Source organism: Neoarius graeffei, chromosome 4, assembly GCF_027579695.1.
Source record: "Neoarius graeffei isolate fNeoGra1 chromosome 4, fNeoGra1.pri, whole genome shotgun sequence".
Taxonomy (NCBI): domain Eukaryota; kingdom Metazoa; phylum Chordata; class Actinopteri; order Siluriformes; family Ariidae; genus Neoarius; species Neoarius graeffei.
In genome coordinates, this window is record NC_083572.1 from 35,709,618 (window position 1) to 35,997,975 (window position 288,358).

The 288,358-nt window shown below is 42.6% G+C and overlaps 2 protein-coding genes, 3 non-coding genes and 3 pseudogenes across 13 annotated transcripts; 4 read left to right on the forward strand and 4 right to left on the reverse strand.

The window, feature by feature from the left end:
* Nucleotides 1-8,445: 8,445 nt before the first annotated feature.
* On the reverse strand, nucleotides 8,446-12,452 carry LOC132884559 (uncharacterized protein K02A2.6-like; annotated as a pseudogene).
* A 7,803-nt stretch (nucleotides 12,453-20,255) lies between these two features.
* On the reverse strand, nucleotides 20,256-104,474 carry si:dkey-6e2.2 (uncharacterized). 9 transcript variants are annotated; one of them, XM_060919187.1, is made up of 7 exons: nucleotides 104,293-104,474; nucleotides 98,300-98,437; nucleotides 95,699-96,228; nucleotides 61,920-62,193; nucleotides 33,625-33,700; nucleotides 30,250-30,357; nucleotides 20,256-22,080 (listed from the first exon to the last, which is right to left on the reverse strand). In XM_060919187.1, exons 3-7 carry the CDS (start codon nucleotides 95,738-95,740, stop codon nucleotides 21,792-21,794), a joined length of 789 nt encoding a protein of 262 aa, XP_060775170.1. In that variant the 5' UTR covers nucleotides 95,741-96,228; nucleotides 98,300-98,437; nucleotides 104,293-104,474; the 3' UTR covers nucleotides 20,256-21,791. The 9 variants fall into 9 exon arrangements, with proteins under 9 accessions (XP_060775170.1, XP_060775171.1, XP_060775174.1 ...); XM_060919188.1 differs by lacking the exon at nucleotides 98,300-98,437; XM_060919191.1 differs by lacking the exon at nucleotides 104,293-104,474 and having other exon boundaries at nucleotides 30,250-30,321; nucleotides 98,300-100,557.
* Nucleotides 104,475-104,496: 22 nt separating this feature from the next.
* Nucleotides 104,497-182,623, forward strand: pigu (phosphatidylinositol glycan anchor biosynthesis, class U). The gene is made up of 12 exons (XM_060919185.1): nucleotides 104,497-104,671; nucleotides 104,844-104,908; nucleotides 134,148-134,207; nucleotides 143,056-143,118; nucleotides 160,244-160,353; nucleotides 160,533-160,633; nucleotides 166,692-166,789; nucleotides 167,025-167,179; nucleotides 175,549-175,692; nucleotides 176,208-176,332; nucleotides 178,779-178,921; nucleotides 182,322-182,623. Exons 1-12 carry the CDS (start codon nucleotides 104,542-104,544, stop codon nucleotides 182,433-182,435), a joined length of 1,308 nt encoding a protein of 435 aa, XP_060775168.1. The 5' UTR covers nucleotides 104,497-104,541; the 3' UTR covers nucleotides 182,436-182,623.
* A 24,483-nt stretch (nucleotides 182,624-207,106) lies between these two features.
* trnaq-uug (transfer RNA glutamine (anticodon UUG)) lies at nucleotides 207,107-207,178 on the forward strand. Its single transcript has one exon. It is a non-coding gene; the product is annotated as a tRNA-Gln (tRNA).
* A 4,066-nt stretch (nucleotides 207,179-211,244) lies between these two features.
* Nucleotides 211,245-211,317, forward strand: trnai-aau (transfer RNA isoleucine (anticodon AAU)). The gene has a single exon. It is a non-coding gene; the product is annotated as a tRNA-Ile (tRNA).
* A 17,559-nt stretch (nucleotides 211,318-228,876) lies between these two features.
* Nucleotides 228,877-229,044, forward strand: LOC132885566 (U2 spliceosomal RNA; annotated as a pseudogene).
* Nucleotides 229,045-256,350: 27,306 nt separating this feature from the next.
* On the reverse strand, nucleotides 256,351-258,953 carry LOC132884560 (putative nuclease HARBI1; annotated as a pseudogene).
* Nucleotides 258,954-285,650: 26,697 nt separating this feature from the next.
* On the reverse strand, nucleotides 285,651-285,722 carry trnac-gca (transfer RNA cysteine (anticodon GCA)). The gene has a single exon. It is a non-coding gene; the product is annotated as a tRNA-Cys (tRNA).
* Nucleotides 285,723-288,358: the final 2,636 nt, after the last annotated feature.

Consider the following 288,358-nt stretch of genomic DNA (forward strand, 5'->3'; position numbering starts at 1 on the left):
ATTGTTTAAAAATGTTTGTTAAAAATGTGGGTGTGTACCTGCATGAGGATTAAGCTTAGTTAAGATTTTAGTTGAGCATTCTATAATTTGCTGCACGTCTTTCTATGTTTTCCCCTCTCCAGTCAACTTTTTAATCAAATTAAGTTGTTTCTCCAAACAGTGTTTGGAACAGCTCATTTTACTTAGTAATTCAGAAGGAAATATATTTTATAACTGCGATGATCTAGCGACTTGTCCAGGATGTACCCTGCCTCTCGCCCATAATCAGCTGGGATAGGCTCCAGCTTGCCTGCAACCCTGTGGAACAGGATAAGCAGCTACAGATAATGGATGGATTTGAAACATTTGCTTCCCTTCTTCCTTAATAAAGGACAATTAATGACACCTGTTTTTTCCCCAGAATGTATGAATTCTCTAATTAAACTCCACACTGCTATTATTTTGAACATGCCACTTTCACTGAATGAGTCAATTACTTCGAACAAGCAGTGTGCATGTCATGACAGTTGGGTCTATTGTTTTTCTATTACACTACTACATCTACAAGTAAACTATTTGCTATGCAGAAATATCACTACTATTAATAACAGTGGTTCATCAGGTTACTGATGTTGTACTGCTATTTAAAAAAAACACACACACACAACTATGTCTCTAATGGGCGGCATGGTAGTGTAGTGGTTAGCACTGTTGCTTCACAGCAAGAAGGTCCTGGGTTTGAACCCAGCAGCTGGCGAGGGCCTTTCTGTGTGGAGTTTGCATGTTCTCCCCGTGTCCGCATGGGTTTCCTCTGAGTGCTCCGGTTTCCCCCACAGTCCAAAGACATACAGGTTAGGTTCAGGGCCGTAACCAGGATTTTTCAAATACCGAGGTCAAGCATGGCTGACAGCACCGAAGGCCCCCCCCCCCCCCCCCCCCCCCCCGGCACAACTTAAATAAATAAATAACAAACCAAGGATAGATTTGGTGGTGGACACATTTATTTTAACAATTCTACAACTGTGGCACCATAACTGTGGTGTTTTATCTGACATAAAAGTAGAAAGGTAGTGAACTCTTGAACTGAGTATACATACCTAAAGTACCAGTTACTTAAAGTATTGGCATTATTTACACTGCAGCATACACATGACAGAAAGGGTGTGAACTGCTGAATTGTAAGCTTTAGTATTACACCTTATAATAATAGTGTGAGTGTGTGTGTGTGTGTGTGAGAGAGAGAGAGAGAGAGAGAGAGAGAGAGTGACTGAGAGTTTGTGTGTTATTTGTGGGTGTCTGTATGTGTAGAGACATTCTGAGCAGTAATGTAAAGGCATCATTCTATCTGGCTGTCTTGAATTGAGATCCATTTGCATGCATTCTCTGAAACAGAGTATTCTCACCATTGCCTGTAATGTAAGTTTGGCTCACAACACATTTACTTTAACAATTCTAAAACTGTGCCATCAGAACTCATCATCAGTGTGGAGTTTTGTCTGACATAAAAGTCAAAACTGAACTGAGTGTATTGCTCAGCTACCTGAAGTATTGGCATTATTTACATTTCATTATCTTAAATTACATTAGAATGTAGGGCTATTAGTTCTGTGTGAAGACTATGTATTAGAGAGAGTGTGTGAGAGTGTATTATTTGTGTGTGTCTGTGTGAGTGAGTGAGAGAGAAAGAGAGAGTTATGAGAGAAAAAGAGTTACTCAAACAAACCCATTTACTCAGCCCTGCACAGGGCTGCCTGTGATAACGTAGTTTTGAATGTTTCTCGAAATGCTAACTAAAATGTAATAGGCAATGACAATGAAACGTTTCCCCTTGGAAAGTTGGCATGACACCGCTGAACGGTCTGCCACTGCACTGACAATATTTTCTCACCTTCCCTCCTTCTCTTTCCCTGCACTTCTGTTGGCTGTCCAAACCTTAATTTAGTTTGTTGCAACGTTTTCATTTTGCACTCGGGTAAAGCTCTATAATGCGATGTGACTATTAGCCTACGTTAGGTTAGGTAGGCATATGTGATAGAGCTAGGGTGACCACCGACATGAGTCTGTAAGTTAGGACACTTGTGTCCAAAAGTGAGGACAAAGGCCCTAAAGTTAGGAAACCGTCGCGTTACGGGGGGGGGGTAAGAAAAACTTATAAAAAAACGTATGAAGTCAATATATATTTATTAACTTGGAACACCTATCAAAAAGAGAAATGTGGAAAATGATGGTCAAGACCATGTCAACAAGAAACAAAACATCACTGTAAAGTCACTGTAAAGAGTTGTGTCAACTTTTGCAGAGCAGTCTAAACTCCTGTACGAGTGATGGTGTTTAATGGTGTGGAACAATTTAGTCAGCTCAGCAGCAGTGGTTTTGTCATCGATTGGGGTTGGTAGAGCTGGGGCAAAAAATGATGCTAAAGATGACTGTCCAGCACTGCTGGCATTCTCTCTGTGGCGGTCTGTGTCCGCGTGTCTGTCTATCGCACCTTTACCTCTGCTCCCCACATCAATGTCAATGCGACAGAGCTTGCAGAAGGCGAAGTGTTCTCCTTTTTGGCTCTTGCCGACAAAACAATGCTCTAAGCACCAAGCATTTTTAAAGGACGTCTTTCGTTTCGGCATGAGTATTGTTCAACAGCATGCGTGCCAACATTCATAGGTTTTTCCATACAAACATTCGCACTGCGCGCGCAGCTCGGAGGAGCAAAAATCAGTCAATCACGTGAGCACAGCTTTTGAGTGACAGCAGCTTCCAGACAATCAGAGGCTGTAGAGGCTCCATCAGCTGCGTGCGCAGCGCGAATGTTTGTATACGAGAAATCCCTGTAGGCTATCTTTGCCTGTATGTCATCGCAGAATAGCAAGTGTAAATAATGGGCGGGGATTTGTGACGATTGATGCAACGGTGGCGGCTGAGGGTCTGAAATGAGGACAAAATGTAAAAAGTGAGGACGCGTGACAGACGTCCGGACAGACGGTTCTAAAACCGGACTGTCCGGACGAAATCCGGACGAATGGTCACCCTAGATAGAGCGTAGACTACACCCTGCCTGTTTTATCCAAAACCCAACTTCCCCGGCCGACACTAGTATAGGCTACGTCGCGTGACGCTCCGTTAGACATGGCAACGATAGAGATAGAGGCTAAGAGATTTCAGATGACATTAGACGAATGTGAATTTTATTGGGGGGAAATACAGATGACGTGGATGTGGACGCTGTGTTTTACATTGATCACTGCTCAAATTCAGCGTAGACCAATTTTAAATTTCTGAAAAAAATACAGAGGATATGACCTCGGTGTCCTCAATAGTAGTTACGGCCATGGTTAGGCTAATTGGTGGCTCTAAATTGACCATAGGTGTGAATGTGAATGGTTGTTTGTCTCTGTGTCAGCCCTGCGATAACCTGGTGACTTGTCCAGGGTGTACCCCGCCTCTTGCCCATAGTCAGCTAGGATAGGCTCCAGCTTGCCTGCGACCCTGTTGAACAGGATAAGTGGCTACAGATAATGGATTACTGTAACTCTAATGCCATGTGTGCCTCAGACCTCATTCATGCTTTGACTTTACAATTAGCCATAGTTAAAGTTAAGTGTCATGATTCTGGGGGGAAAAGAATAGGCTAAGGGTAATTCTTTTGCTGATGAGGTGGCAAAGTGGGCAGCTCTAAGGAGAGTTCACCGTGTCTTTTTACCTCCACTGATGCTGTTTTTTTTTTGTATGTTCTTTAATACTCTCACTCCCACTATAATTGACCTTAAAGCATATACGCAGAACCATGGCCTCACTTTCATTTATAAATGCCTTGAGACCTCAAGAATGGCACAGGAATGGTTTTAAGCATTAACAATAAATCTAATCTAGTAATTTTTACAATTAAAGTGATTTATATAGGTAGCGGTCTTAGTGAATGACTTTGATGTCCGTAATGTCACAGCAGGAAGTCTATTGGTCTCATCACCACTTCCGCTATACTAAAAAACAGCGCTGACTGCAACTCTGATCCTCCATTTTGAGCTAATTTATCGCCATGCCACATAGATGTGTTGCTGGCCAGTACAGCAACATGACAGAAGGTGGATTTACGTTGCATTCATGGCCCAGGAATGTTCAAACTGCAAAGATTTGGACGCATTTTGCGAGAAGTTCACGGGCACATTGGGCGCCTACGCAGTGGTCTCTCCTCTGCTCTGCACAGTTTACTGAAGACTCGTACAAGATCTCTGATCTGTTGAGGAGCGTTGGCTATAAGCCTGTATTGAAAGAGGGTGCAGTACCAACAATTACAGAAAAAGAAAACTACAAGAAAAGGAAAGTATTTATTTTATTTATTTATTTTTAAAAGGAAAGTGTGATACTCACAAAGGACGATGTCACTCACAGGCATCCCGTTCCTAGCTTTTTATTACACACAAACTCAAATTACAAGTCACTGGTTATTCTCTCACTACCTCTCTATTGAGTATCTCATTAGTTCTAAAGGATCCACCATAACACCTGGTAGTGTGGGGTGGTAGTTAGGGCTGGGCGATATGGCTGAAATCTGTATCACGATATAAGTGTTTCATATTGGTCAATATCGATAATTATTGAAACATTTTATGACCTATTTAAAATAAGGACCAGGAGGGAACAATTCTAAATTCAAACATTTATTTTAAACTTAAACTTCCTCTGACAGCCAATAAGCAAGGAATGTCAACACGCATGTTCAATGTTACGATCACAACGAAAACTGAGCAATTATCAATAATAAAGTGCTTAAAAAACTCAAGTGTTATAAAAACATGAGCAAAGTGTTAAATGTAAACATAGCAAAACCTGCTATGTGAGAAGGACTGTCATATATTTTTAATTTTTTACTGCAAGTTTAGTGCAAAAAAAGTTCACCCTCTGGTGAATAACATTTAAAAACATAAATAAAAATATGCAGTGCTTTATAAACATAAAAGAAATTGAGTGAAACTGAGGTAGACTTAGACTATTCTTAAACTATTCAAGTATATTTTCATTCAAGGTTTAATAAAATAAAAATAGTGTTTTGTAAACATAGAAGAAATTAAAGTAAAACTGAGGTAGACTTAAGACTTTACATCTGTAACATCTGAAATATTCAAGTAGCTTATTTTCACTCAAGGTTTTGTGCTAGGAACACCAGCTGGTTTACCTTCTCTGGTTTTAAAGCTGCCCTGGTGCATGTAACAATATTACCCCCAGTACTAAAGATTCTCTCTTGCCCCTTTTCCACCAAAGCAGTTCCAGGGCTGGTTCGGGGCCAGTGCTTAGTTTGGAACCGGGTTTTCTGTTTCCACTGACAAAGAACTGGCTCTGGGGCCAGAAAAACCAGTTCCAGGCTAGCACCAACTCTCTGCTGGGCCAGAGGAAAGAACCGCTTACGTCAGCGGGGGTGGGGGGGGTGGGGGAGTTGTTAAGACCAACAACAATAACAAGACAGCGAAAGATCACCATTTTTAAGCGACGAGAAGCAGCAGCTGTACAAACGCGAAGTAATTTATTATTATTGTTGTTGCCGCTGCTGCTTCTTCCGTGTTGTTTTTGCTTTGATATTCGCGCCAAGGTTTATGCAAACGTAGCGCCGTAACTTCCGTATACAGCGACGTAACTGACGTATACAGCGACGTAATGACGTATGCAGCGACGTAATGACGTGGCTCCGCTTAGCCTCACGAGCTATGGAAAAGCAAACTGGTTCTCAGCTGGCTCACAAGTTGAACGAGTTGTGAACCAGCACCAGCAGCAGCTCTAAACCAGCCCTGGAACTGATTTGGTGGAAAAGGGGTATACGAGGGGGTACTGGTGGCGGGGATACACAAGTACTTTTTTGCCAGCTGAGACAATCTGGGGAAGTTGTATTCATGGAGCCTCCACCAGTCAAGGGGTTCAGACTCACTGTCTGCGTCAGGGCACCTCAGGTACCTTTCCAGCTCACTCTCCACTTTTTGTTCATCAGTGAGAGGCAGGTCAACCTCTTCTTGACTCAGCTTTTTGAAGAAGCTCCCCAATGACTTGCGTTGCTTCTTCACACCCAGTGGTAGAGGTGGTGCAGCAACAGCAGCACCTTCTGCATCTTCATCTGCTGCTCCCTCAGAGGGCCCTGCCTGTGACTGGCCTTGGCCTTCATTCACTGCCTCAGACACTGCTCTCATTTTAATGGCCCCTACCTTCTCTGGTCTGATGTACTGGATTTTGAACCTGGGGTCCATCAAGGTAACCATGTCAAGGAGATCATCTGTGTCACGGCCCGCATACTTCTCATCAAGATAGGCCATTATTGTTGTCTTCATCTCTTTTGTAAGCTCCGTGTCCCCCTCATTTACTCGGAGCAAATTGGAGCAGAACAGGTGGAGCACAGGTTTCACGTAAGAGACGGTCACATATGACTCACCAGAAAGGGAGTCTGTGAACTCCAGGAGAGGAGCCAAGGCCGCATTCATAGACTCAAGGACATCGATGTCTTGCCAAGTTGGGATCAGGTGCCTGGTGTTTGTCAGCAGACAGAACTTCAGTAATGGCCTTTTGTTGCTCTAGGACCCTTGCCACCATCTTCTGCCTTGATCCCCACCTGGTTAGTGACTCTGTGGTCAGCTGGTGTGTGGGAAGATGGAGACGTTGCTGTGCTTTCGAGAGTGCACTCTTTTTCTTCCATGAGTAAGAAAAGGTAGAGACCACTTTCTTGCAAACACCTACAGCCCTGTCCACTCTTCTGTCCTTTCCTGCAGCACCTGTAGAAAAAACAATGACAGCATAAATTACAGATAATAGATGAGGTTCAGTAAGTTAGTGTAAAGCTGCCTTCATGAATAATACCACTACTACTACTACTACTACTACTACTAATAATAATAATAATAATAATAAACAATAATAACAACAACTATTATTATTATTAATATTATGCATTAGCTAATAAAATCAATCCAGTAACCAACATGGATGGATGATACCATCAAAATGACAATGCTACTCACCAATTGCAGAATGCAAATGATGGCCAAAACACTGTAGCCTTGTCCAGTCGTTAAGTGAAGTGGCCTTCACCACATTTGCCCCACTGTCTGTGGTGATGCACACCATTTTTTGCTCAATTAGACTCCAGGACAGCAGCGTCTCCTTCAACCCTTCTGCAATGATTTCTGCAGTATGGTCATCAGGGAAATATGCCGTTTCGAGGCATCTGGTTTTTAGGTTCCATGTCTCGTCTATGAAATGAACGGTCAAGCTAATGTATGGTTCAGACGTATGGCTTGACCACAGGTCAGAGATTGTAGCAAAGTATTTGGCTGACAATATTTCCTGTTGCACAGATTATTTGCACTTCAGGTAAAGTTTGGGAATGGCAGTCTTGGAAAAGTACTTTCGCCCTGGAGGTACATACCGTGGGTCGAGTACATGGAGTAGATTTTTAAAACCGGGCTTCTCCACCGTGCTGAGAGGAAGCATGTCCTTCGCTATGTAATATGTCACTGCCTGGGTTATATCTTTATGGCGTTTATCTGCTTTATCATAAGGCACTGATGTCGAGTAGCTCTCCATGGTGGTCTGCTGCTTTTGTTGCGTTTGTCGAGGTGCTTTGATACGGCTGCATTCCAAAGGGTGAGCACGGCTGAGGTGGTAAAACAAATTGGTCGTATTACCACTCTTGCTGGGAACCATGGTCTTGCAAATTTTGCAGACAACATTTGTCTGACTACGATCCGATTTAAAAAAAAAAAAAAACTCCCACACTGGCGAGCTGACCTTACTGACTTTATCCACAATTTCCTTGCTCGTTCCGACACTCATCTTTCTTTTCTTGGCCACGCTGTTTCTGGAAAAAAAATCAACACGACCACGAGACAACGAGATGGCGCAACCAAATGCGATTCTGTTACATGATTGGCTATCAGCGTGTCACTCCCCATGCGTTGCTAGGCACCAGAGGACGAGTGCCTTTGCTCATGCAACCAAGCTTGCTTCGCAACAACAGTTGATTGAAAGCGGACCTAAACCAGAGAGGGCTCTGGCTAACGCTTGTTTCTTGAAAAAAAACAACAACATTCTATCGAAACGTTCTATCGAACGCATTTTCTATTGATATCAAGTACATGTCTATCGCAATACATATCGTTATCATTTTATTGCCCAGCCCTAGTGGTAGTGCATGTAATACATTTCAGTCAGGATACCTCATCCCTCCCCCCCTTAAGAGTAAATTATCCAGGTGAGCTTAAACATCACTATCACCTTCAACATCAACCTTCATTTTGCACTGTAACAGTGAATTGCAAATACGCCATCTTGTAACAATCATCTAGACTATCTAACAGAATTCAACACTGTTATACTATCTGTCAGGTATTAAATGTCAACATCACTCTTTTTTTAACATTGAGGAAGGTGGGTGGACTACCATCCTTCCAGTGAATCCCAGAGCACATTCTTGCTCTTACTTGAGGGAACTCACTACTGTCTTACAAAGTCTTTTAGGTAAGCAGGAGTCTGTCTTGTGCACTCAGAGCGACGCAGTACCAGTGATGATTCTGCTCTTGCATCTGACGGATCGTCAGCTGGAGGGTGAACCTGGGCTGTCACAGCAGGCTCAGTCGCTTCCCCTTCCACTGAAGTCGGGACGGCAGAGTCTGTAGGCAAGACCTCCACTGCTTGCTCTGGAAACTGAAGACTGTTAAGCTCCACCATCACCTCTGGTCTGGACATGTCGTTCAACGTTGCAAGGTGCTTTCGGATTTGGTCGACATGACGTCTCATCACGCGTCCATCTCCTGTCTGTACTGTATAGGATACAGGTCCTGTGTTCTCATCTATGACCGCTGGTATCCATTTGGGTCCATGGCTGTAATTGCGAATGTACACGTCATCACCAGATGTAAAACTCCTCCACTTACTGTGTGTGTTATGTTGTTCTTTTTGTTTGAGTTGTTTCTTGCTAATCTTTGACTTCACATCAGGCAGTAGAAGATCCAATGTTGAACGCAGTCTTCTGGACATAAGCATTTCTGCCGGTGACAAGCCAGTAGTAGTCTGTGGTGTGATTTTGTAGTTGAACAGAAATCTTGCTATTTTTGTTTCCAAAGTGTCTCCTTTTATTTTCTTTATTCCTTGTTTGAATGTCTGAACGGCTCTTTCTGCCAGGCCGTTGGATGCCGGGTGGAAAGGCGCAGATGTCATGTGCTATACGTCATTTTGTTTCAGGAATGTCTCAAATTCTTGACTTGTAAAACAAGTTCCATTGTCAGATACTATTGTCTGGGGCAGGCCGTGTGTGCTAAAGCACTGTCTGAGCTTTTCAATAGTAACTTGACTAGTTGCACTGTTTGTTGGATGCGCGTCAATCTATTTGGAGTGTGCATCTACAATGATGAGAAACATCTTGCCTAAGAAAGGACCTGCATAATCAATATGCAGTCTGCTCCAGGGTGTCTCAGGCCACTCCCATGGATGAAGCGGTGCCCCGGCTGGACACTTCCTGTTTTCTTGACAAGTGTGGCAGGACTGAACTTCCCTTTCGATCTCGGAGTCCATCCCTGGCCACCACACATAAGAGCGTGCTAGGCCCTTCATTCTGGATATCCCTGGGTGCGTCTGGTGCAGTTGCTTCAAAATGACATTCCTTCCCTTCTTTGGAACAACCACCCTCGCCCCCCAGAGGACACATCCCTCTTTCACACTAAGCTCCAGCTTTCTCTGGCTGTAGGGTTTGAATGCTGTATCCACCTCCTTTGGCCATCCTTTCAGACACCAAGATAGCACCTGCAAGAGTGTCCCATCTGTGGTTGTCCACTGCTTCACTTGAGCTGTTGTGATTGGTGGATCTTCCATTACGTCAAGCATGAGGACTTGATCTGTGTCATCCTCTTCATCTGTTTGTGGCAGAGGCAACCTGCTCAGCACATCAGCGTTTGTGTGTTCCTTGCCTGGTTTGTATATGATTTTGTACTCATATGCTTTGAGCAATGTTGCCCACCTTTGCACTCTCGGTGACCCCATCTGTGGAACAGGCTTCTTTTCATGGAAAAGTGATATTAGCGGTTTGTGGTCGGTGCTAATTGTAAACGTTCATCCATATATATACTTATGGAACCGCTTTATCCCAAACATGATGGCCAACTCCTCCTTGTCGAGTTGCGAATAGTGCTTCTTGGATGAAGCCTAATGGCTTCTTGCTGCCATCTTCCATGACATGAGACAACACGGTGCCCACTCCATATGGTGAGGCGTCACATGCCAGTACCAAGTCTTTGTCCGCTGTATAGTGACTCAGGACTTTGGCTGATTTCAGCATCTGTTTGGAAATTCTAAAAGCATCTTCCTGCTCTTTGTTCCAAGTCCACTGAGCATCTTTTCTCAGCAACTGATGGAGTGGTGCTAAGCGTGTGGCCAGATTAGGGAGAAACTTGTTATAGTAATTCAGCAGACCAAGGTAGGCTTTTAATTCGGTCACTGTGGTTGGCTGTGAGGCCTCTTCAATGGCTCTCACCTTGGTTTGCACTGGGTGCAGGCCTTCTGCATTGATCTTGTGACCTAAGTACTCCACTTCATTTTGTAAGAATGCACACTTGCGTCTGTGAAGTCGCAGGCCAGCTTCTTTTAGTCTCCTGAGTACCTCGTCCAGCATGCTCAGGTGCTCGGCTTCCTCTCTCCCAGTCAGCAGAATGTCATCTAAATACACAGCCACCCTGGGCAGGCCTTGTAACAAGCTTTCCATTGTTCTCTGGAAAATTGCCGGAGCAGATGATACCCCAAAGGCGAGCCTATTGTAGGTGAACAGGCCAAGGTGTGTGTTTACTGTTAGATATTTTTTAGACTCATCATCCATCACAATCTATTGATAGGCATGACTTAAATCAAGCTTGGAGAACTGTTTCCCTCCTGCCAGTGTGTTAAACAAGTCTTCCACGCGGGGAATAGGGTATTGTTCTAGCGAGGAGGCGCTGTTTACTGTTAGTTTGTAGTCGCAGCATATCCTGACAGAACCATCTGGCTTCAGGACAGGTACAATGGGTGCTGCCCACTCAGCATACTTAACAGGTGCTATAATGCCCTCTTTCAGTAGTCTCTCTAACTCCTCTTCTACTTTCGGCCTCATGGCATATGGAACTGAGCGGGGCCGATAGAACTTAGGACAGGCCTCAGCAGACACTTGAATTGTTGCTTTCATGCCTTTTAACATGCCTAGCTCTTCTTCAAAAACATCCTTGTCCTTTGAGAGTACTTGCTGTGGCACCTGTGCCTCTGTTCTCACATGTTTTATTTCATCCCACTTGAGCTTGAGAGCCTTTAACCATCCTCTTCCTAACAAGCTAGGTCCAGTACCCTTTACCACCACTAGGGGCAGTGTCTTCACTTGCTGTGCATAGGTCACTTCCACATCTGCTACTCCTGCTACTTTGATTTTCTCTCCTGTGTATGACCTCAGTGAGAGTTTGGTTTCATTTAGCTGTGGACGCTTTTTTTTCGTTCCATATCTCCTGAAACTTTGTCTCATTCATAACACTCACACTACATCCTGTGTCAATTTCAAAGTTTACTTTCTTCCTATTCACTTCCACCTTTACTTCAAACGGGTTAATTCTCTTTATTGAGGTTTCTGCTTCCACGCAGGCTAATGTGAATGCTTCTTCCTCTTGCTCCAAAGAACTATCACCATCCTGCCTTTTGCTTACGTTGTGTGCTCTTTGTGGACGTGCACACCGCTCTTTGTGTGGATTCTTTTCACTGGGTCGCATGCTTCCTTTACTTTTATTTAGGCAAGCCTTGGCGATATGTCCTACTTTCCCACAACAGTGACATTTTGCTTCTTTAAACTTACACTCCAATGTGCTGTGTTGTTTTCCGTGACATCGGTAGCACTCCTTCATTTTCCAATCTCCTCCTTTTCTCTCTTTTCCCTCCATTTTCATGCTGTTGCATGTTAACGGTGCTTTGGTTTGCAGGTCTTGTGCATTTTTACGAGCAGCTTCGGTAGCTACGGCAATCTTAAATTCCTTCTCAAATGTCAAATCTGTTTCGGACAGCAAACATCTTTGAATCCTGTCATCGTTGATACCGCATACCAGACGATCTCTTAACATTTGCTCCAGTGTAGTGCCAAAGTTACAATCCTGAGCTAATCTTCTCAGCTCGGCTACAAATGCACTGATGGTCTCACCAGGCTGACGGGAACACGAGTCGAATTTATATCTCTGCACAATCTCGCTCGGTTTAGGATTGAAGTGGTTTTTCATTAAAGTTGTTAATTGATCATAAGTTTTCGAATTGGGCTTAGCCGGACTCACCAGGTTCCTTATGAGCTTGTATGTGGCTGGTCCAACCACGCTGATGAGGATAGTTCTCTGCTTATCTCCGTCATCAATTCCATTAGCTTCAAAAAACTGCTCAAGAATCTCGCAGTACTCTTCCCAAGTCTGCTCTTTTGAATCAAATGTCGACAGGGTACCTATCGTCACGTTCATGTTGTCGTTTGTGCTCATTAACTTCCTGGTCCTGTATTCGCCCTTTTTGCTAACAGCCTCATCGCCAATATGTGATAACTTAATCACAAAGGACGATGTCACTCACAGGCATCCCATTCCTAGCTTTTTATTACACACAAACTCAACTTACAAGTCACTGGTTATTCTCTCACTACCTCTCTATTGAGTATCTCATTAGTTCTAAAGGATCCACCATAACACCTGGTGGTGTGGGGTGGTAGTGCATGTAATACATTTCAGTCAGGATACCACAGAAAGTGAGTTCAGTTGCACCAGTCCTCCCGGAGTGAGCCGAGGGTTGTTGCTAAAACCCGGGACGGAACAGGACGGGACATATCGCTCGGGCAGTGACCTCCCTGCAGTTGTTGCTAAAACTGGTGACATCCTATTCTGTCCCAGGTTTTAGTAATTGCCTGAGCCCAGCAGTAATGGTGGAATACACAGTATGAAGAAAAGTGAATGAGTGGAGCAGCCGTCTGAGTTCTAAACTGGATATTGCTGCCATCTCGCCCTTATGTGGAAGAAGTGAATGAAAGGAGAACTGAACAAACAACTGAAAGTCAGATTCTTTTAAAACAATCTGCCACAAGATCAGCCTTCAAGAAGCGAGAACACAAACGGGCAAGCTCCGACTCTCATTTGGATAAAAAAACACGTTTATCTGCATTTAGATGAATACATGTAACTTGTATTGTGTGTTTAAGTTACCGGTATAAGATTATTTAATTTGCTTCAGAATGTGATTGTCTCAGTTCATCTGATTATTTAATTAGCCTTTAACATTTTATCAGTGAAAATGCATGCATGTACATGTATGTTGCACAAGTTATAACACCTATCCTGTTTTAATGAGAGTCAACCCACAATCAGTGAAGTCAAATCAGTCTTATTTGAGCAAGTCGGTAACGATATTTCTTACTTTCCTTTTGTTGCTTGCGTAATTTGTATGCTAAAAGTTTTGCTGATTTACTTCTTAATTTTTCTGTTTTAGGAAAATAAGTTTGTGTTTCTAATGTATATATTTCATCAGTTGCCCTCTGTAGTTTTCTAATTTCTTGTTTCGAATTTGAATTTGTCTTACTACTGTCCGCTTGTTGCAGCCGTTTTAATTTTCCCTGTAAATCTGCTAATTTTTGCCCTTTAAGTTTTTTCAAGTATGTAGTTCATGAAATAATTTTCCCTCTCATTACAGCTTTCAATGTGTCCCACAGAATCACTGGTGAAACTTCCTCTGAATCATTAAGGTCTATAAAATCCTTGATGTCTTCCTTTAGTCTCTCCACTATTTTGGGATCGTTGAGTATATTAGAATTTAGTTTCCATAGGATCCTTCTTGCCTTCCTTTCTAATAATAGAGATACAGAAATAGGGCTATGGTCTGACAGGTTGATCGTCCCAATATTACAATCCTTTATCTTAAATCTATTTGTGCTAAATATGAAAAAATAATCTATCCTTGAATAGACTTAATGTGGGAAAGAGAAGTGTGTGTAGTCTCTACTGGTAGGATGCAGCTCCCGCCACACATCTATGATGCCCAACTCTCCCATTAATGACTTCACTTTCCTGATCAGAGACCTATTCTGGATAGATGTCCCTGACGAGTCCAGCGGGTTCAGCCTGATGTTAAAATCCCTCCCACAAATTACTACTCCTTGAGAATTAACCATTAAGTCGAATATGTGTCTCAAAAATAACCATTCACTCCCTGGTGGAGCATATACATTCAATAATGATATTTCACTACCTTCTATCTTCCCTGAGATCTTAATAAATCTTCCACTATCATCTTTAGTTTCTGATATATGTTCATAATTGAGTGTGTTTGATACAAGAGTAGCGACTCCTCTCTTGTGGCCTGCTTTATATGAAGAAAAAAAAACATGCCTAAAACCCATCCTTTTGAATTTTACATTTTCAGATTGACTCATGTGTTTCTTGAAGGAAGGCTATTTGTGCCTTCTCCTTTTTCAATTTCGACAAAATCTTACTTCTCTTAATTGGATTCAAAACCCCATTGACATTGAATGAAATTATTTTCACAGGTTCACCTTGCATTATATTCTAACCAGAGTGGAACACTCCCTCTTCCTTTCTAGACAAATAATAAGCAATCCCTTCTCAACAAATAAACAAACAGAACTAGAGTAAGAAGTATCAAGAACGTAGCACATCCTCACCCTTTTAGACGTTTCCAATAGTGAGGTCATCTCCCCAATCTGTCTCCACCCTGAGGGATAACCCCTATTTCCTACTGGATTAGAGGGCCCTCCTCTTATGACAACACCCTGAAAAATTCTCGTCTCTTATGTCTCGACTATGTCGTTAATATTTAACACATTACGTCTATTAACATATTTTTTGCATATAAACTTTTAAGCCGATCTGTACTTCAATCACCATTTCAGACAGTCTTCTTTGGTTTTAAATCAGTTTGTATTTTCAGCTTGTTCACTTCTGAAGGCCTGCAGCTTCTCCTTGTAACCTGTTGCTCTGTTGGCTCGAGTTTTGCACCGTCTCCGCACCGGCTGCCGTGTCCACCGCCAAATCCTCTCCATGAGAGATCCCAGTTGCTTAATTGCTTTGATCGGTAGTCCCTGGTCCGCCAGGGCTGACGTTGCCTCCTCCACTGTATCATACGTTTTGGTCCCATCCTCATAAAAGACTCTCAGCCGCGCTGGGTACAGGGTCTGGAACCATATGTTGCTTTCCTTCAGGACCCTTCGTGCCTCCGCGTATTTCCTCCATCTGGCCATAATCCCTGGTGCATAGTCATGGTCAAGGTTGATTTTGCAGTTATTCCATGTGAAGCCTTTCTTTTGCCACGCCAGTTTAAGCACTTCTTCCTTCATCCTGAAACTTAGAAACTTGACCAGGATTGATCTGGGCTGGGCGCCGGTAGGAGGCTGCGGTGCTATTGCCCGGTGGGCTCTCTCTATCTGCAGGTTCTTCGTACCTGGGATGTTCAGGTTCTCTTTCAGCAGCTCCTCCACAAAAGTAATCACTGATCCTGATGCACCTTCAGCCCCTTCTGGTACTCCGTATATTCTCACACTGTCCCTCCAGGTCTGTTAGCTTCATCTGGAGCTGTTCTTGTAGTTTTAGCATTTCGGCTAATGTCGCCTCCGCGTTTGCAGCCTCTCTTCATTCCCTACAATCCTCGCTTTGGCTTCGTCAAACCTCGAATTGGTTTTTGCAATTTCCCCTTTAATGTCTCCCAATTGTTTTTTGTTGTCTTGTCTGAAATTCCGTATCTCTCTGAGGATTAGGGCCAGGTTCACCAGGTCTTCATCGCTCTCCATTTTGTCACAACTCTGGCTAGCCATTGGGGGGCTAGCACGCACCTGTTGCCACACTTCGTTATTTTTATCAGTGTTCAGAACCGACTTTTTACTCTTTAGTTTAGACGCCATCCTCGCCCCCTTTCTAAATTTACAAATTGTAAAACAAAACTTAAGTTATTTCGCTTTCAGGGGCAGATTTCTTTTACTTTTGTTGAGTGACCTTCGCCTACGGTGCCAGCCTTCAGGTGACCCGGAAGTGACCTGGTATTTCTTACTTTTACCATAAATTTTTATTTATATGACTTTGGTCTATAGCTGTAAAAGGCCTTGGCCTTAAAACCAGTTCCTGCTGTGACGTCACGCACTCAGGGCTGGCTGGCTCAGCATGGCAGTTCGAATGCCAACTTTGCAGTCGAGTTTAACTCTTAAATATATATATATATTTTTATTCCCATTTATGCAGCATACAAGAGTCAAGGATGGAGATACTATCCACTCAGAAATTTATTTTAAAATAAAGGCTCTGTGTATCTCCTTTAAAATTCTTGAAGTGTGACCAATGATCTGAAGCAATGGGCTTCAGAGAATTGTTTTGTCAATGACAATGGTCTCCTACACAATAAACACGCTCATTTCGCTCTTCTTAAGTCTGCCTTGCCTTTTCTTGTGCAACATTATGGTATTTCTCATGTTACTTGAAGAGGGTTAAGAAAGATGCTAAATAAATCAATACTGTATTGCTGATGTGAACAAACTGGTCGCTTGAATATTAGACACCTGTGTAATCTGTACACAGACAAGTCTTCCAAGAAAAACTTCTAAACATGATGATCTACCGCTCCCTGAAGCTCCATTACAGTCATTGCAAATAGACTTCACACACATGCCTCCAGTAGGTAAACTCAAATATCTACTTGTGATTGTAGACAGATTTTTAAAATGGGTAGAAGCATTCCCATGTTCAACCAAAAATGCTAACACCATGGTAAAAATTCTTTCTAAGAAATTATTCCACAATATGGTATTCCTACAGTCATTGATAGCGATAAAGGAACTCCTTTCACCTCTAAATCCATGCAAAAGCTCTGTCAATATCTTAGTATTGATTGGAAATTTCATGCCCCTTTTCATCCACAATCTTCAGGAGTTCTTGAAATAATGCACCAAAGGGTCAAAAACAGATTGACAAAGATTATGATGGAAACAGGTAAAAACTGTATTGATGTTTTGCCTGCAGTCCTCTGTGAAATACGTACGTCATCTAACTCAATGACCAAATTGTTACCTTTCAAAATCCTAATGGGAAGACTCTTCCCCACCCCATGGGTAAAAAAATTTACCCTGGTATTTCTTTCACAGGAGACCTGGACACAATTGTTGCTGATTACACCCAAGCACTGACTGAGAAATCGAATAGGGTTCATGGTGCTCTTGTTCTCATCCTCTTCTCTCAGAGCAACCTATTCATCCATTCCTTCCAGGTGACAGGGCCTTTGTGAAATCTCTGAAACCTCGCAAAGTGGGGTAAGCAGCGTATGGACCTCCAACTGACATCAAAGCTGTCACCGGAACTGCAGTTCTGACATCTGCGCAACCACAGTGGATCTATGCCTACCGGTTCAAGAAAGCACCATCAGCAGATGCTATGAATAAGTTTGATATTATTGTTTGTTTCATTTTATGTTTAGTTTTACACATTGTTTCAGGTAATCATTAATTGAGCTTTATTATTATTATTTTATTATTCACATCTTTTTCAGCCTTTGGGAAGCATCGTCAAGGGACTTGACTTAATGCCTAGATTGGTTCGTTACTTCTCTTTAGATCATGACACTGTTTTTGCATATTTTCCATAAACTTAGTCATATGTATATTTCTGATTGACACAGAGTCCCAGAGATTGCTCCCTTCACTTATAGAGTTCTTAGAAATTTCTTTAAAAACAAGATACAAGGCCAAGATTTAATTCTCATATTAGCCTGGTGCTGTCTGTTGTCTCTCACCGCTGATATCCTGTGTCAGATCACTGGTAACTAGGACTGTGTACTCTTGGGAAAATCCTATTTATTTGATGCTTGTATCCGACCTTTGAGGATGTTGAACAAGATTACTTTTTGTAGTTATTCTGATAGAATAAAAGTATACAATGTTAGAATAATGCCATCTAGTGTGGTTTTAAATTGTGTGCTCTGTTTCTGATATACAGTGGTGCTTGAAAGTTTGTGAACCCTTTAGAATTTTCTATATTTCTGCATAAATATGACCTAAAACATCATCAGATTTTCACACAAGTCCTAAAAGTAGATAAAGAGAACCCAGTTAAACAAATGAGACAAAAATATTATATTTGGTCATTAATTTATTGAGGAAAATGATCCAATATTACATATCTGTGAGTGGCAAAAGTATGTGAACCTCTAGGATTAGCAGTTAATTTGAACATGAAATTAGAGTCAGGTGTTTTCAATCAATGGGATGACAATCAGGTGTCAGTGGGCACCCTGTTTTATTTAAAGAACAGGGATTGATCAAAGTCTGATCTTCACAACACATTTGTGGAAGTGTATCATGGCACAAACAAAGGAAATTTCTGAGGACCTCAGAAAAAGCGTTGTTTAAGCTCATCAGGCTGGAAAAGGTTACAAAACCATCTCTAAAGAGTTTGGACTCCACCAATCCACAGTCAATGGAGGACATTCAAGACCATTGGTACCCTCCCCAGGAGTGGTTGACCAACAAAGATCACTCCAAGAGCAAGGCGTGTAATAGTCGGTGAGGTCACAAAGGACCCCAGGGTAACTTCTAAGCAACCGAAGGCCTCTCTCACATTGGCTAATGTTAATGTTCATGAGTCCACCATCAGGAGAACACTGAACAACAATGGTGTGCATGGCAGGGTTGCAAAGAGAAAGCCACTACTCTCCAAAAAGAACATTGCTGCTTGTCTGCAGTTTGCTAAAGATCATGTGGACAAGCCAGAAGGCTATTGGAAAAATGTTTTGTGGACGGATGAGGCCAAAATAGAACTTTTTGGTTTAAATGAGAAACGTTATGTTTGGAGAAAGCAAAACACTGCATTCCAGCATAAGAACCTTATCCCATCTGTGAAATATGGTGGTGATAGTACCATGGTTTGGGCCTGTTTTGCTGCATCTGGGCCAGGACAGCTTGCCATCATTGATGGAACAATAAATTCTGAATTATACCAGCGAATTCTAAAGGAAAATGTCAGGACATCTGTCTGTGAACTGAATCTCAAGAGAAGGTGGGTCATACAGCAAGACAACGACCCTAAGCACACAAGTCGTTCTACCAAAGAATGGTTAAAGAAGAATAAAATTAATGTTTTGGAATGGCCAAGTCAAAGTCCTGACCTTAATCCAATCAAAATGTTGTGGAAGGACCTGAAGCAAGCAGTTCATGTGAGGAAACCCACCAACATCCCAGAGTTGAAGCTGTTCTGTATGGAGGAATAGGCTAAAATTCCTCCAAGCCGGTGTGCAGGACTGATCAACAGTTACCGTAAATGTTTAGTTGCAGTTATTGCTGCACAAGGGGGTCACACCAGATACTGAAAGCAAAGGTTCACATACTTTTGCCACTTAGAGATATGTAATATTGGATCATTTCCCTCAATAAATAAATGACCAAGTATAATATTTTTGTCTCATTTGTTTAACTGGGTTCTCTTTATCTACTTTTAGGACTTGTGTGAAAATCTGATGATGCTTTAGGTCATATTTATGTAGAAATATAGAAAATTCTAAAGGGTTCATAAACTTTCAAGCATCACTGTACTACAGAACCACCCTAACCTCCTGTTTTGATGTACATTTGTAAACGCTTTGCTTAAGAAGAGTTCTATAAATACTCATGCTTTATCAGTAAACTTCAGATTGAGCAAAACCTGATGTGTGTGTGTCTTGTTTCTCTCTTTCTCCAGGTATTCATAATCAATAATCAAAAGAAAAAGGACCGACTAGGTGGAGATTAAGCCCTAAAAACCTGTATTTCTTTTTTCAATTTAAAAAAAAAGCACCATCCAATTTTCTGCATACAAACTGATCTCATCATACTGTCAAGTTGCACACATCAACATTATGCTACTTCTGACTGGTGTTAGGCCAGTGCCACAACAAATCATGCTGTTTTCCTGCGATTAAAGGCAGTTTGTAAGTTAATGAGATTTTACAAAGAATGTGGGGGTAACTAGCTAGTAATTAACCAAGTAACAGTAAAAAACAACAAGGTAAAATCTTGCATTATCACTGCATAATTTTTTTTTCTGGCCAAAGAGACTATAGTCCCACCTACTTCTTTTCTTTTGAGTCAAAAGACTGAGGCTTGCGAATTCACAGGTCACAAGTTACTTCCCTCTCTTTTCATGTTTGTGACTACTGAAAACACATTAAGCATGATTAGATGAGTAAATCCTGTCAAAAATGCTGCACCAGATGAGAATGCTGTACAATGAAACTGTGAAACTTTTATAGACCCTCAGTATGCGATGGTTTATTCAGGAAATAACATTGGAAGTTGTCTTCATTTGGCATTTGTTTGGTTTTGAAGTTGATGGAGGATTGCTTTTGTCAGATTTGACAACTCTGCGACTAACAAATTACAAGTGTTCACTGAACACACATTTGAAACATGGAAATACCAGGTGTGAGCAGTTATCATTCTCAGTTGACAACTTATAATCAGATCACGTGATATGAACATGGTTATTATTTAACAAGATTCACAGTGGAACATCTATAGCTGAAACAGCAAAAATAGCATCACAGCCTCTCACACAGAACATAAACATACATCCAGTTTTACAATGTTGTTATTTTAAGGTGTTAGTGCAGAACTAAATTTGATCTGCAAACTAAGACTCCTACCTGGAATTTTTAGACATCTTTGTTCCTCTAAAACCTTTTAGTTTCTATCTCCTACTTTTAAGTTAAAAGTTAATACAAATTTAATATAAAACCAGTTGGACATTCAAAATCTTATTAGCTCTAATTAGGCAGACAGATGTCAGATCAGAAGACAATAGCAGTGTCTATATAATGCTTGGAGGTCCACAGAGAAGATAAATTACTTTTATGGAATATTTCATGTGTAATCACATACAAAATATTTTTTTTTACTGTTGTACTCATCTGCTATTTCTTTCAGAGGATTTGAGAACGATTATACTGAAAGGCTGTTTTCTGCTAAATCAGTGACCTATTTCCTTCTAAATTGTGCATCGTTCTAACTTCTGCACCTGCATTTTTACATGCCATAATGATCTAGCCTAGGCTATTTTGTATCAAGTAATGTGCAGTCTGACTCAAACAATTGTCCATTCTATATTATGTATTATTTTAATCATGCGTTGTGCTGAACCTGCACATTCATGTATTACACTTTATCAAGTGTTGCAAGTCATCCTAAATTATGTATTGTTCATTCTGTCTGAATTATGTGTTCATGTACAGTTGATAAGAAATATGAGAAGTGAGGAGCGCTATTTTTTAAGTCATTTTGCTTACAGCTTTGTAATATTGGTGGATACATTGAATAATGAGAGATGTACTGACTAATAGAAAATATTTGTGGAAATCTGACAAAATCTGATGTGAAATGACAGCCAATGAGATTATTAGTGATATCAAAATAGGTTTAGAACCGTATAAACTGAGAAATTTTGTTCATAGATTAATCTGCACACTGGCTTGGCTTTTATTGTTTGATTCAATAAGTCTATGTTTGATTCAATAAGTCTATTTTGCCATCTATTGGTGAAACGGTATTATATCAAATACTGAATATTGGATTATACTATGCCAGACAATTTCTCATGAACCACACACATACAGTATACACACAAAGGATTCATTAGGTTGTTCTGAAGACTAATCAGATACAAAGAGAATTGTGGTCCACATGATCAGCTTTTGATTGAACAGATAATCGAGGCCACAGCTATGACAATAGAAATCTAGACCTAGAATTCCTCATGTTTTTTAAAAGTCTTTTTTCATATGGCCTCAGGGTCCCATCAAAGGTCCATCAACATCCGTGCTTTGAGATGTTTGATTTTGAGGGAATAATATTCCTCCTGCAACTGTAACACACGTTCTTGACGGCGAAGAACAGATATCTCTAGGATCTTTTTTTCTGCAGAGGGTGACTGTGGGCATAGGGGACTGGCCAGAACACTATCTTCACTATTATTGTTTGTGTGATTTTCAGGCATGTTTATAAAAGGTGTAACTGTAGGTGGAATATATTTCACTTCCATTTGTTCCTCCTCCTCTTCTTGACAGCTTGTGCTGTCTTCTTCAAGCCTAGAGAAACACAACATGGAAAACATGTGACCGTTTAATGCTACTGTGATTGTAACAGTGGCATTAAACAAGCTATCGAGTATGACCAAATGTTTAATGGTCATACTCGATAGCTTGAATGATGCAGTTATTATTTTTAAATACAAAAAAGGTTGGGTTTTTTATGTTTGCATAAACACAACACATATAATAATTCAAATTGTTTCAGGGTAAGCAAGAGAACTGTATGGCAGTAGATGTCAGGTGTGAGCACTGTGTGAGTGAAAGTAGCAAGCATTTTCCCCCAAATGTTTCATTCATATCTTTTGGGAGTTACTTTTATCCAGACTTCTACATTATTCTCATCTGTAACATTTAAAAACATATTATAAAAAAATACATCCATCTATAGGCAGTTATAGGCATGCACTGGACCCCCTATTGTTGATATTAAATACGGATACAAATAAATATTTCTGGTTGGTTTCAGTCACTTGATGTTTGTTTGTACACTGAACAAAATTAACATAACACCTTAAAAAGGGGGAAATATATTTTTTTACTGAAATGTTGAGTTACATAACTCCAGTTATTTTTGCATAGACCTGCACTGCTTGTGGGTTTAAAATGAACAAAGAATTTGCTTATATATCTACTCAGTAATGAGTAAAGTCCAATACAAGATAATCCACCCAACAGACAGGTGTGGCCAGCTGAAACTCTGCCTGGGCAATATAATCAGTACACTGACGTATCTTAATATTGGGGACAATAAAAGACCACCCTAAATCCTCCAGATTTGTCACACATCACTATGCCACAGATATCATAAGTCAACTGGGAGAGGGCAACTGTCAAGTTGCAAGCTGGCATGCCAATTCGCCAAATTGCTGCAGCTGTAAATGTTCATTTTTAAACAATAAGCCACCTTAAGCTATGGTCACACTACAGCTTGTGATGCTTTGCAATAGGTCATCGGTGAAAATGAGATGTTTTGGTGATGATGCATGGTGATATACAGGCGAGCTAAAAGTTGTGGTCACACAGCAGGCGAACACTTGACTGTCACGCCTTCACATGGTTGAGTGGTCATGCTTGCTCACAGGACCCAGTCGTTATGGGAAAAACCTGATGCTGATTTGAGCGCAATCAGCATGCGCATATTAGAACACAGAGGCTATGCAAAGCATTATCATTATCACTCAGTACGTTTACATGCGCATCCAAATCGAGCTGCTGTCGGTAATCGAGCAAAGGGTCCCAGCAGGGGTGCCAGAGAAATCCAATCCTACATGCATACTGTGAAATCGAGCTATTGAGTGAGGTGCATTGTGCACCCGAGCCACAGGTGGCGCTACACGCCCCATCGTGTTGGTACACTTCCGGTTGTCGTCATGAAGAAGAGCTATTCAAGAGTATAAACAAAGGGACTACAGGCGGAAATTAGCATGTACTGCTATAACCTGGTACAGACATCTGTCCTTACTACAAGGATAATGTTTAATTTGTACACTGTCCCTTTTAAAAATAAAATAAACTCTAAACTCTAAGAAGAGTGTTTGTAGTTTGTATGTACGAACAGAAGTGTTCCTAATAAAGTGGGCGGCTAAGGTGAAGTGTCATGCCGACCGAGGCTGTTGTGTTTCCCGCTTGTGGTCTCGTCATTCGTCACTTCCGGAAGGGGCAGTGCTGAAGTAAGTAGATCGAATACGTAGCTCGATAGGGTTTACATGCACTAAGTAGCTCGGCAGAAATCGCATAATCTAGGTCGTGTAGCTCGATTGCAAGAAATCAAGTTCGGTTCAATTTCAGCCTAGCTAAGGTGTTTACATGCCATTTAGAACTTCGATTTCAGATGAGCAACGGCAGAAATTTGATTTTCTCTATGTGCATGTAAACGCACTGACTGTCACATCTGTTTCTAGACATGGTTATGCTTGTGATTTTGGTTTCATTTGTGTTTTCTTGCCTCACATTTTGTTTTTGTAAATATCACACCTGCTAATAAACACTCTTCCTTCCTACACTTACATCCGTCTACTGCTGCATACCTGACAGAATACTTGCAAAGTCTCTGTGAAAAGAGTCCTTACGTATGTGCACATGTTAATTATGTTCAAATCAGCATCAGGTGTTTCCCATAACGACTGGGTCCCTGAATGTAAATGCACTTTTTAAGTCCAGGTGAAGGTTAGGCTATGCCAAGCCGCTGTGTTGATGAGGCTCCTGGGAGCATCAGGGACATGGATTCAAGGCAAATACATATCAAGAGGCTTGAAGAAGGTTCCTCAAGCTTTGGGAAATATTCCCAAACCCATCTATGAGTATTCGCTGCTTAGTTTGCCAATGAAAACATTGCTACCAAATTTCAATGCATGAACTGAAATTTTTCATGATGTTTTTGGCCACTCACGAGGTGGAGATGCACCAAAAAACAACTTGTGAAGCTCAGTGAACAATCGCCGTGTATTGCACGATTGGTAGCGATACTACCAATTTTTCATCACCAAGTATTTGTAAACCCATTGTGAGCTGTAGTGTGACCAGGGCTTTAGAAGATGGTTCCAGCAGTTTGCTACCATAGACCGCATGCCCTCAGAAGACATGTCACAACAGTGGCTCAGGATCAGAACTTTCATCTCCTGCATCTGCATGACTGCCTAAGACCAGCTAATCTCCTTCACTCTATGTAAAGGAGATGCACTGCACTACAGAATGCAAATCGTGGTTACACATGCTACTAAAAAGTGTAACTTTGAACAACCTTGACTGTAGCTGCCGGTATTAACCTCCTGAAGATACTTACTACACTCTCGGTCAACTCTCAGTGAAAAGTCTGGAAAAAAGTGTTACCATTCAAGTCCATGGCCTAGGTACTGTACACAAAAACTTTTTCTCTGATACTGCAAATTCTGCTTTTGGGATGTGTTTTTTTTATTTTCCATTATTGTTGGATGCATCATTAGTTACAATTTAAAATGAAAACCAACCATGTTCTTTCATTTTTGACTAGGCTGAAGAAATTGAAATCATTCTAGCTTTATAATGTTTTTAATTTGCATATGTGGACATTTTATGACAGTAGACTGGTGTTTCCAGAGTGAGATGTGAAGCGGAAGTGAAGTGTGATATGTATTACCAGAGCCTTTCATGCATCATGAACTTATATGTAGTCTATAAGTTATAACGTTATGTAAAAATCTACATCTCTTAACTTTTTAATAAAAACCAAAATTAACGCAGATTAATACCTACATTATTTTTTTCCACATTATTAGTGCAATTAATATTACAAAAACAAATAACCTCAGGTGACAAAAACAAAACAAAACAAAAAATCAGTAGATTTCAATTTTCCCCAATCAGTACACCCTTCCTACTTCCATTAAGGGAGTGTGTCTGCAACATGCCAAGAAGAAAGGACACCACTCCTCTCCACTTCATGTGTCTAACAGGTTTGCTCTCCTCAGTGAAACGCCCTCTAAGAAACCTGAAAAAGCTTTATTTATAGGACACTATCTTACTGCACATGAATTTAGCTAAGCATTTAGGGGCACCAGCAGTTTCAGTTAGGTGTATACTGGGAGCCAGAGCACCGGATTCAGCAGGTCTTAAGATCTTAGGCAAGCATAGGTTTTCAAAGATAGTTATTCATGTAGGATCTAACAATATACGCCTTCGTCAGTCAGAGGTTACTAAGAGTAACTTTGTAGAGGTGTTTAAATTAGCGAAGGCGATGTCTGATGCTGTAATATGCTCTGGCCCCATCCCAATGTGGTGTGGTGATGTACAGTTGTGGTCAGAAGTTTATATACAATGACATGAATGTCATTTTGGATATGAATGTCATGGCAATATTTGGGCTTTCAATGATTTCTCTGAATTGTTCTTTTTCTGTGGCAGAATGATTGTACAGCATACATCTTAAAAACCAAAACAAATAAAAAACCTAGAATCCGGTGCACAATTTTCTTTAGGTTTTCTGAAATCAACACAGGGTCAAACGTATACATACAGGGTCAAAAATGTACATACAGCACACCTAATATTTGGGTAAAATGTCTTTTTGCAAGATTCACCTTGACCAAACATTTTTTGTTTCCTATGAACAAGCTTCTGGCAGAATTCTGGTTGGACATTTCACGACTCTTCATGGTAGATTTGGAAGAGTTCAATTAAATTTGTTTTTTTTTCTTGGCATGAAGTCGACTTATAAGCACGGTCCATATATTTTCAATAGGGCTGAAGTCAGGACTTGTTTTAAGCTTAATGTTAGCCTGCCTTATCCTCCACAACCAGCTCTGATGCGTGTTTGGGTTCATTGTCCTGTTGTGACTCCCAATCATGTTCAAGTTTCCAGTGGTTTGAGGTTGTGAAGAATTCTGAGGTAGTCCTCCTTCTTCATTATTCCATCCACTTTGTGCAATGAACCAGTTTCACTGGCAGTAAAACAGCCCCAGAGCATGATGCTGCCACCACCACCACTAGCTGGTACAGTGTCCCTTTGTACATCGTGGTCATTGTGGCCAAACAACTCAATCTTTGTCTCATGTGACCATACAGCTATCCTCCAGAAGGCTTTTCCTTTGTCCATGTGGTCAGTTGCAAACTTTAGTTAAGCTTGAAGGTGTTACTTTTGGAGCAGGGGGTTATTTTCTTGGATAGCAGCCTCTTAGTCCATGGTGATATAAAACTCACTGAACTGAAGACAGTGACCCATCAGCTTCCAGTTCATGGCAGGGCTATGCCATGGTGGTTCCTGGGTTGTTCCTGACCATCCGAACCAATTTCCTTTCAGCCAAGGGTGACAGTTTGGGTTTTCTTGAAGCAAAGTGGCTTGGCAAAGTGACTACACCTCCCAGTAACTTACATACAATTGTTTGAACTGATCTTGGGTTCTGCAGTTGTTTAGAAATGGCTCTAAGAGACATTCCTGAGACGCGTACATCTGTGATCCTCTTTCTCAAATCTGCACTGAGCTCCTTGGACTTTCCCATTTTACTGTGTGTTGGTCAATCCAATGAGTGCTGAAAACAAACACTTTTTATGAAGGCACAGAGAAGCTACCAGCTGTAGTCAATCATAATCACTAACAGGAAGTTAAGAGGCCTTGCCCTTGGCAAGATAAAAGACATTTTTGAAGTCTCGGCACCTCTGAATTAATAATCTGAGTGAGTGTATGTAAATTTTTGACCCTGTGTTGATTTCAGAAAACCCAAAGAAAATTGTGCACCGAATTCTATTTTTTAAAAAGATGTACACTGTACAATCATTCTGCCACAGAAAAAGAACAGTTCAGAGAAATCACTGAAAGCCCAAATATTGTAATGACATTCATATCCAAGATGACATTCATGTCACTGTATATACATTTCTGACCACAACTGTAGCTTACAGCAGGTTATAGTCACTGAATTGCTGGATGTCCAGGTGGTGTTCCCAAAACAAGGGAAGCTTTATAGATAATTGGAGTAGTTTTGAGGGCATAGCTGGCCTGTTAGGTCGGGATGGTATCCATCCGACTTGGGAAGGTGCTGCTCTCATTTCTTGCAGCATAGCTCATAGTCTCAGAACAGGCCTAGTTAATCTGCGACAATCCAGAGCCAAGGCCAGGGAGCAGAGAAACAGGCTAAACCGACCTTCTGCTAGCTGCCTTGAGTCATCACTTATGTTCCACCGTATTGAGGCTGTGTCTGTTCCCCGAGCGAAACAAAAATGCATAAATGTACAGAGAATGTTTTAGTGACCTAATTAACATAAAATTAGATCATATTGAATGTACAGCTTGCACATTTGATCTAAAGCTAGGACTTACATATTAGATCTCATATCTAAAGCTCTGATTGTTAATTATTATTGAAATTATTGCTGATAAGGAATTTAATGTACTGTGTTTAACAGAAATGTCGATCAAACCAAATAAGTATGTGTTTAACATGAAGTATGTTGTATAAAGCTAGTCCTCCCGGATACAGCTATATACACCCCCACTCCCCCCACCCCCAAAAAAAAGAAAAAAAAAAAAGAAAAAGTATCAGCATTTGGTCTTAAATAAGCAAATACTTAAGATTGGATCATTTGATTGCATAATTACTATAGTGATTAATGTTTTAGCTGCAACAATTCTTTTAACCCTAACTAATACAGTGAGCATCTTCTCATTTCTTTAATAACCATATCGGAAGACATATCTGGTGGTTGTGGAAAAGATGGTACTGTGTTTTAGAAGGGTTAAATTGTTGGCCTGCATCAAGCAAAGAAAAAAAAAACTAAGTAGATTGCTGAAAGTACTGGAATTGGGTTAAGAACTGCCCAATACATTATTAAAGCCTGGAAGAATACTGGTGAACTGCCAGCTGTGGAAGAAATTTGGTCAGAAAAAAATCTGACCGACCATGATTGGAGATCACTTAAACACTTGGTGAAGACAAATCGTAAAAAGAATTGCTAGGAGAACTCACGACTATGTTTAATAGTGAAATTAAGAGCATTTACACACACACACACACACACACACACACACACACACACACACACACACACACAATGTGACGAGAACTCACAGGATTGGGACTAAACAGCTGTGTGGCCATAACAAAACCACTTGTTAGTGAGGCTAATTGGAAGAAAAGGCTTCAGTTTCCTCGGGAGCCTAAAGGACTCTGGTGCAATGCAAAAAGGTCATGTGGTCTGATGAGTTCAGATTTACCCGATTACAGAGCAATGGGCATGTCAGGGTAAGAAGGGAAGCGCCGCACCTATCATGTATAGCGGCCACTGTACAAGTCTCTGGAGGCAGTGTTGTAACCCAGGGTTGCTTCACTTGCTCAGGTTGAGACTCAGCAACATTCTGTGGCAATAAAATGAAGTCAGCTGACTACCAGAATGTACTGAATGACCAGGCTATCCCATCAATGGATTATTTCTACCCTGATGGCACAAGCATAAAATTAGGGCTCAAATTGTGAAAGAGTGGTTCAGGAAGCATAAGGAATCATTTTCACACATGAACTGGTCACAACAGAGTCCCGACCTTAACCCTATTGAAAGTCTTTTGGATGTCCTGGAGAAGACTTTATGGAATGGTTCGACACTCCAATCACCAAGATAAAGTTCTTAGTGAAAAATTAATGTAACTCTGAATGGAAATAAATGTTGTGATGTTGCATAAAATTGTTGAAACAATTCCAAGGTGAATGCGCACCATAATCAAAGCAAAAGGCAGTCCAACTAAATATTAGTGTGTGCAACTTTTTTTTCCCTCCGGCATAAAACTTTGTCTAACTGGCAGAGGAGGAGGCTTTGCAGTTATTTATAATGATAATGTAAGCATCACACAAAAAGTAGTTCTTTATACTAACATATGTAGCCACAAAAAATAAGTCTACCCAGTTGATTCTGATAAGTATTATTTGCAGACCCCAGGGGCCATATTCTGAATTCCTTTGTGAATTTGCAGATTTCATCTTGAACCTAGTTGTTTCTTTAGACAAAGCATTAATTGTTGGAGACTTTAATATTCACTTTGGTGACCTGGAAGATCCTCTGAGAACAGTCCTCATGTGCATTCAGGCTTCAGTAGGGGTTAATCAGATCCTTGTAGTACCTACTCATAAATGGTGGTCACACTCTTGATCTAATACTAAATTTCAGATGAAATATAGAACAAATAGTCCCACTTCCACAGTCTGAAGCTGTCGCAGATCATCTCATTTGAAATATATCTTCGTAATAATACATAGACCTTGCCAAGCTATTATGTCAGATGTACATTCTTGTCAACTATTGCACACAGTTTTATCAATTGTCTCCAAGAATTATTAACTTTGATTGGATCACCATCAGTCCCCACAAAACCTGATCAGGCAATCATGACTAAACAGGAGATGTTTAGTCCAGTGTTGAAGTTGAGTCACTAAACCTTGAGTCTGAGCCCAGTCTTGAGTCCCCAGTGTGCAAGTCCGAGTAAAGTCCAAGTCATCAAAGAAAATATTGAGTCAAGTCCGAGTCGAGTCCACTGCTGATCTGAGTCAAGTCAGAGTCGAGTCCACTACTGTTCCGAGTTGAGTCCAACACAAGCCCTGCTATCAACAGGGCAAATAACATGAGAGAGGGTTAACACTAGCTAGTTCATTGGTCAGCAAGCAAGTCCCGCTATCAACAGAGCAATGAACACAGTGCATCACTTACTTCTCTGGGTGTAGTCTCGCCAAATGATGATTGAAGTTTGAGGTTCTCCCCGTAGTCTCCTCGATAGTTCTTCTACATATGGAACACATAGCAGTGCATTTTTTCCCACTGCACGAGAAGTCTGTATAAGCAGAGCGGACAATCCTAGGGACAATCTCTCCAGGCATTTTAGCGCCATTAACATTAGTTTGTTCCTGAACATGATGTAAAAACAGGTGAATGTGCATTCTCTTGCACAAAATTAGTATAAAAATTAATGTAGATATAAATATCTTATGCAAAATAATTATGGCATGTTACAAAAATAAATTACAAAATGGAATCCTCGTCTCCAATTTACAAGTCCGCATGCTGTTAATGGATGAGTCCGAGTCCAAGTCTGAGTAATCAGTGCTCAAGTCCAAGTCAACTCATGAGTCTTTAAAATTAGGGCACAAGTCGGACTTGAGTCCGAGTCCTGGACTCGAGTACCACAAGCCTGGTTTAGTCATCATGCACAGCACCGTGTTTGGCAAAAACCAAGCACAGCATATCATCACAAACACCTCATACCCACTGTCAAGTATAGTGTTGGAGGGGTGATGATTTGGGCTTGTTTTGCAGCCACAGGACCTGGGAAATATGCAATCATTGAGACAATGATGAACTCCACTCTGGGGCGGAGCTCGGGTATTGTGTCGGGGGGGCAGGAGATGTTTGGGCCCCCCCCGATATGTTGCAGCAGCTACATATACGGTACAAACAGTCTATTATACTAGCCAATTCTAAATGTTGGCTTACACTAGCGTAATTTCAGCAACCTTCCCATTCACACATGTAACATGCAGTACAAACCAAAATATTTAATATATGTTTATTTCAGAAAAAAAAAAACCTTTGATCATAGCTGCCTATTCCGGTCAAACAAGCAAACAACAACTTTGCAAACTCATTTAACATGTTAAAGGGACAACAACTATCCCATCCTTTTTAAAGAAAAGAAACTTAGGCTAAATGAAAACAATATCCCATAGCCCACGCCTATCAGGAAAATGAGCGACTGTGGACTCAAGAATGTTAAAAGTTGGCCCACTTTTAAGAATTTCAACAAAGAAAAAACAGACATGTAGCCTAACAGGCCTAAAAGGACATGCACACTGCAAAAACATTGAATCTATTTTGAGCTTTAGCATCCTCTCCTTCATGTTTGCAAATCTGTCAACTACTTTATCCTTATTGACCTCAATGTCTCTCTCGATACAGAGCAGCGCCAGGTATGATAGCCACGACTCACCCATGGTGGAGCGCAAGAAACTCTTAATAAGTTTTTAATACAAAAAAAAAAATCCAGACCAGTGGGGGCCCCCTCTAGCAGTGAGGCCCCGGATTGTTCGCACCGCAGTCCCCCCCAAATCTCTGCTACTGACTCCACCTTATACCAGAATATTCTTGAGACAAATGTGAAATCATCTATCCAACACCTTAAGCTGGACCAAAACTGTGGCAATGATCCCAAGCTCGCCAGCAATTCAAGATCTGAATGGCTAAAGAAGAAAATAAAATCAAGGTGTTGGAATGGCCAAATCAAAGTCTAGACCTCAAGCCCAATGAAATGCTGTGGCATAACCTTAAAGGTCCCATGGCATGAAATTTTCACTTTCTGAGGTTTTTTAACGTTAAAATGAATTCCTCTGACCTTCTTAAGTCACCCCAGTGGCTAGAAATTTCATAATGTGTAAACCAAACTATGCCCAACATTTGAGAATGGCGCGTCAAAACGGCGTGTTGATAAGCTCTTCCCTTTACTACGTCAGCAAGGGAGATGATCCCCACGCCCCCCCTCTGGATTCCCACCCACTGTATGGATTGCCCCGCCCAGTTGTAGTGAGGAGACCATAGAGGACACAACAACATGGCATCACCTAAGCGAGTGAAACATGGAAATTGCGCTGTACATGGATGTGACAACACAGAAAAGAGTCTGTTTTTACTGCTGACGGGAGAGCCCCTGAAGACGCAGTGGCTTAATTTTATTTACTTCAATAATACGCCGTCGAGTCTACCTAAGACGGTGTATGTTTGTCGGAAGCATTTTCCTGAGGAATGTTTCCACAACTTGGGACAGTACAGGGCAGGTTTTGCACATCAACTGTCACTGAAGCCTGGGTCCATACCAAGCATCCCTGCCGCATCAGCAACAAACACCGAACAAGTAAGTGTATAACTGGTCGTTTTGCCGTGTTTTAAAATCGGTGCGTTAGCCTAGCAATGGCTACATTAGCTGTGCAGCTAACCGCTTCCTGCAGTTAGCCAGGTAATCTGCGCTACAAAACTAAAGAGCATGCAGCATGCTCTGTTAAACTGAGTTTAGTCTGGAAATTGACTGTAACTTATGAGCTCATGTTTGACTATTGCTCCGCAATGCATGTCTTCTGTTGGATAAGCGCTATGTTGCTGTAGTTGCTGCTTCTATCCTCTTTGGTTATGGAGTGCGTGTTCAAGCCTAGGGTATTATACGTTCATAAACTACCACTCCGAACACTCTCACTCTCTGTGTCACGTTGAGTTTACGAAAGGAGTCCGAGGGAGAACGGGGTTTTGTCTTAGCAGCGTGGCTACAGGCGCTGATAGCAGCGAGTATGTGTGTGCGCAGCTTGGTCAAGCCCCTCCCCCTCCCCCCATGGCCCGCCCCCACCCTCTACCCTTCCCCGCCTCCTGCTTCTCATTAGCAAAACGACGCACTGGGAAAAGCGCTGAAATGGGGCTTTCTCCCAGGAGGCTATATTTACGTGCCGAGGGTTCATTTCGAGAAAGGCTGCGGATATAATATCCGGAAGCCTCCACGAGCCCGTTTAAAGCATCAACAAACCACCATGCCATGGGACCTTTAAGAGAGCTGTGAATGTACATAAATGAATGCCCTCAAAACATCAATTAACCAAAGCCAAACTTTCTGTGAAACAATGTGAGGGACTGATAAACATTTACTTCAAGTTATTGTTGCTAAAGATGGTTTGACATGCTACTGAATTATAGGGAGTCCTTTTTTTCACCCACCTGGTTTCAGAATACTAGTTTACTATAGTTTTTGAGAAAAATGCCTACATATTGAAATCTGGTATCATTTTGGAGTCACCTGAGGTTATTTCTTTATTTATAGAAGTTGGTGATGACCACGCAATTGTTATTTAGGACCTGACAAATAAAAACATAGAATTGAAGTAGGGTGTACTTTCCTTTTCCCATGACTGTAGCTTATTTATTGTGAGTGACAAAGGCTGGGGGCTAACCAAAAAGACTAATAAAGGTACCTGGGGCCTTGCTTAAAATCATACATTTCATAACCAAAACAGAGAGAAAAACAGCAAGAACTTAATTGTTTCCTAGGAGAGTTACCTGTTTCCAAACTCTGTGTCCTTTCTCTGTAATCTGAAGATTTCCATCACTAGTTTGGTCACAGGATTGATATGTTCTGCAACAAAAAAATATAAATCCACAGATATCCACATCAAAAGGAGACATTTACTCATTGTAGTCATTAAAATTTAGAAATTCAATAAGCAGTTTTAAACTGGAACCACTGCTAAAAAGCAACTCATCAAACACTGTAATGACCCGAAGGTGAAGCTGATTTAATCTTGTGCTGAGTGTGCTATTCCAAATCATTAACAGTGCAAGACTTATTATTGGCCAGCCTGACTGGTACTTGAGGTTATTTGTAAGTGTTCCTCAGTTTTCAAACTGGTTGAATGCTCTCTAGATTTGTGGGTGGAATTCATTCTCTTTAGCATAACATTATAAACTATAGAAGCCAGAAATACAAGCAAGTAACTTCCAAAATCTAGAGGTTAAGCTGAATAACAATCGGCTTCCCTTCACCATTTTCTCTCTACATAGGGTATAACAATTACATGGTGCATCCTACTGAAGAATGGTTAAAGGATTCTTAAAATTCTTATTATTTCAGAATATGTGTAATCCTTTGCCTGATGGAGAAAAACTCTGTGTGTGTGTGTGTGTGTGCCCACAGTAACATCTTTATCTGTGTTATGGATTAAATGTTTTGAGAAGGACCTTTTTGTTGTGAGAAACCAGAGAGAATGAGTGAAAGTGCTGTTTTTTGGGCATGCAGAAAGAGCGTGGCAAGGGCAGAGAGAGTGTATCGGACAACACCGGTGTATATTCATGAAGCTTCTTTAATGAAATCTATCTATCTCTCTGTCTTGGTGCCTGCTTGAAAACCTTTATGGAAGGGGAAACAGAAAATTTACTTTACAATCTAACACTACGTAAGTGCCTACACTCCCAGTGCAAATCACTATTAAAATAAGCAATAGCAAGTATGTTTATGAAAACTAGAAAACCACTTTTTTTGTGTTTTAACCTGATCTGATGAATCTGCAGTTTCTACTTAATGTTTAATGAAATGATATTAAACACACTTGTGTTCAGGTTGTACGCTGGCATTTATGCATGCAGGCTCTTCACTGTTTTTTCACAATACACATGCCATGAATTGAGACTGTGACTAACAATCACAAATCTCCAAAATAAAAAGCACATTTTTTTGACGGATAGCATTTTTCAAGGCATTAATTATTTTGGACTGACTGAAGGGTGACAAAATTACAATTAATCTGTGTGGGACAAAATCATAAAGGCACTGAATTAAGTTGGTAGTTTTATGAAAACAGACTGGACTTGAGAAGAAGGCATTAAGATGTAAAATCTGATTATGTTCCAGTATAAAATGTTACCTAGAGATGAGAATGGCACCGAGCATACATAAATGCACGGACTACTACTGGCTTAACTATGTTGTAACAAAGGTCCTTTGTTAACTAGGGTTAGTGAATGATATACATTGAAAATGCTCAGACATGGCACGCCAAGTTGCTATATGAATCAGGCCTTATTCTATTCACTAGTTCATCTCACATTCTCCCTCACAAACAAACAAACAAACAATAGTCAAGAACAGGCCGTCCTTTGCTTTTATTATTATTTTAACATACTTTTTATGAAAATAAAACCCATGGTGAAGCATAGTGTTGGAAGCATCATCCTATAGGACTTCTTTTCTTTAGCTGGGACTGTGGTTGTAGTCAAAATAGAGGGAATCATGGATGGATCCAAATATCACATTAATAATGGAAATGGATCTGATATGATTTATCTTGGTTTCAACAGGAGTGTATAGAGTTTTTATATCCCCTATACATACATACACACATACATGCATACATACATACATACAGTTGTTTAAAATCTTTATATTTTTTGGAACAGATTTTTCTACATTTTCAATGTGGTTTATTGTAATTTTATGAAATCTGTGGAAGAATATTTTGACTAATTTCATGAAAAAAATGCACCTGTAAATATTAGTTTATTAAATAGGCATTTATTGGGGTGGGGTGATGCAAGTCACAGGAGTAAGTGAAATGTAGTGCTGTAGTTAGGTTGTAGTTGGCCTATCCCAACCCAGCCCAACTGTCCCCAGCTGCTGGCTAGCAGCTACTTGCAAACCGAGAAGCAGCTACAGCATCAGTCCTCTCTTGCCAGTCATAACCTCTCCTTACCCAAAACTCCTACATGGCCTCTCCACTGGCCACCCTGGTAATTGGGGTTTTGCTGTCCAAAGCTGACATGTAGGGGATATCAGAGCAACAAATGGCCCCAGAGGTGCAGTATGCATAACCCACCAGCATGTGGACACACTCTGGTACTCACCAATGTTTGTCCCAGCTATGGGTCAAACAGCCGGGGAGACAACCTGGTTAAAAATCTGGAGTGGATCCTCACAGGCCGTCAGCTGGCTACGTTTACTGTCAACCCTCCAGCAGCTCCTACATCCCTGCTCATTCCCAGTCATCTCGACTCTGTCCTGCCACTGGATCTGGATGAGCAGGGACAAGAGGGTGAGGCTGATGATGTGTGACTCTTCCTCACCTAAATCAAACTTAGCAGTGTAAGTCATGACTTCAAAAGTCCTGTGGCGATGGGGGAGTGGTGAACCAGCAAATGCGGATTACACTCAAGCTGCAGTCATAAACCTGCACACAGGTGGTTCAGGGCATGTGGTTGTCTTCTACTGGACTGAGGCAGCAGTGGAACCTGGCAGCCCCCGAGCAACCGAGCAGCCCTTTTCAGGATCGCTCTGCTCGCCTCAACAACATGAGGACGGGGCTAGAAATGGTGCCCTAAACAAAGTCTGCCTTAACCCTACCTGACCAGCAGACTGCAGCTGGAGGGAATCCCAATTCATGTGGGGACATGCGGGCACAAGAAAAGACAAGTCAAATGCAAGGTGACAACATTCACCTTAGGCACATGGAACATGCGAACCCTAATAGACAATACCAAGGCTGATGGACCCAAATGGCGCACAGCACTTGTGGCCAGAGAACTTGTCTGTTACAACATTGACATTGCAGCTGTTAGCAAAACGTGCCTACCCAGCGAGGGTCAGCTCTCTGAACAAGGAGGAGGTGACACCTTCTTCTGGAGTGGCCGCAGCGAAGAAGAACACAGAGAGACAGGATTTGCAATCAAGTCCCACTTCATGTCCCAGATTGACAGCTTGCCAAAGGGCATAAACGATCACCTGATGACTCCAACTCCCGCTGGGTCAAAACAAGAGCGCAACATTCATCAGTGCATATGCAACAACAATGACCAACCCAGACAAGGTGAAAAACAAGTTCTATGAAGAAATTTACACCCTCATCTCAGCAGTCCCAAAGTCCAAGAAAGTAATCCTCCTCAGGGATTTCAATGCCAGAGTTGGTGCAGATCATCAAACTTGGAATGGTGTGACTGGGCCTCACAGTGTGGGGAACTGCAACAGTAATGGTCTACTTCTCCTAAAACTGTGCATGACCTCCTCATCACTAACTCCCTCTTCTGTCTGCCTACCTGAAAAAGAACATCCTGGATGCACCCCTGCTCCAAACACTGGCATTTGATTGACTATGCTATCACCAGGAGGAGGGACAGACAGGACGTGAATGTAACCAAAGCTATGTGTGGTGCTGACTGTTGGACAAACCATTGGCTGATTGTGTCCAAAGTGATGCTACAGTTCCTGCCCAAAAGACAGCCTCACAGGAAGAAGACCTTCAAGAAGTTAAATGTCTCCAGACTTAAACAGGCTGAGGTTGTGGCGGGCTTTGCCAGTGACCTGGATAGCAAACTGAAAGACCTTCAGTTTGGGAGCTCCCCTGTTGAGGAAGACTGATCTGTGCGTAGGAAGGTGCTGTGCTTAGGAAGGTGCTGTACTCAACCTTCCTTCAGCACCTAGGACCTACAAAGCAGAAAAATCAAGACTGGTTTGATGAGAACAATGTGCAGATCTCATCACTCCTAGTCAAAAAACACCATCTTCACAAAGTTGCTATGGATGACTCCACAACACCTTCCAAGAGTGCAGCCTTCACCAACATCTGCAGGGAAATCCAGGCCAAGCTCTGTAAGATGCAGGACAACTAGCTTAATGCCAAAGCTGAGGAAATGCAGTACTTCGCAGACAAGAAATACACCAAGCGCATCTATGATGCCCTAAAAGCCCTATATGGACCTCAACCCTCCGCCTCCTCCCCCCTCCTCAGTGCAAATGGGAAAACGCTCATCACAGACCAAGCCAAGTTTTTGGCGCGTTTGGCTGAACACTTTGCAGCTGTGCTAAATCTTCCATCGTCCATCAATGACAAAGCCATCCAATGCCTTCCACAGATTCCAGTCAACCAGGAACTTGATGCACCACCCACCATTAACGAGATTCAAAAGGCCATCATTCAACTTTCTAGGGGAAAGGCACCTGGCATTGACACCATACCTGCAGATGCGTACAAGGCAGGAGGTCCTATCCTCACATAAAAACTGCCAGACATCTTCCAGTCCATGTGGAAGCAAGGTGTCATACCCCAGGACTTTAAGGATGCTTCCATCATACACCTTTACAAAAGGAAAGGAAACCGCCAGTCCTGCAACAATTATCAGGGCATTTCGCTCTTGTCCATAGCCAGCAAAATCCTTGCCAAAGCTCTCCTCAACCACCTCATCCAGCACCTTGAACAGGGTCTCCTCCCTGAAAGCCAATGTGGCTTTCACGCTGGAAGAAGCACAGTGGACATTATCTTTGCAGCTAGGCAGCTACAAGAGAAGTACCAAGAACAGAACAGTGACCTCTACACCACCTTTGTCAAGCTCACAAAGGCCCTTGACACAGCTATCCATGAGGGTCTGTGGAAGATCATGACCAAGTTTGGCTGTCCAGAATGCTTCATCACTATGGTATGCCAGTTGCATGACAGCCCGCATACAGGATGATGGAGCAACATCAGGAGCCTTCCCAGTGACAAATGGTGTGAAGCAGGGTTGTGTGCTAGCGCCAACACTCTTTAGCATCATGTTCTCTGCCATGCTCACTGGTGCCTTCTGTGACTGTGAGGAAGGAATAGCCATCAGGTACAGGATAGACGGGAAGCTGTTTAGCCAGTGCCGATTGCATTCAGTAACAAAGGTGAAAGAAACAGTAATCAAAGACTTCCTTTTCTCCAATGACTGTGCTCTCAATGCCACAAACGAACAGTCAATGCAAGCAATTACTGACAGGCTATCTGGGTCATGTGAAAAATTTGGCCTTACCATCAGCACCAAGAAAACTGAAGTCTTCCATCAACCCCGACCTGGCAAGCCCTACCAGAAACCCAACATCACAATAAATGATACAGTGCTCAATGACACGGACAGATTCACATACCTGGGCAGAACCCTGTCATATCAGGCCAATACTGACAAGGAAGTCAAGTGTAGAATCGCCTAGGCCAGCAGCACCTTTGGGAGGCTTCTACAAAATGTCTGGGAACGAAGGAGTATGAGTCTCAGCACCAAGCTCAAGGTCTACCGGTAGTCATAACAACACTCCTCTACACCTGTGAAACCTGGACTGTATACAGCAGACACGCCCAGCAGTTGAACCATTTCCACACAACCTGTCTCCACAAGCTGATGAACATCAGATAGCAGGATCACACTCCTGACACAGAGGTCCTTTCCTGTGCCAACATGCCCAGCATACACACATTCTTTGAGAAGGCACAGGCAAGATGGGCTGGTCATATCCTGCACATGAACAACCAGCATATCCCCAAAGTGCTACTGTATGGAGAACTTGTGGGGGGCAAGCACCAAGTTGGATGCCCCAAACTCCATTTAAAAGACAACCTTAAGGCCACATTTAAGAGCCTTAACATTCCTGTACAGAGCTGGGAAGATCTTGCCTCTGACCGACCATCATGGCACAGCCTGATCAGCAGAGGTGTCAAGTCAGCTGAACAGCACTGCAGAGCCACGGCTGAAAGGAAACGGGCAGTGCGAAAAGCTAGAGTAGCCACCACCTCCACTCAGCTACCCAAGGTGCAGAATATGCAGCAAACAGTTCAAAGCACAAATCAGACTCATCGGTCACCTCAGAAGACACACAGCCAACCACTGAAGTCATGGTCCCTGTCGACTTCAATGGATGAACGTAATTAAATAGGCATTTATTAGTTTATTTTAACCTGGTTAGAATCCAGTAAGTAGCAAAGCAACCTTGCTTACCACAGGCAGTGAGTTAACTCTGGCCCTAAATCAAGAGGCAAGTAGCTTCCTAGAAGAAAAAAGGTTTTAAGTGCGTTAAAAAAGGAAACATGGCATCAACATTTAAATATTGGTCTTCGAGCACATTAAGCTTCTATTCTTATTCATCGTATTTCACGCACTTAAAATCGGCAATCAACTTCATGTCAACATTGCACGCTTTGTTTTAGGTTTCGGACTGTAGCTCTTCTATCCCCAACACGATAATTAATTAGCCTATGAGTCAAACTGTTTTGGGACAGTCGCTTGAGCTCTCATTCCTTGTGTGCATGTCTTCATATGTTTACTTCAGCAACAATCTTTTGTTATTAATCATGTTCCATATTGAACTTTAACCACTATTCTAGTCTTAACCATGTTCTCTTGCTTGGCAGCATGAACCATGGCAGGATCTTACAGATGTTGAATAAATGAATGCTAAGCTAATTTTCTTTGCAGATGACACTGGTGGCATATGCGGTCTTCTCCCCTTGAGCTGTGATTGAACTGTTTACTCTCTTATCGATAATGCTGATGAATTGTTCTGAACAGAGCTTGCATAGTAGCAGAAAGGAAATTTGTTACTATTTATAACTCCAAATACAGTTGTGTTCAAATAAATAGCAGTGTGTTAAAAAAGTGAAAAACTTTTATATCTTTTATTTCCATATTTCAAATGTAGTGGAATTTACATTACACATTCAATTCCAACTCAAAGCATTAACAAACTTTGTGTGATTATTTTACAGGAAGCAAAGAAAAGGAACATTAATCTGTTCCAAAAAAATATTGCAGTGTTGACATTTTTCTCTTCAAACTCAAACTGAACTAATATTTAGTTGCATAACCATTGTTTTTGGATAACTGTTACATGTCTGTGCTGTATCGATTCAACCAACTGCTGGCACCTATATAACAGGTTTTTCAGCTCAGGATGAATGAACTACATTCCACAGTTCCTGTGAATTTTTTGGGTTTTGCTTCAGAAACTGCATTTTTAATGTGATCCTACAAGTTTTCAATGGGGTTGAGGTCAGGGGATTGAGCTGGCCATGCCATTACTCAATCCTTTTTGTTTGGAACCAAGATGTTGCTTGCTTACTTGTGTGTTTGGGGTCGTTGTCTTGTTGAAACACCCATTTCAGGGGCATTTCCTCTTTGGCATATGACAACATAATTTCCAAATATTTTGATGTATTCAAACTGATCCATGATCCTTGGTATACAATAAATAGGCCCAACACCACAGTATGAAAAACATCCCCATAGCATGATTTTTGCACCACCATGCTTCACTGTCTTCATAGTGTACTGTGGCTTGAATTCAATGCCTGGTGGCATCTGATATACTGTCGATATCCACTAGACCTGAAAAGAACAATTTTACTCTCATCAATCCACAGGATGTTATGCCATTTCTCTTTGGGCCAACTGATGTGTTCCTTGGCAAATGCTAACTTATTCTGCACATGCCGTTTTTTCAACAATGGTGCTTTATGAGGGCTTCTTGCTGACAGCTAAGCTTCGATCAAATGTGTTCCGACTACAACAGTACTTACAGGTAATTTTAGATCATCTTTGATCTCTCTGGAGGTGACGATTGGCTGAACCTTTGCCATTCTGGCTATTCTTCGATCCGTTTTAACAGTAGTTTCTCGTTTTCTTCTGTGTGTTTCAGGTTTTTGTTGCCATTTTAAAGCAGTTGAGATTATTTTAGCTGAGCATCCTATAATTTTCTGCACTTCTTTCTACATTTTCCCCTCTCCAATCAACATTTTAATCAAATTACATTGTTCCTCCAAACAATTTTTGGAACGACCCATTTTACTTAGCAATCCAGAAGGAAATATATTTCATAACAATATGTGAGACAGGGCGGCACGGTGGTGTAGTGGTTAGCACTGTCGCCTCACAGCAAGAAGGTCCTGGGTTCGAGCCCCGGGGCCGGCAAGGGCCTTTCTGTGCGGAGTTTGCATGTTCTCCCCGTGTCCGCGTGGGTTTCCTCCGGGTGCTCCGGTTTCCCCCACAGTCCAAAGACATGCAGGTTAGGTTAACTGGTGACTCTAAATTGACCGTAGGTGTGAATGTGAGTGTGAATGGTTGTCTGTGTCTATGTGTCAGCCCTGTGATGACCTGGCGACTTGTCCAGGGTGTACCCCGCCTTTCGCCCGTAGTCAGCTGGGATAGGCTCCAGCTTGCCTGCGACCCTGTAGAAGGATAAAGCGGCTAGAGATAATGAGATGAGATGAGATATGTGAGACATTTGCTTCCCTTCTTCCTTAATAAAGGATAGTTAATGACACCTGTTTTTCACAGAATGAATGAATTCTCTAATTAAACGCCACACTGCTATTATTTTGAACATGCCACTTTCAATGAATGAGTCAATTACTCAGAACAAGCAGCATGCATAATTGTTGGGTCTGTTGTTTTCTATTACACTACTACATCTACAAGTAAATTATTTGCCATGTAGAAATATCATTACTATTAATAACAGTAGTTCATCAGGTTACTGATGTTGTACTGCTATTTTTTGAACATAACTGCATGTATGGTGTTTTGCATGATTATTGTGCCCTTTGAAATCACTATGGGTTCCTACCATGTGCAGGAAAATCTATTGCTCATTAACCTCTGGTTGCTAACCTCTTACATTTCATGCATGTCTATGGTCTAGAGTGCTAATTTAAAATGTGAAATACAAATTTGCTTTTTGAAATTGTACCAATATTTTAGATAGTAATATTACCCATACCTGTTCTTATCACAAGTTGACTGCTATGGAAAGCAAGATGATACAGATTGTTGTTGCATAATTTTGCAGTGTGTCTTGGGCTTTCTGTGTGTTTTTTTTTTGTTCAGGTTATAGCAGCCCTCCCTGAACTTTTCTGACCACTCCTACTGCAGTCTGTATCTATGAGAGGTGCACCTGCAGACATATCCCAAAACAAAAATGGTCTACATTCAACAAAAGGTTGTAACTTGTGATTTCGGACCTCCTGCTAGGAAAAATCAAAGAAAATGGCCCCTCAACCTAGAATTCCTACTTGTGAACTTAGGATGGTCTCCTCAAACTCCCAAGTTCAGCACTTGATGTGAAATCAACAATGCTGTTCATAACATGAAGAACTACTACTTTGTTTGTTGTTACCTTTAACTAAGTTATGCTGTATATACAAGTATGTGCTTTAGATTAATCAACATACAGACAAATTAACTTGCTAAATCTACAACACTGACTATACAGTTCACTGTTTTGAGGTAGTAAATGTACATCACACTGAGATGGCTAGCTTGTTGCTTACAATATTTGAACATGGGGTAATTCTGCCCCAAATCACAAGATTTAGAAAAATGTTTGCCGCTGACCATCTCAGATTTGCTTCATACTTTCTGGAAATATTGTCAGCGTGCCCAATAAATAGTGCACAAAATTTTAGGCTTGTACCTTCATTAGTTTCTGAGATATAGGGGCTTAAAAAAAGGGGCATGGCCCCAATTTCACTGTTGAAACGCGTGCTACAGAAAACGGACCTAATTTCCATAAGTCATTACTTTTAAAGTATTCATGCAAGATACATGAAATTTTCAAGGATTGTTCTTCAATGCCAGACGCCTTTAAGTACTAAAATAGAAAGTTCACAGTTCAATATTTGCCAAGTTATGGCTTGCTGAAAATCATAAAAAAATGTGCTTTGCAGCAAATTTGACGCCCCATATCTCCACATTAAAGCACACCAGATCTTTCAAATTTTCTTATTTATTACTCATGTTATAGTACTCTTTAGGCAACTAGGTATGTGTTCAAAGGAAATCAAACTTTCTGATTTATTAGGCTTTAAAAAAACAACAACATTTTGCACCTATAATTCAAATGCATGTTACAAATGTATGACAAGGTCTACCATGGCTTGCTGAAAATCATAAAAAAATGTGCTTTGGAGCAAATTTGACGCCCCATATCTCCACATTAAAGCACACCAGATCTTTCAAATTTTCTTATTTATTACTCATGTTATAGTACTCTTTAGGCAACTAGGTATGTGTTCAAAGGAAATCAAACTTTCTGATTTATTAGGCTTTAAAAAAACAACAACATTTTGCGCCTATAATTCAAATGCATGTTACAAATGTATGACAAGGTCTACCATAAAAACAATTATGCCACTGGAAAGAGCTTGTTTTGATTAGCAAATGCACAAAATATGAAGTTGGTATCCTAAACCAAACTATAAATATTAAGGTATCAAGTACGGCATGTTTTACGATAGACGGAAATGCTGTTTTAAGGCATATTACAATACAATTACAAACCTACAGTGTAGGAAAAATAACAACCTTAAAAATACTTTATTTGAAGAGCTTAAACAGTGTATTGATTTGCTTTTCCACATCAGGTGGAAGTTTATACTGCCTGCCAGTTGATGTAAGTGGGGCATCAATGATTTTCATGACATGCACCAGAGGGACCCAACAGTTATCCTCTCTCCTGGGCCAGCTGTAAGTCTGAGAGGGACCATGAGGATGCATAAATGTTACTTGTACATCTTGTTCCTCCTCTGATAATGCACGAATGTTGCCTATCCACCACTGTCTGTCATACAAACATACAACATATTTACCAGGAATTGTATCTACCAGAGAGATTGCTGATTTAACAGGGGTTTTATGCATTACTTGTGGCCGATTCCCACTCATATCCACAATGAAGCTAGGACCACCTGACACCCTGCTGACCTGCAGCTGGTTGGACATGATTGGAATGAATCAGTGGTTGTCTCCTGTTCCAGGAATAGTAGCTGACCTTGAAAATCTTGTCTCCAATGCTTTTCCACTCTCCATAACTTCCCCTGTACCAACCCAGATGAAATGGATGTTCTTGATATGTTTTTCTGCCCACAAAAACAGATCAGATGGGGTTAGTATGTGATCACTCGTGACTGCCTGTAAGCTAGTTCGAGCTGCTGACCGCTTTACAGTGCCTCCAATACAGGGTGATTGACCATGAAAAGTGGTAAAGAAATGCCATTCTGCCAAAAGTCCAAAATCATCTGCATGCTTTATTAGATTTGTGAAATTTTTATAGTTTTTGTATTGGGCTGCTGATCCGTCACTGAAGTAAATGGCCTTTTTCAGCTGGGAATGTAAATGGCATACATATGGTAAAACCTTTTTTAAGAATGCATGCACAGCCACTGTATCATGCTTAAGGCAGTCACTTATTATGCAGATAGAGATGCATTTCGTTACTTTTGTAGCATCTTCATTCTTTGCTCTAATGTACACTGCAAATGGATGAAGAGTGCATTGGATGTTGTCCCAGTGGCTGGGACAACAGCCAATGGGCAGAATCCTGTACACAGAATGAAAAGTTTTCGGCAAAATCCAAAAGCATAATACGTTCATCCGCTGATAGATTTTCCTTCAAATTCTTAAAATATCCACTCTGGTGTTTGGCAGTGAAATGATGTTTTGCTAGTTTGTCTGTTAGTAGATTACATGCCTTGAAATAGCATTTCCGTCTATCGTAAAACATGCCGTACTTGATACCTTAATATTTATAGTTTGGTTTAGGGTACCAAATTCATATTTAGTGCATTTGCTAATCAAAACAAGCTCTTTACAGTGGTTTAATTGTTTTTATGGTAGATCTTGTCATACATTTGTAATATGCATTTGAATTATAGGCGCAAAATGTTTTTTTTTATTTTTAAAGCCTAATAAATCAGAAAGTTTGATTTCTTTTGAACACATACCTAGTTGCCTAAAGAGTACTATAACATGAGTAATAAATAAGACAATTTGAAAGATCTGGTGTGCTTTAATGTGGAGATATGGGGTGTCAAAGTTGCTCCAAAGCAGTGTTGATTTTGGCAGCCATTTTTTATTTAGTTTTAGTCTTAGTCTTTTGGATGAAATGCTTATTAGTTTTAGTCACATTTTAGTCAATTCCATCCTTGATAGTTTTGGTCTAGTTTTAGTCGACAAAAACTAAAAGGGTTTTAGTCCAGTTTTAGTCAGTCATTCATTTTAGTCGAAAAAATAATTACTTTAAAACATTAAATTAGGCCAATCCAGAAATAGGAAATTGTAATCAAGGTTGACAGGTTGTGCATAACATGCTCTCTACATAAACGCTGTCTAGTGTGCATACTTTCTACATAAATGCTGTCTAGTGTGCATGCTCTCTACATAAATGCTGTCTAGTGTGCATGCTCTCTACATAAATGCTGTTTAGTGTGCATGCTCTCTATATAAACGCTGTCTAGTGCGCATGCTCTCTACATAAACGCTGTCTAGTGCGCATGCTCTCTACATAAACGCTGTCTAGTGCGCATGCTCTCTACATAAATGCTGTCTAGTGCGTATGCTCTCTCCATAAATGCTGTCTAGTGCACATGCGCTCTACATAAATGCTGTCTAGTGTGTATGCTCTCTACATAAACGCTGTCTAGTGCAGACATCCCAAGTCTCCCGGAAGTCCCGGGAGTCTCCCGCATATTGATAGTGGCTCCCTGATGCCCGCAAATTGGATAATATCTCCTGGAATCTAGAGCAAGCGAGCAAGAGCGTGCACGCGAAACATTAATGTCTGCATCGCGCATATGACGGAGTGCACGAGGGACAGCGAGAGAGACTGCGTGTGTGCCTGTTCGTGTAGCACATGCTAGACAAAGAACTTCCTGATTGGTTTACAGACATCCAAACTCATTTCAGGGAGGTGTCGTGACACCCCCCTGATGGGAAAAAAGTCATGGGTCATGACACCTCTCTGAAATGAGTTTCTGCAGGTTGGGATGTGTTTCTGCCTCCGTTTAACATGTCGCAATGCACTGATAGAGCACAAACACGTCATGGTGAACACACAACTAGATGACCACGCTGTCCGTTAATGTAAATTTGATGGCTAAACATGCTGCTAATGTTAGAGTAGCCAGGTGTGCTGCTGCTCATTTAGACATATTAAGGCACAGCAACAGGTCTGAAAAGCTACATTTCCTCCTGTATGTTTCACAGTAACTCAAATATGGGTCAATATATGACGAAGCATTCAGTTGCTGTCCCACCAATAATCCCTGCAGGACAAGTTTTACTCATGACATGTTAATTGAATTTAAGTTAGCTTACCCAAGCCAACTTTAGCATGAAGCTAGCGGTCCCATTCATTTTCGCCAGGTCACGGTGTTTTGGAAAACTTCATAGGAAATTCATCACAGACCAATTGTTGAGTGACATTAACCAAAACTAGCAAATGTATACATGATCTGTTAAGGACTTCCTGTAATGTTAACTTACCGTCGCAGAAATAGCAGCATGGTGAGCCTTTAGATGCCTCTTGAGGTTGGTCATATTCTTGGCACATAGTTTATAGCCACAGCGTGTACCTCTGTCTCCCACTACAAGGCATTCCGTTTTATTTTCTGCTGGATTATGTGTAAAGTATGTCCATAAATCATCATGTCTTTTCCACCCACCAAGCCCTTGTGCTGGTGTTGCTGCTGCCATGGTCCATGAACTGTGTGGCTGCCCCGGTGTGCACTGTGCCTGGTGGGCGTGACCAAACAAGGACCGGATGCAGGTGTATTGCTGATATTTTCAGCATTTGGCAGACAGGTTGCACACACCGTTAGAGGAAACGCCATGCATTTTGATAGTCCTATAGCCAACCCACTAACATTTTCGTCTCGTCTCGTCAACGAAAACAACAGATATGTCTCGTCATGTTTTCGTGATCAAAGTGTTATGTTTAGTTCGTCACTGTCTCGTTTTAGTCATGAAAAAAGGTGCATTAACGAAATCATTTCGTCATCGTCATCGTTAACGAAAACAACACTGCTCCAAAGCATATTTTTTTATGATTTTCAGCAAGCAATAACTTGGCAAATATTGAACTGTGAACTTTCTATTTTAGTATTTAAAGGCGTCTGGCATTGAAGAACAATCCTTGAAAATTTCATGTATCTTGCATAAATAGTTTAAAAGTAATGACTTATGGAAGTTAGGTCCGTCTTCTGTAGCACGCGTTTTAACAGTGAAATTGGGGCCACGCCCCTTTTTTAAGCCCCTATATCTCAGAGCCTAATGAAGGTACAAGCCTAAAGTTTTGTACACTATTTATTGGGCACACTGACAATATTTCAAAAAAGTATGAAGCAAATCTGAGATGGTCAGTGGCGAGGCCTCTGGTGATTTTACATGGATTGACCCCATGGCGGCTTCCATGTCTTCTTCTATTTTCAAAAAAAGATGGCACAGTAAAGCGTTTACCACTTTGCAATGTTGCCTTTCCTTCTCACAACACTTAAATGATGTTTAGGGACTGAAGACACCAAGTAATGAAGCATTTCAGGTGTTATTTGGTCCAATTCTCCCTGCAAACAGGTCTTGTTGAAATATGCATGGGTGTCCCTGGAAAAAACGTCATTTTGAAGGCAGAATATGTTGCTCTAAAATCTCAACATACTTTTCTGCATTAATGCTGCCATCACAGAAGTGTAAATTACCTTTGTCATGGGCACAGACACAACCCAGACACACAGACACAACATGACAGACCCTGGTTTTTGGACTTTTTGCTGGTAACAGCCTGGATTGTCCTTTTTGTCTTTGGTCCAGAGAAAACGGCATCCATTTTTTCCAAAAACGACCTGAAATACTGATTCATCTACCACAATATATGTTTCCACTGTGTGATGGTCCATCCCAGATGCCTTCGAGGCCAAATAAGTTGATAGTGCTTCTGGACACAGTTAACATAAGGCTTCCTTTTCACACAGGAAAGTTTTAACTAGCATTTGTGGCTGTAATGCCCTATTATAGTGCTTGACAAAGATTTACCAAAGTAATTCAGAGTCAACTTGGTTATATCAGTGGTAGCTGAACGCTGGTTATGAATGTAACCGTGGTTCTATGACTAAGTGGAAGACCGCCAGGGCGGTGCTAAAAGCACTAGTGGAAGGATCTTTGCATCCGCGCGTTTCGAGAGTCGCATACAAAAGTTGTCATCTCATGACGTATGATGTGCCTGCCTATATAAGGCAACATCCCATGCCATTTGGCCTCAAGATCATTCTCGCGCAATCTGAGTGACCAAAGACCCTGACGGTCTTCCACTTAGTCATAGAACCACGGTTACATTCGTAACCAGCGTTCTATTTCCTTCACTCCAGACTGCCAGGGCGGTGCTAAAAGCACTAGTGGAAGACGAATACCAACCCAGTCACGAGGAATTCAGAAGAGCATCACCACCTTCTGGAAGAACAGCTGCACACAGCAATGGCATGGACGCAACATTTAGCCTGTAGTACCGGGCAAATGTACATGTATTGGACCAAGTTGCAGCAGCACAAATGTCAGAGAGTGGTACACCCCGGAGAGCTGCCCATGATGTTGCCTGAGCACATGTCGAATGGCAGCGGACAGGAGAGGGCACAGTACGTCCCATAGATTCATAGGCATGGGTGATTGCCTCCACAACCCAACGGGAGAGCCGCTGCTTGGACAGAGGCCTTCCTCTCGGAACGCCACCAAAACATACAAACAATTGGTCTGTCATATGAAAGGCTGCCGTCCTATCAAACTAAAACCTCAGAGCCCTGACAGGGCACAACTCAGCACGCAAGTCCATCCTGTCCGCCGGTATAGCAGTCAGCAAAATCGGCTGGTTGCTAAACTGGGGAGATAAGACTTTCGGGAGGAAAGCTGGGTTAGGCCACAATGAAACACTGTCAAACATAGGGCCCCAACGAAGACAAACAGTACTCACTGAGAGGGTATGTAGCTCACTCACATGCCGGGCTGTTGTGATGGCAAGGAGAAAAGCTGTTTTAACAGATAGCCACTTAATGTCAGCTGCTGCCAGGGGCTCATAAGGAGGCAAGCAAAGGATTCGAGCACAGTGTTCAGATCCCATGACGGACTCCGCACAAAATGAGGAGGATTAAGACGAACTGCCCCTCTCAAAAAGGCTACCACCAGCTGGTGGGACCCAAGTGAAACACCTCCAACCTCTGAACGGTGGGCTGTTAGTGCTGCAACATACACCTTAAGTGTAGATGCAGCCCTGCCAAGCTCCAAAAGGTGCTGCAGGAAATCTAAAATCTGTGGAACAGAGCAGCTTAGGGGGTCAATGTTGCGTTCTGCACACCAATCACAGAACACCTTCCACTTGCCTGCATACAAGTGTCGGGTAGATTCTGCACGTGCGTTCACCACAATGTTCCTGGTCCCTTCTGAACACTCCAGTAGTAGCCCCGGGGCCCCAAGGGCCACACCCAGAGCTTCAGGCGTTCGGGACATGGGTGTTGAATCCTGCCCTCCATCTGCGTCAGCAAGTCGGGCCTGCTGGGCAGCTGACAAGGGGGTCCCACTAGTAGTGACAGCAGGAGCTGGAACCATGGCCTGGATGGCCAATGAGGAGCTATCAATAGCACATGGTGACCGTGATCGTGCACACGGCAGAGAGTCCTCCACAACAGTGGTAGAGGGGGAAAGGCATAAAGGATGGCCCTAGGCCAGTCGTGGGCCAGAGCATCCTGGCCCAACGCTGCCGTTTCTTCTTCCAGGGAAAACCATGTCGGACAATGAGTTGTCTGACTGCTCGCAAACAGGTCCACAGTTGCTCTCCCATAGGTTTTCCAGGTCTATTCCACCGTGTCTGGATGCAGTTTCCAATCCCCTTGAGACACCTTGCCGCGTGACAGAGCATCTGCCACACTGTTTAGGCGTCCAGGTAGATAAGATGCCCTTATGGAAAGGAGGTTGTCCTGAGCCCATACTAGGAGACTGTGAGCCACCTGAAGCGCAGCTACAGACCTTGTGCCCCCCTGATGATTGATATAGAAAACAGTTGCCACATTGTCTGTACGTACCAATACATGTTTGCCCCGCAGCACTTCCTGAAAGTGGCGCAACGTCAGAAACACCGCCATCAACTCCAGTGTGTTGATGTGGGACGTGCACCATGGAGCAGGCCAGGTGCCGTTCACACCTTGCCGACGCCAGACTCCACCCCAACCCATGAGGGAAGCATCTGTCCGGATAACCTCCCACCGTCCCGGTGGGGGACCAAGTGGAACTCCACGAGTGAGAAAGTGTGCCTGGGACCAAGGTCTTAGCGTGAGCATGCAACGGCGTGTTATTCTCACCCTCATGTGCCTGTCTCGCACTGGACACAGACGCAGTTGAAGAAGCCATCTCTGAAAAGCCCTTAGCCACAGAAGACCCAGAGGAATGACTACTGAGGCCGCTGTGAGTTTCCCCAACAGCCGAAGGAGAGAAATGTAACGCCGAGTTCCCCCGACACGAAGGTGGTTCACGCCAGTGAGAATTGAACTTATTCTGTCTGGCGTGGGACTGGCCAGCGTAGTGTTCGAATCCAGGGCAAGGCCGATGAAACGTGTTGCTTGGACTGGGACCAGTTTGCACTTCCTCTGGTTCACCCTGAACCCCAGAGCCGTAATGTGTAGTAGCAACCAGTGAGCATGTTCCCTGGCCTGTTCGGGCAATGCCGCACAGAGAAGCCAGTTGTCCAGGTAAGGGAGCACTCTTACACCCTCCTTCTGAAGGGGTTCTAGTGCTACTTGGATGCATTTCGAGAACACCCTTGGCGCCAGAGAAAGTCCAAAGGGGAGAATTCTGAACTGAAAAATCTTTCCCATGAACGAAAAACAAAGGAAGCGCCTGTGGTCCACGGCAATGGGTATGTGAAAATAGGCGTCCTCGAGATCTACAGTCACAAACCAGTCCTGGTTTGTGACCGCTTGCAGTACATCTGTTGTTCATAGCATTCGAAAAGGAAGCACCTTCAAGAAATGGTTTAACCTTCTTAAATCTAAAATCGGCCTGAACCCGCCGTCTTTCTTTGGAACGAGAAAATAAACTGAAAAGAAACCCCCTGGGTGAACAATGGGGCCGACCATCTCTATGGCTCCTTTTTGTAGCAACAACTGAACTTCTCTTGACAAGGCTTCTGCCTGTCTTGGATTGGTTATAACTGTCTGCCTCACACCCGAATGCATTGGTGGCCGGCGGCGGAATTGCAGGCGGTACCCTTCTGAAAGGGTGGTGAGTAGCCATTGGTTGGTTGTTATTTCGCGCCAACGTGCTATCTGGCTGCCTGTAAAAACTCCTGCCACTGGCCCTGACCTGTCAGTGGTCCTGTCTACGTTTTTCGGAAGGGATGGGGGGGCGACGACGGCGGGGAGGACCCGTCTGTCGAAAAGGGCGAAAACTCATGTGTGGCTGAGTGCCACCCTGCCTGGCCGAGGGAGATGGGGGATTGGGGGCCTGCTGCTGGGGTCGATGGGGAGACCTTTGTGCAGCTCTAGGGGCCACATGCCTAAAGCGTGAGGCAGAAGGGTTTGGTGGAGCTCTGAAGGTGGGTGCTACGCCCACATGACGGGAGCGAGACTCTGTAACAGACACACGTCTGTCAAGAGCCTCTTGTGCTGCTGGCCCAAAGACCTGTCCAGGTGCCAGTGGGAGGTGCCTCAGGTTGTTCCTGCATACTTCTGGCAGAGGCGATTGAGCCAGCCACACTTGCCGACGGGCTTGCAGCAAGGTGCCCAAGGTAGTGCCACACTGGTTGGCAATGACACCCATAGCCTGCAGTGCAAGTTCCAGTACCTCAGCCGCCAGTGGGTCTGCCGATGATGTGTTGAGTGTCAAGTGCAGCATAACAAGCATGTGTGCCAGCGAGTTAGACACCCTTCCAAGAAAGGAAGTAGAGTTGTAAGCACGAGAAAGTAGCTCATCTGTGCGGCGGCACTCAGCGTTAGGACAACGCACCTGCTCCCGAAGTGCTTCATCGAGAGACACAATGAGCAAAGCAATGCTTGATTCGACTACTGGCATGCTACCCAAGCCAACAGCACCGGGGTCCTGCATCGCCGCAGGCATGTGAGACATCTGGTCTGGACGGGCAGGTTTCGTAGCAGCCTCCAGGGCAGAGGCCACCACAGAAGGAAAGTCACGACACTGTGGAATTACCAGAGAGGCACGCTGAACACGGCGCAGGAACATGTTCTCAGATCCGGTAGGAGGCGCTGGGGTGTCCAACTACAAACGTGCAAGCAAAGCCTTCAGTGTGGCCTCCACCGAACCCACCACTGAGGCAGACTCCCCAGATCGCCCAGAGGTAACATCACTGCCCAAATCATGGGGCTCAACACCTGGCAGGACTTCGTTTGGTGGCTGCGCCGAGGAAGAAGGCTGACTGAAAAAGGTGTCTGAGGCAGCCACAGACATCACTTCCTCTTGGTCAGGTGGCTGAGAACATGAGCCAACGGGTGACAAGGAGGCAAGCGGTGCAGGCTGTTCCTCTACAGTACCTACCTGTGCCCCTGCTGTAGGGGGGAGCCTTGCAAGCAGAGGCAGCAGACGCTCCACTGTAGATGAGAGCAGTTCCACTTTACGCTCTAACTCCGAAGACTTAGATTTTTTGCGCTGTTTTGCATGCACTGGTGGTGAAAGCTTACGCTGTGTCTGAGAATCTGAGAGCAGAAAACTGCTAGACGCACGTTCCACACCAGCCAACCGTGCCTGTCTAACAGTAAGCGGCATTAACGCACAGGAAGAGCATGGATCAGACATTGCCTCCCTTAGATGTTGCATGCCAAGGCACTCCGCGCAGCGATCATGTGCATCCAGCACCTCCATTAAATTGGGGCAAGTGGAACACCTCACTGAATCCATCTCAGTGTCTACTCACTCGCGATTTTTTTTTTTTTTAGAAAAGAAGCAAGGTGTAGCGCTGCTTGCTAGCCTGGCAACCAAGGCTAGCGAGTTCACAAGCGCAACTTTACCGCTACAGACAACGATTTACTAGCAACCAGAAAACCGATGTTCACGTAAAGTTGTAAGTACACGTTAACGTTATTGGCAACCAATTCGCTAACTCACTCAACACTGACAAACCTGCCGGCAACCGAGCAGTTTGTGACAAGACCAATATAATAACCGCCCCTGAAAACTTGGCAGCCAAGATTCAGTGACTATCGATGCATAAAACAAGTTACCTTGGCGACCAAACAGCTCGCGTGGAGTCGAGTCCCACTGAAGTCCTCTTCAGTCACGAGCTGCACTGTAGATTGTTGCAGGTATTCCCACAGTTAACACAATTCCAATAGAAAAGATGCAATTCCAACGTGAGAAAAAAGAAGAGGCCAAATGACGTGGGATGTTGCCTTATATAGGCAGGCACGTCATACGTCATGAGATAACAACTTTTGTATGCGACTCTCGAAACGCGCGGATGCAAAGATCCTTCCACTAGTGCCCTGGCGGTCTGGAGTGAAGGAAATAGAATGATGATTCTTAATGCAGTGCCATTTGAGGGATCAGAGATCATGGGTGTTCAGCTTAGTTTTGCACCCTTCCCCCTTACGCACCAAAATTCCTCCATATTCCTCGAATTGTTTAATAATATTATGCACCGCAGAGGATGAATTATCCAAATCCCTTCTGATCTTTCTTTGAGGAACATTGTTTTTAAATATTTCAGTTATTTTCTCATGCATTTGTTCACAAATTGGAGATCTTAAGCCCATCTTTGCTTCTCAAAGACTAGGACTTTCTTAGATACTGATGTTATACCAAATCAAGATTACAATCACCTGTTTCAGGTCACATCACTATTTATTGTTTCAACCCATTGTTAGCCCTAAATTGCCCCTGTCCCAACTATTTTGGAATGCGTTACAGGCCTGAAATGCAGGAATGGATGTATATTAGCAAATGAAATGATGCTGACCAGACAAAACACAAAATATCTTGGGTTCATACTGTCTGCAATGAAATACAAGTCAAATTAAGTTTAGAAATCAGTTTTTTTATTTGCATTTCCCTGACTCTTCCAATTTTTTCTGATTCAGGGCTGTATTTTCTCATTCATAAATTCATAAACTGCAAGAAAATATTTTTGAGGTATTTGCTGGTTCACTGTTGCCCTCTCAGCCACAAATGAAGACTTCCCTCAGAGATCTATTGTTTACCTTTGCTTCATTTGAGCCATGATTGCCACAATACTACCAACAAGCTCACTGTGCAATCCACATGATGGAATCTAGTGACCAGTCTTGTACCACAGGTTTTTAAGATCCAGCGCATTGTTTCTTATGTCTGGCCACCATTTCAAGCTCTGTAATCATATCCAAAGTCCCATATACATTGATCTGAAGTTTGTATTGAGGTACAGAACTGATTTTTAATTTCAGGTGGGCAGAGGTTTCTAAAATGATACTATGCAATCCAATCAGTTACTGTGTGACTGCTAGCCACCAACTTCAAGCAGGGCCATCATGCAATGCACTTAAATTGCCAAGCAACTCTATATCAGACAAAGGTCTAAGAAATGAAGAGTTTTCATACCATTCATCAATGTCTTAACATCAGTAACTTTGCAAGACTCCCCAAACTGTAGGAAGTCCAGTTGGATGGAAGGGGCATTCATTGCAATGCTCTGGTTACCAGAAGAATTGGAACAATCCAAGTGGGGTAGAATGCACAGACGGCAGGGCCTTTTCAAAATCATTCCATTTTTGGTCCCATTCCAGGAGGTTCACCAGGACTTGCCCCATCCTGCAGAGTTTTAAATCCACATGCTGTTTTAATTTTTGTGCTTGTTCTCAGGGCCTCCTCTTTAGACAATATGGTTAACTGCACATTTCAGTCTTTCCTCTAGAGTCTTCCTCCTACATTCTGTCCTAAAGTCAGCATGAAGAAGGTCCTCCCAAAATGCCACCAGCACATTACTTTTCCTACCAGAGGTCATCAGACACTGGATCATTATTACACCTCATTCAAGGACTATTACAAACCTCTCCCTGCCCTGCTTTTGGAAAGGCAGAACAGTGTTTCATATTACAGGCAGAAACTTAAATGGGAAAAAATGGTTTCCAAGCACATCTACAAATGGGAGAGTGAGGCTGAGGGCATCTTACAGATGCTTTGAGATAACTGGCAGATTTTTGAGAATGGAGCTGACGGCAACATCGGTGAATTTACAGACTCTGTCATAGGCTCTGCGCATATCCAATCCAGAAACCCTGGGTTACCGGTGAGATTCGCACTAAGCTCAAAGTGCAGACCTCTGCCTTTAACTCAGGTGACCCTGACGCCTACAAAGCAGCCAGATACAACCTCCAGAAGTCCATTAGGAAGAGACTATAGAGAGACCAAGAGAGACTATAAGGACAAAGTGGAATCCAGTTACCATAGCTCCAATCTCAAACACATGTGGAGTGGATTACACTGCATCATGGAGTACAAAAAGGAAAGCAGAGTTAGTTTCCAGTCTACCGTGTCTCTCCCAGAAGAGCTCAACACCTTCTATGCTCATTCTGATGCAGTCAACACAGAACCCACCATATGTTCTCATGTGGGCATGGAGGCGGCTATGCTAATCCTAGAAATGGCTGATGTGAGATGGTCCTTCAAAAAGATCAACCTTTACAAAGCTCTGGGGCCAGATGGCATTCCAGACCGTGCTCTCAGGGCTTGTGCTTACCAGTTGGCAGAGGTATTCACAAAGATCTTCAACCTCTCCCTAAGACAGTATGTGGTCCCCACCTCCCACAAGGCATCCACCATCATTCCTGCCCCAAAGAAATCAGGGGTCATCTGTCTGATGTCAGTGCCACCCTGTTACACTGACATCAGTCATCATGAAGTGCTTTGAGTGGCGGGTAAAAACTTGCATCTGCTTCTCCCTCCCTGACATCTTAGATCCTCTTCAGTTCACTTACAGATCAAACAGGGCCATGGAGGATGCTATCACCTTGGTGACACACTGCCCTCACCCATCTGGAAAAAGGGAATACATATGTGAGAATCCTGTTCATTGATTACAGTTTGGCATTCAACACCGTTACCCCTTCAAAAGTAGTCTCCAAGCTCAATGATCTTGGATTGGGGATGTCCATTTGCAGATGGATTTACAACTTTCTGATGGGCAGACCCCAGTTGGTGAGAATTGGCAGCCATGCTTCCTCCTCACTGATCCTGAATACAGGTGCGCCACAGGGCTGTGTGCGCAATCCCCTCTTGTACTTCTTGTTCACTCAAGACTGTACTGCTAAACACAGCTCCAACGTCATCCTTAAGTTTGCTGACGACACAACCATCTTGAGCCTCATCATGACAACATACAGAGAGCAAGTGAAGGCATTAACCAGCTGGTGCCAGGACAACAACCTCCCTCTCAACATCAGTAAAACTAAGAAAATGAGAGTGCACCACAGGAGACACAAGGGGGGGGGGGCACACTAGCCCATCTACATCAGCAAAGCTGAAGTCAAAAGGGTCAGTAGCTTCAAGTTCCTTGGTGTGAACATCATGGAACACCTCTCTTGGAAAACACACACAGACACTGTGGTCAGGAACGCTCATCAGCGGCTCTACTTCCTGAGTAGGCTGAAAAAGTTTGGCATGAACACCAACATAATCTCAAACTTCTACAGATGCACAATCAAGAGCTTGTTGATGGGCTGCATTACAGTATGGTATGAGAGCTTCTCTGCCTACAGCTGGAAATCACGAAACAGAGTAGTGGAGGCAGCACAGCACAACAGTGGCAAAAGTCTCCGTGCCATTCAGGACATCTACCTCCAACAGTGCCTGCCGAGGGCACACAGCATCATTAAGGACCACAGTCACCCAGCACACCAGCTGTTCTCCTTGTTACTGTCTGGCAGGTTAATCTGAAGCATGGCTGCATGGACTACCAGACTCAAGAACAGTTAATCATCAGGCGATCAGACTTCTTAACTCCAACACCTAAACATTCCACTTTGCACTGTTTACCAATATACCACAAAACTCTGTTTACTCTGTCTGTAATGTTAACTGTGCAACCACTAATTGGTTATAGTACTTAATTTGTCTTTCCCCAATGTGCAACTCACACGTAACTTTCGCCAGTGTGCAATACTGGCACTTGCACTACACCCCCTTCCCACACCCCCATGAGATAATGCATGCACAGACTTTACCTTATATATGACTTTTAATTTTTCAATTTCTATATTTATTTTAATTTTATTTCTATTTTATGTTTATGACCTTTAATTGTTATACTGCTCTACTTTTAAACTTCTGTAGGGCTCCAATGCTGAGAGACTTGTTTCTGTTTCTTTTCTCATCCAATGCGTTTCACTGTAATGTTGACCCTATGTTCACATACATATGACAAACAAACTGAACTGAACTAAATGGCTATCCACTGACTAGGAGGCTCAAGTGTGAGAAATGTATTTAACTGCTGTGCATACAGTATATGTATAGTGTGGTGAAAGCCCCGGAGTTTCTTCACCCAAGAAAAGGATGGCTCCTTGTGCTACCACTCTCCCAGTGCTGAAAAGACAGCTCCCATTCAGCACCACTTGGTGTTCTGGACAGTTGGAGAGTGCATGGCTAAAGGGTGGAGCTTGCACAGATGTGGCGAATTAAAGAGGTGCCGTTCTCTACCCTATGACAGCTCACAGGAGAGTATAAATGGTTCATCCTCTTCACTCAAGTTAATGTCAATGTCTCATGTGCCTGAGACTGATGCATCTCTCCTCTCCTTTAGAGAGCACTGAAGAAGATGCTGCAGACAAAAGCTCGAGACTGCTCCTGGCTTGGATGTTTTGACAGCACCTCAGAAGAACTGCTGCCGACTCGCTGGAAAAGCCCATGGCCCGCCAGCTCCCCACCGCCTGACCGCTGCCTATAGCTGGCCGAGCACCATTCATCCTGCACCCTTCCCCTCTTCACCTTCCCTTTTCCCATTCTCCCACAAACAAACTATAAAACACCACTAAAATTTCTTCCTCAGCTCCTGGGTCTGAGTTTGTATTCTGTCTGTCACAGCCACAAATCTCTACAGGAGTGAAGCATGTGGGCATGAACAGAGGCTCCACCCACACCCTTCCTAACCACATGGAGCCTCTTATTCAGCACCTCCTGGAGGCCAACCTGCAGCAGCAGATGACACAGGAACTGGCCTGAGGTCGCCAGGTAGCAAATCAAGAATTGCTGCATCGCCAAACCACAGAGGGGGTTCCCCTCCTATGCCTCCCTGACCCCCAACAGTTAACTCAAAAACTGCTTGGCAAGCTTGGCCCACATGATGACATAGAAGCCTATCACTCAGTTTTTGAGAATTGGGCTGAAGAGGAATGGGTTGGAGTCCTGGCCTCCCTGTTGACAGGAGATGTTCAACGGGCCTATCATTCTCTTCCCCCACCACAGCTGAAGATTACCAGCTGCTAAAGAAAGAAATTCTGGAATCCAAGCTGCTTGGACCAAGGTGACAAGCTCCATGACTGTCTCAAGTTGAGACCCCTCAGTGACGTATACAACCCTGATCTCACAGCCCCACTCTGTGGGACATAACCATGCCCACTGAGACTGAGCCTACTCCCATGACTTGGCAAAGAAACCTTGGCTGGCGGGTTGTGCATTTCACACCCGACCAGGCTCCCAGAACCCATGTGTCACACTATGGCTGGATGGCAAACCTGTCAAGGCCATTCTGGATTTTAGGAGCACCATCATCCTCACCTGGCCCTTGGCCTTCCCAACACCTGTAACCCGATGTGGTACCATGATTGTAACCTACATGGATGATGATGCATGAGAGGTGGCTGCCATCAGGCTTCCAGGGAGATCACTGAGGTGAGTGGGAACTGTTAGTGGTGGTAATGCCTGACCCACCTATCCCTCTGCTTATAGGGAAAAAAAATGGTCCCTGATTTCAATCACAGCTGTCGGTTCCTTGCAAAGAGGCAGATATCCCAGGCTAGTAAGGAGACTGCGACAGTGCTACCCAATAGCAAAGATGTCCTCCTTGCTGAGGGATCCAAGAAAAGCTCTGATGCTGTGGCTGCGGGCTAGTCCCCCTTTGCCACTAGCCCTATCTCTCTTGTGTTTCAGGAGGCAGGAGGTCCTCCATGAGGGGAACTTCAGCTGGGAGCAGAAGCAGAATGTCTGACTAAAGCACTGCTGGGGACAGATGCAATTGGTCGAGGGTGAGGACCAACAAGCTGTGCACCTCTTACCCCTGGCCTACTTCCTCATTCTAGGGGGCCTTCTATACTACCATATCGAACACTGGGGGCAACCTTGTGACCTGCTGGTGGTCCCCTGATCCAAAGTCAACATCATAATGTACCTCACTCACTCACATCCTCTCAGGACCACACAGGTGGTCATAACATCCTTGCTAAAATGAGGAACTGCTTCCACTGACCAGAGATGGAAGCTCAGTAATGCTGAGTGGAGATGTTACCTGAAGAGAGAAGCCCACAGGTAGGACCATGACATAGGGTTGCTTTTGGTCCACAAGAGGATAAATACCTGGAACTCCCCACTAGTCAGACTGAACTGAAGAAGCCTTCTGGATGAGAGGTGAAACTTCTTCAAGAATTTCAAGCAAGTCCAGTTGTCTTTTTCAGCACCTATGGTTTATGATTACCTGGAAGACTAAGAACCTTCACATATATGTCCCTAATTTTTCATCCCTAGCATCTACCCTTTCAGATATGACAAAAAAGGGACAGCTAGCCCAGGTCTGATAGGCCACCGAGGTTGAGCAGGCATTTCAGGCCCTGAAGACAGGCCTCACCAGATCCCCAGCCCTGCACAACCCTAACTTCAGTTGTCCCTTCAGCATGCAGATAGACATGTCAGAGATGGGCCTGGGCACTGTGCTCTCCCAAACCTTCGATGGAGGACACCCCATGCACTCATCAGTCAGAAGTTAACCCCTGCCGAACAAAGGTATGCTGCCATTGAAAGAGAAGCTCTGGATATCAAATGGGCAATGACCGACCTCAGGTATGTTGATTGCCTCTCCAGAAGGTATGGCCTTCAAACAAAGAATAAAAGAGCACTAAATTTAGCACAAAATAATAGCATTCAGGAAATTACCTGACTGCCATTATTATTATTATTATTATTATTATTATTATTATCATGCCATTATGAGCTTTTTTTTCCAATTCCTGTATGGACAGCTAAATGTAACAATTGTGCCAATATCTAGGAATTCAGGTTTGAAACATAGTTCCTTGGGTTGAGAGAATACTGTAACATTACTCACTGACACACAAATGAAGCCAATGTAATGTTTCACATGTTTTCACCTCATCTTTCCTCTGCTTCAATCAAAAAAGCAATAATTGTTCTTTAATTCAATATTCACACTGATAATACACAAGACCCTTAGAGCAGTATTTTTTGTCAATATTAGACAAAAAGTCAACCATAATATAACAGGCCCTACCCATGATGGAGTACACACTTTGAATTAGTACTTACATTTGATATAATATAGAAAACAGTTACACTATCTCAGTCTGAAATAATCAGTTACCACTACCTCATTTCATTTAAAATGCGTCATTGTCAAAAGACACTGCATCTAATCACATCTCCTACTGTGCCCAGCTTTATTGAAATCTCCCATAGTTATCAATTTTGTCAAATTCAGCCTTAGATCTTGTTAAGTAATTGAATGCTTGGAGTCAACATTTATAAATACTGCCAAACTAAATGGATGTGTTAAAAATTGCATGGAAAGAGAGAATTGTGCTTCATACTATTTGCAATTCTCAATATATTTTTAACTTAATTACCTGACTTGTTCAGGTTAACAATCATCACCTTTATGTTGAAAAATCTTTAGAGGAAGGAATTTTACCTAAATGCATATTTATGCTCCAGGGAGACAGGAGAAGATCCTTGGAACAAAAGCAAATGAAAAAAGTTTTTCAAGAATGTTTTTCTTTAATTTCTCATTCTAATCAGAATTTCTTTGGTAAAAAATGTTTGAGTCATTGTTTGTAATGTTTATTTTACACAATCATTTAAAAAACAAAATTTTAGATGAAGGGTGCCAATAATTATGGAGGGCACCAATATGCCCCATGTATACAGCTTTAATTTTCCTGTGCCAATCTCTGAATGTGTGTGTATGTTTTTGAGGCTCTGGACGGTTCCTGATCAGTGGTATTGTTCAGTTCCCTATCATTACAATCATGACCATTGTGTTACTGACAAATACACACATGCTACTTTCATACCTGTAGGTGACTTTTGGTTTACCATAGCCTCTCTGGCTTTGGCTTGCTCTATAAACCAGTGTCTCTCACACTCCTTTCCCGTACGGGGAACATCAGGGTAAGCAGTGGAAATTTCCTCTGCAATCTCATCCCATGCCCATCTCCGGTTAGTTGCGGTTTCACGGCAAGAATGCCTGCCAGTCAGTAGACCTTCTCTCCTTGCTTTCACTAGCTGCACCAATAGCAGCTTTTGCTCTGTAGACCAGTTAGGCTTTCTGGGCCTCATCAGTGTTTCCTGTGGTAAAGGTATATAGATTACCAATGTGCAATACATACATAGTTAATCAATTAAATAACCAAAATACATCCTGGTCATAGTTACCCTCAACAGCTGCAAATGATTACCATAGTTTCTATTAGTCAAATAATTTTATGTGCTCCTGATAAGTATAGCTTTGATGTTTTATCCTCTATGTAGGAGATGAGTGAAGATACCTGAATAGCATTTCTCTGGATTGAATCTAGAGGATTTTAAAGTTTAAAAGGTGACATATTATACACCTTTTCCACAAGTTGACACAGTTCCCTGATGCCTTAATGAAATATCTGTTACATGTTTTGGTCAAAATGCTACAAGGATAATGCACCACAGCACCGGTCTCACCATGTCTAAACAGCCCTGTTCAATATGGCTCATTTGAATGCCTGTTCCTTTAAATGATAATGAGCCACTGTTTACCCTACCCACCTCTTCTGCAAGCCAATCAGGTAGCACATTCCTCATGAACATTCATTTGCAAAGGCAGTTCTCAAGCGAGTGGATATATAAGGGGCAATGTAATTCTAATGAGCCTTGTGACATAGAAAGTGGAGCCAAATCTGAACAGCTTGTTGAAGCACATTTTCTGAAATAGGCATCCCAAAGAAACTGACTGGGTTGCCTTATTTCAGAGTTCGTGGGTTGATAGGCATTCCAGATATCCAAATGTATGTGCATAAACACCGAAAAAGTGAGTTTTGTACTTTAAGTGTCCTCTTAAAGTCCAACCCAAATTCCAAAAAGGTTGTGATGGTGTAAAACGTAAATAAAAACAGAATGTAATGATTTGCAAATCCTTTTTCTTCCTATGTTCAACTGAATACAATGCAAAGACAAGATGTTCAAACTGATAAACTTTACTGTTTTTTGTAAATATACACTCATTCTTAATGTGATGCCTGTAACACATTCCAACAATGTTGGGACAGAGGCATGTTCACCACTGTTTTATATCACCTTTTCTTTTACTCAGTAAGCATTTTCGAACTGAGGACAACAATTATTGAAGTTTTGAGTGTGACATTCTTTTCTATTCTTGCTTGATATAGGACTTCAGTTGCTCAGCAGTCTGGGGTCTCCATTGTTGTAGTTTACGCTTTATAATGCGCCATGCATTTTCAATGAGAGGCAGGCAGGCAAGCCAGTTTAACACCCACACTCTTGATGGAATAAGCAGGGATGCCCCTGAAAAAGACATTGTCGGGATGGAAGCATATGTTGCTCTAAAACCTGCAGGTACCTTTCAGTGGTTCCTTCACAGATGTGCAAGTTTCCCATGCCATGTCTGTTTTAAATGCAGTGCCACCTGATTTACAAAAGTGATCTTTTCTATATTGTCAGACACCCATTTCATATTGTTGTAATCAGCTAAATATTTAGGTATTACTTTCGAAATAAACTTCATAAATTCTGCATGACTTCTTTTGTAAACATCAGAAGACAGCCCTTGCGCAATAACTGACTACAGGCACTGAATAATAAATAAAATAATAATAATCAGTTACATTTGTATAGCGCCTTTCTCATACCCAAAGTCACTTTACAATTAAGGATGGAAAAGAAAATGTCCACCAAAAAAAAAAAGTCAGGATGTCATTCCAATGGTGTAATTCTCATAGTCTCACCAAAAAGCGCACAAAAATACGTCCCACACTGCCTGCACAGCCGCTGCCAGGCAATATTGCTCAAAACACTGCGCATTGGATCCACAAAGCGAGCACAAAAGCACTGCCATGCAGAGCGCCAGTATGTCTCAAACCACCTGCACAGGCACCACGATGCCACCAAGCAACATCGCTTGGAGCACCACGCCAAGCACAGAATCACCGCCGCACAGAGCGCTGGACAACCATGATGTTAAAAGAGCAACGAGCTCACTGCAGTCCATAGCGAGAAGCACAGGCATCACCCAAGGCGCACCAAGGCCTGGAGGGAACCGATACCCAAAACTGGGTCTGGAGCTACACCACAACTGGTGGACAAAACACTCAAACAAAAATCAAACTACACAAACACACACACACAAAAAGGAAAATAAAATGCTCTGGTGAGAAGCAGCAGCCAGAATGCGCACAGCATTCTCTCAAACGGAAACAGAATTGTCAGGAGAAACAGACGAGGACCCAAGAGCGCAAGTTAAATGTTGAGTTTTATTGATAACAGGGGAAAGGGAGTTGGGAGGATGTGGTGATGTCTGCAGTCTCCCATCCAAGCACTGACCAGGCTCGACCCTGCTTAGCTTCAGAGATCAGACAGGATCAGGTGTTGTCAGAGTAGGGAGGCTGTAGGCACTAGGTGTTCAGGCAGTCTCTCAGCAGACAGACAGGACAGCACAACAGGCAAGAGTGGGGAACAGGCTGGAACACAGAGTCACAGATCAGGTAGCAAGATAAGGGACAGAAATGCAGGGTCAGGTTACCAGGACTGAAGAGTTGACGGAGTCGATGCCTAGAAGACGATCTGACACTGAAGCTTGGGAGGACAGCAGCTTAAATACACACAGAGGAGGAGCAGGTGATAGGCAACAGTCAATGACAGCCACTGAGAGTTAATAAGAGGAAGTGTATGCGGGCGTGGCCGGTAATGCTGAGTGGAGAGGAGTGGAGATGTTACCTGAAGAGAGGAAACCCACAGGTAGGACCATGACAAGAATAAATAAATAAATAAATGGGGGACTATGTCAGAAACTGGAAGAAGAGAAAGATCCTGTCCCCTAGGACTGTAGAAAGAATCATTTTATACAGTTTCTTTATAGTTATTGAGGTAAACAGAGAAAGGTGTATCTCTGTAGGTGCCCCTTCCATGTTGTCAGGCACTTATAATAACATAATGAGCCAGTCAGTGGTGAAACCAAGTGGTTTACTTTGACGCAAATAATTTCCCTGCAGAATTACATTGTATGGCCATTTTGCTGTTGCCAGTTATAGCGTTCTAATTCAATACTGGACCAATTTCAATCGTTTTCGTCCCTAGTAAATATTTGGAACCAAAGTGATGGGAAAATAGGGCCCAAGTTAAAAAAAAAATCACAGAGTTTTCCTTTAAGGTCACCAGAGCCAGAGAGATGCTACTTCATAGGAGACACAACTGACACTAGTGTCTCCTCTACAGACATCACAATTAAAACTTGGAAGAAGTGAGCAGGAGGCAGTTGAACAGGCTGAAGCAAGGTTGAGACAGAATCCTGGTAATTTCTGTGGCAGCCAGACAAACTGGACTTTGAAGCTACATAAAACCTTGCCACAACAATGACTGGGGGAGAGAGAGAGATCAGTTGATCCAGGGAGAGATTCATGCAGAAATGGAAGAAGGACACTGTCATAGAACAGTGGCTATGCAAAAGCAGGGAGCTTGGACTAATTGGAACCATACAACTGCCTGTAAGATCACCTGGGCTGAGCTTTGGAAATCAGAACCAGCCAGACTCAAGTTTCTGATCCAGTCAGTGAATGATGTCCTCCCAAGCCCATCTAACCTGCATTGCTTGGGTCTAGCCAACACCGTGGCATGCCCACTGTGCTTGAAAAGAGGTTCTTTGGAGCACATCTTGAGCTGCTGCCCAAAAGCCTTGGGAAAGATGAGGTACAGGTGGTGTCATGAGCAGGTACTGAAGGCAGTAGCTGACATCATCTGCATTGCAATCCAACAGGGCAAACATCAACTCCAAACAAGGCACATCACCTTTGTCAGGGCAGGAGAAAAACCTTAGGTGGAGCTCAGGGCCTCAACTGGGCTGCTAGTCAGAGCTTGTGACTAGGAGCTGAAGGTTAACCTAGGGAAGCAGCTGATGTTTCTGGAACACACTGCAAGGATGACGCTCATGGCAGAGTTGGTCTTAACATCTGAATGTTCTCAGCAAGTGGTTATGTTGAAACTCACTTTCCCTCTAAAAAGGCCAGATAGAGGAAGCCCAGGAATGTAATACAAGGCCAAATATCTCAAACTGGTAGAATGTAGAAGGCATGGGGGGGAGGGGGAGACCTGCTGTGAACCCACTGAGGTAGGCTACAGGGGTTTACAGGGTAATCTCTATACTGGACACTCAGTCTCCTTGGCATGGAGAGGGTTGCAGGAAAGAAGACCTACCAAGCACATCATCGAAGCTGTCAAAAAAACATTGAGGTGGCTGTGGATCAAGGGGGTGATCCATGGTGTAACACGCCACTTGGACACAAGCTGGGGACTGATCACCCTTGGCTGAGTTGCCTGGGTGAGGGTGTCTGATAATCTAAGGCCCAAAACACCCTCTGACCTTGGGTTCATCACTGATGAAGTATCCAAGTTGCACCAGCTGGTATGATTTATATAGCCATCTTGAATGTGTGTGTGCGCGCTTATTTTCTCTTATATTTCATTTTCTGTTGTATTAAATTTTATTTTATTTAATCTGGTGCCCTCATTTTATCCACTTTTGGTCTTTGTATGTTGCTTTTGTTATTCTGCTGGTCTTGTCTTGAGAAGGCACTTTGTGTATAATGCTTAAAAAGTGCTATATAAATTAATTTTATCTTTATTATATATTAGTAAATCTGCACATATTGTTTAGGCTTGACTGATGTAGCCTTATATATTTTGTATTACCTGCATGGCTCCAAAGAGAGAATGAAGGTAATTAAAATATGACCTCAACATCCAGCACTTTTTTGTGCCAAGAATATGACTTGTAAGGATAAGAGCAAATGCTAATAATCAATTAATAACGAAAATGCATAGTAGTTTCCCATTGTTACAATCATCACACCAAAATGTTAGAAGTGTAAGTTGAAGCAGCTGAGGGTAACACTCAGAAATTATATCTGAAATTGACAATATACAAATGAACTAGGCCACATGTAAACTATAAGGCCAAGCTGATCACAAAAGAATGCAAGCGTTTCCAAAATAGTTCTTCCTAACATTATTAGGAGTCCAAGCATTAACTGTTGGAACCTTATTGTTTTTGTTTGGATTTATTATTATTATTATTATTATTATTATTTAGTCCAAGCCCTGAAGGAGATGGAACCTTACTGTAAATCTTAGGATTTGTATTTTTCTTATTAGGGGGCCAAGCATATAGTAACATGAATAACCCTGTTATTATCTGTAATATGTCCCTGATGTGGGTGGAGTACAGAAGCACGGCAGGCGGGAGCTGATGTTTACACACACACACACACACACACACACTTTATTTTCCTGCTTTTCAGCTTTACTCACTCGCTGCTCACACACAGTCACACACGCAACACACACACACACACACACACACATGTTCTGGTCGGGAGAGCTTTCCTCTCTCTGCTCTCTCCCTCCTTTTCTATCCTCTGTCATTGCAACAACACAGACACGCAACGTTAATTAACCACAGGTGTACTGACTTTGCCACTCACCTTCCCTGGCCCTGCCCTCTATTCACAAACTGACACTAGGCCACACCCCCACTGCCACACCCCCCCACCGCCCGACTCAGGCTGGGGAGCTGTCTGGCCTGCAGCGGACTCCCCCCGACGGGACAGGAAGTCCACCACTACCATCTGCACCCCCGGCCTGTGGATCACCTCAAATTTAAATGGCTGGAGGGCTAGATACCAACGGGTGATCTGCGCATTGGCATCTTCCATGCGGTGGAGCCACTGAAGGGGGGCGTGGTCTGAACAGAGGGTGAAAGGGCGCCCCAGCAGGTAATACCGGAGGATGAGGACCGCCCACTTGATGGCCAAGCACTCTTTCTCAATGGTGCTGTACTTACTCTCACACATTGAGAGCTTGCAGCTGATGTACAGCATGGGGCATTCCTTGTCCTCCACCTTTTGGGACAAAACCACCTCCAGCCCCTTGTCTGATGTGTCTGTCTGCAAAATAAAGGGGAAAGAGAAGTCAGGTGAGTGTAAGAGTGGCCCCCACACAGTGCAGCATTAACCCTGGTGAAAGCCTGTTGGCACTGCTCCATCCACTGGACCAGATCTGGTGCTCCTTTTTTAGTGAGATCAGTCAACTCATACAGTTTGAGCAGTGTGCGTGACATAAACAAAGTGCCTTGGTCGGTCAGGGTTTCTTTCAGAATCCCGACCTGGGAGATAATATGGAAGAGTGCTTCCGCATTACTGCGTGCTGAGATATTGCAGAGAGGCACCGCTTCCTCATATCACGTTGCATAGTCCACCAAAACTAAAATAATGTGATATCATCGAGCCATTAGATCAGTCAGCACGAGGAGATCCATACCAATTCTCTCAAAGGGGGTCTCGATTAGAGGGAGAGTGAGCAAAGGTGCTTTTGGAGTGGCTTCCGGATTTACTGATTGGCATTCGTGGCATGCCATACACCACTGACGAACATCCCTGCGAATCCCTGGCCAATAGAACTGGGCCATTATTCGGGCTAGTGTTTTATCCTGCCCTAAGTGTCTGGCCATGGGATTAAAGTGAACCACAGGGAACACAAGTTCCCTATGGCTCTTAGGGATTAACAACTGGGTTATTTGTTCACTGGTTTGAGTGCCCTGCATCACTTGCTACAGTCTATCTTTAATAATCGCTAAGTACGAGAAGGTGGGTGCCACATTTGGCTGGAGAGTTTGACTGTTGATTACTCTCACTTGGTCAAATGCATGCCACAGAGTCTTGTCTCTTGACTGCGTGACTCCCCGTGCACACACAACACCTTCACCGCTTGTACTCTCTCCAATGCCTCACCTTGCACCAGGCTTTGGTGAATTGAGGTCTGATTACAACTGGAATCCACCAATGCATGATATGCATCCCCGTGAACACCTACTGATATGCGATACATTCCGGCCCGATCAGGGGCGGTCTCTGGTGCGTTGGGGATCCGGATCACAGCTCCCACCTCCATCACAGAGCCCTGACTCTGGAGATGCTCTGGCTCCCCCACGTGCCAGCACCCAGGCCTTCCCTCTGCACTGGCATTATGGGCGTCACTCACCTGAGGGGGAGGAGACACAAACACGGAAGAGGGAGATGGAAGGACACCATGGGTGTGACGGGCCGGCTGGGGAGGGGCCAGCCCCTGCCTCCGCGGTGGGGGAATGGGGCGGGGAAGAGAAAGTGAGAGAGGGGGGAAAAGGAGAGAGAGAAAAGAAGCGAGGAGAGGCACCTTGTCCGCCTGCCATCGGAACCGCCACCAGATGGTCCTCTGCCAACTTAGCTTGTTCTAGCAATGCTGGGTGAGGACACTGGACTCATTCCACCATTTCTTCCGGAAGTCGAGACATGAACTGTTCCAGTGCCACCAGATCAATGATCCTGTTGGCGTTGCGGTCTTCCGCCCTCAGCCACCGCCAGCAGGCGTCCCGGAGATGCTGGCCAAATGCGAACGGCTGGCCGACCTCCTCCAATGTCAGTATCCGGAAGCGCTGGTGGCGTTGTTCTGGGGAGCAGCCAACACACTGCAGGATGGCTTTCTATAGGTTGGTGTACATGAGCCGGCTATTGGTAGGGAGCTGCTGTGCTGCGAGCTTCACCTCGTGAGTTAGGAGTGGGAGGAGGCGCTGCTTGAGTGGCCACCCTCATGTTTCGGCTGCTTGCTCAAAGAGAGCGAGGAAAGCTTCCGAATCATCATGTGGGCCCATCTTCGTGAAGGTGATGTGAGGAGGGTCCGCTGTGGTGGCGGTCAAAGCCCCTGCCAAAACAAGCAGATGCCAGAATGCCTGGCGATCTTCCTGCTGGGCCAGCATCAAGGCTTCAAAGTGTTGCTCTTGCTCCTTCCGGAGGGCGGTCAGCACTTGATGCTGGTTCTGCTGGGTAGGAACGAGGGCATGGATGAGCTCTTTGAATGAGGAGGACTCCATGTGGGGCTTCCCTTTCATACTCCTGGGTTTCGGCACCACTGTAACATGTCCCTGATGTGGGTGGAGTACAGAAGCACGGCAGGTGGGAGCTGATGTTTACACACACACACACACACCCACACACACTTTATTTTCCTGCTTTTCAGCTTTACTCACTCGCTGCTCACACACAGTCACACACGTGTTCTGGTCGGGAGAGCTTTCTTCTCTCTGCTCTCTCCCTTCTTTTCTATCCTCTGTCACTGCAACAACACAGACACACAACATTAATTAATCACAGGTGCATTGACTTTGCCTTTTACCTTCCCTGGCCCCACCCTCCATTCACAAACTGATGCTAGGCCATGCCCCCACTGCCAAATTATCGTTACGATTTTTTTTCTTCTTCTTCTTCTCTCTTAAAATTGATCCTGCGGACCAAACCATAGGTCCTACAGACATGCAAATTGATCAGGACGTAGTATACCATTTTGCTTCTCAGACAAGAGAGAGATGAGCCCGATCAGCCTAACAGTGGTGCTATAGTGAAATGTTTTATATTTTGGCTCATATTTAGAATTCCGTAATTCTTTTCCTTGCATTTTCCCAAACTGTCATGCTCCGCCCCGGACAGCCACTCCGGACATTACGGATCTCTCACACCAGCGCCGATCCGGATCCGGGACAGGAATTTCTTCTCCCCTGAACTTACTTCCTGGTTTTCACTGCTGCTTATTTAAAGGCCATTCTCAGACTCTGTTTTTGCCAGAACGTTTCGTTTGCTACTCTAGCCGTTTCTGTGCCACTCTTTCTTCTCATGGTTTTTCCTCTAGTTACTTATCTTGTTCATGGTTTTTGCACTAGCGTTTTTTCTGGTCCATAGTTTTTGCAATAAGGGTTTTTTCTGGCTCATGGTTTTTTGCACTAAGGGTTTTTTCTTGTTCACGGTTTTTTACACTAGCGTTTTTGTCTTTGCCTGTCTTGTGTTTTTGTCAAGTTGTTTGTCTCTTTTTGCCCTGACTATTTTTGCCATTTATTTATTGTCCTGTTTGTTTCCCTTTTTGCCACGCCCTTTCTTCTCTGGATTAAATCATCTTATTTATTGGATTACTGTCTGTGTTCTGCTTTTGGATCCTAATTCCACCAATCCTAAACAGTATGTTCTGGCCAACATGGATCCAGCAGAACTTGCCCATCTGAGAATGGCCATCCAGCAGCAAGGGACTCTCCTCAGGACCCGCCAACAAGACCTACAACAAATTACCCAGAACCTCGCCACCCAGTCCAACGCACTCAACCTTTTCACCACGCAGATGCAGCGCTGTCAAGCCATGCCTACCCCTGCTCAGCCGTCTCCTACTTCAGCTCCTGCCACCGCCTTTCTCCACAAACCGAGACTTCCAGCACCTAAGCCCTACAATGGAGAACCAGGTACTTGCAGATCGTTTTTGTCTCAATGTTCGTTGATTCTAGAACTGCAACCTCTGGCCTTCCCCACAGAACGCTCCCGGGTAGCATATACAATAACACTCCTCACCGGCAAGGCCAGAGAGTGGGGAACTGCAGTCTGGGATGGCAATGCACCCTTTTGTTCCAGTTTCAAGGATTTCTCTGAGGAGATGAGGGAAACTTTCGACTGCTCTCTGTCCGGCCGGGAGGCGGCCAGAGAGCTCATGGAGCTGCTGCAGGGGTCCCAGGCTACCTCGGATTACGCCATTGAGTTCCGGATGTTGGCGGCTTCGTGCAGTTGGAACAAGAATGCCCAGATCGACGCGTTCCTGCACGGCTTGTAAGACGACATCAAGGACGAGTTGGTATCGCGGGAACTGCCGTCAGACCTCTCCAGCCTCATGGACCTTGCCAACCGCATCGACACTTGGATCCAGCAATGGAGGAGAGAGAAGAACCGCCCCAGATTCACCTCCTCTCCACCTCCCGCTGTGTCCGTTGAACCCATGCAGGTAGACCGGGTTCGGGTGTCAGCGGAGGAACGACATCACCGGCAGAGCACAGGGGCCTGCTTCTACTGTGGTCAGCTGGGACACATCTGCTGAGCCTGCCCACTAAAAGGACAAGCCCACCAGTGAATCAAGGGGCCCTGGTGGGCAACGCTTGGAACCAGTCCCCCGCTAATCGTCCGTTACTTCCTGTCATTATTATCCATGACAACCAGCATCACCACCTCCCTCGTCAACTCAGGGGCAGACAGGAACCTGATCTGTTCCGCCACTGCCAAGTGTCTGGGAATCCCGCTACTTGCTCTTGACGCCCCTCTCACTGTCCTGACACTCAATGGCACCAGCTTGACCAGCATCACCCACCTTACTACCCCGCTCACCCTAAGGATTTCCGGTAACCACTCAGAAACCATCCAGCTTCACGTCATGAACAACCCCCACGTACACATTAGGGCTGTAACGATACACCCAACTCACGATTCGATTCGTATCGCGATTTTTGACCCATGATTCGATATGCCCACGATTTTTTTAAAAATGTTTTTTTAAAGTAGTAAATTTGACTTATTAACATTTACTTACTTACATTAACTATTTAATAACAAATAATTCAGACCTGCAGAGAATGAGTAATATGTATCAAAAATGAACAAATGTATATCCAAAGATTGTTTTATTTCTCAAAATAATACTGTTGAGCCGGAAGCTCTGTTTTTTTCGGTTCTGAAAAAGTCATTTTTCCAAATCGTGTAAATCCATTAAGATTTTTTTTTGGGGGGGTATAGGGGTGGCTCTCTCACTGTCTCACTCTCATAGGGCCAATGATTTTCTGTGATCGCGGAAAACAGATGGAAATTACGGAATTTTTATGGTGAAACATTGCTCGCGTGTCAAAATGTAACTGCCGCAGAAGGCTTCCGCCCAAGCAGACATGCCTTCAGTGTTGCCAGATATTGCTAACGTTTTCCACCCCAAAATATGTTCAAAACCAGCCAAAAAGCACCTAAACCTGCCCAATCTGGCAACACTGCATGCCTTTCCGGTCAAGTGATTGTGATTGGCTTGTGGCACACCTAGCCAGCCAATGAGCTGCTTGTTTACAGATTCGCTCCCCGCGTCACAACCAGAATGGCGACCGCTTAAAAGAAATGAATGCTCTGCCAGTGGCGAGTGTGGACGTTGCGTGACTCGCAGAAGATTGTCGCAGGTCGGCAAAAAAACGACTTACTAATAGATATAAAAAAATAAAAGTAATTTAAGTTAGTTTAAAATGTAATTTAAATAAAAAGTAAAGTATTCATAAATTGAAGTTTGGAAGTGCCTCTGTTTTTGGGCTGAGGAGAAGTTTGAAAGGGTGTACCGTGATTCTGCCTTCTTGTATCGCGATACGGATCGTGGCTCTGCGTATCGCGATTTCGATACGCATATCGTTACAGCCCTAGTACACATCATTCGAGGATTACCATGGTTAATGCAGCACAATCCCCACCTTAACTGGGCTGACAACACCATCCTAGGCTGGAGCCCGTCCTGCCTAGCTTCCTCTCTGAACTCTGCTCTGCCTCCCGCCAAACCACCGCAGCCTTCAGCCAGCGAGTTCCCCGACCTCTCTCACATGTCTTTGGAATATCTGGATCTCAAACTTGTTTTCAGCAAGACCCAAGCAGTGTCCCTCCCTCCTCACAGACCCTATGACTGTGGTATTGACCTCCTACCTGGGACAGCGCCACCCAAAGGATGACTCTACTCTATCTCTCCTGTCGAAAGGCAAGCCATGGAGAAGTACATCTCCGAATCTTTGGCAGCTGGGATCATCCGTCCTTCCTCTTCCCCAGCAGGGGTGGTATTCTTCTTCGTGGAAAAGGACAAGTCACTCCGCCCCTGCGTTGACTATCAGGGTCTCAATGCCATCACGGTCAAGAACCGCTACCCACTACCGCTCATGACCACAGCCTTTGAACTACTCCAGGGAGCCAAGTTATTCACCAAGCTAGATCTATGCAATGCATACCATCTCGTCAGGATCAGGGAGGGGGACAAGTGGAAGACGGCCCTTAACACCACCACTGGTCACTACGAGTACCTCGTGGTCCCTTTTGGCCTGACCAATGCGCCCGCAGTCTTCCAGGCACTCGTTAACGATGTCTTAAGGGACTTCCTAAACATCTTCGTTTTCGTGTACCTGGATGACATCCTGATCTTCTCCCGCTCCCTGGAGGAACATCGGGGTCATGTCCGGCAGGTCCTCCAGCTCCTGCTAGAGAACAAGTTGTTCGTCAAGGTGGAAAAGAGCGAATTTCACCAGAGCTCTGTCTCGTTTCTGGGATTCATCATCTCCCCGGCAAGGATCCAGATGGACCCTGTCAAGCTCGAGGCAGTTGCCGATTGGCCCACCCCATCTTCGAGACGAGAGCTCCAGCGCTTCCTAGGATTTGCCAACTTCTACAGGCGCTTCATTCGCAACTTCAGCACGGTGGCCGGACCTCTTTCAGCCCTGACCTCAACCAAGACCCAATTCAAGTGGGGGGAGGAAGCAGAGAAAGCCTTTTCCACGGTCAAGCACAGGTTTACCACAGCACCCATTCTCATCATACCTGATCCTACCAAGCAGTTTATTGTCAAGCTCGACGCTTCCGAGTCAGGGGTCGGAGCTATACTATCCCAGAGGGCCAGTGACGACAAGGTCCACCCATGCTGCTCCTTCTCCCGCCGGCTATCCCCAGCCGAATGGAATTACGACATCGGCGACTGAGAACTACTGGCTGTTAAACTAGCCTTGGAGGAGCGGAGGCACTGGCTCGAGGGGTCGGAGCTCCCCTTCCTAGTCTGGACCAACCATAAGAATCTGGAATACCTCAAGTCCGCCAAATGCCTGAATTCATGTCAAGCCCGTTGGTCTCTCTTCTTCTCCCGGTTCAACTTCACGCTTTCCTACCACTCAGGCTCCAAGAACGGCAAACCCGACGCCCTGTCCAGGATGTTCTCTTCCCACCAAGAGGAATCCAAGCCACCCGAGACCATCCTTCCTCCATGCTGCCTGGTGGGAGCCACCATTCTAGAGGTTAAGATGCTCATGCGGAAAGCTCTGGAGCAGAACCCTAGTGAAGGTAACTCCAACAACACTCCTCCTAACCATCTGTTTGTTCCCTATCCTGTGCGAACCCAGGTGCTGCAGTGGGGTCATGGCTCCAAGCTGGCCTGTCATCTGGGAGCTGCCCGAACCCTGGCACTCATCCAGCAGCACTTTTGGTGGCCATCCATCAAAGAGGACGTCCAGGAGTTTGTGGCAGCCTGGAACAAGACAGCCAATTGACCCCCTGCCGGCTTGCAAAGACCCCTCCTGACTCCACATCGACCTTGGTCTCACATCGACCTTGGTCTCACATTGCCCTGGGCTTCGTCACTGGACTCCTCAATTCAGGTGGCAACACATGCATTCTCACTGTCATTGACCGTTTCTCCAAGACCGTCCATTTCATTCCTCTACCCAAGCTCCCCTCAGCCAAAGAAACCACAGAATTACTCATCCACCACATCATCTGCCTACATGGACTACCCACCAACATTGTTTCTGACCGGGGTCCTCAGTTCACTGCACAGGTTACTGCACTCGTGTTTTTGTCAAGTTGTTTGTCTCTTTTTGCCCTGACTATTTTTGCCATTTGTTTATTGTCCTGTTTGTTTACATTTTTGCCACGCCCTTTCTTCACTGGATTAAATCATCTTATTTATTGGATTACTGTCTGTGTTCTGCTTTTGGATCCTAATTCCACCACACCTCCACCAATCCTAACACAAACAAACAAACAAACAAACAAACAAACAAACAAACAAACAAACAAACAAACAAACAAACAAACAAACAAACAAACAAACAAAAAAGCCTCAAGAACAATTTAGCTCTGCCAACTTAGATTTAAAAAAAAAAAATTGCATAAAATGCAAAACCTAGTTGTGAGAACATTTCCTAGGATTTTTGTTCTGTTTTCACAATTTTGGTGTCAAACTACTCAGCAGAAGCCCCTCAATAATTACCAAAAACATGTTAACATTTGTACAAAGTGGCTGCCACATGTTAATCAATTCTATTGAGGCAGAGCTTAATTTACTCAAACAGCTCTAACTCAACCTGGTGACTTGTCCAGAGTGTACCCTGCCTTTTGCCCGTAGTCAGCTGGGATAGGCTCCAGCTTGCCTGCGACCCTGTAGAACAGGATAAAGCAGCAAAAGATGATGAGATGAGCTCTAACTCACTTGACTTTTTACAAATATTTGCAAGCAACTTGAACAATATTTACAGGACAAGATTCTGAGATCATATGCAAAGTTTGGGGCATGGTCTAAGGTCAGAAAGCTATTTCTCAAGAACTACATGTCAGATCGAGATGAAACTTAGTATATGGCATCTCTATGCTAATCTGCAAGTGGCTCTTTGAATGATGCCCCAGTTACCTAAAAATATGTCTGCCATCAGCCAATCAGATTTCAGCAGACATCTGACCAAACTTGAAACCATTTTCTCAAAACCTGAAAGTATAGTCCCACAAAGGACCCGCTAATAATTGATACAGTTTTACCCAGCTTACAGTGTTCCTAAACTTGACCTCTGGTGGTCAATGTTCAGGCTTTTGCATTTAAAACACTTAAAGCATATCTTTTGTAAAATAAGGCATACTGTGAAACTTCCTTTTCCCCATGCTTTGTCTCCTTACCCTTAAAAGGGCATATCATGGGTAAATTCAGGAGCAAGATCAATGTAATTCTCCTATTTTATATTAAACTTTGGTCAAATATCTGTCACATTTTGCATTTAAGTGCAATTTTTTTTTACCTTGCACAATACCAGAAAAATTCAGTTGAAATCAAGCCATCTGAAGTGAATTCGTCTCCCTCTGCAAAAACTTGGCATTTGAATTTCCCAGGAAACACTGATTTTCGTTCCGTCATCTGCGGGATGCCTCCCTCTGAATCCTATGTCAACGCTGGTTTGTTTATGAGAAAATGACCTGGTGGTTTTCTGCAAATTTCTTCAACGTTATCACGTAATTATGAAAATGGTTAACAGATGTATCGTAGGAGGGTGTAGCAACACCAATCTTGATGGGATTAGTACTCATCGTTTTCCAAAAGACCGGACAATGAGAGAGAAATGGGAGCGCTTGGTCTATACAGGCTGTGCACTTAAACCGTACAAAGCTCGTGCAGCCTGCTCGCGCTTCCGCAGATGTCACGATTCTGGCTCCAGACTCCCTTGGGATTTTTCCAGACGCGTTTTATTTTTATTTTTTTTGCTGTAGACACATGGCCTTGTGCAAAATTACCCTTCTGGATGAGTGTGTAAAGGGACATACTTTCATATTTAAAAAAAAAAACGAAATTCGTCCAGAATATGCCCTTTAAAAATTTGTCTTTTGGACCATTTAGATACATCCACTCAAACTGTTTAATAATTTGCTTAATATGCAAAACATACTTTGAAAACATGTCATAGGTTCTTTGTTCTAGCTTCACAATTTTGGTATCAGAGCTCAATTTATTTAAAGAGCTAGAAGACAGGGTTATCACTGACACATTGCCACCAGATATGGCCATTACATCCCACCCACTCCTCAGCCAAATGAAATGATACATCCACTTGAAGGGGGCACTACAACAGATTAATTTATCTTTTGGTTTATGTCTCCACAACTGGAGGGAATACAGTGTAAAACCAAACTTTTTAGACACGGTTTTGTAACCTTTTCCAGCCTGATGAGAATCAACAACTCTTTTTCTGAGGTCCTCAGAAATCTCCTTTGCGCCATGATACACTTCCACAACCATGTGTTGTGAAGCTCAGACTTTGATAGAGTCCCATTAAAAAAAAATACAAATAAAACAGAGTACTCACACCTGATTGTCATCCCACTGATTGAAAACACCTGACTAATTCCACCTTCAAATTAACTGTTAATCCTAGAGTTTCAAATACTTTTTCCACTCACAGATATGTAATATTGGATTATTTTCTTCAATAAATAAATAAATAAATAAACTTGTATAATATTTTTGTCTCATTTGTTTAATTGGGTTCTCTATCTACTTTTATGACGAGTGAAAATCTGATGTTTTAGGTCATATTTATGCAAAAATATAGAAAATTCTAAAGGGGTCACAAACTTTCAAACACCACTCTAACTAGGATATACTTTATAGTGAAACTGTACAAAAAAATTCAGTTGAAACTAAAAATATGATGATTTGTACATACATGTCATTATGTGTACAACTGAAACTGACTTCTTTAATTAGCTGAATGCCTTCTTCTCTTCTGTTTGACATGCCATTGCTCGTTTTTTTTCTCGGTTGAATTGTCTCTCTCACTTCCTGATGTACTAACACACAGAGAATAGCAGGCTGCAGTTGTGCAAAGCACAAACCTGTCTTGTCTGTCACATAGCTAGCAAATGTCCATCATAAAATATTTCACACTGTTTATGCACATGAATTGATGGACAGCTTAGAAGTTCTATCTATTACAATGTAATATTAAAAAATTAAAAACGTTAAGGCAAAAAGCTGTCAAAATGTGTCAATTTTTCTGGTAAGTAACCATATTTAAATGGGATAAGTAGGGTATAGTCTGCAGATGATTATATGTAAATGTATAGCTGACCTTCATTCTGTAATTAAATAGCATTAAGCTCTAGAGCAATTAATAATGTTCTATTAATGTTACACTACTAATTACAAGCGTTTGATTGAGAATGTAGCATTGTGTTAACACATTGCTTACATAGGCTAGATAATAAATGTGCGGGCCCCAGGCAAAAGGGACACCGGGGCCCCACTCTCCACCCCTGCCTGGCCAAGGTACATCCTACACACATTTAAAGTCTTGAGCCAAACCTTTTATTTTCAAAAGGATAAACCAAGTGCGTACTGTGCTTATGTATTTAAAAAAAATACAAACAAACAAACAAACAAACAAACAAAAAAACCCGACATGTATGTATTAAAACACCTCCACATTCCTTAAGGTCACTGTGTTAAGTGTAATTCCAAACCAAGTATGTACAAGTAAAAGATTATTGATGACAAAGAAAGGACAACAAAAACGCTTTAGTTTCATACGTCTTAACTAACCACACTTTAACTGACAGCCCTAAAAAGAAAAAAAATGCATTATTAAACACATTAACGTGACAATTTTGACAAACTTCGCATTAATATCAGTTTAGACAGAATAAGCTAGGCTACTAAACAACCCATTTATCTGTTGGGACCAATGAAACCCTTCGCGTAACTAATTTATTCAATGTAACAGATTCTTACACTGCACCGTTTTATTTTTTCTAAAGGTGTTGAATGATTAAAATAAATAACTGAATAAATCATACAATTTCCTGTGATTAACTACAATTAACTGCTTTTTTTCCCTTCCTGTCTGAAGTTTGTAATATTTACATTATGCCTGTAATACTTACATTACAGGCATTTAGCAGACACTCTTATCCAGAGTGACGTACAACATAGCCTGGGGAGCAGTTGGGGGTTAGGTGCCTTGCCTAGGGCACTTCAGCCATTCCTGGTGGTCCAGGGAATCAAACCGGTGACCTATTGGTCCCAAAGCTGCCTCTCTAACCATTAGGCCATGGCTTGCCCCTACTTAAATGTAAAATTATGGAATTAATGTAGAATCGGCACAAAAGAAGTATATGCACATTCAAACACTATTGTTTAATAGCATAATTTTAACTTTGAATACAGATTCTCTCCTGTGCATTACAGGTATCCATCAAGAACCATCAAGACCATCAAAACTGACTGTGAGTTTGAAAGGCGTATTTCTTATACACAGTAACAGAAATAATAACAAAACCCAAGTCTATATGTTAAAGGGCCAGTTGAATTTTGAAACCATCAAGGCCATTAAAATTAGATATCACCTTAGAAGGCAATAATTTCTTATATGCACTAATATACAGTGGTGCTTGAAAGTTTGTGAACCATTTAGAATTTTCTATATTTCTGCATGAATATGACCTAAAACAACATCAGATTTTCACACAAGTCCTAAAAGTAGATAAAGAGAACCCAGTTAAACAAATGAGACAAAAATATTATCATTTATTTATTGGGGACAATGATCCAATATTACATATCTGTGAGTGGCAAAAGTATGTGAACCTTTGCTTTCAGTATCTGGTGTGACCCCCTTGTGCAGCAACAACTGCAACCAAATGTTTCCAGTAAATGTTGCTCAGTTTTGCACACCAGCTTGGAGGAATTTTAGCCCATTCCTCCATACAGAACAGCTTCAACTCTGGGATGTTGGTGGGTTTCCTCACATGAACTGCTCGCTTCAGGTCCTTCCACAATATTTCGATTGGATTAAGGTCAGGACTTTGACTTGGCCATTCCAAAACATTAACTTTATTCTTCTTTAACCATTCTTTGGTAGAATGACTTGTGTGCTTCGGGTCGTTGTCTTGCTGCATGACCCACTTTCTCTTGAGATTCAGTTCATGGACAGATGTCCTGACATTCTCCTTTAGAATTCACTGGTATAATTCAGAATTCATTGTTCCATCAATGATGGCAAGCCGTCCTGGCCCAGATGCAGCAAAACAGGCCCAAACCATGATACTACCACCATCATGTTTCACAGATGGGATAAGGTTCTTATGCTGGAATGCAGTGTTTTCCTTTCTCCAAACATAGTGCTTCTCATTTAAACAAAAAAGTTCTATTTTGGCCTCATCCGTCCACAAAATATTTTTCCAATAGCCTTCTGGCTTTTCCACGTGATCTTTAGCAAACTGCAGACGAGCTGCAATGTTCTTTTTGGAGAGCAGTGGCTTTCTCCTTCCAACCCTGACATGCACACCATTGTTGTTCAGTGTTCTCCTGATGGTGGAGTCATGAACATTAACATTAGCCAATGCAAGAGAGGTCTTCAGTTCCTTAGAAGTTACCCTGGGGTCCTTTGTGACCTCGCCGACTATTACACACCTTGCTCTTGGAGTGATCTTTGTTGGTCGACCGCTCCTAGGGAGGGTAACAATGGTCTTGAATTTCCTCCATTTGTATACAATCTGTTTGACTGTGGATTGGTGGAGTCCAAACTCTTTAGAGATGGTTTTGTAACCTTTTCCAGACTGATGAGCATCAACAACGTTTTCTCTGAGGTCCTCAGAAATCTCCTTTGTTCGTGCCATGATACACTTCCACAAACATGTTATGAAGATCAGACTTTGATAGATCCCTGTTCTTTCAATAAAACAGGGTACCCACTCACATCTGATTGTCATCCCATTGATTGAAAACACCTGACTCTAATTTCACCTTCAAATTAACTGCTGATCCTAGAGGTTCACATACTTTTGCCACTCACAGATACACTATATTGCCAAAAGTATTTGCTCACCCATCCAAATTATCGGAATCAGGTGTTCCAATCACTTCCATGGCCACAGGTGTATAAAATCAAGCACCTAGGCATGCAGACTGTTTTTACAGTTTGGAGTTGGCCCCTTCCTCTTCCAACATGACTGTGCATCAGTACACAAAGCAAGGTCCATAAAGACATGGATGACAGAGTCTGGTGTGGATGAACTTGACTGGCCTGCACAGAGTCCTGACCTCAACCCAATAGAACACCTTTGGGATGAATTAGAGCGGAGACTGAGAGCTAGGCCTTCTCGTCCAACATCAGTGTGTGAGCTCACAAATGCGCTTCTGGAAGAATGGTCAAAAATTCCTATAAACACACTCCTAAACCTTGTGAACAGCCTTCCCAGAAGAGTTGAAGCTGTTCTAGCTGCAAAGGGTGGACCGACGTCATATTGAACCCTATAGATTAGGAATGTGTGGCAGCGGGGGCGTGGTCAAGCGCTGGTCTGTGACAGGAGGGCGGAGTCAGGGAAGGTAAGTGGCAGATTCACTACACCTGATGGCAATTAACCTGTTTGTGTGTGTCTTCCCAGTGACCGCGCCCTATTTAAGGAGGGAGAGCGAGAGCAGAGGAGCTCATCCCTGGACGAGACGCTGGTGTGTGTGTGTCTCTGTGCATTGAAACCATATAGATTGTTAGACTGAAAAGTGTGACAATAAAGCCTCTGTTACACCTGATCTCTTTCCTGCCGTCCTCTGTGCTCCACCCACACGTAGTGAACTATTACAGTGGTGCCGAAACCCGGGATCCAGAGTGGAGCACCAATCGATCAGCCCCATGGAGTCCTCCCCGTTCGCCAACCTGGTCCACGCCGTCGCCACGGCCCAGCAAAGCCAGCACCAGGCGCTCGTCACCCTCCGGAAGGAACAAGAGCGGCGCTTCGAAGCCCTGGTGCTGGCCCAGCAGGAAGACCGCGAGGCGTTCCGGCACCTCCTCGCGTCAGCGGGGTCCACCAGCGCTCCGGACGCGGGCCCGTCTCCCCTCACCGTCACCAAGATGGGCCCGCAGAACGACCCCAAAGTGTTCATCACGCTATTCGAACAGGTCGCAGAAGCCTCGGGGTGGCCGATGGAGCAGCGCGTGGGGCACCTCCTCCCCCTCCTAACGGGAGAGGCACAGCTGGCCGTGCTACAGCTCCCCGCCGACCACCAGCTGGCCTACGCGGACCTCCGCCGGGCCGTCCTCCAGCGCATGGGGCGCATTCCCGAGCAACAGCGCCAGCGCTTCCACGCTCTGCGCTTGGAGGAAGTTGGCCGGCCGTTCGCGTTCGGCCAGCAGCTCCGGGATGCCTGCTGGCAGTGGCTGAGGGTTGACAACCGCGACGCCGAGGGAATCATCGACCAGGTGGTGCTGGAACAGTTCATCGCTCGCTTACCCGCAGGAACCGCGGAGTGGGTCCAGTGCCACTGCCTGGCGTCGCTGGATCAGGCAGTCGAGCTGGCGGAGGATCATTTGGCGGCTGTTCCGGCGGCAGGACAGCAGACGGCGTCTACTCTTCTCTCCTCTTCTCTCTCTCTCTCTCCCCCTCCTTCTGTGTCCCGTCCTCGCCCCATTCCCCCACCGCGGAGATGGGGGCCGGCACCACCCCAGCCGGCCCGCCGCACCCGCGGTGCCCTCCCGTTTCTCCCTTCTGTGTCTGTCTCTCCCCCCCCTCATGTGAGTGAGCCCCAGAACACCGGTGCAGAGGGAAAGCCCGGGCCAGTTTGCTGGCGCTGTGGGGAGCCGGGCCACCTTCAACAACAGTTCACGGCAATGGAAGTGGGCGTGGTGGTTCGGATCCCCGACGTGCCAGAGGCCACCCTCAATCGGGCCGGAGCATATCGCATACCGGTGAGTATCCAAGGGGCTACATATCAGGCGTTGGTGGATTCGGGTTGTAATCAGACCTCAATTCGCCAAAGCCTGGTGCAAAACGAGGCATTGGGGGGAGCACAGGGGGTGAAGGTGTTGTGTGTGCACGGGGATGTTCACAGCTACCCTTTGGTGTCGGTCCACATCTTTTTCAGAGGGGAAAAATTTATAGTGAAGGCGGCGGTTAATCCTCGCCTTACCCACTCTTTAATTTTGGGGACTGATTGGCCGGGATTTCGGGGGTTAATGACACACTTAGTAGAGTGGGTCCTGCCATTTGACAGGGGGAGGTCCCGGTGTCGCTTTGGCGGGAGCAGCTGTCACAGAGCCATCTACGTCATCTCCGCATCAGAGTGAGGAGCTGCCGGCTCCTCCTCTCTCTATTGGGGAATCCCTTGCATATTTCCCATTAGAACAATCGCGAGACGAGACTCTGCGACATGCGTTTGACCAAGAGAGAGTAATCGATGGTCAAACACTCCAGCCGAACGCCACCCCGTCCTTGCCTTACTTCGCAATTATGAAGGATAGACTATACCAAGTGATGCAGGACACTCAAACTAAAGAGCGAATAATGCAGCTTTTGATTCCGAAGAGCCGCCGGGAATTAGCATTCCAGGCGGCTCACTTTAATCCCATGGCTGGACACTTAGGGCAGGATAAGACACTAGCCCGAATAATGGCCCGATTCTATTGGCCGGGGATTCGCGGCGATATTCGTAGGTGGTGTACGGCATGCCGCGAATGCCAGTTAGTAAATCCAGTGGCCATTCCAAAAGCGCCTTTGCACCCTCTTCCATTGATCGAGACCCCGTTTGAGAGAATTGGGATGGATCTCATCGGGCCATTAGATCGGTCAGCATGAGGGTACCGCTTTATATTAGTTCTGGTGGACTATGCAACGCGATACCTGGAAGCAGTGCCTCTGCGCAATATCTCAGCACGCAGTATTGCAGAGGCACTCTTCCGCGTTATATCCCGAGTCGGAATCCCGAAAGAGATTCTGACTGATCAAGGCACTACATTCATGTCACGGACACTGCGCGAACTGTATGGGTTATTGGGGATTAAGCCGATCCGCACCAGTGTGTATCACCCACAAACGGACGGTTTAGTGGAACGGTTCAATCGCACCCTCAAAAATATCATTAAAAAATTCATAAGTGAGGACGCACATGATTGGGATAAGTGGCTCGAACCCTTGTTGTTCTCAGTGCGAGAGGTTCCCCAAGCCTCCACGGGGTTCTCCCCGTTCGAATTATTATATGGGCGCAAACCGCGCGGCATTCTAGACGTGCTGCGGGAAAATTGGGAGGAGGAACCTTCACAAAGCAAGAACGAAATTCAATACGTTATGGACCTGCGCGCAAAACTCCACACGCTCACCCACCTAACTCAGGAGAATTTGCGGCAGGCCCAGGAACGGCAAGCCCGCCTGTACAACAAGGGTACGCGCCTTAGGGAGTTCACCCAGGGAGATAAAGTACTCGTACTGTTGCCCACTTCGAGCTCCAAATTGATCCCCAAGTCACAAGGGCCCTTTGAGGTTACACAGCGAGTCGGGGACATCGACTATGAGGTGAGGCAAACGGACAGGGGTGGGGCACTACAAATTTACCACCTCAACCTGCTTAAATTCTGGAATGAGGAGGTCCCCGTGGCGTTGGTGTCGGTGGTTCCGGAGAAGGCGGAGCTGGGACCGGAGGTTCAAAAGAGGGCATTGGCATCACGCACCTCTCCGGTCCCCTGTGGAGACCACCTCTCCCCGACCCAACTCACGGAGGTCGCCCAGTTGCAGACCGAGTTTTCGGATGTGTTCTCGCCCCTGCCCGGTCGCACCAACCTCATAGAGACGCCCCCGGGGGTAGTAGTGCGTAGCCGCCCTTACAGGTTACCCGAACACAAAAAAAGGTGGTTCGGGAAGAACTGGAGACCATGCTCGAAATGGGCATCGTCGAGGAGTCACACAGTGACTGGAGCAACCCGGTAGTCTTGGTACCCAAGGCCGACGGGTCGGTCCGGTTCTGTGTGGACTATAGAAAAGTCAATGCGGTGTCTAAATTTGATGCGTACCCGATGCCTCGTATTGATGAGTTGCTCGATCGACTCGGCACTGCTCGCTTTTATTCGACGCTGGATTTGACGAAGGGATATTGGCAGATCCCCTTGACTCCACTATCCCGAGAGAAAACGGCCTTTTCCACACCGTTTGGTTTACATCAATTCGTCACCCTTCCGTTTGGGCTGTTTGGGGCGCCTGCGACGTTTCAGCGGCTGATGGACAGAGTCCTCCGCCCTCACGCCACTTATGCGGCCGCCTATCTGGATGATATTATCATCTATAGTAACGACTGGCAGAGGCACCTCGAACATCTTAGGGCCGTCCTTAGGTCGCTGAGATGAGTGGGGCTCACAGCCAACCCAAAGAAGTGTGCGATTGGGCGGGTGGAAGTACGGTATCTGGGCTTCCACTTGGGCAACGGGCAGGTGCGTCCCCAAATTAATAAGACGGCAATGATTGCGGCCTGCCCGAGGCCCAAGACCAAAAAGGGGGTGAGACAGTTCCTGGGGCTGGCTGGCTATTACCGTAGGTTTATCCCTAATTATTTGGACGTCACCAGCCCGCTGACTGACCTCACTAAAAAGGGGGCACCAGATCTGGTCCAGTGGACGGAGCAATGCCAGCGGGCTTTTTCTGAAGTGAAGGCTGCACTGTGTGGGGAGCCATTTTTACACTCCCCTGACTTTTCTCTCCCCTTTGTGTTGCAGACCGATGCGTCGGACAGAGGGCTGGGGGCGGTTTTGTCCCAGGAGGTGGAGGACCGCCCTGTCCTGTACATCAGCAGGAAGCTGTCGGTGCGTGAGGGGCGCTACAGCACCATAGAGAAAGAGTGTCTGGCCATCAAGTGGGTGGTCCTCGCCCTCCGTTACTACCTGCTGGGGCGCCCTTTCACCCTCTGTTCAGACCACGTGCCCCTCCAGTGGCTCCACCACATGAAGGATGCCAACGCGCGGATCACCCGTGGGTATCTGGCACTCCAGCCCTTTAATTTCAAGGTGGTCCACAGGCCGAGGGCACAGATGGTCGTGGCGGACTTCCTCTCCCGTCAAGGGGGGGAGGGGGGGGGGGGGGGAGTTGGCTGCAGGCCGGACGGCCGCCCGGCCTGAGTCGGGCGGGGGGGGTATGTGGCGACGGGGGCGTGGTCAAGCGCCGGTCTGTGACAGGAGGGCGGAGTCAGGGAAGGTAAGTGGCAGATTCACTACACCTGACGGCAATTAACCTGTTTGTGTGTGTCTTCCCAGTGACCGCGCCCTATTTAAGGAGGGAGAGCGAGAGCAGAGGAGCTCATCCCTGGACGAGACGCTGGTGTGTGTGTGTCTCTGTGCGTTGAAACCATATAGATTGTTAGACTGAAAAGTGTGACAATAAAGCCTCTGTTACACCTGATCTCTCTCCTGCCATCCTCTGTGCTCCACCCACACGTCGTGAACTATTACAGAATGGGATGTCACTTAAGCTCATATGTGAGTCAAGGCAGGTGAGCAAATACTTTTGGCAATATAGTGTACGTAATATTGGATCATTTTCCTCAATAAATCAATGACCAAGTATAATATTTTTGTCTCATTTGTTTAACTGGGTTCTCTTTATCTACTTTTAAGACTTGCGTGAAAATCTGATGATGTTTTAGGTCATATTTATGCAGAAATAGAGAAAATTCTAAAGGGTTCACAAATTTTCAAGCATCACTGTACACTGCCCGCCAAAAAAATAAATAAAAAAGTCAAGCGCACACACTAATATTTCAATGGAGTGCCCTTAGCTTTGATTACAGTGCACATATGACTTTGTATAATGACCATGACATTATTCCAACAACCTTATGAAGTGTCACAATATTTATTTCCATCCAGTGTTGCATTCATTTTCTGCCAAGATCTTGTCTTGATGGTGGGAAGCTGAACCACTCCATAAACTCTTCTCTAGCACATCCCAAACACTTCCATTGGAGTTAATGTCAGACCTGCGTGCTTTGGCACGTGCACCAGACAGACTCTTGGGTGCGCCGAGTGGACTCTCGCATGCGCGCAGTTAATGAGGCACACCTGCACAGGATTAAGATGCATCAGCATGCCTATATAAAGCCTGTCTCAATGCACGCTCAGTGCAAAGTACTGCACTATGTTACATACGCATTACTGAGACTTATTTTCCTGTATTGATTTCCTGGTTTCCTGATCCGTGTTCCTTGTTTCCGTTTTGTTCTGTGCATTGGATATTCTGTTTGTGCCTCGCCCGACCTTTCGCTTGTTTCCCGTTTATGATTCTCTGCATACCGATTTGGATTGTTTGCTTGTTGTCACTATTTTTAATAAAACAACTTCTGCACTTACATCTATCTCCAACTGATCCCTGACAGAATACTTCGCCTAACCATGAATGTAGCAGAAGTATTCCAGTTCGCCAGTTCACGCCACTTCCAGGTTTCCATACCTCAGCCCCTAGCCTTTTTTTTCAGTGGCGTATTGGAATGGACCCCCGGTACCCTACAATGAAGTACATCATCCTTGGGGATTCAACCTGCAGTATGCCATTTTCTACACGGACCTATAAGAGCCCAAGCCTCCAGAACCTGTCTGGGTAAGCTGCATGATCACTTGGCTTACTGGATGACCACGCCGATGGGCCAAGTACCTCATAACAGTAGAGCACCCATGTCTTCGGAGCTCACAGACTTTTCTAGCCATGCTCTGATATATCTATGAAGTATTAGAGAAGGAAGACCCTCATGAAAATTTTTTTTTTTGGGGGGGGGCTGTCACGTCTGAGGCTGACACAGCTGCAGCAGAGGAGGCCACTGCTCCAGAGCTCCTCCTAGAGGCCGTCGATCCAGAGCCAATCCCACAGCCCATTCCACAGTCATTCCCTGAGCCAACACCTGAACCAGAGCCAGCACCTGAACCAGAACCAAAGACAGAGCTAGAGCCAGTGCAAGAGCTGAAGTCTGTGTCAGAGCCAGCACCTGAACCAGAGCATAAGCCAGAGCCACTGCCAGAGCCAGAGCTAGCACCAAAGCCAATGCCTGAACTAGAGCCAGCGCCACTGCTACAGCAAGAGTCAGAACCAGAGCTAGAGCCAGCGACCAAACCAGTTCCAGAGCCAATGCCAGCTCCAGCACAAGAGTCAATGCCAGAGTCAGAGACAATGCCAACACCAGCACAAGATCCAGTGCTAGAACCAGCACCAGAGCCAATGCCAGAGTCAGAGCCAGTGCCAGAACCAGCACTAGAGCCAATGCCAGAGTCTGAACCAATGCCAGCTCCAGTGAAAGAGCCAGTGCCAGAGCCAATGCCAGAACCAGCGCTAGAGCCAATGCCAGAGTCAGAGCCAGTGGCAGAGCCAGCTCCAGTGCAAGAGCTAGTGCCAGAACCAGTGCCAGTTCCAGAAATGGTGCCAAAGGATGACGGGACGGCCTCTGCCTCAGCCGGCTATGAAGACGACTTCATCGTTCTGCCGCCGCCTGGCCATGAAGATGTCATTGTTGCTCCACCACCACCCGGCCATGATGTCGTCATCGTTGCTCCGCTGCCACCCAGCCATGAAGATGTCGTCATCTCACTGCTGGGTCCTGACCAGGACAGGAGCAATGTGCAGACCGAGTCCAAGTCATGCCCAGAGCTCAAGCCCACATCCAGTCCTAAGTCTAGGTTCAGTCCAGAACTCGAGCCCATGCTTCAGTCCAATCCAGAGTCCATGTCATGTCCAGAGCTCGAGCCCAAGTCCAGTCCAGAACCTGAGCCTATGTCCAACCAGGAGCCCATGATCAGTCCATGATGCAAGCCTATGTCCAGTCCTAAGCCCAAGTCCTGCCCAGAGCTCGAACCCATATCCAGTCCAAAGTCCAAGTCATGTTCAGAACTCAAGCCTGTATCCAGTCCAGAGTCCAAGTCAACTCCAGAGCTCAAGCCCACTTCCAGCCCAGAGTCCAAGTCCTGTCCTGAGCCCAAGCCCCCACCTGAGCCAAGTCGCTGGTGCAACGTCAGCTCAGAGCGACGCGCCGATGGCATCCAGCATCAGGCCCTCATCCCCGGGGCCAGGAAGGATGGATTTACTTGGGGGGGAGGGGGTCTGTTAGACCTGTGCACTTTGGCACGTGCGCCAGATGGACTCTCAGGTGCACTCTGGACTGAGCGTGTGCTGAGCAGACTCTTGCACAGGCTCTGTTAACGAGGCACACCTGCACAGGATTAAGACGCATCAGCGTGCCTATATAAACACTGTGTCAATGCATGCTCAGTGTGAAGTATTGCACTACATTAAGTACACATTACTGAGCTTTATTTTCCTGTATTGATCTCCTGGTTTCCTGATTCGTGTTCCTTGTTTCCGTTTTCTTCTGTGCCTTGGATATTCTGTTTGTGCCTCGACTGACCTTTTGCTTGTTTCCCGTTTATGATTCTCTGCTCACTGATTTGGATTGTTTACTTGTCACTATTTTTAATAAAACTTCTTCTGCACTTAAATCCATCTCCAGCGGATCCCTAACAGTTAAGGTCAGGACTCTAGTGGCCAATTCACGTGAAACAATGATTCCTCATTCTTCCTGAACCACTCTAACAATTTGAGCCCTAACTTTATGCCCGTGCCATCAGGGTAGAAAAAAAAATCCATTGATGGGATAATCTGGTCATTCAGTACATTCAGGTAGTTAGCTGACTTCATTTTATTGCCACATAACTTTACTGAGCCCAGACCTAATCAGCTGAAGCAACCCTGGATCATAACACTGCTTTTAAATTTACTTTGACTTGTATTTCATTGGCAGTGTACCAGTACCAGTGTAATTTCATTACAGACAGTATGAACCCAAGATATTTCATGTTCTGTCTGGTTAACTTAATTTAATTTATTAATATACATCCATTCCTGCATTTCAGACCTGCAACACATTCCAAAAAAAGGTGGGACGGGTCAATTTAAGGAAAGTGATGAAGTAAAACAATTAAATAATGATGTGATATGAAACAGGTGAAGTGAATAGATAACTGAAATCATGATTTAGAACAAAAGCAATATCCAGGAAAGGCTGAGTCTTTGAGAAGCAAAGATAGGGGAAAGGATCTACAGTTTGTCAAAAAAAATACACAAAACAATTATTGAAATGTTTAAAAACATTGTTCCTCAAAGAAAGATACAAAGGGATTTTGATATATCACCTCTAAGGTGCACAATATCATTAAATGATTCAAGGAACATGGAGGAATTTTGGTGCATAAAGGGCAAGGGCACACGCCTAAGATGAACACTCAGGGTTATCCAGAAAACCTGAAGTAGCCGGCTAAAAGAAGCAGTAGGCAGGTAATGCTAATGTGCTAATGCTAAGGGGGTCTGGGGGCATGCCCCCCCGAAGAAAATTTTTAAATTTGTGTGTCTTCTGGTGAGTTTTCAGCTAATAAATTACCAACCATTTCCCTGTAAAATACTTGCAAACTATGCATGAAATTTCCCTCCAGATGCATACATGTTTGGCTTTCTCAGTTCCCCTCTGTAGTATGCTGCCTGGCTCTGTAACATAACTACATATGCTATGGCGTGGTTATGTGGTCCGGCTCAGCCAATCAGAGAATCGATCAAACAAATATGGTGTTGCTTCCGGTCATGACCCGAATCAAAGACAATTTTATGGTGAAATAATTGGATTTGCAGCAAATTATGGGCAGCGAAGATGATACAAATTACTTGAACATTGAAAGATAAGTTTTTTTTTCTGGGATCAAGTAGCCGGTGCAGACCATCTGTATAGGCGGAGAAAACTGCCGGTTGCTGGTGCTTGTGGACATTTCTGAGCATCCATGATCTCTGATCCCTCAGATGGCATTGCATCAAAAACAGTCATTCATTGATAGCTGATATAACCACATGGGTTCAGGAATAGTTTGGCAAACCTTTGTCAAGCACTATAATAAGAGAGTTACATCCACAAATGCCAGTTAAAACTTTATTCTGCAAAAAGGAAGCTTTATGTTAACTGTGTCCAGAAGCGCTGTCGACTTCTCTGGGCTCAGAGGCATCTGGGATGGACCATCACACAGTGGAAATGTGTATTGTGGTCAGATGAATCAGTATTCCAGGTCTTTTTTGACACCTTGTGCTCAGGCCAAAGACGAAAAGGTAGACTGTTACCAGCAACAAGTCCAAAAGCCATGGTCTGTCATCAGGCCTTTCAATTACATGAAACCTGAGACGGATAACATCGTAGGTGCCCAAATTAAAAAGGAGCCCAAATTAAGGTCAAGCGCCCAAAATATGCTACCAAAAGTTACAAAAAAAAAAAAACTGTTGCTTAAATAAACTTGGCTGCATAAAACCCAATGTCTTGACTTTCTTCTTTAAAAACACCGAAATTACCGAGAATTAGCATATATTTCTTGTAATTGATGCAAAATTCGCACAATTCCCATGTTGTTCCGGGTTTGTTGAACTAGCCGCAAGCCTCACGCAGAGCATGAATTCTCCATCAATGGCGATCGGCACGCCATGATTTCATGCAGGAACGAGACTCGCGTACCAATGACCAGAGCGGGATTTCCACATTAAGTAAAGCTTCTTTTTTCTTCTTTTATACTGTTTTATGGTGGTTGGCAAATAGTTTTTAGGTGCATTACCACCACCTTCTGGACTGGAGTGTGAGCCAGAATGTTTACTACCCTATTGTGCTAAATTCTCCTAATAATTCCTGTATCATTTAAAAACCGTGGGTTTCCTCCGGGTGCTCCGGTTTCCCCCACAGTCCAAAGACATGCAGGTTAGGTTAACTGGTGACTCTAAATTGACCATAGGTGTGAATGTGAGTGTGAATGGTTGTCTGTGTCTATGTGTCAGCCCTGTGATGACCTGGCGACTTGTCCAGGGTGTACCCCGCCTTTCGCCCGTAGTCAGCTGGGATAGGCTCCAGCTTGCCTGCGACCCTGTAGAAGGATAAAGCGGCTAGAGATAATGAGATGAGATTTAAAAACCTAAAAATAGTCCTATATCCCACATTATCTGACCTCAACTGCAATATCTCTCTGATACCTAGTGTCATATGATTTAAATCAGGTAAAAGACTGAATAAAAGAGAGCTATTCAGGGCACAACTGTGTGTATTTAAAATACAGCTTGCATCTTAAATACACACAGTTGTGTAAGTGTGGGTGGAATCAGTGACTTGGAGCTTGGTGCTCTTGTTGTTGATAGTCTTAGACACTGGCCTTTCATTTGAACGAAGATATTTTACCTGACTACATACTGTGAATTGCACTGCCAATTCTTGTGATGTGACTGAAAACCCTTTTGTGTTACAGGTGAGGTCTGCTACAGGTTTGTCTCTTTGATGGCAACAGTGCATAACTTGCTTTTTCATTCACAGGCTCCTTTCCTCCAGGCCTTCCTCAGGCCCCAACACATCTTAAAAATACTAACTATTGAAAAAAAAAAAAAAACAACAACCCCATGTGATCGGTGACATGAATGAAATTCTTCCTCCAATTCTCTCAATCCAACATCGCAGCCAATAACTCATCCCCTCTGAGACCAGTGTCTTCTTCCAGAACATTGATTAGAGTTGTTTTGGGTCTCCCAACGTTTCTTTTTGCATCTGGAGTCCATAAAAGAACACGACCGGCAGCTTCTTCGTGTCTTGCCACATGACCAGCTAATGTTAGTCTGTGTTGTCGAATGATGGCAGAAAGGTGAGGATAGTTACCATATAGTGAGTTGTTGGTGGTATGCGATTGCCAATACTAACTGTATTCTAATTATTTTTGTCATGTATATGTACATCAAGAGGAATTAATGTTGTAGACATTTTGCAATAAAGGTAAAAATAATTCAGAGATTTCTTTATTTATTCATAACTTTGTAGCTAAAAAAGCAGCAGCAGGTTTAAACACAGAGCACTGGGAAAACAGCACTTTGCACATGCAGAAAAGACCAAATTAACCTGTATCACGACAGAAAAAGCCAAATTCAGAAATACAGGGTGTAGCCTAAATTATGTAATTGAAAGGCCTGGTCATGGTATGGGGTTGTGTCAGTGCCCTTGGCAAGAGCAGTAATGCAGAAAAGTACACTGAGATTTTGGAGCAACATATTCTGCCTTCAAGTCAACATCTTTTCCAGAGATATCTCAAAAAGACAATGCACAACCAGATTTTGCATACATTACAAAAACATGGCTGTGGGAGAAGAGGGCGCCTGTCTTTTCTGTCCCCATAGAGAAAGTGTGGAATTTTGTAACGAAAAATATAACAATGACGGTCCCATGCTGTTGCACACCTTAAGACCTGTTTGCAGGAAGAACCAAACAGCAACCTCCGCTCATGATCAGTCAGTGCGTTTACATGCACATCCAAATCGAGCTACTGTCGGTAATCGAGCTAAGGGTCCCAGCAGGGGTGCCAGAGAAATCCAATCCTACATGCACACAAGGAAATCGAGCTATTGTGTGAGGTACATTGTGCACCCGAACCACAGGTGGCGCTACACGCCCCATCGTGTTGGTACACTTCCAGTTGTCGTCATGAAGAAGAGCTATTCAAGTGTATAAACAAAGTTATCAGTTCCGTGTTCACAAGAAGAATGACGACGAGGACAGCAACATCGAGATATATTACATTACATGTTTTATATATATATATATATATATATATATATATATATATTCTCAACTCCTTAAGCTGAATGAGCATGAACTCTATCTCCTCATTGCTCCAGAAGTGCACGTTTCTACTACTGTTGTCATGCCGACTGAGGCTGTTGTGTTTCCCGCTTGTGGTCTCGTCACTCGTCACTTCCAGAAGGGGCAGTGCTGAAGTAAGTAGCTTGACTATGTAGCTCGATAGGGTTTACATGCACTAAGTAGCTCGGCTACAATCGCATAATCTAGGTCGCATAGCTCGATTACGAGAAATCCAGTTCGGTTCGATTTCAGCCGAGCTAAGGTGTTTCCATGGCATTTAGAACTTCGATTTCAGTCGAGCTACGGCAGAAATTCGATTTTCTCTATGTGCATGTAAACGCACTGAGTGAAGCTAGTGTGGAAATGCTAAAATCTGCAGTTCCTCAAATGGCCACTTGAGGCTGGCTCCAAAAGTGAATCAATTCCCATAGGACCCCCCACACCCCACCTCACCCCATGTTAAAATGTCCAACTTTACAGCAAAAAAACCATTTACAGCCTCGTACAAAAAATGGTTTCGGTCTCTATAGCTAGTTTTCCCCTTCATGACAACTGTACGGGGAGTGAATTTTTATATAATTTGATAGTTTAAATTATATTGAGCCATACATTTATGCATAATTAGGGACGGGGCCAATTTGAGTGACAGCTGGGTTTGTATCATATTGTTAGATGCTAGCTGGCATTACCTCAGAAAATAAATAATTTCTGGAGCCTTGCCTATTTTCATCTGAGCTTTTCCATGCAAACACAACTTTGACACACTACTACACCTGTAAGTTATTTGAATTTGCTTTATTATATTGTACTTACCTTTCAATATTTTTAGCAAGCTAGCTATTTACCAAGCTAACGTTAGTTATCTAAGCTATTAGGGAAAAATATTATCGCTAAAGTTGTTTTTTTTGGGGCTTTTTTCACCTTTATTGGATAGGACAGTGTAGAGACAGGAAATGAGCGGGAGAGACAGACGGGGAGGGATCGGGAAATGACCTCAGGTCGGAATTGAACCTGGGTCCCCGGATTTATGGTATGGTGCCTTATCCACCTGAGCCACGACGCCCCCACTAAAGTTGTTTTTATTAACAATTACGGTCACATGCCTGGTGATTTTTTTTTGGAAAAAGGCCATTGAGGTTAGTCTGTCTTATTCTTTTAGTTTAGCCAGTAGTTTGTTGGCTAGCTTACATAGCTAGCTTGTTAACTTCAAGATTGGTAGGCGTGTTCCAGGTGTACTATTCCAGTGGTCAGGCTTCACTATCCCTGCCCCTTTCTCCATTTATGGACTAGCTAGGAGTTAGGCGGAGTCAGGCGCTGCCAAGATGGCGACACCTGTACCCTCCTTATTTGAGCTTCAGACCTGTTCTTCAGAAATCCTATTAGTGATGTCACAGAGGCTTTGTCCATTATTTTTACAGTCAGTGGGAAGAACAGGACAAAATAACCTGAAACGCTTCATCAATTGGTGCCTTCAGTCCCTAAACATCTTTAAGTATTGTGAGATGGAACGGCAACATTACAAAGTGGTAAAAGCTTTACCGTCCCAACTTTTAGTGAAATGTGTTGTAAGAATCAAATAAGTTTATTCTGAAAAAACAAAACAAAAAACAATAACATTTATGAGGTAAAACATCAAATAATGTGCCCTTGTATTGTTTTGAGTACAATGACGTCAGAGATTATTTACAACTCATTGACTTCAGTTTTAATTTCAATTTCAACATACCATCCTTTTTCAACATACCAAAAACCTTTTCTGATTTGGGGCTGTACAATTGCAGGTCATGAGAAGCGTTTATATAAGGCAGCACACCCTGAAGCCAGACCCTGTGAGGCAGGAAGTGCATCCCATGAATTTTCCATACACAGCAGCTTGTAATTACAACTCTGTTGCCTTCACCCAAGTATCCATGCTCCAACAGTACAAAATGTCTGTATGCTGCATGCCTGTATTGTCGCTGCTCCACTCCTGGCTCCTGGTCATTATTGATCCATGCAGCACGAGACAGCTGCAAAACCCCTGCATCTAATACGCAATGCTGCATATATGCCATTTTGCTTCAAGAGTTTTTAGGGGTCTGGCAGCAGCAGAGCCTGTTGACATTTCCCTGCATTTGTTGCAGGTGCACCAATGTGATGGTACCTCATCTGGGACATCAGGACTCTGGGGCACCTCCAATAACGTGAAAAGGTCAAACATTAGGCCTTATAGTTGTTCATAACCTTTTCCAGTAGTAAATCCTTGTGAGGAGATGTCCGAGAATGGATTTTTGCCTACAACATAAACAATTTGTCTTATTAACAATTTAGTTGGGCAAAAATCTAAATGCATCTGAAAAAACTTTTTATGGAGCAACATTGACAAATAATAAACAAACCCACATTTTAGCTGTTCTTCTCACCTGCAACCTCCTCTGGTCATCAAGGTCAACCTCTTCTTTGAACCTAACTCCTCTTCCTCGACCCTCTTGTTCCCACCTCCCCTCCCCCTACCTCTTCCTCTCCCCCCACTCTGCCTTTGCCCTATTTCACAGGAGGTTGAAGTTGAGGTTGAATCTGACAATAAAGCCATCGAAAAACTTTTGTAAAAATCCAAACTGCACACACCAGTAGCAATACATGAATTATACTTTCCAATTAAGCAAAGTAAAAGCAGGGTTGCAAACTGTTTATACTGTTCTGTTACTGTAGCTGTAGTGATCTGTCTCATGGCTAATGGGAAAACAATGACAAGCTGACAGCAGCGTGTACATCCCTGCCAATGTTATTTATGAAAGACTGCAATGTAGGCTGTAACCTTATTGGTGTTATTCCTGTCTCATGGAGATTTGTAGTTTTCCCGGATGACAAAAGTCACCTAACCTCAGTCCCGTCTCAGACTAGCATACAAATAAATAAATTCATCTCATGCCAAAATGTTTGGTCAGTCTTTGTTAATCTCATGCCAAATAAGCCTTTGAAAACTTGCATCCTTGTAAACCTCTCTCAGCTATCTTGTAATAAATTACACTACCTAATGTATATTATGTGCAATATGTGCCCATATCATGTCAAGTATACACATAGTCTACATTCAAACACTTAAACGTGCTGACTGCAAAGTCATTTGAAATTTTCAAAAAATTTTTTATTGCGCATGTCTTGCAAGAACATGCGGATCTCATGCGGATTAGATGTGATCATTCTGATGTGTTGAAGGTCACTTTTTAGGACTGAATATTCTACCTCTTGAGGTAAACAGTATGGCCCCACAAGGGATAAATAATAAAAAGTATTTAAATAACATTTTTGAGAATTTTGCTGTAACATGTTTTTTTTCAACCATGACACTTAAATCATCAAATTAAATATATATTAAATATCAAAAACTTTTTTTCTTCTGGGTCTCAGGAGCATATCATGCAGACGAGATTTGATTATTTTGATGGTCACTTTCCTCCATTTTGGGACCGAATAGCCTACCTCTTGAGGTAAACAGTATGGTCCTATGGAAACAGCCGAACGTGAGAAGCTTGAACTAATTAGCACAATTATGGAACTGTGTCACACCAAGATGGCAATGCGCAGAAAACATTGTGACTCTGCATTGGCCTCGGAGAGTTTTGAGTCGCAGGTATGTAATTTGTGGTGGACATTTGCGAATAGATTCGTGAAACAGAAGACGAATATATATTTTCTCTGTTACTGCTTTTGTGTTATCATTTCTTTCTCTATAAGATCAAAACATTAGGTGTATGACTCCATATTCATGACCATGGAGTCGATCCCATGCATTTTAAGGCTAAGATAGCTAAGCGCTAACTAGAATGATTTAGTTATCTGTCCAGAAAAATGACAGGTCATCTAACCTTGCTCTATCTTGCAGTTGCACTTGCTAGGAAGGCTTTCCTTTTCTTTAGCACAGGCTTTTAGCTGGCAGGAGAGCGGAGTCCACCATGTTTGCCCATGCTGACTTCTTTTGGTTAAAAGTAGGTCAAACACGCCCCATGGTGGTATTTGTTGCTCACTTGCTTCAGCAATCTCCGGAATTGAAAAATGTGGGACACATTTTATCTCGACAAAACATTCACACATAGGATACATGATGTGTGCAGCAACGAAATATCTTGAAACTCCAACAGCAATAGAAATAGAACATTTTGCCCAGAATTCAACTTTGCAGTCAACACCTTTAAGCAAACATGGCCTAAAAATGCAAACATGGCATTTCAACAAAACTAAAACTTTATGTTAGTGTTAATCTCCAATTTCACAAAAAAAACTATGCAGCTAATTTTTTTTTTTTGGGGGGGGGGGGGGGGGGGGTTGGTGTGTGTGTGTGTAAAATCCTGTAGTATTACTCTACCTGGTCAGTCGACATGGTTCTTTGGCTTCTGCTGATTCCAGATCCTTCAGCTTGTAAACAAATGCACGTGCAGAGGGGGAGCTCAAAGCACGACTTGTGTTTACGACAATGGTGCAAAAGTGAATTACACTCCAGTAACTGTAGCGTGAGACCAGGAGCAAGAAAAAAAAAAAATCTCACATAATGGGGCTTTAATGTACTTGCTCCCATTTTGGACCTTTTAGCTCTGCCCACATAAAATTGTGATCTTATGGATAATACGAGAAACCTGCTTTTGCAAGATAATCTTAGGATTTTTGGCCTATTGTCACAATTGTATTGTGAACCTACTCAGCAGATTGTGAAACTTAAGACTCAAAAACAATAAATAAAACTTTTGTAAACAACATGGTCCGTGTGATCGGATGATACACGGACCCAACATGGCTGTCATACATCAATAAATTCTAAGGAAGCAAAGCTGGATTATTCAAATAGCTGTAATTCATAACTAGATTTGAACCAAACCTGAAAGACAAGGATCTAAGGACATCTGAAAAGTCTGGGGCATAGTTATAGACTGGGGGAAATGCTAATCTGTAACTGGATTTTTTTTAAAGACAGCTAGTGATCCAGGGCCTCTTTCACCAAATACTAATAAGACATTTTAGCCCCAAAACTGGTTGTGTCTGCCAGGATGTTGAGACATTTCTCAAGCTCTTTCAATAACACAGTGAGCCCAAACATACTATTCCATATTAAATTAGCACGGAAATGTTTGCAGGAACACACAGTTAACCTGGGCACCTCAGTTCTCTGATTTGAACTCCTTTGAAACATGTAATCTGTTTCACATACATAAGAATATGAAGAACATGTGTACATCATCAGTGCTGTTATGGTTAAGGGACGTTTCAACAAATATTAAAATGTGTGGTGGCATAACAATTAAACCAGTGTTTTACAAAAAAAATGTATTCCCTAAGAAAAACATTTTCATTTTATATATATTATGCAATATTATATCAATCATACAACATCCTGATTCATTTAATCTCAAAATACAACCCCTGGCTAAAATACGGAATCGCTACACTTGGAGGATGTTCAGTCAGGTTTTTTTTTTTTTTTAATTTTGTAGCATAAATAAATAAATAAATGACAAAACTATTTTTGTTTAACTTTTTTAACAGCTGAACATTTTGGGGTTGTAAAACATACCTCAAACAAATTAAATTGAATTGCTGTAATTAGTGTCAATTTTTTTTTCCTGATCAAGTAGAAGAAAAAAATTATGGCATCACTCAATGATGAGGGAAAATATGAAATCAACCAAAAATAAATAAAAATCACAATTAGTACTTTGTTGCACTTCCTCAGGCCTTTATGACAGCTTGAATTCTTTAAGGCATGGACTTCACTAATGAAAAACAACATTTTATATCAGGCAGAAAGAAAAGAAAGAAAGAAAGCTTTATTTGTCACATGTACACTTCAAGCACAGTGAGATTCATCCTCTGCATTTAACCCATCTGAAGCAGTGAACACACACGCACACATACCCAGAGCAGTGGGCAGCCATACTACAGCACCTGGGGAGAAGTCAGGGGTTAGGTACCTTGCTCAAGGGCACTTCAGCCCAAGGCCAGCCCACAACCTAACTGCATGTCTTTGGACTGTGGGGGAAACTGGAGCACCCGGAGGAAACCCACGCAGACATAGGGAGAACATGCAAACTCCACACAGAAAGGCCCCTGCCGGCCGCTGGGCTCGAACCCAGAACCTTCTTGCTGTGAGGCAACCGTGCTAACCACTACACCACCGTACCGCCCTAACAGGTTCCAACTTTATCATATAGCTGTTGACAGATCGGCTTTACAGAATGGAGCCTTGTTATGGACCTTTTTTTTTTTTTTTTTCAATTTCCACCATAAATTTTAAATCGGATTGAGATCTAGACTGTTTGCTGGCAATTGTCAATGAGTTGATATGCCTTTGCTGAAGAAAAGTTTTAACCCTCTTTGCTCTGTGGCAAGATGCATTATCATCCTGAAAAATGATTTCATCACCAAACCTATTTTCTCTTGACGGAATGGAAAAAGTGTCCAAAATTTCAATGTACAGTACATCTGTGCATTTACTGTGAAGGTAATGATGACCATCGCTCCTGGTCCTTTACCTGACATGCAACCCCATAACATCAATGACTGCAGAAATTTGCTCATTTTCTTCAGGCACTCATTTTTCATTCATTAATAGGTCTTTATTGCAGAAGATAAAATCACATATCTTATATTACAATATAAACTAAACACAAAAGATTACAGATGAATAAAAATAATATAAAGCTAAAGATTTCTAATATAATATGTAATACTAAAATATAAAAATCTTTATATTTCTCTTTGGAATGGCACAAGACAAAATTTCCAGCATAATCTCCTTAGCCAGTGCAGATTCATGATTCATCACTGAACATCACTTTCATCCAATCATCCACGACGACTTCTCTTTAGCCAACTGTAACCTTGTTTTCTTCTGTTTAGGTGTTAGTGATGGTTTAGTTTAGCTTTTGTGTAAGTAAATCTTATTTCCTTCAGCAGATTTCTTACAGTTCAGTCAAACATTGACTCCCATTTCTGCTGATTTGTTTTGTTGTGCATTTTCTATTTTCAAGGCATACTGCTTTGAGTTTTCTGTCCTGACACTTTGATGTCTTCCATGGTCTACCCGTACTGTATATTTTACAACCTTCCCATTTTGTTTGTATTTGCTCTAGATTTTAGACAGCTGACTGGAAACAACCAACATCTTTTGCCACACTCCGTGTTGAATTAGCTTCTTGAAGGAGTTTTATAATCCTTTACATTATTTCAACTAACAGCTCTCTTGTTGGGGCCATGTTTCCTTTCAATCAGCCAGGTGCAACCTGCAAGTCCGTCCGTCCGTCCGTCCATCCATCCATCCATTATCTGTAGCCACTTATCCTGTTCTAGAGGGTTACAGGCAAACTGGAGCCTATCCCAGCTGACTACGGGCGAAAGGCGGGGTACACCCTGGATAAGTCGCCAGGTCATCGCAGGGCCATTCACACTCACACCTACGGTCAATTTAGAACCACCAGTTAGCCTAAAGGCCAATTTATGCTGACAACCCAGTCCTCGCAGACGGTGTCGCAGACAGTGTCTGCGTAGCCCCCCCACCTTCACAGACGCTCTGCGCACACCTCCCAAAAATTGTGACCACCGCAGAAGCCTCGCAGACAGCGCCACAGACAAGAGGGCTCTGATTGGTCCACTCTACCCGCTGTACACGCACTTCCGCTTCCCTACTTTCCCGGTTTGTTTTGTTTTCACGACCGGCATTTTTAAAAACACGAGCGAAGATGGAGCAGCACGAAGAGCGGTTGATCAAGGAAGTGAGGAAGTACGTACATCTATACGACTCCAGTTCTAGTCATTATAAGTAACCGGAGGATAAACACTCCACTAACCACACCCACCAACTACTCCTAGTGACTTCACGCCCCCTTGCGTTGTGCCGGTGAATAACATTGCGCACGCCTATTAATCCCCGCTCAACAATAAATTACAACTGTCTGCGAAAAGCTATCTGCGAAAGCCTTGTCGCACGAGCATGCAGAGGCCTTAACCTGCATGTCTTTGGACTGTGGGGGAAACCGGAGCACCCGGAGGAAACCCACGCGGACACGGGGACAACATGCAAACTCCGCACAGAAAGGGCAACCTGCAAGCACTGTCTCTTAATGACAGATTAAGTTGCATATTTAGAATTGTGCAGGTATTTGTTTTAGAAATGCAAATTACAAGGTGATTCCATTATTTTTTTCTTCATCATTGAGTGATTCTCATCTCATTATCTCTAGCTGCTTTATCCTGTTCTACAGGGTCGCAGGCAAGCTGGAGCCTATCCCAGCTGACTACGGGCGAAAGGCGGGGTACACCCTGGACAAGTCGCCAGGTCATCACAGGGCTGACACATAGACACAGACAACCATTCACATTCACACCTACGGTCAATTTAGAGTCACCAGTTAACCTAACCTGCATGTCTTTGGACTGCACCTGGAGGAAACCTACGCGGACACGAGGAGAACATGCAAACTCCACACAGAAAGGCCCTCGCCGGCCACGGGGCTCGAACCCGGACCTTCTTGCTGTGAGGCGACAGCGCTAACCACCACACCACCGTGCCACCAAATATATGTGAGTGATTCCACGCTTATGGGTACTGAAATGGGGACATGAACTTATTTTTAAAAATTCACCTAAAACCATTTCTTTTTTTTACCATCAGGTCACAAAACATGTAATCTTTAATGAATGATATGAGTGATTCCACGCTTATGGGTACTGAAATGGGGACATGAACTTATTCACCTAAAACCATTTCTTTTTTTACCATCAGGTCACAAAACATGTAATCTTTAATGAATGATATGTTAAAAGATAACTTTAATTTTCTGAGATGTAATAAAAACATATTTATATGCCAAAGTCAGAACGTAACAGAAGTGTTGTGGACATATATATTCTCAATTTTAACAATGTAGAATTACTTTTTGAAACATAGGAAGGTGATGTTTTAGCAAATATAATTAATAAACATGTGTAGTAGAATAAACATACACATTCTTTCAATAAGATTAACATGGTATATAGCTAGATTGTAATTAATTTGTAACAGACGCGAGATGGACAATCGTAACAGAAGTAATGTAACAGACATCATTTTGGAACTCATAGGCTTGACTTTGGCATATAAATATGTTTTTATTACATCTCAGAAAATTAAAGTTATCTTTTAACATATCATTCATTAAAGATTACATGTTTTGTGACCTGATAGTAAAAAAAGAAATGGTTTTAGGTGAATAAGTTCATGTCCCCATTTCAGTACCCATAAGCGTGGAATCACTCATATGTTAAAAGATAACTTTAATTTTCTGAGATGTAATAAAAACATATTTATATGCCAAAGTCAGAACGTAACAGAAGTGTTGTGGACATATATATTCTCAATTTTAACAATGTAGAATTACTTTTTGAAACATAGGAAGGTGATGTTTTAGCAAATATAATTAATAAACATGTGTAGTAGAATAAACATACACATTCTTTCAATAAGATTAACATGGTATATAGCTAGATTGTAATTAATTTGTAACAGACGCGAGATGGACAATCGTAACAGAAGTAATGTAACAGACATTTTGGAACTCATAGGCTTGACTTTGGCATATAAATATGTTTTTATTACATCTCAGAAAATTTAAGTTATCTTTTAACATATCATTCATTAAAGATTACATGTTTTGTGACCTGATGGTAAAAAAAGAAATGGTTTTAGGTGAATTTTTAAAAATAAGTTCATGTCCCCATTTCAGTACCCATAAGCGTGGAATCACTCATATATATATATATATATATATATATATATATATATATATATATAAAATCATTAATTACAAGTTTCATTTACAGCAGTGTAATTTTAGGTATGTTTTACAAAGCCAGAATGTTCAGCTGTTTAATAAAAATAGTTTTGTGTCATATCTGTGATTTTTTTTTTGTGTGTGTGTGTGTGTGTGCTACAAAGTTAAAAATGCTGAATGAACATCCCCAAGAGTAGTGATTCCATATTTTTGCCAGGGGTTGTATCATTTAAATTTATCATCTAATAATAATAATAATTTTTTATTTAACCCAGGTTTTAGTAGCTGGCATCAAAGCATGGAGCAACCAAAAATTAATTCCATAAACACTTAAAAGTGATTCCCCCCCAAAAAAAATATATTTAACAGTAAATTTTACTGAAATGAACAACCTCAGGCAGTTCTTGGCTAGGATTAACAGTTCTAATGTGTTAAAACGTGTTAGGATTAACTCCTAGCAAGCTAAAATCAATACTAGCAAGCTAGCGTTCAAGGAGTCTGAGTTGTGTCGCTGTGTTAGGCAGCGCTAACTGCAAGCGTGTTAGAAATGGCCACTTACCCCGTATCTATATTAGTACAATTTAACTCCAACGACAGAAAGAAATGAACGAAATAGATAGTATTTTTCAGAGTGCCTATTTACCAATGGGAACAGACAGGAAGTGAAGCTTTACTTTATTTTTTTGGCACTTGTAGTCTGCTGTAAGTTTCTCGTAGGTCATGAATAAGTGTAGTGCAGTGGTGAACACACTCGGTTTCCCATGCTGCACTGAACGAAAGGGTGGGAAGTGGTTCCTCTCAACTGAAAATGGCGGCTCCCTTAACACTAGTCTTGATTTTAGCAGTAACAATAAGAGCAGCGTTATTTCGGTCTAGTTTGGCGACACTAATCTCTGACAGGGTTGAAGTTGTATCGCCTCTAAATTCGTGGAAGAGAGGTACTGTAGCATATGTTGGGTTTTCAGCAGATCTTAGCTAAATTTCTTCTCTAACTTGCATGTCTTTTGAACAACACAGCCAGCAGGAATTCCATTGAGTCGCTGTAATTCCAGAAGATGCTATCTACTTGGTTTCTAAAATAGTTTTTAAATAATATTTGTGTTACTGTAGTTGTGGAGGGTCTTGCTTTGCTGGATCTGGGAGTCTCACCGTATTCGGGAGATGTATTTCATGAAGTGAGTATATGGTAATATACCTTACTGCTGTTACATCCTTTTGCATTACAATCAGGGTACGCAAGCTAAAAATCACATTGAACACTTATCTTCAATATCAAAAGGCTTGACTAAATAAACTTGGTTGTTTTATTGTAGCCCTGTGATAGCTCTATTTACCATGCAAAAAAAAAAAAAATTGGTGATAACGTTATTTTTGGTGAATGTATGGCAATATATGTCCAAAATTACTCGTGTCATTTAGAAAAAGTGCTTTTTGACCACAGGTAGCTCCAAAAGGGATGCACTTAAATCATTCTTTATACCATAAAACAAATATTTGGTTCCATATCATTGGAAACATAGTTAAGTTTTAATGTTGAATGCCAGTAAGTTTTCAGACTATTTTGATCAAATTAGTATGTAATTGTGTAAAAAAAAAATGTCCTCTCCGAGACAGCTAATTTTTCCAATATAAAATAACATATCTAAAATGATTATTTTCATCCTAAAATGTGGTCAAGATATTGGGACATAAATATTAGAGACAACTAACACAAAGCTTACAGCCTTATATATAAAAGCACTATGGAAGTAGTGGATTCTGAATTGTCAAAAAAAATGTCATCTCCGAGAATCACTTCATTTGTTTCTCCCAGCCCTGCTTAAAGCTACACTCAGGGATGAGAATTTTCCACGCATCTGCAGAATTCCGAGTTTTTCCTGCTGAAAATGTCATTTTTGTGAAACGTGTAAATCCGTTGAGAAAATTTCAGGGGGGTTAGGGTTCGGCGCAAGGCGAGGCTTGTGGTGGCACAAGCAGGCAGGACGGACCGACCGACCGCCAACCAGCCAGCATCTTTCGGCAACGCTCATCACAAAATTAGTTGCAGATGTGATAACGGAAATCGTCATTGCTTTCTTCAATATTTATGCTAACGACAACGCATGACGATTTCCGGCAACGTTTTGGCGCTAGTTTCATCTCACTTCTACAATTCACGGAGAAACAAGCTATACGTACATGGTTTTGATCACTTCTTAAGTGCTAGTCATTTTGGTTAGTTTTCAAAGTTACTTCGCCAATATGGCGAAAGTTTTGGACCGCAAAAATGAGGATCGTGCCAGGGAAATCGATAAATCGAACGGGATAAAGAACTGTTTCCAATGGGCATGGCTCGATATTAGCGTTACCGTGCAGATAGGGACACAAACTGTGACGATGTGCCTGATGGAACATATCTGAAAAGTGGATGTGCCGGGAAAGGTTCTGTGTATTCTGTGCTCAGATATGATCAATTATGGAAACAGAGGAGCTAGAAACATCCAGGAGCACATCAAAACAAAAAGCACAAAGGTACGTTTTACTTAAATTGTCAAAGATAGAGTCAGGAGGAATCTAATATATCGTTACGGTTACCTCCATTATCGCTCACTATATATATAGAATATATATAAAATTATATCTGTAGGGATTTGTTATCTTAAAGTTTATAAACATTTTAAACCATCATTGAATTTGAAAACATTCATATATAAAATGTGGGAAAGTTGGCGGACATTTCAGAGTTTTTTTTAAATGTCCCATTCTCATCCCTGTACACTTAATCTTGTTATAATACAAACTATTACACATGCCTATGTTCATATGTGTATTAATTTCCAAAAGTGCAGATTTGATAGTTTTTTTTTTTTATTTGAATTTTGGACCCCTGTGACACAAACTTTGTACCCTGATTGTAAAACAACCCTTATGTTACTGTGTGAACGCCCGACTTTAAAGCAAGAGTTTTGGCCAGAAAAGTTATTATAAGTAACTTGTAGAAGAAAGGCTTCTGAGCTGGCTTACATGATGGTTGCAAGTCACATTCATTAAAGAAAGAAAGCATAACTTTATTCATCACACACTTGTGAAATTTCCTCTCTGCATTTAACCCATCTGAAGCAGTGAACACACACACACCCGAAGCAGTGAACACACACACACCCAGAGCAGTGGGCAGCCATGCTAATAGCGCCCGGGGAGCAGTCGGGAGTTAGGTACCTCGCTCAAGGGCACCTCAGCCCGAGGACGTCCCATATTAACCTAACCGCATGTCTTTGGACTGTGGGGGAAACTGGAGCACTCGGAGGAAACCCACACAGACACGGGGAGAACATGCAAACGCCACACAGAGAGGCCCTTGCCGGCCGCTGGGTTTGAACCCAGAACCTCTTGCTATGAGGCGACCGTGCTAACCACTAGTATTTAAACCTGGTGAACAGGCTGAATTTGTAATTATTTTAATCTTAATTATCTCATAAGTTTGTAGTTTTTCCAGTTTTTTATAAGATGTATTAGTATGTGTTATTCCACAAAATCGAGTTGTACACACATTTTATTATTATTATAATATCCACATTCACTGGATATGAGCAATCGCGTGCTCTGATTGGCTACTCTACTCCTAGGATATCAGCTTATATACCGTGAGTAGAGAAAAACAAAATGACAGACTGTGTTGCTGAACCAACTGAGGATGAAATAAAAAACACTACTTGAAAACAAAACCCCAAAAAAGCAACAAAATATGGAATAAAAGTACTTGATGGTTAGATTAGATTAGATTAGATTAGATTAGATTAGATTAGATTAGATTAGATTATTCATCCCACATCTGGGAAATTCACGTGTTACAGGAGCAAGAAAACGTCAAACAGATAACAAATAAAACTGAAATAAAAATTAGACAAACGAAGGATTAAATGCAGAGGGCTATTTGCATCATCTACTGTAAAAAAGTATAGAAAAAAATATTTTTCAAGAACTATTATAGCATTTTTCACAAATTTATACTGTCATTTTGCTGGTTTGTTTACATTTTAAGCGGAAATGATTTGGTTGGATATTTTGTATAAAGTTTTTTTTATTTCTTGAATTTGCAGAAAATAAAAATGCTCTGTTTCTCAGAATCCAGTGAATGTGGTAAGAATAAAGCAGTTATTCTACTCCGTCTCATTGTACATGAGACGTGCTTCGTCAGCTATCGGCTCATATATAATATAAGGCTACTCGATGAGTGTATGAGCAGACATATTTGCAAGGGCCTTCATAATCTAGCATATGAACTATTGAATTGTGTGGTGTCGTGTATTTCGCATCAGTAAAATGCTACATTGTCTTGTGAAAGCGATAGCAATAATGAGATACACATCGCAGTTATGAATACATAGTTATTCCTTTGACACTACATGCCATGGGCCAGAAACAACACCATGACATTTATTATGGTGTGACTCTGCTGGGTGCCTGGTGGACAGCAGTGAACCAGCATTTTCACTTTACATCATTACTATATAGTTACAATTGAGTATCAAACTTTGTCAACTAGTTGTCTGGTTACATCTGTCACGTCCACGCATGTTGGCGCACATGGCAGTGCCATTAGGAATAATTACCATGTACCTGTTCCTGATTAGAGTGCAGTCACAGTGCATACATATAAGGACTCCCAGTAACACACAGACTTGGCAAAATATACGCTCCTTACCCTGCGTCTGTTGTTACCAAGCCTTGTATTTTATATCGCTTTTCTGATTTTTTTTTTTTTTAACCCTGTTTGTGGTTTTGGACTTTGAGTATTGTATTACGATATCCTGTTTGTGTCTGGCTTGACCACTGCCTGTTTTTTGACTCTGCCTTTGTCTACGTTTTGGATCGGTTTGCTAGTGTGCTTTCAATAAAACTCTTCCTGTGATTACATCCATCCATTGCCCTTACAGGACAGAAACTGTCAACTGTCCAACAAGCTAGTGGACTAATAAAACTATTTTAACTAGTTTTCTCTGAAACTGTTGACTGTTTTCCATAAAATGTGTTGGTAAATCATCATTTTTATTTTTTAAAAAGCAAATTAAAAAGAAATGCTGGATTAAAAACTTAAATAAATATACAAATAAAGATACAAATTTCGTTATCCAGTGGTCGTGTTTGAGATGCATTGCCTTGCACTTATGATTGGGCACCCTGTGGTGGTACACGTACGTCATTTGGTTGCAAAAGCCATCAAAAATCAGGTCGATGTATAACCATATTCTCTTAAGTATGGAGTTCTGCTTCATGCAGGGAGCTCCGCTATCACAGAAGTGCTATAAGAACTTTTGTACAACTCAACATGAGGAGAATAGCAAAAAGCAAACTAGGTTAGCCTGCAGTCAATCAGTTAATTAATTTTCAGTGCCTGCTTTATCCTAGTCAGGGTTGCAGTGGATCCAGAGCCTATCGTTTGTTGTACTGGGTGCATGGAGGGAATACAGTCCATCACAGGGCACCTTGCGCGCGCGCGCACACACACACACACACACACACACACACATATTTGTAAAATGTCCGAATTGTTAAAATTTGTTTTATTTGCGGATGACACTAATTTATATTGTTCTGGGAAAACTCTGGAACCGCTTCTGAATACAGTGGAAAGCGAATGGCAAAGGATGGTTTAATATTAATACATTATCACTGAATTTAAGTAAAACAAAGATTATAAAATTTGGAAATTGGCAAATCAAAGATAAAGTGAAAATTAGGATCACTGATGCTGAAAGTGCATGAAAATAAATTTCTGAGCACTATAATTGATGATCAATTATGTTGGAAACCACACATAATATATGAACAAAAATGTCAAAAACTATTGCAATGCTATATAAAATTAAAGATATCCTGAATAAGAATTCACTGTTATCTAAAAGTTGCATACATGACTGTAACAACTCTTTGATTCATGGGAAACAGAGGAACTGGAAGCAGGCTTTAGAATAGGTGTTTTCTTTTTATTTTAGCACATTTCGGTGACATATGGCCCTTTTCCACTACCCTTTTTCAGCTCACTTCAGCTCGCTTCAGCTCACTTCAGCCCGACACAGCTCGCGTTTCGACTACCAAAATCCAGCACGACTCAGCTCGTTTCAGCCCTGCTTAGCCCCTAAAACTCACACCGTTTTGGAGTGGGGCTGAAGCGAGCCAAGCCATGCCGAGTGAGGCTGGGGGCGTGAGCAGACACTCCCCTGTGCACTGATTGGTGAGGAGGAGTGTCCTCACATGCCCACACACGCCCCGTGAGCACGCTGGGATCTGTAAACACCGCAAACCCGGAAGGAGAATAATTACGAATTACGAGAATTTCTGAAGCCTTATGCGCCTCGCCTCATCTATACGCTCTTGCCAGTATCTGTCCGCGTTGTCAGTGACAACAAGCCACAGCACCAAGACCAGCAACACTAACGACTCCATGTCCTCCATGTTTATTGTTTACTATTCGGGTCGTGAGACTACCGCTTAAAAGCTCACTGATGTCACTGTTTGCGCTGCTTAACGACATCACGTGACGTCCACCCACTTTCGCTAACTCCACCCAATGTGTCCACCCACTTCCAGCCAGCACGGTTCAGCGCGGTTGTAGTCGAAATGCAACTCCAACAGCCCCGCTCAGCCCGACTCAGCACGGCACGGCTCAGCCCGACTCAGCCGCGTTTGTAGTGGAAAAGCGGCATTATATTGACACACAAACACACTACACACATGCCAAGGGGTGTCACGGAGCTCGCTCTCTCTCTCTCTCTCTCTCTCTCTCTCTCTCTCTCTCTCTGTCTCTCTCTCTCTTGTTCCTGGCTGTCCTAAAGACACACAGACACAGGTTAATAGACAGCCAGTAATTCAACACAGGTGCACCTCATCATGTTACCTGCTGGTTCAACCTGCCTCCTTGCTGTTCACAGCCGATGCTCAACCACGCCCCCGATGCCACATACCCCCGATGCCACATACCCCCACTGCCCGACTCAGGCTGGGGAGCTGTCTGGCGAGCTGTCCGGCCTGCAGCTGACCCTCCCACCCCACCCAGTGGGAGAGGTAATCCGCCACCACCATCTGTGCCCCTGGCCTGTGGACCACCTTGAATTTAAAGGGCTGAAGGGCCAGATACCAACAAGTGATCCATGTGTTGGCATCCTTTATGTGGTGGAGCCACTGGAGTGGGGCATGGTTGGAACAGAGGGTGAATGGGTGTCCTAGCAGGTAGTACCGGAGAGTGAGGACTGCCCACTTGATGGCCAGAATCTCCTTTTCTATGGTGCTGTACTTTGACTCTTGAATGGAGGGCTTGTAGCTGATGTACAGCACCAGGCACTCCTCCCTCTCCACCACCTGGGACAAAATGGCCCCCAGCCCTCTGTCCGATGTGTTGGTCTGTAAAATAAAAGGGAGAGAAAAGTCAAGAGAATGCAACAGCGGGCCCCCACAGAAACCTGCCTTTACCTGAGCAAAAGCCCATTCACATGGCTCTGTCTGCTGGACTGGATCTGGCACTCCCTTATTCGTGAGGTCAGTCAACAGGCTGGTGACATCCAAAAAGTTAGGCACAAACTGCTTATAATAGCCAGCCAGCCCCAGGAACTGCCCCCCCCCCCCCCTTGGTCTTGGGTCTCAGGCAGGCTGCAATTCTTGCAGTCTTATCAATTTGGGGATGCACCTGCCCATGATCCAAGTGGAAGCCCAGATACCATACTTCCGCCCGCCCAATTGCACAGTTCTTCGAGTTTGCTGTGTGCCCACCGTAACTCAGCGACCTTAGGACTGCCCTAAGATGCCATAAATGTTGCTCCCAATCATTACTATAAATGATTTGTCATCTAAGTAGGCCGCCGCGTATGCATTGTGGGGATGGAGAATTCAGTCCATGAGACACTGAAACATCGCCAAAGCCCCAAAACAACCCGAAAAGAAGGGTGACAAATTGGTGTAAACCAGATGGAGTGGAAAAGGCAGTTTTCTTGTGGGATAATGGAGTCAAGGGGATCTGCCATTATCTCTTTGTTAAATCCTGTGTCGAGTAAAAGCAAGCCGCACCTAACCAATCGAGCAGTTCATCAATGCGAGGCATCGGATATGCATCAAATTTAGACACCGCATTAACTTTTCTATAGTCTACACAGAACACGCACACGCATTTGACGTGTCGCCCCTATCTGGCCGTTTGACCTCATAGTTGACCTCCCCAATTCACCATGTGACTTCAAAGGGCCCTTGCCACTTGGCGAGCAGTTTTGAACTTGACATGGGCAGTAAAATGAGGACTTTATCTCCCGGTGCAAATTCCCTTAGCCATGCCCCTCTGTTGTACAGGCGGGGTTGATGTTCTTGGGCCTGCAGCAAATTCTCCTGGGTTATGTGACTCTGCATGGAGTTTTGCTCTCAGGTCAAGAATATATCGACTTTCATTTTTGCTTTGAGAAGGCCCTTCTCCCAATTTCTCTAATGATGTCTAAGATATCACGGGGCTTGCGCTCATACAGCAATTCAAATGGGAAAAACCCAGTGGAGGCTTGTGGGACCTCACACACTGCAAACAACAGAGGGTCAAGCCACCTGTCCCAGTTTTTAGCATCCTCGTGAATGAACTTTGAATCATGTTCTTAAGTGTTTGGTTAAATCGTTTGACCAGCCCATCCATTTGCAGATGATAAACACCTAGTACAAATCAATTTAATCCCCAATAATTTGCGCAGTGTGCATGACATAAAAGTAGTGCCTTGAACAATCAGGATTTCTTTCGGAATCCCAACTTGGGAGATAATGTGGAGGAGTGCCTACACAACACTACATGCACTGCAGAGGCACTGCTTCCAGATATCATGTTGCATAATCCACTATGACTAATAAAAAGCGATATCCACTTGCAGATCGATCTAATGGCCCAATGAGATCTGTGCCAATTGTTTCAAAGATGATCTCAATTAATGGCAATGGGTGCAATGGCATTTTTGGTGTGGCCGCTGGATTTATCAGCTGGCATTCATGACATGCCACACACCACCTGTGGACATTGGTGCGAATTCTTGGCCAATAGAAATGGGCCATGACAGGATTTGGTGTTTTTTATCCTGATCCAAGTGCCTAGGCATAGGATTATGATGAGCCACATGGAATAAAGGTTCCCTACAGCTGTTTGAGATGGACAACTGTCATCTTTTCTTTAGTTTGAGTGTCCTGCATCAGTCGATACAGCCTATTCTTAATAACACAAAAGTACAGGAAGGAAAGCACACTGCTAGGCTAGAGGATTTGGCCAACAATTACTTTCACTTGGTCAAAAGCATATCTCAGAGACTCCTCACATGCTTGCTCCAATGGGAAGTCCCCTAAGGGATTCCCCATTTTCTGTGTCATCATGACACTGTGCTGACGCAGACAGCCCTGGGACCGCCTTCCCAGCTAACATTGCAGCAGGATTCCCCTGTGACAGGCTAGTGCAGGACCCACCCATGACTACCTGTTTCATTAGTGGTTTAAACCTTGGCCAGTCGGTTCCCAGGCTCAGTGGGTAGGCAAGGCTCAGACTAACCGCTGCCTCCATGCTATGTTTTTCTCCCCAGAAGTGAATAGTGATGGGCATTTGCAGATATTTATATACCATTGTGCACACACTTAACCTTCACCAAACGTGCATTTCCCAGTGCCCTGCATTGAGTCAGGCTTTGATGTATGGAGGTCTGATTACAACCCGAATCCACCAAAGCCTGATGTGTACCCCCCTGAATACTCCCAACTATCCTGTACACCCCCGCTCGATCAGGGAAAGCTTGTGGGGCATCAGAGATGTGAATCGGTAGGCCTGCCTCCTTGCGGAAGTGCTGATTCCCCACCTTCCCTCCATGCCTACAGACCTGCCTGGGCTCGCTCTCGGTTCTGGTGGGCATGGATGAGTTCACCTGTAGAGAGAGAGGTTTAATGGCAGCACAGAAGGAGAAGGGAGAGTAGAAACACAAGGACGGACATGAGTGCGGGGAGCAGGTTTCAGGGGAATTGACCCATTTCCATGGGGCTGGGGTAGGGGAGAGCAGAGGGAGGGGGAGGAGGAGAAAATGAGAGAGGACAAGTTGTAACAGTGCCTTCTTCCGGGAATGGGCTCGGACAGGTCTGTAGGCATGGATATCGTTTGGGGGGTCTGTAGGCATGGATGTCGTTTGGGGACACCGGATCCACACTGATGTCTCGCTTGGCATCTGGGTGATGAACTGCTCCAGTGTCACTTGCTCGATGATGGACTCAACATTACATTCACTGGCCAGCAACCATTGTTGGCAGGCATCCCAGAGCTGTTGTGCGAACCAAACGGCCTGTCTTCTTTGCCATATGCCAGCGAGCAGAATAGCTGGTGCTGCTCTTCCGGGCTGTGGCCAATCCACTGTAGGATGACTCCCTTCAGGTTGGGGTACTCCAGCATGTTGGTGGCCTGGAGCTGCCGAGCCATGAGCTGGGCTTCCCCTGACAGGAGCGGCAATAGGTGAGCTGCCCACTGTGAAGTTGGCCATGAGCTAGTCTCCATGACGTGCTCAAACAACTCAAGGAAGGCGTCAGGGTCATCCTGTGGGCCCCATCTTGACCAGCTGGATGGGCATGCTGGCTGCAGGGATGACGACTGGAGCACCCGTGGACTGGATCCAACTCCAAATCACCTGCCAGTCTTCTGCTTTGGCTTCGAGCAGGGCCTGGAAGCGCTGGCCCTGATCTGTCAGCGTGACGGGGGTATGTTGCTGGTGCTAGAGGTCGTTGGCAAGCGTTTGGAGGAGCTCTCTGACTGGTTTGGACTCCTTGGCGGCGTTTGTTCCTCAGTCCCGGGTTTCGGCACCAGTGTAACGACTCTTTAACCCGTGGGAAACAGAGGAATTGGAAGCAGACTTCAAAACAGGTGTTCTTTTTATTTTGGCAAACACGCAACGGGGTGTCGCAGCGCTCTCTCTCTCATTCCTGGCTGTCCGAAAGAGAGACAGGTTAATTGACAGCCAGTAATTCGACACAGGTACACCTCATCATGTTACCTGCTGGTTCAACTTGCCTCCTCGCCATTCACAGCCTATGCTCGACTATGCCCCTGCTGCCCCAATGACCTACAGTGTGGACTTTCTAACATATTAAAAAAAAAAAATCCAATTGTGTATAAATATTATGTAGGAACATGTTCATACTTTAAGCTTACATTAAAAATATACTTCTACAGTCCCTTCTGAATGTGTTGGGACAGCAAGGCTAATTGTTTTGCTACAAATTGAAGATTTGAGATTAAAAAAAAAGTGATACAATGGATCAGAATTTCAGCTTTCATTTTTTGATATTTATATCTGGTTGTCTTAAATAACTTACAACACGGCACCTTTTTGTCTGAACCCACAAAAGCAAGGGTGTAGGTTTGGCTTGAACTTCTAGAATTTCTGGTCCTGCAAGTTGGTAGACTCACATGGATGAGGTGGAATGTGTGGAAGAGGGGTAAACCTAATAAGGTCTAATATCACAGGGTCTTTCGTTCTGTTCTTAATGTTATTGTTGAGCAATTCCAGCGTTATGGACGTGACACTTGAACTCAAAATGGCAACAAATGACCCAGTGCATGTTTTATTGTCTCCCAGTATTTAAACAGGTGTTGCATATTTTAAGGCTGTACCATACTGGAGAAGTGATAGAACAAGAACAATTCCCATAGTACATCTAGGGCATGCCAGAAAGTGCCAATAAAAGATGCGTTATGGATGTGACAGAAAAAGTATCACTTTTCTTGGGTGACTGTACATTTTTATCAAACTCTGTGAAATTGTAAACCTAATGTCGAAATGGAGATATCCATTTGATAGAGGGGTCCAAGGTGAATATTAAAAAATCTTTAAAATATTTTGTATTTCATGCAGAGTTTCGGAAGGAAAAGTCAGCGTTATGGATGTGACGCGTCTGAAATAGATATGGCATATGTTTAGAAAATCAGCAATTTAACCACCATAACCCTTTGAAAAACTCTCTAAATATCAGCTAAAACTATCAAAGTTCTTAAATAATATTTAGAATGGCTATTGTTTTGCTGTTTTGTGGATTTTAGCATACATTTCTGTGGCTTGTGGCAATAATATAGAATTGTACATGATCAAAGTTGATTTTAGCTTGGGTTTTACATTATAAGAAAGAAAGACTGACAGTGACATATTAGGTTGGTTACAAATTGGTTCAACTTATTCACATCTGTAAAATACAGGCCTAGGTGATATCTCTGGGAGTGGTTTTGATGTATTACATGTTGCTTTAATTTTGCATGGTGAAGTTGACATTTACATGGAATTGCCCTGTTATATTTTGAAGGGTGTTATTCCATAGGATCTAATCTATCAGATTTACTTATTTATAGAGATTACTAATGATTTCCTGTAGCTATAAATTTGGAGGCATTAATGTTGGTGTGCTTCAGATATCTTCATATCTGTGCAAGAACATTTAAAAGAAAAAAAAGAACATTTAAAAATGTATTTTATATATTGAGAAAAATAATCTCGTAGAATAAAATCTTGTAAATGTGTCTTGGCACATAAGTGTGTGTGTGTGTGTTTATAAATAAAATAGTGTGTGTGTGTGTGTGTGTGTCATGTGAAAAAAATAAGTACAACCCATGGAAATGATTGGTTCCCCCCCATATTTGAACAAGCAAACATTTTCATCCTCTTTTAATACAGTGCTGATAGATAAAGTTGATGTACTCCAATAAATGACACTTAAAATTGACATCTGGTCATTTTCAAAATTTAAAGAAACAAAAAAATTAAATAAAATAGATCAGTCATATGGAAAAAGCAAGTACATACATATATGTTACTTACCAGCTGGGAGGTCCGTATCTTGAAATACCGTGACCGAGGTATTCAAGGCCGAGGTCATGGTATTTCACCATACGGACCAACCTTAAGGTGGTAAATAATATATTTTATTTTTTCTTTACCAAATTCTAACAGAAAACGAGAGCACCCGAAAGGGAAAACCGAGCCGAGCCGCCATTTTGAATCCTCAATTCACGGCTGTAATGCAAATTGCTTTCTCCTCGGTATACAAGTGCACTTCCATGGCAGGAAAAAAACTACGTTTTGCCGCCTATGTAGTCCCCTGTTTATACAAAATTGAGTCATTCAGGATTCAGCCATGTTTTTGCTCAGTGTTTTTGCTTGACCAAAGTTATACAGTATTATGACCTTTATATTACATAAATAAAGCCATTTTGTGAACCTTTGAAGAAGAGATTGTACTGGTTTAAAGTTTTTACCTAACGTAATATTATGTATTAGGATAACATGGTCCAAAATGGGCCTCATTAACTAATGAGATCAAACTGTTAGCAAGTGAGAGGTTTTTTAGCTTTCTCCTGAAATGCTTTATTTTATTTTGTCTGTCTCGTCTCGTCTTCTTCCGCTTATCCGGGACCGGGTCGCGGAGGCAGCAGTCTAAGCATGGAAGCCCAAACTTCCCTTTCCCCAGACACCTCGGCCAGCTCCTCGGGAAGAACACCGAGGCGTTCCCAGGCCAGCCGAGAGACATAGTCCCTCCAGCGTGTCCTGGGTCTTCCCCGGGGCCTCCTCCCGGGGGGACATGCCTGGAACACCTCCCCAGGGAGGCGTCCAGGAGGCATCCGAAAAAGATGCCCGAGCCACCTCAGCTGATTCCTCTCGATGTGGAGGAGCAGCGGCTCTACTCCGAGCTCCTCCCGAGTGACTCTGCTTCTCACCCTATCTCTAAGGGAGCGCCCAGCCACCCTGCGAAGGAAACTCATTTCGGCCGCTTGTATCCGCGATCCTGTTCTTTCTGTCATTATCCAAAGCTCATGACCATAGGTGAGAGTCAGAACGTAGATCGACCGGTAAATTGAGAGCTTCGCCTTTTGGCTCAGCTCCTTCTTCACCACGACGGACCGGTAAAGCGACCGCATCACTGCGGAGGCTGCACCGATCCACCTGTCGATCTCACGCTCCATCCTTCCCTCACTCGTGAACAAGATCCCGAGATACTTAAACTCTTCCACTTGAGGCAGGACTTCTCCACCAACCTGGAGAGGGCAAGCCACCCTTTTCCGGTCGAGAACCATGGCCTTGGACTTGGAGGTGCTGATTCTCATCCCAGCTGCTTCACACTTGACTGCAAACTGCCCCAGTGCATGCTGAAGGTCCTGGTTTGAAGAAGCCAACAGGACAACATCATCCGCAAAAAGCAGAGATGAAATCCTGTGGTTCCCAAACAGGATTCCTTCCGGCCCCTGGCTGCGCCTAGAAATTCTGTCCATAAAAATTATGAACAGAACCGGTGACAAAGGGCAGCCCTGCCGGAGTCCAACATGCACTGGGAACAGGTCTGACTTACTCCCGGCAGTGCGAACCAGACTCCTGCTCCGTTCGTACAGGGACCGGACAGCCCTTAGCAAAGAGCCCCGAACCCCATACTCCCGAAGCACCCCCCACAGAATACCACGGGGGACACGGTCGAATGCCTTCTCCAGATCCACAAAGCACATGTGGACTGGTTGGGCAAACTCCCATGAACCCTCGAGCACCCTATGAAGGGTATAGAGCTGGGCCAGTGTTCCGCGACCAGGACGAAAACTGCATTGTTCCTCCTGGATCCGAGGTTCGACTATTGGTCGAATTCTCCTCTCCAGTACCCTGTAGTAAACTTTCCCTGGGAGGCTGAGAAGTGTGATTTCCCCTATAATTGGAGCACACTCTCCGGTCTCCTTTCTTAAAAAGAGGGACCACCACCCCAGTCTGCCACTCCAGAGGCACTGTCCCCGACCGCCACGCGATGTTGCAGAGGCGTGTCAACCAAGACAGCCCCACAACATCCAGAGACTTGAGATACTCAGGGCGGATCTCATCCACCCCCGGTGCCTTGCCACCGAGGAGCTTGCAAACCACCTCAGTGACTTCGGCTTGGGTAATGGATGAGTCCACCTCTGAGTCATTAGCCTCAGTCTCCTCAGTGGAAGACATGATGGTGGGATTGAGGAGATCCTCAAAGTATTCCTTCCACCACCCGACAATGTCCCCAGTCGAGGTCAACAGCTCCCCACCCGCACTGTAAACAGTGTTGGCAGAGTACTGCTTCCCCCTCCTGAGGCGCCGGACGGTTTGCCAGAATTTCTTCGAGGCCGACCGATAGTCCTTCTCCATGGCCTCCCCGAACTCCTCCCAGTTCCGAGTTTTTGCTTCCGCAACTGCCCGAGCTGCAGCACGCCTGGCCTGCCGATACCCGTCAGCTGCCTCAGGAGTCCCGGAGGTCAACATGGCCCAATAGGACTCCTTCTTCAGCTTGACGGCATCCCTTACTTCCGGTGTCCACCACCGGGTTCGGGGATTGCCGCCACGACAGGCACCGGAGACCTTGCGGCCACAGCTCCGAACAGCTGCGTCCACAATGTAGGTAGAGAACATGGTCCACTCAGACTCGATGTCCCCACCTCCCTCGGAAGCTGGGAAAAGCTCTCCCGGAGGTGGGAGTTAAAGACCTCCCCAACAGAGTGCTCGGCCAGACGTTCCCAGCAGACCCTCACCATACGTTTGGGCCTGCCAGGACTGTCCAGCTTCCTCCTCCGCCAGCGGATCCAACTCACCACCAGGTGGTGATCAGTTGACAGCTCAGCCCCTCTCTTCACCCGAGTGTCCAAGACATAGGGCCGGAGATCAGATGAAACGACTACAAAGTCGATCATCGACCTCCGACCTAAGGTGTCCTGGTGCCATGTGCACTTATGGACACCCCTATGCTCGAACATGGTGTTCGTTTTGGACAAACCGTGACTAGCACAGAAGTCCAATAACAAAACACCACTCGGGTTCAGATCGGGGAGGCCGTTCCTCCCAACCACGCCCCTCCAGGTGTCACTGTCGTCGCTCACATGAGCATTAAAGTCCCCCAGTAGCACAATGGAGTCCCCAGTCTGAGCACCCCTCAGTACCTCTCCCAGGGACTCCAAGAAGGCCGGATACTCTATACTGCTATTTGGCCCGTAGGCACAAACAACAGCAAGAGCCCTCTCCCCAATCCGAAGGCGCAGAGAGGCGACCCTCTCGTTCACTGGGGTAAACTCCAACACATGGCGGCTGAGCTGGGGAGCTATAAGCAAGCCCACACCAGCCCGCCGCCGCTCACCACGGGCGACTCCAGAGAAGTGTAAAGTCCAGCCCCTCTCGAGGAGCTGGGTTCCAGAGCCCAAGCTGTGCGTGGAGGTGAGCCCGACTATCTCTAGCCGGTACCTCTCAACCTCCCGCACAAGCTCAGGCTCTTTCCCCCCCAGCGAAGTGACATTCCATGTCCCAACAGCCAGCCGCTGTGTCCGGGGATCAGGTCATCGAGGCCCCTGCCTTCGACTGCCACCCAATCCACACTGCACCAAACCCCTACTTCTACCTCTGTGGGTGGTGAACCCACAGGAGGTCGGGCCCACGTCACCTCTTCGGGCTGAGCCCGGCTGGGCCCCATGGGCAAAGGCCTGGCCACCAAGCGCTCGCATACGAGCCCCAACCCCGGGCCTGGCTCCAGGGTGGGGCCCCGGCTGCGTCATACCGGGCGACGTCATGGTCCTTGCTTTTTTCTCCATAGGGGTTTTTGGTGAACTGCTCTTGGTCTGGCCTGTCACCTAGGACCTGTCTGCCTTGGGAAACCCTGACAGGGGCATAATGCCCCCGACAACATAGCTCCTAGGATCATTCAAGCACACAAACCCCTCCACCACAATAAGGTGGCAGTTCTAGGAGGGGATTTTGTCTTCCTCAGGGTAGTAAAACTCGCTTTTGCTGTGAACGCTGTCGTTATCGCTATCCATGATGTAAAATTAATGCTATTTTGAATCTTCATTCACAGCTGTAATGCAAATTGTTTCCTCCTCACTATACAAGTGCACTTCCATGGCAGGAAAAAAAACTACATTTTGCCGAATATATAGTCCCCTATTTATAGAAAACTGAGTCATTCAGGTTTCAGCCATGTTTTTGCTCGGCATTAGCAAATTACAGGTTTTAGCTTTCTCCTGAAATGTTTTCTTTTATTTCTTCTTCCTCAGGGTAGTAAAACTTGCTTTCGCTGTGAACACTGTCGTTATCGCTATCCAAGATGTAAAATTAATGCTATTCTCCTGAGAAATGCTGGCAAAAATTTACAAGGTTTTTGATAATCTTATAAATAACTCATAAAAAAAAAAGATAAATGTTGACAAAAAATTCTACTATGTTTGTTGTTGTGAACGAGCGAGTCGCTAGAGGTCCATAACTGGTGTCCGTACCGTAGGATATGAACCCGCTTGCCAGCCAATCGGAGCACAGGATTTGATGGAAACCTGACCGTGAAAAAAAAAATTACATTTATCACACTTTGTCCATAAAATTAAATCAGGTGTTCCAGATTACATGCCATTGATTAGAACTTCCTGCAGGTGGACCCATTCTTATTTAAACCTTACATCTAGGTTCTGGTGTACTTTTTGCTATTGAAGTGTGTGTGTGTGTGTGTGTGTGTGTGTGTGTGTGTGTCCATCCTCATGGCAAGATCTACAGTAGGGGTCTTCAATCCTATCCGCAAAGGGCCGGTGTAGCTGCAGGCTTTCATTACAGCCAAATTGGAGGCTCACTTGATTGTTGACTGGAGACGAGGGTGAAATGATTAAACAAGTGAAATCAGGTGTAGCTCCTGCTTGGTTGGAATGAAAACCTGCAGCCACACTGGCCCTTTGTGGATAGGATTGAAGACCCCTGATCTACAGAATGCTCTAAGGTTCGCTTGACTTGAGACAATTGCCAGTTTGTCCAAGACTGACTGTTTCGGCACATTCAGGCCAAGAGCAGACTGTTTGATGCTAAAAGAAGTGTCAAGAACCCCAAAGTTTCATCACTGGATCTGCAGGTAACTCTTGCAACTGTTGGTGTGAAAGTGTACACATCTACAATCAGAAAAAGATGGGACAAATTTGGCTTACATGGGAGGTGTGCCAGGAAAAAGCCTTTTAGAGCAAGACTAGAGTTTGCTAATGAACATATTGGCAAAGACCAGACTGTTTGGAATAATGTTCTCTGGACAGACAAATCAAATATAGTTTTGGCCACGGTAAGAGTACATGTGTGGTGCAGAACAAAGACAGCTTCTCAGGAGAAGAGTCTCATACTAGCTATGAAGCATGGTGGTGGAAATGTTATGGTTTGGGGTTGCTTCGCTGCCTCAGGGACTGGGAAGCTTGCGTTCAGTGATTCGATTAATTCTGAATCAGGTTAAAAAGAGTACTTGAAGATAATAGGCCATTTGTCTAAAAGTTGAAGTTGAACCGGAGGTGGACCTTTCACCAGGATAATGATACTAGGCACACTAGCAAATCCTCCAAGGAGTGGCTCATGAAGAAGAAATGGAGGGTTATGGAATGGCCAAGTCAAAGCCCAGATTTAAACCCCATTGAAATTTGAAAATGGCAGTACATGCAAGAAAACCCTCAAACATCTTGCAACTGAAGGAATTTTGCATGGAAGAGTGATCAAAACTTTTAGCAAGCCAATGTCAGAGACTGGTGCACAACTATGCAAAATGCCTACAAGTTTTTTCTGCTAAAGTGGGGAATATAAGATTCTGAGGCTAAGGGTGTACTTACTTTCTTCACAGAAGAATATTACAACTATTAATTATTTTTGCTGATGAAATGATTGAAAAGGCTAATTTTCCTTGTGGTTTTGTTCAAGTATAGGCATTGTCTTAAAGAGGGTGAAATGCCTGCTTGTTCAAATATGTTTGGGGGGGGGGGTCAACAATTTCCTGGGATGTACTGTACTTATTTTTTTTCACATGACTGTATGAGAAACCCTTTCCTGATCATGACTTCTGCTTGCTGTAAAGCACCATCGTGTGTTCAAAGGTAGATGGGAGTTCATCAAAATTAAGCAATGTTAGATGGGATCAGGCAACTTAAGGGGATGTTAAGAGTTGGTGGTGTCAAAAAGGATGGGTTTTCTGAACAATATACAGCAGTGCTTGAAAGTTTGTGAACACTTTTTAGGATTTTCTATATTTTTGCATAAATTTGACCCAAAACATCAGATTTTCATACAAGTGCTAAAAGTAAAGAGAACCCAGTTAAACAAATCACAAATGAGACAAAAATGTTATACTTTTTTTTCTTTTCATTTATTTATTAAGGAAAATTATTCAGTATTACATATCTGTGAATGGCAAAGTATGTGAACCTTTGCTTTCAGTTTCTGGTGTGACTAATCTTATTGCTGCACAAGGGGCAATAATTTCAACTAAATGTTTCTGGTAACTTTTGATAATAACCTTGACTTACACTGGTGATGATTAAAACAATTATTTCAGTCTTCAAAATTGGCATGCAAATGCAATGTGCACAGACTTGTATCAGTTATCTACGCCAAGTCACAAACTAAATCACAATTCCACCTTACCTTTGAATAGTTTTAGACCAAACTTCGTAGTGTCTTTTAGTGCTTTTAGGAACAACATTTTCCTTCATAATTTGTAAATCTTCCTCACTTACAGTGACGAAGCAACTGGCCACCATTTTGCCGAGTTGCTGGAGGTGATTATTGAGAAAGTCCAAATCTCTTGACCAATCAGCAAGTGCGATTTTTCTATAACCACATCCATATTTATACTAAATGAGGTTTGTGGCAGCGGGGGCGTGGCCAAGTGTCGGTCTATAACCAGAGGGCGGAGTCGGGGAAGGTAAGCGGCAGAATCACTGCACCTGAGGTTGATTTGTGTTTGTGTCTTTTCCCCAGTGACCGCGCCCTATTTAAGGAAGAGAGCGAGAGCAGAGAAGGCTCTCTCCCCAACCAGATGACGGGAGTGTGTGCGTATGTGTATAGTTAAGGCTGAAAAGCTAAAATAAACGGGTTTTGTGAACTCAGTTCTGGCCTGCCGTCCTTCTGTGCTCCACCCATCCATCCGAACTGCTACAGTGGTGCCGAAACCCGGGACTTGGAGCGCCGAAGCAGAACAGCCCCATGGAGTCCTCCCCTTTCACCGAGCTGGTCCACGCCCTCACCACGGCCCAGCAAAGCCAGCACCAGGCACTAATCGCTCTCCAGAAGGAACAGGAACAGCGGTTCGAGGCACTGGTGCTGGCTCAGCAGGAAGAGCGACAGGCATTCCGGCACCTCCTCGCATCGGCGGGGTCCATCGCCGCGGGGCCGTCCCCCTTCACCCTGATGAAGATGGGCCCGCAGGACGACCCCGAGGCCTTCCTCACGTTCTTTGAGCAGATGGCGGAGACCTCAGGGTGGCCGATGGACCAGTGCGCGGCACGCCTCCTCCCCCTACTAACGGGAGAGGCGCAGCTGGCCGCGCTACAGCTCCCCGCCGACCGTCGGCTGGCCTACGCGGACCTTCGCCGGGCCGTCCTCCAGCGTGTAGGGTGCACCCCCGAGCAACAACGGCAGCGCTTCCGCGCTTTGCGCTTGGAGGAAGTCGGCCGGCTGTTCGCGTTTGGCCAGCAACTCCGGGACGCCTGCGGGCGGTGGTTGAGGGCCGACAACCGTGACGCCGAGGGGATCATTGACCAGGTGGCACTGGAGCAGTTCATCGCGCGTCTACCAGCCGGAGCTGCAGAGTGGGTCCAGTGCCACCGCCCGGCGTTGCTGGATCAGGCAGTCGAGCTGGTGGAGGACCATTTGGCAGCTGTCCCGATCGCAGGACAGCAGACAACCTCTTCTCTTCTCTCCTCCCTCTCTCTCTCTCCTCCTGTGTCTCATCCTCGCCCCGTTCCCCCACCGCGGAGGCAGGGGCCGGCCCCATCCCAGCTGGCCCGCCGCACCTGTGGTGCCCTCCCGTTTCTCCCTTCTGTGTCTGTCTCCCCCCCCCCAGTTGAGAGAGCACCAGTGCAGAGAGGAAGCCCGGGCCGGTTTGCTGGCGCTGCGGGGAGCCGGGCCACCTCCAACAGCAGTGCTCGGTAATGGAGGTGGGCGCAGTGGTTCGGATCCCCGATGCGCCAGGAGCTGCCCTCAATTGGGCCGGGGCGTATCGCATACCGGTGAGTATCCAAGGGGATACACATCAGGCGTTGGTGGATTCTGGTTGTAATCAGACCTCAATCCACCAAAACCTGGTGCAAGATGAGGCATTGGGGGGAGCACAATTGGTGAAGTGTGTGCACGGGGATGTTTACAACTACCCTTTAGTGTCGGTCCACATTTTTTTTCGAGGGGAAAAATTTATAGTGAAGGCGGCGGTTCATCCTCGCCTTACCCACTCGATAATTTTGGGGACGGATTGGCCGGGATTTGGGGAATTAATGAGTCACCTAGTGAAGAGTGGGTCCTGCCGTAGTTTAATAAGGGAAGGTCCCGGTGTCGCGTTGGCGGGAGCAGCTGTCACAGAGCCGTCTATGTCAGCTCCGCATCAGAGTGAAGAGCTGCCGGCTCCTCCTCTCTCTATTGGGGAATTCCTCGCGGATTTTCCATTAGAGCAGTCGCGAGACGAGACTCTGCGGCATGCATTTGACCAATTGAGAGTAATCGATGGTCAAATGCTCCAGCCAAGCCCCACCCTGTCCTTCCCCTACTTTGCAATTATGAAGGATAGATTATACCGAGTGATGCAGGACACTCAGACTAAAGAGCAAGTCGCGCAGCTGTTGATTCTGAAGAGCCGCCGGGAATTGGTATTCCAGGCGGCTCACTTTAATCCCATGGCTGGACACTTAGGGCAGGATAAGACACTAGCCCGAATAATGGCCCGGTTCTATTGGCCAGGGATTCACGGCGATGTCCGTAGGTAGTATACGGCGTGCCGTGAATGCCAGTTAGTAAATCCAGCGGCCATTCCAAAAGCGCCTTTGCGCCCTCTCCCATTAATTGAGACCCCGTTTGAAAGAATTGGGATGGATCTCGTCGGGCCATTAGATCGGTCAACATGAGGGTACCGCTTTATATTAGTTCTGGTGGACTATGCCACGTGATACCCGGAAGCGGTGCCTCTTCGCAATATCTCAGCACGCAGTATTGCGGAGGTGCTCTTCCGCGTTATCTCCCGAGTTGGAATCCCAAAAGAGATTCTGACTGACCAAGGCACCTCGTTTATGTCACGTACACTAAATGAACTGTATAGGTTGTTGGGTATTAAGCCGATCCGCACCAGCGTGTATCGCCCACAAACAGACGGTTTAGTTGAACGGTTCCATCGCACCCTCAAGAATATAATTAAAAAATTCGTGAGGATGCACGTAATTGGGATAAGTGGCTCGAACCCTTGTTGTTTTCAGTGCGAGAGGTCCCCCAAGCCTCCACGGGGTTCTCCCCATTTGAATTGTTATACGGGCGTAAGCCGCATGGCATTCTAGATGTGCTGCGGGAAAATTGGGAGGAGGGACCTTCACCAAGTAAAAATGAAATCCAATACGTTATTGACCTGCGTGCAAAACTCCACACACTCACCCACCTAACCCAGGAGAATTTGCGTCAGGCCCAAGAACGACAAACCCACCTGTACGACAAGGGTACGCGCCTCAGGGAGTTCGCACCGGGAGATAAAGTACTCGTACTGTTGCCCACATCGAGCTCCAAATTAGTCGCCAAGTGGCAAGGACCCTTTGAGGTCACACGGCGAGTCAGGGACGTTGACTATGAGGCGAGGCGAACGGACAGGGGTGGGGCGTTACAGGTTTACCACCTCAATCTGCTCAAACTCTGGAACAAGGAGGTCCCCTTGGTGTTGGTGGTTCCAGAGAAGGCGGGGCTGGGGCCGGAGGTTAAAAAGGGAACATTGGCATCACGTACCTCTCCTTTCCTTGACCCAACTCGCGGAGGTTGCCCAGTTGCAGACAGAGTTTTTGGACGTATTCTCGCCCCTGGCCGGCCGCACCAACCTCATAGAGCACCACATTGAGACGCCCCCGGGGGTGGTAGTGCATAGCCGCCCTTACAGGCTACCCGAACACAAGAAAAAAGTGGTTCAGGAAGAACTCGAAGCCATGCTCGAAATGGGCATCGTCGAGGAGTCCCACAGTGACTGGAGCAGCCTGGTGGTCTTGGTACCCAAGGCCGACGGGTCGGTCCGGTTCTGTGTAGACTATAGAAAAGTCAACGCGGTGTCTAAATTCGACGCGTACCCAATGCCTCGTATTGATGAGTTGCTCGATCGACTAGGCACAGCTCGCTTTTACTCGACACTGGATTTAACAAAGGGTTATTGGCAGATCCCCTTGACTCCATTATCCCAAGAAAAAATGGCCTTTTCCACACCGTTCGGCTTACACCAGTTTGCGACACTTCCTTTTGGGCTGTTTGGGGTGCCCGCTACGTTTCAGCAGCTGATGGATAGGGTCCTCCGCCCCCACGCCACCTATGCGGCCGCCTACCTTGACGATATCATTATTTATAGTAATGACTGGCTGAGGCACCTCCAACATCTGAGGGCCATCCTTAGGTCACTGAGGCGAGCGGGTCTCACAGCCAACCCGAAGAAGTGTGCGATTGGGCTGGTGGAAGTACGGTATCTGGGCTTCCACTTGGGCAACGGGCAGGTGCGTCCCCAAATTAACAAGACCGCAGCAATTGCGGCCTGCCCGAGGCCCAAGACCAAAAAGGGGGAGAGACAGTTCCTGGGGCTGGCTGGCTATTATTGTAGGTTTATACCTAACTATTCGGATGTCACCAGCCCGCTGACTGATCTGACTAAAAAGGGGGCACCAGATCCGGTCCAGTGGACAGAGCAATGCCAGCGGGCTTTTTCTGAGGTAAAGGCTGCACTGTGTGGGGGGCCACTTTTACACTCCCCTGACTTTTCTCTCCCCTTTGTTACAGACGGATGTGTCGGACAGAGGGCTGGGGGCTGTTTTGTCCCAGGAGGTGGAGGGGGAGGACCGCCCAGTGTTGTACATCAGTAGGAAGCTGTCGGTGCGTGAGGGGCGCTACAGCACCATTGAAAAGGAGTGCCTAGCGATCAAGTGGGCGGTCCTCGCCCTCCGTTACTACCTGCTGGGACGCCCTTTCACCCTCTGTTCGGACCACGCACCCCTCCAGTGGCTCCACCGCATGAAGGATGCCAACGCGCAGATCACCTGTTGGTATCTGGCACTCCAACCCTTCAACTTCAAGGTGATCCACAGGCTGGGGGCGCAGATGGCCATGGCGGACTTCCTCTCCTGTCAAGGGGGGGGGGGGGGGGGGAGTTGGCTGCAGGGGGTATGTGGCAGTGGGGGCGTGGCCAAGCGTCGGTCTGTGACTGGAGGGCGGAGTTGGGGAAGGTAAGTGGCAGAATCACTGCACCTGAGGTTGATTAATGTGTTTGTGTGTCTTCCCCAGTCACCGCGCCCTATTTAAGGAAGAGAGCGAGAGCAGAGAGGGCTCTCTCCCCAATCAGATGACGGGAGTGTGTGCGTGTGTGTATATGTGTATAGTTAAGGCTGAAAAGCTAAAATAAACGGGTTTTGTGAACTCAGTTCTGGCCTGCCGTCCTTCTGTGCTCCACCCACCCATCCAAACTGCTACAAGGTTATTACACAGTTGCTCAAAGACATGGAGTTTGTTTTCAAATGCAAGGGGATATATATGTATGAATAAAATCTCTACACACGCTGTACTGTGCAAAAGTCTTAGGCACATGTAAAGAAATCCTGTAGACCAAAATTGGCTTAAATTTTTTTTTTTTAGATCTATAAACAGCAGTAAGCCATAATAAATGAAACAAGGTCAATATTTCGTGTGAGACAACCCTTTCCTAAAAAAAAAGGTTATCTCAAGGACAGTGAGTGCAGGGTTTTTTTGTTTGTTTTTTTTTAAAGGAAATGAGCTGCAGATTTTACTGAGCATCTTGCAGAACCAGCCACAGTTCTTCTGGAGCTGTCCAAGCATGCATGTTTGTGCAAGAAAACTTGGTAGATGTTCCCATGCCTTGTCATGATGCTGTGTTCCAGAAAAATCCTGAATTTGGATGAGGTTTTGGAGATGTTTTGAGGGTTTTTAGGAGAAAGACTCTGGAGTGAGATCAGGCTTTTAGATGAGAGTGTAGATACAAGGTGAAACTGAACAAAACGGACCCAGAAAGCACGCAGAATCAAAGAAACTGAGGAAAAACATTGATGATGAGAGCACAGGAAAAAACACTACACCTTTTAAACATGGCACGCTGGAGACAAGTGCACTCACTCCTCGTACTCCATACCACAGTTTTTAGCTCAGTTGGTCTCAACTGATTTTGCTTCAGGACTCATTTTTTTATGTTGGACATCAAGTCATGACCCAACACCAAAGTTGTTTATCATATAGAAGTAAACAGAGAAATGCATATTAATTTTGCTTAATAGTGTTAATAATACAATAATTATCCATTACATAGGCCTGATAGATAAAAATGATTATTGGATAATGATTACTATCTCATAACAGTAAATTAATAAACTTTTTATACAACCCCAATTCCAAAAAAGTTGGGACAAAGTACAAATTGTAAATAAAAACGGAATGCAATAATTTACAAATCTCTAAAACTGATATTGTATTCGCAGTAGAACATAGACAACATATCAAATGTCAAAAGTGAGACATTTTGAAATTTCATGACAGCAACACATCTCAAAGTTGGGACAGGGACAATAAGAGGATGGAAAAGTTAAAGGTACAAAAAAGGAACAGCTGGAGGACCAAATTGCAACTCATTAGGTCAATTGGCAATAGGTCATTAACATGACTGGGTATAAAAAGAGCATTTTGGAGTGGCAGCGGCTCTCAGAAGTAAAGATGGGAAGAGAATCACCAATCCCCCTAATTCTGTGCTGACAAATAGTGGACCAATATCAGAAAGGAGTTCGACAGTGTAAAATTGCAAAGAGTTTGAACATATCATCATCTACAGTGCATAATATCATCAAAAGATTCAGAGAATCTGGAAGAATCTCTGTGTGTAAGGGTCAAGGTTGGAAAACCATACTGGGTGCCTGTGATCTTCGGGCCCTTAGACGGCACTGCATCACATACAGGCATGCTTCTGTATTGGAAATCACAAAATGGGCTCAGGAATATTTCCATGGAACATTATCTGTGAACATAATTCACCGTGCTATCCACCGTTGCCAGCTAAAAAACTATATTTCAAAGAAGAAGCCGTATCTAAACATGATCCAGAAGCGCAGACATCTCTGGGCCAAGGCTCATTTAAAATGGACTGTGGCAAAGTGGAAAACTGTTCTGTGGGCAGACGAATCAAAATTTGAAGTTCTTTATGGAAATCAGGGACGCCATGTCATCCGGACTAAAGAGGAGAAGGATGACCCAAGTTGTTATCAGCGCTCAGTTCAGAAGCCTGCATCTCTGATGGTATGGGGTTGCATTAGTGCATGTGGCATGGGCAGCTTACACATCTGGAAAGACACCATCAGTGCTGAAAGGTATATCCAGGTTCTAGAGCAACATATGCTCCCATCCAGACGACGTCTCTTTCAGGGAAAACCTTGCATTTTCCAACATGACAATGCCAAACCACATACTGCATCAATTACAGCATCATGGCTGCGTAGAAGGAGGGTCCGGGTACTGAACTGGCCAGCCTGCAGTCCAGATCTTTCACCCATAGAAAACATTTGGCGCATCATAAAACGGAAGATATGACGAAAAAGACCTAAGACAGTTGAGCAACTAGAATCCTACATTAGACAAGAAGGGGTTAACATTCCTATCCCTAAACTTGAGCAACTTGTCTCCTCAGTCCCCAGATGTTTACAGACTGTTGTAAAGAGAAAAGGGGATGTCTCACAGTGGTAAACATGGCCTTTTCCCAACTTTTTTGAGATGTGTTGTTGTCATGAAATTTAAAATCACCTAATTTTTCTCTTTAAATGATACATTTTCTCAATTTAAACATTTCATATGTCATCTATGTTCTATTCTGAATAAAATATGGAATTTTGAAACTTCCACATTGTTGCATTCCGTTTTTATTTACAATTTGTACTTTGTCCCAACTTTTTTGGAATCGGGGTTGTAAACAACTTCAATGTCAACTGGGGTCAACTGTGCAGGAAAATGGGGGCTGCAATAGTGAGGTGAGAAAGAGAGTGCAGGCAGAGTGGAGCAGTTGGAGAAGGGTTTCGGGAGTCATTTGTGATAGGAAAGTCCCAGCAAAAGTGAAAGGTAAGATGTATTGCTGTTGCTGTCAAGCTGTACAATGCCACTGTATAACTGTGGTACACTTCTTACCATGTATCCTTAACTCAGGTGCAATATATGTATATAGGAATCATTGTATATAAAATCACTTCATTTTGCTTTTACTTAAGTTATTGAACTTTATTTTATTTTTATTTATTCTTTTTTAAGGACTATTGTATCTTCTATTTTTAGACATATTTACTTCTTCCTTGATTCAGGAGCTTGGTTGCAATTTTGAATTTCCCTCCGGGGATTGATAAAGTGATTCTGATATAAGACAGTAGTGAGACCAGCTGTGATGTGTGGATTGGAGACCGTACCCTTAACGAAGAGACAGGAGGCAAAGTTGGAGGTGGTGGAGTTGAGGATGTTAAGGTTTGCAATGGGAGTGACGAGGTTGGACAGGATAAGGAACGAGCACCTCAGAGGGACAGCACATGTGGAGAGCTTGGGAATTAAGCTAAGAGAGATGAGACTGAGATGGTATGGGCACATCCTGAGAAGAGATGCAGAGCATGTGGGAAGGAGAATGTTGAGGATGGAGCTTCCAGGCAAAAGAAAACAAGGCAGGCCATAGAGGAGATACCGTACATGGATGTGGTGAGAGAGGACATGAAAGTGGCAGGTGTGGTAGAGAAGGATGCGGAAGATAGGGAGCAATGGAGACGAAAGATCCGCTGTGGCGACCCCTAATTGGGAGCAGCCAAAAGAAGAAGAAGAAGATTGGATAATGATTACTGTCTCATAACAGTAAATTAATAAACTTTTTATCAACAACTTCAATATCATAAGTATTTACAGTGGAAAATCTGTTTATTAAATGCAATGCACATTGAATTAAGTGAAAAACTTTTCGCATTAATATGAAATGCATTAATTTGAAAAAGGACAGCTATATAAACGCATATGTGTAATCCAGAATAAGTGAAATTTACCGAAGGGCGGTACGGCGGTGTAGTGGTTAGCACTGTCGCCTCACAGCAAGAAGGTTCTGGGTTTGAGCCCAATGGCTGACGGAGGCCTTTCTATGTGGAGTTTGCATGTTCTCCCCGTGTTTGCATGGGTTTCCTCCAGGTGCTCTGGTTTCCCCCACAGTCCAAAGACATGCAGGTTAGGCTAACTGATTGATTGCTCCTGAACAGTGCATATGACAAAGTCAACAGTCAACAGGTATTTGTCTCTAAATACTTGAATTGAATTTCAGTGGTTTCATGCAAATAACTCGCTGCACAAACCATGCTTGTCATAGTTTTTTCCAGCCTTTCATAGGAAAATGGAATTTCACTCTCTGTTTATCAGTGTTCACACTGATAGTTTACAGATGAATTAGTGCTAAAACTGACAATTTTGCTGGTTTGATTCCCTGGACCAGCAGGACTGGCTGAAGTGCCCTTGAGCAAAGGCCTAACCCCCAACTGCTCCAGCAAGTGTGGTGGCGTACCTTGTGTCTGATTAGCCAAAGAAAAACTGATGATGCGATTATCAGTTTGGGCAGGTAACCCGGCCATAAAAAAAAAAGGTTTGTTTTTGATGGTTTTCCATTTTCTTTTACCATTTGCATTTAGTGACTTTTTTTTTCTTCCAAGCAGCCCGCATCTTAATCTTAAGGGGCCAATGACCCACCAGTTGAGAAACACTGATTTAACTGTGGATTTTTACATATTGCATAAGTAAAATTTAGACACAACTTGCATTTACTGTTTAAATTACAGTTAATTGTATTTCCGTTTTGAATTCCCCACGTGCTGGATCGAAGAGTGAACTTTTTTCCACTTGACAGGTCGAGTAACCCGCTACCAAACCTTGATCACTGATGTATTTCCTGTTATATTTCAGAAGCGAACAGGAAACAGTGAATCAAGCGCGGGGCTGTGAGAAGTGAGCGCACTTATCTCGGGTTTAACGAGGTGGTAGAGTTAATCTGATTAGTTAACCGAATTTATAAATTGAGTATAAAATTCACTTTATCATAGGCCATCAGTTTATGTAGCTTTTTCTTGCCAGTTCTGCCGCTTTTCCACTACAAACGCGGCTGAGTCGGGCTGAGCCGTGCCGTGCTGAGTCGGGCTGAGCGGGGCTGTTGGAGTTGCATTTCGACTACAACCGCGCTGAACCGTGCTGGCTGGAAGTGGGTGGACACATTGGGTGGAGTTAGCGAAAGCGGGTGGACGTCAGGTGATGTTGTTAAGCAGCGCAAACAGTGACATCAGTGATCTTTTAAGCGGTAGTCTCACGACCCGAATAGTAAACAATAAACATGGAGGACATGGAGTCGTTAGTGTTGCTGGTCTTGGTGCTGTGGCTTGTTGTCACCGACAACGCGGACAGATACTGGCAAGAGCGTATAGATGAGGCGAGACGCATAAGGCTTCAGAAATTCTCGTAATTCGTAATTCTTCTCCTTCCGGGTTTGCGGTGTTTACAGATCCCAGCGCGCTCGCGGGGCGTGTGTGGGCATGTGAGGACACTCCTCCTCACCAATCAGTGCACAGGGGAGTGTCTGCTCACGCCCCCAGCCTCACTCGGCACGGCTTGGCTCGCTTCAGCCCCACTCCAAAACGGTGCGAGTTTTAGGGGCTAAGCAGGGCTGAAGCGAGCTGAGTCGTGCTGGTTTTTGGTAGTCGAAACGCGAGCCGTGTTGGGCTGAAGTGAGCTGAAGCAAGCTGAAGTGAGCTGAAAAAGGGTAGTGGAAAAGGGCCATTCGTTACCAACAGGACACTTCTGCATTTGTAGCAGAAGTTGTGACCTCAAACATCTGAAGCAAGCTTCACAAGAGTACCTCATGACAACACCTACTTTTAAGTCATACCTATGTGAGATTTGTTGCATGTATGGATATTTTGTGATGAACTCCTGTGAAGCTGTTTGCAATATATTAACTTCTGACAATATTGTTTTATTGAAACAGTACAGTGAAAGTTTATTTATAATGAAGAGCTACTGTGAAATTCTTACTTTTAAAACATTCAAATTTGATTGTACTAAACTACTTTTCAATGTTCGCAAACATCACTAGCAAAAAAAAAATAGCTGAATATCTAATTTAAAGATAAAGGGAAGGATTGAGTGTGGTCTCATTGTAGAGATGGGACACTCAGTAATGATCAGAACTAAGCTGTGATCAGGTTTCATAGTCAACATTTGACTTTTTTTTACCCCCTTTATTTTCATACTACGAATCCTACTGTGAAGTACAGGAAAAACCTTGTACTGCACTGTTGATTCACTACTGTTACAAGTAAATGTGTGTGTGTGTGTGTGTGTGTGTGTGTGTGTGTTTAACTTCTTTCAGACACCCCTCATCATATACCTCTTTCATTTTGTGGTGGACTATGCAGAGATTGTATTTATGGTAAGTACTTTTGAGCTTAATGATACTAACATTTTTTTTTTCAATTTTTGATTCTTGTACATCATGCTAAAAACAAACAGGGAAAGTTTGATCACCAGACTAAATGTATTTTTAAAAGCTACTCTAAACTATTTGAGGAAAGTGTGGCAAGAAAAACACTAAACTGTACAAGTCAGGGTGTAGTTCAGCACGTGGTTCAGAGACTACTCTTACTGCTGCCTTATTGTTATCCAAGAGTCATTGCAAGTAAAAAAGGAAATGGTGAATTTCCTATAAAATGCCTTTTATCAACAGCTATCTATCCCTTTCTTCTTCCAACTTTATATTCAAACCAGAAATTTTGTATGTCTTGGAGCTACCTGCATAACAGACCTGCTAGAAACTCGCTGGAAGTCAAGGACATACACCAGCTACAGTCCCTTCCAAAAGTATTAGCTTGGCAGGGCCAGGTCATTTGATTTTGCTACATACCAGAAACGTTTTGGTTTGAATCAAAAGATGAATGAGATGATTGATCAGAATTTCAGCTTTCATATCCTGATATTTACATGTGTTAAACATGGCATCTTTTGTTTAAACCATCCCATATTTCAAGTGATCAAAAATATTGGAACATGAGACTGGCATATGTTTCTTGATGCCCAGATGTGCCCTGTTTGAGTGATGGTTTAAACAAGAGCTCTTGGTCATGTTAAAAAAATAAGTACATCTCGTAGAAATTTGTAGACTTTTCTCACCATTATTTAAACAAGCAGATATTTCGCCCTCTTTAATACAATGCTTACAGATAAAGGTAATATACTCCAACAAAAGACACACACATAAAATTGACATTTTATTAGTCATTTTTATAATTTAAAAAAATCAGTCAAAAAAAAGTAAGGACACCCTTACATTTATCACACTTTCAAGTCCATAAATTTAGACTCTGGTGTTCCAGATTAGGTGCCGTTGATTTTAGAAAATCCTGCAGGTAGAGGTGCAGGTGAACCCTGTCTTATTTAAACCTGACATCTAGGGTGTGGTGTTCTCTTTACTATTGAAGTGTGTGGTGTCATCGTGCCAAGATATATAAAGAGCTCTCTAAAGACCTCAGAAAAAAGGTTGTGGATGCTCATGAATCTGGCAACGGATTTTAAAAAGCTCTCTAAATTATTAGAAATAAATCATTCCGCTCTAATGAAAATCTGCAAGTGGTACAGATTTCAAACAACTGCCAGTTTGTCCAAGACTGACTGTCTCAGCAAATTCAAGCCAAGAGCAGACTGTTTGATGCTAAAAGAAGTGTCCAAGAACCCCTAAGTTTCATCACTGGATCTGCAGGTAACTCTTGCAACTGTTGGTGTGAAAGTGCATACATCTATAATCAGAAAGAGATTGGACATATTTGACCTGCATGGGAGGTGTTCCAGGAAAAAGTCCATGCTATCCAAAAGGAACATTGGTAAAATGTAGTCTTGCTTTATTGAACATGTAGGCAAAGACCAGGCCTTTTGGAATAACTTGCTCTGAACAGATGACTCAAAGGTCGAGTTGTTTGGCTGCAGTCAAAGTACATGTGTGGTGCAGACCAAAAATGTTTTTTCAGGAGAAGAACCTCATACCAACTGTGAAACATGGTGGTGGAAATGTTGTTTGGGGTTGCTTCACTGCCTCAGGAACTGGGAAACTTGCATTCGTTGATATGATTGAGAATTCATAGTTGAATCAAGTCAAAGAGTGCTTGAAGATAATGTGAGGCCATCTGTCCAAAAGTTGAAGTTGAACCAGAGGTGGATGTTTCAACAAGATGATTCTAAACACACTTGCAGATCTACCAAGGAATGGCTCAAAAAGAAGAAATGAAGGGTTATGAAATGGCCTAGTCAAGGCCCAGATTTGAACCCCACTGAAATGTTGTGGGGAGATTTGAGAAGGGTAGTACATGTAAGAAAACCTTCAAACACGGGGCTTTCCCCAAAGCATGGATACATGCTGTACAACATCAGCACCATGCTGTCACTTGTATACCAAAAAAAATCAGTACCATAAGTTGAACAATGCAGAGTACTTTCCATGCCTAAATATCTCCTATTCCCCTCAGAAAATGAGTAGTAACTATAGAAATGGGAAAATGTTGTATGTGTGTGTGTGCGTATTAAAAAAAAAAAAAAAAAAAAAAAAAAAAAAATATATATATATATATATATATATATATATATGGATGGGCACTCTGGAATAATAAATGTAGATCAGTAGACCATACACAGTTGCCCCCTAACTTCTGGGACACCTTTTGATACTGTTGATCACAACATACTGCTATATCGACTTGAACACTGGGTTGGGTTGACTGGTAAAGTTATCAATTGGTTAAAATCATACTTAGAAGCTTCTTTGTTACCATGGGAAATTGTACCTCAACATCAATGTCCTTGACCTATGGTGTCCCCCAGGGGTCGATTCTTGGACCATTACTATTCAACCTTTATATGCTCCCACTTGGACAAATTATCAAGAACAACTCAATTTTGTATCACTGCTATGCTGCTATGACACCCAAATTTATTTTGCTGTATCACCTAATGATTATGCCCCCCTTGAATGTCTCTACCAGTGTATCAACCAAATCAACAACTGGATGTCACAAAATTTTCTTCAGCTGAACACAGATAAAACAGAAGTAATTCTATTTGGGAAAACAGATGAAAGACTCAGGATTACCACTATTTTTGACACAAAGGGGATTAAAACAAAAGATATGGTTAAAAATATTGGTGTTTTCATTGACAGCGAGCTAAACTTTGACAGTCACATGAAAGCAATCACTAAAATGGCATTTTATCACTTAAAAAACATTTCCAAACTAAGAGGACTTATGTCAAAAAATGATCTGGAAAAACTTATACATGCCTTCATCTCTAGTAGGGTTGATTACTGCAATGGCCTTTTCACAGGCCTGCCAAAAAAGACCATCAAACGACTTCAGCTGATTCAAAATGCAGCGGCTAGGGTTCTCACACGAACAAAAAGAACAGAGCACATTACTCCAATTCTAAGGTCCCTTCACTGGCTTCCAGTAAGCTATAGAATTGACTTTAAAGTATTGCTGCTGGTGTACAAATCTCTAAATGGTACAGGGCCCAATTACCTCTCTGATATGTTGCAGCGGCCTAACCCAATCAGATCTACCAGATCGCAGCAGCAAAATTTACTGGTAAAACCTGTTGTTAAAACAAAGTGTGGTGAAGCAGCTTTTAGCTACTATGCAGTACAGCTATGGAATCAACTCCCAGAGGACATTAAAAATGCTCCTGCTGTTGGCAGCTTCAAATCTAGACTAAAGACCAAGCTGTTTTCAGATGCTTTCTGCTAACTGATTAATATTGTCATCTTTACATGTTTTAAACTTTCTTAACTTTTACAGTCTCTGCATGTTTTAAACTTTACTTAACTTTTATTCTATTTTATTCTGCTGTTTTTTTACTGAACTTTTACTTCATTTTATTATTTTATTTCTACTGTTGTTTAATTATTTTTCCCCCATTTATTTTATGTAATTTTATTTTCTATTGTTTACTGTTTTGCTTTTACTTCTGTAAAGCACATTGAACTGCCACTGTGTATGAAATGTGCTATATAAATAAACTTGCCTTGCCTATATAAATAAATAGAATATAAAGTTAGGTAGTCCAGAATATCTATCTATCTTTGTTCTCAACCCAGACTTGAAAATAAAGGGTTTCGCCATTCACTGACTGCCATTCACAATCATACATAAAACTACGTGCTGGTCGCTAGATGTCGCTGTTGCATGATTTGACCTCGATTCTGGTCCTGGCATCCTGGGAGTGGAAAATGAAGAGGTGTGCTACGAAGTGTTTTTTCATTTCAAATCCAATTTTGCCTTTTAAACTTTGTCCCTTGCATATTTGAAAAGGTGAAAAACAGCAAATTTTAATAATGTTGAATTGTGCCTAAAAAAAAAGCCCTAGATGCCAGCAGAATGCATCATTTGAAGTCTCTAATTTCAAAATTTTCCAGAAGAGCATCCCTCCCAATCCCCCTAGCAGCCTTCGGGGCCCTCCGGGCTTCGCACCAGTAGCACCTCTCTGATATTTTTTTTCTGGGGAAAGCCCTGAAACATCTTGCAACTGAAGAAATTTTGCATGGACAAGTGTGCAAAAAATTTCAGCATGCCAATGTCAGAGACTGGTGTACAATTATGTAAAACACCTGCAAGAATTATTTTTGCTAAAGGGGCAATACTAGCTTCTGAAGCCAAGGGTATAATTAATTTCTCCACAGAAGGATATTGCATCTATTGATATTTTTGTTGAATAAATGATTGAAATGGCTAATTTTCCTTGTTGTTTTGTTCAAATATATCACCTTTATCCATAGGCACTGTATCAAAAGGGTGAAATATTTGCTCGTTTAAATATGTTGAGAAAAATCTACAATTTCCATAGGATGACAACATGCCTTTCCTGGACCTCCCTCTCCATACTGACCACAACAGAGCTGTACCGTATGTCTGGCAGTGGGTATTGACCGCTCTGTCATGGCTCAACCAACACATGTCAGCAGCCTTAACACATTTCGGTTATGGTTCATTCATCAGGTCCTGGTCAAGAAATAACCCTTATGATTTAACTATGAAGTTTTACACAAAGCTGGCAGAAGTAATATAGCTTCAACTTTGTGAGATGATAACTGATACCAGACCATACTTGGACTTCTTTTTTTTTTTAAAGGCCATGTGCACACACTGGTGAATTCTGGTAGAACAGGAACAATTGCAGAAGCATTGCCTTGAACTTGTTTGAGATATGGCACTTTTGGGGCAGCCTAGGAGGCTGCTAGTGCAAGTCAGTGGGCAATGCAATGAATAGACTTCACCAGCAGGAAGTCTCTCTTGATCAGGGCTGCAACCTGACAACAGAAAAACAAATATGCTGTTTTGCTATATTCTATCGGTTATAGCCACATTGCAATTAGATGATTTTGTTTACCGAGTGCTTGGAAATTCGTGTTGTGTACAACAAACACCCTTACCTCAGTCTCACACCCAACCATAACAACTGCCTCATCAGACCACAAACCCACACACTTTGTCATGTCCAGCTTGAGTCTGGTGAAAAATTCATGTAGTGCCTTGGTGATAGTTTCTGCATGGCCATCAGGTAGATCTACCAAACCTAGGAAGCTGGTCTTCACCTGCTGGGTTTAACATTCATAGGCCTACTCATGTATGTACTTTTAATCTGATGAACAAATTAACCCTGGAATTATATTTATTTTCAGCTTCTGAGAGACTTTAATCAGTCTTGACAAACCTTCCAGTAGTGCACATACACAATGAGCTGCTTCAGTACTGAAATGTCAGTTGGCTTGTCAATGAGCAGGCTGAACACTGCATATCATCAACCAGATCGTTGCGCACTATGGTAGCACAACACTGCACAATTTTCTGGGTGAGCTGTTTGGAAGTGTGTTTGGTGTTTTCTTCCTGCAACCACATAATCATCATGCTCATGTGCATAAGCATTTGTCATCTTCATAATGACTGTGAGTGTGATTGAGTACAGTAATATTTCCGCTGTACACTACCTTGTACAATTCACTGATATGGGGACAGTTACAGGCTTGGAGGAGTTCCAACAGGGAAGGATATGTGGTCATGTGTGGAATCTCCTGTTTCATGAGTCAATGGATCTCTCTCACAGCATGCAGAAACCCCATATGGTTCTAAGTAACCCACTGCCCAAAAGCCTACACAATGCCACCACCCACACTGGCCCAGACTCTGGCTGTCTCCAGCTCCTGAGCCTCCTGGTGCTTTGCACTTTTTAGCGATGCTGCTCAAGACTGTATGCCACCAGGGTGATGCATGGCTCCTCTATACACTCTTTGGAGCCATTTCTGTATTTGGTATTGTGTTTTTGGCACAGGCTGCACAACATTCCTGTGTATTTAAAAAAAAAGATACCATGAAATATGTACCAGGTAATTACAAAATTTAAAAATGAAGACCTGTGAACATGGAAACCATTGCAGACCTACATGTAAATGATTAGATCTAGGCCTACAGACCTATAATATTTTGACAGTTGAGTCATTGGAGACTTGGAGTTTTGTTCAGTGTGTGTGACCAACAATGTGGCAACTTAAGTTCATCGTAATTTGCTGCCACAAGGTTGAATTCTAAAGACTGCTACATTCCAGCTTGACAGTGACATAATCACCATAACATAAGCAATCAGACCACATGTTTTTACACATGTGCACACGGGCAAGATCTAGTAAACATTTTCAACATGCCACCTTCTCCTGGAGTCACTACCAACCAGTTATATGTCTTCAGCCAATCTGGATCTTCACCAGATTTACGCTTTTTGGCCTGCCACTGTTGCTGAGTTGTTTTCCACAGTTTTCTTTGTGAAAAACTCCGTAATTAAGCTGCAACCCATTGGCTCACTCGTACCTGGCTTGAAGGCTCCGCCATTTTTGCATAAGTTACCTATGAATATTAATTGCGCATCACTCATCCAATCAACGTGGGATACCGCACACAGCCAATCAGCATGGAATACCCTTCTCTGACCTCAGCTGTGAACTTGGGTCAAGTTCAGGGCCATGGGCTTGCTTGGACTGCATTAATTACCTGCTCAAAGGCTACAAAACACATGCATGTTGATTCTAGCTTTATACTGTTGTTGGCAGTGGTTGTCCATCACTAGCAATGATTGCTTCATCAGGATGCACAGAAACACAGATGGGCCACTACGCCCACCCCAGAGCAACAGAGTCGCCCGCGTTGGCGGCACAAACAGCCCAACCGAGCCGCCACGGAATGTCTGGACTCGTGACCTCTTGCATACTATTCTCCTCTCCTAACGAAGCACCTTGCACAGTAAGGTAAGACAAACGATGTCATGCCCCCATCATTTTGTCCCTCTGGACCTCCAAACCTGATGCCAAGTGGCACACACAAGTGCTACAGACCTGAGAGATATGTAAGTTTCCCTGCAGTGACAACTGGCTTGTCGAATGATGCCATCCATTGGCCATTTGAGTGGCTCTTCTGCATGCCATCTGGTGGTGTGCTATTGACCTTGTTTGGTTCATCTGCCACATTGCACCGAAAAGTGCCCTGCTGCCAGCGCCTTATTGGTGATGGACTATTTAAGCCATAGCTGGAACTCCAGCAGGTGCTACCACCCTGGGTCAGAGCGGACCTGGGAACAATGGTGATTAAGGGGTAACTCCACCTTCCCCAGTACTCAAATCCTCCCAGACCTGAGACTCACCACCGGTTGCTGTTTAAAGTCATACCTAGGTCTATGCTTAATATTGTAGGCCTATGTTGTAAGCATCACGGCAGCAGTTTAATGGGTAGAAGCATGTCACTAAGCATATTTGGTCAATAAATTAAGCACAGCGGGGCCACTACGCTATGATGCTTTAGATGTTTTTGGTATAATCCATAATGCCAGACATGTGCAGTCAACTCTTTGAAACACATGTTACACGGTCAAGAAGCCCTAGGGAGGAGAGGAGAGGTTACAGGGTCAGAAGCCAAATCAATTGAATGGATCGACCATGTGGGCACCCCCAAATTGCTACATCCTGTCTCATCAGCGAGGTGCCTACATGTTTTATTGGACTCATTGTCACAGATGAACAGAAAGCAGTGGCAACCCTACACAGGCTAATCAGCGCCCATCAGTTTGGCTTCTTGGAGCAGTGGACAGATTGATGTATCTTAACAGTCCAGGAAATGATCCTGAATGCTAGAATCTTAGCACGAGGGCCTTGTGCACTCTTGAGTGGAAACATTTCCTGAAATTATATGCACCCCATCAATTGGTCCTGATGCACTGCCCAATGCCTAAAATGCTAGCCCATTTTGCAAGGACTGCTGGATGGGGCGAGTCCCCATTTACACTGGTAGTCTATGGGATCACCATTTTGACTCATCATGGCTGAGTTGACGACCCCTCATTGGCTCATGCAACTGAGAACTGCACAGGTTCTTCATGATTTCTTAGACATCATTATTAAAAGTAATTTTACATAGAAAGTAAATGTAAAAGTAGAAAATCATACACATCTGAGGACAACTTGCATTTACTTGCACGCATATTGTCAGGAGAGGTCACCACAGTAATGGGAAATTGTTTACTTCTGGTGTTTTTCCTGGATTTGTATATAGTGCTCTAGTTACCCGAGTATCTCCATGCACCTTCTCCAGATACCACAAGGTTACCATCTCCTCCCCTCCCAGTACTAGTACAGCAATCCTATCCAAGCACTTTTCAGTCAGTTGTAGGGTAAGATGATTCCTCTTGACTGTTTGGTGACTGTCCTCATGACTTCCACCCCTGGCAGTTATGCGGGGTGAAATTTAATAGTAGTTATGCATGTAACTGTGGTTTTATGAACACCAGATGGTCACCGGGTTTTTATTTCACTCAGAACCAGAACTGGTGCTGACCCAGTGGGAGCTCAACAAAAAGGTTCCATCCTCAGATGGCAGTTGACTATGATATTTTATAGGAATTGCTATCATACCATCACCACATGACGGTGTTAAGGTCCTGGCACACGTACAAGAAGGTATCGGGGTGCTTAGGCCGTGCTCATAGATATTGGGTACAATCCATGTATTGTGTCAAAAATACATTGTGAAATATTCAAGTAATTCTGCTTGCAAAGTGTATCATGTTATAACTGTTACATGTCCTGAAACGGAAGTCTGAATTGCATTTCATTGGCTTTGTACCTGTACTCTGCATAATGACAAAGTTTAATCTAATCTAGTCTAATCTAATTATTTGTGGTTTTGTTTTACTTCTGTTACCAGATAGCAGATGGACTCACAGCTGTGGCTCTCTATCTATCAGTGAAGAGCTACAACAAAACTGTGGTGAGTAGGAAAAGGGCTTAATGGGACACTTGATGCATTCTCTGTCAACTCAACCTGAGGTGATTGCACAATGATCTCATAATTTGCTAAGCCATTTAGAAAATAAGTCGGTACAAATGGCTCACGAATCTCAATGTCGTGAGATTAACTTTTTCATTTTTTAATAATGATTTCCATCCTTTTTGGTGGCTAAATTTTTAATGATCTAACAAAGCTGTGTTCTTGAAAATATGTCTGGCCAGAGCTAGTGTCACAGTCAGATAGTCTAGTTCATAGCAATGGCCAAAAAAAAAAAGCCATATTAACACAGTCATTCTGAAGCATGTTTCGGATACTCGTACAAAAATCAATAATCAGTAGATGTCTCTCTCATATATATATATATATATATATATATATATATATATATATATATATATACACAAACACGAATGAGAAAATATTTAATGAGTTCATTTTATTTATTGAGAAATGATCCAATGTTTGACAAAAGTATGTGAACCTTTAGGATTAGCAGTTAATTTGAAGGTGAAATTGGAGTTAGGTGTTTTCAATCAATGGGATGACAATCAGGTGTGAATGAGTGCTCTGTTTCATTTAAGGAACAGGGATCTATCAAAGTCTGTTCTTCACAAAACAAATTTGTAGAAGTGCATCATTGCATGAACAAAGGAGATTTCTGAGGACCTCAGAAAGAGTTGTTGATGCTAATCAGGCTGGAAAAGGTTCCAAAACCATCTCTAAAGAGTTTGAACTCCACCAATCCACAGACAGGTGGAGGAACTTAAAGATCATTATTACCCTCCCCAGGAGTGGTTGACCAACAAAGATCACTTCAACACTCCACTGCAAAAAATGATCTCTTGTTGAGAGAAAATATCTTTAATATGGGTGAATTTATCTATTATTTCTTATTAGAAGTTTACTAGAACTCAAATATAAGATTATTTAGCTTACTTTGAGACGCTTTTACTAATTTCAAGCCTTAAATTTTCTTATTCTATTGGCAGATAATTTTGCTTCTTTCTAGAATTGAATGCTTAAAATGAGCAAAATTATCTGCCAATAGAATAAGAAAATTTAAGGCTTGAAATTAGTAAAAGCGTCTCAAAGTAAGCTAAATAATCTTATATTTGAGTTCTAGTAAACTTCTAATAAGAAATAATAGATAAATTCACCCATATTAAAGATATTTTCTCTCAACAAGAGAATTTTTTGCAGTGTGCAAAAAAACTACATCTTGTTAAGAGAAAATATCTTTGAGTGAATTTATCTAATATTTCTTATTAGAAGATTAACATAACTCAAATATAAGATTTAACTTACTTTGAGACACTTTCTCATTTTAAGGTTTAAATTTTATGCTATTGGCAGATAATTTTGCTCATTTTAAGCATTTAATTCTAGAAAGAAGCAAAAGTATCTGCCAATAGAATAAGAAAATTTAAAGCTTGAAATGAGAAAGTGTCTAAGCTAAATAATTTTATCTGAGTTGTAATAAACTTCTAATAAGAAATATTAGATAAATTCACCCATATTAAAGATATTTTCTCTTAAGATATAATTTTTTGCACTGAAGAGCAAGGCGTGTAATAGTCTCCGAGGTCACAGAGGAACCCAAAGTAACTTCTAAGCAATTAAAGGCCTCGCTCACATTTGCTAATGTTAAATGTTTGAGTCTACCATCAGGAGAGTGCTGAACAACAATGATGTGCATGACACGGTTGCAAGGAAAAAGCCAGAGTTTTCCCAGAAGAACATTGCTGCCTAACTACAGTTTGCTAAAGATCAAGTAGGCAAGCCAGGAGGCTGCTGGTAAAATTTTGTGGATGTATGAGACCAGAATAGAACTTTTTGGTTTAAACGATGAGCAGTATTTTTGGAGAAAAGAAAATTCTGCATTCCAGCATAAGAACCTTATCCTATCCATGAAACATGAATACCTATGGACACTCCAGATTTCTGTTTTTTTCATCTTAATTATTGTTTGTGTCACAATAAAACAACAATTTTCACCTTTTAAAGTTGTAGGCATGTTGTGTAAATCACATGGTACTAACCTTCCAAAAAAATCCATTTTAATTCCAGCTTGTAATGCGACAAAACAGGACAAACACTAAGGGGGATAAATACTTTTGCAAAACACCTGTAAATCAAATTGAATGGGAAGGGAATGGCACACCAATGAGTAAACAAAGAGCAGAAAGAAAAAATGGAACAAGGCAAAGCTGCCAATGTTCTCCATTTTCAATAATTTCCTAGGCATGTATTAGCCACCCCAGGTCTTTATCAACATACGAAGTAAAAAGTAAAGCATAAGAAATTCCAAAATGTAAGGATAAAAATGAAAGAAACAATTAAAAAAAAAAAGTCTTCTAAAAGTAAAGTCAAAAGTCAAGTCCCCCATCTCCACTCTCTATGCAGGAAGTTTTGTAAGGGACTGTCGGTCACATGATGGGTGTCTAGCTATCCTGATCCTTTTTCTAAAAGTGCTTTGGTCTGTTGGAGGGACTTTGTGTAGAAAAAGTCCTTCAGGACTTGTAGATGCTCTGCTTCATCCCCTTTGATTGAGTAGTCATCATGAGAGTTGGACTTATAGCTGTTCCTTTGGTCTTGGCAGTACTGAGGTGGGTTCCATTTTAGATTTTGGGAGACTGTTTTCTCAACTACTCCCATGGTACTGGCGGTTTGTCCTTGGCCTCTCGGAGTAGCGCTGTTTCTCCCAGTGTTCAACCTTGCCCCTTGGTTCCATGTGGCTTGGAACCAAATGATGATGTATTTCTTTTCCATCAACACAATGCTGATGTAGAGCCAGTTCTGCTTTGGTGTCTTTACTGACCTGCATTTTAACAAGTTGAAATGTGACTGGGGTAACATTTGCAGGGAAAAAGTCTCACAGCTTTATTTAGTAGCCTGTCTTTACTTATGATCAGAGCGTGTGTGTGTGTGTGTGTGTGTATGAAGAAGTAGCCAACAGAAAAGGGAGAGGGAGATAAAGGCTGCTTTTTGCTTGCTTTCACGTTTCCGACTGTGGCACAGTGTGAGGGGTGCTATAACTTCAGCCTTGTTTTGTGTCACATGTGGCTGCCCACTGCACTCTCCACCAGCCTCTACCAGATTCTGTCCATCATTAAAAGACAGTCTATGGCATTGAGCTGAAACTGTCCTTTGGTGGGGTGGAGTGAAAAATAAATGCGTGCACAAATGCACACAGAGCAGTTTATGGAGGAACAACAATCACCTAAAAGAAAGTGATCTTGTCGTGTCCACAGTCCACTGCTTTCAAGAAACTTAGTGTTTTGTACTTGTCAAAGTGTTCAGAGTTCAAGTTTATCAAAATGGCAGCGAATTTCTTGCGGTAGTCCCTCCCATAGCCATTGACCTTGGTGGTTTCAGCAATGTTGCGGTGCCATGCCAGCTTTTTGGTACCAGTATCAGTCTTTTGTGTGTCAACATGCATGGAACCGGTTATATATCGTGCACTGGCACGGTATCGGTTGAAAAATGCGAATGGTTAGAGTGACCATTCAAAGATTCTATCCTGGTGATCATGATGGACACTTGCAGTGCTACATACCCCTGGGGAGCCATCCAGGCTCAGTGTTTTCCCCAGAAAAAAAGTAAAGCCCTAAATTTTGGCATGATAATACACAGACAGTTGAGTGCCAATGGTGTGAAAGCAAGCGCCAAAGGTGCGAAACGAAACTAGGGGGGTCCGGGAGCATGCTCCTCCGGAAAATTTTTTGAAAATCGATGCTCTCAGGTGCATTTTCAGGGTCTCTGAGAGGTTTTAGATACATGATTATAGGATAGATTTTACCAGTGTTTCAATGATTTCTGACCTAAATAGTATTAATTTTGAAATTTGAATTTTGAAATTATGCTACATTTGACACACTTGGACAACTTCACTTCGTGAGAGTGTTTATAAGTACATAATCTTTCTGCAAACCCAAACTAATTAATTAAGTTTTCTACTCCTTTAAAGCAGATTAATTCTCCTTGGCTTTTGCTTGGCCCAATGTTGAGCAGCCCTCTCATAGTCCGTCTCGCTGTCATCCATGCTGATGTGGATCAAATTGTCCAGTGAGTCTTCTCCTAGCTTATTAAAATCAGTCGGCTTTGTTCGTCTGGTGGGGGACAACATCAGCAGCCAATGAGATCGCTTATAATGAATTGGAAGATTCCGGGATGTCTGACGTTTTCTTTCGATATTTTTATTGGACGGTTTCAACATCTGATCTTGACATAGCCAACAGCTTAGTTTGTTTACATCATACCGCACAGACATATTACTTTGATAGAATCAACACAAACATTGGGAAAAAAGACCGCTTGTTTAACACAAATATCAATCAATATGTAAATGGATCTGTTATTTGCTCTCCTATGTATCTAGTTACTTGTGGGTAGGAAATTTAATGTATCGGTATAAATCTAAGCGTATCAGATTTTAACTAAAGCGACTAAGCGTATCGGCAGGCAGAGCAAGCGTATCGGCAGGCAGAGCAAGCGTATCGGGCCCGATACACTAAAACGCTTTGGGGAAAACCATGCAGGCTGCAGCTGATTTTTTTTTTTTTTCCCCACCAGTGGGAGGTGTAATCCACTACCACCATCTTTTCCCCTAGCCTGTGGACCCCCTCAAACTTAAATGGCTGAAGCACCAGATACCCAAGAGTGAGCCGCACATTGGCATTCTTCATGTGGTGAAGCCATTGGAATAGGGTGTAATTGGAACACCAAGTGAAAGGGCATCCCAGCGTGTCGGAGAGTGAAGATGGCCCACTTGATGGCCAGACACTTCTCCATTATGCTGCAATTCATCTCTTGCACCAAGAGCTTGCTGCTGATGTACAGCATGGGATGTTCCTTCTCCTCCACCACCCCAGGACAAAACGGCCCTCCACCCTCTATCTGATGCATCAGCCTGCAGAACAAAAGGGAGAGAAAAGTCAGGTGAATGCAATAGTCCCCCCCCCCCCCCCCCACACACACACACACAAACTGCTTTTACTTGGGTGAAAAACCTGTTCACACAGCTCTCCCCTGGACCTGATCTGGTACCCCCTCTTTAGTGAGGTCAGTTAGCGGGCTGGTGATGTCTGAAAAGTTGGGTGTGTTTTTGTATATACAAATTTGACAGTATTTTTCATGTGACCACTAGAAGACCTTATGAGGCAGGGTTCGTTTCTCCCTATGGAGTGACCCTAAGGTCCCTAGGTCACTAGGTGACCCAAGATGGCATGGGGGTGGGCCTTTAGGTTTATTCGACCCGGACGTAGTTGAAGTGGCATCTGCTGATGCATCTGTAAAGAGCTGGATGGCTAGTCACAGTTGCTAAGGTCAGAAAAAGCATGCAGTTACACACACCATATCTTCAACATATAATATCCCACAGCTTCAGTGCAGGTATCAATGCGCTGTCGAAGCGCGCAGAAGGTGTTAGTACGCCTGTCATTATAGTGCGGACTTTCCATAGCATAGAAAATCGCCACGTTTCAATTTGTGTAACTGAACTTGTTTCATGTCACTGGTCATATAAACCTATGTAAACAGGAAAAACGTGGAAGAGTTTGGTCGCATCTAACTACAGCCCCAAAAAATACCATTGGCCATGCTGAGCCTAGCTACATTGCTAACAGGAGTAACAGTGTGTCTGACTGACTGGGAGGTCGCACAAAGCTCGGAGAGGTACGGATCAGCTCGTCTCAATTCAGAGAAGAACATATTTCATTATGGAAGTACGGTGGACTGTTCCTTTAAGAATTTTTTTTTTTTTTTAATTTGTCTAAGAGAGAGAGAGAGTACTAACACGCGTGCAACGTGCTAACCGACTGTAATATACAATCGCCCTAATGCACAGCTTTTCTTCACAATTTCAGTTTAACTGCTTGCCCAGGATTCTCCACCAATAATGTAAGGAAATTTAGCTCAGTTAGGGGAAATGTAGTAATAACACAAAATTATTATGCAACCTAAATTGACTATCCATCCACCAAAATAGTGAATTATTAACACCTATTAAACTAATAGTACAGCAAAACTCCTTTTACTGTGCAGTTAAAAGGTTTCTTTCTAACTTTTTTTGGGGGGGGTTAATTAATTTAAAGTCTTGGGTAATGGAAAGCAAGCAATTTAGGGACCAAAATCATGAGAAAATCAAACACAAATAATAAACAATGGGAATTGAGAATGAATTGTAGAAGTGAAATTACCAAAGAACATGAAATTGGGAATTATTTCCCTTCTCCCACGTAGGTTTGAGAATAAGCAAGGAAACCAAAAATCCTCAAAATTGGAATAAATTTTATTACAAAGGTAAACCTAAGCAATAAAGGAGGTTGATCTCAAGAGCAAACACTGATGTATGACCACTATGCATGATCCTAAAAACCCCAAAGGCGGGACATTTTTGACCCATCTAATTGGTGAATTTTATTTTACTCCAACTCCCTTCACTACCATTTAGATGTTCTTGTATTCTTTTAGATCCCATTCTAAACCAAGGATGCTGAGGCTGCAATAGGGCAGGTTGCCCCAACTCTCTTCCTATCTATTGTTGATGGCAATTTCCTTAATCGAGTAAAGCTTTTTACTTCTCATCTTAAACAATTTTCTGCATAGCCTGGTAAAAACTAGATCTATTAGACTTATTGGAGCCTGGAATTAAAGCTATTTGATAATTATGAACTTGTTGGGCGGCACGGTGGTGTAGTGGTTAGCACAGTCACCTCACAGCAAGAAGGTTCTGGGTTCGAACCCAGCGGCTGGCAGGGGCTTTTCTGTGTGGAGTTTGCATGTTCTCCCTGTGTCTGCATGGGTTTCCTCTGGGTGTTCTGGTTTCCCCCACAGTCCAAAGACATGGTTAGATTAATATGGGATGGCCTTGGGCTTGAGCGAGGCACCTAACTCCCAGCTGCTCCCCGGGCGCTGTTAGCATGGCTGCCCACTGCTCTGGGTATGTGTGTGTGTTCACTGCTTCAGATGGGTTAAATGCAGAGAGGAAATTTCACAAGTGTGTGATGAATAAAGTCTTTTTCTTTCTTTCTTTCTTTCTTTCTTTCTTTCTTTCTTTCTTTCTTTCTTTCTTTCTTTCTTTCTTTCTTTCTTTCTTTCTTTCTTTCTTTCTTTCTCTTCATATCTTGCTGCCCTCTGCATGTAGCCCTAAATCAGAGCTCCTTCTCTAGATGCATTAAGACCGATACAATGTCTTGCAAAAGTATTCATCCCCTTTTGTGTTTGTCCTGGTTTGTCGCCTTACAAGCTGGAATTAAAATGGATTTTTGGGGGGTTAGCACCATTTGATTTACACAACTTGCCTACTACTTTCAAGGTGAAAATTGTTTTATTGTGACACAAACAATAATTAAGATGAAAAAACAGAAATCTGGAGTGTGCATAGGTCCATCCGTGTCCCCCCCCCCCCCCCCCCCAAAAAAAAAGCCAATACTTTGTAGAGTCACCTTTTGCTGCAATTACAGCTGCACATCTCTTGGGGTATGTCTCTATTAGCATCTAGCCACTGGGATTTTTGCCCATTCCTCAAGGCAAAATTGTTCCAACTCCTTCAAGTTAGATGGATCGCATTGGTGTACAGCAGTCTTTAGTTATGCCATAGATTCTCAACTGGATTGAGGTCTGGGCTTTGACTAGGCCATTCCAAGACATTTAAATGTTTCCCTTTAAACCACTCCAGTGTAGCTTTAGCAGTATGTTTAGGGTCATTGCCCTGCTGGAATGTGAACCTTTGTCCTAATCTCAAACCTCTGGCTGACTCAAACAGGTTTTCCTCCAGAATTGCCCTGTATTTAGTGCCATCCATCTTTCCTTCAGTCCAGACCAGCTTTCCTGTCCCTGCAGATGAAAAATATCCCCACAGCATGATGCTGCCACCACCATGCTTCACTGTAGGAATGGTGTTCTCAGGGTGTTGGGTTTGCACCACACATGGCGTTTCCCCTGATGGCCAAAAAGATCAATTTTAGTCTCAATTGACCAGAGAATATTCTTCCATGTGTTTGGGGAGTCTGCCACATGCTGCTGAGCTAACTCCAAACGTGTTTAAGCAATGGCTTTTTTCTGGCCACTCCTCTATAAAGCCCCACTCTGTGGAGTGTACGACTTAAAGTGGTTCTATGGACAGATACTCCCATCTCTGCTGTGGATCTTCTGCAACTCCTTCAGTGTTATCTTTAGTGTTTTTTGTTTTGTCTCTTGATTAATGCCCTCCTTGCCTGGTCTGTGAGTTTTGGTGGGTGGCCGTCTCTTTTCAGGTTTGTAATGGTGCCCTATTCTTTCCATGTTGCTATAATGGATTTAATGGTGCTCTATGGGATATTCAGAGTTTGGGATTTATTTTTTAATTTTTTTTTTAAATAACCCAATCCTGTTCTATACTTCTTCACAACTTTGTCTCTGACCTGTTTGGAGGCTCCTTGCTTGTCATGTTGCTTGCTTGGTAGTGTTGCAGAGTCAGGGTCCTTCCAGAACAGGTTGATTTATACAGACATCATGTTACAGATCATGTGACACTTTGTTTGCACACAGGTGGATCTTAATAAATTGTGACTTATGAAGTGAATTGGTTGGATCAGCTCTTATTTAGAGATTTAAATAATTACAGAAGAATGCCTTGATTGTCACTGCACAAATGTACAGTGACAAAGGCATTCTTCTGTAATGGGTTGTTTTACAATCAGGGTACGCAAGCTAAAAATCACATTGAACACTTATTATCTTCAATATCAAAAGGCTTGACTAAATAAACTTGGTTGCTTATTGTAGCCCTGTGATAGCTCTATTTACCATGCAAAAAAAATTTGGTGATAACGTTATTTTTGGTGAATGTATGGCAATATGTCATATTTAGCAAAATTACTCATGTCATTTAGAAAAAGTGCTTTTTTGACCACAGGTAACTCCAAAAGGGATGCACTTAAATCATTCTTTATACCATAAAACAAATATTTGGTTCCATATCATTGGAAACATAGTTAAGTTTTAATGTTGAATGCCAGTCAGTTTTCAGACTGTTTTGATCAAATTAATATGTAATTGTGTCAAAAAAATGTCCTCTCCGAGACAGCTAATTTTTCAATATAAAATAACATATCTAAAATGATCATTTTCATCCTAAAATGTGGTCAAGATATTGGGACATAAATATTAGAGACAACTAACACAAAGCTTACAGCCTTATATTTAAAAGCACTATGGAAGTAGTGGATTCTGAATTGTCAAAAAAAAGTCCTCTCCGAGAATCACTTCATTTGTTTCTCCCAGCCCTGCTTAAAGCTACACTTAATCTTGTTATAATAAAAACTATTACACATGCCCACGTTCATATGTGTATTAATTTCCAAAAGTGCAGATTTGATAGTTTTTTGTTTTTTTTTTTAAACCAGTTTGAATCAATTTGAATTTTGGACCCCTGTGACACAAACTTTGTACCCTGATTGTAAAACAACCCTAATATTAGATTATGGTCTTAACCAGTTAGAACTATGCCCGATATCCAACCCATCAAAGTGTCAGTAGAGTTAATGCAGTAATTCATTTATGTAGAGGATGAGAGAGGGAATTCAAAGGAAATCACTTGCAATTAAGTTTCAGGCCTACTTGTGTCTTGTAGCTTTGCTTTGATGCATCTGACAAATGAGATGACAGCAAAGCTCGAGTCAGTCTAAGGATGTGTTTTAGAACAGACTTGTAGTGTGGGGAAATAAGGCTGGACCGGCGGCCATTTACCAGTAATTTTCACATTTTTCTATCTGTATTTTGAAAGCATCAAACCAGATGGACCATGAAAAATTGTAAAGATATGGGTCTAATCTACTTCTAATTTTCTTCCAAATGTTACACTGGGCGAATGCGTTATGTCGTAACGCAGCCTGTGAAACGGGCCCCTACGGGCGCAACTTTAAAAATTCATAACTCAGCCACTCCTAGCCCCACCAAACGTTACAGGCACCTCCCTTTCCCAAAGACCTTTCGAACCAGCACAGGCACGGCCCGGAACCACCCTGCCTCAGCCTGTTATTCAACCCTGAAACCCCCGTGCGAGCGTTGCTCGCTGAAAATTTAATATGAGCCCTGGTTCGAGCCAGCCTTTAAAAATTCATAACTCGGCCACCAAAGGTCCTAGCCCTGCCAAAATTTACAGGCACCTCCCTCTACCTGAGTGGCACACTAAATAAGATGATAATACACTCAGTATTCACTGTTTTTATTGCACGATGCATTTGAACTAGTGTTTTAGGGTTGATAGTATCCGATTGATCGTTGTTTCTATTTCTGCATAAATATGACCTATCTGATTGAGAGTTCAGTTTACATGAAACTTGCCAATCAATGGTCATTTTGTTATTATTATGTGTATTTTTTTTAATTCATAATAAGAATGAGAGACATAGTCATATGCTTTGGAGGATTGTAGATTTATATTTTAAGAGTTTTTATTTTCTTCTATTTTCTAAGTTCTAGTCCAGCAGATTTTAGTCTGAATGCCAAATGATATGACCATGTCTAGTTTTGAGTCATTTTAAAAGTAATTTTGTTACAAAGTTACTTGGAATCTTGTACTCAAAATTTTAACTCTGTTATGTAAGAATAGTTGTATTGTTAATTACTAAATTTCTTATAGACTTGGTATAAAAATAGTCATTGACATAATGTTTCATGAGTGTTATTATAGTACCTATATATGAGTCCCAGTAACTTGTAACCAACTGGAACATCTTTGCCCCTCATACTTTTTTCTAGACATGGAACTGACCTGTGTGTACAGGTAGTCGTCGACTTACGACTGCGTTTGGTTACGACTGACCAGTCGTAAACCGATCTGGTCGTAAGTCGGCCTATGTTAAATGAACGTAAGTATATTGTGATGTGTAATGATATTGTAATCATCTTAAAGTCTTATTTTATCAACATTTTCTTATTTCATTACCTTGGCTCATTATTTGGTTTAAGTCAAACACTGCATACTACACTGGGTACAGTACTGTACAATTCATTTAATATGTGCAAAACAAAAAATACGAAATACAGGTGTGAAAAATAGAAAACATTTTAGTTTGAAACATACCAAAATACAAATGTAAAACATAGCAAAATACAAAATTTAGTGACCGCTGGCATTACTGGTGCTTGGCTGTGGGTTGTCTACGTCATCATCAGCTGTTGCAGTGCTCAGGCTGGCGGGAGGATTTGCTCGTTTCATAAACCAGGAGCTGGGGCGGAAACTGTATGACGGAGTTCGCGAGGGAGCGTGAGAGAGACTGCGCATGTGCCTGGAGCTGGGGCGGAAACTGTTGTACGCAGCGAGAGGCGCTGCCGGGAGCTAGGGTGGAAACTGTCGTACGCTCAGCTGGGAAACACTTGCCAGTCATAACCAGACGGTCGTAAAGTCGATCGGTCGTAAGTCACATAGGTCGTAAGTCGATGACTACCTGTACTACTGTTTTCTTGGGTGTAACTTTGAGCATGTTTTTCTTGAATCTTCTGACATTTTCTTGTAAATTTTGTATTCAGTTTGTAGTGTAATTAGCAACTAATGTCTTGTGTAATTTGGCCTTTGAAGATCTCAAAAATGTGCCTGGAAATAGCTGAAAAACCATCTCCAGGCATCTAAAGCCCTTCAGCTTCTGGAGCCATAAGGTGGGCCCTAGACCCCTGGCTTTATTGTTCCAAGCCTTTGGCCCATCATTCGGACAGGCTGAAATTTGGATGGACAGACAACATTTCAGACTTGTATGTCCTGTAACAGTCTGCTTAAAATTCCTTGTTTCCCACACTGGACGTGTGTGAGAAGATAGTTGCTCTTACTTATTTGTGTGTGGCACACTCGCTCAGCACTTCTTAGCCTGATAACTGTCTTACTACCGTGTTTTATCTTCATATGTGAACATGTGTGCATGGATGTCTCTGTCACTCAACCAGTCTTTGCAGCAGGATGCAACTGGTTCCCTCTGTGTTTTCTATTTGTGTGCGCGCACGCTTGTGCGATTGCATGTACAGTGGTGCTTGAAAGTTTGTGAACCCTTTAGAATTTTCTCTATTTCTGCATGAATATGACTTAAAACATCAGATTTTCACACAAGTCCTAAAAGTAGAGAAAGAGAACCCAGTTAAACAAATGAGACTAAAATATTATACTTGTTCATTTATTTATTGAGGAAAATGATCCAATATTACATATCTGTGAGTGGCAAAAGTATGTGAACCTCTAGGATTAGCAGTTAATTTGAAGCTGAAATTAGAGTCAGGTGTTTTCAATCAATGGGATGACAATCAGGTGTGAGTGGGCACCCTGTTTTATTTAAAGAACAGGGATCTATCAAAGTCTGATCTTCACAACACATGTTTGTGGAAGTGTATCATGGCACGAACAAAGGAGATTTCTGAGGACCTCAGAAAAAGTGTTGTTGATGCTCATCAGGCTGGAAAAGGTTACAAAATCATCTCTAAAGAGTCTGGACTCCACCAATCCACAGTCAGACAGATTGTGTACAAATGGAGGAAATTCAAGATCATTGCTCCCCTCCTCAGGAGTACCCTCCATCCATCCATTATCCATAACCGCTTATCCTGTGCAGGGTCGCGGGCAAGCTGGAGCCTATCCCAGCTGACTATGGGCGAGAGGCAGGGTACACCCTGGACAAATCACCAGGTCATCGCAGGGCTGACACATGGAGACAAACAACTATTCACACACTCATTCACACTTACGGTCAATTTAGAGCTAGCAATTAGCCTAACCTGCATGTCTTTGGACTGTGGGAGAAACCGGAGCACCCGGAGGAAACCCATGCAGACACGGAGAGAACATGCAAACTCCACACAGAGAGGCCCCCGTCGGCCTCTGGGCTCGAAACCGGAACCTTCTTGCTGTGAGGTGACCGTGCTAACCACTACACCACCGTGCCGCCCTAACTTAGTTTTGACCAGGAAATTTTACAAGAGCTCAGCTTTTATGGATCATTGAAATAAGCCAAAAAATTAGTGAAGAAAGCTTGATATATATACAAGAAATCCATCACCCCTCCAATACATACATAGCCAGCTATATTTTGTGAAGTATCAATATCTGATCAGCAGTACTTGTTACATTTGTCAGTTTTAAATATCGATGTGAGCCGAGATCAAGTTGGAAGTAATTTGAAGATCTTGATGCAGCCCCCCCTTTTTTTTTTTGAATTTGGTGGAATTGAAATGGAACTTGTCAGCTTTGCATTTTCATTTTATAAATGTGCTTACAATTTCATAGTGGTATAAATAAAATTGTCTCACATGTAAATTAGCATGATCTCATATATATGTACTGTTGCATTCAGGAGTAGACTTCATGCATTCAGTATTCTAATGCTTTTATATTTTGAAGTGCGGATCCTCTGTTTTACATTCATCAGTGCAGTGAGACAGTGACTTGTCAGCTTTCTTGACTGGCCCGTTAAACTGAGTGTCTGCTGTAAGCTGTTTAAGACGGAACATTTTCAGAAGACATGTTCTGAGCATTGCTGTGTCCCTCTCTTCAAACTATAACAGTTCTTTAAAGGAGATACATAGAACCTTTATTTTTAAATACATTTCTGAGTGGATAGTATCTTAGTATCTCCATCCTTGACTCTTGTATGCTGCATAAATGGGAATTAAAAAAAAAAAATATATATATATATATATATATATATATATATATATATATATATATATATATATAATGTTAAAAGATAACTTTAATTTTCTGAGATGTAATAAAAACATATTTATATGCCAAAGTCAGAACGTAACAGAAGTGTTGTGGACATATATATTCTCAATTTTAACAATGTAGAATTACTTTTTGAAACATAGGAAGGTGATGTTTTAGCAAATATAATTAATAAACATGTGTAGTAGAATAAACATACACATTCTTTCAATAAGATTAACATGGTATATAGCTAGATTGTAATTAATTTGTAACAGATGCGAGATGGACAATCATAACAGAAGTAATGTAACAGACATCATTTTGGAACTCATAGGCTTGACTTTGGCATATAAATATGTTTTTATTACATCTCAGAAAATTAAAGTTATCTTTTAACATATCATTCATTAAAGATTACATGTTTTGTGACCTGATGGTAAAAAAAGAAATGGTTTTAGGTGAATTTTTAAAAATAAGTTCATGTCCCCATTTCAGTACCCATAAGCGTGGAATCACTCATATATATATATATATATATATATATATATATATATATATATATATATATATAAATTTTTTTTTTGAGAGTTAAAATCGACCACAAAGTTGGCATTCGAGCTGCCCTGCTGAGCCAGCCAGCCCTGAGTGCGTGACGTCACAGCGGTAACTGGTTTTAAGGCCGAGGCCTTTGACAGCTAAAGACCAAAGTCATATAAAGAAAAACTTATGGTGAAAGTAAGAAATGCCGTTACCGACTTGCTCAACTAAGACTGATTTGACTTCATTGATTGTGGGTTGACTCTCATTAAAACAGGATAGGTGTTATAACTTGTGCAGCAGACATGTACTACATGCATGCGTTTTCACTGATAAAACGTAAAAGGCTCATTAAATCAGATGAACTGAGACAATCACATTCTGAAGCAAATTAAATAATCTTATACTGGTAACTTAAACACACAATACAAGTTGCATGTATTAATCTAAATGCATGTAAACAAGTGTTGTTTTGTATTCAAATGAGAGTTGGAGCTTACCCGTCTGTGTTCTCGCTTCTTGAAGGCCGACCTTGTGGCCGATTTGTTTTGAAACAATCTGACTTTCAGTTCTCCATTCATTCGTTTCTTCCATGTAAGGGTGAGATATTGCTGCTGAGGCAAGCATGTCCAGCAGAGAAATCAGATGGCTGGTCCACTCATTCTCCATTTTCTCCATACTGAGTACTCCACCATTACTGCTCGGCTCAGGCAATTACTAAAACCCGGGATGGGACAGAACATCACTGGTTTTAGCACCAACCGTGGGGAGGTAACTGCCCGAGCGATAATATGTCCCGTCCTGTTCCGTCCCGGGTTTTAGCAACAACCCTCGGCTCACACGCCGGGAGAACTGTTGCAACTGAACTTACTTTCCTTTTCTTATAATTTTCTTTTCCTTTAATTGTTGGTACTGCACCCTCTTTCAATACGGGCTTATAGCCAATGTTCCTCAATAGATCAGAGGTCTCGTACGAGTCTTCAGTAAAATGTGCAGAGCAGAGGAGAGACCACTTCATAGGCGCCCAGTGTGCCCGTGAACTTCTCGCAAAATGCATCCAAATCTTTGTAGTTTGAACATTCTTGGGCCATGAATGCAATATAAATCCACCTTTTGTCGTGTTGCTGCACCCACCAGCAGCACATCTACGTGCCATTGCGATAAATTAGCTTAAAATGGAAGCTCGAAGATGCAGTCAGCTTTGTGTTTTAGTAGAGTGGAAATGGCGATGAGACCAATAGCCTTCCTGTGGTGACGTCACAGATGTCAAGGTCGTTCACTCAGACCGCTACCTATATGAATCATTTTAATCATAAAAATTACTATATTAGATTTATTGTTAATGCTTAAAACTATTCCTGTGCCATTCTTGAGGTCTCAAGGCATTTATAAACAAAAAGTGAGGCCATGGTTCTGCATATCTCCTTTAAAGGAGTACGCCACCCCCAGGTGAAATTGAGTCAGTCCCTGCAGTCCCTAGAGTTGGATGAGTGAGCCAAAGCGTTTTGTAGCCGACCCAGCCATTGCTCTGATCTAGAAACGCCCCGGTTAGCTTAGCTTAGCGTAGTCGCTGTAATCCGGCGTGTCCAGCTAGCATTGTCGTTGCAAAAGTGAATCAAATAACTCAAGATTTTTTAGAATTATTTCTCATGACCTGTACATTCACATCGAGTACACATATCAATGCAAATTAACACGAAAGGATTTACTAGACCGATTTATATATGGAACTATTTTCGGCCACAGCACAGGCAATGCACCGCTGCAGGCGCAAAGACACCGCGCAGCACCTGAAAACCGCTGCGTGGTGTCTTTGCGCCTGCAGCGGTGCATTGCCTGTGCTGTGGCCGAAAATAGTTCCATATATAAATCGGTCTAGTAAATCCCTTCGTGTTAATTTGCATTGATATGTGTACTCAATGTGAATGTACAGGTCATGAGAAATAATTCTAAAAAATCTTGAGTTATTTGATTCACTTTTGCAACGACAATGCTAGCTGGACACGCCGGATTACAGCGACTACGCTAAGCTAAGCTAACCGGGGCGTTTCTAGATCAGGGCAATGGCTGGGTCGGCTACAAAACGCTTTGGCTCACTCATCCAACTCTAGGGACTGACTCAATTTCACCTGGGGGTGGCGTACTCCTTTAAGTTTTCATAGCTTCCCCAGTCCAGATCCCAGAAGACAATCCATAAATATACATTGTGACCATTGTATTGAATTCTTATTATTATTCAGGTCTTCTTATTATTCATATAATAAACATAATAGCACTTGTACATGCTGATAGCATGGCTAACATTTATAAGCAATATTTATCTTTATCACGTATGGGTCATCATTTAAAAAAATAAATAAATAAATAAATAAATAAACAAATTAAAAAAAAACCTGACATGAAAAATTGTCAAAGAACATCACACGTAATAATTTAATGTACATATTCCATATCATGGGCAGCATCCTGTTTCAACTGAAGACACCCTGTTGGTAACAGCACAAGCTGCTTTGCATTGAACTGTGTAGACTTAAAAGTGAACTGTGTGGGCACCAGTTTTCTTTCTAGTGTACTTTACTCTAGTTGGTGTGGGCTAACATTAGAGACATTAGCTTGATTTGTTGTTTCTGTTAATAGGTGTTTTCTTACCTTCATAGTTGTCACTGTATGAGAGCATAGTTTGAAGCCTTTTTGCAGCTTGCTAGATTCTCTTATAATAAACAGATTTCATCTGATTATCTTGCTAGACTTTGCAATTATTCTTGCATATCTGATGAACATCATTCAACATCAGGAGCTCTTGCAGATGCCATTGCGTGTGTTGTGGAAGAATCAGAAATGGAGGAGCATTACTAAGAAGGAAAAACTTTTCTGCTATTTCCAAATTTGTTTTAGTTCAGAAAACAGAAGTATGCTTTGGATGCAGACAGGTATCCACATGACTGTCTGGAGCTCATGCGTTCACCCAAAGAGATGTACAACATTCCTCTCAAAGTGGCTATGTTGTGAGTCTTGACTTTTTTTTTCCTTTCTTTCTTTATGTGTAATCAGTATACCAGACTGGAGGGGGGAAAAAAGCATTTAGATAACTGATTTAGAATCAAGTCCTCATATTGATATTCAATTGATTTTAACACAGTTTTCAGTGATATTTGCTTTATTCTCAAATTTCTTGGGTATCCAGTTACCTGTTGAACCCCTTCAGTATCCTATCCTGTGTGGCAAAGTCTACCTGTGGTCTAAACAATGCCGTTATTGCAATATTCATCCTCTGCACACTAAAAGGTAAACAGATTTCATCTGCATGCATCACACTGTCATTTTAAGACAAGTATCTTTTGTGTAAACATTGTATATTTATTAGAGCAATAGTTTTATAGAAGAAATGTCAGCACATTTTACAGTTTTACAGTCTGTACTTTTGTCTCATTTACTTCTATTTTATCTGTACTTACAGAAGCTAGAGTAACTCTGGATGGCATTTCAAATTACATTAAAATTGGGTAGAATTATTTTTTTTATTTTTTTTAAGGGTGGGCAAAATTATTAAACATGGTGGGTCTTATTTATCATTTCTTAGTGCAGTTATGTGCAAATATTTCATGTGCTTAACCAAACTAATAATTTCTGCCAGATTTACAACCCTATTCCAAAAAAGTTGGGACAAAGTACAAATTGTAAATAAAAACGGAATGCAATGATGTGGAAGTTTCAAAATTCCATATTTTATTCAGAATAGAACATAGATGACATATCAAATGTTTAAACTGAGAAAATGTATCATTTAAAGAGAAAAATTAGGTGATTTTAAATTTCATGACAACAACACATCTCAAAGTTGGGACAAGGCCATGTTTCCCCACTGTGAGACATCCCCTTTTCTTTTTACAACAGTCTGTAAACGTCTGGGGACTGAGGAGTAGTGCAGCGGTTAATTGCATATTTCATAAGAATCCTTCAAATGCTGACACAAGCATGAAATTCTCCACAAATATGCTTTAATGTCCTCTCTTTTAGAAAAGGGTCCTGGCCACACCAAAAATTCAAGATGGCCACCATTTTCCAAGATGGCTGCCCGAATGTGACAATTTTTTGTTATTTTCCCTCTTTTCTTAATTTAATTTTCCAAGTGAACCATGTTTATGCTCTTATATGCTAATTTTACAGATTTTGTTGTCTCTGATATAAATTTAAGAAGGTTAGCCTTCAATGTGGTGCCCAAAATGGCTCGAATTATTTGCCAGGAAACAACGACCTTATGAGGCCATCCCGCCAACCAAAGCCGCTCTTCTCCAACATACCAAGCATGCTGCCTACCAGGCCGGTTGTGTGTGGAGCCAGGCAACCCTGTGTCAGCCTGAACCTGAGAGTCCTGCTGACTGGGGATGGCAGAAGTCTGTTGAACAGTGGCACGTTTTCTGGACGGCCAATGCTCCCATAGCCAAGAGCTGTGAGCAACTGACCAAATGTGGTTGCAAAACCAGCTGCCGTGGTAGATGCAAGTGCTTCAGGCTGGGCCTTGTGTGCACAGCACTCTGCTCCTGCAAATGTGAACTGTAGATCAATTTTGCGCATTGATTTTGTTTGTCTTTTGGTGGATGGCATGCGTTGTCAGACCATCACTTTTGGGATTATTGTGACTTCCTACAGCCTAAAGGTTTTTTATATAGTTGCAAATAAGTTAGAGTTAAGTTAGTCATAAGTGTTTAGAGTTAAGAGTTAAGTGTTAGAGTTAAGTGTGTTTTAGAGTTAAGTGTTAGAGTTAAGTTAGTCATAAGTGTTTTATAGTTATAAGATATGTATAAGATTGTGTAACAGTATTACTAATGTAGATATTAAGATAACACTAGAGGGCAGTAACAGATACGAGATAAGATAACATAGAAGTTATAGATGTCACTGTAAGTAAAACAAATCGAATCCTGTTGCTTTCTTTTCAATGCAGTTCAATGCAATTAATTTTTTTTTGTTGAATATCTTCGCTGATTGTGCATAATAGAACAACATTTTCTTCTCTTCTTTATTTTCTCTGGGGCTAGAGCCAGGTTCGCCTGGTTTGGTGGCCCCATGATAACTGGGCTGTGCCCAGTGCCACTGCTGGTCTGTGGCTGGATACGGAGCAGGCAGAGCTGGGCTCTCCTAGCTCCGATAGTTTAGGTTGGACTTGGAGGTCTTCTTTGTTTAAATCTTGAATTACATGGTAGATTGTGGGAAACAGTTCATGATCACAATCCCATGATTTAAAGTTCATTTAAATGGAAAAAGCATGTTTATTTCAACAGATATATGGTCTCGGTGTGAGATTGCCAGATACTGATGGCGGCCATCTTGAAAAAAGGTCGCCATCTTGAATTTTCACATGGCCAGGATCCTAATCTGAAAGAGTATATCCAGGAGGGTATCTGTGCAAAATTTCATGCTTGTGTCACCATTTGAAGGATTTTTTTAGTTATCTGCTCCACTAGAGACAAGTTGCTCAAGTTTAGGGATAGGAATGTTAACCCATTCTTGTCTAATGTAGGATTCTAGTTGCTCAACTGTCTTAGGTCTTTTTTGTCGTATCTTCCGTTTTATGATGCGCCAAATGTTTTCTATGGGTGAAAGATCTGGACTGCAGGCTGGCCAGTTCAGTACCCGGACCCTTCTTCTACGCAGCCATGATGATGTAATTGATGCAGTATGTGGTTTGGCATTGTCATGTTGGAAAATGCAAGGTCTTCCCTGAAAGAGACGTCGTCTGGATGGGAGCATATGTTGCTCTAGAACCTGGATATACCTTTCAGCATTGATGGTGTCTTTCCAGATGTGTAAGCTGCCCATGCCACACGCACTAATGCAACCCCATACCATCAGAGATGCAGGCTTCTGAACTGAGCGCTGATAACAACTTGGGTCGTCCTTCTCCTCTTTAGTCCAAATGACACGGCGTCCCTGATTTCCATAAAGAACTTCAAATTTTGATTCGTCTGACCACAGAACTGTTTTCCACTTTGCCACAGTCCATTTTAAATGAGCCTTGGCCCAGAGAAGACGTCTGCGTTTCTGGATTGTGTTTAGATACGGCTTCTTCTTTGAACTATAAAGTTTTAGCTGGCAACGGTGGATGGCACGGTGAATTGTGTTCACAGATAATGTTCTCTGTAAATATTCCTGAGCCCATTTTCTGATTTCCAATACAGAAGCATGCCTGTATGTGATGCAGTGCCGTCTAAGGGCCCGAAGATCACGGGCGCTCAGCATGGTTTTCCGGCCTTGACCCTTACGCACAGAGATTCTTCCAGATTCTCTGAATCTTTTGATGATATTATGCACTGTAGATGATGATATGTTCAAACTCTTTGCAATTTTACACTGTCGAACTCCTTTCTGATATTGCTCCACTCTTTGTCGGCGCAGAATTAGGGGGATTGGTGATCCTCTTCCCATCTTTACTTCTGAGAGCCACTGCCACTCCAAGATGCTCTTTTTATACCCAGTCATGTTAATGACCTATTGCCAATTGACCTAATGAGTTGCAATTTGGTCCTCCAGCTGTTCCTTTTTTGTACCCTTAACTTTTCCAGCCTCTTATTGCCCCTGTCCCAACTTTTCTGAGATGTGTTGTTGTCATGAAATTTCAAATGAGCCAATATTTGGCATGAAATTTCAAAATGTCTCACTTTCGACATTTGATATGTTGTCTATGTTCTATTGTGAATACAATATCAGTTTTTGAGATTTGTAAATTATTGCATTCTGTTTTTATTTACAATTTGTACTTTGTCCCAACTTTTTTGGAATCGCGGTTGTATATTTGTAAAAAAAAAAGAATAAAATTGTCCTTTTTTTTTTTTCTTCTCCCAAATCCCTATCTCAGTATATCTGAATCTAAAATATACGATGAATTTACTTCTATAATACAGGGTGTTTTCAAAAAATTTTATATTATTTGAGATATAAATATCCCAGAAACCTAAATAGTCTAGGCAAATGAAACTGAACAGGCTTAATGTTGAAAAATATAAGATTTATTCCTCAAAATTTGAATAAGAAATTCAAAGGTATCTGGAGTCCATGAATGATTTCACAGATTTTCAATATGCGTACCGCCTGAGACACAGACACACACAGACAGCCTTCCTCTTTAAACTTTTTGTGCCATGTCCAAATCTGCATTGCAGCTGGTGCATTTTTAGAAAATTCTCTTATAAATGCACGCTGCACAGTCTTGTTCAAGCGCACTCTAACATACAAAACGCCTTTTCTTTTCCAGTGAATGGCCTTTCTATACCTCAAAAGATAAAAACGGAAAACATTAAACATGACGTTTTGACCTGTTTTCACACATGCTGTTAAAATTTGAGGTCAATTGGATGAGAATTGGCAAAGTTATTAGATTGTGAAATATAATTTTTTTTGAAACACCCTGTATATATGTATCTAATCAGTAAATAAATAATCATGTAAAAAAAATGCTCACGTTGTGTCCCTACTGGTCCCACATACTGAATTTTACCATCGCACTGGAACACTGATAACATCAACAACAATGGCGGATAGTGATCTTGGATTTTCAGTCAGTAAATGAACACGTAAAACCAGACAATTCACAAAAGTTCACTATTATTTAAAATTTGAATTACTTTCATTTACTTTTTTTATTTCAATTTGAGAATATCGATAGTATGAAATACAAAAAATGGTTTTGTCCACCAGAATCGAGCTAAGCCCATATACTTTTAGGACGTATGTGAAAATCTGATGATGTTTTAGGTCATATTTATGCAGAAAATATGAAAAATTCTAAATGGTTCCCAAACTTTCAAGCGCGCACACACACAGTGGTGCTTGAAAGTTTGTGTACCCTTTAGAATTTTCTATATTTCTGCATAAATATGACCTAAAACAACATCAGATTTTCACACAAGTCCTAAAAGTAAATAAAGAGAACCCAGTTAAACAAATGAGACAAAAATATTATACTTGGTCATTTATTTATTGAGGAAAATGATCCAATATTACATATCTGTGAGTGGCAAAAGTATGTGAATCTTTGCTTTCAGTATCTGGTGTGACCCCCTTGTGCAGCAATAACTGCAACTAAACATTTCTGGTAACTGTTGATCAGTCCTGCACACCAGCTTGGAAGACACTAATTTAAAGTTCTTGCTTGCTTATCCTTACTTGTCTACTTGCTGGTTCAGTCATTCAGACAGAATCATTCCAGACCATGTTGCACTTCCCTTAGCAAACATGTAGTCTCTTCCTTGTCAACTTCAATGTATAGGTGTAACGTCAGGTCCTCACCTTCACTGATGCAGTAAGTGTTCTACTATGCCGCCCTTAGTCACAGTGCTAAAGCTCAGGTTCTTTTCTCGAAGCACAAACACAGCATAAACACCGTAGAACTAAACAAGACAAAACAAACACGAGACAATCAGTTATGCGTCCAAATCCACGGACAAACTTGGACATCAATAAAATCATAATTAGACAATCACTCTACATACCACTTTTGCCTGCTTGTGGACTAAGAGAGGATTTTACAACTTGTAGTTCCTTGGTTGGATGGCTTAGAATTCCTTAGAGAACTTGCGTGGAGATCATTCAATCATTTTCATTCACAAACATTTGACAGGAAGTGACATAACGCATGGTGGAAATGTCCAAAAACATGATATTTCAGTACAAAGATCATAATAAATATCATACAAAATATTTAAATACATGCATTGAATTAGTCAAAATTTAATGAACCAATTATGCAAATAAGTCCACAATGCCACACAGTGGAGAAAACACCGAAAGCCTTGTGACTGCAAATGCAACTAATATGATATATGCAAATATTCTGTTTTTACAAAATATTCAGTGTAATTGAAATAAATGAGCAATTTATACTTGACAGTGTAATTTGTGGATAAAATTGCAATAACTTATTACCAGTGATATATAAACCTTGACTGATAGGCTTCAAAGTCCTATTTGTGAGTCTCCGTGTGTGTAAATTTCCACAAACTCAACAGCTGTCATAGGATAGGTTCTATTGTCCTCAACTAACAGGATTTTCATGAATATCAAATCTTTCAGTGCTCCAAGGAAGGTTTTAGGAATACATTTATTGATTAGGCTTGATAAATAAGGCTGTGTGTCTGTGTCCAAAATGTAATTGTGGAGGAAACAGTACTAAAAAAAGTGATGCATCCTAATGAACCCGTCAGTTTTAGACAAGATGACCATTTCAGTCCAAAGTTTTGTTATTAAATATATCAAGCAGAAATAACTTGAGTGGTTTAATCGTGCTTATTATACCTGTCTTATTGCTTATAACATCTGATTTAGCTTTTTTCTATGTATTTTTCAGGAAATGCTTTGTTGAGTGCAATATTCTTGTCCTTGGCAACCTATCAGAGCATCTATCCTCTCACATTGTTTGCTCCTGCCCTTCTTTTCCTGCTGCAGGTGATGCCTCATGATGTGTAGACTACAGAAATACCAAAATAAAAAAAAAAATTGTTTTTGCAATCTACTCGACACAATATCACTGAAATGTGCTACAGTCAACCTAAAGTCACCCAATAACAAAAAGCTGTGCTTTAGTGGGAATGTCTGATCTGTCACAATTTAAACTCTCAGTATAATCAATCTTTCTCTCTCTCTCTCTCTCTCTCTCTCTCTCTCTCTCTCTCTCTGACAGAGGTTATATATCCCAGTCAACCCATGCAGGAGTAGTTTCTGGTCCTTCACCCTGCAATATGCCTTCATGTTTGTAGGAAGTCTGGTTGTTATTGTCTGCCTCTCCTTCTTCTTACTTGGATCATGGGACTTCATCCCATCAGTCTACGGATTCATGTCTGTATACAAGTTGGATGATTTTCCTACCCCTTTATCTAATAATTGATTAGAGGTTAAAAGTGATTGCAAGAATAGAATGAATGTGTGTATAGAAAGATAGCGCTCTGGAAAAAATTGAGACCACTTCAATATTTTCTTAAATCAGCATCTCTATGTATGGCAGCCATTTCATTACAGTGTCTGTGCTGGAATTTCAACACAAGCACACCTCGTTTTACTTAATGAGGTACTGATTTAGGTGATCACCTGAACCAAATCTTATTTAATGAGGAAAAGTACAACCCCGATTCCAAAAAAGTTGGGACAAAGTACAAATTGTAAATAAAAACGGAATGCAATGATGTGGAAGTTTCAAAATTCCATATTTTATTCAGAATAGAACATAGATGACATATGAAATGTTTAAACTGAGAAAATGTATCATTTAAAGAGAAAAATTAGGTGATTTTACATTTCATGACAACACATCTCAAAAAAGTTGGGACAAGGCCATGTTTCCCACTGTGAGACATCCCCTTTTCTCTTTACAACAGTCTGTAAACGTCTGGGGACTGAGGAGACAAGTTGCTCAAGTTTAGGGATAGGAATGTTAACCCATTCTTGTCTAATGTAGGATTCTAGTTGCTCAACTGTCTTAGGTCTTTTTTGTCGTATCTTCCGTTTTATGATGCGCCAAATGTTTTCTATGGGTGAAAGATCTGGACTGCAGGCTGGCCAGTTCAGTACCCCGACCCTTCTTCTACGCAGCCATGATGCTATAATTGATGCAGTATGTGGTTTGGCATTGTCATGTTGGAAAATGCAAGGTCTTCCCTGAAAGAGACATCGTCTGGATGGGAGCATATGTTGCTCTAGAACCTGGATATACCTTTCAGCATTGATGGTGTCTTTCCAGATGTGTAAGCTGCCCATGCCACACGCACTAATGCAACCCCATACCATCAGAGATGCAGGCTTCTGAACTGAGCGCTGATAACAACTTGGGTCGTCCTTCTCCTCTTTAGTCCGAATGACACGGCGTCTCTGATTTCCATAAAGAACTTCAAATTTTGATTCGTCTGACCACAGAACAGTTTTCCACTTTGCCACAGTCCATTTTAAATGAGCCTTGGCCCAGAGAAGACGTCTGCGCTTCTGGATCATGTTTAGATACAGCTTCTTCTTTGAACTATAAAGTTTTAGCTGGCAACGGTGGATGGCACGGTGAATTGTGTTCACAGATAATGTTCTCTGTAAATATTCCTGAGCCCATTTTGTGATTTCCAATACAGAAGCATGCCTGTATGTGATGCAGTGCCGTCTAGGGGCCCGAAGATCACGGGCACCCAGTATGGTTTTCTGGCCTTGACCCTTACGCACAGAGATTCTTCCAGATTCTCTGAATCTTTTGATGATGATATGCACTGTCGATGATATGTTCAAACTCTGCAATTTTACACTGTCAAACTCCTTTCTGATATTGCTCCACTATTTGTCGGTGCAGAATTAGGGGGATTGGTGATCCTCTTCCCATCTTTACTTCTGAGAGCCGCTGCCACTCCAAGATGCTCTTTTTATACCCAGTCATGTTAATGACCTATTGCCAATTGACCTAATGAGTTGCAATTTGGTCCTCCAGCTGTTCCTTTTTTGTACCTTTAACTTTTCCAGCCTCTTATTGCCCCGTCCCAACTTTTTTGAGATGTGTTGCTGTCATGAAATTTCAAATGAGCCAATATTTGGCATGAAATTTCAAAATGTCTCACTTTCAACATTTGATATGTTGTCTATGTTCTATTGTGAATACAATAAGTTTTTGAGATTTGTAAATTATTGCATTCTGTTTTTATTTACAATTTGTACTTTGTCCCAACTTTTTTGGAATCGGGGTTGTATATAAGCCACTGCTGTGGTCATCACTATCCTCTTGCAATAGGACCAGTTTGGATGGTAAAAAACATTGCTAGTAGTACCTTTAAATTTAATTGGAATACAAAAATATCTATTCATCATGCCAAAAGAGTTAAAAAGAAAAGTTTTTTTTTTTTGGGGGGGGAGAAGTGTTCAGTTCTGGCTTTACTGGCAGAGGGATACAGTGAGCATCAAGTTGCTTCCATCCTTAAAATTTCAAAGATGGCAGATCATAAGAACAAGGTCAAGCAACAGACACTGGGGACAACAAAGTTACAGACTGGCAGAGGGTGAAAACAACTCTCCACTGATCGGGATGATTGTCAACAACTTCGAATGTCATTCAACAACCATAGGATGACATCAAGTGACTGACAAAAAGAATGGCAACTGGGGTTAAGTGCATGGCAAGGACTGTTCAAAACAGGCTCCTCGGTGGTGAGGTTGAAGTCATGCAAAGCTAGAATAAAGCTCTTCATCAATGAGAAGCAAAGAATATGAATGAATGTGAATGAACCCTTTATTATCACTGTTGCCAGTGAAATTGACCATCAACCTGTCCTTACAGGGGGGAACAGGACAGGAAGACAGGGATAAAAGAAAAGGAAACACAACATGAGGAGAGATAAGGAAAAAAAGAAACACCCCCCCCCACACACACTATGCTCCTGTCAGGAGTACAGTGTGGGAACATTTAAAAACCCTTTGCACATAAGCACACAATAACACAAGTACACTTTAAAAACGGGACTTGAGGGGGGTAAGGGGGGGGAGGGGAGGAGGTAGAGGTAACCCAGCGCAAGCAAGCAGCCGTCCGCTCCTGCAGCCATGAAGGCGCTGGTCACGCACCCGCTTGTCACACTGGGGATGAAAATAGCGACCGCAGAAAGTTGGAGAAGGAATGCAATGTGACCACCTTCCGTGGAAGCATGGAGAGAAAAAGAAGAGCCAGGCCGAGGTTTGCTAAAGACCTTAAGGATTGGACTGGAATAAGGACATCTCTGATGAGTCTAATTTTCAGCTTTTCCCCTCATCTGGTCATCTAATGGTTCGTTGGAGACCTGGAGAGGCCTGCAAGCCACAGTGTCTCGCACCCATTGTGAAATTTGGTGGAGGATCTGTGATCTGGGGGTGCTTCAGCAAGGCTGGAATGGGAGGGCAGAGCTTTGTTTCTGAAGGACAAATGAATCAAGCCATATGCTTGAAAACTTGCTTCCTTCTACCCTGACATTGTTCCCTAACTCTGAGGATTGGGATTTCCAGCAAGACGGTGTTCCATGCCACACAGCCAGGTCAATCAAGGTGTGGATGGAGGACCACAAGATCAGGACCCTGACATGGCCAGCCCAATCTCCAGACCTGACCCCACTGAAAACTTCTGGAATGTGATCAAATGGAAGATGGATGGTCACAAGGCATCAAACAATGCTGAGCTGATTGAATTTTTGCGCTAGGAGTGGCGTAAAGTGACCCAAGAGCAATGTGAAAGACTGGTGGAAAACATGCATGAAACTTGTGATTGAATGTCAGGGTTATTCCACTAAATATTGATTTCTGAGCTCATCCTAAGTTCAAACAATAGTAGTATTGTGGTGTTTAAAATTGAATATGATCTTGATTTCTATGCATTATTCAAGGTCTGAAAAAAAAAAAACACTTCATCTTTTTTGTAATTTTGACCAGTTGTCATTTTCTGCAATTAAATGGGGAATTAAAAGTGACAGTATTTTTATCTGGAATTTGGAGGAAATGTCAGTAGTTTCTGGAATAAAACTAAAATGTTCATGATCTTCAAACGCATACCTATAAATAGTAAAACCAGAGAAACTGATAATTTTGCAGTTGTCTCTTAATTTTTTCCAGAGCTGTGTGTGTGTGTGTGTGTGTGTGTGTACACAGTGTCTTGCAAAAGTATTTATCCCCCTTGGTGTTTTGTCCTGTTTTTCGCATTACAAGCTGGAATTAAAATGGATGGGGGGGGGGGGGGGGGGGGGGTAGCACCATTTGATCTACACAACATGCCTACCACTTTTAAAGGTGCAAATTGTTGTGTGTGTGTTTTTTTTTTTTAATTGTGGCAAACAATAATTAAGATGAAAAAACAGAAATCTGGAGTGTGCATAGGTATTCATCCCCTTTTGTATGAAACCCCTAAATAAGAGCTGGTCCATCCATTTAACCCTCTGAGGGTATTTTCAGATACTAATGATTTTGGCATACTCTGATTTTGTTGTCAATTTCAACAAATCTAAGTAGTATTTTCAAAGTCATATGACTTTTTTTGTATTCAGCACAAGTTCAGCTACAATAACATCTGTGTAGTATGGATGTCATGATTGTACCTTAAAAGAAATTACAGATAAATAAAGATGTTATAAAAAGCAGTTTTAGAACTGTATTGGAATGTGTGGAAAAACAAACATCACCTTACCCATTGTGATGAACTGTTTTGATCACTTGAGGCGATTCTGTTCAGTCTTACGAATGTATCAAGCACAAAAACTTAAATCTGCTCCATTGATTTGGACAATTAACTGGCCATCAAAAAATATATGTCCTATTGTTTTGGGATAAAAGGGTTGGCAGTGGGAGGGGTATTCAATGAGAAGAGTAAAAAATTCCATTCCATTCAGTGAGAAGAGTGAATAGCCCTCCCACTGCCAACTCTTAATCCCATCAGGTCAAGTGATCAAAACAGTTTGTCACAATGGGTATGATGTTTTTTCACACATTCCAACACAGTTCTAAAACTGCTTTTTACAACAGCTTCATTTATCTGGTATCCAACTCTATTCAGTGTGTCTTGCAGGCTTGTACGACTAGAGTCCAGGACTTGAGTTCGACTCGTGCCCTAATTTTAAGGACTTGTGACTTGACTTGGACTTGAGCACTGATGACTCGGACTCATGCATTAACTGCATTCAGATTTGTAAATTGGAGACGAGGACTTGGATTTTTTTTTCTTTACTTTTTGTAACATGCCATAATAATTTGGCATAAGAGATTTATATCTACATTAATTTTTATACTAATTTTGTGCAAGAGAATGGACGTTCACCTGTTCATACATCATGTTCAGGAACAAACTAATGTTAATGGTGCTAAAATGCCTGGAGGGAATGCCCCTAGGATTGTCAGCTTTGCTTATACAGACTTCTTGTGCAGTGGGAAAAAATGCCCTGCTGTGTGTTCCATGTGTAGAAGAATTATCGAGGAGACAATGGGGACAATCTCGAACTTCAATCATCATTTGGCAAGATTACACCCAGAGAAGTAAGTGACATGCTATGTTCATTGCTCTGTCGATAGCAGGGCTTGCTTGCTGACCAATGAACTAGCTAGTGTTAACCCTCTCATGCTATTTGCCCTGTTGATAGTGGGCGGGGCTTGCTGAGCGATGAACAAGCTTTTTATCTGTAACCTATTAACTAAAATGGGGCAGTCAAGCAGTAACACTAGTCCAACGCAGTAGCAGAGACGGTATCACATGAAGGCAGCAACAGCCACTGTCAAATGGTGCGGTTGGAGTCTTGTTCTCAGACTCTACTTGGATCAATAATGGACTTGACTCAAAATTTTCTTTAATGACTTGGACTTGAACACTGGGGACTTGAGACTGGACTCAGACTCGAGGTTTAGTGACTCGACTACAACACTGGTGTCTTGAAATGAACTCTTGTACTATTTTACTCAGTTCAGAGCCACAACCAACTCTGTTACACCATTACTCTGTAATTTTGCTCCCACTCTTACTCTTAATTTTACTCTCTAAACTCAGAATAGAGCGAAATTATTTTTGAGGAAAATACTTTTAACTCTGGAAAAATTGCTCAGTCATTTTTCCTGTGTATGCACTACAGCACATGCATATCAACTGATGTGCTCAGAAGAAATATTTACACTTACCCGAGCTGATCTTCAGCTAGATAGAGCTGAAATAAAAATAAATAAATGAAGGCACCACTTATCAGTGTCAGTTCTCAAGATGGAATCAATTTGCTGTCCTGAATCATGAATTGAATCGCTGTCCTGAATCATCTGAAGCACGTAAAATCCGTGTGTCATCTCACAACGTTTTACCTTGAAACAGGTAGCCTAAACTATGGCTGACAGATTTTATCCTGTTTACGGTGGGCGTTCCCACCACGAAAGAGAAACCAATCGAAACCAAAAGAGTGAAAGTGATCATCATGTCGTTTCCATGTGAATAGTCTTTTATGAATGCGTAAGTGGGCACTCAGTGCTCCGACTCTGGTGTGACGGAGTAAGGTGACAAATTTTGTGTTTCATCTAATTTAGGTAATTTAAAACATTATTTTATATATTTATTTGGCAGTGGGCACATAGGAAAGTGGAAAGTATAAAGTTTCTGTCAATATGTTTATCATGCTTGTATGATGATAACTTGCAAAGATATAATTATCTAAATACATGACCTACTCAGTCTAAACCTGCCGAGCTTTGCTGGCGAAGCTCTCGACCCCAGAGGGTTAATTTCATAAGTCACATAATTAGTTGATTTATTGCACACAGGTGGATCTTAAAGTGTCACATGATCTGTCACATGATGTCTGGATAAATCCACCTGTTCTGAAAGGACCCTGACTCTACAACACTAATAAGCAAGCAACATGAAAACCAAGGAGCCCTCCAAACAGGTCAAAGTTGTGGAAAGGTATAGATCAGGGTTGGGTTATAAAAAAAAATCCCAAACTTTGACTATCCCAGGAAGCACCATTAAATCCATTTTAGCAAAATGGAAAGAATATGGCACCACTACAAACCTGACAAAAGAAGGCTGCCCACCAAAACTCACAGACTGGGCAAGGAGGGCATTAATCAGAGATGCAACAAAGGCCCCAAAGATAACATTGAAAGAGCTGCAAAGATCCACAGTGGAGATGGGAGTATCTGTCTGTAGGACCACTTTAAGCCATACACTCCACAGAGCGGGGCTTTATGGAAGAGTGGCCAGAAAAAAAGCCATTGCTTAAAGAAAAAAAAATAAAACACATTTGGAGTTTGCCCAACAGCATGTGGCAGACTCTCCAAACACATGGAAGATTATCTGGTCAGATGAGACTAAAATTGAACTTTTTGGCCATCATGGGAAGCACCATATGTGGTGCAAACCCAACATTTCCCATCACCCTGAGAACATTCGGAGAGTGAAGCATGGTGGTGGCAGCATCATGCTGTGGGTATGTTTTTCATCTGCAGGGACAGGAAAGCTGGTCTGGATTGAAGGAAAGATGGATGGCACTAAATACAGAGCAATTCTGAAGGAAAACCTGTTTGAGTCAGCCAGAGGTTTGAGACTGGGACGAAGGTTCATGTTCCAGCAGGACAATGACCCTGAACATACTGCTAAAGCTACACTGGAGTGGTTTAAAGGGAAACGTTTAAATGTCTTGGAATGGCAGAGTCAAAACCCAGCCCTCAATCCAGTTGAGAATCTATGACGTAACTTGAAGATTGCTGTACACCAACGCAACCCATCTAACTTGATGGAGTCGGAGCAGTTTTGCCTTGAGGAATGGGCAAAAATCCCAGTGTCTAGATGTGCTAAACCCCAAGAGATTTGCAGCTGTAATTGCAGCAAAAGGTGGCTCCACAAAGTATTGACTTTGGAGGGTGAATACCTATGCACACCAGATTTTTTTTTCTCCCCCATCTTAATTATTGTTTGTGTCACAGTAAAACAACAATTTTCACCTTTAAAGTAGTAGGCATGTTGTGTAAATCAAATGGTGCTAACCCCCCAAAAATCAATTTTAATTCCAGCTTGTAATGCAACAAAACAGGACAAACACAAAGGGGGATGAATACTTTTGGAAGACTGTGTGTGTGTGTGTGTGTGTGTGTGTGTGTGTGTGTGTGTGTGTGTGTGTTTTTATATATAATTATTCTCTCACAGTTATTCCACGAAATCGAGTCATATATGAGCTGATAGCCGAAGAGGCGTGTAGTGCTGAGTTAGCTATAAGCCATGTACGATGAGATTGAATGGAATAACTGTTTTATTCTATCCATATTCACTGGATTTTTAGAAACAGAGCATTTTTATTTTTTGCAAATTCAATAAATAAAAACTTTACGCAAAACATCTGACAAAATCGTTTCTGCTTTGAGTGTAAACAAACCAGCAAAATGACAGTAGCAATTTGTGAAAAATGCTATAATAATAATTCTTGAAAAATAAAGATATGTTCTTACCAGGGCGGCACGGTGGTGTAGTGGTTAGCACTTTTAAATGCATTTATCACACTTTAGGCATAAGGCCCTAGCTTCCTAGTGCTGTTTATTTTATGACAACATGGATAAGGACTCTTATTTAATTTTGAAGGCATATAGCCCTTAAGTGTAGTGAATTGTATAACGGTATAATTTTATTTATATTTGGGTTATGTTTGATAGTGTAAATATTTATTTGTGAATATGTTGCATATAACTTTGTGTATTTGTGTGTTCCATAGCCTCTCAGTACCAGACCTCACACCAAATATCGGCCTCTTCTGGTATTTCTTTGCTGAGATGTTTGAACATTTTCGTTTCTTCTTCATCTGCGTGTTCCAGATTAACATCTTTTTGTATACCATCCCCCTATCTATCAAGCTCAAGTAAGAGTTGAGATCCTTTGATTAGAGTCATATTTTGCATCTCGACTTGTTTTGCATGTAACTTTTTTTTTTTTGTGGATAGCGGATTCAGCCTTGGGGAAATGTTGTTGGAAATAAAAGACTTTATTGATAATGGGAGAAGAATTATTTGCCAAAATGCCATTATTTTTCTAAGCATAAGAATCCATAAAGCATTCATATAACAATATAATATACATTTTGAAGAACCACAGTGGACAGTAGTGTATATTGTTAGAGCACCCTTCATGAAAGCTTTTATCTCACCGCATCAATGTGAGTGACAAAAATGAAGAAGGCTGTGGTTGACAAGTTTTTTTTTTTAAATTAATTATTAATTTGAGAAAGCAGTTATACTTTAAACTAAATTAAATGAAACGGATTTGTGACTTACTGGTTTCAGCCATATAAAGAGACTTTTTGAACAATATGAAAGAACATGGGTATTTTTCATATTCTTACCCAGTTTACTGTCTGGGTTTTTTTTTTTGAAACAGGGAGCATCCAGTATTTCTCATCTTCATGCAGATTGCCATCATCTCCATCTTTAAATCATACCCCACTGTCGGAGACATAGCACTCTATATGGCCTTCCTGCCTGCCTGGAGCTACCTTTACAGATGTGAGTAGCAGTGTCTCAAGGAATTGTGTCTTTGGCCAAATTTAAATGGATTATTAGATTCCGCGAGCAAACGCAGCCAACAGGAAATTAGTTTCCACTCCTGGCCATTCTAGATCTCATGAAAAACACTTTTTCTTTTTGGAAATTAATAATGATTAGTATGAATACCAGAGGTGATTTAAAGGAAATTGCATGCACTGATTGATCAAGAGGTTCTAACTATTTCTCGATAATCACCTCGAGTGACTCAACGAAATGGCGGCCAATCGCTTAATCACCATAAGTGAGGAAGAATTACAAATTATGAAAGAAAATGCTGTTCCTAAAAGCACCAAAGATCCTACGACGTTTGGTCTAAAACTATTCAAAGGTAAGGTGCAATTGTGATTTTATCTATTTCAAAACAAAGTATTTTATGTGATTTGGCAAAAATAAGTCACACAAGTTGGCGTGTGCCTTTATTACATTTGCATGCTACTTTTGAAGATTGAAATAATTTTTTTTTTATGTTTAAATAATCACCTGTGTATTTATACTAAAACAGTTATCTGCCTCAGGCTCAGTGAATATCAGTGAATAAGAACCTTGATTTCGTCTCACTTATCATTCACCAATGTTCACTTTGCCTTCTTCAAATAATTGTCAATTATAATTAATTATTTTTATGTACTTCTGGATTTAGAATTTACTTTAAATTCTCCAACTGTAATGTGGCTAAGGACAAGTTAAAACAGTTAGCATGATCTTGTTCTTACTAATGGTAGATTTCATTTAATATTAATTTTATGACTGTAGCCTTTGTGGCTGAATAGTTAATTCAGGAAGAGAGAGTTACAGTGGTGCTTGAAAGTTTGTGAACCCTTTAGAATTTTCTATATTTCTGCATAAATATGACCTAAAACAACATCAGATTTTCACACAAGTCCTAAAAGTAGATAAAGAGAGCCCAGTTAAACAAATGAGACAGAAATATTATACTTGGTCATTTATTTATTGAGGAAAATGATCCAATATTACATATCTGTGAGTGGCAAAAGTATGTGAACCTTTGCTTTCAGTATCTGGTGTGACCCCCTTGTGCAGCAATAACTGCAACTAAACATTTCCGGTAACCGTTGATCAGTCCTGTACACCGGCTTGGAGGAATTTTAGCCCATTCCTCCATATAGAACAGCTTCAACTCTGGGATGTTCGTGGGTTTCCTCACATGAACTGCTCACTTCAGGTCCTTCCACAACATTTCGATTGGATTAAGGTCAGGACTTTGACTTGGCCATTAGAAAACATTAAATTTATTCTTCTTTAACACTTCTTTGGTAGAACGACTTGTGTGCTTAGGGTCGTTGTCTTGCTGCATGACCCACCTTCTCTTGAGATTCAGTTCATGGACAGATGTCCTGACATTTTCCTTTAAAATTCGCTGGTATAATTCAGAATTCATTGTTCCATCAATGATGGCAAGCCGTCCTGGCCCAGAAGCAGCAAAACAGGCCCAAACCATGATACTACCACCACCATGTTTCATAGATGGGATAGGGTTCTTATGCTGGAATGCAGTGTTTTCCTTTCTCCAAACATAATGCTTCTCATTTAAACCAAAAAGTTCTATTTTGGTCTCATCCGTCCACAAAACATTTTTCCAATAGCCTTCTGGCTTGTCCACGTGATCTTTAGCAAACTGCAGATGAGCAGCAATGTTCTTTTTGGAGAGCAGTGGCTTTCTCTTTGCAACCCTGACATGCACACCATTGTTGTTCTGTGTTCTCCTGATGGTGGACTCATTAACATTTAACATTAGCCAATGTGAGAGAGGCCTTCAGTTGCTTAGAAGTTACCCTGGGGTCCTTTGTGACCTTGCCAACTATTACATGCCTTGCTCTTGGAGTGATCTTTGTTGGTCGACCACTCCTAAGGAGGGTAACAATGGTCTTGAATTTCCTCCATTTGTACACAATCTTTCTGACTGTGGATTGGTGGAGTCCAAACCCTTTAGAGAGGGTTTTGTAACCTTTTCCAGCCTGATGAGCATCAACAAAACTTTTTCTGAGGTCCTTAGAAATTTCCTTTGTTCGTGTCATGATACACTTCCACAAACATTTGTTGTGAAGATCAGACTTTGATAGATCCCTGTTCTTTTCCTCAATAAATAAATGACCAAGTATAATATTTTTTGTCTCATTTGTTTAACTGGGCTCTCTTTATCTACTTTTAGGACTTGTGTGAAAATCTGATGATGCTTTAGGTCATACTTGTGCAGAAATATAGAAAATTCTAAAGGGTTCACAAACTTTCAAGCACCACTGTACATGGAGAACCTTGGAATCAGCATTATGAAATATTAGTGAATGAAACGAGTTCATTTTGTTTTGTAACATGTCCAAAAATGTCTTACTGCGACTAAGCATGTCATCTATTGTAAATTGAAAGATTTTCATTTTTTCTCAAGTCCTGAGGAACATCTTCCTGGTTTCCTGCATTTTGTTGGCATGTTCAGTCCTCTTCCCTGTACTCTGGCATCTTTGGATCTATGCTGGCAGTGCAAACTCAAATTTCTACTATGCCATCACACTGCTATTCAACGTTGGACAGGTAAGTAGGTTTCGTCCTTCATTTTTTTTATGCCTCCGCCACCGTAAGGTGCAGGAGGCATTATGTTTTCGGGTTGTCCGTCTGTCCATGCGTCCGTCTGTCCGTGCGTGCGTGCGTGCGTCCGTCCGTCCCAAAACCTTGTGAACGCGATATCTCAAAGGCTAATGAAAGGAATTTCACCAAACTTTCACCATTCGTGCGCTTTGGGACAAACATGAACTGATTAGATTTTGAAATCAAAAGGTCTAAGGTCAAGGTCACTGTGAGATCAAATGTCTGTCCGAAAACCTTGTGAACACAATATCTCCAAGGCTGATACAAGTAATTTCACCAGGTCAAGATTACTGTGAGGTCAAATGTCCATCCCCAAATCACAACTTAATAAGGCATGTAGTCTACCGGGCAGAGGCATCCCCATCGACGCCGTTGGCGTCGAGTTCTATCTAGTTTTTTTTTTTTGGATCAAAAATAACGTGTAGATTTTAGACACGCAACAAATGGAAACAAATGCTGGCAGTGCCAACTCAATTAAATAACTGAGTTGCCCACTACTTAAAGGTACTGACTGCAAAGATAAATTTTGTTTGGTAGTGCAATATTAAAACTGGATTTAATATAATTAGTAACCACACAATTAATAGCTACTGCTGGAGAGAATAACAGCACTAAAGCTGCAATGTCTAACACAGTAAGAGATGCTTGTGGATGATCTTGTGTTAATCCTCCATTCGGAATATTTCAAGCACTTGTACATCCTTAGGTTTGTGCCTTTAAACTGCTTTCCTTCACTCAATCCATCAGTTTTCAAATGAGTTCAAATCTGTAGACTGTAATGGTCATTGCAGAACACAGATTTTCTGTTCCCACAAACATTTCTGTGTTTTCATTGTATGTTTGGGTCATTATCTTTGTTATAGATCCATCTATGGCCATGTCTTAACCATCTCCCAAAGGTACCCAAGTTTTGCCATAAATTCACGATGCTATCAATTTTCCGAAATGCCCCTGGACCACTAGTTTTTAAAAAAAAAATTAAAGGATCCTTGATCCACCACCATATTTTGAGGTGTGTGAAGCGAAATAAATATTAAACATTTAAATCTCAGCATCAGACCTGTGAACATTTATGTATTTTGTATAGGGTCTCTGAATTTTAACATCCATGTATGCTAGAAAGAGTAAAAACACAATAATATGCCAAACAAACAGTCTGTCTTATTTTTTTTTTTCATAATAAGCACGTCAGATGAGACATTCAGCATATGAATCTGGAACATCTTAGTAAGTGGAAAAACCTTAAATATAGTTAGATTTAATTAGTATTTCCTATTATGGGATTAAAATATTAAATATAACACAGATGTGGTTGGGGCGGCATGGTGGTGTAGTGGTTAGCGCTGTCGCCTCACAGCAAGAAGGTCCTGGGTTCGAACCCCGTGGCCGGCGAGGGCCTTTCTGTGTGGAGTTTGCATGTTCTCCCCGTGTCCGCGTGGGTTTCCTCCGGGTGCTCCGGTTTCCCCCACAGTCCAAAGACATGCAGGTTAGGTTAACTGGTGACTCTAGTGACTTGTCCAGGGTGTACCCCGCCTTTCACCCGTAGTCAGCTGGGATAGGCTCCAGCTTGCCTGCGACCCTGTAGAAGGATAAAGCGGCTAGAGATGATGAGATGAGATGAGATGAACACTATTCCTTTCTGTCTGTTTCACTTATAGCTTGAAAGTCTTGTTCCACTGGCAGCTATTTTTGCTCATTTTTCACATTTATTTTGAGAAAGAAGCAATATTTTCTGCCAGTAGAACAATACAATTTAAAGCTTGCAAGATATTTTCACTTGGTAAGATGATGTTGGTTTGGTTTGTTTTTTTAAAGTAAATGATTGATAGTCTTGCCCACTTCCCCGTCTCACTTAAGTAATGTTTTTGTTTTTTTCTGGTGTTCTTGTCTCCACTGATTTCTTGGCTTAAAAACATCCACTGACACCCTTGCTTTCTGTCACAGGAAACAGAAAATATTGAGTTCATTAATCTGAAATAAAATCTATCATTGTATGTTCAACTTGGCCCACATATAAAAAGTGCTGTATAATTCCTGTGCTGTTCATTCAATTTGGAGGTAAATACCTTCAAATTAAAGCTGAAATCTGCACTTTGAGCTCATATTTAAGATTGTGTTTAGATAATTTATTTCAGGACCAGTATACTGTGGTAGACAGGTAAAATAACAATAACTTTTTGTCTGTGTCTACATATTTACGGACCTGACTATGTCCTTACCGCCCATTCACTTTGACCTGCAAATGTATTTATTTATAACATATATAAAAAATGTATGTAACTATTTGTACATACAAAAGAAAGAAAACGAGAAATAAAAAAAAATAAATAAAAATAAAGAGCTAAGACATTACAAAACACCACACATTGTTTGAAAAAGGAGTGGGAAGAAGTACAATACTTTTTTAATTTCCCACCCCTTTTTAACTACCCCGAAATCCAAACTACATTAATACACCTATAAAAATATATACCATATATACACTTCATGAATATCTGTATAAATATATAATTACAAGAATAAATATATACTACATACCATACGTATATACACTTCATAAATATCTATATAAATATATAATTACAAAAATATATACTACATACCATATACACACTTCATAAATATCTATATAAATATTTAAAAAAAATTTTATATATATATATATATATATATATATATATATATATATATATATACACACACTTCATAAATATCTATAGAAATATATAATTACAAAAATAAATATCTACTACATACCTATCCCTGTAAATATAAATATATAAACTATCCCCATAAATAAATATATACCATATACTAAGTTAGTTCTAATATAACAATCAACCCTATTCTATTTATAGATTTATCCCTCATCATCCTCCGTTAACATACTTCCTCTTCCATATACTTGTTTAAAAATATTTTTTGTACCTTTTTTTAAACAGATTTATATTTGCACTTTGTTTAATTTCTGTCTCCAGTCTGTTCCATAAAGTCACCCCACAGCTCGATACGCACATGCTTTTCATATTTGTTCGAACCTTTGGTTTTTTAAAATTTAGGTCTCCCCTTAGATTACATCTCCCCTCTCTCTCACTAAACATTCCTTGCATATTTTTTGACAATAGATTATTTCTCGCTTTGTACATTATTTGTGCTGTTCTGAATTTGACCAGATCCATAAATTGGTGTGCCCCATAACTGCACAATGTCCGCCTTGTCCACTATTGCAGGCATATAAATAACCTGTTGTTCTCAGAAAAGACATTACAGGACACAAAAAATGAATTAAGTTTTTCGTTTCACAATAATAAATGTGTGTGCTTATTATCTTTTGTGTGTGTGTTAGATTCTACTCATGTCGGACTACTTCTACGCATACTTACGCCGGGAACATCACCTGAGCCAGGGGCTGTACCTGCAGAGAAAGGATGGCAGCGAGGCCACACTGGTGTTAAAATAACCTCAAAAAAAATAGCAGCTTGGTTACGTCTTCTCTTCCTCCACCCTTCCCTGAACTATTTTTTTTAACCTTTTCCCCCTCTACTCAACTTTCATTTTGGAAAGTTAAAATTTCTGTTTATCATTAATCTGGAAAATCCTTCCACTACCATGCCATAATAAAAATAATAATGAAATCGAGTACTACAATGAATGACTGACCAGTTTTTGTTTAATAGTTGTAGGAAACTCGGTGAACCATGATGCTTCTCACAGTTCTCTAAAACTCTAAATCCATAGTGCTTGGTGTTGGGGTTCATCTAAATCTACACCATCAACTCGGTTAAATGGATGTTTACTCGTACAACTTATGGTTAATCATTCCCACAGGTTCAAGGTAGTGGAATTTACCACCACTAGTCACATGTTCCCCACCATAGATGGCGTCTTTTTTGTGTTTAAGATTACAAAATTCAATGTCTCCTGGTCAGGCATAATATGATAGTTAGTCAGCAAGTTGGTCATCCTGGTCCAGTTATCAACAAAACACACTAATCTTGATTTCTCCCAAGGTAAACAACAAACAAGTGTCAAAATAAAACTTAAATAACTGCATCTGTTGTGAGCAATGTAATGTCATCTCTTTACTGTCAGGAAACTTATGAACATATACAGTAGTTTTTATTTGAAGTAATGGGTCATTGATTTTGACAGACTCAAAATTTGAATTCAGGGTTTCCACCAAAGCCATGCTTCTAAAATAGATGCTATTTATCTACAATGAACAGAACTTATGCTATAATATTTGCCCCTAAGTTTTGTGCACCAGTCAGTGCGTTTACATGCACATAGAGAAAATCGAATTTCTGCCGTTGCTCGACTGAAATCGAAGCTCTAAATGGCATGTAAACACCTTGTATACCCTATCGAGCTACGGAGTCGAGCCGCTTACTTCATCGCTGCCCCTTCCGGAAGTGACGAGACCAAAAGCGGGAAAAACAACAGCCTCGGTCGGCATGACAACGAATCATGACAACGGCATGAATCTTTTCTTTTTGTGGCATTGTTTGCACTGTTAAAATTTAGCTCACTTACTGTATCACCAAATACATCTGTACAGCTGTTGCATAGCTGTGAATTGTGTACATAAACAAGTCATTGTATTTGTGTGTGTGGTGTGTGTGTGTGTGTGTATGTATGTATGTATATATATATATATATATATATATATATATATATATATAGTGTGTGTCCAACATCTGAAGAATGTCTCATCTCATTATCTCTAGCCGCTTTATCCTGTCCTACAGGGTCGCAGGCAAGCTGGAGCCTATCCCAGCTGACTATGGGCGAAAGGCGGGGTACACCCTGGACAAGTCGCCAGGTCATCACAGGGCTGACACATACCGTAGGTGGGGTTTACATTAGACCGTATCAGCGGATCATCAGATTAACGTTTTTAAAACGATTAGTGTGCACACAGCAACGCCAATACACGATTCGCGTGCACACAGCAACGCCAATACACGGATACGCTCAGCTCCGCAGGCATCCTGCGCTCCAAATCACTCCGCCCTGAACAGCGAGTGCCCTCTGTAGGGTGCGCACTCCGGCCCTGCGCAGCGCACGAGTAGTGATTCGGGACTGAGCCGCTGTGTGTGTGATCCCAGTGCATATCGGGCATGCACGTCACTTACCACTTGCAAGTGGAAGGATGGCAAGTCTAAAGACAATCATAACTACACAATGGGCAGTATTTGCATCAGTATTTGCAGTATTTTCATACTTTTATACCCTTTAATGAAAGGTGATACAAAGCGGAAGTCCGTGCCGTTTTTCAGCAGTCGCGTCACATGACCAACGCCAGCGAATCAGGAAGGTGGATGTCACAGTGACGTTGTCCAATGACGACGCCAGCTAGAGCTCAGCACAGCGTATCCGTGTATTCTCAATGTTTACACAGCACCGGACCAGACACGATCTGGATTGAACACGTGGACCCTGGCGGATTCCCGTTTCCAGGCGTTTTAATGTAAACGGACAGTGCATCCGCGAAGAAAACGAGACAGATACGGTCTAATGTAAACTTGGCCATAGACACAGACAACCATTCACACTCACACCTACGGTCAATTTAGAGTCACCAGTTAATCTAACCTGCATGTCTTTGGACTGTGGGGGAAACCGGAGCACCCGGAGGAAACCCACGCGGACACGGGGAGAACATGCAAACTCTGCACAGAGAGGCCCTCGCCAGCCATTGGACTCGAACCCAGGACCTTCTTGCTGTGAGGCGACAGCGCTAACCACTACACCACCGTGCCGCCCCTGAAGAATGTCAATAAAAACAAAACAATTGAACTTTTTGTGTGTTTATTAAGACATAAGTTAAATTGTAAGCAAAAAAAAAAAATTGTAAGCAAAAAATGGACTTTAGAAAAATATACAATTGTGCAAAATAAGTTGTCTTACAAAACAGTGGTCTGCGCAGGACAGTTTGTAGCCATACAGTCAGTTAGAGCAAGCCTAACAGCTTGAGCACGGAACTGCCAGTGTTGCCAGATTGGGGTGGTTTTAAGTGCATTTTGGCGGATTTGAACATGTTTTGGGCTGGAATACGTCAGCAGTATCTGGCAACACTATAGCTCTTCTTCATGACGACAACCGGAAGTGTACCAACACGATGGGGCGTGTAGCGCCACCTGTGGCTCGGGTGCACAATGCACCTTGCACAATAGCCCGATTTCACTTGTGCATGTAGGATTGGATTTCTCTGGTACCCCTGCTGGGACCCTTTGCTCGATTACCGACAGTAGCTCGATTTGGATGTGCATGTAAACGTACTGATTGTACTGTATCCATTGTTATGGTTATTTTAAGGGGGAGTTTGACCCATGTGGGAAGTGGAGGGAATGTTTCTAAGTTAGATGAAAACACACCATGCAAATAAATAATAGGTCTTAAATAGTTTGATTTGTTCTGTCTATGGCTATAGTAGGATGCTATTCCTAATGGCCAGGGGGTGGAGGGGAACCCCAAATAATTATACTTGGTGTATTTTGGGGGTATCTGTACTTTACTTGAGTATGATTTGAAATTTAATACTTGTACTCTTAATTACATTTTAACATTTTTTTTAAAAACCTACTTTTTACTCCTAACATTTCTATTTGGATCTTTAAAGTTGTCATTACAAATCTTGAACATCTCTTTTCTCATCCAGCCAATGGCTATGTGCTACATGTCAGCAGAATAGGATTCTGCACATTTACTCAGAATCCTACCAGTTAACCATCTGCAGTGTCCTTTTCATGTTATACAATATAGTTGATGCTATAGCATGTGCATCTGAAGATGTATAAACCACCAGACGGCTGTGTTGAACATGGGCTTCAGACTTTTTATTATTTTTATATATTTGAAAAGTTAGACTGATCTGCAAATAGCATATGCTAATCGAGGTGGATTGGTCATATTAAACGTTACAGCTACATTAACTAGGGACACATTTAAAAAACATATTATAAAAGCTTTGTAAATATATAAAGATATCATATTTAAAAAAAATACAGGAAAAAATTAATTATGATCATTGTCATGAACGATTTCCACAGGGGGAAAAAAGATATAAAGAAGATAATTACATTGTGTGAAAAGAGAAACATATTATAGGTATCATTGACCTGTGGGAGGGATAAAAAAAAAAAGCAAACTTCAAACTTTGTACATTTTTAACAGCTGTGTTGATGTCAGTAATATCAAGATAGTCATCATATTGTTTAAGTATACTCGTAAGAATGGCATCCAGTTTCATTTTTAATCTTTTTTTTTTGGGGGGGGGGGGGCGGCAGGGGCAGGTCTTGTAGAGAAACTGGTATTGCATTCCATAAGCTTGCACCTACTCTTGAAAAAACACACACAAAATATAAATTTGTTTTTTTCTTCCTCTAACCTCAAGCTTTTTTGATATAGAAACTATGAGATGCCGAAGATCTAGTATATCGGGTACATGGGGATAAGCCCCTGGCCCTACCTCACTAAAATGTTTCCATATGCTGAAGTTAGCAAAGAGTCTCATAATGTTAGTTATTTACAAGATTTATTCTGATAACTCATGAGGAAACTGTGTAGTATCAGTCACATATGTGGCCAGGAAACTTGCGTGGTGTTTTCAGGCAAAATAACATTTCTAAAGATGCCTTGACTTGCAAATTTGACTACTTTATGCAAAAAATGTAATATTATGTTCTTTATTGAAAATACTGTTTGCCTGAATGATGCCTTGTCCCTAATGCCATGTGCAGCACTTTGGTGACATTAATATGAAAACTAATATAGTATTTCACTAAGCAATCTATAAAATACATCAATTAGTAAGAACATTTGTCCTTGAGTGTCTTATCATTGATGTTTTCCTATAAAAATGCTTTTATTTTGAAATAATACAAATTCAATCGGAAGTTTTTCCTGGGTCCGCATTCAGGAAGAGGAGGGGCCATTGCAAAGAGCACATGGTGAGTCCATGCATTGTTTCCAAAAGTGTATACATTTCTGTTTAGTTTCTTCATGTGAGGCCTTTGTTGGTGTTAGTCAGTTTAACATATGGGGAAAAGATTTTGAGTGAAATATCTTATTACATCACACAACTTGTTAATGGTTTTGTGAAATTAATAAAGAGACTGTGGAGTCCATATTGGAAAAAGCAGGTTTTCTGTCAAATTGTCATTGGGCGTTATCATTGGTGTTACAGATTTGCTTGTAACGCCAATGACCATCAGTGATTCTAATTACATAATTTTTATGAGGCTTTTAGAAATATTCAGAAATAATATTATGAAAGATAAATTTTTGTTGTTATAGTATAATGATCAGACTATTTGTTTAAATTTTGGCAGGCACAGCAAGGTTAAGTGGAGCACAAAACCAGAGGGTGTACATGATGCTTAGGGATGTAGACACTTTATATACAGCACTTTATATATCACCAGAAAAAGCAACAGAAGTATATAGGTAATAAAGTGACCATGACAGAAGAAGAGCTTGTTTCCCAGATCAATGACAGTATGTGGTTCATAATTTGCTTTACAGTATTTTGATATACTGAAATTTGAAAAGCCTGGATTTTCTTATCCACATCTGTTGTCATAACGTATGATTTTACTAAATGTTGATTTAGAGATAATAAAAACAACTTCGGCCAAAATGATGTTTTCCTACCCCATTCTTTTAAAGGTTAGGAAATTACTTTTAGTAAGAATAAAAAGACAATTTTAAATAAAAAAAATTCAATAAGTTTGAAAATGTTGCATTACAAGTGGCACCATTTGATTTACACAACATGCCTACCACTTTGAAGGTGCAAAAAAAATTTTTAATTTATTTATTTTTTTATTGTGACACAAACAATAATAAAGATGAAAAACAGAAATCTGGAGTGTGCATAGGTATTCACCCCCCAAAATCAATAAATTGTAGAGCCACCTTTTGCTGCAATTATAGCTGCAAGTCTTTTGAGGTATGTCTCTATTAAATTAGTACATCCACTCACTGGGATTTTTGCCTATTCCTCAAGGCAAAATTGCTCTAACTCCAAGTCAGATGGGTGGCGTTGGAGTACGGCAGTCTTCAAGTTATGCCACAGATTCTCAACTGGATTGAGGTCTGGGCTTTGATTAGGCCGTTCCAAGACATTTAAATGTTTCCCTTTAAACCACTCCAGTGTAACTTTAGCAGTATGTTTCGCCCCTTCGGACACAAGGAAAAATGTTATGGAACTTCATGTGTACAATTGTACATATTATGTCCGAAGGGGATTAGGGTTATTGTCCTGTTGGAATGTCAACCTTTGTCCCAGTCTCAAACCTCTGGCCGACTCAAACAGGTTTTCTTCCAGAATTGCCCTGTATTTAGTGCCATCCATCTTTTCTTCAATCCTGACCAGCTTTCCTGTCCCTGCAGATGAAAAGCATCCCCACAGCATGATGCTGCCACCACCATGCTTCACTGTAGGAATGGTGTTCTCAGGGTGATGGGAAGTGTTGGGTTTGTGCCACACATGGCGTTTCCCATGATGGCAAAAAAGTCAATTGTAGTCTCATCTGACCAGAGAATCATCTTCCATGCATTTGGGAGTCTGCCACATGCTGTTGGGCAAACTCCAAACGTGTTTTTGTTTTTTTTCTTTAAGCAATGGCTTTTTTTTTTTTTCTGGCCACTCTTCCATAAAGCCCTGTTCTGTGGAGTGTATGGCTTAAAGTGGTCCTATGGACAGATACTCCCATTTCCGCTGTGGATCTTTGCAGCATCTTTGGTGTCTTTGTTGCATCTCTGATTAATGACCTTCTTGCCTGTTCTGTGAGTTTTGGTGGAACAGCCTTTTCTCGTCAGGTGGTGCCATATTCTTTCCATTTTACTATAATGGATTTAATGGTGCTCTGTGGGATATTCAAAGTTTGAGATTTTTTTTTTATAACCCAACCCTGATCTATACTTCTCCACAACTTTGTCTCTGACATGTTTGGAGTGGTCCTTGATTTTCATGTTGCTTGCTTAGTCGTGTTTCAGAGTCCTTCCAGAACAGGTTGATTTATACAGACATCATGTGACACTTTGATTGCACACAGGTGGATCGTAAAAGTCATAGGCAAAGGTTTTCAATTTACGCATATTTGAAACTTTATATGTTAAAAAACCCTCTGTAATTTTCTTCTGGTCCCAAGAAGTATTAATAAGTAATAATTAAAATAAGTTAGAATAAGTTAGCGCAGATTGCAGCGAATTTCTGCTCAGCGATTTTCGTGACCACTTGGCGCGTGACGTCATTCAAAACAAACAAATCGCTTGAGTTGAGTCCACTTCAGTTTATTTGCATTGCCGTTCGGCTTGAGTGCAGATGTGCGTTTAGGAATTTCCAAAGAAAAACCATGCCTTATTGTCAAGTTTATTTGTATAGCGCTTTTAACAGTAAACATTGTCACAAAGCAGCTTTACAGAATTTGAACAACTTAAAATATGAGCTAATTTTATTCCTAATCTATCCCCAATGAGCACGCCTGTGGCGATGGTGGCAAGGAAAAACTCCCTCAGACGACATGAGGAAGAAACCTTGAGAGGAACCAGACTCAAAAGGGAACCCACCCCCATCCGGGCAACAACAGACAACATGATTATAACATTAACAGTCCTAACATAAAGTCAGCTTCGTTGATGCTATAAACCCCTGCCGACGGAAACCCGAGCGCAACACCGTTCAGGACAACCATAGTCCCAAAGTCAGCAAGTCAACTGCAGTCCCCAGCCACAAAAGCACCACTGCAAGAGTCCAGAGCGTCCTCCAGGCGCGGCCCCCAACTATCCACATGGGGCCGCCCTCCACAGAAGCGATGCGATGAGACTCCAACCAGACACAGGGCACTAGGATGGATCAGGCAGGTTCACGGAGCAGAAGAGGTCAGCATCTCGATCCCAGGACCAACATGTAACTCAGAGGGACAGATTTTGGGGGGGATTATTGTTATGCAGTGAACTGTAACAACGGGACCGGTTCAGGAAGAAGTTTTTACCTTTTTCCGAGAGAGGAGAAGAGGCAGAGAGAGTGGATTGTGCATGTGAAGCAAGAGGGTTGGCAGCCGGGTAAATGCGCCACTCTTTGCTCCGATCACTTTTTGAAGAATCCCCATCTGTTGGAGAGTTTAGGTGTCAGTGTCGGACAGAGAAGGCTTAAACCTGATGCTGTTCCGACAAAATTCGAACACCAGAATCAAGCAGTCAAAGAAGAAACGGAGCAGCAACGCTCAAGCAAAAAGGAGAAGATTGAAGGTAAATATTTTTACCTTTGCTTGCAATTGACAAGTGAGTCCTGAGGGATCCTGTACAATCATTGTGGAAATGAGACAAAAGGGATATTTCTTTGCTTAGAGTAGGCTATAAATAGTATAATGCTTGTATTACTCTTAGCAATATATTAGCAATATAAACAAATCCACGTTATATTATAGGGATTATGTGTGTGCCTGTGTGGTTTTAATTATTCTTCAAAAGGGCTCTTAGTTACTATTACGATGAAAGTAAGAATTTATCATAACTACCAGGATAAATCGTTTGGGCGCGAGTCATGTTGAGGTCCAGGGTCACCGCGATCGGAGTCGGCCGAGTCGCTGTCTGATTCCGAGGCCACACAGTCAAACCAGTGAGCCACATTCACCAATTGCTTCGCAACGGCCATAGGTTCATACAGATATGGTTTCACCTCTCGCTATTCAATTTGGAGAGTTTCTACTTCAAAATCGCTATCGCTTTCAGACATTTTACACAACCTCTCACGACCAAAGTCCGTACACGTGTGCTCAGTTTGCAAGTAAACACAGAGCTGCTCCCAGTCTGTTTGCCTTGAATGACGTCATGACGGCTGTCCATGTCAGTCCATGTTACCTGATTATTTTCTAGACATTAACAGTTCATTATAACAAATAACTATAACAATCTATAATAAATCATAATCATGTATTATAATTTATATTATTGTTAGGTTTTGATCTGTCTGTACTGAAGGAGGTCAAATTGACAAAGAATGATCTAGGAATGTAGACCTCTGCCGCCTAAGAGATTCTGCCTTATGGATATCCGGGAACAGTCACTGACACAAACACAGCTGCTCAGAGATGTTTCTTAGTTTATTGTAGGACAAACATGAGTATATATTCACATTCAAGAGTATGTTGTAGCTATGTGATTTGGATGATAATGTGATTGATGAAGCTAAGTTATCTATGTATGACAGGATAACTAAATGGGCAATGAAGCATTACATCACTGGTTTAGACCTCACGACTTTATGAAAGAAGAGAGATGTTATGTACCATTACATCACCTATCAGGATCATAATCTTATGAAAAGAAGAAAGATATTACTGGTCAAAGTAACCTTCATTAAGCAGAAAGCTGAATGTGCGAGCAAAGATAAATCTCAAGGATTTAACTAACCAAAATAAATGGCAGCCAGACCAGCCTGTACCAGTTCCAAGCATGTCAAACATATTTCTATCAATACCTTCTTAGATCCTGAAAGGATATGATGCATGCTTGATCGCGCTGGGTTTTCCTTGTCTTTAAGTTTGAGGCCCTGCAATGGTACGGCTATATAAGTGGCATTCACAAGTCGTGCCAGCATACAGGTCATAAGTCAGTGTCATGAGAGAGCTAATACAAAGATTACTATATGTGCATGTGAAAGGTGAGCTGAGAAAATGTCCTCTAAGGACAACTTGATTGCTGAATCACTCTTGTCAAAGGTCAGATTAGATGAGGTCTCCTAAGGACTTTTTGATTGCTGTATTGCTTCTGTCAAATCCAACCACTGGGAGTGCATAAGCATATACTTGGTGCTGGTCCCAAGCTCGGATAAATGGAGAGGGTTGCGTCAGGAAGGGCATTCAGCGTAAAACTGTGCCAAATCTAACATGCGGATTGAAAAGACAAATACCATACTGGATCGGTCGGGGTCCAGGTTAACAACAGCCGGCTCCAGTACTGTTGGTCAACAGGGTGCCGGTGGAAAGTATGCTACTGTTACGCCAAAACGGAGAAGGAGAAAGAGAGGGGGGAGGCCTGTTAGGAGAGAGTGAAAGATGGAAGGGAAGGAGCTTAGAATTGAGGGTAGGAACACTGAATGTGGGAACATTGACTGGCAGAGCAAGAGAGTTAGCAAGTATGATGGAAAGAAGAAAGTTGGACATTTTGTGTGTTCAGGAGACAAGGTGGAAGGGAAGCAAGGCCAAGAACATTGGAGGTGGATGCAAGTTTGTTTTATTATGGAGTCGATGGAAAGAGAAATGGTGTTGGTATTGTTTTGAGGGGAGAGTTGGTCAACAGTGTGATTGATGTGAAGAGGGTGTCAGATAGAGTGATAGGCATGAAGTTGGAGATTCAAGGAGTGGTAATCGATGTTGTGTATACGTATGCCCCACAGGTTGGATGTGAGAATGAAGAGAGTTTTTCTGGGAAAAGATGGATGAAGTGGTAGAAAGTATACCAAGGGAGGAGCAGATTTCAACAGACATGTTGGCGAGGGAAACAGAGGAGATGAGGACATGATGGGCAGATATGGTGTAAGAGAGAGAAATGTGGAAGGGCAAATGGTGGTTGATTTTTCAAAGAGGATGAATTTGGCAATAGTCTGTACATACTTTGAGAAAAAAGAGCAGCACAGGGTGACGTTTAAGAGTAGAGGAAGATCTACACAGGTGGACTACATACTCTGCAGAAGGGGTAACCTGAAGGAGATTGGAGACTATAAAGTGATGGCAGGGGAGAGTGTAGCTAGACAACATCGAGTGGTCGTGTGCAGGATGAGCTTGAAAGTGAAAAAGAGGAAGCGTGAAATAGTGGAGCCGAAGATTAAGTGGTGGAAACTAAAATAGGTTGAAATTCAGAAGGAGTTTAGGGAAGAAATGAGACAAGCTTTGAGTGGTAATGGAAGTCTGCTAGAAGATTGGAATACTACTGCTGTACTAGTAAGAGAGGCAGCAAGGAAGGTGCTAGGGTGGTCATTGGGAAGGAGGAAGGAAGACAAGGAGACATGGTGGTGGAACAAAGAAGTGCAGGAAATTATAAAAGAGAAGAAGCTAGCAAAGAGGAATTGGGACAATCAGAGGGATGAGGAAAGCAGGCGGTTATACAGAGAGACGAGACAGAAGGCAAAAAGAGCTGTAGCAAAGGCGAAAGCAGATGCATACCAGGAGTTGTATGAAAGACTGGAGACAAAAGAAGGAGAGAAAGACCTGTACAGACTAGCTAGGCAGAGAAACAGGGATGCGAGGGATGTACAGCAGGTAAGAGTGATGAATGATGTAAATGGAAATGTGCTGTCAAATAAAGAGAACGTATTAAGAAGGTGGAAAGAGTACTTTGAGGATTTATTAAATGAGGAGAATCCAAGAGAGAAAAGGTCAGAGTCGTTGGAGACAGCAAATCAGGAAGCAGAGTTGGTTAGTAAGGATGAGGTGAGGGCAGCCATGAAAAGAATGAAGACTGGGAAAGCAGTCGGACCAGATGGTATCCCGATTGAGGCTTGGAGATGTTTGGGTGGGACGGCTGTGGAGTTCCTAACTGTGACGGTCATGAAGCGACCGCACAGAGAAGCCCTCCATAGAGACTGTTCTACACACAAATGCGCGCACACACACATTCGTGTACACACACATAAGCCCATACTCGTACATGGACTTTTATATTCGCGTTCGCATATAACATTATCGAGCGAACATTGGATGGGTGCTTTAACAAACGGCACCCCATCCACCCGAGCCACGACGCCCCCCATTATTATTTTCTGCTACTTGTGGACAGCAGAAACCTCTTCCGTAAGGAAATCGAGCAATTTAAAAAAAAAAATCCTTGATCTCATCCATTAAGTTGTTCTTTGACTGCATTACTTGAATTTCTTTTCTTTTTCTGTGTGAGGGCGCGGAATGGCGGCGACTTCTCTATCTAGCTTTCCTCCTCAGTTGATTCTCCACAGAGAGTTAGCTTTGCTAACACTGCTAGCACTGAGCAGCTCTCACTCTGGAGCAGCATCACTCCACACATTAAAACTTATACACAACTCTACAAGACACACTACAATAAGTGTTTTTCCCATAATGTAATAATTATTAACAGATAAGAGGATAGCTTTTTATTCCAGTCCTTAAATTCTGTGTCAGTCTAATGATAGGCCTACCACTTCTTATTAATTTTTTTTTTCTGTGCTAAGGACATTATTTGCTGTATATTTTGCAGACATCACAATATACCCTGGTCAAGCGTCAAAGGATTTTCATCTGACAATGCCGGTACAATAAATAATTTGTACTGGTATGTGTATCATTTAGCATCTTCCTGTAGCTTTGTGTATGTCATTCAAGGTTTAAAAAATTCTCCCTATTTTCTGGGTTTAATGTAGGGAGATCTCCCTCTTTTTCATTGAGGTTGGTTGGAGCCTCTGCATAACCGTGGCATACACGGTTACCACTGACATGCGTTGCCACTGCATACCCACAGCATTCTTATCCACTGTGTATCAGCTGCGTGTGAATTCTGTATTTTTTTGTTTCTTGGGCGTATCCTGGTGTATGTATGCCGTACATACTACGTACCTTTCGCTGCCGTGTCGTTGCCACTGCGTAGGTGTGCATTGTTGAAGTATTTGTGGTGTTGCAGGAGTACCTACAATGTCTACACTGCGTTTTTTTTGGTATTTGTGGCATTCCGTGATGGGTCACACAATGTGTGCATTCCCTGCTTGTTCTCATTGATTCCATAGTCATGGACCTGGAAGAACCTGAAGTGCAAGTAGCTGTCGTGGGTTTGGCGTGGACTTTACTTGAAGAAGAGAAGAATAGAAGACAAATAGCCAGGCTGAGACATGCCAGATTAGTTGGCCAGAGACCTGTTGTGAGAAGAAGACCCTGAAGAGGGTGGGTGAGACCGTGGCTGGATGCTGACAGAAGATTGCAGTATGACCATTACAATCACCTCATGGAGGAATTATGGCAAGAAGATGCTGCTTCCTTCAGTAAATTCTTGAGGATGGAGCCTGCAATGTTCGAGCTCCTGAACAGAATCAAATCAAGAATAGCCAAGCATAATACTTGGTACTGGCAAGCCCTTGTTCCTGGCCAGTGGCGGCAGAATGCAAATATGCATGATCTGGGAGCTGTTAGAGGACACAATCGTACCACTGTAATTGCCAAGAGACAGAGTGAGTATCTAAAACTGTACTTTAACAGTCCTGCTGGTTCTGTTCAATGGCAAGGACGTATGGTCCAGGCAAAACTCACCAAAACTTCCCAAAAGAGTAAACCTGACGAAGCATAAAATCTGATGGGGTTGGAATATTGAAGTGTTAAAAGAAATAAAGGTGGTTTTTTTTGCTATATCACTTTGGAAATATGGATTTCCTACTTATAATTATTTTAAAGTTAAGTCTAGGAATGTGGGACTTGGAGGGAAATTTAATTTTATAATATATAGGGATATTGGGACTTAAATAATTTTACATTTTATATAAAAGATAAAAAACAAACAAGGAAAGTTTGGTTTAACAAAAGCTATGTACAAACTTTTATTCTGCCATTTTTACAATTGTATAAGTTGCATTCCTTGCATTTTTAATAATATTTATTACATTTATCCCAGCCAGCTAGAAACCAAAAAAATTGACAAATAAAATACAAAAAATATAAGCACAGAAAAATATTGTTGTAATTGCAGCAACTGTCCATATGGGTCTGTCTCAGAAACTGGGTACTGTGGGGATACCCCACTAAATATACTCAGTCAGTAAACTATATGGTTTTGAATGGTGATTTTTTTTTTTTATTTGAAATAAAATGATGGAGGAAATAATACAGATAAAACTAAATCTTTGATGTGAATACTCTATTCAGAATTTGGCAAAAATTCTGCAAATTTGTGGAAAAATGGCGGCTTGATCTGGGACATGATAAATGGTTGACTACATCACATTCCCTTAAAAAGGTTGTAGTCCACTGAAAAGTCTACAGTTATCACTAATTGTATTTTAAGTTGTAACTTTATACACCTAAGGATTGGTGCGCTCACAGAATAATCATAACCGTAATAAAACATCATGCAAAATATTTGATCACTGTTCTAACTCCATTTTCCGCATACCCAAAACCAATACGATCGTGTGTTTTGACGGAAAGCCTCAGGGTCAAGGTCACTACCTCACCAAAAGTAGTAACTTAAAATCACTACGCCATATAAAAATTTAGTTATAAATCTATAATTTTGTTTTTTAAAATGAAAGCTGAAAGTTAGGTATAGAATATGTTTCTTACAGAATATGTTACGATGGTAGCTGGTCTTGTATGAATTTCTGAGCTATAAAATGAGTTGTGGTCTATTTTTTACTGTAGCGTGTTACAACCCCGATTCCAAAAAAGCTGGGACAAAGTACAAATTGTAAATAAAAATGGAATGCAATAACTTACAAATATCAAAAACTGATATTGTATTGGGCGGCACGGTGGTGTAGTGGTTAGCGCTGTCGCCTCACAGCAAGAAGGTCCTGGGTTCGAGCCCCAGGGCCGGCGAGGGCCTTTCTGTGTGGAGTTTGCATGTTCTCCCCGTGTCCGCGTGGGTTTCCTCCGGGTGCTCCGGTTTCCCCCACAGTCCAAAGACATGCAGGTTAGGTTAACTGGTGGCTCTAAATTGACCATAGGTGTGAATGGTTGTCTGTGTCTATGTGTCAGCCCTGTGATGAACTGGCGACTTGTCCAGGGTGTACCCCGCCTTTCGCCCGTAGTCAGCTGGGATAGGCTCCAGCTTGCCTGCGACCCTGTAGAAGGATAAAGCGGCTAGAGATAATGAATGAATGAATGAATGATATTGTATTCACAATAGAACATAGACAACATATCAAATGTCGAAAGTGAGACATTTTGAAATTTCATGCAAAATATTGGCTCATTTGAAATTTCATGACAGCAACACATCTCAAAAAAGTTGGGACAGGGGCAATAAAAGGCTGGAAAAGTTAAAGGTACAAAAAAGGAACAGCTGGAGGACCAAATTGCAACTCATTAGGTCAATTGACAATAGGTCATTAACATGACTGGGTATAAAAAGAGCATCTTGGAGTGGCAGCGGCTCTCAGAAGTAAAGATGGGAAGAGGATCACCAATCCCCCTAATTCTGCGCCGACAAATAGTGGAGCAATATCAGAAAGGAGTTCGACAGTGTAAAATTGCAAAGAGTTTGAACATATCATCATCTACAGTGCATAATATCATCAAAAGATTCAGAGAATCTGGAAGAATCTCTGTGTGTAAGGGTCAAGGCCGGAAAACCATCCTGGGTGCCCGTGATCTTCGGGCCCTTATGGCCCTTTTCCACTACCCTTTTTCAGCTCACTTCAGCTCGCTTCAGCTCACTTCAGCCCGACACGGCTCGCGTTTCGACTACCAAAAACCAGCACGACTCAGCTCGCTTCAGCCCTGCTTAGCCCCTAAAACTCGCACCGTTTTGGAGTGGGGCTGAAGCGAGCCAAAGCGAGCCGAGTGAGGCTGGGGGCGTGAGCAGACACTCCCCTGTGCACTGATTGGTGAGGAGGAGTGTCCTCACATGCCCACACACGCCCCGCGAGCGCGCTGGGATCTGTAAACACCGCAAACCCGGAAGGAGAAGAATTATGAATAACGAGAATTTCTGAAGCCTTATGCGCCTCACCTCATCTATACGCTCTTGCCAGTATCTGTCCGCGTTGTCGGTGACAACAAGCCACAGCACCAAGACCAGCAACACTAACGACTCCATGTCGTCCATGTTTATTGTTTACTATCCGGGTCATGAGACTACCGCTTAAAAGATCACTGATGTCACTGTTTGCGCTGCTTAACGACATCACGTGACGTCCACCCACTTTCGCTAACTCCACCCAATGTGTCCACCCACTTTCAGCCAGCACGGTTCAGCGCGGTTGTAGTCGAAATGCAACTCCAACAGCCCCGCTCAGCTCGACTCAGCACGGCACGGCTCAGCCCGACTCAGCCGCGTTTGTAGTGGAAAAGCGGCATTAGACGGCACTGCATCACATACAGGGACGCTTCTGTATTGGAAATCACAAAATGGGCTCAGGAATATTTCCAGAGAACATTATCTGTGAACACAATTCACTGTGCCATCCACCGTTGCCAGCTAAAACTTTATAGTTCAAAGAAGAAGCCATATCTAAACATGATCCAGAAGCACAGACGTCTTCTCTGGGCCAAGGGTCATTTAAAATGGACTGTGGCAAAGTGGAAAACTGTTCTGTGGTCAGACGAATCAAAATTTGAAGTTCTTTATGGAAATCAGGGACGCCGTGTTATTCGGACTAAAGAGGAGAAGGACGACCCAAGTTGTTATCAGCGCTCAGTTCAGAAGCCTGCATCTCTGATGGTATGGGGTTGCATTAGTGCGTGTGGCATGGGCAGCTTACACATCTGGAAAGACACCATCAATGCTGAAAGGTATATCCAGGTTCTAGAGCAACATATGCTCCCATCCAGATGATGTCTCTTTCAGGGAAGACCTTGCATTTTCCAACCTGACAATGCCAAACCACATACTGCATCAATTACAGCATCATGGCTGCGTAGAAGAAGGGTCCGGGTATTGAACTGGCCAGCCTGCAGTCCAGATCTTTCACCCATAGAAAACATTTGGCGCATCATAAAGCAGAAGATATGACAAAAAAGACCTAAGACAGTTGAGCAACTAGAATCCTACATTAGACAAGAATGGGTTAACATTCCTATCCCTAAACTTGAGCAACTTGTCTCCTCAGTCCCCAGACGTTTACAGACTGTTGTAAAGAGAAAAGGGGATGTCTCACAGTGGTAAACCTGGCCTTGTCCCAACTTTTTTGAGATGTGTTGTTGTCATGAAATTTAAAATCACCTATTTTTCTCTTTAAATGATACATTTTCTCAGTTTAAACATTTGATATGTCATCTATGTTCTATTCTGAATAAAATATGGAATTTTGAAACTTCCACATCATTGCATTCCGTTTTTATTTACAATTTGTACTTTGTCCCAACTTTTTTGGAATCGGGGTTGTATTTGTGTGCGGGGAAGGACACACATTAACAATTTGCATGTGTAGAATGGAATTTTCCACTCCCACAGTTAGAAGTTGATCGTGCTTCCATTTGCGGTCTTTCTGTTACGCGAGTGATCTGTTTGGACATTATCACTGAAAAGGCAAGTTTTGACAGTTTTATTTTGTTTTAGTCTTGCAGTATAAGGCAATCAGTGTTGGGCACGCTACTTTCAAAAAGTAATTAGTTATAGTTACTAGTTACTTTTTCCAAAAAGTAACGGAGTTAGTAACGGAGTTACTTTGTCATAAAAGTAACTAATTACCAGGGAAAGTAATTATTCCGTTACATTTTTCGTTATCCCCCCCCCCCCCCCCCAAAAAAAAAAAATCAAATTCAATTAGTGTAATCATAATAAAAGTGAATGTTAAATGTGTTTAATGACTGAAATGGACACTTAACAGAACCAATTAGTAACGTTACACTATATTAATATTTTTGTGGGACAATGTGAGATAAGACATCTATCAAATTTAATATATTTTTGTAGTTATTAAAATTATGTTACTAATTACTGGCCACTGACGAGGACAAACGCTTTGTTCCTCGACATAATGTGCATTGCACGTAGACATTTTTGCCTTTTATTTCAAGTAATGAAAAGTAATGGCTGTATTTCCAGTGTGAAAGCGCAGTGCTGGGCTGACCGCTCGCCATCGCTGGGTCTTCTGATTGAAAGTGTACGCAGTAGTGCAGTAGGCGGAGCCTACGTACGTATGCTGTCCAAATCTACTCTGATTGGCTGACTATGCCGTTGTCTCGCGTCTCCCCGCCCCACACTAAAGCAGAGTAAAGAAAGGCTGAACGAGCAGCGTGCCAGATGAGAACAGCTTTAATAAAGTAACGCATAGTATTTTATTGTAAGTAACTGGAACGGCGTTATAACGATGTAAAAAGTAATTAGTTAGATTACTCGTTACTAAAAAAAAGTAACGCCGTCAGTAACGCCGTTATTCCCATCACTGAAGGCAATAGAATGTTTCTTTTTCATCTAACTTTCATATTTCGTAGTGTTTGTGTATTTTTGGCCAATATTTTGCAACCATGGTCAATTTAGATCGAACTTTTGATAGAATCTACGACCAATCATTTTGCCCCGCCCCCGCCTCATGCTCCGTCCGGTGCGGTAATGATGTCCCGTTGCTCGTGCGCCACAGCAGAGACCCGCGCGACCTTCAGCTGGTACAGTCGCTGTTCTTTTACCGCCGCCGTCAGGGGCGTCGTAGTGGGGGGAAAAGGGGGACTGAGTTACCAGGGCCCCAAGTGGGGGGAGGGCCCTTGAGGAGTCTGTAATTTTATTTTCCTTTAAAATATCAATACCATTTAAAGATCACAATGTATGTTGCTAACTAATGTAAATGTAATGTTTTCGGTAAATAAATCGTTTGTTTAATGGATTGAATTGTTTGTCCTAGCCTACAATATAGTGTCTGGGGACAGGCCCCCCCACCCTTTGCACGAAATGGTTTAGTCCGCTTTCACCGGGCTTTAAGCGCATTTAACGTAGCGTTCATTCTGCTGAAGCAGCACCTGCGCATGGGAGGCTATCTGTGCTATGGAAGATGATGCATAAGAAAACAAAATCCGGTTTTCAGAAACGGAAAGAGAGGCAGGAAAGAGACAAGAAAAGAAATGAGGGAAAGCAACTGCTCACAAACTTCTTTCCCAAGAAAGGTGAGCCCAAGTCTGTGAAAGCAAATAGCCTACAGTAAATGAACACCCGTGGTTATAAATGCTTCAATACCACCGCGATTGTCAGTGCTAAAAACTGCACAACACAAAATTAGAAATAACATGATGCCTTTTTTCTCTGCACTGCAATAGTATACTAATCGAAAATTAAATTATATTGGGCCATAACATAATTAGGCTAATGGCTGGGGTATTCCAGTGTTTAGCACTTTGTGGAAGCCTGTTTTCTTTTTGCCCTTTTTAAAATGAAAAATGACAAGAGTCAAGTTTTGTTTACTTTTCATTCTAAAGGAAGTATTTTGTTAATGTAGAAATCTGGAAATGGCATTTCTTTTATGGAATAAATAAGCTACTTGATAAAAATCTGTTCTCTTCAGCAATGCAAAGGTGCTCAATTTTCATGCAGGCCTATTATGTTTGGTGACCTTTGGTGGCATTTACTGTTACAACTTTTAATCATTCTGCAAATAAAACAAAGATTCAGTGACGTATTGTGTGGTTAGGGGTTTTTATTCATTTAAGAGTTGTTAGATTAATGTGTGGCTACGTAACTGACTGGACTGGTAGTACGCCCTTGTTGTTAGATACTTTCAGCATTGTTAACTGCTGAGCTTTTTTTTGGGGGGGGGGCATGGCCACTGCTTGTGCATAGGGCCCAGAATTTGGTGCAACGCCCCTGGCCGCCGTTATTCACATCTTTCCAGTGTGTTCTTGATTTTTCCATTGTGTCCCATGTCGCCATATCAAATACCCAAAATGTATCATATTATTCATATTTAAGTGAATAATCAATTCAGTCATCATAACTTGGCATTTTTAACCCAAGCAATCAAAAAGAGGAAATTTATTCAATATTTTCACTCATCTGTGAAGGAGGGGCTTTAATTCTTCATGATGTAGTTATTTTATATGCAAATCAATTTTACAAAAGCATTTGAATTGTAATCAAAAAAATTTCCACAGTGGAGGCCAGATAAAGCAAGATACTATCTTTATTCTTATTAAACATGACAAAAGAAACATTGAGTGTTAGGTAAATGCAAAAAAAAAAAAAAAATTGTAGAAAATTTATTTTTTGACCATAATATCCCAAATGAGAGACCAGTTTCTGAGATGGACCCATATATAAATAATCACAAATATATAATGCTGTTCCTATGGCAACAAGTGTCCAATAGTGTCCAATAGTTTCCTGAACGATTAGCCTCTGAAGAAGGGTGTCGGGAGGGTGCTGCTGAACTGCTGGCATGACCATTGGATTGCCAGGAACTTGCACTAGGAGGCGCTGGTGTGCTCTGGATCAGAGAAGATAAATTGAAGGCGGTGGTGCTGACATTCAGCTCCGTCAATGAGGAGATGACAGGCACGGAGGATGGCCCTGATGGAGAAGGCTGGGACTGGTAATACTGCTGGGAGAACTGCTGGGGAGGCTGCTGCAACTGGGCCATGAATGAAGGGTCCTGCGACTGCCAAGGTAAGACACCAGGGAAAGTGTGCTGTGGCCACTGGTGAGGCATGGGCTGCTACTAGTAATCTGGATGTTGCTTGCCAGAAGTCTGCTGGGAGGCAGTTGAAGGTCCCAGAGGAGGAGGTGGACCTGGGAACATTTCTGGAGCATTTTCTGAAAAGACAAAAAACAAAAGAAAGGTAAGTAGTTTATACTGACATTAAAAAAAAAAATACAGCAGATGTGAAATTGCACAATTTTTAAAAGATGGAAAATGTGAGGGAATTTTGCACTTGCATTTGTTTGTCACATTGCTGATGATGGTGTATCAGTTGGTATATTTTGAACTTGAGGTCTAGGTACACTTCATAATCAAGGTCCTTGATGGAGGTCCTGATGAATTTCACGAAGATCTCCTGCCTGGGCTTAAGGGTTGCCTCCATGTGCTTGATCAGGAATAAGAGTAACCGCTGCTGAATTTCTGAAGTTGTAGCCCCTTTGGACATTGCCTCAGACAGGGCTCCCTCCTCCTCCATGAAAGTGGGATCGGCCAGGGACTTCTGCTTTGCCTTGGACTGATGCCACATCAGATGCCCCCGACACCACCTCAGCAGACTTCTGGGAAGAGGCCAACTTCTACTTCATCTGAAATGACAGAAATAACAACAAAGAAAAGTATGATATGACAATACACACGGCTCGAAATTTGCGGTGGTCCAGTCGCCTGAGGCGACTTAATTTGTCATTTGGCAGGTAATTCCTGTCACTAGCCAGCCCGGCTGGCTAGTTAAAAATAAAAAAATGTATATGAAGCGAAGATTCAGACACACCGTCAACTAAAGCCGCCACATATGAAGCGTGTGCTGTGTCTGTGTTCATCGATGTGTTTATCGGCAGGACGGAAAATACCGAAGAATTCCGAATCATATCGTGTACGAGTCAGGCTGTCATTTTTTTCACTACTGCACATGCATATAACGCGTCTCATGAATATCGTGGTAATCACGTTATCAAATTCAATAGATGTGGCCACATTATCGCCCATTTAAACACGTGTTTTTGTTGTTGTTTACATCTACATCTGCCAAAGCTACGTTGCGATGTGGAATTTTCTGAAAGGTGTACAGAAACCGCCAGAGACGGGGATAAAGCGTCCTTGGTCTGAAGAGGAGAAAAAGGCCACCGATAAAGCGTACGAAAAGGAGAAACGACAAAGGACTTATAAGCAAACGTGGGAGCAGGGTAGGCCTTGGCTGCGATACGATTTTTATGGAATAATTAATTTTTTTCAAGTTGATTCCTAGTCAATATGAAGCTCCTAATGCTTTCTCTCATAAATGGTTAAATACAGAAAGCATGTTGGACGTATTTTGGATGCTATAGTCATGATAGTAAGTATATTTGTTTTCAATACTCATACACCAAGTTGCCAAGTTTTCCAATATATTGTTATTTGTTGATATTATATTATGGTGCTCTGTGTTGTTCTCATTTATGTATTTAACAACAGTATAAAAATACTCGGGTCTTGAAATAAATGCACATTAGTCATGAACAATGGTAACTACTCTCTTTTGTGTTATTTTTGACAGAAGTAAAATTCATACATGAACAAATTTTGGCTAGTTGATTTTCTGTTTGGCTAGTTACTTTGGAAGGTAACTAGTCCGGCTGGCTGGTGAAAAAATATATGAATTTCTAGGCCTGATACAAGTTATACATTGAAAACAGAAAAAAATGGAATAAGACTGGAAAATATAAAATATGTACTTACACTAACTATTGGCCTCTTCTTGGCCTCATGGATGTGAGATATCAGGAACTGCATCTTATCCATGAGATGTTTATTGCGGTCTGAGCAGCCTTCAACATCAAACTGGGCATCGCCAGACTTCTTCAGCAGCCTCCCTACTCTGGATCTCACTGACTTGTACCAGATGTCTTTCAACTGCTTGATGGTCTTCCCCATTTTCACAGCCTTCTCAGCCCACAGGTTGTTTCTTGACTGGACATCCTTATACCCAGCCATGTCCCGAGAGTACAGCACAGGATTTGCCTTCAGCCACTCAAACATCTCATCATCCTGGGCTACAGTTAGGTTGGCATGCTCCTTGGCCTTGCACTACTTTCCTGGGGACTTTCTGCACCACTTCTTTTTCTGAGTGCTATCAGACTATGAGGATGATGAAGATTCACTTTCGTGAGCAATACTGGAGGCCACGGAGGGAGCTGGGGACCTGGCCCTGGCTTCAGTGTCCTCTGTAGACTGGGCTTCTGGCTCAGGCTGTGGCTGGCTCTCTGGAATGACTTCAGTGTCTGATGAAGGTGGCTCCAGGTGGATGTGGCTGATGTCTTCTCTCTTTCCTTGCTCTTCTTGGGTCGTGACTTCTTCACTGGCATGATGCTTTCTTGACTGTGACGAATGACAACAAACGCAGCGTGTGGCCCCCTTTTATACCCACCTATGAACGCCGCAGATATGCAGCAGCAACATCACATGTAAGAATGAAACACCATTCCAATGAAATGGTTACGCCGTGGCAATGAATCATACGCCACGCATATGGCTCAGTACACCGACCCTGTGTCTGAAATCACTCACTATATAGTGAACTATATAGTGAGGTCACCATTTTGTAGTGCTGTCTGAAGGTATAGTGAGAATTATTACATCCTATATAGTGCACTCATAGTATCCCACAATGCATCACGAAAAGTAGTGTACAACCCCGATTCCAAAAAAGTTGGGACTAAGTACAAATTTTAAATAAAAACGAAATGCAATGATGTGGAAGTTTCAAAATTCCATATTTTTTTCAGAATAGAACATAGATGACATATCAAATGTTTAAACTGAGAAAATGTATCATTTAAAGAGAAAAATTTGGTGATTTTAAATTTCATGACAGCAACACATCTCAAAAAAGTTGGGACAAGGCCATGTTTACCACTGTGAGACATCCCCTTTTCTCTTTACAACAGTCTGTAAATGTCTGGGGACTGAGGAGACAAATTGCTCAAGTTTAGGAATAGGAATGTTAACCCATTCTTGTCTAATGTAGGATTCTAGTTGCTCAACTGTCTTAGGTCTTTTTTGTCGTATCTTCCGTTTTTTGATGCGCCAAATGTTTTCTATGGGTGAAAGATCTGGACTGCAGGCTGGCCAGTTCAGTAACCGGACCCTTCTTCTACGCAGCCATGATGCTGTAATTGATGCAGTATGTGGTTTGGCATTGTCATGTTGGAAAATGCAAGGTCTTCCCTGAAAGAGACGTCATCTGGATGGGAGCATATGTTGCTCTAGAACCTGGATATACCTTTCAGCATTGATGGTGTCTTTCCAGATGTGTAAGCTGCCCATGCCACACGCACTAATGCAACCCCATACCATCAGAGATACAGGCTTCTGAACTGAGTGCTGATAAGAACTTGGGTCGTCCTTCTCCTCTTTAGTCCGAATGACACGGCGTCCCTGATTTCCATAAAGAACTTCAAATTTTGATTCGTCTGACCACAGAACAGTTTTCCACTTTGCCACAGTCCATTTTAAATGACCCTTGGCCCAGAGAAGACGTCTGCGCTTCTGGATCATGTTTAGATACGGCTTCTTCTTTGAACTATAGAGTTTTAGCTGGCAACGGCGGATGGCACGGTGAATTGTGTTCACAGATAATGTTCTCTGTAAATATTCCTGAACCCATTTTGTGATTTCCAATACAAGAAGCATGCCTGTATGTGATGCAGTGCCGTCTAAGGGCCCGAAGATCACGGGCACCCAGTATGGTTTTCCGGCCTTGACCCTTATGCACAGAGATTCTTCCAGATTCTCTGAATCTTTTGATGATATTATGCACTGTAGATGATGATATGTTCAAACTCTTTGCAATTTTACACTGTCAAACTCCTTTCTGATATTGTGCCACTATTTGTCGGCACAGAATTAGGCGGATTGGTGATCCTCTTCCCATCTTTACTTCTGAGAGCCGCTGCCACTCCAAGATGCTCTTTTTATACCCAGTTATGTTAATGACCTATTGCCAATTGACCTAATGAGTTGCAATTTGGTCCTCCAGCTGTTCCTTTTTTGTACCTTTAACTTTTCCAGCCTCTTATTGCCCCTGTCCCAACTTTTTTGAGATGTGTTGCTGTCATGAAATTTCAAATGAGCCAATATTTGGCATGAAATTTCAAAATGTCTCATTTTCGACATTTGATATGTTGTCTATGTTCTATTGTGAATACAATATCAGTTTTTGAGATTTGTAAATTATTGCATTCCATTTTTATTTACAATTTGTACTTTGTCCCAACTTTTTTGGAATTGGGGTTGTATTCATATTTTTCTATTCCATTCAGATTAAATTTTATTTATTTATTTATTATTCAGTTTGTTGTAAATATCTACCACATATTACAACATCAGTAGATATTTTATATTTTTAGATGGAAAATATAAAGTTTTATTTCACGGAATGACATGCGACCTTTGACCTGGATTTTCATGTGGTTACAATGTTAATTGCCTGTTGACATTGATTGAAAAACTACAAAACTAGAAATTAATACAAACAACAATGAATGATTAACCATGTAGCCAGCAGTCCAGGGTCCCTTTCATTTTTTTTTTCCCAACAGGTTGATGATTTAAGGTAAAACCTTAAATCATGTGCTGCTGGAATTTCATTATATCTTTCAAAGGTTTGGCTTTTTCATGTCTGCAGGATCCTGCTCCAAGTTTCAGATGGTTGCATGAGATGTGTGGAGGAAAGCAGGTTCATGTTACTTTTGGTTTCTTTCAGCATTGAGGAGTGTAGTTTGTGTATGTCTTAGCCTCTAACCAAGGGCATGTTTATTTTTTTGCCAGGTAGTAATTTGGTGGTGAAAACAATCTTCCAGCTATGTCTTGGGTCCATGGTGTAGTGGTTAGCACTCTGGACTTTGACTCCAGTGATCTGAGTTTAAATCTCAGTGGAACCTCTGAAGCCTTTCCTTCAGGCTTCTGAGCTAAAATGCACAGACTGTCTCAAGCACAAGCTCCTTTTGGCCAAGCAAGCTGTCACATCTCAAACCCTTTGTTTCCGTCGAGGTGTTAGTCTTCTGAAAATTAGCTCAGTGAGAGCACTGGCCTTATAAATCGAGAGTTGTGAGTTCAAGCCTCACTGGGGCCTATAAGGGACACTTTGAAGTGTAGGGACTGTGACACTGTACGTCTAGAAACTACAAATCCCATCAACCAACTTCCGCGATGACCTACGTCATGCCTGGGTGGGATCACCTATGTCACATCCTCCATGACCCTATAAGTGACTCAGTAAACTTCCGTTCTATCTCTTTGGCTCTGTGAACTTCGTCTACAGACATAAAGAGGCACTCTCTTGTCTGGACCATCGCGTCTTCAGGCACAAAGAGACCTGCTCATCAGAACACCCAAGATAAAAACGTCTTTCTTGCAAGTAAAAGAGATTTAGCGTGCTTTCGTGTTTTCCGCTGGCCACGGTAAAATTACTACCTAAGTGCGTTGTCTCACTCATTTTGAGTTACAACCGGTTGTTTTCATTTGTTTATTATAAGTAACGTTACGACTGCCGCCCAAAGCAGTTAATTAAAAGTTAGAAGCGACCGGATTCCTTCTGACTCAATCGCTGTGCACATTGTTTGATCAGAGACTTTTCCTCATGAACACTGAAGTTCAGACCAAGAAATTCTCTGCGCATTCATGGAAGCTTCCACGACCTCTATGAACTCCCGAAGTTTCGGAACATCTCTGCATAATCTTGCATAGAAGCAAGATACTGGAAGTAAGACTGGCATTTTGGGCAAAACTAGTCTTAGGAATTAGCTTTATGAAGTAGTGTGAATTTAAACTCAGGGACTTTAATTGTGCACACTGTAGACACTCAGTGTTGAATTGATCATTGTTTTATGTTCTCTCAGTTGTTTTCTTTTATAGATAGGCTGTTGCATGCTTACCCTATCCTTCCTAACACCTTTAATTTCATTATTACACATATTTTGACCTCATCAAGATTTCAGTGAATTTGGTAATGTTATAAGTAGTGGGTTAGAATACCACGAGGTGGGATTCCTTTGTCTCAACCACGTGGTCACCTCCCCCAACAAAAACACACCTTAGATAACATTCCAAGGCCTGATTCATTTCAAAGTTACAGCGCATTCTCCCGCGCTCACATTCAAACCCTCTTTGTCTCCTCCTTCCCATACTGCGCAGTCACGCACAGGACACACCCCCTTTTCTCTCTCTGTCCCCTCACACAGACACACACACACACACACACACACACACACACACCCTTTGCTCTCTCTCTCTCCCCTCACACACACACAGAGACACATGCACACACACGTATATATATTGCTGATCATATTTGAATATTTCAACTGCTATTACTCATTTTTATCATTGTTATAATAAATTCAATTATTCTGAACCTGTGATTGTCTGTTTTGCTGATATATCCTGGAAGTCACACAATCTCAAAGAATTCCAAGGTGTATGAGTGCTATTGGCTGTAGCTTGGTAAGTGATACATTATTGCTGCATTGGTTGTGATCATAACAATTTGGAATATACCATAATTTAGCTGTTTGGTAATTTATTATTAAGCACCAAAATTAATGGTATTATTAATGAGACTGATTTAATGAGACTGATTTAATGATTTAATGAGACTGATTTAATGAGATTGATCACTTAAGACCAATTGCACCTACAGAAGGTAGAAAGATGATCCACACAAAAGAGGGAATATTGAGGATGCTGACACCAGAAGGTGAGCAAGTGCTGCTCATGATTTCTCATCACCTGAAGACCACTTTCTGCTGGGGAGAATGGCCCCAGATGGACAGTTTGAAAATCAGTGAGATGACTGAGGACCTGAAGGTGTCTTTCATGTGCAATTTCTGCAAAACACTTTGCACCCAAGTCTCCATCAATGCACAGTTGATAACATCAACCAAAAAAAGACATCAAATGAAGACTGTAATGAATTCGGAAATAACTCAGATGCTCATGAGTACTTGGTAAAGCAATAGATCCCTTGTGTGTGGCGTCAGGTGATAATTTCTTCTGGGGGACAACCAGACCCTGTCTTTCTTGTGAGCAATGCTTCATGGGTCTTAAATATGGTTCATTTTTGCCCTGTTTTGGGTTGTTCCGATCGTTCAAACAGAGGAAAACATAAAAAGTATTACTGTCTCCCTGGAACTTTGTCTTGAACTTCTGATTGTGGCTTAGTAACTTGACTTGGGCATTTCTTCAGAAAGGAAATATCTCTGAACTGGGAGTAGGAGATGTTTTTCACTGACAGTTTTTATCTGTAACTGTCAGTGAATCCCTTTGTTTCACTCCAGCTTCGATAGCCCACAACAGCAATGGCACGTGAGAAAAAGTTCTCTCCAAGGCCTGCCATACAGTCGCAGTTTGTGACCACGATCTTGCCATTTTATTCACCGACAATCCACAGAGTTAGTTTTTCAGTCATTCTTTGCGAGTGCTTAACCTGGAATAGAACAGAGGTTGTATTCATTCAAGTAATTTGCATGTGAGTTTACTATCGGTGAATGAAGTGGTGGTCAGGCAAACTGATTTGGCTGCTGGCATGAAAAGAGTTAGTGAAACTGTCTCTGATTCTTGCTTTTTGTAGGCATCTTTGCAGTGTTTGCTAGGATGCTACAAGTTTTAGTATTGGGTGTAAACAAACCACAGCTGCTCGATTCTCAATCCTCCCTGCCCTTCTCTTTCAGTAAACAATAAGTTTTGTTTTTTTATTTTTTATTTTATTAAAACAGAGAAAATGCTGTGAGAAGGTACATTCCAACATCCATGTAGGTAAACCTAGGCCACAAATCATTTTGAGTAATTTTGCAGCACGGATCATGACCATAAATAAACTAACTTCTGCATGTATCTATCCTTTGCTTCTCTCATCCAAGCAATCCAATAGTAAAGCTTTTTTAGTGATAGCTTTCTTTGAACTGCAGATGTCTGACATCTTCAATATCGCTTGCCTTCAGTATGTAAACAAAGTTCACTTGTCCCCAAGACAAAGGCAGTAATGGTTGCTAATGTAAGTGTGACGTCAGTGCAAGGGGTCTGTTGCAAATTTTGACAATGTGGCACAAAGTTATAGAAGGGAACTTATTTATAATCTCATTATCTGGTGTGACCCAGATGAGGATGGGTTCTCTTTTGAGTCTGGTTGTTCTCAAGGTTTCTTCCTCATGTCATCTTGTGAAGTTTTTGGTTGTTTCTCAGAGACTAATCCTTAAATGTTGTACAAAAAAAAAACCTTCAAGATTGTTTCCCAGCAAAACAAGTCCTACCTTCTGAAGTTAGAGAGTTCTGATCAGAGACATTAGGAGTGAGGAAAAGTGGTGCTTGTGAGTTCTCACTGTTTCTTCAAAACAGTTCTTCTTAATCAGTGAGCCAGTTGATATCTACAAAAGACTGCAGCTGAAACTCTAAAGGATTTTTATTGTGCTGCACACATTTATAACTTCCTGGTTACACAATTATAATTTTGGACTATGTAGCACTAGGAAACTTGGAAAAAGAAGTCTATGAGATATGCATGGAAAAAGCATGAGGTTGAGAAAATTACTTTTTTTTTTTTTAAAGAACCAAAAACACTGGTCAGCTTTTTTTGGTTGGAGTTCTCATCACCTGAAAACCACTAGCTGCTGCTGAGGATGGCCCCACATGAAGAGCTTGAAGATCACTGAGGTCACTCATGGTGCTTATGGTTTATCTCTTGAGGGCTTGGCTTGTCCAGTGTTTTTGTTTGCTCAGATGAGAAAGTAGCCAGAATGTACAGCCCACAGCCCACTCTACGATTGACACACCACATTATTTAAAATGTGTGTCAATTTTTTGTGAGGCAAATAGTAAACAGAACCTAACTGCAGCTAGGAACTAAAGTTGTGAGTGAGGTTACAGCAGTTTCTGTGGGCTGTTTTGAGGATTGGCACAGGAGCTTCAAAGTTCTGCTGTGGCCCTGATCTTCAGATGCTACGAACACATAGAGGCTCCATAGCTCAGTGGTAAGTGTGCTGGTCTAATAAACCAGAGGTTATGAGTTCAATCCTCATTGGGGCCTGTAATGGGCATTTTGAATGTAGAAAGATGATCCAGCCAAAAGAGGGGATATTGAGTACACTAACACCAGAAGGTGAACAAGTGCTCAGGATGTCGCATCACCTAAAGACCACTTTCTGCTGGTGAGAGTGGCTCCATTTGAACATCTTGAAGATCAGTGAGCTTACTGAAGATCTGAAGGTATCTTTGGTGTGCATTTTCTGCCAAACACTTTGCATTCAAGTCTCCATCAATGTACAGTTGATAACATCAACAAAAAAAGACTTCAAGGGGGACCACGTGATGATGGCTGGCGAGAAGACATGTTTGGACAGCATGCAGTTATCTTATCAGAGAAGTTTGCTTTTTATCCAGTTGTCTTTATGTTTAAACTTTTTTTTTAAATTATTATTTTTTAGTTCTAAAAAAAAAAAAAAAATACTGAGGTCCAGACCTCAGTGACCTCATAGCTGCCGACGGACATGATTTTAATACAGCCTAATTCCCAATAAAGCTGTTCTCATTTACATTTTTTTCTGTTTCTGTTATCAGGCAATGGAACAAGTATGAAATACTGACTAAAATGTGGCCCATTAAAACATGTTCACCAGCAGTCACATCCAAGCCATTTTCACGCTGCTGCTCTGCACTGAGAAAATTCCTATTTTATAACCTCAGTGTCATCTGACAAAATCAGCATGCACATAATTTTAAAGAAAACAACTGTGCAGTGGTAGTTACTATATTTCCATATAAAATGATTACTCAGAGAGAAAGTTTGAAGAGACAAGGTGTTTTCCTTATTTTTTCTCTCACACAGTGCACAGCCTCTGTCTGCCTGGGAAACCAACCACAAGAAGGATGTTTCGTTTTCAGTCAGGGACGATTAGGCCTCATCTGCCCTGTAGTGAATAAACCTTTTAATCCTCTGGAGACAAAGAGATCGTCTTTCGAAAGTAGCTAAGATTTGTCCAAAAACTCACAAGATTTGTCGCTAGTCACTTTTTTTGAATTTAAAAAAGTCACTAAGTTGGCAATAATGCTTCGAGAACTGACTGTTCACTTGTTGCCTAATATTTCCCACTTCTTGACAGGTGCCATTGTAACGAGATAATCAATGTAATTCACTTCACCTGCCAGTGGTGTTAATGTTATGGCTGATCGGTGAATATAAATGTACTATGTATGTTTGACTGAAGAACAGATCGAGCCTATATAATTGTGTAAAGTGTTATTTATATAATGACAGAAGTCTATATCTCTGGGGTGTGTGTGCAGGATCCTAGTACTTGGCCCACAGTAAGATAACTGACTATGCCATCTTGTGTAGAAAGGAGAAAGATTTTAACACACCAAGGTTATCTACAGTGGTGCTTGAAAGTTTGTGAACCCTTTAGAATTTTCTATATTTCTGCATAAATATGACCTAAAACATATGTGAACATGTTGTTTTAATGGGCCTAAAACATATCTGTGAGTGGCAAAAGTATGTGAACCTCTAGGATTAGCAGTTAATTTGAAGGTGAAATTAGAGTCAGGTGTTTTCAATCAATGGGATGACAATCAGGTGTGAGTGGGCACCCTGTTTTATTTAAAGAACAAGGATCTATCAAAGTCTGATCTTCACAACACATTTGTGGAAGTGTATCATGGCACGAACAAAGGAGATTTCTGAGGACCTCAGAAAAAGTGTTGCTGATGCTCATCAGGCTGGAAAACATTACAAAACCATCTCTAAAGAGTTTGGACTCCACCAATCCAAAGACAGACAGACTGTGTACAAATGGAGGAAACTCAAGACCATTGTTACCCTCCCCAGGAGTGGGCGACCAACAAAGATCACTCCAAGAGCAAGGTGTGTAATAGTCGGCGAGGTCACAAAGGACCCCAGGGTAACTTCTAAGCAACTGAAGGCCTCTCTCACATTGGCTAATGTTAATGTTCATGAGTCCACCATCAGGAAAACACTGAACAACAATGGTGTGCATGGCAGGGTTGCAAGGAGAAAGCCACTGCTCTCCAAAAAGAACATTGCTGCTTGTCTACAGTCTGCTAAAGATCATGTGGACAAGCCAGAAGGCTATTGGACAAATGTTTTGTGGACGGATGAGACCAAAATAGAACTTTTTGGTTTCAATGAGAAGCGTTATGTTTGGAGAAAGGAAAACACTGCATTCCAGCATAAGAACCTTATCCCATCTGTGAAACATGGTGGTGGTAGTATCATGGTTTGGGCCTGTTTTGCTGCATCTGGGCCAGGATGGCTTGCCATCATTGATGGAACAATGAATTCTGAATTATACCAGCGAATTCTAAAGGAAAATGTCAGGACATCTGTCCATGAACTGAATCTCAAGAGAAGGTGGGCCATGCAGCAAGACAACGGCCCTAAGCACACAAGTCATTCTACCAAAGAATGGTTAAAGAAGAATAAAGTTAATGTTTTGGAATGGCCAAGTCAAAGTTCTGACTTTAATCCAATCAAAATGTTGTGGAAGGACCTGAAGTGAGTAGTTCATGTGAGGAAACCCACCAACATCCCAGAGTTGAAGCTGTTCTGTATGGAGGAATGGGCTAAAATTCCTCCAAGCCGGTGTGCAGGACTGATCAACAGTTACCGCAAACATTTAGTTGCAGTTATCGCTGCACAAGGGGGTCACACCAGATACTGAAAGCAAAGGTTCACATACTTTTGCCACTCACAGATATGTAATATTGGATCATTTTCTTCAATAAATAAATGAGCAAGTATAATATTTCTGTCTCATTTGTTTAACTGGGTTCTCTTTCTCTACTTTTAGGACTTGTGTGAAAATCCGATGATGTTTTAGGTCATATTTATGCAGAAATATAGAAAATTCTAAAGGGTTCACAAACTTTCAAGCACCACTCTATCTATCTATCTATCTATCTATCTATCTATCTATCTATCTATCTATCTATCTATCTATCTATTTTCTTTCACTCATCCCTACCACTTTGCCCCATTTTGCACAGATAAAAATGGATGCTGGGAATAAAAAGTCTTTTTTGTGGACCTTTCTGGAAAGCTTTCTAGCTCATGTAGATGAGCAGATTATTAAATATTCTATTAGCAGGATGGGAGGGAACATGCATAAAGTGGGCAGTTTTTTAAAATTCATACTGTATTTTCTGGTAAAGATCCTCAACTGAGGTAAGAGAAACTCTGATGATGGTTCCAGTGGTTTTCATTATGTGTTCTAGGGGCTTGTGCTTTGACACAGAATGCAATTTTTCAGAGAAGATACTCACAGAGCTGCGCAGGATGCTGTCTATGGTTCCCCTAAATGTATTGAAGCTAGGAGGGGTGAGGTTTGCTTTCCTGTCTCTGCAGAAAAGTGAGACACTGTTGGGATTTTCTGGCACAGATAAGATCCTCTGTCATGTGCACCCCAAGACTGTCTCCATGATTACACTAGCAGAAGAGCACAGATTGATCAGTGTGGGACTGTGAGTCCTACTGGGGTCAAAAATCATCTGTTTTGTTTTCCTCCATGGATTGTTGCTTCTACTGTAATCCTCTGACCCACTTCACCTTCTCTCTGTATGTTGGCTCATACAATTTAATGATAATAAAATACAATTAAATTAAATTTTACCTGTAGAATTCTTTTAACAATGAACATCATCACAAATCAGCTTTACAGAAATATATAAATTCTGGATATAAATTTTATATAGAATTTATTCTGAAGGATCAAGCCAGAAGGTGATGGTGGCAAGATGGGGTCACTGGTATCTCAGGAGTTGCATGTGTAGTGAGAGAGGGAGGGGGTTGGGCAGATGGAAAAAGAAACCCTCCTCTAAATACACACAATTTCAAACTGAAAGTCTGCAATGTAATCTCAGTCAATTCAAAATATTTTTGGTTGTTTATTTTATAACAGACACTTTCTGGAGTATTTCATTAAAGTGAGAGAAAAAACAGCTGCTGGTCTTGGTAATACAAATATATTGATTGAGGCACTGCCTAAAAGCGGAGCTCCCAGCTGTTTCTGGGTTGTAGAATTTTCTTACATCATAGCCAGCCTCTTTTGTTTTATATCAAGAATTATTTTTTAAAAATTAAAAATAAAAATTCAGGCATGACGTGCGCGCATCGTGCATGGAGATTTTCCTGCCATCATTGGTTTGCCTGTGATGGCAGGTACGCAAGTACGTGACACACAGTGACATCGGGCGACAACAGCGACAAGTTACTCACTACTATACTGTCCCGACTACTACTCTACTTCACACTTCACTACTCACTTCACTAGTTGTTGGGTTTCCTGTGGTGGCAGGCACACACAGTACTGAAACCATCAGAAAACAATTCAATGGGTTTCTTTATGTATCCACACTCTATGCCTATGGGGCTCCCCTCACGCGGGCTGGAGCTCCGCTAACACATAGTCTGGCGGTTATTTCTCAATAGGGTGCTCCATAACACTTTTGTGCACATCTAGGGGTAAAAGCTGCCAACCAATTTTTTTTAATCAGAGTGAGTCCTAACAAGTAGAAATAGGGTGGTTGGCATCTTTGAAAATGCCGCTTTGGCAGCCATTTTGGAAACCGCCATAGATGACTGTTATATTTAACAAAATAAGATCTTGGGAGCAATGAAGAACAATTAATATGGTGCAAAGCACAATCCTTCTTGTACAGACGACAAAATTATACAGTTTGTACATTTTCATTAAATGTCAGCCATGTTAGTATTCCAATATGGCTTCTGAATAATGATATTATGGAATTAAGTTTTTTAAAGAGATAAAGAATTTTGATGTTTAAACACACGTTTCAACAGCTAATAAAGTTACTGGTGACATCAACAGTATTGACACCAATTAAGAATTAAGGAACATACGAGAACATTTATTTCTGCAAAGTATGAAATGTTTATTGAGAACATCATAGCAATGTCCTCAATATTAACAGGGCTGAAGATTAATAACACTAATATATGCTTTTAAACAGCTTCAGTAATGTACATTTTATACAGATTTATGTAGCTAACACTTAATTATCACTGACCTAAGAGCATGTTCTTAGCTAGATACCCTACTCATCCTCAGGGTCACAATTGTTTATGCAGTTGGTGGACCAGTCACATTCACCATGGGTTTTGACCTTGTTGCTTCAAACTGCTTCTTCAGTCTTGTTATTTCTGTTGTATTTGTGAATTGAGAATAGCATGTTTTATGCCACTTGATGCTATTGGGGTCCAGATCCATGTGCTTTTGTAAATATTAAAAAAAACTCAAAACATTCCTCATCTTTGTATCTTATGCATTCTTCAGGTTTGGTCTTTAAATTCATCATTCCCAATTCACTTGCTTGGCGTAAAGTTTTGTCATTCTTGTTCCTTCCACATTCTTGTTGACATATGAAGCACTTCTGGAAGTCAATATCCCCTCCTCTTTTTCTCTTCTTGGAGTTGAATAAGGGTTCCATGACTGACTAAAAGACAAGGGATCCACAACACAAATAGTAGTGTCTCAATGTACAGTTTTTAAAAATGTGAGACTTAGAAATGAGTGCAAAAACTCATATTTAATGTAGCTTTGGATCCGTTAGCTTCATTCCTATAGAGACCTACTACTTTATATAAAATATATGTCTTCACCAAATTCACGTGTTCTTGTCTTTGTTCCAGCTCCAAGGTGTCTTCATCCAGGCTATGTTAAAAACTGGCAAGCAGGCAATCTGTCTAGTTTACACTGTCTTGTACAATATCACATCTGTACCTTGTCTCCCATTTTATAAATAATATGCATCATGTTATAAAACACATCAATGTTTAATTGGCAGAGGAAAACTACTTTCGTGTTGAATAAAGCCACTGATTTTCTCTGTTTTCAGGTACACTGCCACACCTTCTAGGATCTTCTAGATTGCTGCCTCTGGAACAAGTGACCTTATTGGCTGCTTTTTCCAGTTATTCCAAGAAAAAACAAACCAAAATGTTTGAAGTATCATATTTTTAAGTGAATAAAAGCAGATCTCTGATTGGACAACATAACATATGGTGCACACTCATAAAAAACAATATCAATTGCAGGTAATGGAGTGAAATTTCTTTGATACCCATAATGCTTCAACCTGTAGGCAGTTATGAACTATGGCTTACACTTGTTATTTTGGTTATTTAAAGTTGTTAAATTATTATATTTTTTCTGCTTTTCCATGACTTTTGAAATATTTTAAAACATTCTATTTGTAGGTTTTTTTTTTTTTTAAATTTCAGTTTGCTTGAAGTGAATGGTGGCCCAAATCTGATATATATATTTTTTTAATTTGGAATTTAGCATTATTTTATATTGGAAATGCTTCATTAATGATAAGTGTGGATGTTATTTAATATAACCACATTATTTCTAACCATCAAAGACATATAATTTTTGACACTAAGATCATGTTTGTATCTTCCTGGAAGGTAAAATTACATGTTTTTATTACATTTCTGGTATCCATATTGAATTCCAGGGGCGGCACGGTGGTGTAGTGGTTAGCGCTGTCGCCTCACAGCAAGAAGGTCCTGGGTTCGAGCCCCGGGGCCGGCGAGGGCCTTTCTGTGTGGAGTTTGCATGTTGTCCGCGTGGGTTTCCTCCGGGTGCTCCGGTTTCCCCCACAGTCCAAAGACATGCAGGTTAGGTTAATTGGTGACTCTAAATTGACTGTAGGTGTGAATGGTTGTCTGTGTCTATGTGTCAGCCCTGTGATGACCTGGCGACTTGTCCAGGGTGTACCCCGCCTTTTGCCCATAGTCAGCTGGGATAGGCTCCAGCTTGCCTGCGACCCTGTAGAAGGATAAAGCGGCTAGAGATAATGAGATGAGATATTGAATTCCAAGATGGCCACCAGATAAACTCCTTGTTGGTAGATACCAGAACATCTATTGAACAAAAAACTTAGGTTTAACCACAACTTTTATGGTGTAGATTGCTCCAGGAGTCCATACATTTAGGTATTCAAGATTGTCCAATAGTCAGTTTCAAAATGGCTGCCAAGGGATAGTCAGAGGCATTTCCAAAGATGCCAACCACCATATTTCTGTCTCTTAGGAACCATTTTAACTAAAAAACATGGTTGTCAGCTTTTACCCCTAGATGTGCAGTGGGTTATAATACCATTTTTATCCTCCAGACAAACAGGCCACTTGGCGGTGTGTATGACTGGCAATTACTATTATAACACTGGCCACTATTGAGGTATTTCACCTGACGTCACAGGGTCACGTGACGCCCCGGTGTCCGCCATTTTGAATGTCAAGCTACATACTAACGCTGCAGACAGAGAGGGAGAACCGGCTTGAAAAAAAAAACGTGTTACAGACACCTAGAATAGATTACTTTGTCAGTAAGCACTCTATAAATAACCATGGTGTTTGCTTGTTGTGCTGTGGGCTGCCACAACGGACAGCGTGCAGGACGCTCCTTTACCAGTTTCTAGTGATGGGAATTTTGGCTCTTTTTTGGGAGCTGGCTCTTTTGGCTCTTCTTACTATAAGGAGCCGGCTCTTTCGGCTCCCAAACAGCTCCCAAGATTTTATTTTTGATTTAATTGCTGCAATTAACTAGTTAATTAATTACATTATTTATATTTTATCAATAGGATGTTTTCCATTTTATTTTTTAGTTTTCGTAGCCATTGTAAAGCTTTATAAAGTATAGCAGTGTAACAATGTTCTAGCTATAGAAATAAAACTTACCAATTAATAAATTATTTTCTCACAAACATAATGCAAAACTGTGTTATATTGCCAATATAAAATACACAGCTGATTTTCCCCTCCTCAGGTGCCTCACAAACTCCTCTCCCCTGCGCTCCACAGCTTTAAGCATTACACCAATTTTTGTATTTTCGCAGCTGTGAATGACATCAACCCCCCCAACCAAAAAAAGTAGGCGTACACCATGCTACTTTTTTTCCTTTGAATGGTAATAGACAACACAAAGGGGCAATCAGACAGCAACTTTTTTTGTGAAAGTCTCTCTCTCTGAGGCACCTAAGGACAAAAAAATAATTCGGCTCCCCAACTCGGCTCCCACCGAAGAGCCGGCTCCCATCGTTCACTTCAAAGAGCCGGCTCTTTGAACCGGATCGTTCGCGACCGACACATCACTACCGGTTTACTACTGACCCAGACAAGAGGGATTACAGCTGTGAAAAGACAGGATTGGGAGCCAACAGAGTACTCCAGACTTTGCAGTGATCATTTCATTTCAGGTTAGTTTATCAGTTAACGCAATTTTGATAAAATATATAGCAAAAAGTAAATGGGTCAGTGTTTGTTAACCCATCTGAGCAGTGAAACAAGGCAGTGTTAATTTGTCTAGGGTTGCATGTAGCAGACATCAGACATAAAACGCAATAACAGAAGCTAGAAAGAAACGGGACACAGAAATAAACAGGGAAATTAAGTAAAAAGAAAGAAAGAGAAAAAGAAAAAAAAAGAGTGCGGATCTCCAAACACATGAGAAGCCTATCTTACGCACATATCACGCGGACTCCACACACGCATTGCGTCTGAAGTCATAACTCATCAGGGGAAATCATGTCCGCATTGGCATGTTCAAAAAACAACCTCGCATCAACAATGATACCACACGCAAGAAAAAAAAAAGTCAGGCTACTCAACAACCAACCTGGCAGCAGCAGTCGTTGTCATGTAAACACAACACTTCGGATATGCAAATGCTTCCCGTTACACACGATTGCTATGTCAATAAACATCATTTTGCCAATATTTTAGAGACCCCCCAACATTTCCCAAATAATGTTTTCAAAGGATCTCATGTCTGTTTCAGGGGATCTCGGATCCCCCGAGTAACAAGATGGTGTTGTGAACATAGCCTACCTTGTACCATTTCAAACTGCTGGGGTCATCCTTCATCAAACTGTTGACTTCTGTCGACAACCTTGGCTCCATACCAAGGCTGGGTACAGTGTTTGTGATAAAAGATAGATCCAATTTAACATGAATCACAGCTTACTTTCTTGTTAAAATGTGCAAAGGTCTCCACCATCTCATACTGCCTTGCACTGAAGGACTTAAGCGTGCCGTCCAAAATGGCTGCATCACGTGACTTGGTCACGTGGGTGAAATACCTCAATAGGCAGTATGTATGACTGGTAATTACTAACACTGGCCACTAGGCTGTGTGTATGACTGGTAATTACTTACACAGGCCACTAGGTGGTGTGTCTCATCTCATCTCATTATCTGTAGCCGCTTTATCCTGTTCTACAGGGTCGCAGGCAAGCTGGAGCCTATCCCAGCTGACTACGGGCGAAAGGCGGGGTACACCCTGGACAAGTGGCCAGCTCATCGCAGGGCTGACACATAGACACAGACAACCATTCACACTCACATTCACACCTACGGTCAATTTAGAGTCACCAGTTAACCTAACCTGCATGTCTTTGGACTGTGGGGGAAACCGGAGCACCCGGAGGAAACCCACACGGACACGGGGAGAACATGCAAACTCCGCACAGAAAGGCCCTCACTAGCCACGGGGCTCGAACCCGGAGCCTCTTGCTGTGAGGCGACAGTGCTAACCACTTAGGTGGTGTGTATGACTGGTAATTACTATAACACTGGTATGGTGGGGGCAGTACGGTGGTGTAGTGGTTAGCACTGTCGCTTCACAGCAAGAAGGTCTGGATTCGAGGGCCTTTCTGTGCAGAGTTTGCATGTTGTCCATGTGGGTTTCCTCCGGGTGCTCTGGTTTCCCCCAAAGACATGCAGGTTAGGTTAACTGGTGACTCTAAATTGACCGTAGGTGTGAGTGTGAACAGTTGTCTGTGTCAGCCCTGCAATGACCTGGTGACTTGTCCAGGGTATACCCCACCTTTTGCCTGTAGTCAGCTGGGATAGGCTCCAGCTTGCTTGCCACCCTGTAGAACAGGATAAAGCAGCTAGAGATAATGAGATGAGATGAGATGAGATGAGACTGGTATGGTGGCAGGCACGCACGGGACCGAAGCCATCAGAAAACAACTTGAGTTTCTTTATGCATCCACACTCTATGTCTATGGGGCTCCACTCATGCGGATCAAGAATGCACACCAATGCAGATAATAGTATAGAGTCCGTGTGGACACAGAAGAAGGCATTGGTGCAAATGACATCACCTGTGCAGCACCGCTGACCTGTAAATCAAAGTCCTTCCCATACCATGCGGCGCAAAGGGCAGCACCGATCTCCGTAGCCCTCGGCCTCTCGCCTATTACATAGCTCAGGTTACAGTGGGGGGCTAGTCCTCTGGGAACCACAAAAGTTTGTCTCCCCACTCACATCTGTATTGCAATGTGCTTTGCCAGACGGCAGTAGGTACCATTTTTATGATGGTCTTTGGTACGACCTGATCGTGAGTAGAACTCGTGATCAACCAAAAGGAGCATGCAATTGAAAAAATCTGGGCATGTTAGCTCAGATGCTGCAAACAAAGGCTTCAGAAGTTCCACTGAGAGTTGAACTCACATTACTGGAGTCAAAGTTCAGAGTGCTAACCATTACACCACGGAACCAAAACATAGATGTAAAATTGTTTTCAGCACCAAATTACCGGCATATACTGACATTGCCCAGGCAAAAAACAAACAAACACAGCCCTTGATATACATAAACCACACTCCTCAATGCTGAAATGCAGGATTGAACCAGGGACCTTTAGAGCTTCAGTCTAACATGTGCCCTACTGAGCTATTTCAGCAAGCCCATTGTTAGCAGCTCATTGTGCTAGATTCAGGCTAGGCGTGGCACATCAGGGTGGCGTAAGCAGCGGCCTTATCTGACATTTGTTGCAGCGGGTTGTCGACGGGCCTCGTGGCCCGTGCTTGGCGCAAGCAGCGAACATGGGTGAAAACGGAGGCTTTGGCTGATGTGGCTTTGCAAAAGTAAGTGCTGCAAACATTTTTTTTTTGTCGCATATGACTCTCGGCCCCTCCGTTAGTCATGGCCGAGTGATGAAGGCAATGGACTTGAAATCCATTGGGACTTCCCTGCACAAGGTTCGAATCCTGCTGGCTACGTGCGGTGTGACGTTTGAGGCCCGTCGAGTGCTACCTGTGTCGGTCCGGCTGCTGGTGGATTGGTTTCACCAGGGCCCCTGTGCTCTCGGTGTGAAGCAGGGCGGCGGTCTTCTTTTGATCACCACACATAGGTATTTGAGCAGTGACCCAAGTGCATCGCCAACTCATGTGGTCAGCACAAGACCTGCGTGTGGTCAACGATGCGTCTCGCTTTGGTGTCTGGCCGAGCAGACTACGGAGCAGTGTTCGGCTAGCGGTATCCAGTGGAGAAGCGTTCTTCTATCTTGATCCTGAGGTCTGTTAAGTCGTGCTTACTGATGTTCGGGATGATGTACTGATACCACGCTGAAATCCAGTTTTGCATCTTAAGGTACTGAAACGGATGCCTTGATGATTCCCTACGCAATTCAGCATGCTTACGAGTACGTTTGAGATTCTCTTTGCCATACGATGGGTGAAAACTGGTCATTGCAGTCCATTGTAGGGTTTCATTTTACAGCGCTGGCTTTATTTGGCAGCGCTGCCCTTAGATGGTTGTAGTGGCTGGCTGCTTTATGTCCCGGGGCTCCCTCATGCCTGTGTTACCCTCATGCCTGTGTTACCTTCTGGCTCTCCCCTTTTAGTTATGCTGTCATAGTTAGTTGCCGGAGTCCCTGCTTGTACTCAGTGCAATATGTATACTGTTCCTACTTATTCAGGTGACATTGGGCATACCTAACAACCCGTGTTTTCTTTCCCTCTCCCCCCCCCAAATCTGTCCCTCTGAGTTACATGGAGTCAACAGGAAATCTTTTGGTGGAGAGGGTGGAGACCTCGACTGGCTATTGTAGCCTGCAGGGAATCGGCCGTCAGACATTCTGTCGCATGTCCCAGACCCGGTGAAATGTAACTGAATTGTCTTGGCCAGCCCTAAGGGTCCCATCTGCATCCCATCCTTGCTGAGGAGTGTGCTCCCATCACCCAATCAAGCATCCAGCCAGAGCAGGACATGATATTTTTTAACCATATTAACATGCCATTGTTGTGTATTATGCCTGATGTCAAGACTCTCGTCTCTGCGAGCCTACCACACAGACTTAATACTTGTGTCATTTTTAGGGCATACCTAACAACCTGTGTTTTCTCTCTCTCCCTCCCCCCCCCAATCTGTCCCTCTGAGTTACATGTTGGTCCTGGGATTGAGATGCTGGCCTCTTCTGCCCCTCGGACCCGCTTGATCCATCCTGGTGCCCTGTGTCTGGTTGGAGTTTTATCGCATCGCTTCTGTGGAGGATGGCCCCATGAGGACAGTTGAGGGTTACACCTGGAGGATGCTCTGGACTCTTACAGTAATGCTTTTATGGCTGAGGACTACAGTTGACTTGCTAACTTTAGGACTGCAGTTGTCATGAACAGTTTTGCACTCAAGTTTCCATCAATGAAGAGTTACAACATCAACGAAACTGTCTTCATGTTAAAACTGTTAATGTTATAGTCATGCTGTCTGTTGTTGCCCAAATGAGAATGGGTTCCCTTTTGAGTCTGGTTCCTCTCGAGGTTTCTTCCTCATGTCGTCTGAGGGAATTTTTCCTTGCCACCATCGCCACAGGCTTGCTCATTGGGGATAGCTTAGGGACAAAATTAGCTCATGTTTTAAGTCGTTCAAATTCTGTAAAGCTGCTTTGTGACAATGTTTATTGTTAAAAGCGCTATACAAATAAACTTGACTTGACTTCCAGTGAATCAAGTAGGCTAGGTCGTAGACTCGTTCACATCCAACCTGAGGATTTTGCCTCCCTGAAGCGTACGCGTTTTGAAACGAAGTGCAGCGAAGCATCTCCTGACATTTGTCCACGCTGTCACGAGGCCCCGTGTGCAGTCGTAGCCACCTGGTTAAAGCGATGTTCTTGACGTCCACTCGACATCTCCCACGCTGCTTTGAATGTGCTGCCGACTCCATCTGAAATTTGATTTGCCGAAAGGCAGCCAAAGACTTGGTTTGTGGTGGCTTTTACCCGAGCTTATCTGGCAAAAGAGGGAGCAGTTCCAAATCCAGGTATCTGTCCTAAACGGAAAGAGCTTCTCTCCCGGACAGGTCGAGTCAAAGCACTGTCGTAAAACATTTGCAGAAAAGTCCGTCTTTTCTGCAAACTTGTAAAAGCACTGCCCAGAGTATTGCAGTAGTTAGCCAAGCGCATAACCCACACGTGAGAGATAACTGCATGCCGTGTCCATTCATTTTATATAGAAATCATGCTTTTAGATGCACGATCACGTTGCACCTGTTTCAGTGGACAAAAAGGCAATGACAAGATTCAGGTCGGCGGCGCTGCACACATGACGTCATTTGCGCCAGTGCCTTCTTTTGTTTCCACACGGACTCTACAGTATACTCCTCTCTGTAGTGGCGTGCGTTCTTGATACTGATTCTTTTGAAAAAAAAAAAACACGAAAGCTCTAAAAAATTCGTCCTCAATCTTTGGTTGGTTGTCTGAGGATGATTTAGAACCTATAGCCACAGAGAAAGAGGCGGACGAATACACAAGCCAAGTCACTCGTGAAGAAGAAGAGCAACATCTGCACCAGCTGTTTTCTGGAACCCTGGAAGTTAATACATGGTACAAATCATAGTTTGCGTGTTTTTTATTTTATTATTTATTATTTTTTAAATACTGATTTGGTGTTCAGCCTTCGCAGTTATGATAAAGCAGTCTCTCTTTGTAATTGTCATCTTTGTAAGCTCACTTGCTCGGCAGAAGGATCAACGATGGCAGTAAATAGTCAGTTACCGTACTCTCACTTTACAGTGCTGGAGCTGCAGGAGCAGGTGGCGCACAACGTATTCATTGTATTATATTTACTTTTCAATATGATATTATTTTTCCAATATGTTTTTTTTTTGTATTCTTGTCTCAGCAATGGTGAAATTGAATTTGTTAATAAAATCACTGCCCTGACTCTACTCATCAGGCCAGAGCTATTCTCTTTCTGTGTATGTTTTGTACAACATAAGGAAACAGTATAGTAACTATAACGGTAAAGTAATAAAACAGAAGAGTCTGGCTATGATATAAGAAAATTCTACAACCCAGAAACAGATGGAGCTCCGCTTTTAGGCAGTGCCTCAATCTATAGATTACAGATTTCCAGGGAGAGGAATGTTAATGAGTTCAGCTTATTTTTTCAGGCTTTGCTCTGGTAGAGCTGCACATTTTTGGTGGTCAAATGTTCAAGATATCCCTATGCTCCCCTATGCTGGCAGTTGGGCGTTGGGCATTGGGTTAACTACCCAACCCTGTAAAACACACTCCAGTTACGGAAACGCTGATGAAGAAAAACCAAATCACTCACCTGGCCGAAGAGGGTGCCCCAGCAATGGGGACTATGACGCCTACCAGCCAAACCCGCAAGGGAGCTGGTAGGCTGAAACACCTTCTGACGCCAAGGAAACTCATTACCGTGGGGACATGGAACATCAGAACCATGTACCAGGCTGGCAAGGCTGCTACCATTGGCAAGGAAATGGAGCGCTACAATCTCACAGTCCTGGGCCTGGCAGAAACTCGATGGACACAGTCGGGTGAGGTCAAACTAACCAGTGGCTAGTCCATTATCTACTCTGGACATGAAGAAGAGGCAGCAAGCCATACGGAGGGAGTGGCTATCATGATGACAAAAGAGACTAGGAAGACCCTAACTGCATGGAAACCCATCAGTTCCCGTATTATCTCAGCAAACTTCAACACTAGTAATAAGAGAGTGAAAACCCACATCATCCAGTGCTACGCACCCACCAATGACGCAGATGACGAGGCCAAGGAGAGGTTCTATGACAGCTTAAACCACCTTCTCAATGACATTGGAACTAGGGACCTCATTATTCTAATGGGGGATTTTAATGCAAAGATTGGAGCCCAAAATGAGGGATATGAGTCTGTGATGGGTAAACATGGAGTGGGGACCATGAACGAAAATGGCGAGATGTTTGCTGAAACCTGTGTGAACAATAACCTCGTAATAGGGGGGAGTGTTTTCCCCCACAAGACAATCCATAAAATAACTTGGGTGTCACCAGATCATATCACAGAAAACCAAATCGATCACATCTGTATAAATAAAAAGTTTAGAAGAACCATGGAAGATGCCAGGACAAGACGGGGGGCAGATGCAGCCTCAGACCACCATCTCCTTGTGGGGAAATTCAAACTAAGGCTGAAGAGATACCATCATGCAAAGGGCCAGAGGACAAAATACAATACCAGCTACCTCAGCAAAGCTCAAATCAAGAAAGAGTTCAGAGATACTCTCTCAAAGAAAAATACAGAGATGCAGCTTGGTCACACAAGAGAATGGACAATAAACAAAGAGTGGGAAAACTTAAAAACTGCTTGGAGCTCAACATGTGAGGAGGTCTTGGGGAGAAGATCACAAAACCACAAAGATTGGATAACACCGGAAACCCTCAACAGAATCCATCAGAGGAGACAGCTGAAGGAAAAAGTAAACATTGCAAAAACAAGATCTGAAAAAGCAGCAGCCGTAAAGGAATACAACCATTGCCACAAAGAAGTATGCAAGAACATCAAGAAGAACAAGAGATCACAGGTGGAGAGATTGACTAAGGAGGCAGAACTTGCAGCATCCCAAAGAAACATGAAGGAACTGTACAACATCACAAGAAAACTGGCTGGGACACATCGACAAAGTAATAAACCGATCATGGACAAGAATGGCCAACTCCTTTCAACCCCAGAAGACCAGCTCAATAGATGGGTAGAACACTTCAAAGAGGTTCTTAACAGACCACCGCCAGCAGAGAAGCCACACATTCCTATGGCCCAGACACAGCTAAAGATCAAGTGTGACAGACCAACAAAAACTGAAATAAAAGCTGCAATCAAACAACTAAAACCAGGTAAGGCTGCTGGCCCTGACAATATTCCACCTGAAGCCCTCAAAGCTGATGTGAACACATCTACAGACATGCTGTACAGCCTCTTTGGAAGAATTTGGGAGGACGAAAAAACACCCACGGAATGGGCAGAGGGCCACATAGTGAAACTCCTGAAGAAAGGTGACCTAAGAAAGTGCAACAACTACCGAGGGATCACCCTACTCTCAGTGCCCAGTAAGATCTTTAATTGAGTCATCCTGAACCGTCTTCAGGAAGCCGTTGACAGGAGGCTGCGGGACCAGCAAGCAGGTTTCAGGAAAGATCGCTCATGCACAGACCACATAGCAACACTTCGCATCATCATTGAACAGTCTATTGAATGGAACACATCCCTGTACATGAATTTCATTGACTTTGAGAAGGCTTTTGACAGCTTAGACCGGACAACACTATGACAGCTAATGGAACACTATGGAATCCCCACCAAGATCATAAACGTAATCAAGAATTCATATGATGGCACCTCCTGTAGAGTCATGCATGCAGGTCAGCTTTCCCGGACCTTTGAAGTCAAGACAGGAGTCAAGCAAGGATGTCTTCTCTCACCATTCCTCTTCCTCCTCGCCATCGATTGGGTCATGAGAAAAACAACAGAGGGAAAGCTAAATGGAATCCAGTGGACATTGTGGGAGCAACTGGATGATCTGGATTATGCAGATGATATAGTTCTACTCTCACACACATACACGCAAATGCAAGAGAAGACAGACAGACTTGCACAAGCTTCATCAAAACTTGGCCTTACTCCCAATACAACAAAAACACAAGTGATCAAGATCCACTCCAAGACCAACAATCCTGTGACCTTGAACAACGCTGCCCTAGCAGAGGTAGGATCCTTTACCTACCTAGGCAGTGTTGTAGACATCACGGGAGGGACGGATGTGGACACGAGAAGCAGAATTAACAAAGCAAGAGTGGTATTCAACATGCTCAGAAACATCTGGAGCTCAAAGAACATCTCCACAAACACTAAGATACGCATCTTCAACTCCAACGTGAAACAGGTGATGCTGTATGGGTCTGAAACATGGAGGACAACAAAACACAACACACAGGCTACAAACATTCATCAACTCCTGCCTCAGAAGGATACTAAACATCTGGTGGAAAGACAAAGTGAGCAACGTGGATCTATGGAAAAGAACAAATCAAGACCCCATAGATGTACAAATACAGAGAAGAAAATGGAGTTGGATTGGTCACATCCTCAGAAAACCTGCCACAGACATCACCCGTCAAGCCCTGAAGTGGAACCCCCAAGGGAAAAGGAAACGAGATCGCCCTAGGAACAGCTGGAGAAGAAGCATAAAGGCAGAAATGTCTGAAAGAGGGCTGAACTGGGGAGAGCTTGAACAGAAAACCACCAACAGAGTGAAATGGAGGTTGTTCATCAACGGCCTATGCACCCAAGAGGAGCAAAGAGCGTAAGTCAAGTAAAATGTTCGAGATATCGAACATTTTGCATGGAAACCACACACACTCCCAAGGCGATATCTCTCTTCAAAAGGATCCAGCTGTTGGGGGCGGAGTCTAGCTGTGTTTACCTTTCTGGATTTTAATATTTGGAAGTGATATATTTAAAGCCATTGAACGTAGGAGATTATTGTTTCTTGGTCTTTTGGGTAAAATCAAGTGTAGTATCTATTTTTATTGGTCTAATATCTGGTGTTTTGTCTAAATGTTATACTAAACAGCTTTTTAGAACAGGGGGCTAGAATAAGGGCTTACTCTCTGCATCAACCTAGTATTGTCGTACCTTCAGGATTTTTTTATAAAAAAATAATGACGAAAGCTTTTGTTAGTATGTATTAATTGAGTGTTTGGTAGGTGTTCTGAATGATGATGATGATAATATATCAAATTGATTTTTTTAGACCAGGTAGTTAAATAGGGGCTTGTTTCTTCTGTTGCATCAAAATGGTATTCTTATAGTTCTAGACATTATGACCTTATTAAAAAAAGAAAAAAATTCTGTTTTTCTTTCTTTGCTCAACTTACCTTTTCCCCATTTCCTGGTTTTCTCTATGTTGGTCAGACATTTCTCTGCCTGTGTGCAATGGCTAATAAAGCTGTAAAGGTGTGTAATGGAAATTTCTAATAAACACTTCAGAATGCTTAACAGTTGTCTTTTCAGTCATTTATTATAGTAGATCATATAAAAGATATATAAAATAGGAAAGGAAAGGAAAGAATAGAAGAAGACATCACTTCTGATGATGCCGAGAGTATGTGCACTCTGAGTTGTGTTTTAGGAATGTTATATTATACTCTGAAAGCATTATACTATTATACTCTGAAAGCATTCACTCACTGCTTGTGTCTTCACGTGATTGGCTCAATATTTTCTATGAAGCTTTGTTAAAGCGTGCACCTGGCGTGCTCTGGTATGTGCAGGCAGATGCGAGTTAGGGAGAGCTCAAGCTCCCTGCTTATCACCACCGAGGTCAGGAAAGGTGGTTACATCATGAGAAGATGCATAGTTAGGGCAAACTCAAGCACCCTGGTCATTACCACCAAGGCCACAGAAAAGCGATTACAGCATGTGGAAAAAAATCTCTTCTCAGTAACTAAGCCACTTTAGCTCAACATACAGAAACACAGAGAATAATAATCTTCGTCCATTAATTTTCCTTCACATTTCCCCCCTTATTATCCTATAGGATAATAATTGCTAAAAGGAAAGAACTGTACACAGTTTCAGTGATAAGAGTTCCCAGAGAGATTCGACTTAACACGTCATTGAGTGTACAGGGATAATGCTAAGGCTGTTTTTATAAGACGTAGAGGTCTTATGTTAATGCTAGCAAGCCATACATAGATCAGGAATAATAGAACAGGAAACAATCATAATGAAAGTGTTTTAAGTTAGGACTAGTTTCATGTCAACTGTGCTGATGTCATCGAACGGTGGGTTATAGTCTTCGTGTGAGTTTGGAGGCCAGTCAGGCAAGTCATCGGAGTCTATTTTCACCATCTGGTAACCAATATTTGTCAGCTGCCTCTGAAACACAGACATACAACATTGACAGAAAACAGGGAGCAAACATAGCATCACAATCACTAAGCCCAGGACCGGTACAGTGGATAGAATCAGAGTCTTCCATCCACTGAACTAACACGATCAGCTGTCTTCAACTCCTCCATGTTCATCTGCTTGTGATTGTTCAGCAACCTTGCGCATCTTGTTCAGTGCCTCATTGATGTTACCAAGTTAACCCTTGCCCTTCTTGACGTGTATTGGTGCTCAGAGGGCGGGCACGCCCTATCAGCCCTCGTCCCACCTCACCGGGACTTGGAGGAAACTCAAAACCCTAAGACTTGTCTATCGGCTAGACACTGAAATCACTGGCGGCTCGTTAATAGGGGCGATTTGGGCGACGCACTCCCAAACAGGGAGGGAGATTTTTTTTTATCTACTCCTACTACCACAGCAACAGTAATGTCATTGTCCAATCAGGCTAAGGTTGCGCCTGGTGTAGCCACGCCCTTTTGGGGCGATTTCTCTCAGGTTCAGATTTGCCCCAAAATCTCCCATTGACACTAATGGTACGTACGTTTTTTTCGAAAATCATGCTCCCAATGCATTTTCTATTAGGTTTTATGTGCTCGCACAAGCAGCGTGCTTACGTCATACGCCTGTTGCACGGGAAATGTGTGAACATTCTATGAACAAGATGGCGAGTGTTGAGTGCAACAATACGATAGCGTCTCTGAAAGAAGTTCCCTTTAGTCGTCGTACCAATGAGGAGAAAACGGCAATCAAACAGCTAGGCCCTCCTAGACCGAATTTAAACATCAAGCAAGTGTCTACAAAGGGGGAGAAGACCTACTCAAGAGGTTTTAACAAGAACTGGTACCACCGGAAAACTTGGCTAGCTGGCTGTGATGTAGTCAATGCTCTTTTTTGCTACCCTTGCATTCTCTTCCACCCTGGAAGTAGCACAGTAGACGGTACAGTGATATCTGATATTTGAATTTACTAGGCAAAAGTTTGTTTGTTTTTTGGTGTGTGTGTGTGTGTGTGTGTCTTACCAATGGCAGTTGTTTTACCAATGGCAGTTTAACACTGCCATGCTTGGAATATTTCAGTAGTCTCAAGTTCTCTCTGACTTGGTGTAAATTAAGCATATTTTCAGTTTTTATATATTGTACAGTATATGTGTTCATTGGAGCCAGCAGCACCTTACCTTTTTTCCAACTTGTTAAGCCAAGTTGCACTGACTACAAAACCTTGTGTAACCTTGTGTGTATATAGCTAAATAACTAAAGCCTTTTGTGTTCATTGACATGCTTGTACTGTAATACTTTAAATTTCCTTTTAAGGCATGGCTTTCTGGAGGAATTCTTGGGAAAAAAACTGCAGAATTTATTTAGAATTATTATTTGTTGTTAAAATGGTGCAATTCCATATAAAACACATAATTAAGCTGCACATGTTTGTTTGATGGTTATGCTTTTCTTCATCTTTTCCAAAACTTAAATAAACACTTGTTTTGGATTTATATCCTGCCACTTTAATTGCATTCTTTAGAATGAAGAAATTAGAATATGTTTATAATTAAGAATTTGTGTCTACTTATTATAGAATACTGGAAAAATATGAGAAAATAAATGAGTAATGTAATATTAATTGATTCTGATGCCAAATGTTTTGCTTTGAAGGCTTCACAATGAATCTTCCTTAGTTTTAGCCTGGCAAGCCAGACTAAATGTGAATATTTGCCACTCGTAGGCAAAAATATTTTTGGCCGCTAGGCGGGTGGGTCTAGTTTACTAGGCGACCTTAGTTTGCCACCTTTAACTTGTTCAGTGTTGCCACCTAGTGGAGAGAAGAGATATTGTCTATATTGATATCTGAATTTACCAGGCAAAAACAAGTTCGGCCAATTGATTTGCTACCTAGGTCAATTTACTTCAGTCCTGTGGACATTTATGGTCCGTGTAGACATAATGGGGGAAAATTGCCCCCCCCTGAAAAAAAATTCAGGAGCCGCCACTGACTGAAATACTCTTCCCTATTGAGGGTGCGTGCGTGATTAATGTGATACTCGCACTGTTCCATGTAGTGATGCCTTTCTTCCTCATGAGCTTTAGTCAGCGTCTGGTCACTTAGGCCTTCCTCTTCCTCCTGCTCAGCCGGTTCAGGAACCCTCCTGTAGTGGCTAGCGTGGATCCACATCACTCTGCCTGTGACCTTCACTGCCGTTGGGGTCGTGAGCAGGACCTGGAATGGGCTATTCCACCGTGGCTTGTTCCACTTGGTTCATCGGAAGTCCTTCACCATGATCCAATCCCCTGGTTGTAGATCCCTCAGCGGGTTTAGGAAGTGCTTCTTTGACCTGTTTGTGGATAAATTTCAAAGCAGAGGACAACGTTGCACAGTAATTCAACATTGCATCATCACACAGTGTGGTGTCTGGCAGTGTTCCTTGAGCTGGCCCTATCCCCATGTTGGCTACTTGTCCAAACAGAATTTCAAAGGGGCTTAACCCATGTTTAGGCCTAGTTTGCATCCTCATTTGTGTGAGTACTACAGGGAGGACCTTTGTCCATCCTAGCCCTGTTTCTGCACAAGCTTTGCTTAGTTTATTTTAAGGGACCCATTTTCCCTCTCTAAGTGTCAGTTCAATGAAGTCCATTTGGAGATGATCAAATGGTTTGTCTGGTATTGGGTGTGCTGCTTGAGTTAGTCTGATACCTTGACCTGCATTATGTTGTGCACATATCAAGCATTGCTTGCAAAATTTCACAGCATAATTTGAAAACCCCTTTGTGAACCATCTCTTTGTTACTTCTGCTACCATCCCCCCTTTTGACACATGGGTAAGCCCATGTGCCAATTTTTCATCGAAAGGGAACATGTATTTTGGTAGACAGGGATGGCCCAAGGGACAAACCCAGACCAAGTTTGCAAAGAGACAGCCTGCCTGTTTCCAGACTCGTCTCTCGTCCTGGGTGGCAGTGCTCTGAAGGTCCGCTAGCTGTAAACAAGGGATAGAAACCTGAGGAAAAACAAGGTTAGAGGGTGAACTGGAAGCTGAGGCTGCACACTTAGCTGCTGCGTCCACCCTGGCATTCCCTTGAGACACAAGATCAGTATTGTTAGTATGGGCAGCACACTTACAGCAATGGCTCTAGGGAGTAGAACAGCATCCAACAACTCAGAGACCAGTTTATGATGTGCAATGGGAGATCCTGTGCTAGTGAGAAAATTTCTATGTTTCCAAATGGTGCCAAAATTGTGCACAACGCCAAATGCATACCTACTGTCCATAAAAATATGACAGATTGCCCTGCCGCCAATTTGCATGCCTCAATGAGGGCACAGAGCTCTGCAGCCTGCGCCAACAGGTTCGAGGGCAGACGTGATGCCTTGAGGACCTCGTGATCTGAGACTACGGCAAAACCTACTTTCTTCTTTCCCGTCTCTGGGTCTCTGGAGGCTGAACCATCCACATAGAGGACCATGTCTGGATTTTCCAAAGGGTCACTCTTTAAATCTGCCCTGGGGGAACAAAAATCGTTAGTGAGAGCAACACAGTCATGTGGCTCTCCATCGTCCTCTGTAGGGAGAAGAGAGGCAGAATTCAGAACAGAACAACGTTTCACAATGATGTTAGGCATATCAAGTATGACAGTGTTATACTTCAACCATCTCTGTGCTGACAAATGTGACGTCTTTTCTCCAACAGAAGCAGGGAGACAGCATGTGGGACCAAAAGGGTAAGGTTAGAATACCCCACAATATTTCTGGAGGCAGTTACCGCCTTTTCAGCTGCAGCAACTGCACGCAGGCAAACAGGAAGTCCAGCCGCCACTGGATCCAGCCTGCTGGAGAAGTAGGCTACAGGTCTCAATCTATCCCCGTGTTTCTGCAAAAGAACAGAGGTCATAAAACCCTTCTTTTCATCGACAGTTTGAACAAAATGGTTTATTGGGGTCAGGCAGTCCCAGAGTGGGTGTGGTCTGCAGAGCGCTCTTTAGGGACGTCAGGCACGCGCGGGACACCCGCAGCATTGACTGCTTGCAGATCTTGGACAAACCTCCACTCATCGGGCTGGGACGGTTTTCTTGCCTTCTTAACTGGAAAAATAGGAGTGCGCACTGGAAAGTCCTGGCAAGGGACAATTACATCTGCCTTCAGCAACGAATCAAAGACCGGTCTTATACCTGCGATTGCTTCTGGTTTGAGTAGGTACTGGGTCTGTCTAGGCCTGAAATCTGATTTTGGGGTGATCACCACTGGTTCAGCATTCTTTATTAGGCCTACATCATGTTTACCCTTCGCCCAAACGGAATTTGGAACTCCCGCCAATTTGGGCTGCACCTCTGCTGGAGTTATGCCTGTGGAAACAGAGACAAACAGGCCACTATGGCCGGGGTCCCCAGGACCCTGGTTATCAGTGGCTAATATTACGCTGCACTTAACATACACACACATAGCATGACTTTGTTTGTAGACCCCAAGCTTTTGGCAAAACAACACACTAGGGTCCTCTGTTTGGGACCATTCATTGCCATTGACTGCACACTTCTTGACCCATTTCCCCACGTCTTTCCAATGGGTGGCTCGTGGCCTTGCTAATAAGACATGGGGTATAGAATTAACGATGTCAAAGAAATAATGTTGGCAGCAGTCGACCTCAGAGTCCTCTGACACGAGGCCGTGTATAACATGTTTGAGAACACTGCGATGAACATTGATGCAGTTGTTTGGACAATGAGTAAAATGGACCTGCACAGCGCAATAATGTTTAGACCAATATGTAGTTTTGAGGGTCAATCTTTCACGTGCATGGGGGTCTGCAAACCAAGTCTTTTCAAACTCTACATCTTGCCCTTGGTGAACATGTGCTGTACAATGCAAATCTTCCTCTTTCATATAATCTGTGTCAACTGATGAGGTGTTCAAGTGTGCGAGCTGTACAAGGTGTTTGGGAGTTTGTGTGAGTTGATCTGAGCAGAGCCGCCAGACATACACATACAGGGGGCTTCCAAACCCATACTGCACACCGCACATTTCACTTACTTCAATAGTTAGTCCATTTGGAGTGGATGTGAGATTTACTTCTAATTTGCACATTAAATCACGTGCTAACAAATTTACTGGACATGTATGTGAGATGAGGAATGAGTGGGACGTAACTATTCCTCCCTCGCTTTTACATGGGAGGTTGACTGAGAAAGTTTCGGTTACAGGTCGTCCTGAGATGCCCATTGTCTGAATAGAATTTGAGCTGAGCGGTGGGTCTACTGGAAGTACCCCATGTTGTATCACTGAGTGTCCTGCTTCAGAATCTACTAAAAAGGTTAACACATGCCCACATACAGTGAGGGGCATACAAGGGAGTTTAGAGAAGGGAGTAGTTGTGTATTTTAACAAACTTAATGCAACTTCGGGTGTATCCATTTGGACTGGTGTATCGGGCGTTTCTGTGTAGTCTTGCTGTTGCATGCAGGTGCTGCTACTAATGTGTTTAACGTTATGTGAATGCTCCTGTCTATGTGTACCATCAGATGTGTGTGTGTTACCTCCCCTGTTCTCTGTGTGGGGCCCATTCCCGGAGTCCGCCCATCAGTCAGGAGTACTTTGCTGTACTCCTCACAGAGCCTCTTCCTCTTTGTCCAGGCTGAACAGTCTGGAAAAGAGTGAGAGCGGCGGCATGTAGGTCTTGGTCTCTTTGTGCAGACTTTGTCTTCTCCTTCTCTTTCAGCAGCTTTTCTGCATGCACAGCGTACTGCTCGATCTTGGTGAGGCTCAGGAGTGCCCTCCACTGCAGCCAGGTTCACGGGTCTGGTCAGGCCACTGTGTTGTTTTTTTTTCTCTCATGCACGGCGGTGAGACGGGCGAAAAACGCTGACACCACTTCACATCTTCTTGCTTACACATACTGATCTTAGTAATGTCTATGTTCAAGGGAAAAGTACTGTCCAGACGAGTACAGAGAGCAGTGATGGTATCTCTATACTCACCATTGCCAGCCACGCTCCAGTCTGGTGTAGTCATTCGCTGGTCAGCTTCCAGCCACTCTTTGGAAACTTTGTTCCAATCTATACCCATCTTGGTCATGATTAGGCAGCGAAGTTCATGGGTGGTCGGTCGGAATTCTCTGCAAAATATCAACAGTTCGTTACCAAATCTCTTTCCTCCTACCTCTCTCACATTGGGAAGAGAAGCCATGCTTTCCTTGATATCAGCTGTCATCTAGGGTCTGTGGACTAAAAGCACGCCGTCAGCTCCAGCCACTTCCATCATTGGAAGATGAAGGACTTCAGACTTTAGATTATGGCCTTGTGGACCCACTGGTGAGCACGTGGTCAGGTCCAGGAGAGTGTCTTTTCCATCGCCGTATGCAAGACCGGATCTCGTGTGTGATGGAGAAGCACTGAGAGGCGCTGATGCTGGAGGCAGCTGGTAGGCTGGGAGAGATTCCAGAGGCTCAGTTTTTTTTTTCTTCTTTGTCTCGACTTCTCCCCCTTTCTGTGGGTGAAGCGCTTGTGGGAATGATGTTCTGCCTTGCTGAGGAGGCAGTGTGTGTTGGGGTGGTGGGGCAGACTCCAGGTCAGGGTCCATCTGAAATTTCAAACACTGAGAAGAGGGTGAGAGCCCTGCCTGTCATTTCTCTCTTTTGTACTCTCTCTTAAGTGTTTCTTCTTTCCATGCAGAAAACGCCCTCCAGTCCCCTAAGAACTTAACATTATCTGCAGACTCTTCTTTTTCCTTCTGTTTCAACTTTTCTTCTAACTGTCCTATCTGCCTGGGACTAAAACTGCCCTTCTCAGGGAATTCTAAGTCCTTTACCCATATATCAAACTGTGCCAAACAATCCTTGCCATACGAGGTTTTCATAAACTGGATGTTTGGGCTGTCATAGAAACATCCAATTCTTATTATAGCACATGTAGCCTCACACTTACTTTTTCTTTTCTTTCCCTGACTTACTGTTTCTGTTCCTCATTGTACACTGTTATATCAATAGGTTATGACAACAATGGTTGGAAGAGCAAGTTGGACTATGTCCAAAAATGCGACACGATAATCCTTTAGGTATGTTCTTATAGTAAACAATTTATCTGACATTTGCCTTAAACCAAAGTAGGTATCATTTAACACAACAACCTCAAAGACAACTCACGCATGTGTACAAAATCTGTTTCTCTGTTTCAGAATTTGGAGGAGGACAGTACTCTGTTAATTCATCAATATTTTGCGTGCACACCGGTGTGTCTTTGCATTTTCGCGATCGAACCTCTCTATCCCGTTCCCCAGACGGGCCAGTTGTTCACACAGAACAAAGGGAGCAAGATTCGATTCCCACGAATCGCTGAACGTGAATCCGTCGAAACACGCACCCGTACTTCCCCTCCTCAAGTAGGCGAGCGATTACCCAGTCGTCACTTAGGCGGATAATTCTCTTACACAACCCAATAAACTACTCGCGGTTTATTGTCTCAAAATTGTGTTTTATCCGTTGTCTGCAAACATATTGATGGTACCACAGCTTAGCAGTCCTCCTGGGCTCGGACAAACTTCTGTCCGTCTCTTATATCAGTCTTCCTTGACTGGGACAATCTCTATCCATCTCTTATATCATTCTTCATTGACTAGGACAAATCTCTGTCCGTCTCTTATACCATTTTTTAAATACTGTTTCCACTAATTTCTTTACACAAGAATGCAAAGTTATCACTTACTGGTTCGGTGAGCCCTGATGGCTTGGTCTCTTGTCCGAGTTCTCAGCTCCGCACCGTAGCCTTGGGAGTGTTCCTTCGTCCGAGGATCAGACGCATAGGGCCCACCCAGGGGATGCCAAATTGTAATGGAAATTTCTAATAAACACTTCAGAATGCTTAACAGTTGTCTTTTCAGTCATTTATTATAGTAGATCATATAAAAGATATATAAAATAGGAAAGGAAAGAATAGAAGAAGACATCACTTCTGATGATGCCGAGAGTACGCGCACTCTGAGTTGTGTTTTAGGAATGTTATCTATTATACTCTGAAAGCATTCACTCACTGCTTGTGTCTTCACATGATTGGCTCAAGATTTTCTATGAAGCTTTGTTAAAGCGTGCACCTGGCGTGCTCTGGTATGCACGGGCGCAGGTAGAGGGTGGGACGGGTGGGATTAGTCCCACCCAGATTTAAATTCACCTCGTTCGGTCCCCCCCACTTATAGCATACATGTCAACCTATACGGAATGTCCGTATTTTATACGGATTTGATTCAATAAACGTACGGGCGTATAAATAAAGTTATACGGATTCTTTAAAAAAACTTCAATATTTATTTAGAGCTATAATCAATTCCCACGATGATAAAAGAGTGCATAACATTTACTGTACACCACAGACAGCCAGTAAAGAGTCTTATGAAATCGCGCGTTATCTTGTGGTAGCGAGACTTCGTTCCACTTTTGATCATGCGCACACCGCATTGCGAGAATCCCGCCAACCGGGAAGTCATAGACATATAAACATAGACGCTGCCTTCTGCGTAGAATCATACGTCATCCTCGCCGCCATATTGGATGTGGCAAAGTGGAGATTCTTCAACCGTCTCTGGTATAGCGTCTAGACAGTAGCCAAGAATAAAGATGCCTCATTCATGTGCTGCGTTTAACTGTACCAACAGGTTTACCGTCCAAACGAGATCACATGGGATTACCTTTCACAGGTGAGACTGGAAAAATACTTTTCATTGTATTTGGTCATTATAACGTAATTTTACGAACAGATTTTCCTGACTAATACGCTGATAACGCTTTGTGTTTTTGTCAAACATTGGAGCTTTGTATTCATTCTGAAGGTTTATTGTTATTAATATTGAATAAAAAGTAACTGGGATATATCATTGTTAATTATCATTCAAGTTTTAGGTAAATTATTTTAATTTGCATCTTATATGGATTTTATAAGGGAAATACGGATTTTGGAGGTTGGTTATACAGATTTGATTGACGAAAGGTTGACATGTATGTTATAGGGAGGAAAAAACATCTATGCTGTCTTTCTTTGCATAAGGCAAACCTCACGGAAAAATCAAAAGACTAATTACCATTCGGTTTATTGAGGTGCACAGCAGTACATACATAGTTGCAACAACTCACATAAAACAAAACAAAGACTGATATTCGGTTGGTTGAGCTGCGCAGACTGCACAGGTTGCGAGCTCGAGCTTGGTTGCTATGGTTACCCACAACAAATTTGACAGGCATATCGGGGACAGCTCCTAGTTCAGGACCCCAACACGGCATGATGAAGGGTGCCAAACCGAAAAGGCAGAAAACGATTGCATCGTTTTTTCAAAAAACGACTGTAAGTAAACTGTGCCTTACTTTATCATATCACCTTGCAATTTTTTGATAACGGTTGCAGGGATGAAGGAGTGATGGTTTTTTTGTCTTAGCTGAGTAATGTCGCCGCCCTGAGGGCATCAGAGTATATTCCTCGCACAACACATGTTGGGGGTGGGGTTGGTTTGCTGGCAGCTTTGTCCCCCCCAGTTCAAAAAACGTATCTGCGCCCCTGCTGGTATGTGCAGGCGGATGCGAGTTATGAGAACTCAGGCACCCTGCTTATCACCACTGAGGTCAGGAAAAGGTGGTTACATCATGAGAAGATGCAAGCTAGGACGACCTCAAGCACCCTGCTCATTACCACCAAGGCCACAGAAAAGCGATTACAACATTAGAAAAAAAACATCTTTCTCAGTATATTAGGCCACTTTAGTTCAACATACAGAAACACAGAGAATAATAATGTTCATCCATTGTCACTTGAGCGCAACATACAGAAACACAGAGAATAATAATGTTCATCCATTAAAATTCCCTCACACTGGGGAAAGGGAAGTTTGGGCTTCCATGCTCAGACTGCTGCCTCCACGACCCGGCCCCGGATAAGCAGAAGAAGACGAGATGAGACGATAATCACTTGTGTATTTATACTAAAACAATTATCCACCTGAAGCTCAGTGAATATCTGTGAATAATAACTGGGATGAAGTTGAATAATTGTTAGAATAATTGTTAATTATCATTCGAATCATTTTATGCTGTTTTGATTGGCTGAGCGAACTGCAAATAACTGCCTACAAATAATGGTATGCTCATGCGCAGTTACATCGCACTTTTGTTAACGTGCGTCAATTTATTTGTCATCGTTTGAATTGTCACACAAACTTTATAATCAGTATTTCAAAAAAATGAATGATAAAACGATTACTGAACTCAGTTTTCACAAAATATTGTGATTTATTAGTGTCTTTCAAACAATTATTTGCCTCTGCTTTCGGCATCAACAAATAATTAATTGCTTGCTCGCCGCTAACGAATCACGATATTTTGTTCAACCTTGTCCAATAGTGATGGCCAAATGAGGCTCTGAAGTGTGTATCGAGAATAAGAGGGCGTGGCAGATGAAGCCCCACTTCGAGTTGTGATTCACTAAAAGGTTCATTACTCTGAGTCTCATTCAGCAGACTACACTTGCTGCCTACTGCTAACAGAAATGTGCAGCATGTTTTAATTTCGACATCACATCAATGTTCTGCCACTTTACATTATTTGCATGTACAGGAATTTGCAGTGTTCCATTTTAAAATAACTGTGATGTAATATTTTTTTATGTGCCTGAATGTTATTTGGTGTCAACACTTTTTTTAATTCTCTCTCTCTCTCTCTCTCTCTCACACACACACACACACACACACACACACACTTTGTGTCTTTCTATGGCTTTATGGTCAGTATAATTGTCTGCACTATAAAAAGGTGTACATAAACGTAAAGGGGGTAACATTTGTGTTTGTGTTCAGTGCTTGTGTGATGGGACTGTGAGTGCTACTGCAGCCGTGCAGTGCACGTAGTAACTTTAAGCGGAACCTTTATTGATTTTTGTTTTGGAACAGATTTTTTTTTTCACTGTGTTTGGATTTAGGCGATTCCTTTTCTTAGAAATTCCCTCCCCAGCCTTGTAGAACACTTTCTCACATGGTACTGAGGATGCTGGTGAACATAAAAACTGAAGTGCCAGCTGGTAGAGGTGGGGGTACACATGTTTTTGTTTACGCCAATATCCAAGTGGATCCTCAATTCTTGGAAGGTTGGCCTCTCCCAAGTAACATTCCACTTCTATTGTGGCATCAGCAGTGGCATTTGAGCTTCTTCTGCTCTGATTCACTGTGGTGTCCAGCAGATGCCGCAAGTCATGTAAGGAATATATATAAAACACTTGAAGAGTGGTTAAAATACTTCACATTACAACATTACTTTTAAAAATATCTTTAGTAGATATTTTATTAGATATCTTTTGTATGACAAAACAAATGAACAGAGAATCATTCCATTCTTACTACAGCTGTTTGCATCCCCAACTGTTTCAGAGGAGGCTGGCAGCTGGACTAAGAGCTCACTAGATCTGGCAGATTCAGCAATTATAATTATATTGGGACACTCTACTTTCAGTCACTTTACTGCTTCATGCATCTTATTTTGGCTGAGGAACCCAGCAGGGCTTAATTTGAGCCGGAACATGACGGAACAAGATCCGGAACCTCCGTTGTCGGATCCGGCAGCTATTTTCATTTCATTTGGTGTTCCGGCAGCTATTTAAATGGATCAGATCACCTCCGTGACCATCACAAAGGGAAAAAAAATCAAACAATAAATTAAATAAATAAGTAAATAAAAATGTGTTTAGTGTTCGGTTTTGATTTTGATATCTGTTGTTGATTTCTCTCCTATGACATCCACAAAATCTATGCGGAAGGGGGGACATGGGGTGTATACTTCCGCTCAATAGAACACCGGGTTTTTTGTAGCTGTTAGCTTGCGCTGTGGAAAAAATGGCAAAAAAACAAGAAAGCTTACTAAAATTTTTCAAAGTCCCAGGACAGCCGGATCCTAAACGACCTAAAATGGATGACGTTGGACACAGTGACACTGCACCAGCACCTGCTGCAAGTGTACCAGTCTCCAACTTGTTTTGTAAACCCTTTATTTCTTAATTATTACTTGAATTGATTGCACTTATGTTTGCTGGCACTGCTTTTAAACTTGAAATATGCTTGAAATCCAAGGCTATGCTTTTAAATACCCTACTTAAATCCTTAAAATGAGTCATTTAACTCATGTCTTGTGTGATCTGATCTTCAATGGTGAAATAAACCGGTTGTGATATGAGTACAGTCTGTTATTTTAGAAGATAAATGTAATATATAATTTAATATATAGCCTAATAAAAAATATTTTATAATATCACGACATATTACTGTCTGTAACTGTTCGTCACTAAAGCATTTTCTAAGATCATAATGTCTGTTATTATTATTATTATTTTTTGCCAAGCGGGGCCATTGCCGGGTCGGTCGACACGTGGTAGGTCTATTGTTCAAATGCGTTCTACAGTCTATGGGGCTGCGTTGTGGGTGCAAGTGCCAGGACCGTTTTATTTATTTACTTTCTTTATAATCTCAGTCAGATACACAAGCAAGATTAAGTCTTTACTCTGCTGTGTTTTATTATGGCCATCAATATATTGTAACCTGTGTTTGATTTGTTAATTGTTGATCCAGTTGTTGCCTTATCACAGGGGTCTGCAATGGCTCGGGAGCCAGATGTGGCTCTTTTGGTGACTGCATCTGGCTCACAGATTAATCAGCTCACATTGAGATCAAGAAGTACACCTCCATTTAATGAAAAAGTCAGTTAGCTGTCCGCAAAGCAAAGCCTTTTGACAAAGAACATGGAGAAAAGGGGAAAAAGGTGACTGGTAGGCTACCGTACATTTCAACAGGAATGGACAGAGGAATTCGCCTTTGTGGGGTGAGAGGGTTCTGCTTTGTGTCCAATAGGCCTATACAATGACAAGATTGCATCGATGAAACAATGAAATAAATCCGAATCAGAAACACTTTTATTGCCAGGTGTGTGGACACACACGAGGAATTTGACTCCGGTTCACTTAGCTCTCATAGTACAAAACAGATAAAAAAGCGTATACACAACAAACAAACAAGCAAACAACAACAACAAAAATAGGTGCATAGTGCAAAGTAATCCAGGTAAGTCAAGTATGGAATAGTTAAATAAATATAAAGTATACAGTGTGCACAGAATGACGGTATAAGTGTTCAGATATTTTACAAGTGATATTACTGATATATGAGTCTGGATTTTAGCTGTTCATCACAGAAAGGATTTCCGTTTTGGTGCAATATGGTGCATAGTGCAAAGATGAATAGTAAATTTAAATCAGTAAAAAAAAAAAAAATGAGAGAGAGTGAGCGAGAGAGAGAGGGGCGGCACGGTAGTGTAGTGGTTAGCGCTGTCGCCTCACAGCAAGAAGGTCCAGGTTCGAGCCCCGTGGCCGGCAAGGGCCTTTCTGTGCGGAGTTTGCATGTTCTCCCCGTGTCCGCGTGGGTTTCCCCCACAGTCCAAAGACATGCAGGTTAGGTTAACTGGTGACTCTAAATTGACCGTAGCTGTGAATGGTTGTCTGTGTCTATATGTCAGCCCTGTGATGACCTGGCGACTTGTCCAGGGTATATCCCGCCTTTCACCCGTAGTCAGCTGGGATAGGCTCCAGCTTGCCTGCGACCCTGTAGAACAGGATAAAGCAGCTAGAGATAATGAGATGATATATATATATATATATATATATATATATATATATATATAAAAAACAGTGAGCACAGAATGACAGTATGTGTGTGCAGATATTTTGCAAGTGATATTACTGATATATGAATGTGGATTTTAGCTGTTCATCACAGAGACAGCCTGAGGGAAGAAACTATTCTTGCGTCTAGTTGTTTTAGCATACAGTGATCTATATCGCCTCCCTGAGGGGAGAAGATTAAACAGATTGTGACCAGGGTGTGATGGGTCCGCAGAGATGTTACCTGCCCGTTTCCTGATTCTGGACAAGTATAAGTCTTGGATGGAGGGCAGGTTGACACCAATAATTTTCTCTGCAGTCCTTATTGTCCGTTGCAGTCTGTTCTTCTCCTGTTTGGTGACCGATCCAAACCAAACAGTGATGGAAGAGCAAAGAACAGACTGAATGATGGCAGAGTAGAATTGTGTCAGCAGCTCCGTAGGCAGGTTGAGTTTCCTGAGCTGGCGCAGAAAGTACAACCTCTGCTGAGCCTTTTTGATGATAGTGACTGTGTTTGTCTCCCACTTCAAGTCCTGAGAGATTGTGGAACCTAGAAACCTGAAGCTTTCAACGGCAGTCACAGTGTTGTTGGTGATGGTGATGGGCAGCAGAGTGGGGGGGGTTCCTCCTAAAGTCCACGGTCATCTCCACAGTTTTGAGCGTGTTCAGCTCCAGATTGTTCTGACCGCACTACCAGACCAGCCGTTCAACCTCCAGTCTGTATGCAGACTCGTCACCGTCCCGGATGAGGCCGATGACCGTTGTATCGTCTGCAAATTTCAGGAGTTTAACAGACAGGTCTCTTGAGGTGCAGTCGTTGGTATAAAGGGAGAAGAGCAGTGGGGAGAGCACACACCCTTGGGGGGCGCCAGTGCTGACAGTCCGAGTGCTGGATATGATGCTCCCCATCCTCACCTGCTGCTTCCTGTCAGTCAGGAAGTTTGTAATCCACTGACAGGTGGAGGAGGGCACAGTGAGCTTGGTGTGGAGGATATCTGGAACAATGGTGTTGAATGCTGAACTGAAGTCCACGAACAGAATCCTGGCATATGTCCCTGCAGAGTCAAGGTGTTGCAGGATGTAGTGCAGTCCTATATTGATTGCATCATCCGCTGACCTGTTTGCCTGGTAGGCAAACTGCAGGGGGTCCAGCAGGGGGTCTGTGATGTCCTTCAGGTGTGACAACACCAGTCTCTCGAAGGACTTCATGACTACAGATGTGAGAGCTACAGGCCTGTAATTCAGTCCTGTGATGGTGGTTTTCTTGGGAACCAGGATTATTGTGGAGCGTTTGAAGCATGAGGGGACTTCACACAGCTCCAGGGATCTAATAAAGCGGCACTTCGAAACACGCCAAGCTACGTTTGCGTCAAAATATTCAGCGGGGGACAGGAGGAAGACGGCATGTCAAGAGCCTCTTCATTATGAAAAAGAATATATTACACTCAAATTGTTGGTCATACATAAAAATGCATTTTAGTTGTATTCAGCATCACTTTTTATATATGGCTCTCACGAAAATGTATTTGAAAATATGTGACTTTCATGGCTCTCTCAGCCAAAAAGGTTCCCGACCCCTGCCTTAACGTGTGTGTGGAGAGCGAGAGTGAACTTGAGTGCCTGTTTGGAGAACATTCTGAGCGTTGTCCATTGTTGTCCAGGATTTGATAACTGGTGCTGTTGCAATACGTCATGCAATAGGCATGTGTGCATAAAGTTATAGTAAACTGCCCCCCGCCTTTTTTTTTTTTAGCTGCCAGACCCACCCACCTCCTGCGTTCCGGGACCTCCCACTTCACAAATTAAGCACTGGAACCCAGTGGTTTTAAACCTTGGCTCAAGCATGGTGGCTGTTGTCATCACACTAGGTGACTCCATTGTAGACAGATTTTCCCTTATACGTTGTACCAGGGGGCGGCACGGTGGTGTAGTGGTTAGCACTGTCGCCTCACAGCAAGAAGGTCTGGGTTCGAGCCCCGTGGCCGGCGAGGGCCTTTCTGTGCGGAGTTTGCATGTTCTCCCCGTGTCCGCGTGGGTTTCCTCCGGGTGCTCCGGTTTCCCCCACAGTCCAAAGACATGCAGGTTAGGTTAACTGGTGGCTCTAAATTGACCGTAGGTGAGAGTGTGAATGGTTGTCTGTGTCTATGTGTCAGCCCTGTGATGACCTGGCAACTTGTCCAGGGTGTACCCCGCCTTTCGCCCGTAGTCAGCTGGGACAGGCTCCAGCTTGCCTGCGACCCTGCAGAACAGGATAAAGCGGCTAGAGATAATGAGATGAGACGTTGTACCAGGTTATAACCCAGCTGCTTTGCTGCATCATTTTTTATTCTCTCTGACACATTCAATATAGAGTGCTGTAGCATTTTTAGCAAGGGTATGACCTTTGAAGCAGATAACCTTTTCTTCTCGGATAGCTCCACAGTAGCCTGGTGGATTGGGGCCAGAACATGTAAACTATTTCCAATAGCATCATATTCATGGACATTAACTGGGGAGATGTCTGTCTTTAAAGATGTCAGGGCTGCTTCCACTGGTTCTCTCTCCTTATAAGGATGTTCCAGCATGTGGAAGATGCTGTTCCTGCATGTATCTACTTCTCTAATCAGTGAAGATTCACATTCTGCTTCCCCATTTGCTTATGTACCTGACACAGTCTTTCTTTTGCCATAGTACTTGTCCAGAAAAATAGATACAATTTTTCTGGATTTGGTACACGTTATTACATTAACGGCATTTAGCAGACACTCTTATCCAGAGCTACATACAACATACCCAGAGCAGCCTGGGGAGTAGTTGAGAGTTATGGGCCTTGCTCAGGAGCACTTCAGCCAAGAGCACTGTAGGTCCAGGGAATCAAACCTTTTGGTCGCAAAGCTGCTTCTCTAACCATTAGGCCATGGCTGCCCCAGTCATTGTCATATCATCAATGAAGTGGCATGATATGTCATTATCATCAATGACGTGGCAGGTTACTGCAAGGTCATCCTCCGTATTCATGGATGTCCACATATCAGAGGTGAGACTGACTGTGACTACATTCTGCAGTGTTGCTTGGGCCTTTTCCTTGGCTTCTTGATATTTCTCATCTACCATGGCCTTTAATGTCTAATGATGTGGAAATAGATTGTTAAATGTTTATATTAAGTAAATCTTATGAGTTATTTTTTTCAGTGTACCTCACCATCATGAAGCATGCAGTGTAACCCCTGGGCTACCGAGGCGCATCTACTGAATAGTCCCTGCCGTTTTCCCTTCACATACGGTAAATCACCTGTCAGATCTGTTGAATTAATTTTTAATTATATTGACATTGTGCTGTAACCGATTAGTAATTTCATTTCTATTAGGATTTCCCAGTGTGATTGGCAGCTGCAGCAGTGTTACGCTTCTTTCAGAAAACATATTCAAACTCGCTGAATGAGCACATTAAAATCTTATGGCTTTTTAACTCACGGTGAAACTCCTCCGGGTTGAATTAACTAACTGAAATCAGCTGTTCTCAGCGTTTGAGAAAGCTGTTTTGTGAAACGGACAATCACTGCTCCTCCCCGTGGAAAAATGAGGGATAGCAGCTGGTTTTCACACAAGCTGCTTAGGGGCGTCACCAGTCAGGACTGCATTGACTACGTCATCGTGGGGGATAAATTATCTGCACTGACCAATCGGCAGACAGTCAAGAACCAGTCAGGGGCCGGCCAAGGGCCTGCAGAGGGCCAGTCACAGAAACACGGGAAAAAACCAATGGCTCCTAGGGATAGGAGCCACTGAATTTTTCCCGTTCCAGCTGCACGCCATGCGACTGCTGTGCAGTTCCCAGCTGAAAGCCAGCGGGCTGCCAGCCAGGGCTCATACCCCCTCCCTCTCCTATTTTAATTCTAAACATGCCCATTCATTCGATTCCATGGTGTCGCCATTAGATGGCGCTTCTCTCATAAAAAAAAACATTACTTGAAATGTTGTGTGAAGCTGTTGTACTGCACTTTATTCTGTTTTTTTTTGATGATTTTATGGATTAAAAATATTGAGATGATGAACCATCTGAAAGTCTTTTTTTGGGGGGTACATCTTACCTTCTCCGAATAAGTAATGGTTACTAACTGATATTAATTACCTTTGATTAGTAATTATCAGGTATTACCTACTAGCAAACAAGAGATAATTTACCCAATTTCAGTGAGAAAGTAGCTGTTGAATAGATACATAGATGTGAGGTAAATTTTACCCAATTTAAATATTTCATACAGTAGCTTTTTATTTCAGTTATTTTATACTCAGTATATGGAATTAAATCTACCCCAAACAAGTCAATGCAAATTGTTACCTCAGATTTATTGGGTAAATTCTATAGGTTACTTTTTTCAGTGAGCCACTGATTACTGTTTCATGAAGTAGGCCTTATGGGGCACGCTAAACAACATGCTTGTGATGAAAGTATAGCTTAATTGTTTGAGTCCGTGTATCATTTGTTCTTTCTATTTTCAATCGGCAATCAAAAATCTAAAAATGAAAAAAAGTGACCGGTTATTTTGTTGTTTTTTTTATTTCATGCTGATGCTGAGAACAGTATATATATATCCATGTTTAAATGATTGATAAGTAGGCTAGTCTGTCCCAGAATCAATTGGGAAGCTTACTGCTTCTGTTGCCAGGGTGCACGCGCAGCTGTCTTTGTTTACAAACGGTTAATGGGTCTATAAGAAAGACAGTAGAGAGGTTCGTGCCATTGTGTATTTTTATTAAAACATGCACACGTACAGTGTAATCACAAAACAGTTTAGTAGAGTGGGGTAATACGCCCCCGTGGGGTAATACGCCCCCAGCCTGTTTTACCCAAAATAACCACCAGATGGTGTAAAGTTACATTTCTATTGTTGCTATGGACTGGCTTGACAACGGGGATATACAAATATCCACTGTGGATCGCATATCAGCAACGCAGCGGAGAGAAATCAAATTTCATGGTAAGTGATATAATTTTCAGATATCAGTAAAACTGTATTTAGATAGCTGCTATTTCGTCAGATATCACAGCTGTGTATGTGGTATGAGTAGACAAGTCAGTACATTAAAAAAAATACATTAGGTATAAAAAGTTGAATCACATTTTGAAAGTAAGACCCTTTTTTGTAAAAGTGTAGTCTGTGGGGTAAAACGCCCCCTTAATGGCGGGGTAAATGGCCCCCAGGGGGCATCGTTTCCTTTTATCATAATTACTGTATTTCATACATTTCTGAATAGCAGATACATAGTTTTTAATAACATCTCGCTTACCTGGTTGAGTAAAGCAAGTAATTTGAACTTAATATTAAAAATAATTGAAATTAAAAAAATTTGAAATTAAAATGCGAAATAATAAAATAATGCATCTATTCATTAATTCAGGGATATTTTCTTGTTTCTTTCACATTATAGGCTTAAGTAAACACTTTGGCTATCCAAACAGCTTTTTTTTGAGTGAGGGGGCCTATTGCCCCACCTCAGGGGGCCTTTTACCCCACGGGAGGGGGGGGGGGTAAAGGGCCCCCTTGGCACAATGTCTCATCTCATCTCATTATCTCTAGCCGCTTTATCCTTCTACAGGGTCGCAGGCAAGCTGGAGCCTATCCCAGCTGACTACGGGCGAAAGGCGGGGTACACCCTGGACAAGTCGCCAGGTCATCACAGGGCTGACACAGACACAGACAACCATTCACACTCACATTCACACCTATGGTCAATTTAGAGTCACCAGTTAACCTAACCTGCATGTCTTTGGACTGTGGGGGAAACCGGAGCACCCGGAGGAAACCCACGTGGACACGGGGAGAACATGCAAACTCCACACAGAAAGGCCCTCGCCGGCCCCGGGACCTTCTTGCTGTGAGGCGACAGCGCTAACCACTACACCACCGTGCCGCCCTTGGCACAATGTTTTTGTTAAAAAAAAAAAAAAATTAAGTATTAACTTTAGGCGGCATTATTGTTCATGTCACTGTTGTCAAAAACTATGATTAAAACTAAACACATGTTTCATTTCAACTTGAAGAAAAACTGAATTTTCCTTAAGGGGGGCTTTTCCCCCCACTCTACTGTATTTAAACCGACAAGAGACAGTTATCATTTCCCACTATGCCCTCCTTTATTCCTAATAACCAGATCTATCACGTTTGATAAACCCGTTATAAGTCTGTTGCAGAAATCCAGGGTCACTTTTGTCTCCCAGAACACATGTATAGCCTGGAATAGCTCCTGTTTTGTACATGGCTTTGCCTCTTTGCGGATATAGTCCTTCATGGAGTGCCAAACCAGTTCAATTGGATTCAAATCCGGTGACTCTGCTGGAGTTTTAATCCAGTTGATGCCCTCTGATGCCTTGCAAGCTGCAGCGTGCTTTGGATTGTTGCCCTGGAAAAAGCAGTGATCAGACCCAAAATATTTCGACATATAGCCCCGCAAATTCTTTTATGATGGTCTCCTCGAAGTAGGTTCTGTCCATTATCCCATCAAAGATGACAAAGGGACCTGCCCCTCGCCTGAAAATCATTCCCCGTACATGCAGCTTCAATGGGTGTTTTGGTCGTTGTTTTGAAACGAAGTGGTCCTTTCTGTGGAAACTTTGCCTTGCAAAGTGCTCCAGTGCAACTGTCGTTTCGTCGGTGAAGAGGTGCCATGTCTCCCCTGATGCCTTCCACTCAGAAGCTTGCTGCAGCCTCGCCTCTTTGTTGCGCTCCTTCAGCAACGGGTCTTGGAGAATTTCCAACCCATCCGTCTGTGAGTGCGGCATATACTTGTCGCGCTCACTTCAACACCAAAATCTGCCTTGATTTTCTGCTGAACAGCTCGGGCATTAATTTCGGTGTTGGCCTTTGTCAGATCATCGATTGCAGCAAGGATATTGCAGTGAAAATTAAGGAAAAACAGAGGAAAAAATCAATTGTTTTCGTACGTACTGTAATGTAAACTATTTTACATTCCCTCAATGAGTTGGATACTTACTTCTGCAGTTTTCTGGGAGCTGAGCGTCGCGGTGGTCTCTCTTTGTAGTGATATCTCACAGCTCTCAGTGTAACATTAATGCCCCTGCATGCCAAATTTTGCCTCATCTCGTGTTGACTTTCCATTTTCTCTCATTGAACGAATCTGCTGGGAACTCTCTCTGCTGATGCGCGTCATCTTGGTTGTAAATGTACTGTAACCTACTGTGGCGCAGTGGTGACATTTAACATCAACTTGGCGGGGATGGGAGGAGGTGGGGTGTGATGGGGGCCACATGTGATTGGCAGAAGTGGGCTCATAGACCAATCCCTCAACACCAGCCTTTGCTGGTAAAATCATTTTAGAAATTTTAGAAATCATTACATTCTTGTTTTTTCAATAAAAATATTTTTTTTTACTTTATAATGCTTAGTTACTGTATGTGCCGGGGCTCTGTCAGTCACTCAGAACACACACTAAAAAAAATGATACTTTGGATAAACTGTGGAAAAACCGAATTAAATTAAATTGCTGTAATTACAATTTTATTAAGTTGTCTTATACATCTTAAATTTATGATTCAGATCAGAACTATAATTTTTCAATTTACTTTAGAATAATGTTTTCTTTCAGTCCAAAGTCAAGACATTACTAAATGCATTGCCAGTCAAAATACACACAGTAAAAACATTTTACCATAAACATTTTACCATAAATAATAGCCTACATCAAGCCCACCTTCTCACATTTTTAAGTGCAACAACGCAAATTGTCAAGGAATAAAATATTTACAAAACAAGAAAGACATGATGCTGATGTCGAGGTTTTATTGGGCGTATTATTATTGCTATCAAATCAAATGCCCTTTCCTTAGTGTAATACGAAAGACATCAGAGAAGTTCTTGCAATTTGTGTGTTTTTTATTAAAAGGTGCACACATACAGCCTCGACATCAGCATCATGTCCTTGTTTTGTAAATATTTTATTCCTCGACAATTTGCGTTGTTGCACTTAAAAATCTGAGAAGGTGGGCTTGATGTAGGCTATCATTTATGGTAAAAATGGTACCGTAAAATGTTTACTTTCATTGCACGAATCTGCTGATGCGTAACCTTTTGTAATGCGTAACAGCTCGTTTGGCTGGAATGCGCAAGCTGCCCTACCCTAGGTCACCATTCTCACCTGTCTTTGAATAATGCAAAATTCATCCCCCAAAACAGAACATTAAGAGCCAATGAAAGAAAAAGCACACTATTGTTCTTACAATAAGTTTACTTATTCTGCCTTATTCCGGCACGTTTATTTAGTTATTATTGCTATCAAATCAAATGCCCTTTCCTTAGTGTATGGTAATACGAAAGACATCAGAGAAGTTAGTCAAGTCAACTTTGTCAAATATGCTATACATGCTCGACATACAGCACAGATGAAATTTCAGTCCTCTCTGACCCACGGTGCAAACAGGCAATGCAATAAATAAAAATAAAATTGAAAAAAACAAACAATATAAACTGTAAACACTAGATAGGAACTAGACATAGACTAAACACTCAGACAAACAATATAAACAGTATAAATAAACAGTATAAACACTAGATAAGAACAAGACAGACTAAACAGACAACAGTGTAAACACTAGATAAGAACTACACAAAGACTAAACACTAATATATATATATATATATATATATATATATATATATATATATATATAAAAAACGCACACAAATTGGTTAAAATAAACAAACAGTCAAGGCACTTGAGGTATAGCAGAGCAATTCCAGCGTTATGGACGTGACACTTGAACTCAAAATGGCAACAAATGACCCAGTGCATGTTTTATTGTCTCCCAGTATTTAAACAGGTGTTGCACATTTTAAGGCTGTACCATACTGGAGAAGTGATAGAACAAGAACAATTCCCATAGTACATCTAGGACATGCCAGAAAACGCCAATAAAAGATGCGTTATGGATGTGACAGAAAAAGTATCACTTTTCTTGGGTGACTGTACATTTTTATCAAACTCTGTGAAATTGTAAACCTAATGTCGAAATGGAGATATCCATTTGATAGAGGGGTCCAAGGTGAATATTAAAAAATCTTTGTTTAAAATATTTTGTATTTCATGCAGAGTTTCGGAAGGAAAAGTCAGCGTTATGGATGTGACGAAATTCCGTTATGGATGTGACGCGTCTGAAATAGACATGGTATATGTTTAGAAAATCAGCAATTTAACCACCATAACCCTTTGAAAAACTCTCTAAATATCAGCTAAAACTATCAAAGTTCTTAAATAATATTTAGGATGGCTATTGTTTTGCTGTTTTGTGGATTTTAGCATACATTTCTGTGGCTTGTGGCAATAATATAGAATTGTACATGATCAAAGTTGATTTTAGCTTGGGTTTTACATTATAAGAAAGAAAGACTGACATTAAGGCGAAGGGAACAATTCTTGTGACAAATTGGTTCAACTTATTCACATCTGTAAAATACAGGCCTAGGTGATATCTCTGGGAGTGGTTTTGATGTATTACATGTTGCTTTATTTTTGCATGGTGAGGTTGACATTTACATGGAATTGCCCAGCAGGTAAACATGAAATAAGCAGTATAAACAAACTAGCAGCTGTTAAGATGAGGTAGTGCAGAATAGTGCAAATGAGCGAGGTAAAGTGATGTATTTTTTATTAAAAGGTGCACACATACAGTGTAATTGTGGCAGGATGGACTAAACGTAGGCATCAAATTATATCCCCCCTCTTTCTGAAAAAAAAAAAAAAACAGTTTTCGAATGTTGACTGGAAGTAGGTTGTTCATTGTTCTATACGGTACATGATTTGTGCTGTTTGAAAATGAACCAGATCTGCGAGTTTTAGTATTTTTGAATTTACGAATAAAGGATTAGTATGTTCTCTGTAATCAGTGTTATGAATTGTCCTTATGGCTCTTTTCTGCAGTAGTCAGTCGTTGTAATGTACATTTATAAGTATTGCCCCAAATCTCTACACAGTAATTTAAGTATGGTAATATCTTTTACAATTCCCGAATAACATTAATTTAGTTTTGTTGTTTAAAGATAATTTGTTCCTGTCGAACCACTTCTTTAATTTAGACAGTTCTGCAGTGATCATCCCCAGAAGATCCTGTAAATTGTATGTAAAATGTAACTAGCGCAGTAACGTTAACTTGGCGGGGAGGGGAGGTGGGGGTGTGATGGGGGCAGCATGGGATTGGCTAATCACAAATTGGAGGTACCGGGCCAATAGGATTTCACTAAATCCTCCCGTTTGCTGATAAGTAAACCAGGCTACCAGGAGCCTGTACTACGAACGGAGGTCAACCTACCCAGAAGTAACCCAGGGTTCCCCCGCTAAACCGGGGTTGACAAAGGCCCAATCCCAATTCTAATTTCTACCCCTCCCCCTTCCCCTCCCCCTTCCCCTTGGCCCTTCCCCTTGAAACTGAGCTACAAGGAATAGGGCTTGAAATTCAACCCTTACGTATTGGGATAGCCCTTCAACGATTGCATACGTCATCGCGTACCTCCGTCAGCGTTTACGTTAGCAAAACGCGACCAAATGCGTCATTGGCTGCGACCAGCCGCTACAGTCAGAGCCAGAGGCAGAACCAGAAATCTCTGCTGGCAGGGTGTGATTTGTTAACTAACACCACTGAATGGGATATCGCTTCGTGCACCACATCCGACAGAATGAGGTGTCAGAACACTCATGTAAACAATAAAAGCGAGAATAACAGAACAAAACGTACGCAGTCAAGCAACCGAAAACAATACTCACTCCCAAAGCTTTTTAGCAGCAGCTTGGATTTCAGAAATCGCTGCTCATTCTCAGCTCGAAAGCAAATCAAGCGGCGTGTTTCCTCTGGATAACAACTTAAAACACGTAAATAATGGAGAAAATACATTTATGACAATCTTTCGCCGCGGGAACCGCCATCTTTCTGAAATCCGCATGAAATCTCGCTGAAATCCGCATGGCATTGTGGGAAATCACTCAAACCCCTTCGTTCGGAGTCAGCTCCAGGAAAATCTCCATTTGGAGGGGTACAGAAGCCCTACCCCTTCCCCTACCCCTCCGCGTTAACTGGGATTGGGATACCCCTACCCCTTCATGTGAACGCGCAAAATGGAGGGGAAGGGCCAAGGGGTTGGTCCAAGGGGTGAAATGGGATTCGGCCAAAACCTGGTTATCTTGTTTGGGGTTAAACGGTACTACGACGCCAATTATGAAGTTGATTTGTTGAACCTGTGTTAACCTAATCAAAGTTAATGCGTGTTCACATGAAAGGGGAGGTTATCAGCGCAAATCACCACTGTTCACAATGGCACGGTTGCCGTACTTCACGGAGGAAGAATGTGCTGTCATAATGCAAAGCTACGAGGAGTTCAAAACAACATTAAGAGCAAAATCTAACACAGCAGCTGCCAATAAGGAGCGGCAAGCATGTTGGCAACGAATTGCAGATCGGGTAAATGCGCAAGTACATTCTCCCTTCTACATGTTCCAGAACAGAAGTATAGGATGAGAGAAAGCTTCATGATCAATCACAAGTCACAGAAAATGGTCCTTCGACGTGGCCCCAGTCATATATAGCTTGTTTAATGTCCGAAAAATCCTGAATAAAATTTGGTATGGTAAATTCATGGAGTAGCCTACTTAAGCTATGTGCACATGAGCCACATGAATTAGGATGACTGACTGTTCAGTCCCTTTGACCAAGTTGGTGTATGTCCTGTGAACATTTCAGAGGCAACAGCAGTGCCAAACGCACCTAGCAACAGGTGAAAATGAAATATAAAAACATCATTCATAATGGTAAGTGTGTGTGAGGCATGTATAATGAAAAGATGCTTGTCTTTCACAGCCAACAAGAAAAAGGTGGCCGCCAGGTGCACGGGAGGAGGGAGGGCACCAGAAGCCCTTACCGTGGCCGAGGAGTTGGCGCTTGCCAACAATAGCGGTAGGCCAATCATGGAGGGGGTAGAAGGAGGCCTACAATCCACCCCTGGTGCTGTGGAAATGTCCACCCTCTACGTGCGGGGTAATATGGCATTCAAGTTCCATGTAAGAAGTGTGTTTTCTCGTTTGTCAGTGGCATGTCTTATGTGTTGTGTGTACAGTTGAAGGAAGCAATCTGGAGACCATCCAGCCACCACAGCCCATACCCGGCTCCAGTGATCCTCCGGCCGAGGTACCTGTAATAGCTAACATTGCATGCATTATGTCGTGTTCAGAAATTATGTAGGTGCAGCCTATGATTTATGTATGTTCTCTCAGGAGGAAGATGACGAGACCCTCATGGCCAAATCCGACACCCACATGCAGGTTGAAAGACTACCACTGCTACTATATGCTGTGTCAATATTCTAGGAGGGTGCCCCATTACTCTTCAGCAGTACTGCATTTGAAGTGCGACTTGTATCAATGATGCAATCAGTCTGTGTGCTTGTGTTCCTTTGTAGGAGGAGTTGGAGCTGCCCCTGTCCCTTCCTGAGGCTTCCCTGCCAGGGACGTCACAAAGTACAGTTTCTTCCTCTTCAGTCCATCATTGCCGACTGTTATGCATACTAGGCTAATATGTTCATTCTGAGGTGGGGGTTCTGTAGGCTGGAGTGGACAATGTGCGCAACCTGTACAAGAAAATGTTACAGCTAGACTACAAAAAAAAAAAAAAAAGAGGCGCTGCAAATTCAGAAGCTCAAACTAGAAATTGAAAAGTTGGAGCATGAGAAGAAGGTATTAGTACAGTGTGTGCGCGCATGCAAGCAAGCATTCATTTGGCTTTTCTTTATTTTGTGTTACTGCCTGAAAAATTGGTTTGTGATGGCCTCTCTCACTGAACGGCCTGTGGGATGGTCCAGGGTCATGGGGTTAACATCGGGGGGTGAGGGAACATGATTGGGAACCCTTTCTTTTCTAATGGTGGCTGTGTTATGTAGTACCACACATGCCGCTGTTATTTATTTTTTTATTTATTTGCTAACAAATACAAACAAATACAAAGTAAAAAGGACAGAATGAAACAAATCAATACATACACATGACATACAACAGAAGCACTAACGTAACTAACAACAATTTCAAAGGCTGGACAATACTACTACTATGTTAACAAAGAGATGTAACAGAACACAGAAATTCGACAAAGATAAACAAGAGCTATATTGCTGTATAGAGGAGGATGGGTGGGGTTGATTAGGGGTAATGAATGTGCATATGAGATAGAGGAGGGTAGGTGGGGGGGGATTTGGAGGGGTTTTGGGCCTTGAATTATGGGTGGAGGTACAGTGTGTATATGTTGGGGGGGAGCGGGATATGTGAAAGTAAGCACGTGTGTGTGTGTGTGTGTGTGTGTGTGTGTATATAAGCAGTGCTGGTCTGTGTCGGGCCAGGGAGAAGGAAACTGGATCATAATGAAGGAGAGAGGGGGAGGGGGAGTATTATTTTATTTGCTAATCATTTGTGTTAGTAAATTTTTTATAGATAGAAATTCTAAAAATAATAGTTATTTAATAGTTAATTATGATGACTACCTGAGCACCTGTTCATGGCTATGGTGCCAGCCCTCCCCTGCCCAGGATAGGTAGGGCGTGTTGTGCGGAGGCTATGGGGGGCTGGTGTCGGTGTATGGGGCGTCAGGGCCCGGAGCCCTGCCTCATGCAGTACCTCCCCCTCCCCTCTGTCGTCTCATGCCGCTGTTATTTGACAGGCCTTCTCTGGCCTCACACACAGACCTTTTAGGCAGGCAAACCGAGCCTTCAATATGCCGAACGTGATCTCGATTCGTGCTCTTGTAACACTGTGGGCATGATTGAAGGCTCTCTGGGCCCTTGTTTGAGGGTCTGCGAATGGTGTCAGGAGGTGTTTCAAACATGGGTATCCATGGTCCCCGAGCAGGATACCATCAAATCACCCTTGTATGAAATGGACAGAAATGTAGTTAGTGTCAAACAACTGTAAGATGCTCACTATTCTTTACTTAAGGAATACCATGAAGTTTGAGTAGGGACGTCTGTGGTATTTTAGCTCGTTTCTGTATTGTCCTGATATCTTTTTGATGCAGGATGATTTGTGTTTTAAGGATTAGATGTAGGATTATCTTACCTTCCTCGAATCCCACAGCTAGAGAGGATTCTCTAAATATGCGGGAATCGTGGACAGACCCTGGCCATCTTGCATCCAGGCTGGTTATCATCAACTGGTGGTCACATGTCATCTAAGAACATCAAGCATTTGTGCAAGGACAGGGGACATGACTGAGGTACAAGCACACTGTTACCCCTGCAAATGAGGAACACCACCAACCCATGTGGAGGACAAAACATCACCTAACGCAAAATGGGACCAGTACTGACAGGGTGATTTGAGGCATGGACATGACCTATTTGAATGTGGGCCTATATGAAGTAGACCTTTTACCTGTACGTTGATGCTATGGAAGGATTTTCTATTCACATAATCCCCCTCATGCTCTCCCAGGGGTGCACTGATTCGGATGTGAGTGCAGTCAATGGCTCCTATTACTCTTAGGAAACCTGTATATTTTGTTAGTCATATCAATTATCAGTCACAATTGTCTCTATGAGAGTAGGCAAACAGACAATTTGATATTAGTAATTACCTGCGATTGCATAAAACCCTTCTTTGATCTGAAGTGCGGTTAAATGCCCAAGGAACACGACAAATGCATTCATCAGTTTGGTTAGGGCAAGTACCACTTTGCGAATCATACGACATACAGCGTTCTTACTGACGTTTTCAGCATCACCGATGGAATACATATATTGTCCACTGGCAAAGTAACGCAATGACAAGCACATAATTTGCTTGATTGTGAGGGCCTGGCTTCGGCGGGTTACATTGCAGACGTCTGCCTCGATCAGCTGGCAAAGGTAATGAATTCCCTCAGCTGAGAATCTATATCGTTCATGAAGAACATCGTCCGGGTATGCCAGCAGATTCTGGCGGTCTCTAAATACCCTCGCCCTCCGGAGAGAGCCCCTCACAATCTGCGCTCCGATATCGCACGGGTCATCCAGGTACGCTGGCATTGTCTCTAGAGGAAATGTCGGTAGAGAGGTGGTGTTTAAAAAGGGTGTGGTTAATCGGAAACCTCGGGTTAACCAAGAACATAACCTGAGACGAGCAGGTTTGAGATGCAGCATAAATTGCCATGGCAGCATACCTCGGTTTGAACATAGCCAACTTTTGTAGTATGGGTTAATCGGGAAGTTGCGCTGCACGTGATCAAGTTACTCTCGAAGTTACCCTGGTAAGCCAGAAAACCCGCTTCATAGTACAGGGCCCAGATGATTTCAGTTTGACAACACGTTGCTTTGGTGACAATGGAGACCAGCAATTTCTACAAGGCTACACGGACTGTGAGACCAAAACGTCTGATATCAAAAGTAAGTTACAGTGTGCAATTTTCTCTCAGTAAATTAGGTGCTACTAAAGTATGTTATTCTAAACTTTGTTGTAACATGATTGTAATCTCACATTTGCTCCTTCTAGGCAGAGCAGCCCACACAGCAAGTGACCAAGATGCCGCCAGCAATAAGGACCAAAGTGCGCTTCGTAAAAATGAAAGCGTTAAGTTGTTGTCTGTTCTAATAAGTTGAGCAGAATTGTTTATATCATCCAAATAAAGCCCGTTTGTTAGTGTGCTTGAAAAAGCACACTATTGTTAAGTTATTAACCCCGCCGACAGTAGTCGGAGGGGTTATTATTTTCACCTGCGTCAGTCTGTGTGTGTGTGTGTGTCTGCAAGATATCTCAAGAACCAATGGATCGATTTGGACCAAATTTTGTACGTGTTGCCAATCACCCAGGAAGGAAACCATTAAATTTTGGAGGTCAAAGGTCAAGGCAGAACTTCGAAATTTTCACCCAATGTATTTTAATAGGGAAAAGGCGGGGTTTGCACTCGTTAGAGTGTCCCTGTCTAGTTATTATTATGTTTTCACTCGTTTTTTGGATCCACTACTCCTCCTAGGGCTTTTGAGAGAGACACACCGTTCCAACGCTGAAACGGAGGGCCCGGTCTGGAATGAGGTAAAATTCCGTGCCATTGAAATGATGGGAGTGATGGCGTCATAAGGAGCTCCCCCACTCTAGACGTTAGAGCGTGCGCAGCAGCAAAAAACAGAATTAAAACTACGCTTTTACAGCCAAAATCCATGTTTTAAACCCTGCACAACCTCTGAATTAAATTGAAAAAACATAAAAGGGTGGAGATGATGTGAAAGAGACTTTGAGCCAGAGCTGTTGACCAAAGCCAGGGCTCTCAAGTTTTGAAGTCAGTTCAGAGTGAGATTTGTCAGGAAGGGCAGGGGTGGTGTTGGTGAGGGGTGGCGGCGGCACACAGGGGGATGGAGATGGAGGGGGGTGTTATGATTGGTGTGTGTTGTAAGTGTTAGTGGCAGATTTAGAGGCCTTCAATACGGGGGTAGGGGGCTCCCACTTGAAACACAGTGGTTCCAGGCCTGCCATTTTAACAGCCATGATTGAGAAGAGAGTTCCGTCAAGGGCAACGTGTAAACAGAAGCGCGTAACAATGTACTACTATATCTGTGCATTTTGCAGTTTGGCAAGTACCCAGTAAAGGAAGAGATTAAAAACAAAACAAAACTGAGTTTAAGTATGCAACACTAGGACTAAAAACAGGTGTCAAAAATAGCTGTTGAAATTAGCAAGGATTCAAGATTGAAGTGGCTAGACAAGCTCACAGACACTGGGTAAACTGATAGTTAACATTATTCGCTGGAGACAATATTCCCCAACATCAGCTTTCATAATTTGTGATGCAAGTACTAATTTCGTTCAGGAAATACAAACTCATATGATATGATTTACTGTACTGTAGGCTACTCATCAAATATGGCGCTCCCGCGTCCTCCAATGCGTGTCCATCTGCACTTCACCGCATCGTCTTCTTCGGAAAGTTCACGTAAATTTTACCCGGATACAACTGTCTTGCCCCTTTACTGTGCTTATCCCACACTTGAAGGGTAATACCAATGCTGAACATTAAAACTGGAATTCACTCAAACCAGGCCTTTGTTCCATCTTTTTCCCCCTTTTATTTTTTTCCTTTGCAGGTGAAAAACCTTAAAAGACAAACACCATCCATTTACCAATTTGCAGTTTTCTAATAAAAGCAGTTACACAAAAAAAAAAAATCATCAAAAGCTTAATATTAAAATACATGTATGTGAAAATAGAATTTACTTTAAGACAGATTTTGAATGAATTGTTTCAATGTAAATAAAATGCATCAAAATATTAAAATACATTTTAACCACAAGGGCCATAATGAATTAAGCAAGTTACTAAACCCAATAAATGAGTTACCAAGTAACAAGCCAACCTACATATTTACAAACCATATCCACCATGAACATTTTAGCAATTAAATACTTTCAGTTCGTTTTAAACATGCACTGTACGCAAGTAGAAAAAGATACATGCTTTTAAACCATGTCTTCACTGGCACCCAAGGATTCAGCACAAAAAGCAAGTTGCCACACCTTTTACCGGACCAAACAAAGCAAGTTGCAATAACCCTTACCAGCCAACAATTACACAAAGCACCATGTGAATATTTGAACCTTAAGACGCTACAAACACACACATTTTCCCCGCATCTCAATGCCCCGTCAGCGCAACAATTTCCTCGCATTCACAACAAAATAAAAATAACCGCGAGCTTACCAGCTGTCTATTCAGATCTTGACAATGGTAAAACTTCTACACAGCTTCACAAAATGCTCGACAAATGATCGAGTTTGTATTTCACGCTGCAGCAGCCTATTTTTTTTTTTTGCTGTTCAGTCCTCGCACCCGAGCAGGAAGTCAGCGTGTCGCTTTGTTCTCCTTGATTGCGCGCAGGTGAGTATAATTAACGCGCTTGCATACCGGCTGACAGAAAGGGCGTTCGCCGCGACAACAATGCTATTTTTTGATTGGCTGTTGGGTAGCTACATTTCTCAGATCGGTGTGTGGCAAGCTATTTCTGAACTCTGCGGGAAACCACTTGATGCCTGCTCTTCGTCCACAGTTAAAAAATAGCGGTGCACCTTGGTGGGCGTTGTCTTAGTAATTTCTGTGCGTGAGAGATACAAGGTGTGGTGTGTGTCTCACGCTCAATGCGTGAGACTTGAGAGCCCTGAATTTGGTATTCTCTACATCTCTCTCTCACCCAGACACTATCCCCACCAATGCACATTGTCACACAGTGTCCTGTTTTAAAAGAAGGATTTCAGAGCGCTTTGCGCTCTGAAATCTTTGTTTTAAATGGCTTAAAACAAGGATTTCAGAGCGCGAAGTGAAGCGCTCTGAAATCCTTCTTTTAAAACACAACACTGTGTGACACTCACTACGTTTACATGCACATAGAGAGAATCGAATTTCTGCCGTTGCTCGACTGAAATCGAAGTTCAAAATGCCATGTATACACCTTAATTCGGCTGAAATTGAACCGAACTTGATTTCTCGGAATCGAGCTACACGACCTAGTTTATGCGATTTCTGCCGAGCTATTTTGCGCATGTAAACCCTATCGAGCTAGTTGTCGAGCTACTTCCGGGAGTGACGAGACCACAAGCGGGAAACACAACAGCCTCGGTCGGCATGACAACGAATCATGACAACGGCATGAATCATTTCTTTTTGTGGCATTGTTTGCACTGTTAAAATTTAGCTCACTTACTGTATCACCAAATACATCTGTACAGCTGTTGCATAGCTGTGAATTGTGTACATAAACAAGTCATTGTATTTGTGTGTGTGTATATGTCCAACATCTGAAGAATGTCAATAAAAACAAAACAACTGAACTTTTTGTGTGTTTATTAAGACATAAGTTAAATTGTAAGCAAAAAAAAAAAATTTTTGTAAGCAAAAAATGGACTTTAGAAAAATATTATTGTGCAAAATAAGTTGTCTTACAAAATAGTGGTCTGCGCCGGACAGTTTGTAGCCATAGTCTGTTAGAGCAAGCCGAACAGCTTGAACACGGAACTGCTAGAGTTGCCAGATTGGGTGTTTTAAGTGCATTTTAGCGGATTTGAACATGTTTTGGGCTGGAAAACGTCAGCAGTATCTGGCAACACTATAGCTCTTCTTCATGACGACAACCGGAAGTGTACCAACACGATGGGGCGTGTAGCGCCACGTGTGGCTCGGGTGCACAATGCACCTTGCACAATAGCCTGATTTCACTTGTGCATGTAGGATTGGATTTCTCTGGCACCCCTGCTGGGACCCTTTGCTCGATTACCAACAGCAGCTCGATTTGGACGTGCATGTAAACGTAGTCACTGTGTATTGGTGGGGATAGTGTCTGGGTGAGGGAGAGAGATGTAGAGAATACCAAATTCTAACAGAAAACGAGAGCGCCCGAAAGCGAAAACTGAGGCGAGCCGCCATTTTGAATCCTCATTCACGGTTGTAATGCAAATGGCTTCCTCCTCACTATACAGTAGAAGTGCATTTCCATGGCAGGAAAACCACTACATTTTGCCGCCTACTGTACGGTATGTAGTCCCCTATTTATACAAATAGGAGTCATTCAGGATTCAGCCATGTTTTTGCTCGGTGTTAGCAAACTACAGTTTTTAGCTTTCTCCTCAAATGTTTTATTAGTGTGCTTATTCCGACACGTTTATTGGATCCACTACTCCTCCTATTTGAATTTTAATCTCTATTTCCTTTTATGAATTGAGACTCATGCTTATTATTTTCATTTATAGGCTACTACAATCTCCTCATGCCGTGGCAGCTCTCCTCACAGTGCTGGTGGTTTTCACGAGGCAGAGATCAGGGACCTCAGAAAGCGGGTCGCTGAGGTTGAGACCGCACGATGCAGCCACCACACAGACTGCAGTGAAGCGCTGGGTGGCATCATGCAGCGTCTAAATCAGATGGAGGAACGTGTCAGGGCGGAGGAACGTCTCAAACAGATGGAGGAACGCGTCCGTAGTTCGAATTGCGTGGGAGCCAATGGGAGCTGAGCTCCCATTCCCTCAGGCTCCCATGAAAGAAGCAAACTTAATTTTCTGTGGAACTTTCTCAAATACGTCATAGTATATCACCATAATAAGCTTGAATAGCCTATATCACCATATAAATAAAACTCGTTTCATTTCCGATCACCATGCAGCCATAACTTTGTATTGAACGTGTTATTAAACCACAACATGTACGGCTGTACTTCACCACCACACCACTATGCGCGCAAACTGAAATTTGCAGCCTGCGAAATCGAATGTGAAGTCAAGTCCGAAGAAGAATTGTCCTCTATCTCACAACGATCTTCCTTTGTTTACATATATATATATATATATATATATATATATATACACACTATATATATATATATATATATATATATATATATATATATATATACTCTCTCTCTCTCTCTATATATATATATATATATATATATAATTTGTTTAACAATATATATGCAACACCGTGTATGTGTGCGTGCGTGCGTGCATGCGCGCGCCTGTGTGTGAAAGCTGTGCACTGCAGTGCACAAAAGTGCGCTGGTCCAGGAGAGCGAGTATGCATTGCTTTTTTTTTTAATAGAGACCCCCATAGGGTCAAATTTATAATTCGAACCCTGAACGCGTCAAACAGATGGAGGAACTTCTCCAGCGGCTGATCACTCCCCCAGCAGCACCACCACAGCCCCGACGGCAGTTGACATTCGAGGCAGAAGTGGACCCACAGACCAATCCCTCAACACCACCCTTTGCTGGACCCACCCCTAGGACCCCGGCTGCAACAACTCCCTTGCCGGACATTGAGCTCAGAGCTCTGTCTGCTGAGCGGGAGGAGGACTTTTATAAGCAGTGCTACCAGCGAGGACAGCATCGGCCAGATATTTATGCCGCAAGCGTCTTCATGGCTCTTACACCTTTTAAACAGTATCGGTGCTGGGGGAAGGCGGTTAATTGGAGTGGCTCCAATGGCAAACCCGCATTGCCACAAAACCTTAAAAAAACTGTCCACCAGTTCACCTCTCAGCGGTTTCCAGAGCTGTCTGCGAACCAGTGGTCAAAAATCCGCAGCTGGATCAACGAGAGACTGAGAAGCCCCCGAAAGGTTGACCCTGAGTTTGGCTTTTAGTGACTTTTTTTTTTTTGCATTCGTTTGTTTGTGATAGCACCACTGTTTGTACCGTCAATAAAAATGCACAAATGGCAAACATCTTTCTACTGTCTTTCTTGTTACATTAATAATAGTTCGATTCCGACCCGTGACCTACAGCCTACCGTACTGTAGGCTATTCCCCTCTCAGGCAAGAAGACCATGTGTAATTTTTTATTTTATTTATTTTTTTAAAGATGGGTAAACGCCATTTCAGGTCGAGGCACACTTTTCTGACCGCCCTGCATACACTGAAAAAAGTAACCTATAGAATTTACCCAATAAATCTGAGGTAACAATTTGAATTGACTTGTTTGGGGTGGATTTAATTCCATATATTGAGTATAAAATAGGCAGCACGGTGGTGTAGTGGTTAGCGCTGTCGCCTCACAGCAAGAAGGCCCTGGGTTTGAACCCCGGGGCCAGCGAGGGCCTTTCTGTGTGGAGTTTGCATGTTCTCCCCGTGTCCGCGTGGGTTTCCTCCAGGTGCTCTGGTTTCCCCCACAGTCCAAAGACATGCAGGTTAGGTTAACTGGTGACTCTAAATTGACCGTGAGTGTGACTGGTTGTCTGTGTCAGCCCTGTGATGACCTGGTGACTTGTCCAGGGTGTACCCCGCCTTTCGCCCATAGTCAGCTGGGATAGGCTCCAGCTTGCCTGCGACCCTGTAGAAGGATAAAGCGGCTAGAGATAATGAGATGAGTATAAAATAACTGAAATAAAAAGCTATGAAATACTTAAATTGGGAAAATTTACCTCACATTTATGTATCTATTCAACAGGTACTTTCTCATTGAAATTGGGTAAAATTATCTCGTTTGCGAGTCGGTAATACCTGATAATTACTAATCAAAGGTAATTAATATCAGTTAGTAACCATTACTTATTCGGAGAAGGTAAGATGTATCCCCCAAAAAAGACTTTCAGATGGTTCATCATCTCAATGTTTTTAATCCATAAAATCATCAAAAAAAAAAAAATTTAAATGTTTAATAGTTGTATGTACATAAACCTAGAAATACTACTCTGAAAGTGTAGCGTTTTGCTCTTGCTGGAGCTGGATGGATTTAAACTGTCCCCAAAAGTAAACACCTTGAAGTTGAAGTTGCTTTCCTACTGTAAATGCATGTCATGACTTTGTCATCCTAGAGGAGAAAAATGTAGCATCATGCATGGACCCTTGTGAAGAAATGCCAAGAATTAGCACTGAGTTCCAGTTCATCTTGGTTTACTAGTGAGAAGTTGCTGGTCATAAATGTTTTTCATTTTTTGTCAAATAAGGTATCTGTTAATTACAGTAAAGATTTTATTCTTCATCTACAGTAGAATGGTTAGACACCTTAAGCTGTTCATTTTTAATTGATTATGTTGATTTTATTTAATTAATGTTTTAATTGCATTCTTAAAAGTGCACGAGTCTAGAGGACTGGTTTAATTGTTGAAATTGCACTGTTTCAGTGTGTAGGTTTGTAAGATTTTAATTGCATATTTGAGAAGTGACTATGTTACCAGATCTATGTTGGATGTGGTGTATAATGTGTAATACTGTGTATTTGTTGTTTACCAGTCATACCAACCTTTCAGTAGTATGATACAAATTTGGATATTTTTCTTTAAAAAATTTACTTAGTCTTACTTTAAATACCTTTTGCTGGAGATGCTGTACCGATACATCTTTAATTTACTGTTAGTACAAATTCTAATGCAGTACAATATAATGCACTTTTACTATTAATGCAGTACTTGTAGATTTTTTTTTCATTTAAATAGGGGTATACATAATCCATACACCACTGCTCAAAGTTTAAGAGGCTGATTCTGTCCTGACCCTCTCCCAGAAGTTGTTTTGAGCATGTTTATGTGTGTTAAACATTCTTGAATATCTGAGTATTATATTTCTGTAATGAATGTTGAAATTCTGTTTCAGAGGGCTGTAAGTTTTTCACTGTATATTTGAAAAGCACTATATAGATCTGTACTGCATGTACAAAAGTATTGGGACACTTGCACAATCTAATGCAATTATTTCCAGTACAACAGCTCTGCCAGCTTCTACTTTTGTTAAGCTTCTACAGTACATGCTCAGTTTTTATTTGCTCAGCTAACTGAAATCAGCTGTTCTCAGCATTTGATCAACCTGCTTTGTGAAACGGACAATCACTGCTCCTCCCCGTGGAAAAATGAGGGATAGCAGCTGGTTTTCACACAAGCTGCTTAGGGGCGTTGTTCAGAATTGCGGTGCCAGGTCTTAATTATTTTGACCTTTAAAAGTAGTAAACAGGCACCCTTGTCAGACATAGTGGCTCCCAACTCGTTAGTTGTCAGGGCATGTTACAACACGCCAACTTCAGACACCCTGGCGCCACTGTCCATCACACTGTGCTGCATGGACTATATAAGATGCGCACAAACATCGAGGAAAACACGGCACACAACAGACGGGGACTCCATGCAACACCTGCTTCTCATCAGTGAATATTTGGATCCGTTTCTCTCTTTCTCTCTCTGTTTCATTTCTTTCTTGCTTTCTATCTTTCTATCGCGGACGTGTCAGGATCCAACGTCCATCATTCGTGCCGTGTGTGCATTCCGTGCGTCCTTGAATGTAAGTTGTTTATTGTTGCGTAGCTACTGTGTTATGTGTGTACTTGCTATCTGTAACTGTTACATGTAGCGGTAATGCTAGCGAGTATTTCATCTCTTTTTCTCTCATCCTGTGTCTGTCTATTTTCTTACGTGTTTGTTCTGTTCTGTTCAGTAGCCATGTAATGATAGCGCTTGTTTTCTCGACCACGGTTTGTTACGGGAGCACATTTCATTATTAGCCATTGCCGTGTTGGGAGTGTAGTGGTGGTATGTACAGTTCATAACCGCGCCACATATTCTAACCTTCTATGCGCAATACAGCGCGGGGCAGCGCTTAAAGGAGCCACGCTCCCCTTCATTCAGCCGACACACTCTGTGTCTTCATGCGGGTGTGACTCGCTGTAAGCAGTTGCACCATGCACCTTGGTAATGATAGCTGCTGTAGGCAGCTATCCTCATCCCCCGTGTACGTTGTACACATTGTACATATTGGGTACATATCGTGTATATAGTCAGTATCTAGTGTGTTGTGTTATTTATTATGGGGTGTAAGTAGCATTCATTGGGCTTTACATTGTTTTACTTATATAGTATTCATTTGTGTGTTTTACATTTGTATTACATTGTATATAATTATTATTCATTTGTGTTAATATATATTTAATGCGATGTGTATTTGTATTTATATCATTGTTATTATTTACATTATTGCTTGTGTGTATATTATTGCTCATGTCTTGTTGTATTTGTATTTTATTCTGTTTTCTAGTAAAACCACGGTTTACACTGTTGCTCATGAGTGGACATCCATTAATTCCTGTTCTAACCGGACAGCCTGTGTAGCTTGCTGTATACCTGATCCAGTGTCCCTCTTATACAGTCCTTTACCCTGTCCATCACCGGACAACCATTTTTATATGGTCCTTCGAGCCGGATACAGCGTTCTACACAGTCAGGATGTCCGCTCATGATGGCAGTGGCCGTCCTCGCCGTGAGCCTCACCACCCCAGGCACCTGGATGACTACGTGGTGACCCAGGCTCAGCGACGGCTGCCACAGGACGGCGCACACACCCAGGATGATTCTTCCCACGTGGGAGACAGCAGGCCCCGGGAGCCATCACACACTCCCCCTGCTGGGCAGACTCCCCTGGACACGTCAGCAGCTATCCTCCTCGCCCTTCAGCAGATACGGGAGGACAATCAGCAACTGCAGCAGGATAATCGGCAGATGCAGGAGGACAATCGGCAGCTGCAGCGGGATGTGCAGTACCTGTTGCAACAGCACTACGCATCACCTCAACGCACTCCAGCAAGGGACATCCAGGTTCCAGCCGTCACGCCTGGAACCCCCCCAGCAGCCTTATCATCACCACTGCTGCATGACAGAACATACAGCCCTGCTGATTCAACCAGTGGACATCGCCGAGCCCCGGTGGCAGAGCAGTCGTCACCTCTACCTCGGCCACACATCGCAGGAGCTGAGGCAGCGACGTCCACACCGCCACACGGAGGAGCTCCCCATCTGCCAACACCACTGATGGCAGAGCTGACAGAGCACCTGAGGAGCATGAATCTGCCACGGGGTCACTCATTCACGTCATCCTCACCCTTTCCTGCCACCCCACAGTACTCAGCACCATTCAGCCCACGGCGCCCTTCGTCTGCTCAGAGACAGCGGACGTCATCACCGGTGTCGGCCGGTCAGAGGGCAGTGGCACCAGATCATCACAGGCTGTCACCTGTCCCACAGCGACTGACATCTCTTCCCCCTCAGGAGCTGACCTACCGCGGGCCCAAGATGAGAATCCCAGCGTTCACCGAGGACGACCCACGGCAGTTCAACAGGATGCAGCTGGCACTCAACAACGTCCTACCACCCGACACGACAGAGCGCTTCAAATATCAGATCCTGCTGGACCACCTGAAGCTAGAGGATGCTGTCCTGGTAGCGGATGCTTACTGCCACAGTAGCTATCCCTACAGTGATACGATGGCAGCCCTCACGAAGCTCTTTGGGCAGCCCCGCAAACTGGCACTCAGGCAGATCAACCAGGTCCTGGCTGAGCCCCCTGTCAGGAGCGGTGACCAGAGAGGCTTCAGGAACTTCGCCCTGAAGGTGCAGTCCTTGGTGGGGATGCTGGATAAGATGGGGACCCAGGAACAGCTTGAGCTACGGTGTGGTTCGCATGTGTCTCGGTTGCTGCCCAAGCTGCCTCACGAGCTGCGTACTGCCTTCAGGCGGTACATCGACCCAGACCGTGTGCCTGTCCCCACACTCCTGGACTTCGCCGCATGGTTACAGCACGAGGTTGGTGTGCAGCTGGATGAGACCAACGACCCGCCAAAGGCAACAGCGAGCCAGGCAGAGCGGCAGCGGAGCACCAGAGGCAAGCAGCCGGCAGCCACACGCTCCACCACGGTCCTGCTGGTAGACCCCCCAACCAAGTCAGCTCAGCAGCCATCAAAGTCAGCTCCACGCACACCCGCCAAGGTGGAGCCTCCAAAGAAGTACTGCCCCTTCTGCAACAGCACGGAGCACTACTTCAACCAGTGCACTGCGTTCAAGAGTATGTCACTGGAACCGAGGCTCCAGTGGATCAAGACCGGGAAGAAGTGCTGGAGGTGTGGACGCGACCATCAAGCAGCTCAGTGCTACCTCAAGGCACGGTGCCCGAAGTGCAATCACCTGCACCTCGAGGTACTGCATGAGGTGAATGCACAAAGCAGGCCGGAGACTGCGACACTGTCTTCACCCAGCCAGCCATCCGCCTACTACCTCGACCCAGCACGGAGAGGTAGTTGTGTGCTGCTGAAGATGGTGAAGGTGCTCCTTCATCACGGGGGCAAGAAGATGGAGACCTACGCCATCCTCGATGACGGGTCAGAGCGCACCATGCTCCTCCACCAAGCAGCGCAGCAGCTTGGCCTCAAAGGACAGAGTGAGAATCTGGCCCTCCGCACCATCCGTCATGACATCAGAACGGTGCCGGGGAGGTCAGTGTCCTTCTCTGTGTCATCCCTCAGTCAACCGCAGCAGCGGTACAAGATACAGCGGGCCTTCACATCACCCGAACTGGGACTGTCCCCTCATTCACACCCAGTCGAGGCTCTCCAAAGGACCTACCGCCACCTCAGAGGGCTGCCTCTTCACTCCTTTACTCAGGCCCGTCCGCTGCTCCTCATTGGGTCTGACTACCCAGACCTCCTCATCCCCATCGAGCCTGTGCACATAGGCCCACCAGGTGGACCCATTGCCCTGAAGACACGCCTTGAGTGGACACTTCAAGGCCCCGCCAAGGCTGTCAAGCATCGGTCTTCCACCTCAGCGTGCCTGTTCATCAGTGCACCGTCACCATCAGTGGAGCTGCTGCAGGACGCCACCGAGCTGCGGAAGTCCCAGTTCTGCGGCCACATCACCGTGACCTCTGACCCTGCGTTGCCTGATGCAGGGAACTTCAGTCAATATCCAGAGCTGCTGGAGGCCACAGTCAGAGCGCGTCACGGGGCGGCCATATCCACCATCACAGCTGAGGACTACAGGCAAGCGGAGATGGCACTCCTCAGGAAGGCACAGAGTGACTCCTTCCCCGAAGACCTCACCCTGCTCTCAGCGGGGAAGCCAGTCTCCACTGACAGCAGGATCCTCACATTGTCCCCGGAGTACGACGCTGAGACACAGCTGATTCGGGTCGGAGGTCGTCTGCGCAGGTGTGACATGGTTGAGGAGGAGACTCTGCACCCCATCACACAGCTCATCATCCGAGACTTCGACAGCCACCTGGCGCACCCAGGACCAGAGCGAGTGTTTGCTGAGCTGCGCCGGCGGTACTGGATCGTGCGTGGGAGAGCGGCTGTCAAGAAACATCAGCACAGCTGTCCAGAGTGTCAGAAGTGGCGAGGCACACCAGTGATCCCCAGAATGGCTGACTTGCCACCATCAAGCCTGCGCTTGCACAAGCCAGCCTTCTATTCCACTGGAATGGATTGTTTCGGGCCGTACCTCATCAAAATCGGCCGACGCACTGAGAAACGGTGGGGCATCGTTTTCAAGTGCCTGACAATCCATGCAGTGCATCTAGACCTCCTCACCAGCATGGACACTGATGCTTTCTTGATGGCCCTGCGGCGCTTCATCGCACGCCGAGGGAAGCCACATGAGCTGCTCTCCGACCAAGGCACCAATTTCAGAGGGGGTCAGTCTGAACTGCAGGAGACGTTCAAAGCCCTCAGCCCAGAGCTACAGTCCCACTTAGCCAGTCAACAGATTGACTTCAAGTTCAATCCTCCACATGCTCCGCACTTCGGTGGTTCCTGGGAACGGGAGATCCGTTCCATCAAAGCTGCCCTACACACTACACTCGATGCACAGACAGTCACTGAGGAGGTGTTGAGGACAGTGCTGATCGAGGTGGAAGGCATCATCAACTCCAAGCCCTTGGGTTACACCTCGTCAGACATCGCAGATCCAGATCCCATCACTCCAAACATGCTGCTGATGGGGCGGCACGACCCCTCCATACCACAAGTGGTCTACACCGACTCCGACATCCTGAGCAGGCGCAGGTGGAGACAGTGCCAGGCCCTTGCGGACCAATTCTGGGCTAAGTTCATCAGGAACTACCTGCCCTCTCTTCAAACCCGCTCCAAGTGGCAACGAGACCGGGAGGACCTCATCGTTGACAGCATCGTGATGATTGTCGACCCTCAACTCCCATGTGCCCTGTGGCCTGTGGGCAAGGTCACTGCTGTCATCCCTGGAGCAGATGGCAGGGTACGTACTGCACAGGTGCAGGTCAAGGACCGGACCTACACACGCCCAGTCTCACGCCTGGTGAGACTCCCTTCACTCCCTCAGGGCCCCTCTGCCTGACATCATGGACACAACTTTGTTCCACAAAGTTGGGGGCGGCTGTTCAGAATTGCGGTGCCAGGTCTTAATTATTTTGACCTTTAAAAGTAGTAAACAGGCACCCTTGTCAGACATAGTGGCTCCCAACTCGTTAGTTGTCAGGGCATGTTACAACACGCCAACTTCAGACACCCTGGCGCCACTGTCCATCACACTGTGCTGCATGGACTATATAAGATGCGCACAAACATCAAGGAAAACACGGCACACAACAGACGGGGACTCCATGCAACACCTGCTTCTCATCAGTGAATATTTGGATCCGTTTCTCTCTTTCTCTCTCTGTTTCATTTCTTTCTTGCTTTCTATCGCGGACGTGTCAGGATCCAACGTCCATCATTCGTGCCGTGTGTGCATTCCGTGCGTCCTTGAATGTAAGTTGTTTATTGTTGCGTAGCTACTGTGTTATGTGTGTACTTGCTATCTGTAACTGTTACATGTAGCGGTAATGCTAGCGAGTATTTCATCTCTTTTTCTCTCATCCTGTGTCTGTCTATTTTCTTACGTGTTTGTTCTGTTCTGTTCAGTAGCCATGTAATGATAGCGCTTGTTTTCTCGACCACGGTTTGTTACGGGAGCACATTTCATTATTAGCCATTGCCGTGTTGGGAGTGTAGTGGTGGTATGTACAGTTCATAACCGCGCCACATATTCTAACCTTCTATGCGCAATACAGCGCGGGGCAGCGCTTAAAGGAGCCACGCTCCCCTTCATTCAGCCGACACACTCTGTGTCTTCATGCGGGTGTGACTCGCTGTAAGCAGTTGCACCATGCACCTTGGTAATGATAGCTGCTGTAGGCAGCTATCCTCATCCTCCGTGTACGTTGTACACATTGTACATATTGGGTACATATCGTGTATATAGTCAGTATCTAGTGTGTTGTGTTATTTATTATGGGGTGTAAGTAGCATTCATTGGGCTTTACATTGTTTTACTTATATAGTATTCATTTGTGTGTTTTACATTTGTATTACATTGTATATAATTATTATTCATTTGTGTTAATATATATTTAATGCGATGTGTATTTGTATTTATATCATTGTTATTATTTACATTATTGCTTGTGTGTATATTATTGCTCATGTCTTGTTGTATTTGTATTTTATTCTGTTTTCTAGTAAAACCACGGTTTACACTGTTGCTCATGAGTGGACATCCATTAATTCCTGTTCTAACCGGACAGCCTGTGTAGCTTGCTGTATACCCGATCCAGTGTCCCTCTTATACAGTCCTTTACCCTGTCCATCACCGGACACCCATTTTATAGGCGTCACCAGTCAGGACTGCATTGACTACGTCATTGTGGGGGATAAATTATCTGCACTGACCAATCGGCAGACAGTCAAGAACCAGTCAGGGGCCGGCCAAGGCCCACTGTGTTTCTGTGTAAGCTGCATTTTTTTTCCTTTACAACTATTTATGGTATATTATTCTTGACAAAAATTTGTACATTGTAGGACTGCTGTGAAAAGTAAAAACTGAATCAGGAAAAAGGTTGAATGCTCATGTTTTCTTGTCCCTATTTTCAGACTTGATGGAAGGAAATGGTAGCAACCATTTGAAAAAATATTGGGGGTTTTATATCAGTACAACATTCCCATCCCTCTGTCTTGGACATATTGCTGATGGATTAAGTAAAGATGACACTTTCCTCCAAAAGACAGTGTTGGCTGCAAGTAAAAAAGCCATTACATAATACTGGCTTGAGAAAAAAATTGCCCTATTGTTGGCTTCTTTGTCAATATTGTTCAACAACTACACCTTCTTCAACAGATAACTTACTCCATACAGCTCCAAAAAAGAGCTGGGAGAAAAACTGTGGGGAAACTGGTGTGTTTTTCCATAATTGTTCTCTGTATGGGGGCGGCACGGTGGTGTAGTGGTTAGCGCTGTCGCCTCACAGCAAGAAGGTCCGGGTTCGAGCCCTGTGGCCGGCGAGGGCCTTTCTGTGCGGAGTTTGCATGTTCTCCGCGTGGATTTCCTCTGGGTGCTCCGGTTTCCCCCACAGTCCAAAGACATGCAGGTTAGGTTAACTGGTGACTCTAAATTGACCGTGGGTGTGAATGGTTGTCTGTGTCTATGTGTCAGCCCTGTGATGACCTGGCGACTTGTCCAGGGTGTACTCCGCCTTTCGCCCGTAGTCAGCTGGGATAGGCTCCAGCTTGCCTGCGACCCTGTAGAAGGATAAAGAAGATAATGAGATGAGATTATCTGTATGGATATTTTGTTTTAAATAATGCAACTCTGTTTATTTACTGAACATCCCATGATCTCATGTTATTTCTCTCTGTTTTCTTCTTGCTTTGTTTCTTAACTGCATTTTACTAGTTGTTCTTAACACATGAAAAATGTTTATAAATAAAAAGTTTTAAAAAAGAGAATTCAGTAAAATTAAGGTTCAGAGAGCATGCAAATTATGGAACTTATTAGTTAATTTGTCTTCAGTATAATAAAACTGCTTTACTGTTTTATGATACTATTATACAACTTGTGGCATCAATCTAATCCCTTTATAAATATTCAGAGAGAAGGTGAGATTCTCATCAAAAACTTCTCAAAATCATCAGTAGAACTGCCTACAGTATAAACAAAACTGTGTGAAAGTTTTTGTACAGTGCAGTTGGATTTCCTGTCACTGTGGACTGCAGAGCACAGTAGTATAGTGCAGAGTCTGATACAGCAGCAGAGGAGATGAGCAGATCCACTTGGTTATTCTTTTCATCAACTTTAGCAGACATTCTTGGAGGAAGGTTGGGACTTAGAGGTCCACTTAGAAAAATATAAAGAAGGAACTCAGGTTTAGAGTTTGGATGCTGTACTGTATGTACCATTGCAGGTTGGTTACTGTACCAGTGAATTTTTTGTAGCTGCAGGACAGAGTGCCATCATCACCTTCATGTACAACTTCACGAGTGAAAAGTGGCTCTATTGAATCTGCCATGGAGTCACCTGTCATGGAGAACATAATGCCAATCATTAATTCAACACAACTTTTGAAATAAAGTAAAAAAAATTTAATCAAAACTCACCAAGTGAAAGCCACAGACACATTAATATAACAGTGAACATGATGAATGGTTTTAGCTGAATTAAAATATTCTGAGGACTTTCTGTAAGCTAATATGGTAACATCAGAAAGGTTCGAGAAGCATCGTGAAGCTCTGCCCCCACAACATCACATGATAGTGTCACTTACAGTGTTGTCAGATTGTTGAGTTGCTGCAGCATCCTGGCTTTACATTCAATTCAATTCAACTGTATTTGTATAGAGCTATTAACAAGAGACATTGTCGCAAAGCAACTTTACAGAACTATAGAAATGCCAGATATAAATTTATGCCGACTGAGCAAACCTGAGGTGACAGTGACAACTCCTGAGACGACAAAAGGAAGAAACCTTGAGAGAACCCATCCTCATTTGGGTGATAACAGACAGTGTGATTATAAATACCTCACTTCTATAACTGTGCCCTATATAGTGAAAAGGGGCAAATGTGTAACCAGGAAATTCATTCTAGGTTTAGCATGAAGCCTATTTTGTTGAAGTTATAAACTGCTTACTGACTGAGACTTGAGTACAAAAACTGTTCATGGCAACTGCATTCCTGAGCCATCAGAGCAAAACTGTTTGTATTAATTCTCCAAAGCTATCTTCTAAGTGAATCTTTAGGCTGTCCATAAGGGGTCATCCTCCACAGGAGTGAAGTGATCAGTGACGGAGCTAGACTTTTATCTTTGGGGTGGCCAGAGGGTGGCCAAAGCTATTTTAGGGGGTCCACAGACTATGACAATGAATATCCAAGAAACGCGATAAATTGCAATTAAAATCTGTAAATGTTATGTCTTCATAAAGTACATCTAAGATTAGATATAGAATTTGCAGTTTACTGACAATCTACAAAAAGTTTCCCTTATTCACAGAGTCTTCAGACTCTCGATGCCCCCTCTGAGCAATATTCTGTGTTGCCGTCAAAAGCAGTACACTAGCTAACGTTTTTATGTAATTTCTGTTTTCTTCCACTTTCTTTTGACGGTTCTCATTCACTGAATTTAACATTGACATGTTTGTCTTTGTATCCATTCTAAACCTGTTCCAAGCATACATAGCATTTATATGAAATTCAGATTTTGAATGGCGCTTAAAACCAGAGTCTTTAAACAATGCTTTCTTCCAATTTGAGAAGCCTGAAGGTGATGTAAAGGCAGAATCTGGTACATTTGGCAGAGAGAAATGCCTACAGGCAAAGCAGTAGGAAGAGTCTTGCAGTACTGAATACCAGTGGCGGCTGCTGGTTTTTAAAACAGGGGAAGCCCATTTTACGCATTCATCGTAAAACCTGTAGGCCGGATATCAAAGCATAGAAAGGTGTGCCCCATTAGCATAGTGAACTAGACAACCCTACCTAGTGGCAGAAAGTATTTTTGCTTGTACATTTCATGTTATAGTCTGGCTTGCCAGGCTAGTGCCTCATATCCTTAATCAAAAATATCAAACATTCAAAAATCACTGGCTATTCAACGAAGAGCCTTGAACATCATACCCTGACATGCAACACAGAGTCTTTAATACAACACCCAGCTGTGCAACACATCCTTGAACATCTTCTGCAACACAGTCTGGAAATTCACAACCAGGTAGGCTATGCAACACACAGAACCTTGAATATTATACTGTAGGTATCATGCCGCCATCTTGTGTCTAAGAACTACAACTCCCAGCCAACTTCAGCGTTGACTACGTCACGCCAGGGCAGGATCACGTACACATTCCTCAGGAATTCAACAGAAGGACTTGGAACCCAGCCATCTTGGCTCTTTCGCGTCGGACTCCAGGCTAGACTGACCAGATAAAGAGCACTCATCATCAGACATCTAAACAGCGCGTTTTCTTCTTTAATCTGCTCCTGATCAAAGTAGATATTGGAAACATGCGATCATCAACTCAAGCGAGTTATTAAACCGGTTTTTGCAAGTATTACTTTTCTTTTAAAGCGTACGCGGCTGCGAGCAAAAGCAGTTTTCTGAAGAGCTCTTCTCTTTTCTTTCTTTTAAATCCGTGCACGGTGTTGAACAAAGACTTTTCGTCTTATCAACTGCAAAGCTTCTCCAAAGAACCTCTCCAGGCTCCTGTGAACATCTGATTCGTCAGAGATTCTCCGCTTTCTACAGAAAGGCGAGACTTTTGAATTAAGGCTGGCACTGGGCAAAATAATATTAGTCTAGTCAGTAATTAATTCACTAATTGTGAAGTTATATTCAGGAATAAGTGTGCACACTGTATTATTGTTGATTCTCTATTATTTGGTACTATTGATTTTAATTTGGTTAATCAATAAGTTCTTGCATGTTATCTCTCTCCTAACATTCTAATTTCATTTAACTCACTCATATTGTGACCTCATTAAGATTTCAGAATGTTTTGCCTTCAGAAAGGGCCTTTGCATGCTTAGGAAGAGCCCCTCCTCCTTCCCCTTTGTTCCAAGAGGTCCTGTATCTCATCTTTGAATTAAATATCATAAGTCCTAAGTTTAATTCAACCTTGATAGCAATTCTCCTGTTTACATTTAAAGCCATATAAACTACAGATGACTGTTTGAATGTATTTTAATCATTAATTTCTGGTTTTTGACACACATAGTTCACTAGGCCTAGCTTTTCTTTGTCTAGTTAGCATATATAGCTAATCACCACTAGGCCTAGCCTCTTTGTCTGTTAGCCACGAAGCTAAACACGGCCACGACCACATGGTGTCTAGTGTAGCCACATAGCTAATCACTTGGCTACACACACACACACACACACGTGCTCACTAAACTTTGAGGATTCCCCTCCTCCAAGATTGCAGATAAGACACTCTGGCTAGTCCTGGCACGGACACACACACACACACACATACCAAGATTGCAGATAACAAAATTCCTGTGTCCCACATAGCTCACAAGCTAAAACTGCTTATACACACACCCCACACACACTCTGTTTACAGAAGATTTCAATTCTCCTGCTATTTAATTGTTCAATTTTTCCTTTTCTTTTTATTAAAATTTTTATTATCTTTTTATAATAAACTCCATTATTATTGAAATTGTGTGGTGTCTATCTGCTGTTCTAAATACTTTTGAAGTTGCCCACATCGCAAAAGAACTCCTAAGGTGTATGAATAATTAGATGCAGTTTGGTAAGTGATAAATTTGAATTATCAAATTTTAAACGATTCTTCAATTGATTCTTTAAATGATTCACTAAATGATTCACTTGATTCACTAAATGATTCACTTGATTCACTAAATGATTCACTTGATTCACTAAATGATTCATTGAACGATTCACTAAATGATTCACTGATTTGATTCACTGACTCGATTCACTGAATGATTCACTTCAACCAATTCAATGAGACTGATTCTATGGTATGATTCAATTCAAATGAGTCAAATTAAACGATTCAATAGGATTGATTCATTTTAACTATTAACCTTCAAATTTAATGAGACTGATTTCATGTAATTATTAAAGATTGATCACTTATCCAATCTTGAATACACAAAATCATTAATTACAACTACAATACCCAGGTATAACCTATAACACAGAGCCCACCATTCTCTTAACATTACTGAACAATATACACACTTCAGATTCATGAACATGAACACTATTTATACACAAATTCTGCCCTCCGCTCCTTTTCCAGAAAATGGTCTGTGACCCTGTCATACCAGCTGGTTGTGCTTTCCAGAGACTTTACCAATTTCTGTTAGCAGCTAGCACTGCAGATCCCAATAAGGCTCAAGCTAGCCTACAACCAGATTGAACTACAAATGAAATAAATGAGTGAATTTGCAAATGATCAAACTGATAGAATGGATGAAAGTTAACGGAGCACAACGAGTAATATTTACATTTATTTACAGAGTAATGTACAGAGACATCAATGAGAAGAACCGTTTATATGAAAAGAAATTTGGACAGCACTTTAGCACACGACTACACTTTCTCGACATCCGCTAGGGACTGACTGATCATACTTCCGTGTTCCTCGCCGAAGTACCGCCCTCCTCATGTCTTTCAAACACTACCTCCAATAATCCTTTATCAGCCCGGCTTCTTGTCCCCCCCACTGTCTTGTTTAGTCCCAGAGAAGCCCGGCTTCCCTGGAAGTGACGATTTTGTTGATTTTAACCAATAACAACTAGCCGAAATTGGCTGTTCAGAGCCGTCTCGTAGACTGCAAGGGATACCCAGCTGCCAGTCAGTGTTGCCAGATACTGCTGACGTTTTCCATCCCAAAATATGTTCAAAACCCGCCAAAATGCACTTAAAACCGCCCAATCTGGCAACACTGTGGCCAGTCCATAGAGCCCATTGAAATAAGAAAGGTTACAGCCTGGCAGCAAAGGTGATTCTCGTAGCGAACTGCAAGTTCATCAGACATCACTCAAATAAGTTACAGGATAGTTATGAACATAAATACAATCTTGGGCATATATTATGCTATGCAAGTTATTGTTTTAATGAGAATTCAACGTCGTAGACACTGCAGTTTGGGGAGAGAATTTTAGGGGAAGCTCGGCTTCCCTTGTTGTCTCTGAGAAATCGCCCCTGATATATATATATGTATGTATGTATGTATGTGTGTGTGCATGCCGGGGGGGGGGGGGGGGGGGGGGGGGGGGCGCGCCAAAATTGTTGCTGCATACCCCCCAAAAAGTGGGTAGTTGCACCCTGTGACACAAACAATAATTAAGATGAAAAAAACAAACATGTAGAGTAGAGGCACATGATCTGCTTTGGTTTCTATGTTAGATAGATAAAAGACATGATAATATTTAGGATTATGATATTTAAATGACAATGGCTTTCTCCCACCACATTTATCAATGCCCAATCATTCTTATGCTGTGATTGGCAAGATACAAACGTTTCATGAAGCACATGTGAACCCTGTCATAAGATAATGTTGTGTTTTCATTACTGCATTACTGTTATTACACCATGCCAGCAGGATGCGCACATACAGGATTCATATGGGACTGTGTATAAGTTATGTGTGATGAAGAAGTCTAAGAGAGAAGTGTGAGTTCTGACACCTGCTTGGTCTCCCGGTTATTTCACACTGTATACTAGTAAGTTCAAGTCTAGTATAGAACAAAATTGGCAACGAGGATGGCGAATACAGTGCCGTTACCTGTGTTATTTCTGCCATGTGCCGGTCAACCGACAATTCCCTTCGAAACGTGGGTAAAAATGTTCCAGAACTACCTGCTAGCTATTCACGTGGAGGGGGACGACTGGCCAGACACGAGGCTACGTGCACTCCTGCTACATTGCCTGGGTATGGAAGGTCAGCGTGTGTTCTACACACTTGCAGACACCGGTACGACCTACGAATCAGCTATGAAAGCACTACGTACACACTTCAATCCTGCAATAAACGTCATTGTTGAGCGTCACAAATTCAGACAGAGAATCCAGAAGCCGCACGAGTCCATTACAGAGTATGTGGCAGCCCTGCGCAAGTTAGCAACAACGTGCGGGTTTGAGGGTAATACAGATGAAATGATACGTGATCAAATAATTGAACATGCAAGCTGTGCAAAAGTTCGTGAAAGACTGTTAGTGCAAAGTGATGCAAATTTGACTTTAGAGAAAACTTTGAAAATTGCATGTCAAGTGGAATCAGCAATCGGGTATGCACGCACACTGGGTGCAGAACCACATGCACCTGTGCAAGCTGTGGCGGCAAAGCCGAAGCACCCCAGGAACAAAGGGGGCAACCATGCTGCTGTTGCGTCTGCTAATGCCACACTGAGACATGAGCGACGATGCTGCTTCAGATGTGGGTCGTCAGCACACATTGCCAATGCTCCAGATTGTCCTGCGCGAAAGGTAACCTGCCGCAAATGCAACGAAGTGGGACATTTTGCCAAAGTTTGTAAATCCTCTGATAAGCCTGCCAAGAAAGTGGGTGTAGTGACTGTACTGGGAATTAATCACCCTCATGCTGCTGAGAAAATAAAATGTGAAGTGACAATTAATGCAAAGTCAAATGTCCATCCAGGTGAATTAGTGGTAGATACGGGCGCTGCTGTGTCTATTATTACCGAATCCTTCTACAGACAGCACTTTAGCAACGTGCCTCTGACTGAACCTACTGTTAAATTAATCTCATATACCAAGTCAGACATTCCAGTACTAGGCTGCTTATCTGCTACAGTGCAGCATGCCAATACTACAGTGCCAGTGACATTATACGTGGCGAAACAGACAGGTACTGCTGTCTTGGGAATGGACTTGTTCAGGGCACTCAGGCTCTCGATCGTGAACAATGCTGTGCATTCACCTGCTGCTGCTCTGGTGACTGAGGTCAAAACCGCACCAGCCACTGGCGTGAAACTGGGCTTAGCCAAGAATTTTGTTCACCAAGTGAAGGTGAAAGAGGGCAATGAAGCAGTATGGCCCGTGCAACAAAAGCTGAGAAGGCTTCCCCTTTCCGTGAGACAAGCCGTCTCTGCGGAACTTGAGAGACTGCTGCAGCTAGATGTGATTGAGAAGACTGATGCTTCTCCGTGGGTCTCACCCATCGTAGTCACGCTACAGAAGAATGGTGCAGTGAGACTGTGTGTGGATTTATGTGAGCCTAACAAGGGAATTGTGATGGACAGTTTTCCTTTGCCTCACATGGACGATTTGTTTTCTAATATGAGTGGTGCTACAGTGTTTTCTACAATCGATCTCGCAAACGCTTATCACCAGGTGCTCTTAGCAGAGGAGAGCCGAGACCTAACTGCATTCATAACACATGATGGACTATTCAGATTTAAACGAGTACCATATGGATTGTGCTCAGCTCCAAGCGCGTTCTCCAAGATGATGTCGATCGTGCTGAAAGGCCTCAAGGGGGTCCAGTACTTCTTGGATGATGTCATCATGTACGGAAAGAACAAGGAGGAACATGATCGTAACCTGCAGAAGGTGCTCACTGAGATCAAAGAGGCCGGTCTCCAGTTAAACAACGAGAAATGCCAGTTCAACAGAACAAGCCTGCGGTTCCTTGGGCACACCATCTCCGCCCAGGGCCTGCAGCCACTCACTGAACACGTCAGAGCCATCACAGAGGGTCCGGCGCCTATGGATGCTACTACACTGCGCTCATTCCTGGGGCTCACAGCATGGTACCAGAAGTTTGTACACAACTATGCCTTGCTCGTGGAGCCCATGTGTGCGTGTTTGCGCGAGGACACTTTCCAGTGGACTACTGCTGCTCAAAAGAGTTTCGAGGCAGTGAAGGACCGGATAGTGAACAGCCCAGCGCTGTCCGTCTTCGATCCCAGCCTACCAATGTTTGTGTCTCCAGATGCATCGGATTATGGCTTGGGAGCGGTGCTGACACAACTCCACCCGGATGGAACAGAATGCACCGTTGCATGCGCATCACGTATACTTACCCCAGCAGAACGCAAGTACTCTATCGTTGAAAAAGAGGCACTGGCCTGCATGTGGGCAACTGAAAAGTGGAGGTCTTTCTTGTGGGGCACGAGATTCACATTGCGCACAGATCACCAGGCATTAACTACATTGCTTGCAACAAAGGGCCTGGGCCACGCCGGCATGCGCATTGCGCGTTGGTCTGCCAGACTGCTGTGCTTCACATACGACATTGAGTACCGTCCTGGCTCACAGAATCAGGTTGCCGACTGTTTTTCCCGTCTACCACTCCCAGCTGAGGAGGATAAAGAACCAGTGACCGAACCAGAGCTCGTTGTGTTGTTGGACACTGAGCTGAAAGCGCTCTCAGTATGCCAGTTTACTGAGGCATGCAAGGCCTATCCTGAATTGACAGCTCTCAGAGCACAGATTCACAAGGGCTGGCCAAAGGCAGGAAAATCTCTGCCAAATGAACTGAAACCATACTTTGCAGCAAGAGATGAATTGGCAGTGCAAGACATGATCATCTACAGAGGCTCACACCGACAACTTGTGCCAGTGGCATTGAGAAAACAGCTGGTGGATTTAGCACACGAGACACACCAGGGGGTCGTTCGCACGAAGCAGATGCTGCGGGACTTATACTGGTGGCCCGGTATGGACAAGTGTGTGCAAGAGACAATTCGTACATGCGGAGCTTGCCAGCTGAACGACAAAAGTGCAAAGATTCATGTAGCTCCTCTCCAGCCTGTGCCACTGCCTGATGCTCCATGGCAGAAAGTGGGCATAGACATTGTGGGACCGTTCGAGTCCGCAAGCTGGGACTGTCGTTACGCAGTCACTCTGATCGATTACTACACAAAGTGGCCGGAGGTCGCTTTCACTTCTACTATCATCACTGCTGCAATCACTTCCTTCTTGTCTTCCGTCTTTGCCAGGTTCGGAAACCCCACAGAACTGGTGAGTAACAATGGAGTTCAGTTCACCTCCAGTGAGTTTGCGGAGTACCTTGCTGCGAGAGACATCACACACCGTAAAGTGTCACTCTACTACCCGCAAGCCAACGAAGCTGTGGAGCGCTGGAACCATTTTCTAAAAGAGACATTGCTATCTGCCAAACAAAAGCAAAGACCGTGGAAACCATTCGTACAGGATTTTCTACTTACATATCGTGCTACTCCTCATAGCACCACAGGCGTGTCCCCACATGAACTCATGTGCAACCGACCGATGTGCACCAAAGTAAACATTGGGCCTGCATGCAAGCGTGATCCACTGCCAGAAGAGCAACTTTGCAGTCGGGTTGCCGCCAAACAGGAAGCATCCAAAATATAAACTGACGAGAAAAGGGGTGCGAGAGTGCCTAAGATCAAAGAGGGGAGTTTAGTGCGAGTGAAGAAACCTTTTCATGTGAAAAAGGGACAGTCCAAGTTCCACTTACCTACCCTAGTTATGCGTAAAGCTGGTTCAAGTGCTTTTGTGCTCGAGGATGGGCACACTTGGAATGCAGCACACCTTTCCCTGGTCCCTGAGGCGGAACCAAACATGGAGGCTGACACAAAACAAGAGACATGCCCTGCACCTGTGTCAGAACCTGTCCAGAAAACAGAGATACCCCAACAACCGGCTGGTGTTGAGGCCATGGACAGACTGGTGAGAGTGAGAAGGGAGCCTGCTTGGCTTCAGGAGTATGAACATTAACTGTTCTGATGGACTGTGATTACATTGAGAAAAAAAAAGATTGATGGACTGTGGTGAAACTGGAAAAAAGGTGGAAAATAATACTGATGTGAAAATACAAATAATTGTTGTTGACTACTAGGAAAACACTGCTTGATGTTGTTTATGTTAACACTACTCCTAATTGTTTGATACATGGATACTGTGATGCTAAGGTTTACTTCTATGTTCAGGTTCAAGATATACATCCACTTAGGTAAACGTTATCTGATAACAATGCAGTTTGTTATGGTTATTTCTAGCAATTGATGAGGTTAAGTCTTGAGCTGATGATAATAGAATGCCATTTGAGTTATTGCTTCACTGAATTTACTGCTCTACTGAATTCTGATTTATTACTGTGATGTTTTGGATTATTAAGTGCCTATAATACTGATTTCTGACTTTAGTTAACGGTAAGCTTTTCTTAAGAGAGGGGAAATATGTTGTGTTTTCATTACTGCATTACTGTTATTACACCATGCCAGCAGGAGGCGCACATACAGGATTCATATGGGACTGTGTATAAGTTATGTGTGATGAAGAAGTCTAAGAGAGAAGTGTGAGTAAAAGACGTTCCGACACCTGCTTGGTCTCCTGGTTATTTCATACTGTATACTGGTAAGTTCAAGTCTAGTATAGAACAGATAATTTATGCACTTTGATCTGTGCTGGTTTCTACATTAGATTGATAAATGAAACACCCGATGTCATCCTTGTTAGTATAGTGGACAGTATCTCCGCCTGTCACGTGGAAGACCGGGATTCGATTCCCTGACGGGGAGACTTTAAAAATATGTTAATGCAGGCGGCTCTAGTTAGTTCTCAAAAGCCACACTTTGCAGTGCCAGGCAAGGAACACACAAGCTCCTCCAGCATCTTGACCATATGAGGGTGGAAAGCACTTAAAACCACTCTGAGAAAGGGGGTGCTCAGATTTGAACCAGAGACCTCTTGATCTGCAGTCAAACACTCTACCACTGAGCTATACCCCCTGAGACAACTCATTGTTTTCCGATGTCAGGTGTATTTTCACAGGGCGCGATCGTTGCCAAGCTCTTCAAACCAACGATCGTCGCGCCACAGTTCACGGTAACTTAACGCAGGCATGAGCCAGACAGGGGGCAAACGGACTTAACCCTTGACCTCTCGATTTGCATCAAAGTGGACAGGGGAATACTGCTGAAACGTAGCCTGCTCTGATCAAAATCGATTTATTCCGAGACACATGGACGGTGCGGTCTGAATTTGACACTGGCGGCATGAATCCTTGGACCCTACCTGCTTTGCGTCAACAGTACAAGCTGGTGAAACGGTGTGGTGTAAATGTTTTCTCGGCACATTTTGGTCCCATTCACACCAATCAAGCATCGCTGGAATGCCCCAGCCTATTCGCGTATTGTGGCCGACCACGTGCACCCCTTCATGGCCACGACCAGCCTGTCTCCTAATTGAGAAATCCAGCACGAACTAGTGCACCATGTCACAAGGAGAAAGTCATCTCCAACTGGTTTCATGAACAGGACAATGACTTCAGTGCTCTTCCCAGTCACCAGATCTGAAAGTAAATCTTCGACATGTGGAAAAACAGGGCATTCACAGCATGATAGCGACACTGAAAACGCGTGACCAAACCATGTCAACGATTTGTGGATCGTGCCATCGTTTTGACAGCAAAAGCCACACTTTGTGGTGCCAGGGAAGGAACACACAAGCTCCTCCAGCATCTTGACCATATGAACAGTTGAAAGTGGAAAGCACTTAAAACCACTCTGAACCAACAGGTGCTCAGATTTGAACCAGGGACCTCTTAATCTGCAGTTAAATGATCTACCACTGAGCTACACCCCCCAAGACAACACATCATTTTCCGATGTCTGGTGTATTTTCGCAGGGCGCGATCGTTGCCAAGCTCTTCAGACCTTCAGATTATGAGACTGACGCGCTCCGGGCTCAGTGTCACAAAAACTGTTATTAACCCCAGAGTTCAATGACATGCAGTTAGAGTAACATGGGCTGGTCTCAGACTGAAGTGCCCTGGAGCAACGTACTTAAAGGAGATACGCAGAGCCATGGCCTTGCTTTTAAATGCCTTGAGACCTCAAATATGGCATAGGAATGGGTAATACACACCGCCTAGTGGCCAGTGTTAGTAATTACCAGTCATACACACCACCTAGTGGCCAGTGTTAGTAATTACCAGTCATACACACCGCCGAGTGGCCAGTGTTCGTGGAGCTCTTGCGCCTGCGCGAGCGGAGCCCCATAGGCATAGAGCTGTGGATACAGAAAGAAACCCATCGAGTTGTTTTCTTATTTCTTGTCATGATGCATTTCATTGTACCTCTTACCTTTAGCTGACAAGCGTAATTTTATCATTTAAAGAAGTGTATGCTTATTTACAGATATGATTTTCTTTCAGCTCACCAGCAAAGTTATTTTCTCTTTTGGATGAAAAGAAGCCTAAAGATTCCAGCCTGCAGAAATTGTCTAAAAATACAGCCAGATGGCTGATCAGTGGAGTTCATTCTGTCTCAACATACTGTATTGCGTGCATTATTCATTTTGATAACCGTGTAATAAGGACCTGAGACCTTCGTGCAAAACGTGCACACTTCTAAAAAAATGTTCATCTTTTAGGAACAAACTATAACTCTAGAAAACTCTTTAATGGTCTTTCTAGTTTCATAACACAATTTCTTAATATTAGTATGTTGATAATGCCGATGCTGAGTGTTTTCAATATTTCCTCAATTGCACTTTTTTTTAACAAAACCTCGATCATCTTTTCAAAGTCAAAGCTCAAATCCCCGGCACTCCATGTGCTTCATTCGGATGAGGAGTCCGTTCCCGGGAGGTTCTAATCCCACTGGGGTTTTATCCCGAGGTTTCGTACCAGGCAGCGGATTCATTGTATTATATTTCTCATCTCATTATCTCTAGCCGCTTTATCCTGTTCCACAGGGTTGCAGGCAAGCTGGAGCCTATCCCAGCTGACTATGGGTAAGAGGCGGGGTACACCCTGGACAAGTCGCCAGGTCATCACAGGGCTGACATATAGACACAGACAACCATTCACATTCACACACTACGGGCAATTTAGAGTCACCAGTTCACCTAACCTGCATGTCTTTGGGGGAAACCGGAGCACCCAGAGGAAACCCATGCGGACACAGGGAGAACATGCAAACTCCACACAGAAAGGCCCTCGCCAGTCAGGGGGCTCGAACCCGGACCTTCTTGCTGTGAGGCGACAACACTAACCACTGTGCCACCCTGTATTATATTTACTTTTCAAAATTATATTATTTTTCCAATATGTTTTTTTTTGTATTCTTGTCTCAGCAATGGTGAAATCGAATTTGTAAATAAAATCAGTGCCCTGACTCTACTCATCAGGCCAGAGCTATTCTCTTTCTGTGTCTGTTTTGTACAACATAAGGAAACAGTATAGTAACTATAATGGTAAAGAAATAAAACAAGTGAGGCTGGCTATGATATAAGAAAATTCTACAACCCAGAAACAGATGGGCTTTTAGACAGTGCCTCAATCTATATATTACCACTAAAAACTATTCCTATGCTATTCTTGAGGTCTCAAGGCATTTAAAAACAAAAAGTGAGGCCATTG

What these genes read in the sequence shown, in the direction of transcription:
- pigu (XM_060919185.1), top strand. Translation starts at nt 104,542, where the DNA reads ATGGCGGCTCCCTTAACACTAGTCTTGATTTTAGCAGTAACAATAAGA. An exon ending in TCTAAATTCGTGGAAGAGAG is followed by an intron (nt 104,672 to 104,843) that starts GTACTGTAGCAT and finishes GTGTTACTGTAG; the next exon opens with TTGTGGAGGGTCTTGCTTTG. An exon ending in CATCCTCTGCACACTAAAAG is followed by an intron (nt 160,634 to 166,691) that starts GTAAACAGATTT and finishes TGTATTTTTCAG; the next exon opens with GAAATGCTTTGTTGAGTGCA.
- si:dkey-6e2.2 (XM_060919188.1), bottom strand. Translation starts at nt 95,740, where the DNA reads ATGACCTGCAATTGTACAGCCCCAAATCAGAAAAGGTTTTTG. An exon ending in AAACCAAAAGTCACCTACAG is followed by an intron (nt 33,701 to 61,919) that starts GTATGAAAGTAG and finishes TTTTTGTTGCAG; the next exon opens with AACATATCAATCCTGTGACC. An exon ending in GCGAGACTACACCCAGAGAA is followed by an intron (nt 22,081 to 30,249) that starts GTAAGTGATGCA and finishes GTGTTTCTCTAG; the next exon opens with GCTTGAAGAAGACAGCACAA.